Raw genomic sequence first — 214289 nt, 5'->3', positions numbered from 1 at the left:
CCATTTATATTATGTAATTACTCGTGTACTGGGGTTTAAATCTATCTTCTTGCTCAATACCAGATGTACCATCTGTGGTATGTTCCTTTTTCTCTCCTTTCTTGCCTCCTTCTGAGTGGATGGTTTTCTCTTATTCCACTTTCCCCCTCTATTAGCTTGGAAATATTTCACTTTTTTACTATTCTTTTAGTCATAGTAAGACAATAGCATTCATCCTTGACTCACCAAAATCACACATTAATTAAGTTTTTCACTCTTCTACTATTTTCTTAGTAGTCATCCTGAAGACTATAATGTGCATTCTTTTTTTTTTCTTTTTTTTTTTTTTGTGGTACGTGGGCCTCTCAATGTTGTGGCCTCTCCCGTTGTGGAGCACAGGCTCCAGATGCACAGGCTCAGCGGCCATGGCTCACGGGCCCAGCCGCTCCGCGGCATGTGGGATCCTCCCGGACCAGAACACGAACCCATGTCCCCTGCATCGGCAGGCGGACTCTCAACCACTGCGCCACCAGGGAAGCCCTGCATTCTTAACTTACCAAGAGGCAATAGTAGTTGATAATTATGCCCTTCTCCTTGACAGTGCAATGAGTTTCAAACACCTTAACTTCACTTACCCCCTCCAGATTTATAAGCCATTGCTGTCATTTTCTAAACTCCTCTTGATAGTTAATACCCCACAAGACATTATTAGTGTTTTGCTATAGTCAGTATCATATCCACACATTACCCTTACTGTTGCTTATCTTTTCTGCATCTCTGATCACCCACCTGGGTTCATTTTTCTTGTGTCTGAAGAATACCCTTTAATGTTTTCCCTCATTGTGGCTCTGCTGATGACAAATTCTCAAATGTGCCTGTGTGTCTGTCTGGAGATGTATATTTAACCTTCATTCTTAAAACACATTTGACTGCGTATTGAATTCTACAATGGCAATTCTTTTCTTTCAGCACATTAGATACAGCATTAGATATGTCACTATTGTCTTGTGGCTCCTATTATTCCTATTTAGAAGTCATCTGTAAGCCTAACTGTTGTACCTTTGCATAATCTGTCTTTTTCTCCAGTTGCTTTTAAGATTGTCTTTTCCCTTGATTTCCAGCAGTTTTATTATGGTTTATCTAGGGGTGGATTCAGTTTTATTTACCTCGTTCAGAGTTCGTACGGGCTTCTTGAATCCCTGGTTTGGTGTTTTGCCTTACTTCAGGCGCTTGGGCTCTGTACCACACAGGCAGTGGGGAGCTCCTAAGGCTTCTGAACAAGTGACTGATGCAATGACATTCGTGGACAGTAATCAGGGTGAAAATGATAGTTACAATTTCTCACGTACTAGGCGTTCCCTTGAACATTTCAGCTCTTCATCTTCACAACAGCGCTGTGATCTAGAAATCATCCTCTCCATTTTACAGATGAGAAAGTCAAGGCTACTAGTTACTAGTAAAGTAGCCCAGTTGCACAGTCGGTTTTGTCTGACTCCAGGTTCGTCTGACTTCAGTGACGCTGGCGTAGCAAACAGCCACATGCTACTGTTTACACTGAAATTAATGAAAATTAACTAAAATTTTTAGTTCAGTTCCTCCGTCACACCAGCCACATTTCGAGTGCTCGATCCCCAGATGTGGCTGGTGGCTGCCGCACTAGACAACACAGCCTCGCTCAGAGTACCTGTACCGTTGCAGAAAGTTCTGTTGGACAGAGCTGCCTTACAGCTGGGTAACTCTCACAGTACCGTTAAGATTGCACTGGAAGAAACTAAACTCGAGGCGAGGAGGCCAGTTGTCACAGTCCAGCTTGCATGTGAGAGGGGTTGGTGGACAGGCGTGAGACCCCCGAGTGTGAGAGAGGGAGCAGGGCGGACGCTGAGGGTGACTCTGAGGCTTGGGGACGGGAACGGGGGCTGTTCATGCAGAACACAGACAGGGGCAGAGTCCAAGGCTGGACTTGGCTTTTGCAGCACATGAAAAAGGCTGCTGACATAGAAGTCAGAGCATGTTTAGACCTGGGAGAAAACTAAGGCCCAGAGAGCTTAGATGACTTTTCCAAGGTAACGGAGCTGGGTAGAGGCTCTTCCACTGGACCACACTACTCAGAAGAAAGCTCTTAAGGGCTTTTCTGGGTCTTTTATTACATCCCTGTGATCCCCCTCTTCAGATCCCTAAAAAAACAGCCTGTGAATTTGTTTCAGCACAAAAACGTTCCATTTATTTACGAGAGTTTGCCTCATTTCCTGTTAGTGCCAGGGCCCAGGGCTCAGCAGGTGCATCCAAGAATTGAGCAGCTGCGAGGCCTACACTGGCCAGCCAAGGGTAGCGTGGAGCACTCCCAAGCTTACCGTGCGTTGACTGTTACCTAAGCAAGGGGGGAAAAGTAGGCAAGCTTCTCCACTTTAAATGCCTTCGTTTGCAGGCTGCTATTCTTAATAGACATTGCTTTAGCAAGCCTCCAGAGAGGTTACCACCAGTGAGTGTGCTCAAAGTGGTGACGACAAACAGTTATGATAATAAACCCAATCATAACATTTCCAAGTACCCATCACGAGTTATTAGAACGAGACTGTACGGCGGACATTCCCGTCCACCTTTCATAGGTTACAACAGTACTTAACACTCTCACAGAGCCCTTAAGCACTATTCCAAACATCGAATCCCCACAATGACTCTATGCAGTGATACTAGTATCATCATCCCCATTTGACGGATGAGGACACTGAGTCATGGAGCAGTGAAATAACTTTCCGAGTGTCGTACAGCTTGTTAGGGACCGAGCTGGGATGGGTGTGTGCGGTAGAACATAGTTGAGCCCCGGGTGCAGAGCTCGGCCCTTTCCCGTAGGGGGCAACTCCCTGTGAGTTTGCCTCCACCCTGTGCATGCCTGTGACCCCTGCTGCTGGGCTGCAGCTGTCCTTACCCCTCAGGGGCTCCCCCACTGCCATTAGCCCCCCCAGAAGAGTTTCCCCAGAGGGCATGATGATCACATTAGCAGCAAGCCCACGCTTTGATCATCCTTTCAGGTGGAAGAGAAGCTTCGGGAGGATTCCAGAAGGAAATTGCTTCAGCTGCAAGAAATGAGGAACAGAGCAAACCTCATTAAAGCCAATTTGGAAAGGGCAGTAGGTCAGGTAGGCGTGCTGCAGAGCCCCTTCACGGGCCTGTGCTCTCCACGGAATCCCGCACCCAAGCGGCCGGCAGGGATGAAAGAGGAGGAAGACGGCCTGCCTTAGTTCACCCGCTTATTTTCTATACGAAGAAGTGTCTAGAAAGAACTAGAGCTGAGATTCTATCTAGATCTAGAGTCTGAGCTCTTAACCACGATGCTCTACTACTTCGCTATTAGTTACTAAGCTAAGCATCATTTTTCTGTGTTTTGAAGAAAGTTTCGTGAACCTTTGTCCCGCCCCCAAAGGTAGTGGAAATGACTCCTGCATTAGTCCTGTCCCCCATCAGCTGCAGTTCCCCTTCCCCTCATTTCAGATGAAGATCAACAGTTCTCGGGAAACTCAGCAGTATTTGCTGCAAGAAGAGTTACGGCAGCATCTGGCAGAGAAGGGGAAGCTGACCGAGGAAAGGCTACAGCAAGAGGAGAAGCTGAAAGCCAGAGTCAAGCGGCTAATGGCAGAGAAATCGGTAAGGTGGTCCCCGTCCTTCTCTTTACTACTGGAAACTGATGAAATGGGCTTTCCTATGAGAAACAGAGGGCATGTACTTAGATGGAGGGATCTCAGCAACTCCTTGTTGGGAGCTGAATTAATTAAAGAGGGTGAATGATGTAGGAGGAATTAACATGAAGCTTGAATCCTAAAACTCAGAGATCAACTTGAAGATCAACTTGAAGAGGCAAGGTTATTGAAATGTCTAGAAATGGTACTTTGTTTATATACCGCAGCTGATTTTATTGATACAAATCCCAGTCGTTACTGCGGGTCCTGGTTTGTGTCTCAGTGAGTGCAAGACCAACCAATAGTATTTCAGTCTTTTGCTTTCTCTTCATGCATATCAGGGGAAACACATGGCCAAAACGGCTACTTACTTTTCCAGAAACCAGCCAATTAGAGGATAGTTTACAGTGGCGCATCTCAACTCAAAGCTGTCCACAGATCATATGGGGATGTTGAAATGCAGATTGTGACTCAGCAGGTCTCGGGTTGGGGGAGCCTGGGATTCTGCGTTTCTGAACAGCTCCCAGCTGGTACCGATAGCACAGCTCTGCAGACTACATTTTCAGCCACAAAGTCTTAGAAGAAGGTTTTCCCCAAGTTGGCCGATAAGAACCACCTGGGGCTTCCCTGGTGGCGCAGTGGTTGACAGTCTGCCTGCCGATGCAGGGGACACGGGTTCATGCCCTGGTCTGGGAAGATCCCACATGCCGCGGAGCGGCTGGGCCCGTGAGCCATGGCCGCTGAGCCTGCGCGTCCGGAGCCTGTGCTCTGCAACGGGAGAGGCCACAACACTGAGAGGCCCGTGTACCGCAAAAAAAAAAAGGGAGGGGGAGGGGGCTTTTTTAAGGATATAGGGTTGAGTGCCTCATAAAAACTGGGAGCTGAAAGAGAGCCTGGCCTCGAAATAGAACTGGTAAGCCATCAGATCTCAGGCATCATCTCTTTTACACACACACAAGCATGTGCACACGCACACACAGGCCGTATCTCCTCTCTGTGTCTCTGTGTGGCTCCCCTGATCTCTGCTCTCTCCAGTCATGTGACAGGAAGGAATGACCTCATGGTCCCCCAGTTCAAAAGACCAGCCCAGGAAGCAAGTGGCATCTTAGAGCCCATAACCCCAAATCCTGGGAGTGACCATCTTAAAAGCCCAGCCCGTGCCAAGTGCCCGATCAGCTATGACCAGGGACAGAGTCACACACATGGCTGCCTGGATCCAGGAGTAGTGCTCAGAAAAGGGTTAGACAGACCCCCTAGAGTATGCTGCATTTTACCCTCCTAAGACATCAGAGACATAAGGCATTCAGTTCAGTAACAGCTTTTCGAGAGAAAGTCCATCCCAATGAAATTGCCTATAATCAGAAACTCCTGGTTCAAAAAAAGATGCAAATGTCAGAAGAAAACGTTATCTGTGTATCTGGAAGAGTGTACACCAAAATGTGAATAAGGTTACCTGTGGGTAGTGTGATAATGGTGGATCATTTTTCCTTCATTTTGCTCACGTCTATGTGTGTATATAAATATTTTTTACAACAAAGATTTTATTTTGAGTAAAAAAAAATGCCATTTGAGAAATATTTGGGGGTCTCCCTACAATTATAGAGTTTGGGCATTTGTTGCTCTTGCTTGTTGTAGGTTGGAGCCAGAAAAGGCACCCCAAAGATGGACCAAGGAAGGGAGATGCTGAAGAGAGAAATGTCCAGCAAATCCAGCCAGAGCCTTCTGTTTTCTAAACCTGGTGGAAGGAACTAGAAACGTCGTTCCGCTGGGCCTCGCGTGATCCTCCGTGAGTCAGTGTAACTCTTCTGCGTCAAACTACTAAGATGCTTTGTTAGGACATTAAAGGTTGCTACCCTAGTGTGTTGCTTCCTAGACTGGTATTTTGCACAATACTGTATTTTGGAGTGTGTGAGGAGAGGGGTCCTTTTCACAGATATTATGAATGTAAACATACGCAGGCGTATGAAGAATAAGTTTGAAATTCAGACTCCTAGGCCTGGTAGATGCAATTATGTGTTTGGGTAGTGACAAACCCAAATGTCACACCTCCAAGGAGCTCTGAGAAGCCCGCAGTTGAGAAAACCCAGGGCGTGTACTGGGGCCACAGGACAGAATGGTAACCTCAGGGCTGTTGGGGCCATGGTATAGTGCATTTATATCTGAATTTATTATAATAAGTGTGAACAGCAACCAGTTTTATCGCTTCCATAACAGTGAGTCATGTTTATAGGGCGCTCTGCGGTGTTCAAAACACTTCTCGTCTAATCCTCTCTCAAGCCCTGGGAGGTAAATAGCATTATGTTCCCCATTTTACAAATGAGGAAGCTGAGGCCAGAGAGGTTAAATGGCCCGTCTAAAGTCACACAGCTAGTAAATTCAAGAATTGGGTCTGGAACCCAGGTTTCTAACTCCATCTCACGCTGCCCATTCTGCCGCACCAAGACAGCCCAGTAGGTCAAGTCCCAGGCCATCAGGACAGACCAAGTACCCAGTCATCAAAGAACACACACTGCCCAGGTGGACACACCCCTTTCCCGTGGTGTTTGAAGAGACCCTCATTTTTGCCTTCTCTCCAGCCATCTGTTCTCTCCCTGCCTTTCTTGTACGGCCAGAGACCACCAAACAAAACAGGAGGAAGAGCCAGAAGCCATGAATATCATTTATTTTTTATTTTTAAAAAGGCACAATAAAAGTATTTTGATATTTTAAAACCAAATGCATTCTTTATACTGATTAAAACTAGAAGGAAATGGGAAAAATGATTTGCATGATCTTCCACTAAAGGTACTTCTTACACAGTGAGAAGGGTGAGCATCACCTGACCTTAAAAATAATCTTGAAAATCCCAGTAGTTTTCCATAAAGAACATATTACTTATACTGTACCATATCCCCAAAATCCAAAACAGCAATCTCCAGCACCAGAAAAGATCACTTGGTCAGGCAGTAGTTAAGTAGCTGGCTCATGTTTGGAAGCCAAATTGTGTGGGAAAAAAAATACTTTGGTTGAATACAAATATTTGAATTTGCATAAGTTAAATGTAATGCCTATGTGACTCCACTGTATTTGAGGTCTTTCAAAGGACGTGTTAATCTTTATCGTATCAACATTGCAACCCACAATGGCAATGTCCTTTCTTCACTCCTTGAACTAGATGGTTCTTTAGGTGTCTCCTCAGCCACACACCCCTTTCTCTGAGAATGCACATTCCCCAACCAGGTTTACCCTACATACTGCTGCTCTCTTGGCCACACCTGACTGGCTGATCAGTAGATAGTCTACCCAAGCCAGACCAATCAGGTTTCTCTTCTAACCCAAGCTGGGCCAATCAGCACCTGTGCCCTTGATATTTGGAAGTGGGACACGGAGTTACCACACAGGTCATTAATGGCCCGGAGCTGAAAGTCTTGATGCAGTTCCCAGCTGGGGTGGCCATTTCTCCCACTGTGTTTGGAGAAACAAAGCCAGTCTTAGAAAGAGATGGCCAGGATAGATAAGCAACAGGTAGAGACAAGAAACCAAGCCCCAGGGAATTCCCTGGCCGTCCACCCTGCGCTTTCACTGCCAAGGGCCCGGACTCAATCCCTGATCAGGGAGCTAGGATCCCATAAGCCACACTGTGTGGCAAAAAAAAAAAAAAAGAAGAAGACACCAAGACGACCCCCAGAGAGACAGTGTAGCAGACACTACAAGCCCCTTAGTCATTGCCTCCCTCTACTGTATAAGCAGCACGTGAAATGCCCTCATTTCCCAGCCTCCCTTGCAGCTAGACCTGGCTGTGTTGTTCAGTTCTGGCCAGTGACATGCAGGTGAAGGCCCTGGGCAGGGCTTCCCTTCTGGAACTAAAGGCAAGGCTTTGCTAGGAGAAAGTTTTTCTCTTTGTCCCTTTGCCTTGTCTCCTTTTCCTCTCCTGGAGCTCGGACTAGGAGCTGGAGAAGCCATGTTGGGGATCACCAGGTAACAAGCAAGAGACCAAAGCCCACCTCAAAGGACAATGGAGTGGAAAGACATGAAAAGCCTGGGTGGGAGCCTAGTGGCATCACTGTGCTCTGCACTGTACCTGAACTGCCTACCTCTGTACATCCTGTTGTAGAAATAAATCAATCCTATCAGTTTAAGCCACTGTGGTCAGATGTACCTGTTTGTGCTGTGGAGCAAACCACTCAAAAGTTAGTGACTTAAAATGGCGACTATTAGTTCTCATGATTCCAGGCGTCAAGCTGGCCACTTGTACTGGTCTGGTTGGTTTGGCTGGGGCTAGTTTAGGGTGGCTTCGTGTACATGCCTGCCTGGTCATTGCCAGGCAAGCTGGGTTAGGACAGTGGTTCTCAACTCGGGGCATTTTGCCACCCAGGGGGTATTGGGCAATGTCTGGACACACTTTGGTTGTTAAACTGGGGTGGGGGTGATACTATCATCACGGGGTAGAGGCCAGGGATGCTGCTAAACATCCTGCAGTGCACAGAACAGCTGCCCAGAACCAAGACTTATTTGATCCAATATGTCAATAGTACCGAGAATGAGAAACCCTGGTCTAGAAGGGCCTCAGCTGGGACGTCTGATTCTGCCTGGTGTGGTCCCTCATCACCCAGCAGGCCAGACCAGGCCACGTGTGGTGGGTACAGGTTTCCAAGAGCAACAGGAGAGAGAAAGCCCCAAAGCACACTTTTCAAGTCTCCACCTGCCATGTGTTTGCCAACATCTCATCAGACAAAGCAAGCCACATGGCTAGAGTTCATTTGGGAGGGGCTTCAAATTTTTACCATCTACCCACATCCAGGTTTCTGTTATTTAAAGCTGAAGGCAGAGCGCGCCCAGAGCGTTAACGGGCGGGGGCGGGGGTGTGGAGTTGGGAGGTCAACTGGGCCTCCTGGTAGCCTCCCTGAGTTCAACCAATCCAGTGAGGAGAAGCCGTGGGCGGGGCGAGCTCCGCTGCCAGAGCGGCGTGAAAAATTTCCCAAGGCAGAGCGAAAATTTCCTGAGCGACTGAGCATGCCCGCTGGTGAAAGGTCCAGCCCAGCTTTCACCACATCCCAGACTCCAGAGGGACTTTTCTGAAACCCAGAGAATTGACCATGTCCTCAAACAGCTTAACAATCTTCCAGGGCTCCCCCATGCCTCCTCAGGAAAAAAAGATCACACTTCAGTGGGTTTTTTATGCTTCATCCTCAACCAATTTCTTCAGCCACGTCTCCCACTACTTTTGCAAGAACTCTTTTGCTCCACGGATGTTGAAAACTTGCAGCTTCTCATACATACCATGTTCTCTGTGCACACAGGTTCACCTACCTGCGATTCTCTGCCCAGGCCCTCTCTACCAGGATAATTGCATCTGTGCTTTCTAGGTCTATGAAGACAGTCATGCTTCATCCCTCTGGCATAGCTCTTGTTTTTTTTTTGTTTTTTTTTTTGCATCTTTGTTGGAGTGTAGTTGCTCTACAATGGTGTGTCGGTTTCTGCTTTGTGGCAGGGTGAATCAGTTATGCATGTGCATGTGTTCCCATGTCTCTTCCCTCTTGCGTCTCCCTCCCTCCCACCCTCCCTGTCCCACCCCTCTAGGTGGTCGCGGGGTGCCGAGCTGATCTCCCTGTGCTGTGCGGCTGCTTCCCACTAGCTATCTATTTTATGTTTGCTGGTGTATATGTGTCCATGGCATAGCTCTTCTTATTCTGTGTTGTGAATATACTCTATGTGCTCACATGTCTTATCTTCACTAGAATGTGAGCTACTTGAGGGCAGGGGTCTTGGCATATTTTATACCTGTATGGAACTCTAAGACCGACCAGGGTGCCTGGCACAGGATAGATACTCAATAATTGTTTATTGAATAAATGAATGGATTATGAGCTCCATGAAGGAAAAAAAAAAAAAGCTGACGGCATTCCAACTGATGCAGAAAGTTGCCCTGATTCCTGATGACTTTCTGGTTCCTGGTTTCTTTCCTTGGAAAGGCCCATTCCAATGCCTGCCCTTGGGTTCCACTAGGACTTTTTGTATCACTCAAGATTCTCTGGTTGCAACCAACAGAAATCTCCTGTGCCTAACTTAAACAGAAAAGGAGTTTACTGAAAGGAAATGAGGAAGGTTAGAGAATCAAAGGGCAAGCAAAGCGGAGGAGTCTGGACAGTCAGGAGCCATCTTTTCTTCCCCGTAGATGTCCCCTTTTTTGCTTCAGCGGGTTTGAGTTTCTGTTATTTGCAACCAAAATGGCATTTACTAAGACGCTCTGCACAGCCCCAACTGGTAGCTCTGAGAAGCTACCAGCGACCTTTCTTTCCCCTGACGTTGTACCAAGGGACAGCAGGGTACCTGCAGTCCCCCCACCAGAACTCCCAACCTTCTGATCCCCCAAGAAGCTAAGCCAAACAACTTCCTTCCACCCTTGCCAATGGGGGCCCATTTGGATTCGTGACTTTGCAGATAAGGTGCCCTTCTCCAGCAACTTGGCAGAGCCAGCAGTGCCTGCTGTTGTGGAAACCGGGGTCATGAAGTGTCTACGGAAGAAAACAGCTTTCCCCGGATCCGTGTTGCAAAGTGTGTTCCTGGTAAGTGGAGTGGTTTCTAATTTTTTAGGGTCTTAGGAATGAAAGCAATACACTAACGATGAGAGGAAACACAAAATCTGCTAATGCATTTATTTTTTTATTATTTTTTTTTTTAAAGTTATGGCTGCATTGGGTCTTCGTTGCTGCACCCGGGCTTTCTCTAGATGTGGCGAGCAGGGGTTACTCTTTGTTGTGTTGTGCGGGCTTCTCATTCCATGGCCTTCTCTTGTTGCGGAGCACAGGCTCTAGGCATGGAGCCTTCAGTAGTTGTGGCTCGCAGGCTCAAGAACGCAGGCTCAGTAGTTGTGGGGCATGGGCTTAGTTGCTCCGCGGCATGTGGGATCTTCCTGGACCAGGGCTCGAGCCTGTGTCCCCTGCATTGGCAGGCGGATTCTTAACCACTGCTCCACCAGGGAAGCCCCTCATTTACTCTTAATGCTTCCCCCTGTTGAGGACAAACAGGAGGAAAAAAGAAAAGGCAGGGCTTCCTTGGTGGCGCAGTGGTTGAGAGTCTGCCTGCCAGTGCAGGGGACACGGGTTCGTGCTCCAGTCCGGGAGGATCCCACATGCCACCGAGCGGCTGGGCCCGTGAGCCATGGCTGCTGAGCCTGTGCGTCCAGAGCCTGTGCTCCGCAGCGGTAGAGGCCGCAACAGTGAGAGACCCACGTACCGAAAAGAAAAAAAAAAAGGGCAATAGCAAGGTTCCAAATGAGCTGAGAATTGACCTTCTAAAAGGGCTCTCAATCTGGCCTCTGGTAGATGTCTGTCGGGGTTTCTGCCCAGCCTAGACCCTCCTCAGGAGAGAAGACGTTTAGGGCTTACAGTGGGCTGACTGGTGGCCCCAGAGATCTCAGGCTCTAATCCCTGGGACCTGAGAATATTACCTTACAAGGTAAAGTTTTGCAGATATAAGGATTTTGAGTTGAGACTATCCTCGCCCTAAGTGCCATCTGTAAGTGTACTTATAAGTGAGAGACAGGAGGAGATTATATACAAAGAAGAGGCGGAGGCAGTGACCACAGAGGCAGGACTAGAGTGCTGCACCTACAAGTCAAGGGATGCCAGCAGCTTCTGTGGTTAGAGTCTTTTGAACTCCTTGGCTTTTCAGCTCCTAGGCTGTTAGATTTGAATCCGCAAATGCCCCAAGGAGAAAAGCTGCACCCAATGTCAAGCTTGCGTCTGTGTTTCCCTTCTCTCCAGAACTTGGCCCACATGTCTTGGTGTCTCTCTAACATTCAGATGCCAGCGAACAGATGTTTTCTTACTTTATCCAGGTTTTCTAAAATTTCTTTAGACTTCACCTGATCTTATGTTATTATTGAACTACCATCTCAATTACCCCTAGGAAGAAAATTTACAATTTTTAGAGAAAATGGAACCCTGGTACAGTGTTGGTAGGAATGTAAACTGGCACAGCCACTGTGGAAAACAGTATGGAGGGTTCTCAGAAAACTAAAAATAGAACTACCATATGACCTCGAAACTCAACTCCTTGGTATAAATCCGAAAAAAACAAAAACACGTGTTTTCAAAAACATGCATTTGAAAAGATACATGCACCCCAATGTTCAGAGCATCATTATTTACAATTACCAAGATATGGAAGCAACCTAAGTGTCATCAAGAGATGAATGGATAAGGGCTTCCCTGGTGGCGCAGTGGTTGAGAGTCCGCCTGCTGATGCAGGGGACATGGGTTTGTGCCCCGGTCCAGGAAGATCCCACATGCTGCGGTGAGGCTGGGCCCGTGAGCCATGGCCGTTGAGCCTGTGCATCTGGAGCCTGTGCTCTGCAACGGGGGAGTCCACAACAGTGAGAGGCCCACATACCGCAAAAAAAAAAAATTTAAAAGAGATGAATGGATAAAGAAGATGTGGTACATATAACCAATGGAATACTACTCAGCCTTAAAAAATAATGAAATTTTGCCATTTGCAGCAACATGGGTGGACTTGGAGGGCATTGTGGTAAGTGAAATAAGTCAAAGAAAAACAAATACTGTAGGATATCACCTATATATGGAATGTAAAAAATACAACAAACTACCGAATATACCAAAAAAGAAGGAGAGTCACAGATATAGAGAACAAACTAATGGTTGCCAGCGCGGAGGGGGAGGAGGGTACAATACAGGGTGGGGAGGTGAGAGATGTAAATTTCTGGGTGTACGATAGGCTCAGGGATGTATTGTACAACACAGGGAATATAGCCAATATTTTGTAATAACTGTAAATGTAAAGTAACCTTGAAAAAGTATATAAAAATTTTTTTAAAAGAAATCATATTGAAAATTGGAAACAATTTAAATGTCCATCAACAGGAAAATGCACATATAAATTATTGTATTTCCCTAGATGGGAATCCTACATAGCGAGAAAAAAAAAGAAAAAGAAAAAAGGGATGCCAGCAGCCACCAGAGCTGGAAGAGGCAAGGGATGGACTCCTCCCTAGAACATCCAAGGGAGTTTGGTCCTTCTGAAAAACCTTGATTGCAGCCCAGCTGATGCTGATTTGGCGCTTCCAGCCCCCAGACCCATGAGAGAATACGTTTGTTGTTTTAGGCCACTAAGCTTGTGGGAATTCATCACTGTGTTTAGCAAACCAACACGGGGCTCAATCTTCAACTCATTAGAGACCAGCCCCCCACTTTGATCTGAACACTTCTGGACTCTTCCTATACGGCAGGAGTGCTGTGGGAATTGCACAAAGGACCTTAGTTGTTTTGTATGTGTGGAAACAATCAAGTAGAAAATTATTCACGTTGTTCAGAGACTAGCTCATGGATGTTTAGTACGTAAAATATGGAGCATGGATGCACCTCCGTCTAAAAGGAAGGCAGGGAGAATGTTAGCTGGGAATGGTAGCAATAGGCTGGAGCCCTGAATAGTGCCTAGGAAGACAAGGAAGTTATCTGCAAGAGTAAATTAAACCCAAAGCAGGAGGTCACTTTCACCTCAAAATTCCCGAAGGCACACTCGTCCTGCTTGTTCACTGGTTCAGACTTCTCAGAGCTCTCTATCTTTTCACTACAGAAAAAGCTAAAAAGGTAAAAACCAGAAGAAAGACCCTGGCCCTTCCTTTCCTCTCCGCCGTGTTTTTGTTCTTAGACTAAATATAAGAAAGGCAGAGACAGGGGAGAAAAATCAAAAGCCACCCACCTCACCTGTTCTTGGGCCCTAACTGGCCCCAGGGCTATGAAAGAGCAAAGAAAATTCCCCCCAGCACTCCCACCCCACCCAAAAGGAGGAATCTCAGCAGCCATATTGGTGCCATGTGACCTCCACCCTCTCAAGTCACAGCTGATAGGTATGTGTTCACCTGACCCAGGAGAACCAATCAGAAGCTGGGCTGGGCTAGGCTCATCTCTCCCAGGTCCTGGGTTGGGCAATGTGGTATCAGGGATTAAGGGGCCACAGGTGAGTGAAGCAGGGGACGTACCTCAGCACAGAGAGAAGCTGACTGCTGAAAGAGGGCGACATGAGGATGAGACCTCAGACATAGCTGTCTCCTGATGACTTTCTGGTCTTTGGTCCTGATGCCTTGGAAAGCCCAGCTGTACTTCTGCCCCTGGGTTCCACAAGAAATGCTGTGTCCTCCCAATAAATTCCCCTTTTAAGGTCGGATCCTAAATGTAGTCCATGTCCTTGAAGGCGCGCCCTGCCTTTGCATCATATCAGGCAGTGCTGGGCCCACAGTGGATACTCCACCTGGTCTCGATTTTGATTTTCACTTTTCTCAGACCAGTTACAGTTCTGAAAAGGGGAGCCACAAGCAGATGATTGAGATCAAGATCGTGTTGGAGCACAACTGTGACTGCAGTGCAGAGCGCTGCCTGGTGTGTGTGTGCAGCTAAGTCAGCTGCTTCCACCCACAGGTAAGTATGGAGCTCCACAGATATGTGCCAGGGTACTGTTCTGGGCTCTGGGGACAAAGCATGAAGCCCCGCTCTCCATGGGAAGGGTCCTTGCTTGAACAGTGTTTCCCAAAGTGGGTCCCGTGGCCTTGGGTGACCATGACCATGGTCATTGTGGACTGGCTACTTGCACTGGATCTAATCAACTTGAAAGCCACCAGGGAGCCACGTGCACAGAGAAAGCTGCTCTGCAAGAGGAGACTCGTGAAGCAGAGGTTCACGGAGAAAACAGTCCTTCAGAGAAAGAGGCAGTTCTGGGCTCTCCTTAGCCTGGCCTCACTCACTGTCCTATAGGATGCCCCAGGCTACTTTCAATAAAGTCCTATCTTATGCTTAAACGAGTTGCAGTGGGTTTCTGTTGCTTGATGCCCAATGTTCTGAGACGCCTTGGCTCTGGATGAACACGTGTGAGATGGGAACTCTAAACTAAACCCACAACTGTGGAGCAAAACTGAAAATGGGACACAGCTTTATCCCTGGAAATGGATGGATCAATCAAACCACAGGCCATAAATGGGCAGTACACGAAGAGCCCTTCTGAGGATTACTGGTCTCATTTGTTGCCTTAAGGGCCCTGGCCATGCCCATTTAGCTCCTAGGACAAATTGTGCTGAGTATTTAAGTGTGGAGGTACAAAAGGACAGCCCCTGTTCTGTATGCAAGCGCAGAGGGCGAGAGATGGGCTTTCAACTGGGGAGGACTTTGTTTTCATCCAAGCACTGCTGCTTCCTAGAAGGATGATCGTGAGCAAATAATTGGATCCCTCTGAGCCTTCCTCTCTACACCAGCAAAATGGAGTTTCCTAATTTTTTTTTTTTTTTTTTTTTTTTTTTTTGTGGGACGCAGGCCTCTCACTGTTGTGGTCTCTCCCGTTGTGGAGCACAGGCTCCAGATGCACAGGTCCAGCAGCCATGGCTCATGGGCCCAGCCGCTCCGTGGCATGTGGGAACCTCCTGGACCAGGGCACGAACCCGCGTCCCCTGCATCGGCAGGCGGACTCCCAACCACTGCACCACCAGGGAAGCCTTGGAGTTTCCTACTTTTGAGCACCTGAGGAAACCACAGGCAAAGTGCCAAAGCTACACCTGACACAGAGTGGAGGCGGGGGTGTGTGGGGGAGTTGCCACGTGGTGGCTGTGACTAGACCACAGTCTCCTGATGGAGAACTTGAAGATTCAAGCACTTCTCCAAGTGTGAGCCTCACACTCATTTCTGAAAACGTGTTTTGGGAAAATTCACCAGGCGCCACCAATAGTTTGCAAGGGATCTTCATATAAAGCCATCTCAGGAAAACGGCAGCAGGGCCACGTAGGTAAGACCAGTTGAGGCAGCCCTGGGGTCAGCCTTGCACAAGGCTTGGTTCCTCAAGGCACGTGATGGCAACTCTCATGACGTCCGTTTTGTTTGTTTTCAGTCTAACGCCAAGTTGTCTGTGTACTCAGAACTAAGTGGCTGGTACTAGGAACCACAGCCATCAGGAGTTTAGCCACCCTCTTCCTGGTGAGTCCCCAAGCACATTTCCCAGGATTTTCATGGGAAAACGTCCCTGATGAGCTCCATTTGGGAATCTCCAAGTTAAACAGTCTATTCATTCAACACATTTTTATTGAGCACCTACTATGGGTCACATGCTAGGGATAATCTGCAAACAAATGGATCAAGTCCCTGCTGACACAGAGGGCACATCTTGGGTGGAGGGGGGACAAAAAATAAACCAATAAATAAAAATATGATGCAATGTCAGAAAATGAGAAGTGCTGTGAAGACAAATGAGGCAGGGTAAAGGACAGATGAGAAGGGATCACAGATCTGGGTGATCAGGAAAAGTCTCGAGGGAAATCACATTGCAGAAAAGTGACGAGTGAGCCACATGGACACCTGGGTGCAGAGAATTCCGGAAAATCTCTCAAATGTTTGTGCGCATTATGAATCTCCAAACAGATGCTGTATGACGTCACATTTCCCAAACCCATTTGGCCACAAAACTCTTTTTCCCCACAGAGCATCTTCCAGGGTCAGCTTTCACAGAACACCCTGCAGGGAATGGTGATGCAGCCACATGTGATATTCTGCAGGGGGAGAAATGGGCCCAGAGCAGACAAGGGTTGCCCATAGTCCTACAGCTCATTGATGAAGTCGTCCATCAGCTTTCTCGCTAGGTGGCATTCAGATCGCAGATCACCAGTAAGGGCAAGCCACTAAGATGGCCCAGCAGCGCCTGGCAGTGGTGGCGGTGGGCAGCGGGGTAGAACCAAGTTCATGGGTGCAGGATGAGCCAGGCACAGGCGCCTGGAACCTCCAGCTCAGACCCCCCTGTGTCCACTCCCCGACAGGGAAGCGTGTGCCTCTGATGGGAAGCCTGCACCCCCTCATGACAGCCTCATGGCAGAGGGGTGGATGCTTTCCAAAGTTCTTGCCACCTGTGTGGGTGGTGGTTCGCAAGGCACCGTCAGACCATTCAGAAGCACCTTTCATGCTGAGCCGACAGGAGAAAGCCATTCCCCGGTGTCTTTGTAGCAATGCAGCTGGCCTAGGAAGCGATGTCCCAGAGTGCCTGAAGATGGGATGGTACGTGACAGCGAGCCACAGCACATCAGGCTCAGATCCTCCAATAACTGAAGGAGAGTAGTGGTCAGGAAACCTGCTCTCCTTGGACATTGCGAAGCAAGCTGACCCAGAGAGGGAGGGAAAGATAGGGAAATACGAGCACACAATACACAGATGCAAATTTCTCCAGAAAAGCCACTAGAGAGAACATGTATACACGTGCACCAGACACCTTTAAAACGTAGCCCTGGCAACAGGAGTTTCCTTGGGACCAACCCGCCTGACTGCCATGTGTCTCATCAGACCCCTGGAACTCTGCACTTTCCAGGAAGGCAGTTAGGTGGATGACATGCTGATACAAGCCGACCAGCTCCCAGATGCAACATGTGACAAAACGTTCTCAGCTTGCAGTGACACTGTTAAGGATTCAAGCCAACGCCAGAACTGAATGTTCTCACCTCAGATCAGTGGTTCTCAACCAGGATTGGGTTTGCCCCCAGTGGACATTTGGCAAAGTCACAGTGGCCGGAGGGGGAGCTGCTGCTGGCATCTAGGAGAGCAGGGATTCTGCTAAACACCCACCAATGCATAGGACAGTCCCCACAACAAAGAACTGTTCTACCCCACAGTCAATGGGGCCGAGTTTGAAAAACGCTGCCCTGAACAAAGGAAAATCCATTCTCTTGGGCAGTGAGGATTCCCAGCAGAGAGCCTGGACACCCGGTGTCAGTTCCATAAGAAAGAAGCAGGAAACAATCATCCTTGGAGACCAGTCTGAGTGTGGTACTTACCATTTTCCTTTAAAGAAACAGTCTTTTACAAAGACTGTTTTCCTATCCCTCCCCGGTCCAGAACTATAAATCAAATTCTCCATGGCATGATATAAACAGACTTCTCTTCCCTTTCTCCTTTTCTCTATCTCCAGTCCCAACTCTGTGCATTAAAACCTGGAATTTAATTGTAATATAAAAAATGTGGGAAAGAAAAGAGTCAGTAGTAGTTAGAAACTCAAATTGATTGGGAGAAATTTTAGATTATTTAAAAGCATACTTGGAACTAATGGAGGGTGAATAACCACAACAAAACCAACTAGAATACAATTTGGGAAGCAAAAGTTATGGCAAAAAGCCTTCTGGGCTATAGGTCTTCCTTATCAGAAAAAAGAACCAATGTCAAACAATACAGCATGCATCTCAGAGATCACCTAGGCTCAATACTGTATAAAATTGGAGAAGTGCATGGGAACTTTAAATGCAAGAAAATGTCCTTAGTGTTTATCATCAAGATGACTTATTTCAGAAAGCATCCTTGATGATATGTCCAGTCAAGAAAAATCATCAGCATCTACTTTAACAAAAGAGAAAAATCATATAATAATGGGATAGCAAGCTTTTTCCTTCACTTTTTGGGTAAAACTTGACAAGCTGTGAATATATGTGTTGGTAAGAGAAATTGTGTGAATACTTGATATAAACAAGTGAGTAAATGTACCTACCTGGGCTTCCCTGGTGGCACAGTGGTTAAGAATCCGCCTGCCAATGCAGGGGGCATGGGTTCGAGCCCTGGTCTGGGAAGATCTCACATGCCGCGGAGCAACTAAGCCCATGTGCGACAACTACCGAGCCTGTGCTCTAGAGTGCGTGAGCCACAACTACTGAGCCCGCGTGCCACAACTACTGAAGCCCATGTGCCTAGAGCCCGTGCTTTGCAACAAGAGAAGCCACTGCAATGAGAAGCCCGCGCACCGCAACGAATAGTAGCCCCCGCTCGCCGCAACTAGAGAAAGCCAGTGCGTAGCAAAAAAGACCCAACGCAGCCAAAAATAAAAATAAATGTACCTGCCTTATCTAAATGCTGCCTCTTTCAAAGCTGAACAACAACCACAAAAAAGATAAAAGCTGCATTTTTTTTTGTTTCTGACAAATTAGTTGTCTGTTTTGAAAATCAGAGTCAAAGTATGAGCCCACGAATTGACTTTTTGATTAGGAAAGGAAACACCATTCTAGCAGTTGCCAATGATAAATTCATTTTAGCACCAAGTGGGTTCTTTCAAATCAGCACAAAAGCATGAGAGAGAAAGAATCAGGAATACACATCTCACAGGAGATGCTGTGAGCAGAAGAGAGCAATAATTTGAAAGGTAATGCTAAGTTTATTGAAAATATCCACTCAATGAATTAAAATGGCAAAGAGGAATTGGGACCAAAAATATCTAAGTGCTATTTACGATAAAAGTTGATTTTGATGTTTATTTCCCGAGTCTAAAAAAAAAATTTAAGACCTAAGATTTTTCCATTGACCTGAAAGCAGTAAAAATTGTCCATTAACCTTCCCTCAGGCCAATAATAGAAAGGTCTCAAGGGGTAGAATAGGAGCCAGAAATAAGATTGAATGGGAAACAGTAAGGAGATGCACATCAAATGACTAAATTCTAAGGGTAGGTTAAAAACAGACGATCTCATTGTCCTACGTTATGTATAGCCGAATTCTGTGATGTATACATTTTTATATGTACTTCCTTTCACTGAAACATATAAGTAAGAGGAATATGATTTTATCTCTATGGATTTCTTCAAGTCAGGGTTTCTCAGCTTTGCCACTAATGATATTTGGTGCCAGAGAGCATTTACGTGAGGGGGGCCGTCCTGTGCACTGTAGGATGTTTAGCAGCATCCCTGGCCTCTACCTACTGGATACCAGTAGCTCCTCCCTGGTGTGACAATCCAACATGTCTCTAGACATTGTCAAAAGTCCCCTGGGAGGCAAAATATCCCTAACTGAGAGGTACAGCTTTAAGTCTACTGGGGGGAAATGCAGTATGGAGAAGTAGACTAAAAACAGTATCAGCAGGGTGGCAATTTTCATGTTTCTGAAAGGAAGGTGTTGGTAACTGCATTCAGTCACAGGACTGGAAGAATCCAATGACTCAATCATACTGTTCTATGTAATGAAAATGCTACAAAAGGGAGAGTTTTGAACAGGAATGGTGCTCGAGCTCATTTTGTCCAACTTCCTTGTACAGCGAAGGAAAACTGAGAGGCAGAGTTGTTTGTCTAAAGACCACACCAATGCAATACAAACATAGGTGGTTACCAGTAAATACTGCGTAGTTTCCACCTGGAAAAACAAAAACACGGGAGCCAAACTGCATGAACCCCTGAGGTGGCATAGTACGAGCCTCAAACCACATAATGAGTTCAGTGGATTAAAACACATCTACACTGTTTAAATCAAAGACTCCTAATGATATTTTTTAAAACTCACTGGTCACTTTGGCAGTTGCTTCTTTGAATAATGACACATAGGAGGAAAGAACCAATCTCTTATTCTGCCTTCCCTGAACCAACTGTATTTTATGATAAACAAATAAACAAATGGTTGATGAAGGATTCTAGCTAATAATTACCAAAGGAATAACAATCAGAAAAAAATCACAACTCTGCGACCCCACAAGAAATACGGATCCAGGGAATGATCCTCAAAGGATGCTAAAACTATTAGGTAAAAAGTTGATGGATGAGCTCCAGTGCCCATTTACAAATGAATGGATAAAACAAGGTATATACACACAAGGAAATATTATTCGGCCTTAAAAAGGAAGGAAATTCTGACACATGCTACAACATGGATGAACCTTGAGGATATTATGCTAAGTGAAAGAAGCCGGTCACTAAAAAGACAAATACCGTATGATTCCACTTATATGAGGTCCCTAGCGTAGCCAGATTCATAGAAGTAGAAAAGAGATGGGTGGTTGCCAGGGGCTGCAGTAAGGGGAAAATGGAGAGTAGTTGTTTAAGGGGTACACAGTTTCGGTTTAACATGATGAAAAGTTTTTGGAGGTTGGTTAAGCAACAATGTGAATATCCTTAACATTAGTGAACTGTATATTTTTAAATGGTTAAGATGGTAAATGTTATGTTATGTATATTTTACCATAATGAAAAATTAAAAATGTCAATTATTGGGGGAAAAAGAGCCGTTGGAGACGTTGTAATGGATGGCTCAGTCTGTTAGCATTGGACCTACCATTCAATCTCAATATCGTTAAAAACAGGATGACCAGACATTATGTGCTCACTGTGTGATGCAGGATGGATCACACAGTACCGCCTATGAAGGCGTCTGGACAACAAAAAGACTTTGATCTCCTCAGTCCTCTAGATCTAACTATTAGTTTACAGGAAACATGGGGAAAAGAAGAACAAGTTAACTGAAACCAAGAGGAAGTGATCAGCCAAATCCAGGATGTGAATATTCTCCAGGACACAAGACCCAGTTTCTCCAACAAATCAGTGGCTGGGGGATAAAAAAGGTCAGAGGCGGGGAGTTGCTGTTACAGAATTAAAGACATTTCAGAGACATAACAACAAAGTGTAATGTGTGGACATTGTCTGGATCCTAATTCTAACAAACCAACAGTAAAAAAGATATTTCTGAGAGAATCAAGGAAATGTGAGCATGGACTGAATATTAGATGATATTCAGGAATGATTATAAGTATTTTTAGCTGTGATCATGTCCAGGCGGGGATAATGTAAAGGAAAAAAAAGTCCTTTCAGTTAGGATGTCTTTATGGGTGAAATGACACAACTTGCTTTAAATTAACCTAGAAAAAAACTCAAAAAGGAAGAAAAAAGAATGAAAGAACACTGGGAAAATGTTGAAGCTGGATGATGAATACATGGAGTTAATCGCAGGCTTCTCTAGTTTTGTGTGTGTTTCCAAAATCCCATAATAAAAAACAATTTTTATGTAGGCAATCTCAAAGGAACATACAGACACACACACAAACAGAGTGAGCTACAACCAAAGCGTAAGCAAATGAGGAAGCCATTTGCGTTTAATAAGTGCAGGAAACGGTAGATTAAGCCTTGGGCCTTGCAAAGTGAGCTAACCAAGTCTAAGATGCCTGTATTAAGCTGGCACCCTCAAAGATGCTCCACACCCTGGCAAGAGGAGGGCTTAAAATTTTTTTTTCTGGTCTTTCAGAAAGCGCAGCCTATGAAAACCTGAAGTTTTCAATGTGGCTCTGGAGGGGAAAACTAATAATGGCCACAATACTGATGATGATGATGATCACCCTGAAGGTTTGTAACCACGTGGGTCTGGGGCTCAAGTTTACACTCCATGTATTCAGTGGGAAAACTCCAAGTTGAGGAAATAAATGTCAGTGTTCAGAGGTTATTAGCATCCCTGGCATCCAGTTGAAACAAACAAAAAAGACTTCCGAGAGCAAAGCAGCCAGGAATCACACCCCTCAGGATTCCCACAGATTAAGTTCAATCAAGAATGAGATCACAGTCAAATTACTAAACATCCAAGCAATAAGTCAGTATGAGCCAGAGTAAGCAGACACAACAAACAAGACATTGAGACCCCGCCCCCGCCACTCCCACCCAAAGACTTCAGATGTTGGAATTATCAGATAACAGATTCTAAAATCACTATGTATTCAATATTTTTTTTAAAGAAGGCTTTTAAAATGAGCAAGGAATGAGACTATCAAAATGGCCAGACATTTGTCCTCAGGAGTTTGTGGGAGCACAGGAGAGCTATTTGACCCCTGTACATTTGGCTCTTCCATTCTGGTGGGGAAAACAGATTTCTTTACAGAATCAAATTATGCTGGCAATAAATATTCAAGTGCTTCCAGGAGCCAGAGAGGAAATATGAGCAGTGCATTGGGCAGGCAGAACATAGGCTGTATCTAAAGAGGGAGCCTCTTCTCAACCCCAGCAGATTGTTGATCTATATACAAGAAGAGAGTCCAGGTATTGCCAGATATTCCCATTTTCGCAAAAAAAGGCATAAATCCAGATGTCAATGATCTGTACATGTTGGCTACTGTGGTAGACATCTGGTTTTTGTCACCTAATAACAATTCACCTCTCTTCTAAAATATTATGGTGTTATCATCCCCCTTTGGGGACAACACCTTTCTCCTAGTCTCAGTCCAGTTTCTCAGAGATGGTGTTGATTCCACCTCTGGCTTCAGGGATGGGCACGTTGGCTAATCAGAGCAGTCTCCTGGGCCACAATAATTGGCTCAGGAATGGGCTTGTGACCCACCCAGAGAAAATGAGAAGAAGTGAGGCCATTGGGGGAAGCTTAGGAAAAAGACTCTTATCCTTCCCTATGGAATTCAAAGCTGAGAAGATGTAAGGGCTGGAGCTTTTTGTGACCATTATACAGATATTCTGTCTAAGGTTGGATCCACGTGGTTCAAAGATACCCTGAGAGCTGGAGAGAGGCCAAGGCCTCATGAAATCATCTGAGCCTGAACCCAGAGTTTCCCTCTAGACTTTTCATTTTTGGTAACCAGTGAATTTGCATTCGTGCTAAAGACAATTTGAATAGGTTTCTCTGTCACTCCACAGAAAGAGGCCTCTCCATTCAGCAACTAATTAAAAGTCTTTTAACACGCTGGGAAAGCTAGACAAACATATCTGAGGGCTGACCATGGACCTTCAGTCTGCGGTCTCAGCACCTGGCCAACCCTCTCCTTCTGTACTCCTGTCCCTAGCTTCTCTGATGACTCATCTTCTAGCCTCCATTCCCACTGCTCCTGCCCTGGACCATCCTCTTCTCTCCCTGCTCTGCCTCTGGAAATCCTACTCATCCTTCAGAACTCAAGTCAAATGGGTCCTTTTTTCTTAGCGCTTTCCTGACCACCCCACCCTAAGCCCTACCCGAGGCAGAAGAAGATACCTCTCCCTCCATCCCCAGGCCCCTGTGACCCCCCCGATGAACACTCAGCCCTTCTGCTGAGGATCCTAATTACGCAGCCACGTTCCTGTCTCCCCTGCTTCTTGACCGTGATCCAAATTCAGACGCAGATTAGAAGGGATGATATTTGAGGCTTAAGTTTCAAAAAACAATCAGTTCTTAGGAGAAGTCAGAAAACATGGTGAAAAAAGAAATGAAATTGAGCTATTTGTAATGAGGTGGATAGACCTAGAGTCTGTCATACAGAGTGAAGTAAGTCAGAAAGAGAAAGACAAATACTGTATGCTAACACATATATATGGAATTTAAGAAGAAAAAAAAAGTGTCATGAAGAACCTAGGGGTAAGACAGGAATAAAGACACAGACCTACTAGAGAATGGACTTGAGGATATGGGGAGGGGGAAGGGTAAGCTGTGACAAAGTGAAAGAGCGGCATGGACATATATACACTACCAAACGTAAGGTAGATAGCTAGTGGGAAGCAGCCGCATAGCACAGGGAGATCAGCTTGGTGCCTTGTGACCGCCTGGAGGGGTGGGATATGGAGGGTGGGAGGGAGATGCAAATGGGAGGGGATATGGAAACATATGTATATGTATAACTGATTAAATTTGTTATAAAGCAAAAAAATAAAATAAAAAAAAAAAAAAAAAAAAAAAGAAAACATGGTGAAAGATGAGGATTTGGGTCAGGGATTCGAAAGAAAAGAACAGTTGTTCCGGGGAAAAGAGAGGGTCTATGTGGAGTGCAGTGAGGAAGGAGGAACCACTGGACATATTTAGACCAAACGAAATGATTCAGAGGAAACCTGAGAAGAAATGTCTAGAGAGGCATGAGATTGATCTGACTGTAAAGGAATACAAAAAATGTGTGACGGGAATGACCCAAAACAACAACGACAAAATGCCCAAAATAGGTGCACTGTTCACATGAGAAAAGAATGCAGACAGCAACAAGACGCTGAGAAACCTCCAGAAAACAAGAGAGAAGGTGACAAAGGATGAGGTCATTTCAAACCAGATAAACTGGGAGGCTTTCTATGGATTGAAAGGGGTTTTTCAAAAGCTAGGGCTCATGTTGGCTTGCCCCTGATGGAAACTCAGGGCACCGAGGCCTTCTGGAATTTTCTGTTCAACAGACAGACACAGGGAGGGTCCCAGGAGGCCAGGCAGTTGCTAGATGTACCAAAAGACCTACCATGGGTCAAAGATCAAAACAAGCAAGGTCTCAGTTTATGAGCCACCCCAGGCAAGCACTGTCTCGCTTTTTACTTCTAAGGACCATGGGACCTTGTCCACAGTTCCCATGCCTCCTACCGTGGGACCAGTTGTTTCTTCATGTGATAAAATACCTAAGCCGGACAGTATCCAATCACAGCGGCCTTTAACCTTTGTTGGGGACATACCTGGTTGAGGTTCTGAGCCCTCTTCCCAGAAAAATGCACACAGCCTCAGTCACAACAAAGTTTCCTTCCCGTTTAAGCAGCTTATACCCGCCCTGGGGCCCATCTCTTGAACAATAGTTCCTAAACTCATTCACTTAATCAAAAAAACATTTATTGAGTGCCAGCTCCCTGGTACCTGCCAGGCACTGCTGCCAGGTACTGCTCCGGGCACCAAGGGTACAGGGATCCTCGCCTCATGGAGTGGACCTTCCAGTTTGTATCTGAGCCCTCAAATGATCAGAATGTCTGGCGAAGCGGCCCGGGAATTCAGTGATTCTGACAAGGGGCTAGAATTAGGACCTGTCGTCCCAAAGAGCCCCAGCTCAAACACCCCTTCTGTAAGGAGAGAGGGGAGGAGTGTATTGAAAGCATGTGCTCTAACTGGGAAGCTCATAGCCTGCTGAGGGAGTGTAGAGGGTACCTGCACTTTGGAAAAATGTTTGGCAGAATCTCGTAAAGCGGGACGTATGTGGGACCCAGAAATTCTACTCCTAGATATATACCCAAGAGATATGTGCACATGTGCAGACCAAAAGGCATACACAACGGCCCCCAATTATCCCTGGTGTTCACACCTCTGTGTCCCCTCCCCTTGAGAGTAGGCAGGACTGTACCTTATTTCTAATCAGTAGATGCTGCAAAGGTGATGGGCATGTCATTTCTGTGACTATGTTACAGAAGATTGTAACTTCCATCTTGCCTGGAGACTCTCTCTATGGACTCTCACTGGCTTTGATGAAGCAAGCCACCTTATGGAGAGGCCCACATGGCAAGAAACAGTGCAGGATCTCTGGCTAACAGCCAGCAAGGAGGTGAGGCCCTCAGACTAACTAACAACCCTCAGGAAACTGTATCCTGCCAACCACCACATGAACTGGAAAGAGGGTCCTTCCCCAGCTGAGCCTCAGATGAGACCCCAGCCCTGGCCACCTCCCTCATTGCAGCCTGGGAGAGACCCTGAGCAGAGAACCCAGCTAAGCAGTGCCCGGATTCCTGACCCACACAAACTGTGACATAAGTGTGTGTTTTTTTGGATCCGTTAAGTTTGCCATAATTTGTTCTGCAGGAATAGATAACAGAGTGTAAAGCAATGCAGCAGTGAGAATGAATGAACCACAGCTACATCAGACAACGTGGTCGAACCTCACATAGTTGAGTGAAAGAAACCAGGCAGCAAATGGAATCTGTAAGATTCCATTTCCATGAAGTTCAAAAACAAGCAGAACTAATCTATGATTGGAAGTCAGACAAGCGGGAGGGGGTAACCAGAAGTGAGCACAGGGAGTCTTCTCAGAGGGGCCGGGGCGGGTGGTGATGTTCTGCTTCTTGTTCTGGGTTCTGGTTAGGGTGGGTGCATACACTTTGTGAAAATTCTTCAAGCGTACACTTATCAGTTGTGTTCTTTTCGAGATGTATATTATGTTTTGAAAACAAAAGTTTACAAAAAAGACAATATGCTGGAGTCCAACAGCTAGGGTTCGAATCTTGGACCTATCACTTACAAGATTTGTAACTGGGCAAGTTACTTGACTTTTCTGAGCCCGCCTCTGTAAAATGGGTTGGGCTAAGAATTAAATAAAACAGTGCATGGCATAGTGGCTGGTACCTAACAAGCCTCAATAAATATTAGCTAGTTTGGTTCACCTCATTCATAATGGTTCATTGTTAATCTCAAAAAAAAAGAAGTAGTGGAGGTTGATTTGCCTGGATGCCTGCAAGTCGAATTTATGGAGTTGTCCTGCAGGTGCCACCCCACAGAGACCAGCTGGATTCTCTGAATCCCTCTAGCAGCGATCAGGGGAGCTCAGCCTGCCTCTGACACCCACACCCAGAAAGGTCCCTGGGCAACAAGCAAGATGATATGCGAGTGTTCTGAGGTCAAGTTTGCTCTGGGTTGGGACTGAGACGATGCAAATCAAAGCTCTCCCCAGGATGGCTGTGATCGGGTTGAGATGGTGCTGTCCTCCCACATCATCAAGAAAGCAACAAAAACAAGCAAAGAGACAGACAGCAACGCGGACATTCACAGAAGGAGTCTGTGGTACCGGGCACAGTTTACTACTTCACACATATTAACCCATTTGGTCTTTACAGTCAATGCTGTTATTACCTCCATTTTACAGGTGAGAGAAGTGAGGTACAGACAGAATAAAACAAACAAACAAACGAAACCAGGCCGATCAGAGGTGGGATCAGCACCCTTCATCTGCAGCTTTCAAACAGAACATACAGACTGACCTCCCTGGCAAACCTTTTTTTCTGTGTTGTTGTTTTTTAGAGAGAGTAGTATTTTGTTTTTGTTTTAATTTTTAAAAATTAATTAATTTATTTATTTTTGGCTGTGTTGGGTCTTCGTTTCTGTGCGAGGGCTTTCTCCAGTTGTGGCAAGCGGGGGTCACTCTTCATCACGGTGCACAGGCCTCTCACTATCGTGGCCTCTCTTGTTGCAGAGCACAAGCTCCAGACGCGCAGGCTCAGTAGTTGTGGCTCACGGGCCTAGTTGCTCCGCGGCATGTGGGATCCTCCCAGACAAGGGCTCGAACCCACGTCCCCTGCATTGGCAGGCAGATTCTCAACCACTGCGCCACCAAGGAAGCCCCCTGGCAAAGCTCTGATTTGCAAGAGATGAAGGTCCCAACCAGCCTTGTCTCTATCTGAGAAAACACCTGGGTGATTTCTCATTTTCTGACAGGGGAAGGGGGTGAGCACGGCTGCAGAAGGCCTCAGTGACCAGCTGTGATTTTGTGGTTTGAATTTATTTTTGTGAACCTGTGTGTGTGTGTGTGTATAAAAACCTGCATTTCCTTAGCCCATAGCGTCAGGTTATGAATGGACTGTGGAGCCTCCAATGGCCCTTTGCTCTCCCATCTGACACCTACTCAACAGCTTAGCTACTTCCTGATCTTCGAGCGCTCTCTCTCTCTTTTACACTCCCTTTCTCCTGTTCTAGCTCTTTCCCTGGCTCTCTCTTACCCCTTAAAGGCTGGGCAAGCTCCCTACCTCTTCCAGGCAGGAGGCCAGCATTCATTTCTTGTTGGAATGCAGGGGACAACAAGCAGATCTGGGGAGGGGGCACAGTGAATGGGCTCTCCCAGTCAAGGACAGCCCAGGGAAGGTAACTGCGGCCCAATGAGATTTTATGGGGCAGAGGTCCTGCAGGAAAGAAGCCCAGTGGGTGGCAGGAGAGGTCCCTGGCAAGCCCCAGCTACGTCCTCTTGGCCTCAGCTCCCTCCCCCTCTTGCTGCAGGCACTGCCCAAACTTCAGGACAGCCAGAAGCCCAGATTGTTCAGGGCTGAGGGAAAGCAGGTGGTGAGCATGGGTGTCTCGTGGCTGTGACACCTGTCACCTGTGGTCCCCGGGGAAAATACCTTCCCATCACAGTCATCTAGATTCAAATCCTTTTCTGGCTGTGTCACCTTGGTCACATACCTCCATGTCTCTTGAGCCTTATTTTCCTGTTCAAGTGGGAGTGATGTGATAGAAATAATACCCATCACGACATTTTTGAGCGTTTCTCTGCAGAGCTCCCTGTTCCAGGTGTTTCACACACACCTACTGCCCCAGGTTATGGTGAGGATTAAATGAGATGATCTACAGGAAGGACTGGGACAGTGCCCTGCGGGTGGAAAGCCCGGAGTTAACATCACTCGCTCCAGTATTAGGAGGACAGCTGGGAATGACAAAGCTGGGACATGGACCCAGGCCTTTCAGACACCAACATCCTGATGTTGATGGAGATACAGTACAGCCTTGGTAGCCACCCAGAGCTCAATAAGATTGATTGATTACAGGCATCACCAAGGAGCCCATATTAGCTAGAAACCTCTTTTTTTTTTTTGGCCATGCCGTGTGGCTTGCGGGATCTTAATTTCCCCACCAGGGATTGAACCCGGGCCATGGCAGTGAAAGCACCAAGTCCGAACCAGTGGACCGCCAGGGAATTCCCCAGGTGCAGTATTTTGATCACCCTATCATCGCAAAGTACAACTCTCACTCAGCCCAGGACATGCTATGATAAAGCCATGAGTTATTGGGGTATTTTAGTTTCTGTTTTTGAAATTTAAGTGGATGACATTGAACTGGGTTTTTAGACTTTCACACACCCTTTCAGATGACTGTGGCATCCTGTGGGGAGCGGCAGGATCCAATCAAGATTTGGCAATTTCTGCTCCAGTGAGCCTGAATGTCAGCTTTGTTCTCCGTTTAGTATTTCCTCATCGGGAGATGGACTAATGGTAACAGATGCTCTCCCAAGCCTATCAGGGGGCCATGGGCAGCTCCGGCTCCAGGCTGGCCTGGATGGGCTCCATAGGGTCTGACTGACAGTGAGCAGGGTTGCATTCTGTGCTCATGTTGATGAGACTGAAGACAAGCATGGAGATGGGGGTGGGGCTGGGGAGGGCCAAGGCTACAGAAGCCTAGGTCCTGGGGTAAGGACAGTTCAGCTCAGCAGCTCAAGAGTAGTAGGCAAGGCTGTGGGCGGGTGGCAAGGGTTGGCCCTGTTCATTCACTCATTCGTTCATTCAGGCACTGTTCTAGGTACTGGTGATACAGCAGTGAACAAAAGAGAAAAGAAATCCCTGCCCTCATGGAGCTTAAGTTGGGGGGCAGGGGGGAGTTGGGAGTGAGGAGACTGACAAAAAATAAGAGAAGGAAACTAAATAAATAGCATGTTAGAGGAGTGGTAAGATGAAGGGAAGAGCAATAGAGTGAGGTGTTTGTTTTGTTCTTCATGTTTTTTGGGGGGTGTTTTTTGTTTTGTTTTGTTTTTTTGGGTGGCATCATGGGGCTTGCAGGATCGACCAGGGATCGAACCAGGCAGTGAAAGCACCGAGTCCTAAACACTGGACCACCAGGGAATTCCAAGACCATTTTAAATAGGGTGATATTTGAGTAAAAATCTAAAGGAGCTGAAGGAGATCCCTGGGGGAATTGCCCTGTAGGGAGAAGAAACATTAACTGCAAAGGCCCTGAGGCAGAAATGTGCCTGGAGAGTTGAGCCCGACCCTCTCTGTTCCTCTGAAGTTACCACTCAGGGCCCCGGCCTCTGTGGTCACTCCTCATACATTCCTAAGGTCTTTCTGGTCGAATGGCAGAACCTTCCAGGCTGACTGAGGGCCTGGAAGAGATTTCTAGGGAAAAGTTCTGGGAGGGCTCTGCCATTCAACTGCAGGGTTGAATAAGTCCTGAGGTTTTGCCAAGCTTTTAACAAATGCACAAGGAATTTGCAAGAATGCAACAAATTCATTCCTGGACCATGCTCCAGAGCTGCTTAATCAGAATCTCTGAGGTCTGTGCCAGGGAATGTGCATTTCCAAGAGCCTCTAGGCATGTGGGAGCATCTTTACCATATATTCCATCCCATATCGATTTCCATGATTTTTCTCTCTTATATCTTCTTCTAATTGACTAGAGTGGAGTCTGCCATCTTTCATCTTTCTCAGATGAATATTTTGAGTTTGTCTTGGAGCACCTTGTCAGTCATTTCCTGGCAGGGAAATGAGGCATTCTGTAGGTAGTCAGCGGGGCTGTTCTGCTCCCAGACAGAAGGGGCTGATCTGAAAAGAGGTGACATGGGGTGAGGGGAGATAGTTAGCATTTGCATGTCTTCTCCACACGCTCCATCCCCCCAGCCCCGTGCCCATGGGGAGTGCGGGGGGGTTTCTTAAGGATCTGATCCAGGTCAACACTGGGGCCACCGTCTGACCTTGTAGGGACTCAGGTGATGTTTGTAGAAGTAAAGAACACATGAATGAATAAACGCGAGTTTTGACAGGGAAGGACAGGAACAGTAAGGTTGTGGGCTTGTAAATACCCTTTTCCTAGCACGTGGGAGAATCTTCCATTCTTTCAGAAGTGTTCCTTCCACCGCACCTATCTCCCATCTCCACCCCCATCCCCAGAAGTGATGGTCCCCCAGCTTACTCTGTTTTCTCCTCCACAACAGAGAGAACTAGAGATTCGGGTGGGACGGGGGGACTAACCTCCAGGCTTCTCGTGGTTCAGCTCCATTACCCTCCCACGCCTGACCACCCCCTCCTCAACGCACCGAGCCTAGAGCTAAGGTCAGTAGGAAGGATTCTCGAGTCTGCTCCTTCCCCGCTGTAAGACTTGGAGCTACTTCTGTGAACACTGAGCCTGTTTCCCCATCCTGGAAACGGGGCTGGGGACCTCTAGGGGGCAGGTCCGGGAGGGTTCGCAGCGCTGCAGCGGGCTGTAATTGGCCGGGTGCTGCCAGCGCACCTCCCCCTCATCCTCGGGCGCCGCGCACGCCACGCCCCTCCCCAGCTCGGCCGTCATAATGGCGTTGCCGTGGCGACGTTCATACAAAGGCCGGGCGGGCGCGCGGGCTGCGGGCTGTCGCCTGGAGACTCCGCGGGAGGGCGGCAGGGCGGAGGTCAGGGCTTCTTGGCAGAGGACGAGGCGTGGGCTTCTTCCTCAGGCCAGGTGAGAGCGGCGCGCGAGGAGGCGGCGGGAGGAAACCTGGGCCGGAGGAGGCCAGCCCTGCGAGGTCAAGGGCGTTGGGGTAGGCAGGGGACCCGGCGCCAGCCGAGTCCGAACTCTCTGATCCAGGCTCGGGTCGCCAGGAGCACCCCAGAAAAGGTGCCCCAACACCAGCCGTTCCTTCCTAAGTGCAGCCCCTACCTCGCCCCCCAAGGGAGGCGGCACGGGAGCTTTAAGCCTCTCCTGGGCACCAGCTCTTGGATGTCCTGTGGGTATAGCTGGGATTAAGAGAGGAACCCCTGTTTCCCCTGATTTATGGACAACACCCACCCAATGGTCAGAGACACACACACACACACACACCCGCCCCTTACCTGAACTCCCCTTCTTTAAGGAACTTTGAGGCCACTGTAAACCTCAAAAGAAAGTTTGCTCCTATAGCCCAATTCTGAGCCATCCAAAGTGGTCGGGGGAACGCAGATGACTGAAGCCCTTTTGCTCTTTCCTGTGGCTGGTGCTCCATGGCACTGAGTAAGAACGAATTCACAGAGCTCCACACATTCAAATTACTTTGACAGTGTTTTCACGCAAGGAAGTGATGCACAGGGCAAAATGAAGGTGGAGAAATATTGTCCAATCCAAAAGCTAAAGAGATAGAATTTAGGTTTTCCAAGGAGTCATCTAAGCTAGATACTGACAGGAAAAATGAAAGGGAGTTACTATCAAAGCTTCCTAGCCAGCTGGCTGTACTGACTTGCTTTGAGGTGCCCTTTGTATTTTCATTCACTCAGCAAGTGTTTCCCAAGCACCTACCATGTGTCAGGTTCTGCCCCCCCGCCGCCCCCTACCCTGGAGAAGGGGTAATGCACAGAACTGGCAGGAACTGCAAAGGGTCTGACATTTGACCCTGTTTGAAAGTTAGTAAGTTAGCCTGCCCAGCTTATAGTTCCTGGCAGAAGACAAGAGACTCCTGGGCCAGAAACAAAGAACTTGATTATTCACAGCACAGCCGACATAACAGGCAGCAGAGCTGCATATGCGCATTGGTTCCTGTTGCCCTGAAAGTCCCTCGGGGTGGTGCAGAGCAGCCAGTGTGGATGCTGTGCGCACAGTGGGTCTGTGTCCCAGGTAAGGAACTCCAAACTCAGGAAACTGCAATCTTTGAAAGGGGCTGCTAGCAAACCTGCCCAACTTTTGCCCCAGAAGGAGCCGTTATCTTTATTAGAAACATTACCTGTATCCTCCCAAGCTGTTTGCCATACAAGCATCCTCGGAAAGTGAGTGCAGGACAAAATCTTTCAATGCCTTTGCTCTGAAGATGGGTACAAACACAACATACCCATGAAGAATTGCTTCTGAACAAAATGAACACAGTTCTGGTTTTCCAGGAACATATATGTTAGTGAAAGAGAAACCAACAGCAAGCATAACTAAAGAAAGGAACAAGAACATGTCAGAGAATGATAAGTACAAGGAAGGAAACACAGCAGGGGAAAACTAGCAGGGGAATAACATGACTGAGGGTGCCTTTAGCCAGAGTGGTCAGGTGGTTGCCCCGAGGGGGGACGTCTGAGCAGAGAGAAGACCCCAGCCTTGGGGACGTCTGGGGTGAGAGCTAAAAAACAAATATGTGCATAATCCAAGTTTAAGTTTTAGATTAGTGGCTTTTCCTGTGGTTTTCCTGCAGAAGAGACATTTCTTGGAAGTTTCCATTTTAGCTTAATTAGACTTGAATGTGTTGCGTGCTAACATGGTCCTCTGCAATTGAAGATTAATAACTGAAGGCAGCAGAGCATGGTTCTTTGGGAAGAGGAAATGTCTTTTCCCCTGTATACATGACAGCGAACTTAATCAAATGTATTTCTCATTATATGAAAGCATCAATATTTGTGGGACATCCACAGGCCTCAAAGTTTACAAATATAAACTATCCAGCTTATTTTTATTTCTCTTACCCCCAGGTAGGGTCTCGTCTTCCTTTCAGAGGATAGAATGCTGGTTTCAAGGACTTTCTTTTATTACATGTGCCAAGTGTCAGCAGACAGTGCAATTCCCCCACCCCTACTCTGCCCCACCAGCAGCAATGGAGGTTTGTACACTGGTTACATGCAAAGGCCCAGAGTTGTCACACACTTACTACTGTGTGACCTTAACTTCTCTGAGTCTCAGTTTCCTCATTTGTAAAGCGGGACAATACTGACACCTGCCTCGCAGGGTGGTTCTGAGGATGAAAAGAGGCCATGTGTGTAAAAGGATAGCCCAGTGCCTGGCACTTAGTAGGGATTCAGTGATGGAATGATGATGGAGATGTTGATGGAAAGCAGAGCCAGACCGGAGACCCTCTACGGTCAGACCTAGAGATTTTTGTTTTTATCCACAGTTTAACAACTTCACACTTCAGTGACCTTTCAGTTGAAAAGAGACTTTGGGGACTTTCCTGGTGGCTCAGCGGTTAAGAATCCACCTGCCAATGCAGGGGACACGGGTTCGAGCCCTGGTCCAGGAAGATCCCACATGCCTCGGAGCAACTAAGCCAGTGCACCACAACTGAGCCTGCACTCTAGAGCCAGCGAGCCACAAGTAAGGCCTGTGTGCCACAACTACTGAGCCCACGTGCTGCAAGTACTGAAGCCTGCACACCTAGAGCCCATGCTCCCCAACAGGAGAAGCCACCGCAGTGAGAAGCCTGCGCACCGTGAGGAAGAGTAGCCTCCGCTCGCCGCAACTAGAGAAAGCCCGCATGCAGCAACGAAGACCCCACACAGAGACTTTCTTTGACATGGCACTGAGATGGATCAGAATTCAAATATCATGTGAATTATCATCAATATCTTGGAACCAGCTGAAGTCACTGAAATTTTTATGTTTTAAAAAACATGTATATATGGGCTTCCCTGGTGGCACAGTGGTTGAGAGTCCGCCTGCCGATGCAGGGGACACGGGTTCGTGCCCCGGTCTTGGAGGATCCCACATGCTGCGGAGCGGCTGGGCCCGTGAGCCATGGCCTCTGAGCCGGTGCGTCCGGAGCCTGTGCTCCGCAACGGGAGAGGCCACAACAGTGAGAGGCCCGCGTAACGCAAAAAAAAAAAAAAAAATTGAAATAAATAAATAAATAAATAAATAAAAAATAAAAAACATGTATAGGGCTTCCCTGGTGGCGCAGTGGTTGAGAATCTGCCTGCTAATACAGGGGACATGGGTTCGAGCCCTGGTCTGGGAAGATCCCACGTGCCGCGGAGCAGCTAGGCCCGCGAGCCACAACTACTGAGCCTGCGCATCTGGAGCCTGTGCTCCACAACAAGAGAGGCCGCGATAGTGAGAGTCCCGTGCACCGTGATGAAGAGTGGCCCCCGCTTGCCACAACTAGAGAAAGCCCTCGCACAGGAACGAAGACCCAACACAGCCAAAAATAAATAAATAAAATTTAAAAACATGTATAGGGTTTACTTTGAAATGCATTAAAATATAAAATGTATAGATGGGTAGATATGTGATAAAGCAAATAGAACAAAATGTTGATTGTAGAATCTGAGTGGTGGTTCTATACAAGTTCACCATCCACTTCTTTCAACTTTTCTGTGTGTTTGACATTTTCCTAATAAAATGCCAGGAAAAGATACGTACAGAGTCTTGACCGTACAGCCAAGCTATAATCTTGATATTTTGTCTTTGGAAATCATTTTTTTTTCAACCTAAATATATGAAGGAATGCGGTGACTTAAAAAGAAAGTATCTTCTAATTCCCATTTCCTTGATGACTGACTCTTCCACACTTTAAGAAGCTCTGTAGAAGTTGGAGTTTCTTGAGTCAAAGTTCAGAAGCCCAAGATTAATAACAGTCACAATCACAGTAGGACAAATGGGTGTTTAGTGTAGCAATCACCATTCTAGATGCTTCACATTTAATCCTCACAAAACTCTTTGGGATACAGAGTATCATTAGCCCCATTTTACAGATGAGGAAACAGAGGCATAGAGAGAGAATAAGTAACTCACTCAGAGTCACAGAGCTAGTAAGTGGTGGGTTAGTAACACTGAGTATTTGATTCTGTCAGATAACTAACCCCAAACTAAACTTAACGGGAGGTGGAGAGCGGTTATCAGTGGAATTCAGATTTGTTTGGTTTTTTTTTTTTTGCTATTGCTTGTTTATGCTCTGAGTTACATAAAGGATGTCCTCTTGTGATCAGAAGCAAGCTCATCTATGCCGGCTATCACTGTTAAAAGGACAGTCTTAAAAATGTGCGGAATTATCATTGTGATCATTGTTAAATCCAGCTATCCACTCCTACCTCTGCTGACTTCTCCTGTGGACATTATGGTGTATTCCATTCATTCTAAATATGACATTGAATAATTAGAGGACTGTATTTTTCTAACAAAATTGTTTTCTGAAAACCTTTTATAGGGAAAGCAGAGAATATGAAAGCCTATCTAAAGAGTGCAGAAGGCTATTTTGTCCTGAATAAAAGCACTACGATTGGAAGGCATGAAAATTCAGACCTTGTTTTAGAGGTAAGACCTCTTCCTAGCCAGTCCCCGACCCTCCCTACCCCTCACACCACCAAAAGTCCTTACTGTTCTGTGGACTCCAGTCTCTTGTAAAGCACAGCCTCTGGCTAACAGTCCCAGCCTTCCTCGGTGTGCCACCAATAACCAATCCCGGCATGTGCTGGGTCTCCCTGGCACATGTGGTAAGAATGAGCACAGTGCAAAGTGCGATGGGCCCTGTGTCCTTTGCTGACTGTGTGTGCAGTGTCCCACCCTGATGGCGTGGTTTGGAAGGTGGGCTTAGAGCTGATGCTTGACCTTCACCTGCTCCGCGTGTGGCAGCCACGGCCACCTGAAGTGCCCAGCTTGAGCAATGGCCTCTCGCCCTTTCCAGAGCTTCTGGAGACTATGGGCCCCTCAGAGCCCTCCCCCGCCCACGTACCTCCAAGTAGTAAATCAGGGTAAGCCCTGCGCATGGCCTCAGCGCTCTCTCACTTCATTTCATTCCATTCTCTGAATTAGCTGTGGCTTGGTCCACAGTCCCAGCTCATTGACAGCCAAGGAAGTTGGAAGAAATTGTAAGTAAGGAATTATAAAAACAGTGGCTTTGAGCCTTTTAACATTTTGAAAGGGATTAAAATATTGAAGCAGAAAGAGAAATGCAATGGAATCCCTTTAGGACTGTGAAAGGCAGACCACTCTCAGACTTCACTCAACAGAGTTTTTTAAACTTTATTTTGAAATAATTATAGATGCACAAATGGTAGAGAGAATGGCACGAAGCATGTGTGGAGTCCTGTGCCATTTTACCACGTGTGGATTTGGGTGTGGCCCTCAGGATATAGGAGTATTCCATCATCAGAGATGTCCCTTGAGATGCTCCTTTTATAGTCACAATTCCTCCTCCCACCATCGTCCCCACGCTCCGAAAAGCACTAATCTGTTCTCCGTCTCTATAATTTTCATCATTTATCTATGACCTTTGCGATTGATTTTTTTTTTTTTTTTTTTAGTCATTGTAATGCCCTTGACATCCATTTAGGTTATTAGCTTGTTCTTTTATTGCTGAGTAATAGTCCACGGTATGGACGTATCACCTATGTTTAACCATTCACTTTTTGAAGGACATTTTGTTTCCATTTGGGGCTATTACAAATAAATGTACCATAAACATTTGTGTACAGGTTTTTGTGTGAACATAAGTTTTTATTTCTCTGTGATAAATGCTCAGGAGTATGATTGCATGGATTAACATATGTGTTTATATAGATTCGGTTTGTAAAGAAACTGCCAGGCTTATCCAGCGTGGCTGTACCATTTTTCATTTCCACCAGCAATGTGTGAGACACATCCTCACCAGCAATTAGCCTAAACACTGTTTTTCATTTTAGCTGTTTTAGTAAGTGTGTAGTGGTATCTCATCATAGTCTTAACTTGCATTTCCCAAATCGATAGTGATGTTAAATGTCTTTTCATGTACGTGTTTGCCTTCTGCATATCCTCTTCAGTGAAATATCTCTTCATATCTTTTAAGTATTTCTAATCGAATTGTTAATTTTTTTACCATTGAGTTTTGAGAATTCTTTCTGTATTTTAGATATGAGTCCCTTGTCAGATAGATGGTTTGCAAATATTTTCTCCCATCCGTAGCTTGTCTTTTCATTCTCTTAGCAGAGTATTTCACAGAGCAAAAGCTTTAACTTTTGATGAAGTCCAGGTAGTTATTTTTTCTTTTATAGATCATGCTTTTAGTGTCATGTCTAAGAACATGCCACCAGGTCCCTGACCCTGAGGATTTTCTCTTATGTTTTCTTCTAAGTGTTTTATAGTTTTATGTTTAAATCTATGAACCATTTTGGGTTCACTGTCGTTTATGATGTGAGATTTAGGTCAAAGTTCATTTTTCTTGCATGTGGATATTTAGTTGTTCCAGAACCATTTGTTGAAAAGACTATCCTTTCTCCATTGAATTGCTTTTGCAAGTTTGTCAAAAATAATCTGGCCATACTTTCTATGGGGGCTACTTCTTAGTTCCCTATTATGTTTCATGGATCTATTTGTCATAATGGATCTACCATTATGAGATAGCCTTGATTACTGTCGCTATGTAACTCTTAAATCAGGTAGTGTGATTCCTCCCACTTTTCTTTAAAAAAATTTTTTAACCTATTCTAGTTCCTTTGCCTTTCCATTTACATTTTAGTGTAAGCCTGTCTGTATATACAAAATATCATGCTGTAATTTTGATTGGAATTGTGTTTAATCCTATATAACAATGTGAGAATAATTGATATACTCCTACATTGTCTTCCAATTCATGATCATGGTATATTTCTCCATTTATTCAGTGTCTCTCATGAGTGTTTTGTAGTTTTCAGCATACGAGTCCTGAACATGTTTTGTTAGATTTACACTTAAGTATATCTCTCTTTTTTTTTTTGAGTGATTGTAAATGGTATTATATTTTTAATTTTGGTGTCCACATGTTCATTGACAGTATATAGAAATACAGTTGATTTTTGTATGCTTCTTGGTATCTTGGAACCTTAACTGCACTTTCTTTTTTTTTTTTTTTTTTTCCGTACGCGGGCCTCTCACTGTTGTGGCCTCTCCCGTTGCGGAGCACAGGCTCCGGATGCGCAGGCTCAGCGGCCATGGCTCACGGGCCCAGCCGCTCCGCGGCATATGGGATCCTCCCAGACCGGGGCACGAACCCGTATCCCCTGCATCGGCAGGCGGACTCTCAACCACTGCGCCACCAGGGAGGCCCTGCACTTTCTTATATAAGGGCTTTTGTAGATTTCTTGGGATTTTATACATAAACAATCATGTCATCTGCAAATAAGAACAATTTTATTTCTCCTTTCAGAAAAGGAGATGTGAATGCCTTGAATCTTCTTTTCCTTGCTTTATTTCCCTGGTTAAGACTTCCAGGACTCTGCTGAACAAGAGCAGTGTATAAATCCTTATATTCACTTGTTCCTGACCTTAGGGGAAAAAAGTCAGTCTTTAACCGTTAAGTACGAGGTTAGCTGTAGGGTATTTATACATGTTCTTACCAAGTGAGAAATTTCCCCCTTTATTCCTAGTTTTCTGAGAATGTTTATTGTAAACGCAACAGATTTAAAGATAACTCCATGAACGTCCCCGTGAGATTCTCCTCCATGATATGGTCTCCCTTCAAGGACACAGAACATCTGTTCAGTGTGCAAAGTGGGAGGAAAAAGAAGAAGAAGAAGAACTGTAGTTTCTTCTTTATCCTAACAAGGCATAGATTTGGGGTAGTTTTATTTCCTGTCTGGCTAAAGTAGAGACAGAGATCTCTGTTTTGAACCGGACTATGATATTAGAAAACTGTAGTAATTTTTAAAAGCACAGGCTTTGGAGATAGACAGAGCTGGGTTTGAATCTCATTAGGCTACTTTGTGGCTGAGTGACTTCAACCAAATTACTTAATCACTCTGAGCTCCTTTTCCCTGTCTGTAAACCTCTTACCTCACAGGGTTATTCTGAGGATTAAGTGAGAAATGCATATAAAGAGCCTGGCATGTGGTGCTCAGTGAATGACACAATGATCATTATTATGGTCTCCTAAAACAGAGACTGAGAAGAATCCTCAGAGGTGCACAGGGTTGAGATGAGGATCCACTGACATTAATAAGCCATTTGGAAAAGGGAACTAATGAGGACAGTTATTAACTAGACAGAAATTGAGTTGCGTTCATTGTATATAAATAATTCACTGCTGACTGCTCCTCGGACTTAGCTTAAGAAATACGTCACTAGGCTTCCCTGGTGGCGAAGTGGTTGAGATTCCGCCTGCCGATGCAAGGGACACGGGTTCGTGCCCGTTCCGGGAATATCCCACATGCCGCGGAGCGGCTGGGCCCGTGAGCCATGGCCGCTGAGCCAGCGTGTCCGGAGCCTGAGCTCTGCAACGGGAGAGGCCACAACAGTGAGAGGCCCGCGTACCGAAAAAAAAAAAAAAAAAAAAAAAAAAATTCAGGGATTTATATTACTAAAAAGTCATCATTGCATTTACCCAGAGGTTACATCTAGCAAATAAAAAAGATTGTTTTATTTGCTTGGATCAATCCTAAAGAATAGGCAGTCATGCTTCTAAAGATTTCTACTCATCAGCAAGGCTGACATGTTGTTTTGACTATTGGTATCGTAGTATTTCGACATCATTTACTCTTTCCGATAATGGAAGGTAGTTACATGCTTCTTGTTTTTAAAAATTGGGAGAAAGGAAAATATAAGGAAGAAAATAAAAGTCACTTGTAATCATTTGGCTCAGGGAAATATCAATATTGATATTTGCAGGGTTTTACCTTCCAGACTTTTTTCTATATCCTGTAAGGAGTTTGGTTCCCTAAGGCAATAGGAAGCCTGTTTATAGCCAGGCTAGTGAGAACTGTTTATAGTCAACAGTGATAACTGTTGCTATCACTCATTCATTGCCCAGTATTTACCCAGAGCCTCAGCACCGAGCCAAGTCTAGGGGTACAGTGATGGCAGAACTGGACATGGTCCCTGACATCAGGAAGCTGCCAGGAGAGAGAGAAATAAGTCAAATGATCCCACAAAGGTGTGACTAATTCCATTCCAACATTGGGGCTGTAAAGGAAAGGAATATGGAAGACAAGGAGGACTTAACTAGACAATAGGAGAAGGGAATGGCATGTGCAAGGGCCCTGAGGTGGAAGAGCATATTGTGAACCCAAGGGACTGAGAGAAAACCAGGGCGTCCAGAAGTCAGAGTGGGAAGGAGGAGGGCTAAGGGACAAGTCGGCCTCCTTCATGTCACCATAAGGGTTTGGATCTTTATCTGAAAAGCAGTGGGAAGAAGGCTTGAAGGATTGTAAACAAGGGGGAGACCTGCCAGTGAACATCCCAGCTGCTGTGTGCAGGCGAGCCATCAGGAGCTCTATTCACAATCTCCCCTCTCCCATTTTACATGGCTCAAAAGCCTCAGCCTTGCTCATTTCACAGCTAAACCTTGCAAGTTATAATTTATATGATTTGATGTGCCTTGTAAACTGTAATCTTTAGAGTTGGATGTGGCTGTTATTTAAACTCTGCTGAGAAAGGGACTCAGTTCTTCCAGAATGAAGAAACACCAAAGCCAGTGGTTTTTGGATTTTCCGCATGTTTAAGAGTGGTTGTTCAACATGAACTCCTAGGCATTCTGACCCAGTGGGTTTGGGGTAAGGCCCAGGAATCTTCACATTTATATGCTCCCCAGGTTCAGGTGGGGGGAATGGAGTCCCCTGGAGTTGGCTCCAGGACCACACTTTGAGAACCCCACCATCAGTGCTCCCTCCCTCTCCGTTCTTGATCAGCAGAGCTCCTGCTTTTGTGTGTGTGTGTGTGTGTGTGTGTGTGTATTCTTTCAATAAACTTTGTTTTGAGGAAAAGAGAAGCGAAGGGTAAACAATGAAGGGCTGACTGACCCTACCCCTCCCCAGGGACTCCCTCAGTCCCACCCTGGGGAAGTCCCAGGATCCCTAGAAGACTGAGCTCTAGGACAGCCCAAGTCAGCGCAGGGCTGCAGCTACGAGGGTGGAGATGGAAGAGAAAAAGAAAGAACAGACATGACAGGGGGATGAAATGCTGGTGTCCACCCCTCACCCTCGGTGATCAGTGTCCTGCCAGCCATCTCCTTTCTCATGGGTGGAGCCATCTCTCCAGCCTGTGTCAGCCCTTCTAGCGTGGGATCTGAGGGTCGTGAAGCCAGACTGATCTCATACACACACCCCAGATCCCATCCAGCCGGATGACTCTCGTCCCTTTTCCTGGCCCCTGCCAGTTCTGGGCTCCCTCTCAGAAAAGAACCAGAGCCTACACCATAATCTTGTTTATTATTATTAAACAAGGCTGCTGGGATTCTCCTATTATTTGCATCATTTCACGGACGTGCAGGTATGTCTGCTCTGTCAAAGGACACATACAGCTGTAACTCTGATGGGCATGGCCAAATTGCCCACCAGAGGTTTCCGGATGTGGTGTCCTGCCAGCAGTGGACGCCCGTCTCCCACTCCCTCCCCAGCCTAGGGTGCTGACCCCCCATTGGATCTTCACTGATCTACGGGGTGAAGTATGGTACCTGTGTCATTTTAATTCACATTTCTGTTATTCTAAGCGAACACCTGCATTTTGAGACAGAAGGTGACAGGTGGACTCTCTGTGGGGAAATCCACGGAATGAAACAGGCCTGGGAGGGTGCACTTGCTGGCTCCCCATCTGCATCGCGCTTGTCCTCCTGCCTGGGTCGTGCTCCCATCCTCCCCCCTCACCCCCACCTCACCCTTGGCTTCTCCCCAAGTGCTCCTTGCTCTGGGGGTTCACCTGTTTGGTCTCACCAGTCCTCAGGGAATGTTTTGTCCCCTGTTTGGGAACTGGCGGCTGGTTTCATTGGTCAGTACCCACCACAGCAACTGATGGGACTAGTTTCTCACCAGCAGATGGAGGGCTTCCAAGAGGAAAAAGTTCAGAGGAAAGGGCTAGATCGTGATCTCATTTTTCTCATTTTTTTTTATTGTGGTAAGATATGCATAACATAAAATTTACCATCTTAACCACTTTTATTAAGTGTGCAGTGCAGTGGCATTAAATATATTCACACTGTTGTGCAGCCATCACCCCCATCCATCTCCAGAACTCTTTGAATCTTGCAGAACTGAAACTGCACCCATGAAACAACAACTCCCCTTGTCCCCCCATCCCAGCCCCCAGCAACCACCGTTCTGCTTTCTGTCTCTATGACCTTGGCTACTCTGGGTATCTCATATAAGTAGAATCATAACAGTATTTGTCTTTTCATGACTGGCTTCTTTCACTGAGTATAATATGCTTTCACTGAGTATAATGTCCATGTTCATCCATGCTGCAGCATGTGTCCGAATTTCCTTCCTTTTTTAAGGCTGAATAATATTCCATTGTGTGGATTCACCACATTTTGTTTATTCATTCATCTACTGATGGACACTTGGGTTGTTTCCACCTTTTGGCTGTTGCAAACAATGCTATGAACATGGGTGTATAAATATCTCTTCAAGGCCCTGCTTTCAGTTCTTTGGGATATATACCCAAAAGTAGACTTGCTGGATCATATGATAATTTTATTTTTAATTGTTTGAGGAACTGCCATGCTGTTTTCCATAGTGGCTGCACCAAGTTACATTCTCACAACAGGGCACAAGGGTTCCACTTTCCCTGCGTCCTCACCAACACTTGTTATTTCCCTTTTTTTTTTTATAGTAGCCATTCTGATGGATGTGAGATGAAAGAAATTTTCGATCATAATCTTTTGAATAGCATACATAATGCAAAGAGCTACAGCATACATTTCTGGACTACTTACTGTATCTCACATGGCTTTATACATCATCTATGTATGTTCTGTATATATATTTATAGAATTATATCCACAAAACAAATCCTGTGCAGGTGAGAACTACTATTATCATTATTATCCTCATTTGATGACATGGACATGGGACTCAGAAAGGTTAAGGAACTGGCCCAAATCACACAGCTAGACGGGGGAGGTGGGGCTGAGTTTCAGACTGAGCTGACTCAAGCTTCTAAAAACAGAAGCTTCACTTTTTGAGTGTAAATTTAGCTTTGGGAACATCTAATATCTAAATGGGAAATTCTCAGTTAACTGAGATAACAAGAGAATTGAGTAAGCTAGGGAAATTCCACCCTGTGGAATGGAGAATGGGGGTTGTCAGTGAAATGTGAGATCAATGTTCTAGTGATCCTCATTCATGCAACAGACTGAGGTGTTGCCATCTAGGGGGGGATTTGGGTAAAGAGGAAACGTTGACCTGGTGCTTTCCCAGGAAGAGGAGCATTGGGGCTGTTAAGTGGGGGCCCAGCAAGAAACACCACTTATCTCTCCAATCCAGCCAGAGTAAGTTCTCTGCTTATAAGGACTGGTGGAGTTCAATTAGTCCCACCTGGATAACCCAGGATAGCCTCCCACTTTTAAAAAAATTTTTTTAAAGTTTTTGGCTGGGTTTGGTCTTCGTTGCTGAGCACAGGCTTTCTCTAGTTGCAGCGAGTGAGGGTTACTCTTTGTTGCGGTGCACGGGCTTCTCATTGCAGTGGCTTTTCTTGTTGTAGAGCACGGGCTCTAGGCACGCAGATTCAGTAGTTGTGGCACGTGGGCTCAGTAGTTGTGGCTCGTGGGCTCTGGAGCGCAGGCTCAGTAGTTGTGGCACACGGGCTTCGTTGCTCCATGGCATGTGGGATCTTCCCGGACCAGGGCTCGAACCCGTGTCTCTTGCATTGGCAGGCGGATTCTTAACCACTGCAACACCAGGGAAGTCCTTAGTCTCCCTCTTTTAAGAGCACTGATTAGTAACCTTGACATCGGCACAGTCCCTTTGGCCACGTCATGGAGCATATTCCCAGGTTCTGGGGATCAGGGCATGGGCATCTTTGGGAGACCATTCTGCCCACCACATTAATACTACCACCTGACTGGACCGTTGCTTTGGGACTGGTCTGAGAGCTTTCTGGAAGAATCAGTAGAATCAATGCCACAGGCCACGGAGAAAGATGGCTGGATGAGCTGGCAGGTGATAATACCGTTACCAAGAGGGGAGGAAGCAGGACTGGTTGAGTGAGCACCTCAACATCCCGGAAGCAGCCAGGCAGTTTGGGGCCTGGAGATGAGCCAGGGGTTGGAAATACACACCTGCGAATCGACGGGGTGGCACAGTGGCCCCAGCCCATGGACAGAGTGCGGAGGAAACGGACATTTGAGGGGAGAGGAGCCCGGCGTGGAGACCTGGAAGCAGTCAGAGAGGTGAGGGAGCCAGAGAGCTGCTTCCAGGCTGAGGGTATTCATCACAGAGACAGCTTGCTTTGTGCCAGGTACTGTTCTGGGCACTTTCGAGTGTATTAACTCATTTCATCCTTAGGAGGTTAGTGTTGTTTGCCCCACTTTACAGATGAGGGCGTTGAGGCACAGATAGGCTGAGTATCCTGCCTGAGGTCACAGAGGGAGGCTGGGGCACTGGGCACCACGCTCGGGCAGTCTGATTTCAGGACCAGCCTCTCCTGAGGCCTTGCCGGTCCACAGGGCTCTCCCGGGGAGACCGGGGAGGAAGGATCCAGCTGACGGGGAAGCAGAGAAGCTTCTTCTTTCCTTCCAATCCCAGACTCGTCGTCTCACCAGCGCCTGGCCGTTTCCTCATATCCTTATTCTTTTGAAAACCCCATTTTTTTTTTTTACTATTTCTGCACTACATCCCTTTCTGGAGGCAGTGGGGGGATGGGGCTGGGGGATGGGATAGCCTAGAACCAAAAGGTTAAAAGAAATAGATAAAACACACACACACACACACACACAAACACACACACACAAGTTAATTTCAAAAATGTTATCCCACTCCTTTGAACATGTCACCAAGCAGTACCTTTTGTCAATCCTACGAAGCCCAGCTTATCAAACTCATTTTTGCTGCTCAGGGAGCAACCAAAGAGAAGCAAAGAACCGTGCCCCAGGCTGCACAGCTGGAAGGTAGCAGAGGTGGGACTTGAACTCAAGGCTTTCTAACTCCAGAGCCCATCCTCTTGCTCATAATAGAGAACATTTCCCATTTGCCCTATGTTCTCTTCTAAGTGCTTTTGTATGTATTATATCATTTATACATCACCAGTAGCTTATAAGACTGTCCTTTTGTTACCTTACAGATGAGGAAGCTGAGGTATCACTTGCCCAAGGTCACCCTGCTAGGAAGTAGGAGAGCTGGACTCGAGCCCAGTCTAATAACCACCACGTTGCCCTGCTCCCCCAACCCCTGAACCACCAGGCCATGTGCCTCTCTCTGACAACTGTGTCACATGTCACAGGGAGGCCGAGAGCCCGAGGAGGCCCCCGAGGGCAATGGCAGTGGGTTGAGGACCCAGCGGGAGAGGACCCTCTTGAAGCCATTTGACAATAAAGGAAAGGAAGGGGGAAGAGGCGGTGTTTCCAGGCCGAGGGGGTGGTGAGCATGTTCACAGGTTAGACGGAAGTTACACTGTCAAGGTGAGGATGCAGAAGAGGAGATGGTTGAGGAGAGGGACCAGACCAGGGTGGGATGAAGGCAGGACCACCCAGAGGCCCTTGGCAGCTAGGAGAAGCCTTGAAGGTCCCATCTAGGAGCTTCTCCATGCCTGGGAAGTCCAGGTCCTGGCAGGGAGCTGAAGGCACATTCAAAGGGGTGTGGAGTGATGGAGGGGAGTTTCCTGAAGGGACTCCATAGGGAGTGGGCAGGGCTCAGAGAAACCTCAAAGGATAGTGCAGGGCCCAGAGCTAGTATGAGTGAGGACTGTTCCCACCCCCAGAGCTGAGGGGTGAGGGGCAGGGGCATTTCCTGGGACCCGGAGACCCCGAGGGCTGGGTAGAGTCCTCTGAGGGAAGCTGTGTGGCCCCAGAGAATGGAAGCCAGGGGAGTAAGTACCCCAAGCTCTCTCCTCCCTGCTCTGATATCTAACCCCCCCATTGGCCAAACCCAACAAGAAACCAGACACAAGGAGCCCATCAGCCCATGGATGTAGCCGCACAGGTGGGCCTGCTGGGCAGAAGGCGCCGTGTAAAGGGATGGAGGAGGGTCGGGAGAAGCAGACAGAGGATGCAGGCAGGTGCAGGAGGTGAAGACCTAGGAGGCTGTTGTCAAAGTAGAATGAAAAGCCTGAGAGCAGGGACCTGCTGTCTGGGGTGCCCAAAGGGCACTGGGCCAGCCTCAGGACAGAAGTGTGAGGGTGGCAGGAGGGTTTAGGGGCCGGGATGGACTTGAAGGAGCTGGTGAGCTTGAGCAGGGCCCAGGCTGGGTGAGTATAGGGCATTACCCATAGGGAGCAAACAGGGAGCAAAGGCTACGTGACTCAAGGAGAGGACGAGACAGAGGATAAGGAAGGCCGGGAGTGGGAGGTTATGGTCTGAGATGGGGCTTCCCAGTGCCAGGTGATGCAAGGTTGAAACCTAGCTCCAAAGGACGGTTCCAGGTACACGTCGAACCTCAGCGACAATGTCAGTGAACCTCAGGGCAATGTCATAACTAAGTCAGCTTCCTGAGGAGGCTTCCTTAAAGCACAGGGGTCATCAGAGCAGATGGTCATTGTTAATAGAAGTTTAAACGTCTCAATATTTTATGGACTCACTATATACATTTTAAAGACATTTTCAATGCAGGAGCCTTAAAAAATGCACTTGTTTTGTATATTAGGTCCTGCCTGTCTCCTCTCTCATTATTAAATCACTCTCTACTCTGAAAATCACAGGGTACAAATCAAAGGTACAAGTTTTGGAATTAGCCTTGGGTTCAAACCCTGACATTGCCCTGTGCCAGCATCCTGATGTTGAGTGAGTCCCTTCATCTTAGCCATTTTTTAAATCATGGTAAAATACCTATAAAGTTTACGGTCTTAACCGCTTTTAAGTGTACAGATCAGTAGTTGTAAGTTATTCACATTGTTGTGCAACCAGCCTCAGAATTTTTCATCTTGCAAAACTGAAACTGTACCCATTAAACAACAATTCCCCGTTTCCGCTTCCCCAGCTCCTGGCAACCCCCGTTCTATTTTGTTTCTATGAGCTTGACTACTTTATGTACCTCACACAGTGGAATCATACAAAATTTGCCTTTTTGTGACACTTATTTCACATAATGTCCTCACAGTTCATCCATGTTGTAGCATGTGTCAGAATTTCCTTCCTCCTACACTGAATAATATTCCACTGTATGGATGGACCACATTTTGCTTATCCAATCATCAGTCAGTGGGCACTTGGGTGGCTTCCACCTTTTGGCAATTGTGAATAATGCTACTATAAACATGAGTGTACAAATAACTCTTTAAGTTCCTGCTTTCAATTCTTTGGGGTATATACCCGGAAGTGGACTTGCTGGATCATATGATAATTTTATTCTAAATTGTTTGAGAAGCCGCTCTACTGTTTTCCATATCAGCTGCACCATTTTACATTCTCAGCGGTGCATAAGTGTTCCCCTACTCTACATCCTTGCCAACACTTGTTATTTTCTGTTGCTGTTTGTTTGTTTTTGATAGTAGCCATCCTAATGGGTATGAGGTGGTATCTCACTGTGGTTTTGATTTGAATTTCCCTAATGACTAGTAATGTTGAGCATCTTTTTATATGCTTGTTGGACATTTATATATCTTCTTTGGAGAAATGTCTATTCCAGTTCTTTGCCCATATTTGATCAAGTTATTTGGGGGTTCTTTTTTTTTGTTGTTGTTGAGTTATAGTTCTCTATATATTCTTCATATTAACCCTTTTTCAGATTTGTGTTTTGCAACTATTTTCTCCCATTCTCTAGATGGCCTTTCACCCTGTTTATTGTGTCCTTTGATTCACTGAAGTTTTAATTTTTGATATAGTTGAATTTATCTATTTTTACTTTTGCTGCCTATGCTTTTGGTATCATATCCAATAATGCATTGCCAAATCCAATGTCATAAAGCTTTCCTCCTGTGCTTTCCTCTAAAAGTTTTATAGTTTTAGACTATGTTTAAGCCTTTGATCCACTTTGAGTTAATTTTTATACATGGTGTAAGGTAAGAGTTCAACTTAATTCTTTTGCAGTCTTTCCCAGCATCATTTGTTGAAAATACTGCTCTTTCCCCATTGAATAATCTTGGCACCCTTGTCAAAAATCATTGGACCATACATGCAAAGTTTTATTTCTGTGCTCTCTATTCTATTCTATTGGCCTATGTGCCTGACCTTATGTCAGTATCACACTGTTTTGATTACTGTACCTTTGTATGCAGTAAGTTTTGAAATCAGGAAGTGTGAGACCTCCAGCTTTGCTTTTCTTTCTCAAGATTCTTTTGGCTATTTGGGGCCCACTGAGATTCCATATGAATTTTAGGATGGATTTTTCTATTTCTGCCAAAACTGCTGTTGGGATTTTGAATCTGTAGATCCTGCTGTGTAGTAATGACATCTTAACAATATTAAGTCTTCCAACCCACGAATACAGGGTGTCTTTCCATTTATTTGTGTCTTTAATTTCTTTCAGCAGCACTTGGTAGTTTTCAGTGTACACATCTTTTACCACCTTGGTTAAATTTATCCCAAAATATGTTATTCATTTTGATGCTATTGTAAATGAAATTATTTTCTTAACTTCCTTTTCAGATTGTTCATTGTGAGCATATAGAAACACAACTGATGTTTGTGTGTTGATTTTGTGTCCTACGATTTTGCTAGTGAATGTTATTTATTAGTTCTAGGAGGGTTGTGGTTTTTCATGGACTCTTTAGGATTTTGTACATGTAAGATCATGTTGCCTGTGAACAGAGATAATTTTACTTCTTCCTTTCGAATTTGGATGCCTTTATTTCTTTGTCTTGCCTAATTGCTCTGGCTAGGACTTCCAGTACTTTGTTGAATAGAAGTGGCAAAAGCAGGTATCCTTATCTTATTCTTGAAATTAGAGGAAAAGCTTTCAGTCTTTCACCTTTGAGTATGATGCTACCTGTGGGCCTTTCATATTTGACCTTTATTATGTTGAGGTAATTTCCCTCTATTCCCTGTTTGTTGAGTGCTTTTATCATGAAAGAGTGTTGCATTTTGTCAAATGCTTTTTGTACATCAATCGAGATGATCATTTTTTTCCTTCTTTCTGTTAATGTGATGTATTACGTGGATTAATTTTCATATGTTGAACCATCAAGTCTGCATTCCAAGAATAAATCCCACTTGGTCATAGTGTATGATCCTTTTAATGTACTGTTGAATTCGGTTTCCTCCTATTTTGTTGAGGATTGTGGTATCAGTGTTCATAAGAGATATTGGTCTGTAGTTTTCTTGTAGTGTCTTTGTCTGGGTTTGGCATCAAGGTAATGCTGTCCTCTCACTTCACCTTTTGAGTCTCAGCTTCTTCATCTCTAAGATGGAGATAATAATAGAGTCCCTGTTTAGGGCTGTCATGCAGATTAAATGATAAAAATGCACACAAAATGCTTCAGCAGGGCCCAGTTCACAGGAAGCCCTCAAAATATGTTAGAGGATGATAAGGATAATAATAAAAATAATAATAAATAAATAACAGTTCATCTCATAGTTGGACAGCTCAGTAGGCTGGGGCTTATAGAGTCAGTCTGTATTAGCAGCAGGGCGTCTGTACAGTAGCAGCATTTAGCAATTTTCCAAGTAAAGGGAGCGAGTGATATTATAGGGCCAAACTAGGAAGCTGTCTCCTGGCCTAACATGTGGTAGAGGCTCACCCAAATTTGTGGAGTCATTTAAAACTTCCTGCTTGCTTTGATTTCTTAATAATGGCTTGACAGGTTTTGAGGAACTGAAAGCAGTGAAGCCTGGCAAGAGACAAACAAAATGTAACACACAGAATTTCTCTCATTCATGGGTTATCAAAGGTTCAAAGGACACAAAGATCAATGGCAATGGTGATGAAGATGATGTGGGTGACATTTTCCAAAGAACTAATGTGTTTTCATTTTTTTAAATACTTTATTTTTTGAACAGTTTTAGGTTTACAGGAAATTGAGCAGAGAATACAGAGAGTTCCCATATATCCACCCCTCCAATACACACAGTTTCCCCTATTATTAACATCATGCATTAGTGCGGTACATTTGTTACAACTGATGAACCAATATTGATATGCTATTATTAACTAAGTCCATAGTTTACATTAGGGTTCACTCTTTGCGTTGTACGTTCTTTCCTTTTGACAAATGTATAGTGACAAGTATCCACCATTACAGTATCATAAAAAATATTTTCACTGCCCTGAAATCCTCTGTGCCCCTCCTCTTCATTCTGAGCCCCAGAGCCCCCGTGCCCCTGGCAAGCACTGATCTTTTACTCTCCTTATAGTTTTACTTTTTCCAGAATTTAATACAGTTGGAATCATATGGTATGTAACCTTTTCAGACTAGGTTCTTTCACTAAGCAATATGCATTTAAGATTCCTCCATGTCTTTTTTGTTATTTGATAACTCATTTATTTTTATCACTAGTATTTCATTGTATGGATGTACCACAATTTGTCTATCCATTTACCTTTTAAAGGACATCTTGGTTGCTTCCAGTTTTTGGCAGTTATGAATAAAGATGCTGTAAGCATGTATCCAAAATCAATGAGTCTTCATGGATATAGAGAACAGACTGTGGTTGCCAAGGGGGAGGGGGTTGAGGGAGAGATGGAGTGGGGGGTTGAGGTTAGCAGATGTGAGCTGTTACATCCAGGATGGAGAAACAACAAGGTCCTACTGTAGAGCACAGGGAACTATATTCAATATCCTGTGATAAACCATAATGGAAAAGAATATTTTAAAAAGAATGTATATATATGTATAACTGAATCACTTTGCTGTACAGCAGAAATTAATACAACATTGTAAATCGACTACATTTCAATAAAATAAATAAATAAACAATATAAATGAGTCTTAAAAATCAACAATAAGAAACCAAACAACCCAACTTAAAAATGGGCAAAAGAGCTCAACAGACACCTCACCAAAGAAAATCTACAGATGTCAAATAAGCATATGAAAAGATGTTAAACATCATATATCATTAAGGAATTTCAAATAAACATGAAATATCTCTTCATTTATTTAGACTACTTTGATTTCTTTCATCAACATTTTGTAGTTTTCTTCATATACCTCTTCATATAGCTAAGTATTTTGTTAGATTTATTCCTAAGTACTTCATTTTTTTTTTGGTGCTAATGTAAATGGTGTTGTGTTTTTAATTTCATATTCCACTTGTTCATTGTTGGTATATAGGAAAGCAATTGACTTTTGTATATTAATCATGTATTCTGCAACCTGGGTACAATTGCTCATTAGTTCCAGGAGGGCTTTCTGTCGGTTCTTTGGGATTTTCTGCATAGACAATCATGCCATCTGCAAAATGGGCAAAAGATCTGAACAAACACCTCACCAAAGAAGATTTCTTTTTCCTTCCCAATCTATCTTTTATTCTCTTTTCTTGCCTTGTTGCATTAGCTAGGAGATACAGTACAATGTTGAAAATGCGTGGTGAAAGGGGACATCTTCACCTTATTCCTGATCTTAATTGGAAAGTTTCTAGTTTCTCACCATTAAATATGACGTTAGCTTTAGGGTTTTTATAGATGTACTTTATCAGGTTGAGGAAGTTCCCCTCCATCCCTAATTTGCCAAGAGTTGTTGTGGTGGTTCGGTGGTTTGTTAGTTTATCATGGATGGTGTTTAATTTTGTCAAATGCTCTTTTTGCATCTACTGTTATGATAATGCGATTTCTCTTTTCTACGCTGTTGATGTGATGGATTACATTAATTGATTTCCAAATGTTGAACCAGCCTTGCATACCTGGAATAAATCCCACTTGACTGTGGTGTATAAGTCTTTTTATACATCACTGGATTCAATTTGCTAATATTTTGTTGAGGATTTTGCATCTATGTTCATGGGAGGTATTGGTCTGCAATTTTCCTGTTTTGCAATATCTTTATCTGGTTTTGCTATTAGAATAAGCTTGGCCTCACAGAATGAGCTGGGAAGTGTTCTCTCTTCTTCTATTTTCTGGAAGAGATTATTGAGAACTGGGATCATTCTTTCCTTAATGTTTGATAGAGTTGACCAGTGAACCCATCCAGGCCTGGTGCTTTCCATTTTGGAAGGTTATTCATTATTGATTCAAATTCTTTACTAGATATGAGTCTATTCAGAGTATTTATTTCTCCTTGTGTGAGTTTCAGTAGATTGTGTCTTTCAAGGAAATGGTCCACTTCATTAACTTATAAAATCTGTGGGCATAGAATTATTCATAATATTCCTTTAGTATCCCTTCAGTGTCCATGAGATCAGTAGTGATGCCATCGCTTTCATTTCTTTTTTTTTTTTTTTTTTTGCGGTACGCGGGCCTCTCACTGTTGTGGCCTCTCCTGTTGTGGAGCGCAGGCTCCAGACGCGCAGGCTCAGCGGCCATGGCTCATGGGCCTAGCTGCTCTGCGGCATGTGGGATTTTCCCAGACCGGGGCACGAACCCGTGTCCCCTGCATCGGCAGGCGGATTCTCAACAACTGCGCCACCAGGGAAGCCCTCATTTCTGATTTGAGTAATTTGTATCTTCTCTCTTTTTTTCTTGGTTATCCTGCTAGAGGTTTGTCAATTTTATTGATCTTTACAAAAAAAAAAAAAAAAAAGACCAAACAGCTCTTTATTTTGCTGACTTTTCTCTCTTGTTTTCCTGCTTTTTATTTCATGTATTGCTTCTTTTCTTCTGCTTGTGGTAGGCTCATATTGCTCTTCTTTCTCTAGTTTCATAAGGTGGAAGCTTAGATCTTTTCAAATGTATGCCTTCAATGCCATAAACTTCCCTCCAAGCACTGCTTTCACTGCATCTTGCAAATTTTCATAGGTTGTATTTTCATTTTCATTTAGCTCAAGATAAATTTTTATTTCCCATGAGACTCCCTCCTTGACCCATCTGTTATTTAGAGGTATGTTGTTTAATCTCCAAATATTTGGGGATTTTCCAGCTGTCTTTCTGGTATTGGTTTCTAGCCTAATTCCATTGTGTTCTGAAAACGTACTTTGCATAATTTCTATTCTTTTACATTTGTTGAGGTATATTTTGTGGCCTGGAATGTGGTCTGCTTGGTGAATGTTCCATGGGAGCTTGAGAAGGATGTGTGTTTTGTTGCTGTGGGATGAAGCTGTGTGGTTGCCAGTTAGATCCAGATGATGGTAGTGCTGTTCAGTTCAACTTCATTCTTCCTAATTTTCTGCCTGGTGGGTCTGCCCGTCACTGACAGAGGGCTGTTGAGGTCTCCAGCTACCATGATGGATTCATCTGCTTCTCCTTGCAGTCCTATCAGTTTTTGCCTTCCATACTTTGATGCTCTATTGTTGGGTACATACAATGAAGGACTGTTATGTCTGCTTGGAGAATCGACCCCTTTATCACTATGTATCGCCTCTCTTTATCCCTGATAACTTTCCTTCCTCTGAAGTTGGCTCTGCCTGAAATTAATAGAGCTACTCCTGCTTTCTTCTTGTGTTTCAGTATTTTAAGTGCCAAAGTGTTTGGTAGGAATTTGAAAAGTGGGTAAAGGCACAGTCATTTGAATCAGGCAAACCTGGGAACAAGCCAAGCGAGTCAAAGTGGCTGACTGTGGGCACACTTAATCGTTCTATGCCTCAGTTTCCTCATCTAAGAAATGAGTAACTATCGGACCTACTGTACAGCACAGGGAACTATATTCAATATCTTGCAGTAACCTGTGATAGAAAAGAATCTGAAAAAGAATAGATATTATATATATGTATAACTGAATCACTTTGCTGTACACCTGAAACTAACACAACATTGTAAATCAACTAGACTTCAATAAAAAATTAAATTTTTTTTGAAATGAGGAAGTATCCCTTTGAATTATTGTGAAGATGAAACGGGATAATGCAGTAAAGCACTTAGCAAATTTCCTGGCATTTGTGTAATTACACATAATGTGTCATTAATATATTCTACTAATATATGCAGTTATATTATTATCTATTCATATACTATAAGCTATTATTAATAAAAGCTATTGGTTATAATTATATGGTGGGACATTAGTATAGATTTCTAAGTCCAAGTACTCTCTATGAAAGTTGGATGAGGCACTCTGAGAAGACTGACTTAGAAAATATTTGCAAAGTCTCAGGCTGGAGTGGATGGCTCATAGGCAGTGTCCTGAGAAGACAGAGGACTTCGCACGTGCCCTGCAGCCCATAGTCCAGGGCGCCGGGGCCAGGGGGGGATGTGATATTTCCTCCTTGGTGCCGAGTTTTGCTCATTCTTCTTATTAAAGTGGTTACACAGGAGGTTTCTGACGCCACTGACAAATCACTGTCTGGGGTCTCTCTCTTTTGAGGGAAATGTGGTCACACCAGGGCCCCTATTGAAAAATAGATCATCTTTGGTAATTCTGAGTAGCTTTTAAGAAGCAACAGTAATAATTAATCACATGGGATAAACTTTCATTATACACCAAGGCTTTTAAAAGGTAGTTATAAAACTATGTTTTGTGGTGTGAGCTCAATTGTGTTTAAACTTTTTTTTTTTTTTTTCTTTTTGCGTATGCGGGCCTGTCACTGCTGTGGCCTCTCCCGTTGCGGAGCACAGGCTCCGGACGCGCAGGCTCCGGATGCGCAGGCTCAGCGGCCATGGCTCACGGGCCCAGCCGCTCCGCGGCATATGGGATCCTCCCAGACCGGGGCACGAACCCGTGTCCCCTGCATCGGCAGGCGGACTCTCAACCACTGCGCCACCAGGGAGGCCCGTGTTTAAACTTTTTAAAAAGATTGTAAGCATAGAGAAAAGACTGGAATGATGTGAACCACCGTGTTCTCAGTGCCTGCCTCTGGGGGACGGGAGTCTAAGTGATTTTAATGTCTTCTTTGTGTTTTTCTCTAGTTCTCATTTTCTGCATTATTAGAAAAAACATGTTATTTTAAAAATGAATAGAACAAACAAATGAAAACAACAATTATTACAAAACCTCCCCTGAACTTTAACACTTGCAGTAAATGGACAGTTGTCACTTGCCAACTGACCTTTCTGGTTTGTGTTGGACCATTTCTGCTGTCTTGCCACTCGGGACAACCAAAAGGATACTTGCATGGGATCAGAGAACTATCACGTGGCCAATTCCTGGCCAATTCCCCCCGAGTTCCCTCTTGCCTCTGTGTTGCCTGACGCCCTACCCCAAAACTGGGCATCTATTCTGGGTCTGCTGTCAGGGTCTGGTGACCCTCCACTCACTAGCTGTGTGGCCTTAGGCAAGTCACTTAACCTCTCTGACCCTCAGCATCCTCCTCTTAAAATGAGGATTGCAGTGACTGTCCAGCCAGATGAAGTGGTTAGCACATTGGGGCCCCCAGTGTCAGTGGCACTAGTTATTCCTTGTTATTCCTGTTATTCCTGGCTCTGACTGTCCCCCTTCTGCATTTCAGTCTGCAGACGTCGACAACCATCACGCACTCATTGAATATAATGAGGCCGAAAGCAGCTTTGTTCTCCACGACTTCAATTCCTGCAACGGCACGTTCGTCAATGAGTGCCACATTCAGAACGTGGCTGTGAAGCTCCTACCCGGAGACACCCTGAGGTTTGGGTCCAGAGGGCTGACCTACGAACTGGTCATCGAAAACCCAGCCTCGGTGAGTCCAGGCCCCTGCGGGGGTGGGGTGGGGTGGGGTGCAGAGGTGCCGTGTTGTGTCACCTTCCGTGCAGCCTAGGGCTCGGGTACGGCCACAGGTGGAGTTCGTCTGGAGCGCGTCACTCTTCCTTTCGCGATTCTGCGAAGTTCAGCCCCATCGCGTGGGTGCCCGGGGAGAGCGAGTCCTCGCGCCCTCTTCTGGGCATTTCGTGGAATTACATGCAAGGGTTGCCTAGCGACCAGCCCCGAGGGAGAGCGTTTTCCTGAAAAGTGAAGCTTGGCGAGGGGAGGTGGAAAGCAAGTGTGTGCTTTTGAAGATGCAGAGATGGATGCTTCCTTTTTAGGCAGATCAGTGCTCTGCAACTTCCTAGCTTTGTGACCTCGGCCAGGCTTCTCTGTATGCCTGGGTCTGGGTCTTCTCAGCGGTGCAGGGCGTTGAGAGAGTATCTATGTATAAAAAGTCAAAGTCTCTGGCCAGAGTAGACGCTCAAGGCCTGCCAGCTGTTATCACACCGGATCAGAAATGTTCCCGGGATCAGGACCTAAGGTATGGCCCCAGGTTAAGCGGAACGTAAGCCAAAATTCGCCCAGCAAAGCTCAGTGACCAGAAGTATCTGGTTCAGTAGGGAGGCAGGATGGGGGCTGGTTAGCAACACAGTCCTGGGTCAGAACCCCAGCTCTGCCACTGGCCTACTCGGTGCACTCTTGCACAAACCATTGGACCCCTCGGAACCTCGGTTTCCTCATCTACAAAATGGGGCCAACGACAGCAATGACCTTGCAGGCTTATCTCGAGGGCTAAATGAGATGGTTCTAATTGTAAAACTCCCAGAATAATGCCCATTCGTGGTGAGCACACAATTAATACCTGTCGTGTGTGTCCCAGAGAGACGGCGTGTTAACCTCACTCCCCAGCACCAAGAACGCTGCATGGACTGAGACCTCCGAGGCTTAAAGTCCTTTCGGGGACGAGGCTGGGTATAAATAAATAAAGTTTAGAGAATCTAGGCAGAATCCTGGGTGTGGGTCCCCTAGGCAGCCCTAAATACCCACTCAGAGAAGATGAGCACCGTCCCTCAGGCTGCAGGGCCCGTGACACCGCATCCACCACGTTTGGCTTTGAAAACCTGGGACAGTTTTCTCCTGCTGCTTCTCAGCCCCCTTTTCCTCCTTGGACCAACATTAAAGTGTGCTCACTTGTGGGATGCACTGGGATCCACTGGCCGCCCTGAGGAGGGGCTCCTGACCCAGAAGGTGTTGACCTGATCAGGGGTTCTCAACATGGGTTCTAAGGATCCCCCTCGTCAGAAGCACGTGGGGAGCAGACCCACAGTGCAGATCTGGGCTTCACCCCAGGCCTGAGGACTCATACTTAGGATTCCCAGATGAAATACAGGACACGCAGTTAAATCTGAATTTCAGAGAAGCAACAAATCATTGTTATGTACAGGTGTGGCCCAACTATTGCAAGGAACCCCTTATGCTAAAAAAATTATTTGGTGTTTATCTGAAATTCAGATTTAACGGACACCCTATAGTTTATTATATATTGACTTATTCATTTCTTTATTTATGCGAAATCTGGCAACCATACACATCCTCCCTGGGAGTAGGGCCTGGGAATATGCATTCTCACAAGCTCCCTGATGATTCTGATGCACCGCCAATAGGAGGGAAACCGAAATTTAGAATCATTTGTATGGAACACTTACAGAATTTTTTAGGGATCAAAGAAAAGGGGATTTCACACTCCCAAGCCTGAAAATCCAAGTTCATGAAGTTTGAATCAATGTGCCCCAACATGTCTGATTCCAAGGAATTTTCAGGAATGTTCAGTAAAATTACAGGTTCCCAGGCCCCCTCCCTGGGAAATTCTGACTCTGTGGCTTGCCTGTGGGGAGAAGAATAGGGGAGCAGCAAATAATATCTGCATTTTTTTCTTTTTTTTTCCTACAAAGATATTTATTGAAATATTATTGATAGGGGCATAAAATTTGAAACCTAAATTTCCATCCAAAGGAGGCATTGTTTAATAAATTATATTGTTTAATATATTCTAAGGAGTTTAATATATTATAAGGAGTTTGTTTATATATGGAATACTGTTCTGCCTTTTTAAAACACAGCTTTCTTGAGATATAATTGACATGCCATAAACGGCACATGTTTAAAGTCTGTAAGTGGATGGGCTTTGACATATGGGTACACCTGTGAAACCATAGCCACAATCAAGACAGTGAACAGCTCCTTCATCCTCCAAAGTTTCCTCCGGATCACAGCAAGTGTTTGTTTGCTTGCTTGCTCTTAACAGCTTCACTGAAGTACAATTTACATAACAGTAACTTCACCCATTTTAAGTGTCCAATTCAATCAATTTGAATATATTGATGGAGTTGTGCAGCCATCACCACAACCTGCTTTCAGAACACTTTCATCCATTTCTATCACCCCAAACCTTGGAGAAACCTTGGAGGTATTTCATTTTGGGGTTTGTTTTTAACTTTTAATTTTCAAAATTATGGTAAAATACACATAAAATTTACCATCTTAACCATGTTTAAGTGTACAGTTCACAGTGGCATTAAATCTATTCACACTGTTGTGCAGCCATCATCCCCATCCATCATCAGAACTTTGTTCATCTTCCCAAACTGAAACTCTAAGCCCATCAAATCAAACCCCCTGCTTCCTTCCTCCCCTCCCACCATGCTGTGTCTGTGAATTGGACTATTCTAGGTTCCTCATATAAATGGAATCTTACATTGTTTGTCCTTTTGCGATCATCTTATTTCACTTAGTATGATATCCTCATGGTTCATTCCAGTTGAATATTTCATTGTATGGATTCACCACATTTTGTTTATCTGCTCATCCATCCATGGCCACTTGGGTTGCTTCCACCTTTTGGCCATTTTGAGTAAGTTTGTTATGAACACGGGTGTACAACTATGGAATGGGGACTTTATTTTACAAGGTGCTTCTTATATAATTGTGGGAAACAGTGATGACGACCTCTAACCTTGAGCAGATAAGACGGAAGAAGATGTTTTGTAAGAAGAGAAACCAGGAGAGCAGCAGGAGGAATCACTGACGTGAACAGCACTGTGCTAAGCAATTCACCTGCTCTCCCTTATTTCACGCTCACAGCAACCTATGAGATGGGTTCTCCCGTGATCCCCATTTTACAGACAAGGAATCCGAAACTCAGAGAGGTTAAGTAATTTCCCCAGGGCCACACAGCTTGTCAGTGCAAATTAAACACTACCCCCACTTGCGGAAAAAGGAGGGGAGAAAACCATTTAGTCTGATGCTAGCTGGAGCAGTAGCCTTGACTGGTTTTCACACCGAGGAAAGCATACTCTCACGGTCACTCGAATATACACGGATTTTTTCAATTCTTATTCCTACACGCACTTGCACCTTGCTTCATTCCTTGGTTGACTGCAGGCAGCTGCACAAGTGTTCCCCTGGCCTGTGCCCAGGGCACTTTGCAGGACTCTCCACAGCCCCATCTTCTCAAAAGTGCTCTCTGCCGGGGCGTCCCCAGCTTGAGAAGCTTCCATCCATGATGCTCATATTCATGCAGGGGTCCTTTGCAGCGTCCGTGTGAGGGCAGCCTGTGGACTGACTGACACCTTCCTACAAATTCCATTTCCTGATGACCCCAACCTGCTGGCTATTTAAAAGAAGAGAAAGGAAGAGGGGAAAAGGGAGAGGTATTGAAGAGCATCTGTCATCAAATATTTTGAAGCCCAGTTTTTCTAAAAAATTCGTGGCCGTCTTGCTTCCGGCCTATTCTTGTTTCCAATTGATTTTGGGGTCCCTGGTGAGGGCGCTGTGTTTCCTCCTTGGATGGAGTTTCCACGGAGGACTGCCCTGATATCATACAGATTAAGTATGATGAGAACTGTTCTTCTCCCGACAAAGAGTTCCCAAATGAAAGCATTTAGTTCAGGTTTTGTGGTGACCCTAACCAATAGAGGAGGGTGTGACAGCATTTTACTGGGGGAGGGGGGTGAGGTGCGGGGCGCTTAGGAATCCAGATGTGTTTGCAGGTGTCACAGTGGTTAGAGCACGTGCCCTGAGGTCAGGCTGACTCCAGCGCCGTCCCAGCCCTGCTCTTGACCGGCTTTTATACTGGACGTGCACAAATCATCTACCTCTCAGGGCCTCGGTCCCCACTCCTGTAACAGTAGTTCCTACCACCTTGAGTGACTGTGGTATTAAGTGGGCAAAGTGCGTAAATTGCTTAGTCCAGCATCTGGCACCTAATAAGCACATGATAACCCTCAGCTTTAGAGTCAAGCAAACCAGCATGGAGCAGCCAAGATGCCTCCTTTGTAAGTGTCCTTTTGGACAGGGAAACCTCCCAAGACCTGCCCCCGCTTGCAGATAAATATATTTGCAGATAAATACATTTGCTGATAAATTACCCATAGAATAACATACAAGATGGAAAAATATAAAGAAAAACTCTTGTTTGACAAAGTGCATTGGCAGGCAGGTTGTGCCCAGGACCATCCTTTTTTTTTTTTTTTTTTTTGCGGTCGCGTGCCTCTCACTGTTGTGGCCTCTCCCGTTGCAGAACACAGGCTCCGTACGTGCAGGCTCAGAGGCCAAGGCTCACACGCCCAGCCACTCTGCGGCATGTGGGATCTTCCCAGACCGGGTCACAAACCCGTGTCCCCTGCATCGGCAGGTGGACTCTCAACCACTGCGCCACCGGGGAAGCCCCCAGGACCATACTTTGTAAATTATAGCTCTCTCATCAAAGTATTACCTAGGGCTGCCATATTGCACAACTCCAGGGTCACCATTCACAACGTAGTCCATGTGGATGGCGCCCACTGAAACTGTGCAGGACATAACCCGCAGGGCCATCTGCAATGCCCTGAAGCAACCGTTGATTACTCCCATAGAGTCTTGGCACCAGGCGTGGGAAATTGAGGTCCCAGAGTCAGGTGTGCTGCCGTGTTGTGGGTTTTGTTGGTTGTTGCCTTTACTCATGCTTTCTGAGCTCTGGGAAAGGAGGTGTGGAAACAAGCTGTGCTAGTCACAGTGGCGCCGTTCTTACAAGGCAGCTGAGTAAGGAAACCCACGTCACCCGTATGTATCCATCATGTCTTTCTCTATTCTGAAATACGGCAAAACGGATGGAAATGGCCAGAATGAAAAAGGAAGCCAGGCGCCACAAATGACGTGCCGAGTTGTTCCATGAGGGGGTTGACAGCTCCTTGGCGGCAGCCCCCATCCCCATGACGGCCTGTGTCTGGCCTTCCCTGTTGCCTGCTCTGCCCTGTTCCCAGTCCAGCCAGACTCTCCCACGTGGCTCCTGGATACTGTCCTCTGTCCCTGCAATGTCATGACGTCCTGTCTTGCGAGAAGAGCGCCCTCTGTCGGCCAATATTCCTTGCTGCTTTAATGGGGAAGCTCTGCAGAACACAATCGAGAAAGCAAGGCCTTTGGAGTTAGATGGACCCAAGTTGAAATGCCAGCTGCAACTGACTTTACCTTTCTGAGCTTCAATTTCCAATTTCTGCCAAGGAGCTACTCATTAATCCCAGGTCCCCTTTCCCCCTTCAGTTGTTTTTATAGAGGTCCCTGGGACCACCCCTATCATGGCATAAACTGAGGCTCAGAGAGTTTCAGCGACTTCCCCAAGGTTAGGCATCAGTCATATAGATCCAGAGACAGGATTAAAAGCCAGCTCTCCTGAGTCCCTTGGAGGCTTTTCCTAATAGCACGAAGCATCGTGGGGCCGTGAGAGCCCAGGCAGGTCCTTCACTGCCCAGCGGTTAAGGAAGGTCTTGCAATTCCCAGTCCAACCTGCAATTTCACACTCTGACAGGGGATGATTCATTATGTGGGTAAAAACGAAAGCCACTGATAATAGAAGAAAATGCATTTTCAGTTATCTGGCTTCCTTGCTTGTTTGGCTCCACTAACTTTTTTTTTGGCTGCACCAATGCAGGATCTTAGTTCCTCAACCGGGGATCAAACCTGCACCCCCTGCATTGGAAGCGTGGAATCTTAACCACTGGACGGCCAGGGAAGTCCCTGGCTCCACTAACTTTTTTTCTTTAATTATTTTATTTATTTTATTTATTTATTTTTGGCTGTGTTGGGTCTTCATTGATGCGCGCGGTCTTTCTCTAGTTGCGGCGAGCGGGGGCTACCCTTCATTGCAGTGCGCGGGTTTCTCATTGCGGTGGCCTCTCTTGTTGCGGAGCATGGGCTCTAGGTGCATGCGCTTCAGTAGTTGTGGCATGCGGGCTCAGTTGTTGTGGCTCGCGGGCTCTAGAGCACAGGCTCAGTAGTTGTGGCCCATGGGCTTAGTTGCTCCGCGGCATGTGGGATCTTCCTGGACCAGGGCTCGAATCCCTGTCCCCTGCATTGGCAGGCGGATTCTTAACCACTGCGCCCCCAGGGAAGTCCATCCACTAACTCTTTACCAGGGATATTGCTGCCGTTCCTGGACAAATTCAGTTGCCCCCTTTCTTCTTCTTTTTTGACGATGGTGATCATACCTGATGGCTAATGTTTTATGCTCATTTATTATGGATCAGGAAGTGTTCCCAGCATTTCACGTGTACTATCTCACCCACTTCTCACAGACTAAGAAATGGCTGTTAGTATCCCTATGTCTTACAGACAAGGCACAGAAATGACACACTCGTCAGGGTCCCAGAGAAGGAGCAGAGCCGGGAGCCGGACCAGAGTCTGTGTTACGCCGGATCCCAAGGTCTTAACCCGAGGTCGGCACGTTATGGCCCAAGGCCAATGCGGGCCATCGCCTGCTTTTGTAAAGTTTCCTGGGAACACAGCCATCCCATTCATTTCAGTATTGCCTGTGTTGTCGGCTACAACGGCAGAGTAAGCTGGGCAGATCATATGGCCCACAGGGCTGGAAATGCTTACTGTCTGGCTCTACAGAAAACGTTTACCAGCCTCTGCTTGTAACATTATGCAGTACTGCCTCTTTCATTTGACTTGGTTTCTAAAAGAAGAACTTAAAATAGAGGGGGGAGCTGGGGAGAAAGAACTCACTCAGATTGAGCCTTACTGTGTGCCAGGAAATGTGCTGGTTAATTGCTTAAGTTTACTGAGGAATAAGAAAAAACAGACAAGCTGGAAAACTAAATTTTGAACAGTCTTTTCAATACCTCTTTAAAAGAGAGCTGGAAATATGTGGTTCTAAATATACATACACATATATATGCATTTGCAAATATAGTAATAATATAATTACATTGACATGGATCTGATAAATGTACTAGACATTAACATATTATATATACAACAGATGCATATTACAAATTTTGCCTGTTTCTTCAACTGGAAAGTTTTCTTTTAAAACTGTGGACTGTTGGGAATTCCCTGGTGGTCCAGTGGTTAGGACTCAGTGCTCTCAGTGCTCTCACTGCTGAGGGCCTGGGTTCAATTTCTGGTCAGGTAACTAAGATCCCACAAGTGCACGGCGAGGCCAAAAAGCTAAATAAATAAAACTATGGAATGTCTTCCCTGAGTCACTTTTGAAGCAGAAATTTGGGATTTGTAGTCTGAAGCCTGCTGTAGCTAGAGAACTATTTATCTATCAAAGTTTCTCTAAGCAGCGTTTTACTACTTGTCTTATGATTGATTCCTTGGTCTTAAATCATTCTTCTCTGGAGATGCTGCTTTACTTTTAAAAGTTGAAAGGTAAATTTGGTGCATGATGACAGTCTGGTGGGTTTTATTTGAGCATGTCATAACCTTTAAAACAACTTTCACTCTGAGTACATAGTGATGCTTATGCTAAAGTCTCAGTAAGCATACTGTCCAGGAAATTTGATTGTTTGCAAGTATCAGAAAACCAACTAAAACTAGCCTAGGCAAAAAAAAAAAAAAAAAAAAAAAAAAGCTCATGGAACTGAAAAGGCCAAAAGCTGCAGCTTAGGCCCAGCTGGATCCAGGCGCCCAAATCATGGTCAGGAATCTGACTCTTTCTTCCCTGTTAGCTTCCCAATCTCAGACAGACTCTTGCCTCACCTGTAGGAAAGTGGCCACCAGCAGCCCCAGCACCCTACAAAGTAGCAGTTCCAGGGATAGAGCCAGCATCTTCATTGACAGTGGCTTGGATCACGTGGCTTCCCCTGAACCAATCACTGAGGCCATGGGCCAGGAATGCTCTGATTGGCCAGGCCTGGTTTATGGTCTCACCCCTGGGGTGGAAGGATCAGAGTTCTATGGACTCAGGATTGTCAGGGAAAGGGTGTCTTCCCTGAAAAAAAATTAAGGTGCCCATCCAGAAGATGGAAGAAATGGATGCAGGGGAGGCAAAAACAAAGAAGATGTCCATGACATTAGGAAGCATTCCTATTGCCTAAGTGGAGCCTTCCTAACAGGATTTGCCACTAAGGATCTGGGGGGAGGAAAATGACGAATAATCCACTTTTCCATTGGAAAAGTCCCAGGCCAGTCTCCAAGGAAGCATAGTTGCTCATTTCTCTCCTGTGGTGAACTGGTGTGATGAGAAGCTCAGAGTCAGGGCCTTAGTTGTCCATCCCCAAGAAGGGTGATGTTTCCACATTCCTGGGACCTCTGAATAGGGCCCGTTGTTGAGGAGGATGTGGCTTTACTGTACCGGGAGTTGAGAAGCCGGCAACTGAGTGAATGACCAGAGAGTATGGTGCCCTTCAGAACAAAGCCTCTTTCTGGTCAAGCTTTGTCATCTCCTACCTGACCTTGTAGGATTTCCTCTACCCTGTGCTCTTACAGGTCCCGTGGGGACTTACTTATGTGATGAGAACTCCTGAGGCTGGGTGTTTTATATCAAAGGCGATTTCCCGAGACCAGTGAAGTGGAGGGCACGGGGCAGCAGACAGCCTCAGGCTCGGCCTCTGCAGCAGAAACTCACACAAAAGGACCCCTGAGGCTGTGTTGTCACCAGATGTCTACAGGCGATGCAGATGACATCGGGGGAGGTGGAGACGGGAGCGCGGGCTGAACCCTTAGCATCCTGCTGAGACAGAACCCAGACTCGGTCAGGAACCAGGCCGCGTCCTGCTTCCTCTGGCAGACCACACCCTTTGTTACCAAATCAGAACCACGTTGCTCCTTCTCTGAACTTAGTTGATGATCATTCATTCATTCATTCATTCCGTCTCTCTATCTGGCAAGACCCAATTGAAGCAGGCCAAGTCTAGGGGTAGCAAAAGCTATTTGCAAAAATCCGGCTGTTTTCTCATTAGATTCTATTTCCCATTTTATGGACTGACCAGGAAGCTGATTAGAACTTGAAAGGAAAGGAAAAACCGTAAGATTGAAGATTTACAAGAAAATGGGAAAATTAGATGGGCCAGATCTCCTTTAACACAGCTGGGAAAAACCCAAACGAATGGCTTTTCTGAACAGCTCAAAGGGACTTAATTCTTTTAAGTTCCAAAACCTAAAAATAATGTATAACTTGGCGGTTCTGTGTTCTAAATGTATAACCCTGATTTCTCACACTGAAGCCCCGTACGTGATTTACCCTTTTCTTGGGGACATAGAATTATTACCCGTCTCTGAGTTACGGTGACACCCCGGTAGCTGTTGAGATAAAGGCCATTTGTCCTGGCACCAAGAAGCCCCCTCTCCTGGCTTCTGAGATCTACTGGCCATGTTTTCTAGTCTCCATTCTGTCTTTCCAGGTCCATGGCTCCTCCATGCTGCGGTCAGTGTCCCTGCTCGCCACCATCACCCCTACCCCCCAGGCCCTTCCAGACCATGGGAATTAAGCTCCACATCTATGTATGTTAAATTTTTCTGTAAGGAAGCCGGTCTCTTCTCCCTCCTTTATGTATTTACTCACTAATGTATCTATGTCAGTATGGATCCATGTATACTGATTTTACACTTTGAATTATAATCCAATACTCATTAAATATTTCTTCGCTCAAATTCTTCCAGCCTTGGCCACTGGGAGCTCTTTCAGATTGCTTGCTGTGTCCTTGAGCATCTCCCCACCTTTTCGTTTTGGGCACTTGCTTACTCTCTGCTGTTACAAGATGCACCAGGCTTAACATGTGTTTTCCCCATCCCAGCCCCAGAATCAAAGTGCTTTTTATTTACACTCCATTTGCCAACTGTTCAGCTCAGTCAGCGAACACCTACCATGAGTAGTAGGCACTCTGCTGGGTGCCAGCACAGCCAGAAATTGCTGGTAAATATTTAATGACCAGCTCTCTGGAAAAAGTAAAGTACATGGGTGCATAGCATAAGGTTTACTGATATAAAGAATGTGTAGCACAGTCTTTCCATGTAACAAGAAATGCAGTACTCTTTCTTGTAAATTCTATATAGCCAGCTGAGTCTCACAGAATGCTTTCATTGACTTTAGGTGAATTCTTGTATCCATAGCCAATTTCTCATTGCAGTTGACGAATGAGAGAGTTCCCAACCTGAGCACTCGTGGGTATTTTTGGATATTTTGGATTTATGAATAATACAAGTGAAAAAAGAAAGACGTTAGAACTTCACATGTTCATCAGTGACATGAGTGACTTTGTTGCTGCATCAGATAATAATTTTTAAATACTGGAAGAACGTTTCCCCAATTTTTTGCTCTATTCATAACATAACGGCTAAGACACAACATGCTTTTGTATAATCTGCATTGTTAACATTTTCTCCATTACCGTCTTAAGTCTAGGCAATCAACAAAACAAACAAACAAACAAAATCAAGCTCTACATGAACCACCATTATCAAACATATTTATAAAACTTTTTAAAAACCAAGCCCTCATTTATAACATTTCCTGATTTGTATGGTGTAATACGCCCTCCACGGTCAATTTCAAGCTCCCAATGACACATCCCTGAATACAGAGAAGGAAAGAGAGGTGTGGTAACACATTACTATGTAACATTTCCAACAGAAACATATAGTAGAGTGAAATAAACTCAAGAGCATAGGTAATAATAAAATAGAGTAAAATAATTAAGAAGAGGTGAGTTTTAAGTTTGTATCACCTTTTTTTCTGATATAATTTAATGGTAAATTTATGTAAGTTAATTCTTATTAATGGCTGTGTTTATCAACCAGTTGGCAAAATTCCTGGACATTTAACAATCAGTTCTCGTGGGCGGGTACCAGCTGACCCCAGGACTCCTCTGGTACAGCAGTAAACATACCACAGGTCTTCCCAGATTGAGGCTGGGGTCCTCTGAGCTGCTTCCAGGGCGTGGCATGTACCAGATGAATAACACTTCCATAAGACAGTTGTCAGTGTTCCTAGAAAATCCCATTTCTAAGTAGCCCATGCGATGTCTTGTGTTTTTTCACACCATCTAATGTTCATTTCCTTTTTTTAACTCGGAAAATATCCTATCATTCACTAACCAATCATCTAAGATCCGTTTGTGAGTATGGAAAGCAGGTAATAAATCATGACTTCGAGTAACCTAGAAGTCCTAAGAGCACAGGTATTGGAGTCCAATAGTGTCACCACTTCCTGGCTGTGAGACCTTGGGCAAGTCATTTAACCTCTCTGAGCTTCAGTTTCTTAATCCACACAATGAGGGGTAAAATGCCTCCTGCAAGGTTATTCTGGAGATCAGATGAGACGACATGCATTAAGTGCCCAGCACAGTCTGTGGCACATCTGTGGCTTCTCTACACAGTGGCTCATAGCCGTTGTATTGTCCACAATTACTTACAAATGGCAGAGCACATAACAAGCTCTCCAAGGGCAAGGTCTAAGTTTCCACCTTCTCTGCAGGCTCCAGGGCTTCCTGGCAGAGTTCATGTGTACTGTAGGCACTCGATGTGCAAACTACTTCGAATTTTTTTTAGGGTCTCCCGTTCAACTTATACTCTTTTCAGGGTTAGAAGCAGATATTGGGGAGATAACACAAAGAACAAATAGATAACTTGAAAAAAAATAGATAGTGATTTCTTGAGTAAATCATTGACCTGTGTTTATTAAAGCTAATATAAATTCAGCCGTGGATGTGGTCATGGTTAATCCAGGTGGTTGACAACCTGCTTTTTTTTTTTTTTTTTTTGGTACACGGGCCTCTCACTGTTGTGGCCTCTCCCGTTGCGGAGCACAGGCTCCAGACGCGCAGGTTCAGTGGCCATGTCTCACGGGCCTAGCCGCTCTGTGGCATGTGGGATCTTCCCGGACCGGGGCACGAACCCGTGTTCCCTGCATCGGCAGGCGGACTCTCAACCACTGCACCACCAGGGAAGCCCCAACCTGCTATTTTAAAGGTAGTATGGAAAAGAAATCAGGACTATCACATATGCTACCTCAAAAACAAAACAAAAAACCCAACCATGGCAACATACCATATGGTCAGAGAACAGACACAAAGAAAGAGAAAAGGCATTAGCGTGTATTTTTAAACTAAAGTTTCTAAAAACAGACTTGAAGACTTCCCTGGTGACACAGTGGATAAGAATCCACCTGCCAGTGCAGGGGACACAGGTTTGAGCCCTGGTCTGGGAAGATCCCATATGTCGTGGAGGAACTAAGCCCATGCGCCACAACTACTGAGCCTGCGCTCTAGAGCCCACGTGCCACAACTGCTGAGCCCATGTGCCCCAGCTACTGCAGCCCATGCGCCTAGAGCCCACACTCCGAAACAAGAGAAGCCACCACAAGGAGAAGCCTGTGCACCACAACAAGAGTAGCCCCCCGCTCGCCGCAACTAAAGAAAGCCTGCACGTAGCAACGAAAACCCAACACGGACAAAAATAAATAGAATTAAATCTAAAATAAATAAATAATAAAAACAAACTTGTTGATAACTGACCTTGACCCCATGCTTCCTGTACAGCCCAGAGCTAGCTTTTAATGTGAGTCTTCTTCTTATGTTTGCTTTTCTCCCTGCCTGTATCGTTGTAGTTGCCAGCAGCAATTTCTGAGAAAACCTTGACCTTCCCTTTGATAAAGCAAGCCGGGAAACTAGAGAAAACCAACTTTAACCATCCAACTAAAGCTACCCTCAACCAACATGCTTCAGAGGGAAAAAAAAAAAAAAACCTTTATTTTTAAATTTTTAAACCCGAAGAGCTTGGAGTCTCTGCTGCGTTTATACATCTTTGGCTCCTTCCCACTAGGGGCCCTATCGTTCGGGCTCTGTGTGCTGCAAGCAACAGAAACCAGCTCTAGCCAGCCTCAGGGATGGAGCACTTCAGGGTAGCACCCCAGCCAGTGCTCAAAACCAGCTTCCTTATTTTCCCCACCATGTTCACAGCAGCATAGTTATAATAGCCATGAGGTAGAAACCACCCAAGTGCCCATGACGCTTAATGGATAAAAAAAATACACTCTAAACTGTATGGTGGAATATTATTTAGCCTTAAAAATGAAGGAAGGGCTTCCCTGGTGGCGCAGTGGTTGAGAGTCCGCCTGCTGATGCAGGGGACACGGGTTCATGCCCCAGTCCGGGAGGATCCCGCATGCCGCGGAGCGGCCGGGCCCGTGAGCCATGGCCGCTGAGCCTGCACGTCCGGAGCCTGTGCTCCACAACGAGAGAGGCCACAGCAGTGAGAGGCCCGCCTACCACACACACAAAAAAATAATAAAATAAAAGAAGGAAATTCTGACATGTTACAACATGGATGAACCTTGAGGGCATTATGCTAAGTGAAATACGCCAGTCACAAAAAGACAGGTACCATGTGATTTCACTTATTTGAGGTACTTGGTACTTAGAGTAGTCCAATTCATAGAGACAGAATGTTGGTCACCACGGGCTGGGTGGCGGAGGGAATGGGGAGTTGTCTACTGGTTAATAGAGTTTACGTTTTGCAAGACGAAAAAGTTCTGGAGATCCATCTCACAGAAATGTGACTATACTTAACACCACTGAACTGTATGCTTTAAAATGGCTAAGATGATAAATTTTATGTTGCAGGTTATTTACCACAATCTGAAAAATAAATAAACAGCTTCCCTCTCTCCATGTCTGGGCTCCACTCCCTCATGCTGGCTGCATTGTGAAGTCCCACCAGGTCACTCCAGATCCTGGTGTCCAGCCAAGTCTTCTTGGGTCTCCTTGGCTCTGATTGGATCACTTGTCCCACCACTGAACCAATCAGTATGTCCAGGGAGTGTGATTGGTTGATTGCTTAGCCCCACCCACAGCAATGGGCCGACAGATTGGGAGGGAGATTCCTGGAATTTCCAGAAGAGCCAGGTGGGTTGCGGCCTGTCCACTACGGCAGTGAACCACTTGAGGCATGAGATATGAGCACTCCCTTTAGCACCCTGGCAGTTAGTGGGCAGTGAGGCACATCTACCTGAGCATCCCAGCACAAAAGGGAATTCCTCCATACTACCCGTGGTCTCTCGATTTGTTTTCTATCAGGCGGGGGTAAAACATATTCAAATTTCCCCCTTCCCACCTTCAGCCCTTTCATTCGATAAATCTTTATTAAATCGATGAGGAAAGGTTGTAGGAATGATTGAGGCAAGACAGCCCCAGAGGAGAGGACGGGAAGGGATAGGATGGATGGAGAAGTGAGTGCAAGGCAGAAGCAGGACACCTCAGCTTCTGAAAGGAGAGAAAGGAAGAAAGCTTAGGTGGAGACCGAGGTGCCCACAGTGGAGAGAAATTCGAATCTTCACATAAGGTAACAGAGTTCTGGAACACTGCCAAGTCCGTTCCTGAAACAGGTTTCAACGGGGCCAGTGTCATCATAAATGCTGGGCCAGGTGTCGCCAGGCAATTGGAGTTTGATTTTCCCGAACAGTGTTCTCCCTGACTCCAAAAAAGTCTTCAGGGGAATTCACCGGATTCTTGACTTGGCTGGGAAAGACTGTAGCTAAAAGACTGGTTTGGGAACCTGAGTGAGTGGAGAACCTTCCTCTTGAATACAATCCAGCTGGAGCTATAGGAAGTTCTGTCTGCCAGTGCTCCTATTTCGGAAGCATTCTGTCCTGTTTCTCATTACGTGTCTGCAGTCTGCAGAAAGAGAAACGTGACCGCCACAGGCGGCAAACCTTTGAACTTAGCTTCTTCCTTGAAAAGTGTGTTTTTTTCTGCCAAGAGACTGGGGGCGGGGCAGAGAAGGGAGAGAGAGACAGAGAGGGAAAGAGCTTTCCAGAACCCCAGTCCCACCACCCTCTCCACCACCACCTGAGCTTGGTGAAGTCCTTAACCTCTCCAAGCCTCATTTGTAAGCTAGGAATAAGGAGAGCTCCTCCCCTTCAGGGCTATCGCGAGAAATCGGTGAGTAATTACAATAAATGGTAGCATTCACGATGTCACGGTTTAACCACTAGGCTCGGGGAGGAACGGCCACAACAGCATTAACCAAGACAAAGCCAGGTGTCAGCACCTCTCAGCATTTGCTTCTCCCGGTGTAGATGGATTTTGATGTGCTCTCTAATGAAAGTAGCTACAGACATCTTCCGCCGGGTCAGATGAAAAAAGGTTCCCTCGATAGATATTTATGGAGCGTCTGCCAAGAATCAGATGTGGCAGATGTTGAGGATCACAGGCTAATGAGCCAGCTGGGTTTCGAGCCAGTTGGGGTGCCTTCCACCCCAGAGCTCTCGGCTTCGGGGAACAGGTGGAATGGGAGTGCCAGGGAGACACACAGTGTGGATGTGTGTGTCCTGGAGAGCTGGGCTTGAATCTCGGAGATGTGTTCATTCATTCTTTCAACCAGTATTTAAGGACCTACTGTGTATGTGCCAAGGGTTTATTCTAGGAGCTGAGGATACGGTGCTGAGCAAGGTAGACAAAAAGCTGTCAGCCTCTCAGAGCTCAGAGGTGGCGTTGTACCAGCTCAGACGCTCACTGCCAAATCTGTGGTCCTGGGAAAGTCACTAGGTCTTGCTCAGCCTCGGGCTCATCACAGAGCATCAGGGGTATTAAATAAGGTAATGCATGTGAATCTCTTGACTGGGTGCCTGGCACGAAGGCTGCACCCAATAAATGGTGGTGTGATAGTGTGCAAGGTGACCCATGGTGGGGACCGCCATCCCAAATTTGGGGAGAGTGTGGGAGGGATTCTTGGGAGAAGTGACTTATACGCCAAAATCTAGGGCAGCAATTATGTCGCCGGGACAGAAAGGTGAAGACCACCCCAGCTGCTCGTAACCTCCCCTGACCCTCTTGTCTGCCCCTGCAGGTCTCCTTCCCATGGGTGAGGGGCCCAGCACCTTGGCCAAGGCCACAGCCACCTTGGGCCACCCAGCAACTGAACCAGTCACCCTCACCACCACAGACCCCCTTCTACCCGGGCATCTGGACAGCGCCAGTGCAGAGGAGCTGGTCGCAGGGGTCCCCCGAGCCCCCCATGGTCCCACCAGCCTCCCACAGGCGGCCCGTGAGTGCCAGCGAGAAGATGTTCTCCTTCAAGGTGGACAGAGCTGCCCACAGCGTTCCCATCATCAGGCAAGGTACTCATGGGTGCTTCCTTGGCGGCTTAGGGGAGGGGCTTTTGCTAGGAGGATGGGTCTCAGTTTCTGCTTTCCCCTTTTTTTAAAAATTTTTATTGAGGTGCAGTTGATTTATAGTGTTGTGTTAGTTTCAGGTATGCAGCACACTGAATCTGTTCAACATATACATGTATCCACTCTTTTTTAGATTCTTTTCCCATATAGACCATTACAGAGTATTGAGGAGAGTTCCCTGTGCTATCCAGTAGGTCCTTGTTAGTTATCTCTTTTATGTATAGTATTGTGTATGTCAATCCCTCTCTTCCAATTTATCCCTCCCCCCTCTTATTCCCGGTAACCATAAGTTTATTTTCTACATCTGTAACTCTATCTCTGTTTTGTAGATAAGTTCATTTGTACCTTTTTTTAGATTCCACATATAAGCAATATGGTATGATATTTGTCTTTCTCTGGCTTTTGCTTATGTTCTCTGGTTCTGAAGTAGAACATAATCAAATGTGAAAAAATTGGGATACGCAGAAAGTTAGAAAACAGTAAAAGATAAGCTGTCACCCTTATCACCAGAATTCTCCCTGTTGACTTTTTGGTACAAACTCCTCCAAGACTGTGCTCTGCCCATCTGCACACATCAGTACCTCTGTGGTGAGTGTGTGTGTGTGTGTGTGTGTGTGTGTTTGTACATATATATGAATATATATGAATGTGTATCAGAATCTAAATTTATATACTTCGACTCAGATGTACAGACATATTGGTAACTGAAATCCCTCTTGCCTTAGGAGGTTTTTAAATATTTTATTACCATTTTACAGGTAAGAGGAGACTGAGGCTTATGGAGAAAATTACTTCTCCGGAGGTTATGTATTCAATCTAATCTAAAATAACGCTTTTCAGTCAAATTTAAGGCTGGTTATCTCAGTGACTGTCACTCACAGCCTGGTCACTTTGGGGACACACAGCCATCAGGGTTTCCTTCTCCCCCCCTCCCCCCCAGAAGGCCTCATGGCACTTGGGGAGGAGACTTCCTGTCTGTCACCATCCTCTTGGCCTTGCCAGGCTTACTGGCAGAGTAGCTGGGTCGACTTAGTCCCTGGCATGATTCCCAGGTTTCTTCTGTGGCCACTGGTGTGAAGGTCCCATTCTCTGTTTTCTGTGTCCCAGCCCCAGACCCCTCTGAGTCCCCAGGTCTCTCGATGCCTCCACACCCTTCCCTGGTCTCACTCAGGACCACTCACCTAGTCACTTCCCTCAGCCATTCAAATAATAGTTATTATTCTGAAATAAACAGACTAAGGAGCAAATGAAAGGTATCTCTGCAGTTTACATCATCATCATCATCATCTAAGGAACGCTCATGTACCAACCACCCAAGTTAAGAAATTACTCAGCCATTTCCCCCCAGCATTTTTTTAAATTTAATTTTATTTATTTCTTTATTTATGGCTGTGTTGGGTCTTCACTTCTGTGTGAGGGCTTTCTCCAGCTGCGGCGAGCAGGGGCCACTCTTCATCGCGGTGCGCGGGCCTCTAACCATCGCGGCCTCTCTTGTTGCGGAGCACAAGTTCCAGCCGTGCAGGCTCAGTAGTCGTGGCTCACGGGTCCAGCTGCTCCGTGGCATGTGGGATCTTCCCAGACCAGGGTTCGAACCAGTGTCCCCTGCATTGGCAGGCAGACTCTCAACCACTGCGCCACCAGGGAAGCCCCCACCCCAGCATTTTAATGTGAAAACGTTCAAACATACAGCAAAGCAAAAAGAATTTTACAGAGACAGCTCTCCTCCTAATTCTACCACTAACACTTTGCTGTACTCTTTATTACATTTCTGTCTACCCATCCTTCTTGTCCTGCATTAATCCATCTTATTTTTTGGATGCATTTCAAAATAAATAGCACACATCTGTAGTCCTCCCCCTAAATGTTTTAGCACATATACCATTAACTAGAACTCAACATGTTTTGTCTCCTTCATGTAAAATGAACACAGAATGTGTATTAGTTATCATGATTGCATAACGAATTCTCCCCAAACGTAGCAGCCTAAAGCAAAATCAAACATGTGTTATCATCTATACAGTTTCTGTGGGTCAGGAATTTGGCAGCAGCTTAGCAGGACGGCTGTGGCTCAGGGTCCCTCGTAAGGCTGCAGTCATCTGAAGGCTTGACCTGGGCCAGAGGATCCACTTGGAACACGGCTGCTCACATGGGTGTCAGCAGGAGGCCCCGGTTCCTCACCACATGGGCCTCCCCAGAGAGTGGCTCGAGCGTTCCCATGACACGGCAGCTGCTCCTCCTGAGCAAGTGATCCTGGAGGACAAGATGGAAATGGCAACATCTCTTGTGACTAAGCCTCAGAAGTCATGCTCTGTCATTGTTGCAATATCCTGCTGGTTACCCAGGGCGTCACCCTCCAGTGTGGGAGAAGACTACACACGGGCCTGAAGACCAGGAGGCGGGGATTATCAGCAGTCATCTTGGAGGCCGGCTACCACAGCCTGCCCTCGGGTCCTCAATGATTCACACTCCTCCTCCTCTCTCCCGAGGCCCCCCAAAATCTCACCCCAGTAACAGCATCGGCTCAAATTCCAGAATCTCGTCTAAATCAAGTCCAGGTACAGATGGGGCTCATGGGTGTAGTACGTTACGTTCAGCTCATCAAGTACTACTTCCAGAAATCTGAAGACCTCTGAACAAAGGGTCTGTCCCTCACACACCCAGCACATATTGGTGGGACAGACATAGCATCACTGCTACATACACTCCTCTTGTTCCAAAAGAAGAAAAACAGGAAACACACAGGAGTCCCTGGCCCAAAGCAGTTCTGAAGTCCAGCTGGGAAAATATCGGCAGTTCCTTGACTGGGCTTCAGTCCAACTCTTGCCCAGAAATGACTTTCCAGGGCTCTTGGCTCTGCCCCTGGTCCCTGAGTTCCGCCTTCTGAGTCGTCCTCCCTTTCCTATGAAAGGTGTCCCATGGATGTGGCTGCATAGTTTTATAGCCTGCTTCCTGCCTGTAGAAGCTTGGGGGTCCAGACGCTTCTTTGACTTTTGTGGGTCTCTGTCAGTCTGAGTTGGCAGTGCTTCTTATTGGGGTTCATCCTATCAGGCAAAAACCACGCCCACAGACTTTTTTGTCACAAGCCCTTCCACCATGGGCTTCTGCAAAGACTGACAAAGGACAGAAGCTTCTTAGAAGCCGAGTTCTTTGACCGAAGGGTTCTCTTGGACACTGCCCTGGATCTGTATTCTTAACAAAGGATTTTACAACCACACCCTCAGCTTCTTCTCTGGACTGTGTTTTCTTGAGAGCGCCCTTGATTTGATCTTTGCCCAGAACCTGTTTCTTACATTTCATTTGCCACCTGGAGAGGCAGGGAATTTTCAAGCCCAGAACATTGCCCTGATTTAACAGCCCTTCCTTTAACTGTCTCTCCCCCTCACATTTCACTATAAGTAGTAAGAAGTAACCAGGCAGCACCTTCCAAGACTCTGTCTGGGACTCTCTTTAGCTTGACCACTCAGCCTCATCACAAACATTTTCTACCTTCCTCATGACCACAGGCAACGTGTTAGGAAACCTTCTGCCACCACCTGACAAGGATCCCTTAACCCCAGTAACATTTTCCTCACTTTCCTGGAACCCTTCCCTCACGGCCTCCTCAAAGGCCATCGGGCTTCTACTAAGACTATTCAGGCTTTCTCAAAGACTCTTGGCCAAAGTCCTCCAGCTTCTGGCCACTGTTCCATCCCAAACCACTCCACATTTTAGGGTTTTTGTTAAATTTTGCACCACTCCTGGTGCCCAAACCTGTATTTGCTACTTATTGTTGCATAACAAATTACTGCAGGATGTAATGGCCTAAAACAACAGTAAACATTTATTATCTCATAGCTTCTCTGAGGCAGGAAGTTGGGAATGGCTTAGCTGGGGGATTCTTGCTCAGGCTTGTCCATGAGGTGGCAGTAATGGTGGTGGCTGGGCTGTGGTCCTCTGGGGGCTTGTCTGGGGCTGGAGGACCCACCTCCAGGATGGGTCACTCCCATGGCTTTTGGTAAGAGGCCTCAGTTCTTCACTAAGTGCACCTCTCCATACGTTGCTTGAGCATCCTCAAGCTGCCAGCTCCTCCAGACAAGTGGTCCTAGCGAGTGAGGCAGAAGCTGCAATGTCTTTTATGATCTAACCTCAGGAATCAAACTGTGTCATTTCTGCAATATCCTTGGTTACATAGAGAAGCTTTGTTACGGACTGAATTGCATTCCCCCAAAATTCATATGCTGAGGCCTCAATCCCAATATCGCAGAATGTGACCATATTTGGAGATAGTGTATTGAAATAGATGAGTAAGTTAAAATGAGATGATTGGGTGGGCCCTAATCCAAGGGCTGGTGTCCTTGTAAGAAGAGAGAGAGAGACGCCAGGGATGCACGTGCACAGAGAAAAGGGCATGTGAGGACACAGCAGGAAGGTGGCCGTCTGCAAGCCAAGGAGAGAGGCCTAACCCTGCCCACACCTTGATCTTGGACTTCCAGCCTCCAGAACTGTGAGAAAATGAATTTCTTTTGTTAAGACCTCCTGTGGTGTTTTGTTATGGCAGCCCCAGCTAACTAATATAAAGTCCATCCAGTATTGCAGAGGATGATGCAAGGCTCTGAATACCAGGAGACAAGAATCAGTGGGGCCATCTGGGAGACTGGCTACCACACCCTGAAAGGTGTAGATCTTGAATGTGCTCACTGAGTTTTGCCAGTCGTGCACACCTATGTAACCCAAATTCCTATCAAGATATAGAACATTACCATCACCCCAGAAAGTTCCCTCATGTCCCTCCCCAGTCAATTCCCAGCCCCAGGCCCCAGAGGCACCCACTCTTCTGAATTCTTTTCCCGCCATGGATTAGATATTCCTGTTCTAGAATCTCAAGTACACAGAACCATGTAGTACATGTTCCTTTGTGGAAGGCTTTTTTCACTCAGCATAGTATTTCTGAGATTCATTCATTTTGTTGTATGCATCATGTTCTGTCTTATGAACATATATACAGGGTTTTTGGGTTTTTTTTTTTTTTTTTTTTTGCGGTATGCGGGCCTCTCACTGTTGTGGCCTCTCCCGCTGCGGAGCACAGGCTCCGGAAGCGCAGGCCCAGCGGCCATGGCTCACGGGCCCAGCCGCTCCGCGGCACATGGGATCCTCCCAGACCGGGGCACGAACCCGTATCCCCTGCATCGGCAGGCGGACTCTCAACCACTGCGCCACCAGGGAGGCCCGGGGTTTTTTTTTAATGTGTCCTTTGGACACATGGCACATGGGCTGTTTCTTTTCTTTTTTTCACTCCGCCATTTAAATTTTTCCACTGTAATCACTGGTTTCTCCAGTGCCATGCTGAACTTGGGGCTTCTCTGAAGGACTTGGATTCCCCCTGGAGAAATGAAGGATGAGTCGTATGGCTTAGAGTCCCTCACATCTACCTGGGCTCTATCTCCTCAGCCTCTCAGCCAGGTCTCATGTTTCCAAACGTTTGCCCTCGTTCCCCTGACACTCTCGCCATCCTCAGAAAAGGACTTTCATCTTCCCGTGTCATGGGGAGTTCCTTTGTGTCTGGGCCTCTCTACTGCACGCTTTAGAGAAAACTCTGTGCTCCAGTCCTCCATGCTGTCTCTTGACAGAAAACACCTCTTTTTAAGGGTTCTGAGAAAGCTCTTTCCTCTCTTAGCAAAGCTGGGCTCTTCCAATTAAATTGGTTTACTGTTAGACTGTCACCTTGCTTTAGACTTGAAAAATTCTATTTGAAAACCCAAAGCCAAGGATTTATTTACTGCAGATCAGGTCAGGGTTTCTCAATCTTGGCACAGTGACAGGTGGGTCGCATAACTCCTTGTTGAAGGATCTGTCCTGTCCACTGTAGAGTGTTTAGCAGCATCCCTGACTCCTACCCACCAGAGATACCAGTAGCAACACCACCACCACCCCTAACTGTGGTTCTCAAAAATGTCTCCAGATGTTGTCAAAAATGAAAACGTCATTTTGCCTGGGGGAAAACTCACCCTGTTCTAGTTAATACTCATCCTTCCTTTACCACAAGGCAATAAAACGTCAGCTCCAAGGCCAAATCTTAATGGCAAGAGCTCATGGGAGGTGGGGAAGAATTACTGAGAAAAGAAAATATGTGGAGTGACTTATTAAAATAGCATCTTGATTCATATATATATATTTTTTTCCCAATAATAGGATCATATGAACCTAACATAGGTAACCTTTTTTTTTCTTTTTTTGGCCGTGCCGCTCAGCTTGCAGGATCTTTGTTCCCCAGCCAGGGATGGAACCTGTGCCCCCTGCAGTGGAAGCACAGAATTCTAATCACTGGACTGCCAAGGAATTCCCTACCTGATTTTTAAAATTCAGTAATATGTCATAAACATCTTCCCACTTCAATACATTGACTACATAGTGGTTAAAAGCATAGGCTCTGAATCCAACAAACTTAGGTTCATCCCTTGACTCTACCACTTACCAGCTGTGTGTCCTTGAGCAGGTGACTTGCCGTCTCTGTGCCTCATATCTCTCACGTATAAAATGGAGATGGGAATAATAATGCCTATCTCACTGGGTTGTTATGAAGACGAAATCGTATCCTGCCTGTAAGTGCTGAGCACAGCGCCAGGTGCACAGCGAACATTCAGTAAATATTAAAATATTTAATATTTTAATATTTAAATTTTAAATTTTACAATCTTAATAATTTAAATATTTTAAAATTTTAATATTTAAATTTTAAATATTAAAATTTAAAAATTAAGTTATTACCTAACCATGATTTTTATTTAACTTTTATTTACAACTTACAATGTCTGAAAGACACAGTTAAGGTGCACACATACTGCCCCTGCTGCAGACTGGTGATTATTGGAGCGCACCAGGACAGCTGGGGGTTGTTAAAATATTAAAGTAACTCCCCTGCCTTTTGGCCAACAGCTCATGCCCGAAAATTCTTAAAGTGCCTGCGTCCCCATATCCGCCGTCCCACCGCCCCAGCCCTCCCGACTCTCCCTGGGGCTTCTCCCCACTGGGACCTCCGAAGGATCCAGCATCTAGAGTTAAGCCGGTTTGGTCATACATGGCCCTTAGGTTCTTTTTGATAAATAACAGTAGCCGGTAAAGAAGTTTGGGGCAGGTGAGGGGTAACTGCTCCCGCACCTCCCTGCCTGGGTGTAAGGAAAGCAAGTCTCAGAGCAAATTCGAGCCCCACAAAGACTTTGAGTAAACACACCTTCCCCAGTAAAGGGACCCCATCGATCAGCCTGTTCTGTAAGATTGATGAAGTCCCCCCTCCGGCCATCATCTTGCAGGGAAGCGTCCCTCAAGACAGCCACGACACGGTCGTAGAGGCAGCCGGAGTCACCCCTAGAGATGGCATCAGACGCCAGAACTCTAAGCTGAGACTGGACAGGGGCCCAGTTAGGGTCAGACCCCGAGGCCCTCCCTGGGGACACAGGCCAGTCAGTACCTTCCTCCAGTGGGAGCCGATTTCTTGAGGAATCTGAAAACAGATGAAATCTTCCTCCTGAAAACTCAGTTTCCAAATTGAGATACACAATCAGTGTAAAATAAACCCCAGATTTCAAAGGCTTCATGCCTCGAAGAAAAAGAATATAAAATATCTCCATATTTTTTGTCGATTACGTGTTGAAATGATGCTTTTTAATGTATTGGGTTAAATAAAATTGATCATTAAAAATTCCTCTCTTCTTTTTACCTTTTTAACGTGACTACGAGAAAATTGAAAATTGCATTCTGTAGCTCCCATGATTTCTCTATCAGGCACTGCTGCTATAGTCAGTTAGGACTTTGCTGCTCAGGATCCAAGAGAGTCAGATGGGGGCAGTGAGCTTCAAATAAAAGTTTTCTAATCATGGACCTAGTTGGGGAGGTGGAGGGAGAGAAAATGGGCAGCTGCTGAAGTTCCAGGCCCTTCTGTTCCTCGTGCCCCAGGAAACACTGTGGCCAGGGCTGCTCATTCAACACGCAAGGCTGTGCATTCTCTGGGCACCACAGGCCATCAGCTATGTCCACTAGAGGTTCTGGGGTCCACAAAGAGGTTTGAGACCTGGCTGGGGGGCAGGGATCTTTGACTCTAAAATGCATAAATAAAAAATACAGAAGCAAAATGAATAAATGATGAATGTCCACAAACATGACAGTGCGTGCTTCATTCATCATTAATGTTAATACTCATTAAAGTTTCATCACCACTGAAAACAATTTGTTCAGTTTCTCCCTTCACAAGAAGATAAGAATGTGCAGTGACTGTCCAGAAACCATAGTCACTTGGAAATTTAAAATATGCCGCTTGGGCCCAAGTGATCTCACACGTAGAATTATAGAAATCTTTACAAACGTTTCTACACCAATAAAAAGAAATGTATTCAGTGTTGATGTGAGTGAATTGCGAGATGTCTGATGTGATACAGAGTGGGGTCCCCAAACACAATGCCATAATCCCTGAAAGTCATATAAAAAGGCCTTGTAATACTGGGGTAAATAAGAAAAAATATAGGAAAGCTTAAATGTCTATCAAGTGGATCCTAGTTAAACACGTTTGGCACACTTGGACAATGGACCACAATGCTACCCTGGAAAAGAACCAAGTACAGCTACAAATACTGACATGGGGAGATGTTTTTGATATTGTTAGCTGAAAAGTAAGCTGGATAAGAATCTCTGTCATGTAAATGCATTTTTGTTTTTTGACAAGATATGACTGCAATAAAAAATATAGCTAATGTTTAGCGCTAAATGCGCTACATGAGGGGTCAGCAAACTTTTCCTGTAAAGAGCCAGATAGTAAATACTTTAGGACTTGTGGGTCACATGGTCTCTGCTGCAACTACTCAGCTCTGCCTTTGTAGCTGGAAAGCAGCCATAAATAATATGTAAATGAATCACTGTGGCTGTGTTGCAATAAAACTTTATTTACAAACATAGGCAGAAGGCCAGATTTGGCCGCAGGGCCATAGTTTGCCAACCCCTGCTCTATATCATTATTCTATTTAATCTCCAGATAGCCCTTTATAACAGAGACTATCAGGGATCCTGAATTATGTATGTGGAAACGAAGGCTTAGAAAGAGCAAATGACTTGCCCAAGGTCATCAGCTCTTATGCGGCATAGAAAAAAGTCTGGAAAGAGGCACACCACAGTGCATCAGTGCAGTTAACGCTGGGGAAGAGAAATGAGGCAGCTCTTACCCTTTCCAGTCCTCCTGTAATGCTTTCAGTGCATAAGTCTCATGAATGTGAAGGTTAATCTGAAAATATTCTTTAAGACTTTGGGGAAACTCACAGTCTCCTCTGCATTCTCTGTTGATCTTGTGTGTTAGTGTGGACCAACGCGGCGGAACTGTCGGAACAATCAGTGGCCGAGGAAATTCCTGGGGCAGAGCCCTACAGAGAAATTTTTGTGGACCAGGACCTGTCCCAGCATGATAAGGTGAGGGGTCTTGGGGAAGCACAGAGCTACAGCAGCAAGAGGGACCATGGAGAGATTGCCACTGCCTCTTGTTCTCTGTGTCTCAAGGACTGTCCCTTTTTCCTACTTCCAAGAAACCACCTCTTCCTCCCAAGACATTCAGCCAGTTTTGGCCACTGCTCATTTTATCCCAAATAACATCTACAACTACAAGGTACTGAGCACCTACTGTGTGCTGGGCCATGTCCTGTGCACTTGACATTTATTAGCTCGTTAATCTTCACCAACTTCAAAATAGATTTTATCAGCCTCACTTTGCAGATGAGGAAACTGAAGCTCAGAGAGGTTCAGTGATGTGTTCACGGCTGCCCAGTGCAAGGAGCAGTGTTAGGATTCAAAGCGAGGTCTGGTTAGCTTCTCAGCGGGTACTTCTAACTCCCACACAGTAATCACTTGGTCAACCTTCAGTGATGGAACAGTGATGCAAAAACACGTTCCTAGCAGGAGGAATTGAGCCCTGAAGTCAGGGAGGCCTGGGCCAAGAGACTCGTTAAAGAACCAGAGAGGTTTAAAGCAGGGATGCAAGCAGAACAGGTGGATTCAAGCCATCCTGGGAAGGGCCCAGGTCAATTTCTCCCCACTTAGACACGACTCGAAAGTTACTCTAAAAGAAGCAGTCTATAATATCTCGCTTTCCTTCAGGGCCAGGGCCTGCTCCTGCAGCAATTCTCAGAGTTTGTGAGGAGCAGACCTACCTGGGGTTCTTGTCAGACACGGAAATCCAAACCTTCAGGAGGCAGGGGGTTCCAACCCAGGCATCCTGGGACCAGACTCTGAAAAATGTTGCAGAAAGGCGAGAAGCCACGCTCAGATTCTGTATTTATCGCTGTGTAACAAGCCATCCCCAAACTTAGCGGCTTCAAACAGCAATTCATTATTCCCCAGAATCTATGGGTTGACCTGGAAGGTTCCTTTGCTCGCGTCCCCTGGCCTCACTCATGCGGCCTCAGTCAGCCGCTGGCTTGGCCAGTTTGGTGGTCGGTCTCCATTGGCCTCCTTCCCACATCTAGGGCCTCAGCCAGGACGCCTGGACTGGTGCGCCCCTTTGTGCATGTGGTTTTTCATCACAGCACGGTGGTCTCGGGGTTCCCAGGGGGCCAGAGCAAAAGCTGCACAGCCTGTAAGAACTTGCCTGGAGATCATGCAGCATCACTTCCACTCCATTCCGTTGGTTAAACCAAGTCACGGGGCCAGCCCAGACTAGAGGGTGGCGAAATAGACTGGATGGCAAAACTGCAAAGTATTTGTTGCCATTTTTCAACCTGCCTCAATTTTAACTCGGAAATATAGTGCAACCACTATAATTTTTTCTATTTATAGAAAATTGTTATAAGCCATTTATCATTTTTTCTATTTATAATAGAAAGAATTCTTTCTCTTTATAAGCCATTTCTACCCTAACTTGCCAGGACTCCTTCAAGTGACAATAAACAAATTAGCTTGAGGGGGAGCATCGATTAGCTCAACTTATTGGAAAATTTAAAGGGCCACTAGCTTCAGGTATGGCTAGATCCAGGAGCTTGAATAATGTCATCAGAACACCTCCTCACTACCAACCTCTCCCCTCTGTTTCCCTCAGAGTCTGGCTTTCTACATGAGGCTGGCTTTGTGTGTCAGAAAAGACAAACTCAGGCAAACAAGCCTACATATTTAAAGTTTATGATCCAAAAGAAGGCAAGATCCTCTCCCTCTGTAATCGATGTGTGAAATCTCTGATTGACCAGCTTGGGCCACATGCACATGGGGAGGTGGGACATGACTGACAATCCTACCCAGACCAAATGGAAGGAGGAACGCTCCCTCCAGAAGGGCAAGGGGACCCTCACCAGGAAAGCAGAACCCACAGCTGTCCACTGCCCTCTGCAAACTTCTTATATTCCAGCACTGGCACGGGGCCTGGCACTTAGTTGCTGCCCGATGAAAGTTTGTTGCATGAAAAATGAATAAGCACCTGGCTGATCATAACAGGGTGAAACAGGGGAAACTGCCCAGGAGTAGGGAATATGTCTGATGCTCTCTCTTGAAGTTTTGCCACCAACTTTCACAAGGACCCAAAGGAAGGCCCCTGGCAGCAGCTGGCAATGTCAGACAGGCTTTCTCATGAGCAAGACCCTGTCCTTCCCCAGGTCACGGAGCTAGCAGGTCGTGAGGCTGACTGGACGGCTCTCCTGGGAATGAGCTGGCCCAGAAATTGCCCATTTACCTCCTCCCGTGACTGCTTTGGAAAAGGCCTCTGGGGAATTTTTTCTTCTTCTTCTTCTTCAGTTTTTCTGACATTTTATTGATAACGTCTGGTGAGAAGTTTGGGGGAATTTTTTTTTCCTTTTTTGGAAAACCTAACCAATTCTTTGGCTGCAGAGCTTTATCACTGGAGAGATGGAGGACAGGGTTAATTATACCTGTGGGTACAGTCTACCAGCAATTTTGTTTTTCCAGCCGAAAGTTGACATGAGCCCATGCAAATAAATCAGTATTCCTGTCTCATTTACTTTCCAGATTGAGTTACCTGGAAAAAATTCATACATGAATAGCCAAAAGAGGCAGGAAATATTAGAAGAGAGGAAAGGGAAAACAAATAGTTAAGAATGTTTTAAGTTAAAACAAATAACCCTCATTATAGGCAGAATGTGGTCAAACAGAATGTTGTTTTCCTAACTACCTTTCCTAGGTCCCCAGTGTGCTAGGCTGTATATTATAAATGAAAACACTCTAAGTAAACTTTCTAGCAACAAAAGTTCCCAAGTGGGATGGTTGTTCTTAATATGAAAGTCTAATTCTCGGGGAAAGGAAAGTTTCCGTACCTGTGAGGTATAGACATCCATTACAAGAGTCTATATACAGTTACCTCATTTTAACCCAATTCTTGTCTCTATGAGATTTTCGAAGTGACAGAGATAGCCTTGAAAGTCTGCTTTTTCCCTCCCTGCCTGCCCTCACCTTCCCAAAGAATGATACCATATTTTTCCTGTCTTTCTTTAAATGAGCTCAGCCTTACACCCAGACCCACACCTAGTAAATTTCCCATCTGGCCTCCACCCAGGATGAAATAATTCTGCTGCTGGGAAAAGAAGTCAGCCGTCTCTCCGATTTTGAACTTGAATCTAAATACAAAGACACCGTGATAGCAAGCCTGCAGAACCAAGTGGCCAACCTGAGCCAGAAGCTGTTGGAAACAGCTGCCTCCAGGCAGAAGGAGAGGGTGATCCCGCCCAAGTTTCAGGTTCTGCATGAAGAGGACGATGCCCAACAGAGAGAGATCCAGAGCTTGAAAAACCAGGTAGGGCTCAGAGACAAGTGGGTCGGGGCCTTGGGGTCACAACACAGGGTGACAGCTCTCAGGTAGAGCCTGGGGGGAGCCACCCGGGTAGTTAGAAATGGGCAGTGAGCACAGCATGGTGAGGAGTACAGTTCCAGGGAGTGGAGGGTTGGCAAGTTTCTAGCCTTGTAAGAACAATATTAGATTTGATTAAGTGCCTACCATGTTCAGGCCCCGGTGCAGGTGCTTTGGGTGCATTAGCTTATTTATTTATTTACTTACTTATTTAATTTATTTATTTAATTTATTTATTTATGGCTGCATTGGGTCTTCGTTGCTGTGCACGGGCTTTCTCAAGTTGCAGTGAGCAGGGTCTACTCTTCACTGTGGTGCATGGGCTTCTCATTTCAGTGGCTTCTCTTGCTGCAGACCATGGGCTCCAGGCACGTGGGCTTCAGTAGTTGCAGCATGAGGGCTTCAGTAGCTGTGGCTCACGGACTCTAGAGTGTAGGCTCAGTAGTTGTGGCCCACGGGCATAGTTTCTCCACAGCATGTGGGATCTTCCTGGACCAGGGCTCGAACTCCTGTCCCCTGCATTGGCAGGGGGATTCTTAACCACTGCACCATGAGGGAAGTCCCCTCATTAGCTATTTAAACCTCAGTCTTCTGACACATGCCATTCTACAGATGAGGAGACTGAGGCACGCTCAGCGATGCCCAGGAGCTTGTTACAGCTTGCACAGCAAGTGAGAGACAGTGATGTGATTTGGGCTCAGCTCTGCCACCTTGTACACCTCATGCTTTCACACCCACTTTGCATTTCCACCCAACTCCTGTCGCTTCAGTGACCACTTCTCACACCCACCCGGACCCAGCCAGAAAGAGCTGGAGATGGGGAGAAGGAACCCCACAGTGTTCCAAACACTGAGGCCTTTATCAAACCCTGAAGGCAGCTGCTGGTTCATTTATAGGGAATTTCACCAAAAATTCTCCACCCAGAATGTCTGGATTTACCAGTCAACTTCCTTCCTCCTGAAACTAAATCCAAAAGAAAAAAAAATTTTTTCTTAAGTTTTAAAGAACTACTTTAAAATTGGCCACTGATCTGGTACATAAATTATATCTCAACAACGTTGATAAAAAAGCAATTGGAAATTGATGAATTTTGGCCTCAGTGCATAATTCTGCTTAAAACCGTAGTCAGATTTGGTTCAACATGACGGAGTGGAAGGACATGCTGTCACTCCCTCTTTCGAGAACACTGGAATCACAACTAACTGCTGAACAATCATCGACAGGAAGACACTGGAACTCACCAAAAAAGATACCCCACATGCAAAGACAAAGGAGAAGGCGCAAAGAGACAGTAGGAGGGGCGCAATCCCAATGAAATCAAATCCCATCACTGCTGGGTGGGTGACTCACAAACTGGAGAACACTTATACCACAGAAGTCCACCCACTGGAGTGAAGGTTCTGAGCCCCACGTCGGGCTTCCCAACCTGGGGGTCCGGCAATGGGAGGAGGAATTCCTAGAGACTCAGACTTTGAAGGCTAGTGGGATTTGATTGCAGGACTTTGGCAGGACTGGGGGAAAGAGCGATTCCACTCTTGGAGGGCACACACAAAGTAGTGTGTGCATTGGGACCCAGGGGAAGGAGCAGTGACCCCATAGGAGACTGAACCTGACCTACCTGCTAGTGTTGGTGGGTCTCCTGCAGAGGCGGGGGGCAGCTGTGGCTCACCAAGGGACAAGGACACTGGCAGCAGAAGTTCTGGGAAGTATTCCTTGGCATGAGCCCTCCCAGAGTATGCCATTAACCCCACCAAAGAGCCCGGGTAGGCTCCAGTGTTGGGTCACTTCAGGCCAAACAACTAACAGGGAGGGAACCCAGACCCACCCATCAGCAGACAAGCAGATTAAAGTTTTACTGAGCTCTGCCTACCAATGCCACAGCCAGCTCTACCCACCACCAGTCCCTCCTATCAGGAAACTTCCACAAGCCTCTTAGATAGCCTCATCCACCAGAGGGCAGACAGCAGCAACAAGAAGAACTACAATCCTGCAGCTTGTGGAACAAAAACAATATTCACAGAAAGACAGAAAAGATGAAAAGGCAGAGGGCTATGTAACAGATGAAAGAACAAGGTAAAACCCCAGAAAACAACTAAATGAAATGGAGATAGGCAACCTTCCAGAAAAAGAATTCAGAATAATGATAGTGAAGATGATCCTGGACCTCAGAAAAAGAATGGAGGCAAAGATCGAGAAGATGCAAGAAATGTTTAACAAAGATCTAGAAGAATTCAAGAACAAACAAACAGAGATGAACAATACAATAACTGAAAAAAAAAACACACTAGAAGGAATCAATAGAATAACTGAGGCAAAAGAACGGATAAGTGACCTGGAAGACAGAATGGTGGAATTCACTGCTGCGGAACAGAATAAAGAAAAAAGAATGAAAAGAAATGAAGACAGCTTAAGAGACCTCTGGGACAACATTAAACACAACAACGTTCACATTATACGGGTCCCAGAAGGAGAAGAGAGAGAGAAAGGACCCGAGAAGATATTGAAGAGATTATAGTCAAAAACTTCCTTAACATCGGAAAGGAAATAGCCACCCAAGTCCAGGAAGCACAGAGAGTCCCATACAGGAGAAACCCAAGGAGAAACACACCGAGACACATAGTAATCAACTTGGCAAAAATTAAAGAAAAATTATTGACAGCAGCAAGGGAAAAATGACAAATAACATACAAGGGAACTCCCAGAAGGTTAACAGCTGATTTCTCAGCAGAAACTCTACCAACCAGAAGGGAGTGGCATGATATACTTAAAGTGATGAAAGGGAAGAACCTACAACCAAGATTACTCTACCCAGCAAGGATCTCATTGAGATTCGATGGAGAAATCAAAAGCTTGACAGACAAGCAAAAGCTAAGAGAATTGAGCACCACCAAACCAGCTCTACAACAAATGTTAAAGGAACTTCTCTAAGTGGGAAACACAAGAGAAGAAAAGGACCTACAGAAACAAACCCAAAACAATTAAGAAAATGGTCATAGAAACATACATATCGATAATTACCTTAAACGTGAATGGATCAAATGCTCCAACCAAAAGACACAGGGTTGCTGAAAGGATACAAAAACAAGACCCATCTATATGCTGTCTCCAGGCGACCCACTTCAGACCTAGGGACACATACAGACTGAAAGTGAGGGGATGGAAAAAGATATTCCATGCAAATGGAAATCAAAGGAAAGCTGGAGTAGCAATACTCATATCAGGTAAAATACACTTTAAAATAAAGAATGTTACAAGAGACAAGGAAGGACACTACGTAATGATCAAGGCATCAATCCAAGAGGAAGATATAACAATTATAAATATATATGCACCCAACATAGGAACACCTCAATACAAAAGGCAATCGCTAACAGCTCTAAAAGAGGAAATCAACAGTAACACAATAATAGTGGGGGACTTGAACACCTCACTTACACCAATGGACAGATCATCCAAAGAGAAAATTAATAAGGAAACACAAGCTTTAAATGACACAATAGACCAGATAGATTTAATTGGTATTTGTAGGACATTCCGTCCAAAAACAGCAGATTGCACTTTCTTCTCAAGTGCGCACGGAACATTTTCCAGGATAGGTCACGTTTTGGGTCACAAATCAAGCCTCAGGAAATTTAAGAAAATTAAAATCATATCAAGCATCTTTTCTGACCACAACGCTATGAGATTAGAAATGAATTACAGGGAAAAACCTGTAAAAAAAACAAACACATAGAGGCTAAACAGTATGTTACTAAATAACCAAGAGATCACTGAAGAAATCAAAGAGGAAATCAAAAAATACCTTGAGATAAATGACAATGAAAACACGACTATCCAAAACCTATGGGATGCAGCAAAAGCATCCCATAGTTCTAAGAGGGAAGTTCATAGCTATACAAGCCTACCTCAAGAAACAAGAAAAATCTCAAATAAACAATCTAACGTTACACCTAAAGGAACTAGAGAAAGAAGAACAAACAAAACCCAAAGTGAGCAGAAGGCAAGAAATCATAAAGATCAGAGCAGAAATAAATGAAATAGAAACAAAGAAAACAATAGCAAAGATCAATAAAACTAAAAGATGGTTCTTTGAGGAGTTAAACAAAATTGATAAACCATTAGCCAGACTCATCAAGAAAAAGAGGGAGAGGACTCAAATCAATAAAATTAGAAAGGAAAAAGAAGTTACAACAGACACTGCAGAAATACAAAGCATCCTAAGAGACAACTACAAGCAACTCTCTGCCAATAAAATGGACAACCTGGAAGACATGAACAAATTCTTAGAAAGTTATAACCTTTCAAGTCTGAACCAGGAAGAAATAGAAAATATGAACAGACCAATCACAAGTAATGAAATTGAAACTGTGATTAAAAATCTTCCAACAAACAGAAGTCCAGGACCAGAAGGCTTCACAGGTGAATGCTATCAAACATTTAGAGACGAGCTAACACCCATCTTTCTCAAACTCTTCCAAAAAATTGCAGAGGAAGGAACACTCCCAAACTCATTCTCTGAGGCCACCATCACCCTGATACCAAAACCAGACAAAGATACTACAAAAAAAGAAAATTACAGACCAATATCACTGATGAATATAGATGCAAAAATCCTCAACAAAATACTAGCAAACAGAATCCAGCAACACATTAAAAGGATCATACACCATGATCAAGTGGCATTTATCCCAAAGAGGCAAGGATTCTTCAATATATGCAAATCAATCAATGTGATACACCATATTAACAAATTGAAAAAGAAAAACCATATGATCAGCTCAATGGATGCAGAAAAAGCTTTTGACAAAATTCAACTCTGATTTATGATAAAAACTCTCCAGAAAGTGGGCATAGAGGGAACCTACTTCACCATAGTAAAGGCCATATATGACAAAGGCACAGCAAACATCATTCTCAATGGTGAAAAACTGAAAGCATTTCCTCTAAGATCAGGAACAAGACAAGGATGTCCACTCTCACTACTATTCTTCAACATAGTTTTGGAAGTCCTAGCCACAGCAATCAGTGAAGAAAAAGCAATAAAAGGTATCCAAATTGAAAAAGAAGAAGTAAAACTGTCACTGTTTGCAGATGACAGGATACTCTACAGAGAGAATCCTAAAGATGCCACCAGAAATCTACTAGAGCTAATCAATGAACTTGGTCAAGTTGCAGGACACAAAATGAATGCACAGAAATCTCTTGCATTCCTATACACTAATGATGAAAAATCTGAAAGAGAAATTAAGGAAACACTCTCATGTACCACTGCAACCAAAAAATACAATAGCTAGGAATAAACCTACCTAGGGAGACAAAGACCTGTATGCAGAAAACTGTAAGACACTGATGAAAGCAATTAAAGATGATAGCAACAGATGGAGAGATATACCATGTTCTTGGATTGGAAGCATCAATATTGTGAAAATGACTCTACTACCCAAAGCAATCTACAGATTCAATGCAATCCCTATCAAATTACCAATGGCATTTTTTAGAGAACTAGAACAGAAAAGCTTAAAATTTGTGTGGAGAGAAAAAAGGCCCCGAATAGCCAAAGCAGTCTTGAGGGAAAAAAATGGAGCTGGAGGAATCAGACTCCCTAACTTCAGCCTATACTACAAAGCCACACTAATCAAGACAATATGGTACTGGCACAAAAACAGAAATATAGGTCAATGGAACAGAATAGAAAGCCCAGAGATAAACCCACACACCTATGGTCAACTAATCTATGACAAAGGAGTCAAGGATATACAGTGGAGAAAAGACAGTCTCTTCAATAAGTGGTGATGGGAAAACTGGACAGCTACATGTAAAAGAATGAAATTAGAACACTCCCTAACGCCATACACAAAAGTAAACTCAAAACGGATTAGAGACCTAAATGTAAGACCAGACACTCTAAAATTCTTAGAGGAAAACATAGGAAGAACACTCTTTGACATAAATCACAGCAAGATATTTTTTGATCCACTTCCTAGAGTAATGGAAATAAATACCAAAATAAACAAATGGGACCTAATGAAACTTCAAAGCTTTTGCACAGCAAAGGAAACCATAAACAGGATGAAAAGACAACCCTCAGACTGGGGGAAAATATTTGCAAAGGAAGCAACTGACAAATGATTAATATCCAAAATATATAAAGAGCTCATGCAGCTCAATATTAAAAAAACAAACAACCCAATCCAAAAATGTGCAGAATACCTAAATAGACGTTTCTCCAAAGAAGATATACCGCTGGCCAAGAAGCACATGAAAAGCTGCTCAACATCATTAATTATTAGAGAAATGCAAATCAAAACTGCAATGAAGTATCACCTCACACCAGTTAGAATGGGCATCATCAGAAAATCTACAAACAACAAATGCTGGAGAAGGTGTGGAGAAAAGGGGACCGTCTTGCACTGTTGGTGGGAATGTAAATTGATACAGCCACGATGGAGAACAGTATGGAGGTTCCTTACAAAACGAAAAATAGAATTACCATAGGACCCAGCAATCCCACTACTGGGCATATACCCAGAGAAAACCATAATTCAAAAAGCCACATGCACCCCAATGTTCATTGCAGTACTATTTACAACAGCCAGATCATGGAAGCAACCTAAATGCCCATCGACGGACGAATGGTTAAAGAGGAAGTGGTACATATATACAATGGAATATTACTCAGCCATAAAAAGGAACAAAATTGGGTCATTTGTAGAGACGTGGATGCATCTAGAGACTGCCATACAGAGTGAAGTAAGTCAGAAAGAGAAGAACAAATATCCTATATTAACGCATATATGTGGAACCTAGAAAAATGGTAAAGATGAACCAGTTTGCAGAGCAGAAATGGAGACACACATGTAGAGAACAAACGTATGGACACCAAGGGGAGAAAGCGGCAGGGGGTGGGGGTGGTGGTATGATGAATTGAGAGATTGGGATTTACATGTATACACTGATGTGTATAAAATGGGTGACTAATAAGAAAAATATAAATAAATAAACATTTTAAAAAAGGAGAGAGGAAAAAAAAATCATAGTCAATGCTTGGGGGCCTTTGTTCTCTTGTTCTCTGTTTACTGTCTTTCCCTCTGTAACCGATTCTAGGTACACAGTTTCAATCCTAGAAATGGTGCTCTAGAAAGGACACAGATTGTGTATGGTGAACCTAGGAGATTCTAGCAGGAAACTGTAAGCTCCATGAAGGCAAAGGTTGGGCCCAGTAACCTTCTAGAACTCTGTTAGGACCGTGTCTGTTTGTCTGTTCTTTATTCATCCATCCACCCATCCGTCCATTAATCCAAAGAAATATTTTGGGGGGCCTATCCCGTGCCATGCCCTCTTCCAGGCTCTGAGAATTCAGCAGAGAACAAGACAGACATGATCCTTCCCCCTGTTACGCTCTAGTGAGGGAGACAGAAAAAACAAGTTAACAAATACATGCTCTAATATTTAAATGAACTAATGACTCTCCTTCAAACCTGGTTTTGAAAAAACAATGAAAGTAACAGGTCCTGTAGGAATTATTAGTGCAAACAGCTACCTTGACATGTAGCTGACACATTAATGAGCATCTTTTTCTTGAACTGAACCCAATTTTGCTGAAATATTCCTTTCAGTTATTCTCCCATTTCAGGTTTCCTGAGAAAATGACATGTCTTTTTCAGGTACATGGATGAGGCTGAATTATTCCCACATACCTTTTTTATTTTTGGCCATACCACGCGGCTTGCAGGATCTTAGTTCCCTGACCAGGGATCAAACCCAGGCCTCCAGCAGTGGAAGCACAGAGCCCTAACCACTGGACTGCCAGGGAATTCCCCACATACCTTTTTTTAAATAATTGAAATATATTTGACATAGAATATTATATAATTTCCACATAGCTTTGAATATCAGCCGGTCCCAATTTGAGTATTATTTAAAGTGGCTGCCGATATCTGGGGGAAAAAATGTTTTTTTACAAAGAAATTATCTAGAAATAATTACACTGATGCATCATGCTCTTGCCTCCCCTACCACTGGAGCTTCACTTATAACTGAAGAAGAATATTTTATAGCAAGGCATATATGAACCAGAGGCTCCATCGGTTTGAACTCAAATCGAGTTTCAACCACTGACATTTTAGTTTCTTAACTATTCTACTGCCTGCAGAGCATTCCACCAGAAGTGTAAGCCACATGGCAGGTTGATTTATGGTTCTGATTACTTTATGTGTTTTCCCTGGTCCCCGAAGGTGTGTGCATAATGATTTGCTCTCAGAGATCTTCGATCTGCTACAGTATCACTAGAAAATTCTTACCTCCATGTGCTCTTATACGCCTGTGCTAATTAGAAACCAAATTATCATCCTGAAACAATCACTCCTCCTAGCACTCTTAACTTTCTTATGATTCAGTGCCCATTTTATTACACAGCTTAACAGACATTAAACATCTTGGAATTTATGCCATTACAAACAATATGGATATTTACTTTGATAGTAAAAGTATCAAAGAGGTTTGAAGACTCTTTGGAGTTTTCCAGCAATCCGAAATCCTAAAACTCTGACACTCAGATTGAAATATTTTCAATCTGTCAAAACCACTGGAGTCTTAGAGGGGAACGTATGTTTTCCCTTCTGGAAGTTTGTCTCTGTGTGTTCTATCTCTGGTATCATGCAAATAAAAGCATTAAGCTGAGAAGAGCTTACAAACACTTTCAGTGTTCCAAGGACCTTTTATGGAAAAGTTGTATTTCCCCCCAACAGAGAAAAGTAAGATGTGAAAGAATTTTTTCACTCAAAGTTTCCAAAGCACAAACATGCAAAAGTATAGCCTTGGGGAGAGTGGGGGTCAGAGTGGCCTGTGTCCCCGCAACTTCTAGCATAGACCCCCCCCCATTAATGTCTCAGGTGCCCCAGGGAAAAAGTAAGTGTAACTGCCCCAAATGTCCTAGACTCTGAACCATGATGGTGTATGAAACGAGTCAGAAAACTTGTGAGACCTTGACGGTTCTGTTAATTCTACCAGAGTAATAATGACAAGATTTCCAAGGACACAAACCAAGACCAAAGGCTGTGAGCGCCATCTGGTGGCCATATCAGCACGCCCGAACTCCATTACCTGGGCATGCCCAACACCTCCCCCCAATCTTTTTTTTTTTTTTTTTTTTTAGCGTGATGCCCGCAACCTGGTCTGATGGTAAACAGGGAAATTCCTGTATTTCTTCTTTTGGAGGGATTATTTTTATTTAAGACACTGAGTCTCTATTTACTCTTATAACAGTTATTTTTAATTTAATGCACGTTTTTAAGTTTAAAAAGGGAGCTGCTTCTACGAAAAACGCTAAGAAATTATAGTGGGACTAGCCAAGAGACATGGGAAAAATAGTGAAAGTGGTATATGAATGACTGAAGTTTAGGAACTCTCTTCGGGTGGGGTTGCCAGATAAAGTAAGGACACCCAGTTAAATTTGAATTTTAGAATTTCGTTGTAGTGTGTGTCCCAAATATTGCATGGGACACATTTGCACTGAAATATTATTCATTATCTGAAATCCTATTTTAAGTGAACATCCTTTTTTCCTCCCCTAAATCTGGCAACCTTACCTTAGGAGAACAAAGAAATTGCACCCAGGACTTCCCTGGTGGGACAGTGGTTAGGGATCCGCCTGCCAGTGCAGGGGACACGGGATCGAGCCCTGGTCCGGGAAGATCCCACCTGCCGTGGAGCATCTAAGCCTGTGCGCCACAACTACTGAGCGCTCGTGCCACAACTACTGAAGCCCGTGTGTTTAGAGCCCAGGCTCCGCAACAAGAGAAGGTGCCGCAATAAGCCTATGCACCGCAACAAAGACGCAACGCAGCCAAAAATAAATTAATAAATAAATAAAATTTATTTTTAAAAAAGGAAAAGAAATTGCATCCTTCTCCTTGTCACTTCCATTTTGATCTATCAAAACAAGCTACTGGGGCTTCCCTGGTGGTGCAGTGGTTGACAGTCCGCCTGCCGATGCAGGGGACACAGGTTCGTGCCCCGGTCTGGGAAGATCCCACATGCTGCAGAGCGGCTGGGCCCGTGGGCCATGGCCACTGAGCCTGCACTTCCGGAGCCTGTGCTCCACAACGGGAGAGGCCACAACAGTGAGAAGCCCGCGTACAGCAAAAAAAAAAAAAAAAAAAAACAAAACAAGCTAGCTCTTGTCCTGTCTACGGATTGCTTGACATTTATGCCCCAATAAACGTGTCCCTGTGGGAGTACTGAGGCCTGACATCTGAAAAATCACAGGGCAAAGGCCCACAGTGCACCTTGAGGTGGGAATGTCCGGGCCACTCAGAACAAGCAGTCTGGCCACATCAGACCGAGAGGGAGGGGGTTCTGGGCCCAGCTCTCTTTCCCGGCCTCTCGGGTACCTGCTCTGTGGAGGCCGAGGCCTGGCAGCTACTTTCGGGCCCTTACCAACGTTGCATTTGATGGAGAGCCTTCTGCACCCCACGTGTAGACCTAGACCCCTGGAGGGGGGCCCGCCCTTGAGGGGGCTCTGAGCCATGGACTTAGAGGGTGCTCACAGCAGCCATAGATAGAGCCGGCCTGTGGTGCTCCCACCCACGATTCCTGTATTTCCTTTATTTTTTTATTATTTTTTTTTTTTTGCGGTACGCGGGCCTCTCACTGTTGTGGCCTCTCCCATTGCGGAGCACAGGCTCCAGATGCGCAGGCTCGGCAGCCATGGCCCACAGACCCAGCCGCACCGCGGCATGTGGGATCTTCCCGGACTGGGTCACGAACCCGCGTCACCTGCATCGGCAGGCGGACTGTCACCCACCTCGTCACCAGGGAAGCCCCTGTATTTCCTCTTAATAACAACCACACTGGCGTTTAAGTGAGCCTGGCAAGGCTTACAAATGCACACATAAAGATTACCAACTACCTTCCCCAGAGACGGACGAGGGAAGTTGAAGCTAAAACACACCGTGAGGGCTTCCCTGGTGGCGCAGTGGTCGAGAGTCCACCTGCCGATGCAGGGGACACGGGTTCGTGCCCCGGTCTGGAAAGATACCACATGCCGCGGAGTGGCTGGGCCCCTGAGCCATGGTCGCTGAGCCTGCGCGACCGGAGCCTGTGCTCCGCAATGGGAGAGGCCACAACTGTGAGAGGCCCGCATACAGCAAAAAAAACCCAAAATAAACCCAAAACAAAAGAAAGAAAACACCCCGTGGGTAGTCAGAGGAGAGGACCGTCATAGCTCATCCCCCTGTGCCGTGTGCCAGGCTTGATCTGAGCACCTGTACACATGTTAACTTATTAAAATACTTCTAACAATCCTATCAGGTTGGGACTACCATCACCCCGCGTGCAGACTGAACAAAAGGAAACAGAATATGGTGTCCTCCTTGTGCTCACAAAGCCCGTTAACTGGCAGAGACAGGACTTGAAGGCCACAGTCCGGCTCCCGAGTCCATGCCATGCTTTACAGCCTCCAACTTCTCACGCTCATTCCTAGAGCCACCTGGGAAGGAGGAACCAGGCAACTAAAGACTGGGTTTGAATCAGACTCCACGTCTGACCAGCCGCGTGATCCCGAGCAGGGGGCCTCGCCTCTCTGAGTCTCAACCTGGCTCCCTTGCAAAATGGGCACATTAATGGGAACGTCAGCCTTCAGCAACGCTGTGACGAGTATCAGTGTAGCATGTGTGAACGGGCTCTGTAAACTCTGGAGTGTTCTGTGAGGTATAAACTACCCTCTATTCTCATTAGAGGGAATTCATTTCATAACCTGCTCCCGGCTCTTGAACTTTGCTGTGCATCCAGTCAGTGCTGGATGATCTGGAACCAACAGCTGGTCTATTTATGGATGAAAACCCACAGGTCATAGGAAGACAGCAGCACCGGAGCCCCTGGGTGGCCACAAAGATAAGGTTCGTGTCTTGAGGACCGATGACATGGTGGTCACTGAAGGAACAGGCCCCTCCTGCCCCTTCCACTAGTGACAACTGAAAACCTTGGTTTCCCCAACACCCCGATCCAAGATCAGCCCGACTCTTTGCCCAACGTTGGAGAAGTACCGGCGTGTCCTGCAGGCCTGGCTGACCCCCTCTGACTGTGTGTTGCCTCCTTCCACAGATCAGTGCCCTACAGCAAGGCTACAACCAGGTGCTGAGCCAGACCCTGGAAATCACCTCCCTGAAGCACGAGGCCGAGAACTTAAGGAGGGACGCCGCAATCACGTCAGGTGAGGCCCTTCTGCATTCAGGCCCCAGAGCTTCTGCCCTCCCCCTGCAGACATCACCAGTCAACCAGCACACCTGTGCCCGTGACACGGGTGCAGCCTCAGGGATCACCCGTGTCGGTGCATTAGAGTTCTCCCTCAGTGGAGGTTTCTTGCCACCCAGTTCCGAGGGCAGGGCCTGGTAAATATTTGAGAGAATGGTATCTCTTGGCTACAAGGTCTCCTGAGCACTGGCCCCACCAGGGAGAACACAGGTCGCCTTGTGGCTTGGGTGGTTCCACAAAGCAGCCTGAGTGCAAACTAGAGCATGGACAAAATGGGGTCACTCCTTTAAGGCACCCATAGTCTCACCCATTTCAGCCAAGTGCACTTGGGCCCAAAGGAAACCATTTTCTAATTTGATCAGAGGTGGTTCCCTGATAAAGGGCTTGGGTTGGGAGAGGGGCAGCCAATGCACAGCTGTGACTGAGCTTTGATTCCCTGGATTCCTTCATTGCTTCCACATGTTTCTTGAGCTCCTTCTAGGTGTCAGGCCCCGTTCCAGGCTCCGGGGAGGGAGAGCCAAGCAAGACAGTCAGATTCCTGTACTCACAGATTTGGGAGGGGGTGACAGACAATAAAAGTAAACAGATGAATAAACAAGCCCACTTCAGAGAGCAGTGGTGCTGTGGAGAAAATAAACTGTGTGTCGTGGTGGCCAGCGCTTCAAGGGGGGAGGCCAAGGGGGACCAGCTTAGTGGGTGTGCAACCATGGAACTCAGGTGGGACTTGAACCCGTGGGCTGGGACTCGAACCCAGTCAGAACCCACTATCTTTTAATCGAGATCATGCATCTGGTCTCGGGACTTACTAAAGCTCAGGTTCTTTATGTCTCATCGCAGAAAGAATTCAGTGAGAGACAAAGTAAGAAGTGGATTTCTTTAGAGAGAAACACACTCCACAGACAGAGTGTGGGCCATCTCAGAAGGCTAGAGGCCCCCAAATATGGGGCGGTTAGTTTTTATGGGCTGGGTAATTTTATAGGCTAATGAGTGGGAGGATTGGGACAACTCTAATATTTTGGGGAAGAGGCGGGGATTTCCAGGATATTGGGCCAACACCCACTTTTTTTTTTTTTTTTTTTCTGTACGCGGGCCTCTCGCTGTTGTGGTCTCTCCCGTTGCGGAGCACAGGCTCTGGACACGCAGGCTCAGTGGCCATGGCTCACGGGCCCATCCGCTCCACGGCATGTGGGATCTTCCCGGACCGGGGCACGAACCCATGTCCCCTGCATCGGCAGGCGGACTGTCAACCACCGCGCCACCAGGGAAGCCCCACCACCCACTTTTTGACCTTTATGGTCAGCCTCGGAACAGTCCTGGTGCTGGTGCGTGTGTCATTTTGCTCATGTATTACAATGAGCCTGTAATGGGGCTCCAGTTCCCCTGGAAGTCGAATCTTACGCCCCGTTGGACCTAGCCGATTCTAACCAGTTTATGCTGTATCCTCCACGGCTATGTCCTTCTTTTAGAGAGGACCTGTTTCAGGTGGGCAAGGACAAGCCAAGGGCAAGCGAGGCTGCGTGGAGTGAACAGAGGATTGTGGGGCTGGGCAGGGTCGGGGGGTCTGGGTTTTTATTCCAAGGGTGTTGGGAATCCAGTGGAGTTTTTTAAGCCGAAACTGACATGCCTAGAGACCTGAAGAGGATGGGACCACTCACAGACGAGGGGAGGGAGAGAAGCAGGTGACAGGGAGGAGGCAGTGAGCCTCGGAGGGGCACATCACTCTGAAGGCAGCCAGCGCGTAGCAGGAAACATGCCCACAGCTGTAGAAGCCAGGCACAGCACTGAGTCACACGTGAATCCCCATCTCTGTATGAATCTGTGCTTTTCTTCTGCCTCACTCTGCAACTTAATCACACCCAGCCCCACCCCCTGCTGCCCCCAGGTCTCTGCTTATTCTCCTCCCTCACTTGGGATGTCCTCAGATATTTTCTGAGCACCTCCCCCAGGCTAGGTGCTGTTCTGGGCACCAGGAATGGAAGGATGAACTCGCTGGTCCTCACCTTCCTCCCGTATGTCGGCCAGTGAAACCTCATCCAAGCATCAAGCCTGTCTCAGATCCCACCTTCTCCGATCAGGGAGTCGGACAGACCTGGGTTGGGATAATGCTTGAGATGGGCTGGACCCACTCAAAGTGTGGCAAGCCCCAGAGGGATTTCCAAGTAACTGAACTGTGTCCTGGAGGCAAAGCTCATTCTTAAAATGAAATTCTGGAGCATTTTGTGCTTTATTTCATAGACATTCTTGATTGAAACCTACCACTAAAACTGGGCCTGATGTTCTTTCAAGAAAAGAACCGTAGGAGATAACCCAATACCACTGCATTTATGCACCCTTCTTCCCACTTTTATTCAAAATGATACTACAATGCAAGAGGGAAGAGATATGGGGAGATATGTATATGCATAACTGATTCACTTGGTTATAAAGCAGAAACTAACACACCATTGTAAAGCAATTATACTCCAATAAAGATGTTAAAAAAAAATGATACTACAGTAATGGAGTAGTTATCTATTGCTGCATAACAAGTTACCCCAAAATGTAATGGATAAAACCCCAACCAATATTTATTATCTCCCCCAGTTTCTGTAGTTCAGGAATTTGAGGGGGGGGTGACTTAGTTCTCATGAGTTGCAGGCAAGATGTCGGCTGGGGCATCAGTCATGTCATCTAAAGCCTCGGGGGGAGGGCCTCCCTGGTGGCGCAGTGGTTGAGAGTCCGCCTGCCGATGCAGGGGATACGGGTTCGTGCCCCGGTCTGGGAGGATCCCATATGCCGCGGAGCGGCTGGGCCCGTGAGCCATGGCCGCTGGGCCTGCGCGTCCGGAGCCTGTGCTCCGCAACGGGAGAGGCCACAACAGTGAGAGGCCCGCATACCGCAAAAAAAAAGAAAAAAAAAAAAAAAATTAAAGCCTCGGGGGGAGCCGGAGGATCCCCCTTCAAAATGGCTGCTCATGTGGCTATTGGCTGGAGGCCTTAGTCCCTCAGCACACATGCTTCTCTCTAGGGCTGTTTGAGTGTCGTCACGACACAGCAGTTGGCTTCCCCCAGAGTGAATGATTGGAGAGAGAGCAAAGAGGAGGCCACAGTGTGTTTTATGACCCAGCCTGAGAGGAAACAGTCCGTCATTTCCACAGTATCATATTGGTTACCCATGGCAGCCCTATTCAGGGTGGGAGGGGCTACACAAGGCATGAATTCTAGGTGGTAGGGATCATTGGGCCCATTTTGGAAGCTGGCTGCCGAGAAAAATCATAGGCGCCATGGAACAAACATAATTTAGCCACTTTGTGTTCTTGGGACATACCGCATCATTTGACCCTTACAATAACTCTGTGTGGGACAGACAGTGGGAGGTGAAATAGCTTGTCCAAGACCACCAAGCTAATAAGTGGTAGAGAGGGGTCCAAACTCAGAGGACTGTGAAACCAACCACCCACCCCATCAATAGTGTCCAGCAGTTCCCTCTGCCACACGCCTGTCTCCTGGCCTCTGGAGAAGAATTCCTGGACCTTCCCTGTGCTGGGCCTTTGTTCCCCAGGCCCATGGTGTGGCCTCTCCTCCCGGCTTTGCCTGGCCTGTGCCCACAAGGGGCCCCCAAAGGCTTCTCCTCTCGCTGGTGCTGACTGCCCCTTATTCTCACTGAAGCCTCAAACCCTGTTCCGTGGACTTTGCTCTCATTCCCTTTCCTGCTCTGGGACCCTTGCAAAAAGCCCCCCAGTTCTAGGCGGGCACCGGTGGTGGCCCGGGTTTTGAACGTCTTGTCCGAACGTTGGCTGAGAGCCATGGTGTTGCCAAGAATCCTTCTTGCCTCTTTGACCTCCATGAGTCTTTTGTTTTGGTTTGGTTTGGTTCTTTTACAGAGATGGTGTCATCTTTGCAAAGAGACGTGTTAGTAAAGGATGGTCAAGTTCAACAACTACAACAGGAGGTGAATCAACTGAAAAGTGAGAACAAAGAAAAGGATCACCAGCTCGAAGCCCTCAGCTCCAGAGTGAGTGTCGGGTCATCAGCAAATTGTAGCTGCGAAAAGCAGACACAGTGGAGTCACATGACACACGGTGGTGAGATGAGGCCAGTGCCCAAGGACACAGGGAGGGTAGCTGCTGGGCAGGTGGCCAACTTCTCTGAAGCCTTTCAAAGGACAGCGTGTATGTGGCTCAGAAGAAGCATAATAGATTTTCAAATCCAGCAAACATTTTCTAACCCCTATTATAAATGAGTTTGTTTAATCCCAGCAACAAACCCACCTATGAGCATATACTGCCAGTACAAAGTTTAACATTAAACAGAATACGATCTCCCTGTGAGCAAGGATGACCACACGGCTGCATCGTGGTCCCAGCACCGCTGGTTCTCATAACTGTCTTCAAAGCAGAACGTCTGAAGATCCAGATGCAAACACGCAGACGCTCATTTCTTCCTTAGACTTTAGTGTGTGGAATGTCTCTATGGAAGATGAACGTGGTAGGCAAGCAAAGAGCTTTTTACATGTAACTTTGACTATTTGCAAATCTTGCCTTCAATGCTAACTTTAGAATCCTGCCTCTATAGGATAAGATTTCTCAGTATTTGCATGATGTGCCTGTTTCTGTGAGTCAAGGTAAAACCTCAAAGCTTTCATCTCAGGTGGCAACTCAGAGATTACCAGAGGCTACCCGATAGCTAGGTCTGCATGGCGGTGGGGTGAGAACAGATCTTGAGGTTCCAAGGAAAAGGCACAGTAAGTAATACCTGGTACGTAGTACCATACCCAGTTTGGAGCTGGTGAAAGGCACTGCACGAGCTTTGGGATCAGACAGACCAGGGTCCAATCCCAGAGCTTTCTTTTATTGTAACTTATTTGGCCTCCATTTCCCCATCTGTGAAATGGGGATGACAAAATCGTTTTCTGAGAAGTGGGAGGCTGGTTTTCGTTGTGCTCTTCTGCCTCTGCCCGAGGTCGGCTGCCTGGCCAAGCCCTCTGCATTCGTTTCTCCCAAGCAGAGTGTCTTCCCAGGCATGTGCTATAGCTGTTTAATGTGGGGTGTGTGTGTGTGTGTGTGTGTGTGTGTGTGTGTGTGTGTTGGGGACGGGAAGCAGATGCAGAGCTGGTGCTAAGTAGAAGGAATCTGCAAAGACAGCACCTGCTTGGCTCTTCTACCTCCTGAAGTGCATTTGGATGATTTATGTCCCCGTTTCCCCTTCCTCGTTGACCTTGGAATGAGGTCCCTTCTCCTCTAGACTGTGCTGGCCAATAGCACAAGGGCTCGTCACCACCAAGGGTACTGCTCTTGTGAACATTTGAGATGCCTTTTTTTTAATGACATACATCATGTGTGTTAATTTTAGAAAAATAAGTAGATGACATTGAGAAGAAAAAATAAAAAGAGAGGAGAGGAAATGCTACCTTCAGAAATAAGTGTTAATATTTTCATGTATGTTCTTCCAGTCTTATTTCTATATATTGCCTAGAAATCAATCAATCAATCATTTTATAGTTAATTTATACTATGCACATTTTTAAAATTTTTAAATGCTTACTATTTTCCCGTGCTAATAAATCAACGCTCTTATCATTCGTCTTAAAAGCTACATACTTTCTCCTGGATGTACCCAGTGTTATAAAGTGGTCTGCTGTTATAAACAACACTTGGGTTGTTTCCTCTTTTTTTTTTTTCTTCCACTGTTACTGACAATTCTGTGAAGAGCATCCTTGAAACTACAGATTTACTTATTTGTCCAGTCATTGTCCTTAAGGTACATTCCTAAAGTGGGAATTGCTGGGTCAAAAGAAGGCACATCCATCCTTATGCCCTTAATGCCTGTTGCCAAGCCGCCCTCGGGCAAGACAGCTCCGTTTACCCCTCCACACCAGTCGGGGCAGTTGTTTCTTTGAGATGCAACCTGCACAATAGCCCTAAGATGGACCTGAGCTCACTGGCTCAGCCCCCTCCGCCCTCACTGGTCACAGCGTGAAAACATCCCAATTCCTGCACCCTAAGTCCCCAGACTCTACAAAGCTGGATTTCCCCTGCAGTGAAGTTTGCTGGCTTTTGAAGAGGAACTTAGATGCTCTATTCCTCAGAACTCAGGAGAGGGGTGAACTGGGAAGGACTGCAGGATCCCATGCTCCCATCACACAAATGGTCTCGCCTCTCAGAATTCAGAGGTGTGATTGGGTTATACAACAGGAAACACTCCTGGGCATGAACACAGGTACTTGGGACCCCCAGCCAAGCCCCCGTGGCCTTGTCCTTTTTCTCCACAGTGCTCAGTGCTGAAAGAAGAGTTACAGAAGGAAGATGCCCAGAAGGAGAAGTGGGAAGCCCAAGAGAAAGAGTTAAAACTCTGCAAAACCGTGCGTTGAACCTCCTGACCCCTAGGTGTCCACTGAAAGCCTAGATTGTGGCCTTGAGGGTTTTGGAGGGGTTCCTTGGCCCATTAGCTAGCACAAGCTCTGGGGCTTTCTGGGTGTTTGTCTGTTAATGTAGTCTCCTAATTCTTTGATTTGCTGGCCTCAAAGAGATGGGTGAAAAGACCATGGAAAACACACTCTCCCCAGATTTTCTGGGCAGTTGGCTCAAGGCCCCTCATCAGGTTTCCCCTGGGGAAAGGGATGGGAGGTGGCCACCATATGCTGCTAGAAATTCACCGTGGTCCCTACCCCTGGACTTGTGATGCCCAGACTTTCATGATCCACTGTCACAAGTTTTATCACGGCCCTGAGCACTGTTATTAACACAACTCTTCTTGAAGTATTTTTACTTAAATACATTCAATTTTACAACAATTCATAAAAACAAAATAAAAAGCAAATGTATCACTGGCCTTGTATGGAAGGTGAACATAAAAATGAATACAATGAAAAGATGACCACTCAATGTTAATGTTCACCCCCTGTACCGGCCCGAACCCTCGTGCACATCACCAGGCATACGTTTTCCATCCGTTGGGAAGGACGGTGCCTGGGACGGGAGCAGGAGACATGTGTTCTTCTCTCTGTCAGGAGCACACTTCTCTGCCTCAAATGAGAAAAAAGAAAAATGTCATTGTTCTTTTCTTCCAAACTGTGCCCATTGTGTCTTCCAAACAGCCCTTATTTAGATTGAACTCAAAAATGTGCCCCAAGGTAAGAGACTCTAATGAGTGGATAGGTATCTTGTACTGTTTAATCCAGGATCCATGCTGATCTTCAAAAGAAACTCAAATTTTCCCTCACCCAGCCCTTTCATTGCATCCGTTGAAAGAAAGTCTACTTTGCCTCAAATACGTGGAATTGTCCCCCAAGGGAAGGAGTTAAGCGAATCCCAGACTAGGTTTCTGCCTTAATGAACCGGATGAAATGAGTTGTGAAGTTGACTTCCCTGTTGTTGGAACTCTTTCAGCAAATCCATGACATGGAAAAAGAAATGAGGAAGCTCAGGGTGGAGCTGAAAATGAGCAGTACCGAGCAGAGCCTGATCTCTATGACGCTGTGGGAAAAGAGCAAGGTATGGCAGGGACAGGTCGGCCTGGGAACCACTCTGGGGCCAGCACTCCACCTGCATCATCTCTGTTCATCCTCACAATGACCCCATGCGGTCTATACTGGTATTAACCCCACTTTACAGTCGGGAAAACTGGGGCTCACAGAGGTGAAGGAAGTTATCCAAGTTCACTTGCATAAAGTAGTTGTGGCAGAACTTGAATCCAGGTCTGCCTGACTCCAAAGCTCCTGTGTGTAACCACAACCCTAGACTGCCTTCAGATCTTAATTGTGAAATTATCTAAGAAAGAATTGATCCATTAAATCAAGTTTGCCAATGATGTTGATCCAACTTAAATTCTCATATTGATTTTTTTTTGTCTTTTTGTTCCATCATTGAGAATGTTTTTAAAAATCTCAACATGTTTGTCATTTGTGTGTTTCTTCTTTTAATATGAACGATTTTTGCTTTATATATTTTGAGGCTGTGTTACTAGGTGCATATAAATTTAGAATCCTAATACTTCCTGTAGAGCAAAACTTTAGATCATCATGAAATATCCCTTTTCATCTCTAGTAGTGTTTCTCCCTTAATGTCTCCTTTGTCATTTAGCTTCACCACTGGCTTTCTGTTTGTTAGAGTTTTCATACCATATCTTTTTCATATGTTCTCTGTCAATTTTTGTCTTAAGGTTTAGACATATGCCTTCAGATAGCGTATCATTTTTACAAAATCCAGTTTGACAATCTTTGACTTTTAGTCCATTTATATTATGTAATTACTCGTGTACTGGGGTTTAAATCTACCTTCTTGCTCAATACCAGATGTACCATCTGTGGTATGTTCCTTTTTCTCTCCTTTCTTGCCTCCTTCTGAGTGGATGGTTTTCTCTTATTCCACTTTCCCCCTCTATTAGCTTGGAAATATTTCACTTTTTTACTATTCTTTTAGTAATAGTAAGACAATAGCATTCATCCTTGACTCACCAAAATCACACATTAATTAAGTTTTTCACTCTTCTACTATTCTCTTAGTAGTCATCCTGAAGACTACAATATGCATTCTTTTTTTTTTTTTTTTTTTTTTTTTGCGGTACGCGGGCCTCTCACTGTTGTGGCCTCTCCCGTAGTGGAGCACAGGCTCCGGATGCACAGGCTCAGCGGCCATGGCTCACGGGCCCAGCCGCTCCGTGGCATGTGGGATCCTTCCGGACCGGAACACGAACCCATGTCCCCTGCATCGGCAGGCGGACTCTCAACCACTGCACCACCAGGGAAGCCCTGCATTCTTAACTTACCAAAAGGCAATAGTAGTTGATAATTATGCCCTTCTCCTTGACAGTGCAATGAGTTTCAAACACCTTAACTTCACTTACCCCCTCCAGATTTATAAGCCATTGCTGTAATTTTCTAAACTTCTCTTGATACTTAAAACCCCACAAGACATTATTAGTGTTTTTCTATAGTCAGTATCATATCCACACATTACCCTTACTGTTGCTTGTCTTTTCTGCATCTCTGATCACCCACCTGGGTTCATTTTTCTTGTGTCTGAAGAATACCCTTTAATGTTTTCCCTCATTGTGGCTCTGCTGATGACAAATTCTCAAATGTGCCTGTGTGTCTGTCTGGAGATGTATATTTAACCTTCACTCTTAAAACACATTTGACTGCGTATTGAATTCTACAATGGCAATTCTTTTCTTTCAGCACATTAGATACAGCATTAGATATGTCACTATTGTCTTGTGGCTCCTATTATTTCTATTTAGAAGTCATCTGTAAGCCTAACTGTTGTACCTTTGCATAATCTGTCTTTTTCTCCGGTTGCTTTTAAGATTGTCTTTTCCCTTGATTTCCAGCAGTTTTATTATGGTTTATCTAGGTGTGGATTCAGTTTTATTTACCTCGTTGAGTTCGTAGGGGCTTCTTGAATCCCTGGCTTGGTGTTTTGCCTTAGTTCAGGTGCTTGGGCTCTGTACCACACAGGCAGTGGGGAGCTACTAAGGCTTCTGAACAAGTGACTGATGCAATGACATTCGTGGACAGTAATCAGGGTGAAAATGGTAGTTACAATTTCTCACGTACTAGGAGTTACCTTGAACATTTCATCTCTTCATCTTCACAACAGCGCTGTGATCTAGAAATCATCCTCTCCATTTTACAGATGAGAAAGTCAAGGCTACTAGTTACTAGTAAAGTAACTAGCCCAATGGCACAGTCGGTTTTGTCTGACTCCAGGTTCGTCTGACTTCAGTGACCCTGGCGTAGCAAACAGCCACATGCTACTGTTTACACTGAAATTAATGAAAATTAACTAAAATTTTTAGTTCAGTTCCTCCATCACACCATCCCCATTTCGAGTGCTCGATCCCCAGATGTGCCTGGTGGCTGCCATATTAGACAACACAGCCTCGCTCAGAGTACCTGTATCATTGCAGAAAGTTCTGTTGGACAGAGCTGCCTTACAGCTGGGTAACTCTCACAGTACCGTTAAGATTGCACTGGAAGAAACTAAACTCGAGGCGAGGAGGCCACTTGTCACAGTCCAGCTTGCATGTGAGAGGGGTTGGAGGACAGGCGTGAGACCCCCGAGTGTGAGAGAGGGAGCAGGGCGGCTGTTGAAGGTGACTCTGAGGCTTGGGGACGGGAACGGGGGCTGTTCATGCAGAGCACAGATAAGGGCAGAGTCCAAGGCTGGACTTGGCTTTTGCAGCATATGAAAAAGGCTGCTGACATAGAAGTCAGAGCATGTTTAGACCTGGGAGAAAACTAAGGCCCAGAGAGCTTAGATGACTTTTCCAAGGTAACGGAGCTGGGTAGAGGCTCTTCCACTGGACCACACTACTCAGAAGAAAGCTCTTAAGGGCTTTTCTGGGTCTTTTATTACATCCCTGTGATCCCCCTCTTCAGATCCCTAAAAAAACAGCCTGTGAATTTGTTTCAGCACAAAAACTTTCCATTTATTTACGAGAGTTTGCCTCATTTCCTGTTAGTGCCAGGGCCCAGGGCTCAGCAGGTGCATCCAAGAACTGAGCAGCTGCGAGGCCTACACTGGCCAGCCAAGGGTAGCGTGGAGCACGCCCAAGCTTACCGTGTGTTGACTGTTACCCAAGCAAGGGGGAAAAAGTAGGCAAGCTTCTCCACTTTAAAGGCCTTCCTTGGCAGGCTGCAATTCTTAATAGACATTGCTTTGGCAAGCCTCCAGAGCGGTTACCACCAGTGAGTGTGCTCAAAGTGGTGACGACAAACAGTTATGATAATAAACCCAATCATAACATTTCCAAGTACCCATCACGAGTTATTAGAACGAGACTGTACGGCGGACATTCCCGTCCACCTTTCATAGGTTACAACGGTACTTAACACACTCACAGAGCCCTTAAGCACTATTCCAAACATTGAATCCCCACAATAACTCTATGCAGTGATACTAGTATCATCATCCCCATTTGATGGATGAGGACACTGAGTCACGGAGCAGTGAAGTAACTTTCCGAGTGTCGTACGGCTTGTTAGGGACCGAGCTGGGATGGGAGTGTGCGGTAGAACATACTTGAGGCCCGGGTGCAGAGCTCGGCCCTTTCCCATAGGGGGCAACTCCCTGTGAGTTTGCCTCCACCCTGTGCATGCCTGTGACCCCTGCTGCTGGGCTGCAGCTGTCCCTACCCCTCAGGGACTCCCCCACTGCCATTAGCCCCCCTAGAAGAGTTTCCCCAGAGGGCATGATGATCACATTAGCAGCAAGCCCTCGGTTTCATCATCCTTTCAGGTTGAAGAGAAGCTTCGGCAGGATTCCAGAAGGAAATTGCTTCAGCTGAAAGAAATGAGGAACAGAGCAAACCTCATTAAAGCCAATTTGGAAAGGGCAGTAGGTCAGGTAGGCGTGCTGCAGAGCCCCTTCACGGGCCCATGCTCTCCACGGAATCCCGCACCCAAGCGGCCGGCAGGGATGAATGAGGAGGAAGACGGCCTGCCTTAGTTCACCCACTTATTTTCTATACGAAGAAGTGTCTAGAAAGAACTAGAGCTGAGATTCTATCTAGATCTAGAGTCTGAGCTTTTAACCACGATGCTCTACTACTTCGCTATTAGTTACTAAGCTAAGCATCATTTTTCTGTGTTTTGAAGAAAGTTTCGTGAACCTTTGTCCCGCCCCCAAAGGTAGTGGAAATGACTCCTGTGTTAGTCCTGTCCCCCATCAGCTGCAGTTCCCCTTCCCCTCATTTCAGATGAAGATCAACAGTTCTCGGGAAACTCAGCAGTATTTGCTGCAAGAAGAGTTACAGCAGCATCTGGCAGAGAAGGAGAAGCTGACCGAGGAAAGACCGCAGCAAGAGGAGAAGCTGAAAGCCAGAGTCAAGCGGCTAATGGCAGAGGAATCGGTAAGGTGGTCCCCGTCCTTCTCTTTACTACTGGAAACTGATGAAATGGGCTTTCCTATGAGAAACAGAGGGCATGTACTTAGATGGAGGAATCTCAGCAACTCCTTGTTGGGAACTAAATTAATTAAAGAGGGTGAATGATGTAGGAGGAATTAACATGAAGCTTGAATCCTAAAACTCAGAGATCAACTTGAAGATCAACTTGAAGAGGCAAGGTTATTGAAATGTCTAGAAATGGTACTTTGTTTATATACCGCAGCTGATTTTATTGATACAAATCCCAGTCGTTACTGCGGCTCCTGGTTTGTGTCTAAGTGTGTGCAAGACCAACCAATAGTATTTCAGTCTTTCTCTTCATGCATATCAGGGGAAACACATGGCCAAAACTGCTACTTACTTTTCCAGAAACCAGCCAATTAGAGGATACTTTACAGTGGCACCTCTCAACTCAAAGGTGTCCACGGATCATATGGGGATGTTGTTGAAATGCAGATTGTGACTCAGCAGGTCTCGGGTGGGGGGAGCCTGGGATTCTGCATTTCTGAACAGCTCCCAGCTGGTACCGATAGCACAGCTCTGCAGACTACATTTTCAGCCACAAAGTCTGAGAAGAAGGTTTTCCCCAAGTTGGCCGATAAGAACCACCTGGGGCTTCCCTGGTGGCGCAGTGCGTTGAGAGTCTGCCTGCCGATGCAGGGGACACCGGTTCATGCCTCGGTCCGGGAGGATCCCACATGCCGCGGAGCAGCTGGCCCCGTGAGCCATGGCCACTGAGCCTGCGTGTCCGGAGCCTGTGCTCCGCAACCGGAGAGGCCACAAGAGTGAGAGGCCCACGTAACGCAGAAAAAAAATAAATAAATAAAAGCCCCTCCAGGGACTTCCCTGGTGTTCCAGTTATTAAGACTCTGTGCTTCCGCTGCAGGGGGCGCGGTTTCGATCCCCGGTCAGGGAACTAAGATCCCGCATGCCTCATGGTGCAGGCAAAAAAAAAAAGCCCCTCCAGGAGCAAATTTGATGTGATTGTTCAGAGATGAGACCAGAATGACAACAAGTGGAAACCCAAGCTTAGAAGAACATTAGAAGAAAAAAAGAAATAAAACATGGGGAGGGAACATAGGGGGGATCTCTTATTTATAATGATGCTAAGTAGGTAGGAAAGTTGGAAATCTTCCTAGATGTGACTTTGTATTCGAAATGAAATTTTTAAATTCCTTCTCTGCTGAAGCCCTGTAATGATATTTTCCAAGGTACTAAGTAAGTGACAGGGTTTCTGCTAATCCATGATTTGTTCATGTTTCTTCAAATACAAGAGAGTGAGATTGTGATCACTGATAAAGCTGCTGTCCTCACCATTCTGGCCACAGGAGCAGTCCTTCAGTGATCTAGGAGCCAAGTGCAAAGGGTCCCGACATGAGGAAGTCATTCAGTGTCAGAAAAAGGCCTTATCTGAGCTTCGTGCGCGAATTAAAGAACTTGAGAAGGCCAGCTTGTCAAGTAAGTTTCCTCCTGCTTAGTCATCCCTCTGTGCTGAGAACCATGGGCCCCAGACTTGAGGGTTCACTTTAGGGACTAACCAATTTGCCAGGACCACCATCTTCTATCCCCATCATTTCATAACTAAAAAAACATAGTTATAAAAAAAAGATGGGCAGGAAAAAAAATAGATGTGTAGGCATGAGCTCAGAGTCAAGAGCAGGCCTTGATATTAAATAAACAGGATTTCATGAAAAACTCAGAACCTTGTCCTTCTTTTTCTTATTTCACTGTGGCCCAGTGGAAACTTTTTCATAGACGCATGCTGTGCAAGGACCAACCTTGGGGAACTTCCCAGGATAAATACCCTGTTTAGAGGGAATAGGGCTTTCAAGAAACCAAGCTTGCTGCTGGGTGGAGCCCTGGGCTAGGACACAGAAGCCTGGGTTCAAGTCCATCCTCACACCTGTGGCCGAAGGTTCCCCCTCAGTGCCCCCGCCCTGGGAGGCTGCAGCCTCATATGAGCTGTGTGGCCTTGGACAAGTCATGTCACCTCTCTGGGCCTCGATGCCTCACCTGCCAAGGGAGGATGGTGAGCTAATTAGTACTGGCCTGTGGTAAGTGTCCAGTAAATAGCAGCTGTGACTTTTACATGCAGTAACTTCTTCCTGAGCCTTTCTTTTGAGTGTAAATTATTTCTTTTATAGATCACAAGGACCACATGGATGAATCATTTCTAGACTTAAAGACCCTCGGGATGGAAAAAAATGTTCGGAAAATATTGGATGCAAAACCTGACTTGCCAACTTTTTCAAGAGTAGAGATCCGAACGGTAACCAAAGAAACTTTGTCTCTGCATTGACTGACACGTGGGGAGGGTGGGCATGAGGACAGACACGAGCCGTGTGCCCTGGCACCACTGTATACATCATTGGTTCGAGGCCAGGTCCTCCCTGATGGGCTAACACCTGTATGGACTGGTTGGTGCCTGGCCGTACCAGTGATCCAATGTTTGAATAGAAAGGCGGCTTCCCATCGTGTACAGCATGATATAACATTGCACTGATGCTGGCCCGGACAATCTCTGGGCCCTCCTTTTCACATCACATGTTATATTCTGCAGAAAAGATTCAACAAGCTAATGTACAACATTATGTCATGAGCTTGCCTAACATTTGCTTTTTGCTATAAACTGAAAAACATGAACACATAAAGGGCAGCAGAAGGGAGCCATGATGATTAAGAAGACACAAGTTCTAGAATCAGAGACCTGTGTCCTAATCCCAGCTCTGCAAGCTCTGTGACCTTGGGCAGCCTCCTAACCTTTCTGGGACTTCAATTTCCCAGCTGTAAAATGATGATGGAAAAATTAAAGGAGATCATTATGTAAAGTGCTTATCCCAGTGCCTAGCTCATAGCGAGCACTTTAATAGATGATAGTTATTATTGTCAAACAGTATTTAAAGAGTATTATCCAAGAAAACCTTCCTTTCTTAGGGAGCATAGTTTGTGTTTTCCAGGATTTTCAGAAGTAATTTGATTGTTAGGTTGAAGGTGCCCTGTATCCTAAATGGATGTTTGATCGGGTGTTTGATTGACACATGACAGTGGACAGCTCTGATCAGCGTGGCTTGCTGCGGCAGCTGGTCTAAACCAGCTTTGGGAAAACATAATAAAGCCATCCTCTCTGTACCAGCATTTTCTCCTACAATTTTTCTAGACATTTGCTCACACTTCTAGAGATGTGAGTCTTCAGAAATGTGTTGGTCTTCCTGATAAAATCGAACCTTCCTTCTCTGAGGCTGGGAGTGGAGGGACCGTCTCCAGGTGGGGAGCTCAGCTGGATCTCATGTCCTGATGGTCCTGCTTCCAAGATTGACCTTCCCCTTGGCAACAAGCCCTCATCCCACCACTGACACCACAGAGCAGGAAACCTCCTAACTCTCAATCCTCCAAGGTTGGCAGTAATTAAACGAAAGAGCAGGAGGAAGAATAGCTGACATCTGTGAACTGCTTACTGTGTGCCAGGCGTTGAGCTCAGCCGGCTCCATGCCTTATGTCATTGAACCATCGTAGCAGCCTTGTGTCATAGTTACTATTATTGTCCCCATTTAACAGATAAGAAAAAGTAAGGCTTCAGGAGGTCAAGTACCTCACCCAAGGTCACAGAATAATGATTGAAGACACACCAGGGGTGTGTCCCTGGTGGTGTGTCTGCTAGCCTGCAGAGACCGGGTGGGGACTGCGTGCTTGGATCCTGTAGCCCAGGCTCTTCCTTAGTGACCCTCCCCTCAGGAAAAGAGGGGGCGTCTGGAGAGGTACAGAGGATGCAGCTCAGGGTAGCTGAAGACACTGAGCAGCATCTCAGGTTCTTTTTGCAGCAGATCTGCCCGGTTTATTCTCATCTTCAGATACCCTCTTTTATTCTCATCTCCATAGATACATAGACAAATATGTCCACCCTTGTCTATCACAGTCACTTGGGGGCCTTTATATTTTTGTAGTTGTTTTTTTTAAAATCTCAGAGGTTTTCAGGGTAGTGCCAACAAATGCTAGGGCTAAGAGATGCTCATGGCAAGCATTAAAAGCCAATTTATTTTTTAAGGAGTCTTATTATGGTTATTTGTGGTCGTTCAGATCAGGTCCCCTATTCAGTCTGGTGGCCTTTCCATGCAGTCAGTTGGGCTTCCAACAGCCAGCTGGCTGGTTGGGGTCTTAGGGAGATGCAGCTGCAAACACTATCTGCATTGTCTCTGGAAAGGTTCTGAAGGGATGCCCACCCACCAGGTTCCAGAGCTAGGAGAAGGTTGGGCCAAATTTTGTGAGGGTATGGTTTCTGCTGCACAGAAATGAGATTCCTTTAATAAAAAGGAGGGAGGCTATTTTCCACTTAACCTTCATTCGTTCATTCAACAAACATGCCCACTATGCACCACTCGGTGCCAGGTGCCATGCTGGGCACAAGGAGGGAGATAGTGAGCAAAAGCCGCATGGTCCCCATTTTTCTGGAGCTTGTCTTCTCAACATCAGCGGTACTGATTTTTTGAGCCAGGTAACTCTTTGTTTGGGAGACTGCCCTATGCATCGTGGGGTGTTTAGCAGCATCCTTGTCCTCTACCCACTAGACGCCAGCAGCAATTATGACAACCACAAATGTGCCCAGGCATTGCTAAATGTCCTGGAGGGGGTAGGGTGGACAGAGTCACCCCCGGTTGAGAACCACTGGCCTAAAGGGAAGACAGACGAGACGGTGGCCAAAGAACGGCATAAGTGATGCATCATTTCAAAGGCAGTCGTGCTCTGAAGGGGTAGGAACACAGTCATATAGAAAGCAGTTCACAGAGTCAGACTGGATTTAAAACCAACTCTCTTGGCATGGACATATATACACACACACGCTACCAAAGGTAAAATAGATAGCTAGTGGGAAGCAGCTGCATCGCACAGGGAGAGCAGGTCGGTGCTGTGTGTCTACCTAGAGGGGTGGGATAGGGAGGGTGGGAGGGAGACGCAAGAGGCAGGGGATATGGGGATATATGGATACGTATAGGTGATTCACTTTTTGATACAGCAGAAACGAACATACACCATTGTATAGCAATTATACTCCAATAAAGATGATATAAAAAATCAACTCTCTCAAATTATTTTTTCCAGTTCTTGCATTATTCTTTGGGTTATTCTTCTGGATGTAGAAAATCATAATGGAATGCCAAGTGAGTTTTTTTCTTTTGTTTTATTTCAGCCTCAAAATGGCCTTTCCAGCCCAGGGTCCATCATGGTCTCTGAGAAGTTAAGGAAAATGGATGTGGCTGACGCTTTAGATCTTAGTGAAAAGCTGGTAGGTATACCCAGCATCAGTCCCCTCCTGTCCAAACCTGTGTGCCCTGCAGATAGTTTAAAACCAACGCCACATACATGTTTAGTTGTTACAGTAGCTCCACGAGACCCATCTCCTATCCCAGCATGGGCTGGAAATTGCAGAGCCCAATTCCTTGCAAGACTGGGTAGTAAGAATGAATGTTTATGTCTGTTGTCATTCCCCCTCCACCCCTCCCCCCAATTCTCAAAAAGGCATAGTGTAAATGGATGCGGGGGAAAATGAAAGTCCTACTAAAAGCCCCAAATGCACTCATTTGCAAAGCATGTGTTTCTTCTCTGCAACTGCAGAAAATGAATGAAACAGAATTAGACGTTTGCCTCCTCAAAGTGGCCACCAGCGGTCTTGGGCCAGGCCTCTTACCTGTGAAACGCTTTCTCGTAGTACTTGGATATGAGCAAAACCCTCGGGACTATGCTGAACATCAAAGATATGTCAGGTCACGTGTCCATGAAACACCTCTCCCCAAAAGAGAGGGAGAGAGTCCACCAGCTTCGACAAAGAGACCTGTACCTGGTGTTTGATAAGATCACCCTACTCAAGAACCAGCTGCAGAGGAAAGAGGAGCTTTTGAGACGATACGAGAAGGACATTGAACAGCTCAAGTATGGCCCGTGTCCCCGGCAAAAGGCCCAGGCCTCCATTCTCCAGGCTAAACCTCGGGGCAGCTGCAGACCCGTAGGGACCAGGACAAGAGGACAGAGGCCTGGGTGTGGAGGGGGGAGGCGGGATGGTGACTCAGGGCCTGATGGACCCAAGTCTCTGGGCAAGAAAGCAGCAGTTAGAGTACCCTACTGTTAAGGAATAAGGTGCACCTTTTATAAATGTGTCTGATGTTTCACCATGTGTGTGCTTTTCATAATTCCATCCTATTTTCAGTAGTATCCGTTCCCCCACCCTCTCTGGGAAATTGGGAGGGGCTGGTAGCATAACCTGTGCCCCCTTCATGCTGCACGTCCACAGCCAATGGGCTATTTATTCTGCCCTCTAGTCCCCACATCTTCAGCCTTCCCCCAACTTGTAAGGAAACCGCGAAGCCAAGCGTATATGGAAGTGTTCTGAGGATCTCCCAGGTCGGGAGCATTGGTGGTGAGTGAGAAAGCTGAGGAGAAAAGAGACTTTGTCTCTCCTGTGTGCTCAGGCAGAGCAAAGTGTCGGTTCAGATGTACCAGTCACAGGTGGCAAAGCTGAAGGACATCTTCAGAGAGGCCGAAGAAAAGGCGCCGCTGAAGGAGGCCCTGGCGCACATGGAAGAGCGGCTGCACCAGGAGAAGAGGGTCACCAGGGCGATCAGGCAGCAGAAGGTGAGAGGTCCCTGCTCGGAGCAGAGCCTCTGAGGCTGCCCCTCAGCTCCCTTTAGAAACAGCCAACTGAGGTCCCAGTGGGATCCAGGCAGCACAGAATGCATTCGCTCATTGCAAAGGAAGGTGGCAGAATAGCTTTAGCGTTAGGCAGACTTAGGTTTAGACTCTTGTTCTGCCATTTACTGTGTGGCTTCAGGCAGCTTTTTTTTTTTAACATCTTTATTGGAGTATAATTGCTTTACAGTGTGGTGTTCGTTTCTGCTGTATAACAAAGTGAATCAGCTATATGCATACGTATATCCTCACATCCCTCCCTCTTGTGTCTCCCTCCCACCCTCCTTATCCCACCCCTCTAGATGGTCGCAAAGCACTGAGCTGATCTCCCTGTGCCATGCAGCTGCTTCCCACTAGCTATCTGTTTTACATTTGGTAGTGTATATATGTCCATGCCACTCTCTCACTTCGTCCCAGCTTACCCTTCCCCCTCCCCATGTCCTCAAGTCCATTCTCTACATCTGTGTCTTTATTCCTGGCCTGCCCCTAGGTTCATCAGAACATTTTTTTTTTTTTAGATTCTATATATATATGTCAGCTTAACCTCTCTGAGACTCATAGTCTAGCTTGCCTCTATTTTTTTAAACTTTCTTTTTTTTTAAGTTAATTTTTATTTTATATTGGAGTATAGTTGATTTACAGTGTTGTGTTAGTTTCAGGTGTACAGCAAAGTGATTCAGTTATACATACACATATATCTATTCTTTATCAGATTCTTTTCCCATATAAGTTATTACAGAATATTGAGTAGAGTTCCCTGTGCTATACAGTAGGTCCTTGTTGATTACATATTTTATATATAATAGTGTGTATATGTTAATCCCAAACTCCTAATTTATCCCTCCCCACCACATTTCCACTTTGGTAACCATAAGTTTGTTTTCAAAGTCTGTGAGTCTGTTTCTGTTTTGTAAATAAGCTCATTTGTATCATTTTTTTTTAGATTCCACATATAAGTGATATCATATGATACTTGTCTTTGTCTGACTTACTTCACATCGTATGATAGTCTCTAGGTCCATCCATGTTGCTGCAAATGGCATTACTTCATTCTTTTTTATGGCTGAGTAGTATTCCACTGTATATTTGTACCACATCTTCTTTATCCACTCCTCCATCGACATTTAGGCTGCTTCCATGTCCTGGCTGTTGTGAACAGTGCTTTGTGAGACTCATAGTCTAGCTCGTCTGTATTTTTTTAACTTTTGATAATTCGTGTATTTTATCTTGTTCTTTCTATCCAGATAACTGTTTTTTCTACCAGTTTTATTGAGACATAATTGACACACAGCACTGTACTGAGCTTAAGGGTGTCCAGCATCATGATCTGACTTCCCTGCCTCCTGAAAAGATGACCACAATTAGTTGAGTGAACAGCCCGAGTGTTTTTAAAGGCGGCGCTTCTGATTTTCATTGTTCTGCCAGGTGCCAGGGATACACCGAGGAATAAGCTCTCTGAGAATAAAGATTTGGGTTTCCTCTTCTGAGTAGCCAGAATAGTACTCCAGTCTTTCTGACTTGGGGCTGTGTATTTGTACACGCATGCTTGCGTGTATGTGTGTACATGTGAGTATGTGCTGTGGGTTGGCATGTGTGTGTATTTGTATGTGTGTGTTTGTTGCCTGCATGAGCTCTAAGGAGGCCAAGGTCATAGAAGGGTGCCCTTCTCCTCAACCAGGAGGTGATGGTCAGATAGTTCTTTGCAGAAGCCTGCCCTCCATCCTGCGAACCTTCCAGGCAATAGGTTTCCAGACAGCAGGCTCTCTGGCTTAGAGCCCCAGAAATGAAAAGTGGCTGTCCTGCTCTGAGGGAGCCTGGATGCAGTGTTTCCAGTGCTCACTGCTCTGAATTAAACATCACAGGCCTTAGTCTGTGTGTGACATGGGGCTGCCTCAGGCAGAGGACAGTTTCCTTTCACACCAAGCAATGCCAGGGAGAGCTGGGCCAGTGACAGAGTTGTGACTTTCCCTTTGATGTGCCCTCTGGAGAGCTCACCCCTCCCCAAGGTGCCCACCCCCGCCCCCAGGGCTTGGCAGACTAGGTCCCAAAGCAGAGACACCAGACCACAGAATGGGACAGAGAAGGGCCCCAAAAAAGCCATTGTCATGTACTGAAAACCTGAGGATTTACATAATGAGGTTTCACATGCATTATTCCTGGGCTGCATCATTCACACACAACGCAAGGGACATGCCAGCCTGTTTGGCGCTGGACATCCCTCAGCAGAGAAGGGTCTGAAATGGCCAAGCTGAACCTGTGTCAGGGTCCCCAGAAGAGCTACAGCTAGAAGCTTTCAAATTCGTGGAGTTCACAACTGGGGGAAAGACTTACCAAGGGACAGGCACCTGCTCCACACCGCACATGCTTCATCTCTCCCATCAACCCGCAAGGGATGCTGGCAAGTGTCAGCCCCTTAGAGAGAGGGGAAAGGTGAGTTGACAGAGGGTACCGTTCCCTGGCTACTAAGTGGCAGAAACAGGATTCCCTCCCCACCTGCTGCCCTCCCCCGCCCATGTTCACTTTTCCACACCCCCTCCTTCTGTGTCTCCCTTACCAGGGTGGCCCCCTTGGATACATCGCACCATTGCTCCTGGGGGTTTCACTCCAGGACTCAGGTTTGCATTTCATGCTTGTTGTTAATATGTCGTCAGAAATCCCTGTTTGTCGGGAAGAAAACAATAATACATTTGAAAGTTTTGCTGGATCCTAAAGGGCACTTGTATACATCTGTCTTGGCATCCGTTCCTTCCAGGGAGTATATCTTCGTTGTCTTTAAGCAGAAAAGAACAGAAAGTAGAATTCCTCTTTCCTAAGTTTTACACTTAGTATTTTCACAAGGAGCCTTAGTTTTTTAGCCTCCTGTATGAAACTTTGAAACTCTTCACCCGTTCACAGAGGTGGCAAGGTTGAAGCACTGAGATGAAATTACACATCTTAAGCTTCAGAATTGCCCCCCCCCAAAAAAAATGGAGTTTGTAGTTTAAATGTTTGACCATCTCTTCACCAAGCAGACCTTTCAAGAATCAAAAGTCCTATTTCCACACTAATATCTCTGGCTGTGAAAATGAGACTTGGTATAAGATGCTGGGCCTTCACAGCGAACTGGGTCTGTGGCTCTGTCCATGTGGCAGAGGGACGGGAACCGCTGCCCAGGCCGTGCTCACTCGAATCCACTTCCCACATCACTCGAGAAGCCGGCAGTGTCTCTCAGAGTTCAGAGGCCAGATTTGGAGTCAAACAAATAGGGGTCAAGCCCCACCACTGCCCCGAATGACCCTGAGTAAGTGGCTTGACCTCTGTATCCCAGGTTCCTCAACAAAAGCAACCAAAACTGTTAGCAAGGGGCCTACTCCGTGGGGCAGCGGGAGGGTTAAATGGCAAAATGCCTGCAGTGCCTGGCACATCACAAGCCCCGTTTCTAAGGGTGAAGAATAGGCAGCTCATGGATGGGTGGGGATTCCTCTATTTCTTTCAGGGAGCTTCCTGCCAGCTGACGCCTTCCCCGGTCCTCCCAAAGCCGCCAGCTCTTATGGGACGCGCTCTTCTCTTTGGTGAATACGACTAGGCCACGGCCAAGAAAGGACCCAGATACCTTTTGTGAATGGGCTAAGGCTGGGATTTTCAAGAGGAAATTTTTAAATGCACAGAAGTTGCCACTTGGGAAGCACGCAAGCCCTTTCTCAGGGCTTGAAGTGGAAGAAAGGCTGAAGGGCAGCGGCTGCTTCTGGCAGGAGAAGCCGCTCAGCTCTCCTGCCAATCAAATCTCCAGCCAATCAAGTCCTGGCTAGGGGGCGTGACCACCGCTTTGTCTTGTGGTCTCAGCCAGGAAAAGCCCCTAACCTTCCCTCTGCTTAATTAGCTCAGATCCCTCTTCTTTAAGATGAGAATAAAAATGGCACCTAGCTCATAGCCTTCCCAATGGGAGCTTGTATACAAAACCCTTAGTACATAGGCCCACAAAGCATACATGCTCTCCTACCATCGTCATTATCCTCACTATTCTCTTTAACTCACTATCTTCCAAGATTTCCTTGGGCCCAGGTATTCTCAAGATTCTGGCTTCCTCTGTGCCACTTGTGTGTTTTGTTTGTTTGTTTGTTTTTGCGGTACGCAGGCCTCTCACTGTTGTGGCCTCTCCCATTGTGGAGCACAGGCTCTGGACGCGCAGGCTCAGCGGCCATGTCTCACGGGCCCAGCCGCTCTGCGGCATGTGGCATCTTCCCGGACCGGGGCACGAACACGCGTCCCCTGCATCGGCAAGCGGACTCTCAACCACTGTGCCACCAGGGAAGCCCGAACTGTATATTTTTAAATGGTTAAGATGGTAAATGTTATATTATGTATATTTTACCATAATGAATAATTAAAAATGTTAATTATTGGGGGAAAAAAAGCCGTTGGGGACTTTGTAATGGATGGCTCAGTCTGTTAGCACTGGACCTACCATTCAATCTCAATATCGTTAAAAACAGGATGACCAGACATTATGTGCTCACTGTGTGATGCAGGATGGATCACACAGTATCGCCTATGAAGGCGTCTGGACAACAAAAAGACTTTGATCTCCTCAGACCTCTAGATCTAACTATTTGTTTACAGTAAACATGGGGAAAAGAGGAACAAGTTAACTGAAACCAAGAAGAAGTGATCAGCCAAATCCAGGATGTGAATGTTCTCCAGGACAAAAGACCCAGTTTCTCCAACAAATCAGTGGCTGGGGGATAACAAAGGTCAGGGGCGGGGTGTTGCTGTTACAGAATTAAAGACATTTCAGAGACATAACAACCAAGTGTAATGTGTGGACCTTGTCTGGATCCTGATTCTAACAAAGATAAAAGTAAAAAAGATATCTCTGAGAGAATCAAGGAAATGTGAGCATGGACTGAATATTAGATGATATTCAGGAATGATTATAAGTATTTTTAGCTGTGATCATGTCAAGGCGGGGATAATGTAAAGGAACAAAAAGTCCTTTCAGTTAGGATGTCTTTATGGGTGAAATGACACAACTTGCTTTAAATTAACCTAGAAAAAAACTCAAAAAGGGAGAAAAAAGAATGAGAGAACACTGGGAAAATGTTGAAGCTGGATGATGAATACATGGAGTTAATCGCAGGCTTCTCTAGTTTTGTGTGTGTTTCCAAAATCCCAGAATAAAAAACAATTTTTATGTAGGCAATCTCAAAGGAACATACAGACACACACACAAACAGAGTGAGCTACAACCAAAGCATAAGCAAATGAGGAAGCCATTTGCCTTTAGTAAGTGCAGGAAAAGGGAGATTAAGCCTTGGGCCTTTGCAAGATGAGCTAACCAAGTCTAAGATGCCTGTATTAAGCTGGCACCCTCAAAGATGCTCCACACCCTGGCAAGAGGAGGGCTTAAAAAAATTTTTTTTCTGGACTTTCAGAAAGGAGAGCCTATGAAAACCTGTAGTTTTCAATGTGGCTCTGGAGGGGAAAACTAATAATGGCCACAATACTGGTGATGATGATGATCACCCTGAAGGTTTGTAACCACGTGGGTCTGGGGCTCAAGTTTATACTCCATGTATTCAGTGGGAAAACTCCAAGTTGAGGAAATAAATGTCAGTGTTCAGAGGTTATTAGCATCCCCGGCATCCAGCTGAAACAAACAAAAAAGACTTCCGAGAGCAAAGCAGCCAGGAATCAGACCCCTCAGGATTCCCACAGATTAAGTTCAATCAAGAATGAGATCACAGTCAAATTACTAAACATCCAAGCAATGAGTCAGTATGAGCCAGAGTAAGCAGACACAACAAACAAGACATTGAGACACCACCCCTCTGCCACTCCCACCCAAAGACTTCAGATGTTGGAATTATCAGATAACAGATTCTAAAATCACTATGTATTCAATATTTTTTTTTAAAGAAGGCTTTTAAAATGAGCAAGGAATGAGACTATTAAAAATGGCCAGGCATTTGTCCTCAGGAGTTTGTGGGAGCACAGGAGAGCTATTTGACCCCTGTACATTTGGCTCTTCCATTCTGGTGGGAAAAACAGATTTCTTTACAGAATCAAATTATGCTGGCAATAAAAATTCAAGTGCTTCCAGGAGCCAGAGAGGAAATATGAGCAGTGCATTGGGCAGGCAGAACATAGGCTGTATCTAAAGAGGGAGCCTCTACTCATCCCCAGCAGATTGTTGATCTATATACAAGAAGAGAGTCCAGGTATTGCCAGATATTCCCATTTTCGCAAAAAAAGGCATAAATCCAGATGTTAATGATCTGTACATGTTGGCTACTGTGGTAGACATCTGGTTTTCGTCACCTAATAACAATTCACCTCTTCTAAAATATTATGGCATTATGATCCTCCTTTGGGGACAACACCTTTCTCCTAGTCTCATTCCAGTTTCTCAGAGACGCTGTTGATTCCACCTCTGGCTGCAGGGATGGGCATGTTGGCTCAAGCTCAGCCAATCAGAGCAGTCTCCTGGGCCACAATAATTGGCTCAGCAATGGGCTTGTGACCCACCCAGAGAAAATGAGAAGCAGTGAGGCCATTGGGGGAAGCTTAGGAAAAAGACTCCTATACTTCCCTATGGAATTTAAAGCTGAGAAGATGTAAGGGTTGGAGCTTCGGCCGCCTTTTTGTGACCATTATACAGAGATTCTGTCTAAGGTTGGGTCCACATGGTACAAAGAATCCCTGAGAGCTGGAGAGAGGCCAAGGCCTCATGAAATCATCTGAGCCTGAACCCAGAGGTTCCCTCTAGAATTTTCATTTTTGGTAACCAGTGAATTTGCATTCATGCTGAAGCCAATTTGAATAGGTTTCTCTGTCACTCCACAGAAAGAGGCCTATTCCTTCAGCAACTAATTAAAAGTCTTTTAACACGTTGGGAAAGCCAGACAAACATATCTGAGGGCTGACCATGGACCTTCAGTGTGCGGTCTCAGCACCTGGCCACCCCTCTCCTTCTGTACTCCTGTCCCTAGCATCTCTGATGACTCATCTTCTAGCCTCCATTCCCACTGCTCCTTCCCTGGACTATCCTCTGCTCTCCCTGCTCTACCTCCAGAAATCCTACTCTTCCTTCAGAACTCAAGTCAAATGGGTCCTTTTTTCTTAGCGCTTTCCTGACCACCCCACCCTAAGCCCTACCCGAGGCAGAAGAAGATACCTCTCCCTCCATCCCCAGGCCCCTCTGACCCCACGATGAACACTCAGCCCTTCTGCTGAGGATCCTAATTACCCAGCCACATTCCTGTCTCGCCTGCTTCTTGACCGTGATCCAAATTCAGACGCAGATTAGAAGGGATGATATTTGAGGCTTAAGTTTCAAAAAACAATCAGTTCTTAGGAGAAGTCAGATAACATGGTGAAAGATGAGGATTTGGGTCAGGGATTTGAAAGAAAAGAACAGTTATTCCGGGGAAAAGAGAGGGTCTATGTGGAGTGCAGTGAGGAAGGAGGAAACACTGGACATATTTAGACCGAACGAAATGATTCAGAGGAAACCTGAGAAGAAATGTCTAGAGAGGCATGAGGTTGATCTGACTGGAAAGGAATACAAAAAATGTGTGATGGGAATGACCCAAAACAACAACGACAAAATGCCCAAAATAGGTGCACTGTTCACGTGAGAAAAGAATGCAGAGAGCAGCAAGACGCTGAGCAACCTCCAGAAAACAAGAGAGAAGGTGACAAAGGATGAGGTCATCTCAAACCAGATAAACTGGGAGGCTTTCTATGGATTGAAAGGGGTTTTTCAAAAGCTAGGGCTCATGTTGGCTTGCCCCTGATGGAAACTCAGGGCACCGAGGCCTTCTGGAATTTTCTGTTCAACAGACAGACACAGGGAGGGTCCCAAGAGGCCAGGCAGTGGCTAGATGTACCAAAAGAGCTACCATGGGTCAAAGGTCAAAACAAGCAAGGTCTCAGTTTATGAGCCACCCCAGGCAAGCACTGTCTCGCTTTTTACTTCTAAGGACCATGGGACCTTGTCCACAGTTCCCATGCCACCTACCCCGGGACCAATTCTTTCTTCATGTGATAAAATACCTAAGCCGGACAGTATCCAATCACAGCGGCCTTTAACCTTTGTTGGGGACATACCTGGTTGAGGTTCTGAGCCCTCTTCCCAGAAAAATGAACACAGCCTCAGTCACAACAAAGTTTCCTTCCCGTTTAAGCAGCTTATACCCGCCCTGGGGCCCATCTCTTGAACAATAGTTCCTAAACTCATTCACTTAATCAAAAAAACATTTATTGAGTGCCAGCTCCCTGGTACCTGCCAGGTACTGCTGCCAGGTACTGCTCCGGGCACCAAGGGTACAGGGATCCTCGCCTTATGGAGTGGACCTTCCAGTTTGTATCTGAGCCCTCAAATGATCAGAATGTCTGGCGAAGCGGCCCGGGAATTCAGTGATTCTGACATGGGCCCAGAATTAGGACCTGTCGTCCCGAAGAGCCCCAGCTCAAACACCCCTTCTGTAAGGAGAGAGGGGAGGAGTGTATTGAAAGCATGTGCTCTAACTGGGAAGCTCATAGCCTGCTGAGGGAGTGTAGAGGGTACCTGCACTTTGGAAAAATGTTTGGCAGAATCTCGTAAAGCAGGACGTATGTGGGACCCAGAAATTCTACTCCTAGATATATACCCAAGAGATATGTGCACATGTGCAGACCAAAAGGCATACACAACGGCCCCCAATTATCCCTGGTGTTCACACCTCTGTGTCCCCTCCCCTTGCGAGTAGGCAGGACTGTACCTTATTTCTAATCAGTAGATGCTGCAAAGGTGATGGGCATGTCATTTCTGTGATTATGTTACAGAAGATTGTAACTTCCATCTTGCCTGGAGACTCTCTCTAAGGACTCTCACTGGCTTTGATGAAGCAAGCCACCTTATGGAGAGGCCCACATGGCAAGAAACAGTGCAGGATCTCTGGCTAACAGCCAGCAAGGAGGTGAGGCCCTCAGACTAACTAACAACCCTCAGGAAACTGTATCCTGCCAACCACCACATGAACTGGAAAGAGGGTCCTTCCCCAGCTGAGCCTCAGATGAGACCCCAGCCCTGGCCACCTCGCTCATTGCAGCCTGGGAGAGACCCTGAGCAGAGAACCCAGCTAAGCAGTGCCCGGATTCCTGACCCACACAAACTGTGACATAAGTGTGTGTTTTTTGGATCCGTTAAGTTTGCCATAATTTGTTCTGCAGGAATAGATAACAGAGTGTAAAGCAATGCAGCAGTGAGAATGAATGAACCACAGCTACATCAGACAACATGGTCGAACCTCACATAGTTGAGTGAAAGAAACCAGGCAGCGAATGGAATCTGTAAGATTCCATTTCCATGAAGTTCAAAAACAAGCAGAACTAATCTATGATTGGAAGTCAGACAAGCGGGAGGGGCTAACCAGAAGTGAGCACAGGGAGTCTTCTCGGAGGGGTGGGGGCGGGTGGTAATGTTCTGCTTCTTGTTCTGGGTTCTGGTTAGGTTGGGTGCATACACTTTGTGAAAATTCTTCAAGCGTACACTTATCAGTTGTGCTCTTTTCGAGATGTAGATTATGTTTTGAAAACAAAAGTTTACAAAAATGACAATATGCTGGAGTCAAACAGCCAGGGTTCGAATCTTGGACCTATCACTTACAAGATTTGTAACTGCTCAAGTTACTTGACTTTTCTGAGCCCGCTTCTGTAAAATGGGTTGGGCTAAGAATTAAATAAAACAGTGCATGGCATAGCAGCTGGTACCTAACAAGCCTCAATAAATATTAGCTAGTTTGGTTCACCTCATTCATAATGGTTCATTGTTAATCTCAAAAAAAAAGAAGTAGTGGAGGTTGATTTGCCTGGGTGCCTGCAAGTCGAATTTATGGAGTTGTCCTGCAGGTGCCACCCCACAGAGACCAGCTGGATTCTCTGAATCCCTCTAGCAGCAATCAGGGGAGCTCAGCCTGCCTCTGACACCCACACCCAGAAAGGTCCCTGGGCAACAAGCAAGATGATATGCGAGTGTTCTGAGGTCAAGTTTGCTCTGGGTTGGGACTGAGATGATGCAAATCAAAGCTCTCCCCAGGATGGCTGTGATCGGGTTGAGATGGTGCTGTCCTCCCACATCATCAAGAAAGCAACAAAAACAAGCAAACAGACAGACAGCAACGCGGACATTCACAGAAGGAGTCTGTGGTACCGGGCACAGTTTACTACTTCACACATATTAACCCATTTGGTCTTTACAGTCAATGCTGTTATTACCTCCATTTTACAGGTGAGAGAAGTGAGGTACAGACAGAATAAAACAAACAAACAAACGAAACCAGGCCGATCAGAGGTGGGATCAGCACCCTTCATCTGCAGCTTTCAAACAGAACATACAGACTGACCTCCCTGGCAAAGCTTTTTTTCTGTGTTGTTGTTTTTTTTTTAGAGAGAGTAGTTTTTTGTTTTTGTTTTAATTTTTTAAAATTAATTAATTTATTTATTTTTGGCTGTGTTGGGTCTTCGTTTCTGTGCGAGGGCTTTCTCCAGTTGTGGCAAGCGGGGGTCACTCTTCATCACGGTGCAGAGGCCTCTCACTATCGCGGCCTCTCTTGTTGCAGAGCACAAGCTCCAGACGCGCAGGCTCAGTAGTTGTGGCTCACGGGCCTAGATGCTCCGCGGCATGTGGGATCCTCCCGGACAAGGGCTCGAACCCACGTCCCCTGCATTGGCAGGCAGATTCTCAACCACTGTGCCACCAGGGAAGCCCCCAGCAAAGCTCTGATTTGCAAGAGATGAATGTCCCAACCAGCCTTGTCTCTATCTGAGAAAACACCTGGGTGATTTCTCATTTTCTGACAGGGGAAGGGGGTGAGCACGGCTGCAGAAGGCCTCAGTGACCAGCTGTGATTTTGTGGTTTGAATTTATTTTTGTGAACCTGTGTGTGTGTGTGTGTATAAAAACCTGCATTTCCTTAGCCCATAGCGTCAGGTTATGAATGGACTGTGGAGCCTCCAATGGCCCTTTGCTCTCCCATCTGACACCTACTCAACAGCTTAGCTACTTCCTGATCTTCGAGAGCTCTCTCTCTCTTTTACACTCCCTTTCTCCTGTTCCAGCTCTTTCCCTGGCTCTCTCTTACCCCTTAAAGGCTGGGCAAGCTCCCTACCTCTTCCAGGCAGGAGGCCAGAGTTCATTTCTTGTTGGAATGCAGGGGACAACAAGCAGATCTCAGGAGGGGGCACAGTGGATGGGCTCTCCCAGTCAAGGACAGCCCAGGGAAGGTAACTGTGGCCCAATGAGATTTTATGGGGCAGAGGTCCTGCAGGAAAGAAGCCCAGTGGGTGGCAGGAGAGGTCCCTGGCAAGCCCCAGCTACGCCCTCTTGGCCTCAGCTCCCTCCCCCTCTTGCTGCAGGCACTGCCCAAACTTCAGGACAGCCAGAAGCCCAGATTGTTCAGGGCTGAGGGAAAGCAGGTGGTGAGCATGGGTGTCTCGTGGCTGTGACACCTGTCACCTGTGGTCCCCGGGGAAAATACCTTCCCATCACAGTCATCTAGATTCAAATCCTTTTCTGGCTGTGTCACCTTGGTCACATACCTCCATGTCTCTTGAGCCTTATTTTCCTGTTCAAGTGGGAGTGATGTGATAGAAATACTACCCATCACGACATTTTTGAGCATTTCTCTGCAGAGCTCCCTGTTCCAGGTGTTTCATACACACCTACTGCCCCAGGTTATGGTGAGGATTAAATGAGATGATCCACAGGAAGGACTGGGACAGTGCCCTGCGGGTGGAAAGCCCGGAGTTAACATCACTCGCTCCAGTATTAGGAGGACAGCTGGGAATGACAAAGCTGGGACATGGACCCAGGCCTTTCAGACACCAGCATCCTGATGTTGATGGAGATACAGTACAGCCTTGGTAGCCACCCAGAGCTCAATAAGATTGATTGATTACAGGCATCACCAAGGAGCCCATATAAGCTAGAAACCTCTTTTTTTTTTTTTGGCCATGCCGTGTGGCTTGCGGGATCTTAATTTCCCCACCAGGGATTGAACCCGGGCCATGGCAGTGAAAGCACCAAGTCCGAACCAGTGGACCGCCAGGGAATTCCCCAGGTGCAGTATTTTGATCACCCTATCATTGCAAAGTACAACTCTCACTCAGCCCAGGACATGCTATGATAAAGCCATGAGTTATTGGGGTATTTTAGTTTCTGTTTTTGAAATTTAAGTGGATGACATGGAACTGGGTTTTTAGACTTTCACACACCCTTTGAGATGACTGTGGTATCCTGTGGGGAGCGGCAGGATCCAATCAAGATTTGGCAATTTCTGCTCCAGTGAGCCTGAATGTCAGCTTTGTTCTGCGTTTAGTATTTCCTCATCGAGAGATGGACTAATGGCAACATATGCTCTCCCAAGCCTATCAGGGGGCCATGAGCGGCTCCGGCTCCAGGCTGGCCTGAATGGGCTCCATAGGGTCTGGCTGGCAGTGAGCAGGGTTGCTGTTCTGTGCTCATGTTGATGAGACTGAAGACAAGCATGGAGATGGGGGTGGGGCTGGGGAGGGCCAAGGCTACAGAAGCCTAGGTCCTGGGGTAAGGACAGTTCAGCTCAGCAGCTCAAGAGTAGGAGGCAAGGCTGTGGGCAGGTGGCAAGGGCTGCCCCTGTTCATTCACTCATTCGTTCATTCAGGCACTGTTCTAGGTACTGGTGATACAGCAGTGAACAAAAGAGAAAAAAATCCCTGCCCTCATGGAGCTTAAGTTGGGGGCAGGGGGGAGTTGGGAGTGGGGAGACTGACAACAAATAAGAGGAGAAAACTAAATAAATAGCATGTTAGAGGAGTGGTAAGATGAAGGGAAGAGCAATAGAGTGAGGTGTTTGTTTTGTTATTCATGTTTTTGGGGGGGTGTTTTTTGTTTTGTTTTGTTTTTTTGGGTGGCATCATGGGGCTTGCAGGATCGACCAGGGATCGAACCGGGCAGTGAAAGCACTGAGTCCTAAACACTGGATTGCCAGGGAATTCCAAGACCCTTTTAAATAGGGTGATACTTGAGTAAAAATCTAAAGGAGCTGAAGGAGATCCCTGGGGGAAGTGCCTGGTAGGGAGAAGAAACAGTAACTGCAAAGGCCCTGAGGCAGAAATGTGCCTGGAGAGTTGAGCCTGACCCTCTCTGTTCCTCTGAAGTTACCACTCAGGGCCCCGGCCTCTGTGGTCACTCCTCATACATTCCTAAGGTCTTTCTGGTCGAAGGGAACTAACCCAGGCAGAACCTTCCAGGCTGACTGAGGGCCTGGAAGAGATTTCTAGGGAAAATTGCTGGGAGGGCTCTGCGATTCAACTGCAGGGTTGAATAAGTCCTGAGGTTTTGCCAAGCTTTTAACAAATGCACAAGGAATTTGCAAGAATGCAACAAATTCATTCCTGGACCATGCTCCAGAGCTGCCTAATCAGAATCTCTGAGGTCTGTGCCAGGGAATGTGCATTTCTAAGAGCCTCTAGGCATGTGGGAGCATCTTTACCATATATTCCATCCCATATCGATTTCCATGATTTTTCTCTCTTATATCTTCTTCTAATTGACTAGAGTGGAGTCTGCCATCTTTCATCTTTCTCAGATGAATATTTTGAGTTTGTCTTGGGGCACCTTGTCAGTCATTTCCTGGCAGGGAAATGAGGCATTCTGTAGGTAGTCAGCAGGTCTGTTCTGCTCCCAGACAGAAGGGGCTGATCTGAAAAGAGGTGACATGGGGTGAGGGGAGATAGTTGGCATTTGCATGTCTTCTCCACACGCTCCATCCCCCCAGCCCCGTGCCCATGGGGGGTGCGGGGGGATTTCTTAAGGATCTGATCCAGGTCAACACTGGGGCCACCGTCTGACCTTGTAGGGACTCAGGTGATGTTTGTAGAAGTAAAGAACACATGAATGAATAAACGCGAGTTTTGACAGGGAAGGACAGGAACAGTAAGGCTGTGGGCTTGTAAATACCCCTTCCCTAGCACGTGGGAGAATCTTCCATTCTTTCAGAAGCGTTCCCTCCACCGCACCCATCTCCCATCTCCACCCCCATCCCCAGAAGTGATGGTCCCCCAGCTTACTCTGTTTTCTCCTCCACAACAGAGAGAACTAGAGATTCGGGTGGGACGGGGGGGACCAACCTCCAGGCTTCTCGTGGTTCAGCTCCATTACCCTCCCACGCCTGACCACCCCCTCCTCAACGCACCGAGCCTAGAGCTAAGGTCAGTAGGAAGGATTCTCGAGTCTGCTCCTTCCCCGCTGTAAGACTTGGAGCTACTTCTGTGAACACTGAGCCTGTTTCCCCATCCTGGAAACGGGGCTGGGGACCTCTAGGGGGCAGGTCGGGGAGGGCTCGCAGCGCTGCAGCGGGCTGTAATTGGCCGGGTGCTGCCAGCGCACCTCCCCCTCATCCTCGGGCGCCGCGCACGCCACGCCCCTCCCCAGCTCGGCCGTCATAATGGCGTTGCCGTGGCGACGTTCGTACAAAGGCCGGGCGGGCGCACGGGCTGCGGGCTGTCGCCTGGAGACTCCGCGGGAGGGCGGCAGGGCTGAGGTCAGGGCTTCTTGGCAGAGGACGAGGCGTGGGCTTCTTCCTCAGGCCAGGTGAGAGCGGCGCGCGAGGAGGCGGCGGGAGGAAACCTGGGCCGGAGGAGGCCAGCCCTGCGAGGTCAAGGGTGTTGGGGTAGGCAGGGGACCCGGCGCCAGCCGAGTCCGAACTCTCTGATCCAGGCTCGGGTCGCCAGGAGCACCCCAGAAAAGGTGCCCCAACACCAGCCGTTCCTTCCTAAGTGCAGCCCCTACCTCGCCCCCCAAGGGAGGCGGCACGGGAGCTTTAAGCCTCTCCTGGGCACCAGCTCTTGGATGTCCTGTGGGTATAGCTGGGATTAAGAGAGGAACCCCTGTTTCCCATGATTTATGGACAACACCCACCCAATGGTCAGACACACACACACACACACACCCGCCCCTTACCTGAACTCCCCTTCTTTAAGGAACTTTGAGGCCACTGTAAACCTCAAAAGAAAGTTTGCTCCTATAGCCCAATTCTGAGCCATCCAAAGTGGTCGGGGAACGCAGATGACTGAAGCCCTTTTGCTCTTTCCTGTGGCTGGTGCTCCATGGCCCTGAGTAAGAACGAATTCACAGAGCTCCACACATTCAAATTACTTTGACAGTGTTTTCACGCAAGGAAGTGATGCACAGGGCAAAATGAAGGTGGAGAAATATTGTCCAATCCAAAAGCTAAAGAGATAGAATTTAGGTTTTCCAAGGAGTCATCTAAGCTAGATACTGACAGGAAAAATGAAAGGTAGTTACTATCAAAGCTTCCTAGCCAGCTGGCTGTACTGACTTGCTTTGAGGTGTCCTTTGTATTTTCATTCACTCAGCAAGTGTTTCCCAAGCACCTACTATATGTCAGGTTCTGCCCCCCCGCCGCCCCCTACCCTGGAGAAGGGGTAATGCACAGAACTGGCAGGAACTGCAAAGGGTCTGAGATTTGACCCTGTTTGAAAGTTAGTAAGTTAGCCTGCCCAGCTTATAGTTCCTGGCAGAAGACAAGAGACTCCTGGGCCAGAAACAAAGAACTTGATTACTCACAGCACAGCCGATGACATAACAGGCAGCAGAGCTGCATATGCGCATTGGTTCCTGTTGCCCTGAAAGTCCCTCGGGGTGGTGCAGAGCAGCCAGTGTGGATGCTGTGCGCACAGTGGGTCTGTGTCCCAGGTAAGGAACTCCAAACTCAGGAAACTGCAATCTTTGAAAGGGGCTGCTAGCAAACCTGCCCAACTTTTGCCCCAGAAGGAGCCGTTATCTTTATTAGAAACATTACCTGTATCCTCCCAAGCTGTTTGCCATACAAGCATCCTCGGAAAGTGAGTGCAGGACAAAATCTTTCAATGCCTTTGCTCTGAAGATGGGTACAAACACAACATACCCATGAAGAATTGCTTCTGAACAAAATGAACACAGTTCTGGTTTTCCAGGAACATATATGTTAGTGAAAGAGAAACCAACAGCAAGCATAACTAAAGAAAGGAACAAGAACATGTCAGAGAATGATAAGTACAAGGAAGGAAACACAGCAGGGGAAAACTAGCAGGGGAATAACATGACTGAGGGTGCCTTTAGCCAGAGTGGTCAGGTGGTTGCCCCGAGGGGGGACGTCTGAGCAGAGAGAAGACCCCAGCCTTGGGGACGTCTGGGGTGAGAGCTAAAAAACAAATATGTGCATAATCCAAGTTTAAGTTTTAGATTAGTGGCTTTTCCTGTGGTTTTCCTGCAGAAGAGACATTTCTTGGAAGTTTCCATTTTAGCTTAATTAGACTTGAATGTGTTGCGTGCTAACATGGTCCTCTGCAATTGAAGATTAATAACTGAAGGCAGCAGAGCATGGTTCTTTGGGAAGAGGAAATGTCTTTTCCCCTGTATACATGACAGCGAACTTAATCAAATGTATTTCTCATTATCTGAAAGCATCAATATTTGTGGGACATCCACAGGCCTCAAAGTTTACAAATATAAACTATGCTGCTTATTTTTATTTCTCTTACCCCCAGGTAGGGTCTCGTCTTCCTTTCAGAGGATAGAATGCTGGTTTCAAGGACTTTCTTTTATTACATGTGCCAAGTGTCATCAGACAGTGCAATTCCCCCACCCCTACTCTGCCCAACCAGCAGCAATGGAGGTTTGTACACTGGTTACATGCAAAGGCTCAGAGTTGTCACACACTTACTTACTGTGTGACCTTAACTTCTCTGAGTCTCAGTTTCCTCATTTGTAAAGCGGGACAATACTGACACCTGCCTCGCAGGGTGGTTCTGAGGGTGAAAAGAGGCCATGTGTGTAAAAGGATAGCCCAGTGCCTGGCACTTAGTAGGGATTCAGTAATGGAATGATGATGGAGATGTTGATGGAAAGCAGAGCCAGACAGGAGACCCTCGACAGTCAGACCTAGAGATTTTTGTTTTTATCCACAGTTTAACAACTTCACACTTCAGTGACCTTTCAGTTGAAAAGAGACTTTGGGGACTTTCCTGGTGGCTCAGCGGTTAAGAATCCGCCTGCCAATGCAGGGGACATGGGTTCGAGCCCTGGTCCAGGAAGATCCCACATGCCTCGGAGCAACTAAGCCAGTGCACCACAACTACTGAGCCTGCACTCTAGAGCCAGCGAGCCACAACTAGGGCCCTAGTGCCGCAACTACTGAGCCCACGTGCTTCAACTACTGAAGCCTGCACACCAGGAGCCCATGCTCCACAACAGGAGAAGCCACCGCAGTGAGAAGCCTGCGCACCGTGAGGAAGAGTAGCCTCCGCTCGCCGCAACTAGAGAAAGCCCACATGCAGCAACGAAGACCCAACAGAGCCAAAAAAAAAAAAAAGGAAAAAAAAGAAAAGAGACTATGTTTGACATGGCACTGAGATGGATCAGAATTCCAATATCATGTGAATTATCATCAACATCTTGGAACCAGCTGAAGTCACAGAAATTTTTGTTTTAAAAAACATGTATATATGGGCTTCCCTGGTGGCACAGTGGTTGAGAGTCTGCCTGCCGATGCAGGGGACACGGGTTCGTGCCCCGGTCTTGGAGGATCCCACATGCTGCGGAGCGGCTGGGCCCGTGAGCCATGGCCTCTGAGCCGGTGCGTCCGGAGCCTGTGCTCCGCAACGGGAGAGGCCACAACAGTGAGAGGCCCGCGTAACGCAAAAAAAAAAAAAAAAATTGAAATAAATAAATAAATAAATAAATAAATAATAAAAAACATGTATAGGGCTTCCCTGGTGGCGCAGTGGTTGAGAATCTGCCTGCTAATACAGGGCACATGGGTTCGAGCCCTGGTCTGGGAAGATCCCACGTGCCACGGAGCATTTAGGCCCGCGAGCCACAACTACTCAGCCTGCACATCTGGAGCCTGTGCTCCACAACAAGAGAGGCCGCGATAGTGAGAGGCCCGCGCACCGCGATGAAGAGTGGCCCCCGCTTGCCACACCTAGGGAAAGCCCTGGCGCAGAAACGAAGACCCAACACAGCCAAAAATTAATAAATAAATTTTAAAACCATGTATAGGATTTACTTTGAAATGCATTAAAATATAAAATGTATAGATGGGTAGATATGTGATAAAGCAAATAGAGCAAAATGTTGATTGTAGAATCTGGGTGGTGGTTCTATAGAAGTTCACCATCCACTTCTTTCAACTTTTCTGTGTGTTTGACATTTTCCTAATAAAATGCCAGGAAAAGATACGTACAGAGTCTTGACCGTACAGCCAAGCTATAATCTTGATATTTTGTCTTTGGAAATCATTTCTTTTCAACCTAAATATATGAAGGAATGCGGTGACTTAAAAAGAAAGTATCTTCTAATGCCCATTTCCTTGATGACTGACTCTTCCACACTTTAAGAAGCTCTGTAGAAGTTGGGGTTTCTTGAGTCAAAGTTCAGAAGCCCAAGATTAATAACAGTCACAATCACAGTAGGACAAATGGGTGTTTAGTGTAGCAATCACCATTCTAGATGCTTCACATTTAATCCTCACAAAACTCTTTGGGATACAGAGTATTATTAGCCCCATTTTACAGATGAGGAAACAGAGGCATAAAGAGAGAATAAGTAAATCACCCAGAGTCACAGAGCTAGTAAGTGGTGGGTTAGTAACACTGAGTACTTGATTCTGTCAGATAACTAACCCCAAACTAAGCTTAATGGGAGGTGGAGAGTGGTTATCAGTGGAATTCAGATTTGTTTTTTTTGTTTTGTTTTGTTTTTTGCTATTGCTTGTTTGTGCTCTGAATTACATAAAGGATGTCCTCTTGTGATCAGAAGCAAGCTCATCTATGCCGGATATCACTGTTAAAAGGACAGTCTTAAAAATGTGTGGAATTATCATTGTGATCATTGTTAAATCCAGCTATCCACTCCTACCTCTGCTGACTTCTCCTGTGGACATTATGGTGTATTCCATTCATTCTAAATATGACATTGAATAATTAGAGGACTGTATTTTTCTAACAAAATTGTTTTCTGAAAACCTTTTATAGGGAAAGCAGAGAATATGAAAGCCTATCTAAAGAGTGCAGAAGGCTATTTTGTCCTGAATAAAAGCACTACGATTGGAAGGCATGAAAATTCAGACCTTGTTTTAGAGGTAAGACCTCTTCCTAGCCAGTCCCCGACCCTCCCTACCCCTCACACCACCAAAAGTCTTTACTGTTCTGTGGACTCCAGTCTCTTGTAAAGCACAGCCTCTGGCTAACAGTCCCAGCCTTCCTCGGTGTGCCACCAATAACCAATCCCGGCATGTGCTGGGTCTCCCTGGCACATGTGGTAAGAATGAGCACAGTGCAAAGTGCGATGGGCCCTGTGTCCTTTGCTGACTGTGTGTGCAGTGTCCCACCCTGATGGCGCGGTTTGGAAGGTGGGCGTAGAGCTGATGCTTGACCTTCACCTGCTCCGCGTCTGGCAGCCACGGCCACCTGAAGGGCCCAGCTTGAGCAATGGCCTCTCGCCCTTTCCAGAGCTTCTGGAGACTACGGGCCCCTCAGAGCCCTCCCCCGCCCCCGTACCTCCAAGTAGTAAATCAGGGTAAGCCCTGGGCATGGCCTCAGCGCTCTCTCACTTCATTTCATTCCATTCTCTGAATTAGCTGTGGCTTGGTCCACAGTCCCAGCTCATTGACAGCCAAGGAAGTTGGAAGAAATTGTAAGTAAGGAATTATAAAAACAGTGGCTTTGAGCCTTTTAACATTTTGAAAGGGATTAAAATATTGAAGCAGAAAGAGAAATGCAATGGAATCCCTTTAGGACTGTGAAAGGCAGACCACTCTCAGACTTCACTCAACAGAGTTTTTTAAACTTTATTTTGAAATAATTATAGATGCACAAATGGTAGAGAGAATGGCACGAAGCATGTGTGGAGTCCTGTGCCATTTTACCACGTGTGGATTTGCGTGTGGCCCTCAGGATATAGGAGTATTCCATCATCAGAGATGTCCCTTGTGATGCTCCTTTTATAGTCACAATTCCTCCTCCCACCATCGTCCCCACGCTCCGAAAACCACTAATCTGTTCTCCGTCTCTATAATTTTCATCATTTATCTATGACCTTTGCGATTGATTTTTTTTTTTTTTTTTAGTCATTGTAATGCCCTTGACATCCACTTAGGTTATTAGCTTGTTCTTTTATTGCTGAGTAATAGTCCACGGTATGGACGTATCACCTATGTTTAACCATTCACTTTTTGAAGGACATTTTGTTTCCATTTGGGGCTATTACAAATAAATGTACCATAAACATTTGTATACAGGTTTTTGTGTGAACATAAGTTTTTATTTCTCTGTGATAAATGCTCAGGAGTATGATTGCATGGATTAACATATGTGTTTATATAGATTCGGTTTGTAAAGAAACTGCCAGACTTATCCAGCATGGCTGTACCATTTTTCATTTCCTCCAGCAATGTATGAGACACATCCTCACCAGCAATTAGCATAAACACTGTTTTTCATTTTAGCTGTTTTAGTTACTGGTATCTCATCATAGTCTTAACTTGCATTTCCCAAATCGATAGTGATGTTAAATGTCTTTTCATGTACGTGTTTGCCTTCTGCATATCCTCTTCAGTGAAATATCTCTTCATATCTTTTAAGTGTCTCTAATCGAATTGTTAATTTTTTTACCATTGAGTTTTGAGAATTCTTTATGTATTTTAGATATGAGTCCCTTGTCAGATAGATGGTTTGCAAATATTTTCTCCCATCCGTAGCTTGTCTTTTCATTCTCTTAGCAGAGTATTTCACAGAGCAAAAGCTTTAACTTTTGATGAAGTCCAGGTAGTTATTTTTTCTTTTATAGATCATGCTTTTAGTGTCATGTCTAAGAACATGCCACAAGGTCCCTGGCCCTGAGGATTTTCTCTTATGTTTTCTTCTAAGTGTTTTATAGTTTTATGTTTAAATCTATGAACCATTTTGGGTTCACTGTCGTTTATGATGTGAGATTTAGGTCAAAGTTCATTTTTCTTCCATGTGGATATTTAGTTGTTCCAGAACCATTTGTTGAAAAGACTATCCTTTCTCCATTGAATTGCTTTTGCAAGTTTGTCAAAAATAATCTGGTCATACTTTCTATGGGGGCTACTTCTTAGTTCCCTATTATGTTTCATGGATCTATTTGTCATAATGGATCTACCATTATGAGATAGCCTTGATTACTGTCGCTATGTAAGTCTTAAATCAGGTAGAGTGATTCCTCCCACTTTTCTTTAAAAAAAATTTTTAACCTATTCTAGTTCCTTTGCCTTTCCATTTACATTTTAGTGTAAGCCTGTCTGTATATACAAAATATCATGCTGTAATTTTGATTGGAATTGTGTTTAATCGTATATAACAATGTGAGAATAATTGATATACTCCTACATTGTCTTCCAATTCATGATCATGGTATATTTCTCCATTTATTCAGTGTCTCTCATGAGTGTTTTGTAGTTTTCAGCATACCAGTCCTGAACATGTTTTGTTAGATTTACACTTAAGTATATCTCTCTTTTTTTTTTTTTTGAGTGATTGTAAATGGTATTATATTTTTAATTTTGGTGTCCACATGTTCATTGACAGTATATAGAAATACAGTTGATTTTTATATGCTTCTTGGTATCTTGGAACCTTAACTGCACTTTCTTATATAAGGGCTTTTGTAGATTTCTTGGGATTTTATACATAAACAATCATGTCATCTGCAAATAAGAACAATTTTATTTCTCCTTTCAGAAAAGGAGATGTGAATGCCTTGAATCTTCTTTTCCTTGCTTTATTTCCCTGGTTAAGACTTCCAGGACTCTGCTGAACAAGAGCAGTGTATAAATCCTTATATTCACTTGTTCCTGACCTTAGGGGAAAAAAGTCAGTCTTTAACCGTTAAGTACGAGGTTAGCTGTAGGGTATTTATACATGTTCTTACCAAGTGAGAAATTTCCCCCTTTATTCCTAGTTTTCTGAGAATGTTTATTGTAAACGCAACAGGTTTAAAGATAACTCCATGAACCTCCCCGTGAGATTCTCCTCCATGATATGGTCTCCCTTCAAGGACACAGAACATCTGTTCAGTGTGCAAAGTGGGAGGAAAAAGAAGAAGAAGAAGAACTGTAGTTTCTTCTTTATCCTAACAAGGCATAGATTTGGGGTAGTTTTATTTCCTGTCTGGCTAAAGTAGAGACAGAGATCTCTGTTTTGAACCGGCCTATGATATTAGAAAACTGTAGTAATTTTTAAAAGCACAGGCTTTGGAGATAGACAGACCTGGGTTTGAATCTCATTAGGCTACTTTGTGGCTGAGTGACTTCAACCAAATTACTTAATCACTCTGAGCTCCTTTTCCCTGTCTGTAAACCTCTTACCTCACAGGGTTATTCTGAGGATTAAGTGAGAAATGCATATAAAGAGCCTGGCATGTGGTGCTCAGTGAATGACACAATGATCATTATTATGGTCTCCTAAAACAGAGACTGAGAAGAATCCTCAGAGGTGCACAGGGTTGAGATGAGGATCCACTGACATTAATAAGCCATTTGGAAAAGGGAACTAATGAGGACAGTTATTAACTAGACAGAAATTGAGTTGCATTCATTGTATATAAATAATTCACTGCTTACTGCTCCTCGGACTTAGCTTAAGAAATACGTCACTAGGCTTCCCTGGTGGCGAAGTGGTTGAGAGTCCGCCTGCCGATGCAAGGGACGTGGGTTCGTGCCCGGTCCGGGAATATCCCACATGCCGCGGAGCGGCTGGGCCCATGAGCCATGGCCGCTGAGCCAGCGTGTCCGGAGCCTGAGCTCTGCAACGGGAGAGGCCACAACAGTGAGAGGCCCGCGTACCGAAAAAAAAAAAAAAAAAAAAAAAGAATTCAGGGATTTATATTACTAAAAAGTCATCATTGCATTTACCCAGAGGTTACATCTAGCAAATAAAAAAGATTGTTTTATTTGCTTGGATCAATCCTAAAGAATAGGCAGTCATGCTTCTAAAGATTTCTACTCATCAGCAAGGCTGACATGTTGTTTTGACTATTGGTATCGTAGTATTTTGACATCATTTACTCTTTCCGATAATGGAAGGTAGTTATATGCTTCTTGTTTTTAAAAATTGGGAGAAAGGAAAATATAAGGAAGAAAATAAAAGTCACTTGTAATCATTTGGCTCAGGGAAAAATCAATATTGATATTTGCAGGGTTTTACCCTCCAGACTTTTTTCTATATCCTGTAAGGAGTTTGGTTCCCTAAGGCAATAGGAAGCCTGTTTATATAGCCAGGCTAGTGAGAACTGTTTATAGTCAACAGTGATAACTGTTGCTATCACTCATTCATTGCACAGTATTTACCCAGAGCCTCAGCACCGAGCCAAGCCTAGGGGTACAGTGATGTCAGAACTGGACATGGTCCCTGCCATCAGGAAGCTGCCAGGAGAGAGAGAAATAAGTCAAATGATCCCACAAAGGTGTGACTAATTCCATTCCAACATTGGGGCTGTAAAGGAAAGGAATATGGAAGACAAGGAGGACTTAACTAGACAAAAGGAGAAGGGAATGGCATGTGCAAGGGCCCTGGGGTGGAAGAGCATATTGTGAACCCAAGGGACTGAGAGAAAACCAGGGCGTCCAGAAGTCAGAGTGGGAAGGAGGAGGGCTAAGGGACAAGTCGGCCTCCTTCATGTCACCATAAGGGTTTTGATCTTTATCTGAAAAGCAGTGGGAAGAAGGCTTGAAGGATTGTAAACAAGGGGGAGACCTGCCAGTGAACATCCCGGCTGCTGTGTGCAGACGAGCCATCAGGAGCTCTATTCACAATCTCCCCTCTCCCATTTTACATGGCTCAAAAGCCTCAGCCTTGCTCATTTCACAGCTAAACCTTGCAAGTTATAATTTATATGATTTGATGTGCCTTGTAAACTGTAATCTTTAGAGTTGGATGTGGCTGTTATTTAAACTCTGCTGAGAAAGGGACTCAGTTCTTCCAGAATGAAGAAACACCAAAGCCAGTGGTTGTTGGATTTTCCACATGTTTAAGAGTGGTTGTTCAACATGAACTCCTAGGCATTCTGACCCAGTGGGTTTGGGGTAAGGCCCAGGAATCTTCACATTTATATGCTCCCCAGGTTCAGGTGGGGGGAATGGAGTCCCCTGGAGTTGGCTCCAGGACCACACTTTGAGAACCCCACCATCAGTGCTCCCTCCCTCTCCATTCTTGATCAGCAGAGCTCCTGCTTGTGTGTGTGTGTGTGTGTGTGTATTCTTTCAATAAACTTTGTTTTGAGGAAAAGAGAAGCGAAGGGTAAACAATGAAGGGCTGACTGACCCTACCCCTCCCCAGGGACTCCCCCAGTCCCACCCTGGGGAAGTCCCAGGATCCCTAGAAGACTGAGCTCTAGGACAGCCCAAGTCAGCGCAGGGCTGCAGCTAGGAAGGTGGAGATGGAAGAGAAAAAGAAAGAACAGACATGACAGGGGGATGAAATGCTGGTGTCCACCCCTCACCCTCGGTGATCAGTGTCCTGCCAGCCATCTCCTTTCTCATGGGTGGAGCCATCTCTCCAGCCTGTGTCAGCCCTTCTAGCGTGGGATCTGAGGGTCGTGAAGCCAGACTGATCTCATACACACACCCCAGATCCCATCCAGCCGGATGACTCTCGTCCCTTTTCCTGGCCCCTGCCAGTTCTGGGCTCCCTCTCAGAAAAGAACCAGAGCCTACACCATAATCTTGTTTATTATTATTAAACAAGGCTGTTGGGATTCTCCTATTATTTGCATCATTTCACGGACGTGCAGGTATGTCTGCTCTGTCAAAGGACACATACAGCTGTAACTCTGATGGGCATGGCCAAATTGTCCACCAGAGGTTTCCGGATGTGGTGTCCTGCCAGCAGTGGACGCCCGTCTCCCACTCCCTCCCCAGCCTAGGGTGCTGACCCCCCATTGGATCTTCACTGATCTACGGGGTGAAGTATGGTACCTGTGTCATTTCAATTCACATTTCTCTTATTCTAAGCGAACACCTGCATTTTGAGACAGAAGGTGACAGGTGGACTCTCTGTGGGGAAATCCACGGAATGAAACAGGCCTGGGAGGGTGCACTTGCTGGCTCCCCATCTGCATCGCGCTTGTCCTCCTGCCTGGGTCGTGCTCCCATCCTCCCCCCTCACCCCCACCTCACCCCTGGCTTCTCCCCAAGTGCTCCTTGCTCTGGGGGTTCACCTGTCTGGTCTCACCAGTCCTCAGGGACTGTTTTGTCCCCTGTTTGGGAACTGGCGGCTGATTTCATTGCTCAGTACCCAGCACAGCAATTGATGGGACTAGTTTCTCACCAGCAGATGGAGGGCTTCCAAGAGGAAAAAGTTCAGAGGAAAGGGCTAGATCGTGATCTCATTTTTTTTATTGTGGTAAGATATGCATAACATAAAATTTACCATCTTAACCACTTTTATTAAGTGTGCAGTGCAGTGGCATTAAATATATTCACACTGTTGTGCAGCCATCACCCCCATCCATCTCCAGAACTCTTTGAATCTTGCAGAACTGAAACTGCACCCATGAAACAACAACTCCCCTTGTCCCCCCATCCCAGCCCCCAGCAACCACCGTTCTGCTTTCTGTCTCTATGACCTTGGCTACTCTGGGTATCTCATATAAGTAGAATCATAACAGTATTTGTCTTTTCATGACTGGCTTCTTTCACTGAGTATAATATCCTTTCACTGAGTATAATGTCCATGTTCATCCATGCTGTAGCATGTGTCCGAATTTCCTTCCTTTTTTAAGGCTGAATAATATTCCATTGTGTGGATTCACCACATTTTGTTTATTCATTCATCTACTGATGGACACTTGGGTTGTTTCCACCTTTTGGCTGTTGCAAACAATGCTATGAACATGGGTGTATAAATATCTCTTCAAGGCCCTGCTTTCAGTTCTTTGGGATATATACCCAAAAGTAGACTTGCTGGATCATATGATAATTTTATTTTTAATTGTTTGAGGAACTGCCATGCTGTTTTCCATAGTGGCTGCATCAAGTTACATTCTCACAACAGGGCACAAGGGTTCCACTTTCCCTGAGTCCTAACCAACACTTGTTATTTCCCTTTTTTTTTATATACTAGCCATTCTGATGGATGTGAGATGAAAGAAAGATCATAATCTTTTGAATAGCATACATAATACAAAGAGCTACAGCATACATTTCTGGACTACTTACTGTATCTCACATGGCTTTATACATCATCTATGTATGTTCTGTATATATATTTATAGAATTATATCCACAAAACAAATCCTGTGCGGGTGAGAACTACTATTATCATTATTATCCTCATTTGATGACATGGACATGGGACTCAGAAAGGTTAAGGAACTGGCCCAAATCACACAGCTAGACGGGGGAGGTGGGGCTGAGTTTCAGACTGAGCTGACTCAAGCTTCTAAAAACAGAAGCTTCACTTTTTGAGTGTAAATTTAGCTTTGGGAACATCTAATATCTAAATTGGAAATTCTCAGTTAACTGAGATAACAAGATAATTGACTAAGCTAGGGAAATTCCACCCTGTGGAATGGAGAATGGGGGTTGTCAGTGAAATGTGAGATGAATGTTCTTGTGATCCTCATTCATGCAACAGACTGAGGTGGTGCCATCTAGGGGGGGATTTGGGTAAAGAGGAAACGTTGACCTGGTGCTTTCCCAGGAAGAGGAGCATTGGGGCTGTTAAGTGGGGGCCCAGCAAGAAACACCACTTATCTCTCCAATCCAGCCAGAGTAAGTTCTCTGCTTATAAGGACTGGTGGAGTTCAATTAGTCCCACCTGGATAACCCAGGATAGTCTCCCACTTTTTAAAAAATTTTAAAAAAGTTTTTGGCTGGGTTTGGTCTTCGTTGCTGAGCACAGGCTTTCTCTAGTTGCAGCGAGCGAGGGTTACTCTTTGTTGCGGTGCACGGGCTTCTCATTGCAGTGGCTTCTCTTGTTGTGGAGCACAGGCTCTAGGCACGCGGATTCAGTAGTTGTGGCACGTGGGCTCAGTAGTTGTGGCTCGTGGGCTCTGGAGCGCAGGCTCGGTAGTTGTGGCACACGGGCTTCGTTGCTCCATGGCATGTGGGATCTTCCTGGACCAGGGCTCGAACCCGTGTCTCTTGCATTGGCAGGCGGATTCTTAACCACTGCAACACCAGGGAAGTCCTTAGTCTCCCTCTTTTAAGAGCACTGATTAGTAACCTTGACATCGTCACAGACCCTTTGGCCACGTCATGGAGCATATTCCCAGGTTCTGGGGATCAGGGCATGGGCATCTTTGGGAGACCATTCTGCCCACCACATTAATACTACCACCTGACTGGACCGTTGCTTTGGGACTGGTCTGAGAGCTTTCTGGAAGAATCAGTAGGATCAATGCCACAGGCCACGGAGAAAGATGGCTGGATGAGCTGGCAGGTGATAATACCGTTACCAAGAGGGGAGGAAGCAGGACTGGTTGAGTGAGCACCTCAACATCCCGGAAGCAGCCAGGCAGTTTGGGGTCTGGAGATGAACCAGGGGTTGGAAATACACACCTGCGAATCAAGGGGGTGGCACAGTGGCCCCAGCCCATGGACAGAGTGCGGAGGAAACGGACATCTGAGGGGAGAGGAGCCCGGCGTGGAGACCTGGAAGCAGTCAGAGAGGTGAGGGAGCCAGAGAGCTGCTGCCAGGCTGAGGGTATTCATCACAGAGACAGCTTGCTTTGTGCCAGGTACTGTTCTTTTCACTCTCGAGTGTATTAACTCATTTCATCCTTAGGAGGTTAATGTTGTTTGCCCCACTTTACAGATGAGGGCGTTGAGGCACAGATAGGCTGAGTATCCTGCCTGAGGTCACAGAGGGAGGCTGGGGCACTGGGCACCACGCTCGGGCAGTCTGATTTCAGGACCAGCCTCTCCTGAGGCCTTGCCGGTCCACAGGGCTCTCCCGGGGAGACCGGGGAGGAAGGATCCAGCTGACGGGGAAGCAGAGAAGCTTCTTCTTTCCTTCCAATCCCAGACCCGTCGTCTCACCAGTGCCTGGCCGTTTCCTCATATCCTTATTCTTTTGAAAACCCCATTTTTTTTTTTTACTATTTCTGCACTACATCCCTTTCTGGAGGCAGTGGGGGGATGGGGCTGGGGGATGGGATAGCCTAGAACCAAAAGGTTAAAAGAAATAGATAAAACACACACACACAAACACACACACACAAGTTAATTTCAAAAATGTTATCCCACTCCTTTGAACATGTCACCAAGCAGTACCTTTTGTCAATCCTACGAAGCCCAGCTTATCAAACTCATTTTTGCTGCTCAGGGAGCAACCAAAGAGAAGCAAAGAACCGTGCCCCAGGCTGCACAGCTGGAAGGTAGCAGAGGTGGGACTTGAACTCAAGGCTTTCTAACTCCAGAGCCCATCCTCTTGCTCATAATAGAGAACATTTCCCATTTGCCCTATGTTCTCTTGTAAGTGCTTTAGTATGTATTATATCATTTATACGTCAGCAGTAGCTTATAAGACTGTCCTTTTGTTACCTTACAGATGAGGAAGCTGAGGTATCACTTGCCCAAGGTCACCCTGCTAGGAAGTAGGAGAGCTGGACTCGAGCCCAGTCTAATAACCACCACGTTGCCCTGCTCCCCCAACCCCTGAACCACCAGGCCACGTGCCTCTCTCTGACAACTGTGTCACATGTCACAGGGAGGCCGAGAGCCCGAGGAGGCCCCCGAGGGCAATGGCAGTGGGTTGAGGACCCAGTGGGAGAGGACCCTCTTGAAGCCATTTGACAATAAAGGAAAGGAAGGGGGAAGGGGCGGTGTTTCCAGGCCGAGGGGGTGGTGAGCACGTTCACAGGTTAGACGGAAGTTATACTGTCAAGGTGAGGATGCAGAAGAGGAGATGGTTGAGGAGAGGGACCAGACCAGGGTGGGATGAAGGCAGGACCACCCGGAGGCCCTTGGCAGCTAAGAGAAGCCTTGAAGGTCCCATCTAGGAGCTTCTCCATGCCTGGGAAGTCCAGGTCCTGGCAGGGAGCTGAAGGCACATTCACAGGGGTGTGGAGTGATGGAGGGGAGTTTCCTGAAGGGACTCCATAGGGAGTGGGCAGGGCTCAGAGAAACCTCAAAGGATAGTGCAGGGCCCAGAGCTAGTATGAGTGAGGACTGTTCCCACCCCCAGAGCTGAGGGGTGAGGGGCAGGGGCATTTCCTGGGACCCCGAGGGCTGGGTAGAGTCCTCTGAGGGAAGCTGTGTGGCCCCAGAGAATGGAAGCCAGGGGAGTAAGTACCCCAAGCTCTCTCCTCCCTGCTCTGATCTCTAACCCCCCCATTGGCCAAACCCAACCAGAAACCAGAGGCAAGGAGCCCATCAGCCCATGGATGTAGCCGCACACGTGGGCCTGCTGGGCAGAGGGCGCCGTGTAAAGGGATGGAGGAGGGTCGGGAGAAGCAGACGGAGGATGCAGGCAGGTGCAGGAGGTGAAGACCTAGGAGGCTGTTGTCAAAGTAGAATGAAAAGCCTGAGAGCAGGGACCTGCTGTCTGGGGTGCCCAAAGGGCACTGGGCCAGCCTCAGGACAGAAGTGTGAGGGTGGCAGGAGGGTTTGGGGGCCGGGATGGACTTGAAGGAGCTGGTGAGCTTGAGCAGGGCCCAGGCTGGGTGAGCATAGGGCATTACCCATAGGGAGCAAACAGGGAGCAAAGGCTACGTGACTCAAGGAGAGGACGAGACAGAGGATAAGGAAGGCCGGGAGCGGGAGGTTATGGTCTGAGATGGGGCTTCCCAGTGCCAGGTGATGCAAGGTTGAAACCTAGCTCCAAAGGACGGTTCCAGGTACACGTCGAACCTCAGTGACAATGTCAGTGAACCTCAGGGCAATGTCATAACTAAGTCAGCTTCCCGAGGAGACTTCCTCAAAGCACGGGAGTCATCAGAGCAGATGGTCATTGTTAAGAGATGTTTAAACGTCTTAATATTTTATGGACTCACTATATAATTTTTAAACATTTAAAATGCAGGAGCCTTTAAGAAATGCACTTGTTTTCTCTATTAGGTCCTGCCTGTCTCCCCTCTCATTATTAAATCACTCTCTACTCTGAAAATCACAGGGTACAAATCAAAGGTACAGGTTTTGGAATTAGACTTGGGTTCAAACCCTGACATTGCCCTGTGCCAGCATCCTGAGGTTGAGTGAGTCCCTTCATCTTAGCCATTTTTTGAATCGTGGTAAAATACCTATAAAGTTTACCATCTTAACCACTTTTAAGTGTACAGATCAGTAGTTGTAAGTTATTCACATTGTTGTGCAACCAGCCTCAGAATTTTTCATCTTGCAAAACTGAAACTGTACCCATTAAAGAACAATTCCCCGTTTCCCCTTCCCCAGCTCCTGGCAACCCCCGTTCTATTTTGTTTCAATGAGCTTGACTACTTTATGTACCTCACATAGTGGAATCATACAAAATTTGCTTTTTTGTGACACTTATTTCACATCATGTCCTCACGGTTCATCCATGTTGTAGCATGTGTCAGAATTTCCTTCCTCCTACACTGAATAATATTCCACTGTATGGATGGACCACATTTTGCTTATCCAATCATCGGTCAGTGGGCACTTGGGTGGCTTCCACCTTTTGGCAATTGTGAATAATGCTACTATAAACATGAGTGTACAAATAACTCTTTAAGTTCCTGCTTTCAATTCTTCGGGGTATATACCCAGAAGTGGACTTGCTGGATCATATGATAATTTTATTCTAAATTGTTTGAGAAGCCGCTCTACTGTTTTTCCTATCAGCTGCACCATTTTACATTCTCAGCAGTGCATAAGTGTTCCCCTACTCTACATCCTTGCCAACACTTGTTATTTTCTGTTGCTGTTTGTTTGGTTTTGATAGTAGCCATCCTAATGGGTATGAGGTGGTATCTCACTGTGGTTTTGATTTGAATTTCCCTAATGACTAGTAATGTTGAGCATCTTTTTATATGCTTGTTGGACATTTATATATCTTCTTTGGAGAAATGTCTATTCCAGTTCTACGCCCATATTTGATCAAGTTATTTGGGGGTTCTTTTTTGTTGTTGTTGTTGAGTTATAGTTCTCTATATATTCTTCATATTAACCCTTTTTCAGATTTGTGATTTGCAACTATTTTCTCCCATTCTCTAGATGGCCTTTCACCCTGTTTATTGTGTCCTTTGATTCACAGAAGTTTTAATTTTTGATATAGTTGAATTTATCTATTTTTACTTTTGCTGCCTATGCTTTTGGTATCATATCCCAAAATGCATTGCCAAATCCAATGTCATAAAGCTTTCCTCCTGTGCTTTCCTCTAAAAGTTTTATAGTTTTAGACTCTGTTTAAGTCTTTGATCCACTTTGAGTTAATTTTTATACATGGTGTAAGGTAAGAGTTCAACTTAATTCTTTTGCAGTCTTTCCCAGCATCATTTGTTGAAAATACTGTTCTTTCCCCATTGAATAATCTTGGCACCCTTGTCAAAAATCATTGGACCATATATGCAAAGTTTTATTTCTGTGCTCTCTCTTCTATTCTATTGGCCTATGTGCCTGACCTTATGTCAGTATCACACTGTTTTGATTACTGTACCTTTGTATGCAGTAAGTTTTGAAATCAGAAAGTGTGAGACCTCCAACTTTGCTTTTCTTTCTCAAGATTCTTTTGGCTATTTGGGGCCCACTGAGATTCCATATGAATTTTAGGATGGATTTTTCTATTTCTGCCAAAACTGCTGTTGGGATTTTGAATCTGTAGATCCTGCTGTGTAGTAATGACATCTTCACAATATTAGGTCTTCCAACCCACGAATACAGGGTGTCTTTCCATTTATTTGTGTCTTTAATTTCTTTCAGCAGCACTTTGTAGTTTTCAGTGTACACATCTTTTACCACCTTGGTTAAATTTATCCCAAAATATGTTATTCTTTTTGATGCTATCATAAATGAAATTATTTTCTTAACTTCCTTTTCAGATTGTTCATTGTGAGCATATAGAAACACAACTGATGTTTGTGTGTTGATTTTGTGTCCTACGATTTTGCTAGTGAATGTTATTTTTTAGTTCTAAGAGGGTTGTGGTTTTTCATGGACTCTTTAGGATTTTGTACATGTAAGATCATGTTGCCTGTGAACAGAGATAATTTTACTTCTTCCTTTCGAATTTGGATGCCTTTATTTCTTTTTCTTGCCTAATTGCTCTGGCTAGGACTTCCAGTACTTTGTTGAATAGAAGTGGCAAGAGCAGGTATCCTTATCTTATTCTTGAAATTAGAGGAAAAGCTTTCAGTCTTTCACCTTTGAGTATGATGCTAACTGTGGGCCTTTCATATTTGACCTTTATTATGTTGAGGTAATTTCCCTCTATTCCCTGTTTGTTGAGTGCTTTTATCATGAAAGAGTGTTGCATTTTGTCAAATGCTTTTTGTACATCAATCGAGATGACCATTTTTTTCCTTCTTTCTGTTAATGTGATGTATTACGTGGATTAATTTTCATATGTTGAACCATCAAGTCTGCATTCCAAGAATAAATCCCACTTGGTCATAGTGTATGATCCTTTTAATGTGCTATTGAATTTGGTTTCCTCCTATTTTGTTGAGGATTGTGGTATCAGTGTTCATAAGAGATATTGGTCTGTAGTTTTCTTGTAGTGTCTTTGTCTGGGTTTGGTATCAAGGTAATGCTGTCCTCTCACTTCGCCTTTTGAGTCTCAGCTTCTTCATCTCTAAGATGGAGATAATAATAGAGTCCCTGTTTAGGGCTGTCATGCAGATTAAATGATAAAAATGCACACAAAATGCTTCAGCAGGGCCCAGTTCACAGGAAGCCCTCAAAATATGTTAGAGGATGATAAGGATAATAATAAAAATAATAATAAATAAATAACAGTTCATCTCATAGTTGGACAGCTCAGTAGGCTGGGGCTTAGAGAGTCAGTCTGTATTAGCAGCAGGGCGTCTGTCTAGTAGCAGCATTTAGCAATTTTCCAAGTAAAGGGAGCGAGTGATATTATAGGGCCAAACTAGGAAGCTGTCTCCTGGCCTAACATGTGGTAGAGGCTCACCCAAATTTGTGGAGTCATTTAAAACTTCCTGCTTGCTTTGATTTCTTAATAATGGCTTGACAGTTTTTGAGGAACTGAAAGCAGTGAAGCCTGGCAAGAGACAAACAAAATGTAACACAGAATTTCTCTCATTCATGGGTTATCAAAGGTTCAAAGGACACAAAGATCAGTGGCAATGGTGATGAAGATGATGTGGGTGACATTTTCCAAAGAACTAATGTGTTTTCATTTTTTTTAATACTTTATTTTTTTGAACAGTTTTAGGTTTACAGGAATTTTAGCAGAGAATACAGAGAGTTCCCATATATCCACCCCTCCAATACACACAGTTTCCCCTATTATTAACATCATGCATTAGTGCGGTACATTTGTTACAACTGATGAACCAATATTGATATGCTATTATTAACTAAGTCCATAGTTTACATTAGGGTTCACTCTTTGCGTTTTACGTTCTTTCCTTTTGACAAATGTATAGTGACAAGTATCCACCATTACAGTATCATAAAAAATATTTTCACTGCCCTGAAATCCCCTGTGCCCCTCCTCTGCATCCTGAGCCCCAGAGCCCCTGTGCCCCTGGCAAGCACTGATCTTTTACTCTCCTTATAGTTTTACTTTTTCCAGAATTTCATACAGTTGGAATCATACGGTATGTAACCTTTTCAGACTAGGTTCTTTCACTAAGCAATATGCATTTAAGATTCCTCCATGTCTTTTTTGTTATTTGATAACTCATTTATTTTTATCACTAGTATTTCATTGTATGGATGTACCACAATTTGTCTATCCATTTACCTTTTAAAGGACATCTTGGTTGCTTCCAGTTTTTGGCAGTTATGAAGAAAGATGCTGTAAGCATGTATCCAAAATCAATGAGTCTTCATGGATATAGAGAACAGACTGTGGTTGCCAAGGGGGAGGGGGTTGAGGGAGAGATGGAGTGGGAGGTTGAGGTTAGCAGATGTGAGCTGTTACATCCAGGATGGAGAAACAACAAGGTCCTACTGTAGAGCACAGGGAACTATATTCAATATCCTGTGATAAACCATAATGGAAAAGAATATTTTAAAAAGAATGTATATATATGTATAACTGAATCACTTTGCTGTACAGCAGAAATTAATACAACATTGTAAATCGACTACATTTCAATAAAATAAATAAATAAACAATATAAATGAGTCTTAAAAATCAACAATAAGAAACCAAACAGGGGCCTCCCTGGTGGCGCAGTGGTTGAGAGTCCGCCTGCCGATGCAGGGGATACGGGTTCGTGCCCCGGTCTGGGAGGATCCCATATGCCGCGGAGCGGCTGGGCCCGTGAGCCATGGCCGCTGGGCCTGCGCGTCCGGAGCCTGTGCTCCGCAACGGGGGAGGCCACAACAGTGAGAGGCCCGCATACCGCAAAAAAAAAAAAAAAAAGAAATCAAACAACCCAACTTAAAAATGGGCAAAAGAGCTCAACAGACACCTCACCAAAGAAAATCTACAGATGTCAAATAAGCATATGAAAAGATGTTAAACATCATATATCATTAAGGAATTTCAAATAAACATGAAATATCTCTTCATTTATTTAGACTACTTTGATTTCTTTCATCAACATTTTGTAGTTTTCTTCATATACCTCTTCATATAGCTAAGTATTTTGTTAGATTTATTCCTAAGTACTTCATTTTTTTTTTTGGTGCAAATGTAAATGGTGTTGTGTTTTTAATTTCATATTCCACTTGTTCATTGTTGGTATATAGGAAAGCAATTGACTTTTGTATATTAATCATGTATTCTGCAACCTGGGTACAATTGCTCATTAGTTCCAGGAGGGCTTTTTGTCGGTTCTTTGGGATTTTCTGCATAGACAATCATGCCATCTGCAAAATGGGCAAAAGATCTGAACAAACACCTCACCAAAGAAGATTTCTTTTTCCTTCCCAATCTATCTTTTATTCTCTTTTCTTGCCTTGTTGCATTAGCTAGGACATACAGTACAATGTTGAAAATGAGTGGTGAAAGGGGACATCTTCACCTTATTCCTGATCTTAATTGGAAAGTTTCTAGTTTCTCACCACTAAATATGACGTTAGCTTTAGGGTTTTTATAGATGTACTTTATCAGGTTGAGGAAGTTCCCCTCCATCCCTAATTTGCCAAGAGTTGTTGTGGTGGTTTGGTGGTTTGTTAGTTTATCATGGATGGTGTTTAATTTTGTCAAATGCTCTTTTTGCATCTACTGTTATGATAATGCGATTTCTCTTCTCTACGCTGTTGATGTGATGGATTACATTAATTGATTTCCAAATGTTGAACCAGCCTTGCATACCTGGAATAAATCCCACTTGACTGTGGTGTAGAAGTCTTTTTATACATCACTGGATTCAATTTGCTAATATTTTGTTGAGGATTTTGCATCTATGTTCATGGGAGGTATTGGTCTGCAATTTTCCTGTTTTGCAATATCTTTATCTGGTTTTGCTATTAGAATAAGCTTGGCCTCACAGAATGAGCTGGGAAGTGTTCTCTCTTCTATTTTCTGGAAGAGATTACTGAGAACTGATATCATTCTTTCCTTAATGTTTGATAGAATTTACCAGTGAACCCATCCAGGCCTGGTGCTTTCCATTTTGGAAGGTTATTCATTATTGATTCAAATTCTTTACTAGATATGAGTCTATTCAGAGTATTTATTTCTCCTTGTGTGAGTTTCAGTAGATTGTGTCTTTCAAGGAAATGGTCCACTTCATTAACTTATAAAATCTGTGGGCATAGAATTATTCATAATATTCCTTTATTATCCCTTCAGTGTCCATGAGATCAGTAGTGATGCCATCGCTTTCATTTCTGATTTGAGTAATTTGTATCTTCTCTCTTTTTTTCTTGGTTATCCTGCTAGAGGTTTGTCAATTTTATTGATCTTTACAAAAAAAAAAAAACCAAACAGCTCTTTATTTTGCTGACTTTTCTCTCTTGTTTTCCTGCTTTTTATTTCATTCATTGCTTCTTTTCTTCTGCTTGTGGTAGGCTTATATTGCTCTTCTTTCTCTAGTTTCATAAGGTGGAAGCTTAGGTCTTTTCAAATGTATGCCTTCAATGCCATAAACTTCCCTCCAAGCACTGCTTTCACTGCATCTTGCAAATTTTCATAGGTTGTATTTTCATTTTCATTTAGCTCAAGATAAATTTTTATTTCCCATGAGACTCCCTCCTTGACCCATCTGTTATTTAGAGGTGTGTTGTTTAATCTCCAAATATTTGGGTATTTTCCAGCTGTCTTTCTGGTATTGGTTTCTAGCCTAATTCCATTGTGTTCTGAAAACGTACTTTGCATAATTTCTATTCTTTTACATTTGTTGAGGTATATTTTGTGGCCTGGAATGTGGTCTGCTTCATGAATGTTCCATGGGAGCTTGAGAAGGATGTGTGTTTTGTTGCTGTGGGATGAAGCTGTGTGGTTGCCAGTTAGATCCAGATGATGGTAGTGCTGTTCAGTTCAACTTCATTCTTCCTAATTTTCTGCCTGGTGGGTCTGCCCGTCACTGACAGAGGGCTGTTGAGGTCTCCAGCTACCATGATGGATTCATCTGCTTCTCCTTGCAGTCCTATCAGTTTTTGCCTTCCATACTTTGATGCTCTATTGTTGGGTACATACAATGAAGGACTGTTATGTCTGCTTGGAGAATCGACCCCTTTATCACTATGTATCGCCTCTCTTTATCCCTGATAACTTTCCTTCCTCTGAAGTTGGCTCTGCCTGAAATTAATAGAGCTGCTCCTGCTTTCTTCTTGTGTTTCAGTATTTTAAGTGCCAAAGTGTTTGGTAGGAATTTGAAAAGTGGGTAAAGGCACAGTCATTTGAATCAGGCAAACCTGGGAACAAGCCAAGCGAGTCAAAGTGGCTGACTGTGGGCACACTTAATCGTTCTATGCCTCAGTTTCCTCATCTAAGAAATGAGTAACTATCGGACCTACTGTACAGCACAGGGAACTATATTCAATATCTTGCAGTAACCTGTGATAGAAAAGAATCTGAAAAAGAATAGATATTATATATATGTATAACTGAATCACTTTGCTGTACACCTGAAACTAACACAACATTGTAAATCAACTAGACTTCAATAAAAAATTAAATTTTTTTTTAAATGAGGAAGTATCCCTTTGAATTATTGTGAAGATGAAACGGGATAATGCAGTAAAGCACTTAGCAAATTTCCTGGCATTTGTGTAATTACACATAATGTGTCATTAATATATTCTACTAATATATGCAGTTATATTATTATCTATTCATATACTATAAGCTATTATTAATATAAGCTATTGGTTATAATTATATTGTGGGACATTAGTATAGATTTCTAAGTCCAAGTAATCTCTATGAAAGTTGGATGAGGCACTCTGAGAAGAGTGACTTAGAAAATATTTGCAAAGTCTCAGGCTGGAGTGGATGGCTCATAGGCAGTGTTCCGAGAAGACAGAGGACTTCGCATGTGCCCTGCAGCCCATAGTCCAGGGCGCCGGGGCCAGGGGGGGATGTGATATTTCCTCCTTGGTGCCGAGTTTTGCTCATTCTTCTTATTAAAGTGGTTACACAGGAGGTTTCTGACACCACTGACAAATCACTGTCTGGGGTCTCTCTCTTTTGAGGGAAATGTGGTCACACCAGGGCCCCTATTGAAAAATAGATCATCTTTGGTTAGATAAATTCTGATTAGCTTTTAAGAAGCAACAGTAATAATTAAGCACATGGGAAAAACCTTCATTGTACACCAAGGCTTTTAAAAGGTAGTTTATAAAACTATGTTTTGTGGTATGAGCTCAATTGTGTTTAAACTTTTTAAAAAGATTGTAAGCATAGAGAAAAGACTGGAAGGATGTGAACCACCGTGTTCTCGGTGCCTGCCTCTGGGGGACGGGAGTCTAAGTGATTTTAATGTCTTCTTTGTGTTTTTCTCTAGTTCTCATTTTCTGCATTATTACAAAAAACATGTTATTTTAAAAATGAATAGAACAAACAACAATTATTACAAAACCTCCCCTGAACTTTAACACTTGCTGTAAATGGACAGTTGTCACTTGCCAACTGACCTTTCTTGTTTGTGTTGGGCCATTTCTGCTGTCTTGCCACTCGGGACAACTAAAAGGATACTGGCATGGGATCAGAGAACTATCAAGTGGCCAATTCCTGGCCAATTCCCCCCGAGTTCCCTCTTGCCTCTGTGTTGCCTGACGCCCTACCCCAAAACTGGGCATCTATTCTGGGTCTGCTGTCAGGCTCTGGTGACCCTCCACTCACTAGCTGTGTGGCCTTAGGCAAGTCACTTAACCTCTCTGACCCTCAGCATCCTCCTCTTAAAATGAGGATTGCAGTGACTGTCCAGCCAGATGAAGTGGTTAGCACATTGGGGCCCCCAGTGTCAGCGGCACTAGTTATTCCTTGTTATTCCTGGCTCTGACTGTCCCCCTTCTGCATTTCAGTCTGCAGACGTCGACAACCATCACGCACTCATTGAATATAATGAGGCCGAAAGCAGCTTTGTTCTCCACGACTTCAATTCCTGCAACGGCACGTTCGTCAATGAGTGCCACATTCAGAACGTGGCTGTGAAGCTCCTACCCGGAGACATCCTGAGGTTTGGGTCCAGAGGGCTGACCTACGAACTGGTCATCGAAAACCCAGCCTCGGTGAGTCCAGGCCCCTGCGGGGGTGGGGTGGGGTGGGGTGCAGAGGTGCCGTGTTGTGTCACCTTCCGTGCAGCCTAGGGCTCGGGTACGGCCACAGGTGGAGTTCGTCTGGAGCGCGTCACTCTTCCTTTCGCGATTCTGCGAAGTTCAGCCCCATCGCGTGGATGCCCGGGGAGAGCGAGTCCTCGCGCCCTCTTCTGGGCATTTCATGGAATTACATGCAAGGGTTGCCTAGCGACCAGCCCGGAGCGAGAGCGTTTTCCTGAAAAGTGAAGCTTGGCGAGGGGAGGTGGAAAGCAAGTGTGTGCTTTTGAAGATGCAGAGATGGATGCTTCCTTTTTAGGCAGATCAGTGCTCTGCAACTTCCTAGCTTTGCGACCTCGGCCAGGCTTCTCTGTATGCCTGGGTCTGGGTCTTCTCAGCGGTGCAGGGCGTTGAGAGAGTATCTATGTATAAAAAGTCAAAGTCTCTGGCCAGAGTAGACGCTCAAGGCCTGCCAGCTGTTATCACACCGGATCAGAAATGTTCCCGGGATCAGGACCTAAAGTATGGCCCCAGGTTAAGCGGAACGTAACCCAAAATTCGCCCAGCAAAGCTCAGTCACCAGAAGTATCTGGTTCAGTAGGGAGGCGGGATGGGGGCTGGTTAGCAACACAGTCCTGGGTCAGAACCCCAGCTCTGCCACTGGCCTACTCGGTGCGCTCTTGCACAAGCCATTGGACCCCTCGGAACCTCGGTTTCCTCATCTACAAATTGGGGCCAACGACAGCAACGACCTTGCAGGCTTATCTCGAGGGCTAAATGAGATGGTTCTAATTGTAAAACTCCCAGAATAATGCCCATTCGTGGTGAGCACACAATTAATACCTGTCGTGTGTGTCCCAGAGAGACGGCGTGTTAACCTCACTCCCCAGCACCAAGAACCCTGCATGGACTGAGACCTCCGAGGCTTAAAGTCCTTTCTGGGACGAGGCTGGGTATAAATAAATAAAGTTTAGAGAATCTAGACAGAATCCTGGGGTGTGGGTCCACTAGGCAGCCTTAAATACTCACTCAGAGAAGATGAGCACCGTCCCTCAGGCTGCAGGGCCCGTGACACCGCATCCACCACGTTTGGCTTTGAAAACCTGGGGCAGTTTTGTCCTGCTGCTTCTCAGCCCCCTTTTCCTCCTTGGGCCAACATTAAAGTGTGCTCACTTGTGGGATGCACTGGGATCCACTGGCCGCCCTGAGGAGGGGCTCCTGACCCAGAAGGTGTTGACCTGATCAGGGGTTCTCAACATGGGTTCTAAGGATCCCCCTCGTCAGAAGCACGTGGGGAGCAGACCCACAGTGCAGATCTGGGCTTCACCCCAGGCCTGAGGACTCATACTTAGGATTCCCAGATGAAATACAGGACACCCAGTGAAATCTGAATTTCAGAGAAGCAACAAATCATTGTTATGTACAGGTGTGGCCCACTATTGCAAGGAACCCCTTATGCTAAAAAAATTATTTGGTGTTTATCTGAGCTTCAGATTTAACGGACACCCTATAGTTTATTATATATTGACTTATTCATTTCTTTCTTTATGCGAAATCTGGCAACCATACACATCCTCCCTGGGAGTAGGGCCTGGGAATATGCATTCTCACAAGCTCCCTGATGATTCTGATGCACCGCCAATAGGAGGGAAACCGAAATTTAGAATCATTTGTATGGAACACTTACAGAATTTTTTAGGGATCAAAGAAAAGGGGATTTCACACTCCCAAGCCTGAAAATCCAAGTTCATGAAGTTTGATTCAATGTGCCCCAACATGTCTGATTCCAAGAAATTTTCAGGAATGTTCAGTAAAATTACAGGTTCCCAGGCCGCCTCCCTGGGAAATTCTGACTCTGTGGCTTGCCTGTGGGGAGAAGAATAGGGGAGCAGCAAATAATATCTGCATTTTTTTCTTTTTTTTTCCTACAAAGATATTTATTGAAATATTATTGATAGGGGCATAAAATTTGAAACCTAAATTTCCATCCAAAGGAGGCATTGTTTAATAAATTATATTGTTTAATATATTATAAGGAGTTTAATATATTATAAGGAGTTTGTTTATATATGGAATACTGTTCTGCCTTTTTAAAACACAGCTTTCTTGAGATATAATTGACATGCCATAAACGGCACATGTTTAAAGTCTGTAAGTGGATGGGCTTTGACATATGGGTACACCTGTGAAACCATAGCCACAATCAAGACAGTGAACAGCTCCTTCATCCTCCAAAGTTTCCTCCGGATCACAGCATGTGTTTGTTTGCTTGCTTGCTCTTAACAGCTTCACTGAAGTACAATTTACATAACAGAAACTTCACCCATTTGAAGTGTCCAATTCAATCAATTTGAATATATTGATGGAGTTGTGCAGCCATCACCACAACCTGCTTTCAGAACACTTTCATCCATTTCTATCACCCCAAACCTCGGAGAAACCTTGGAGGTGTTTCATTTTGGGGTTTGTTTTTAACTTTTAATTTTCAAAATTATGGTAAAATACACATAAAATTTACCATCTTAACCATGTTTAAGTGTACAGTTCACAGTGGCATTAAATCTATTCACACTGTTGTGCAGCCATCATCCCCATCCATCTTCAGAACTTTGTTCATCTTCCCAAACTGAAACTCTAAGCCCATCAAATCAAACCCCCTGCTTCCTTCCTCCCCTCCCACCATGCTGTGTCTGTGAATTGGACTATTCTAGGTTCCTCATATAAATGGAATCTTACATTGTTTGTCCTTTTGCGATCATCTTATTTCACTTAGTATGATATCCTCATGGTTCATTCCAGTTGAATATTTCATTGTATGGATTCACCACATTTTGTTTATCTGCTCATCCATCCATGGCCACTTGGGTTGCTTCCACCTTTTGGCCATTTTGAGTAAGTTTGTTATGAACACGGGTGTACAACTATGGAATGGGGACTTTATTTTAAAAGGTGCTTCTTATATAATTGTGGGAAACAGCGATGAAGACCTCTAACCTTGAGTAGATAAGACGGAAGAAGATGTTTTGTAAGAAGAGAAACCAGGAGAGCAGCAGGAGGAATCACTGACGTGAACAGCACTGTGCTAAGCAATTCGCCTGCTCTCCCTTATTTCACGCTCACAGCAACCTATGAGCTGGGTTCTCCCGTGATCCCCATTTGACAGACAAGGAATCCGAAACTCAGAGAGGTTAAGTAATCTCCCCAGGGCCACACAGCTAGTCAGTGCAAATTAAACACTATCCCCACTTGTGGAAAAAGGAGGGGAGAAAACCATTTAGCCTGATGCTAGCTGGAGCAGTAGCCTTGACTGGTTTTCACACTGAGGAAAGCATATTCTCAAGGTCACTCGAATATGCACGGATTTTTTCAATTCTTATTCCTACACGCACTTGCACCTTGCTTCATTCCTCGGTTGACTACAGGCAGCTGCACAAGTGTTCCCCTGGCCTGTGCCCAGGGCACTTTGCAGGACTCTCCACAGCCCCATCTTCTCAAAAGTGCTCTCTGTCGGGGCGTCCCCAGCTTGAGAAGCTTCCATCCATGACGCTCATATTCATGGAGGGGTCCTTTGCAGCATCCGTGTGAGGGCGGCCTGTGGACTGACTGACACCTTCCTACAAATTCCACTTCCTGATGACCCCAACCTGCTGGCTATTTAAAAGAAGAGAAAGGAAGAGGGGGGAAAGGGAGAGGTATTGAAGAGCATCTCTCATCAAATATTTTGAAGCCCAGTTTTTCTAAAAAATTCGTGGCCGTCTTGCTTCCGGCATATTCTTGTTTCCAATTGATTTTGGGGTTCCTGGTGAGGGCGCTGTGTTTCCTCCTTGGATGGAGTTTCCACGGAGGACTGCCCTGATATCATACAGATTAAGTATGATGAGAACTGTTCTTCTCCCGACAAAGAGTTCCCAAATGAAAGCATTTAGTTCAGGTGTTGTGGTGACCCTAACCAATAGAGGAGGGTGTGACAGCATTTTACTGGGGGATGGGGGTGAGGTGCGGGGCGCTTAGGAATCCAGATGTGTGTGCAGATGTCACAGTGGTTAGAGCACGTGCCCTGAGGTCAGGCTGACTCCAGCGCCGTCCCAGCCCTGCTCTTGACCGGCTTTTATACTGGACGTGCACAAATCATCTACCTCTCAGGGCCTCGGTCCCCACTCCTGTAACAATAGTTCCTACCACCTTGAGTGACTGTGGTATTAAGTGGGCAAAGTGCGTAAATTGCTTAGTGCAGCGTCTGGCACCTAATAAGCACATGATAACCCTCAGCTTTAGAGTCAAGCAAACCAGCATGGAGCAGCCAAGATGCCTCCTTTGTAAGTGTCCTTTTGGACAGGGAAACCTCCCAAGACCTGCCCCCGCTAGCAGATAAATACATTTGCAGATAAATTACCCTTAGAATAAAATACAAGATGGAAAAATATAAAGAAAAACTTTTGTTTGACAAAGTGCATTGGCAGCCAGGTTGTGCCTAGGACCATTCTTTTTTTTTTTTTTTTTTTTTTTTGCGGTCGCGTGCCTCTCACTGTTGTGGCCTCTCCCGTTGCAGAGCACAGGCTCCGGACGTGCAGTCTCAGCGGCCATGGCTCACAGGCCCAGCCGCTCCGCGGCATGTGGGATCTTCCCGGACCGGGGCACAAACCCGTGTCCCCTGCATCGGCAGGTGGACTCTCAACCACTGCGCCACCAGGGAAGCCCCCAGGACCATACTTTGTAAATTATACCTCTCTCATCAAAGTATTACCTAGGGCTGCCATATTGCACAACTCCAGGGTCACCATTCACAACGTAGTCCATGTGGATGGCGCCCACTGAAGCTGTGCAGGACATAACCCGCAGGGCCACCTGCAATGCCCTGAAGCAACCGTTGATTAATCCCGTAGAGTCTTGGCACCAGGCGTGGGAAATTGAAGTCCCAGAGTCAGGTGTGCTGCCGTGCTGTGGGTTTTGTATGTTGTTGCCTTTACTCGTGCTTTCTGAGCTCTGGGAAAGGAGGTGTGGAAACAAGCTGTGCTAGTCACAGTGGCGCCGTTCTTACAAGGCAGCTGAGTAAGGAAACCCACGTCACCCGTATGTATCCATCATGTCTTTCTCTGTTCTGAAATACGGCAAAACGGATGGAAATGGCCAGAATGAAAAAGGAAGCCAGGCGCCACAAATGACGTGCCGAGTTGTTCCATGAGGGGGTTGACAGCTCCTTGGCGGCAGCCCCCATCCCCATGACTGCCTGTGTCTGGCCTTCCCTGTAGCCTGCTCTGCCCTGTTCCCAGTCCAGCCAGACTCTCCCCCGTGGCTCCTGGATACTGTCTTCTGTCCCTGCAATGTCATGACGTCCTGTCTTGCGAGAAGAGCGCCCTCTGCCGGCCAATATTCCTTGCTGCTTTAATGGGGAAGCTCTGCAGAACACAATCGAGAAAGCAAGGGCTTTAGAGTTGGATGGACCCAAGTTGAAATGCCAGCTGCAACTGACTTTACCTTTCTGAGCTTCAATTTCCAATTTCTGCCAAGGAGCTACTCATTAATCCCAGGTCCCCTTTCCCCCTTCAGTTGTTTTTATAGAGGTACCTGGGACCACCCCTATCATGGCATAAACTGAGGCTCAGAGAGTTTCAGTGACTTCCCCAAGGTTAGGCATCAGTCATATAGATCCAGAGACAGGATTAAAAGCCGGCTCTCCTGAGTCCCTTGGAACCTTTTCCTAATAGCACGAAGCATCGTGGGGCCGTGAGAGCCCAGGCAGGTCCTTCACTGCCCAGCGGTTAAGGAAGGTCTTGCAATTCCCAGTCCAACCTGCAATTTCACACGCTGACAGGGGATGATTCATTATGTGGGTAAAAACGAAAGCCACTGATAATAGAAGAAAATGCATTTTCAGTTATCTGGCTTCCTTGCTTGTTTGGCTCCACTAACTTATTTTTTGGCTGCACCAATGTAGGATCTTAGTTCCTTAACCGGGGATCAAACCTGCACCCCCTGCATTGGAAGCATGGAGTCTTAACCACTGGACGGCCAGGGAAGTCCCTGGCTCCACTAACTTTTTTTCTTTAATTATTTTATTTATTTTATTTATTTATTTTTGGCTGCGTTGGGTCTTCGTTGATGCGCGCGGGCTTTCTTTAGTTGCGGCGAGCGGGGGCTAACCTTCGTTGCAGTGCGTGGGTTTCTCATTGCGGTGGCTTCTCTTGTTGCGGAGCATGGGCTCTAGGTGCGTGGGCTTCAGTAGTTGTGGCACGCGGGCTCAGTAGTTGTGGCTCGTGGGCTCTAGAGCACAGGCTCAGTAGTTGTGGCCCATGGGCTTAGTTGCTCAGCGGCATGTGGGATGTTCCTGGACCAGGGCTCGAATCCCTGTCCCCTGCATTGGCAGGTGGATTCTTAACCACTGTGCGCCCAGGGAAGTCCACCCACTAACTGTTTACCAGGGATATTGCTGCCGTTCCTGGACGAATTCAGTTGCCCCCTTTCTTCTTCTTTTTTGACGATGGTGATCACACCTGATGGCTAATGTTTTATGCTCATTTATTATGGACCAGGAAGTGTTCCCAGCATTTCATGTGCACTATCTCACGCACTTCTCACAGACTAAGAAATGGCTGTTAGTATCCCTGTGTCTTACAGACAAGGCACAGAAATGACACACTCGTCAGGGTCCCAGAGAAGGAGCAGAGCCGGGAGCCGGACCAGAGTCTGTGTGACGCCGGATCCCAAGGTCTTAACCCGAGGTCGGCACGTTATGGCCCAGGGTCAAGTGCGGGCCATCACCTGTCTTTGTAAAGTTTCCTGGGAACACAGCCATCCCATTCATTTCAGTATTGCCTGTGTTGTCGGCTACAAGGGCAGAGTAAGCAGTGCAGATCCTATGGCCCACAGGGCTGGAAATGCTTACTGTCTGGCTCTACAGAAAACGTTTACCAGCCTCTGCTTGGAACACTATGCAGTACTGCCTCTTTCATTTGACTTGGTTTCTGAAAGAAGAACTTAAAATAGACGGGGGAGCTGGGGAGAAAGAACTCACTCAGATTGAGCCTTACTGTGTGCCAGGAAATGTGCTGGTTAATTGCTTAAGTTTACTGAGGAATAAGAAAAAACAGACAAGCTGGAAAAATAAACTTTGAACAGTCTTTTCAATACCTCTTTAAAAAAGAGCTGGAAATATGTGGTTCTAAATATACATACACATATATATGCATTTGCAAATATAGTAATAATATAATTACATTGACATGGATCTGATAAATGTACTAGACATTAACATATTATATATACAACAGATGCATATTATAAATTTTACCTGTTTCTTCAACTGGAAAGTTTTCTTTTAAAACTGTGGACTGTTGGGAATTCCCTGGTGGTCCAGTGGTTAGGACTCAGTGCTCTCACTGCTGAGGGCCTGGGTTCAATTCCTGGTCACGTAACTAAGATCCCACAAGTGCACGGCGAGGCCAAAAAACGAAATAAATGAAACTATGGAATGTCTTCCCTGAGTCCCTTTTGAAGCAGAAATTTGGGATTTGTAGTCTGAAGCCTGCTGTAGCTAGAGAACTATTTATCTATCAAAATTTCTCTAAGCAGCGTTTTACTACTTGTCTTATGATTGGTTCCTTGGTCTTAAATCATTCTTCTCTGGAGATGCTGCTTTACTTTTATAAGTTAAAATGTAAATTTGGTGCATGATGACAGTCTGGTGGGTTTTATTTGAGCATGTCATAACCTTTAAAACAACTTTCACTCTGAGTACATAGTGATGCTTATGCTAAAGTCTCAGTAAGCATACTGTCCAGGAAATTTGATTGTTTGCAAGTGTCAGAAAACCAACTAAAACTAGCCTAGGCAAAAAAAAAAAAAAAAGCTCATGGAACTGAAAAGGCCAAAAGCTGCAGCTTAGGCCCAGCTGGATCCAGGCGCCCAAATCATGGTCAGGAATCTGACTCTTTCTTCCCTGTTAGCTTCCCAATCTCAGACAGACTCTTGCCTCACCTGTAGGAAAGTGGCCAGCAGCAGCCCCAGCACCCTACAAAGTAGCAGTTCCAGGGAAAGAGCCAGCATCTTCATTGACAGTGGCTTGGATCACGTGGCTTCCCCTGAACCAATCCCTGAGGCCAGGGGCAAGGAATGCTCTGATTGGCCAGGCCTGGGTTATGGTGTCACCCCTGGGGTGGAAGGGTCAGAGTTCTATGGACTCAGGATTGTCAGGGAAAGGGTGTCTTCCCTGCAAAAAAATTAAGGTGCCCATCCAGAAGATGGAAGAAATGGATGCGGCGGAGGCAAAAACAACGATGTCCATGACATTAGGAAGCATTCCTATTGCCTAAGTGGAGCCTTCCGAACGGGATTTGCCACTAGGGATCTGGGGGGGGGGGGGAAATGACGAATAATCCACTTTTCCATTGGAAAAGTCCCAGGCCAGTCTCCAAGGAAGCAGAGTTGCTCATTTGTCTCCTGTGGTGAACAGGTGTGATGAGAAGCTCAGAGTCAGGGCCTTAGTTGTCCATCCCCAAGAAGGGTGGCGTTTCCACGTTTCTGGGACCTCTGAATAGGGCCCGTTCTTGAGGAGGATGTGGCTTTACTGTACCAGGGGTTGAGGAGCCGGCAACTGAGTGAATGACCAGAGAGCATGGGGCCCTTCAGAACAAAGCCTCTTTCTGGTCAAGCTTTGTCATCTACCTGACCTCGTAGGATTTCCTCTACCTTGTGCTTTTACAGGTCCCGTGGGGACCTACTGATGTGATGAGAAATCCTGAGGCTGGGTGTTTTATATCAAATGCGATTTCCCAAGATCAGTGAAGTGGAGGGCACGGGGCAGCAGACAGCCTCAGACTAGGCCTCCGCAGCAAAAACTCACACACAAGGACCCCTGAGGCTGTGTTGTCACCAGATGTCTACAGGCAATGCAGATGACATCGGGGGAGGTGGAGACGGGAGCGCGGGCTGAACCCTTAGCATCCTGCTGAGACAGAACCCAGACTCGGTCAGGAACCAGGCCGCTTCCTGCTTCCTCTGGCAGACCACACCCTTTGTTACCAAACCAGAACCACGTTGCTCCTTCTCTGAACTTAGTTGATGATCATTCATTCATTCATTCATTCATTCCATCTCTCAATCTGGCAAGACCGAATTGAAGCAGGCCAAGTCTAGGGGCAGCAAAAGCTATTTGCAAAAATCCGGCTGTTTTCTCATTAGATTCTATTTCACATTTTATGGACTGACCAGGAAGCTGATTAGAACTTGAAAGGAAAGGAAAAATCGTAAGGTTGAAGATTTACAAGAAAATGGGAAAATTAGATGGGCCAGATCTCCTTTAACACAGCTGGGAAAAACCCAAACGAATGGCTTTTCTGAACAGCTCAAAGGGACTTAATTCTTTTAAGTTCCAAAACCTAAAAATAATGTATAACTTGGCGGTTCTGTGTTCTAAATGTATAATCCTGATTTCTCACACTGAAACCCCGTACATAACTTACCCTTTTCTTGGGGACATAGAATTATTACCCATCTCTGAGTTACAGTGACACCCCGGTAGCTGTTGAGATAAAGGCCATTTGTCCTGGCACCAAGTAGCCCCCTCTCCTGGCTTCTGAGATCTACTGGCCATGTTTTCTAGTCTCCATTCTGTCTTTCCAGGTCCATGGCTCCTCCATGCTGTGGTCAGTGTGCCTGCTCGCCACCATCACCCCTATCCCCCAGGCCCTTCCAGACTGTGGGAATTAAGCTCCACATCTATGTATGTTAAATTCTTCTGTAAGGAAGACGATCTCTTCTCCCTCCTTTATGTATTTACTCACTAATGTATCTAGGCCAGTATGGACTCATGCATACTGATTTTACAGTTTGAGTTTATAATCCAATACTCATTAAGTATTTCTTTGCTCAAATTCTTCCAGCCTTGGCCACTGGGAGCTCTTTCAGGTTGCTTGCTGTGTCCTTGAGCATCTCCCCACCTTTTCGTTTTGGGCACTTCCTTACTCTCTGCTGTTACAAGATGCGCCAGGCATAGCATGTATTTTCCCCATCCCAGCCCCAGAATCAAAGTGCTTTTTATTTACACTCCGTTTGCCAACTGTTCAGCTCAGTCAGCGAACACCTACCATAGCAGGCACTCTGCTGGGTGCCAGCACAGCCAGCAATTGGCTGGTAAATATTTAATGACCAGCTCTCTGGAAAAAGTAAATACATGGATGCATAGCATAAGGTTTACTGATATAAAGAATGTGTATCACAGTCTTTCCATGTAACAAGAAATACATTACCCTTTCTTGTAAATTCTATATAGCCAGCTGAGTCTCACAGAATGCTTTCATTGACTTTAGCTGAAGTCTTGTATCCATAGCCAATTTCTCATTGCAGTTGACGAATGAGAGAGTTCCCAACCTGAGCACTCGTGGGTATTTTTGGATATTTTGGATTTATGAATAATACAAGTGAAAAAAGAAAGACGTTAGAACTCCACATGTTCATCAGTGACATGAGTGAGTTTGTTGCTGCATCAGATAATAATTTTCAAATACTGGAAGAACGTTTCCCCATTTTTTTGCTCTATTCATAACATAATGGCTAAGACACAACATGCTTTTGTATAATCTGCATTGTTAACATTTTCTCCATTACTGTCTTAAGTCTAGGCAATCAACAAAACAAACAAACAAACAAAATCAAGCTCTACATGAACCACCATTATTAAACCTATTTATAAAAGTTTTTAAAAATCAAGCCCTCATTTATAACATTTCCTGATTTCTATGTTGTAATACGCCCTCCACGGTCAATTTCAAACTCCCAATCACACATCCCTGAATACAGAGAAGGAAAGAGAGGTGTGGTAACACATTACTATGTAACATTTCCAACAGAAACATATAGTAGAGTGAAATAACCTCAAGAGCATAGGTAATAATAAAATAGAGTAAAATAATTAGGAAGGGGTGACTTTTAAGTTTGTATCACCTTTGTTTCTAATATAATTTAATTGTAAATTTATGTAAGTTAATTCTTATTAATGGCTGTGTTTATCAACCAGTTGGCAAAATTCCTGGACATTTAACAATCGGTTCTCGTGAGCGGGTACCAGCTGGCCCCAGCACTCCTCTGGTACAGCAGTAAACATACCACAGGTCTTCCCAGATGGAGGCTGGGGTCCTCTGAGCTGCTTCCAGGGCGTGGCATGTACCAGATGAATAACACTTCCATAAGACAGTTGTCAGTGTTCCTAGAAAATCCCATTTCTAAGTAGCCCATGCGATGTCTTGTGGTTTTTCACACAATCTAATGTTCATTTCCTTTTTTTAACTCGGAAAATATCCTATCATTCACTAACCGATCGTCTAAGATCCGTTTGTGAGTATGGAAAGCAGGTAATAAATCATGACTTCGAGTAACCTAGAAGTCCTAAGAGCACAGGTATTGGAGTCAAATAGTGTCACCGCTTCCTGGGTGTGAGACCTTGGGCAAGTCATTTAACCTCTCTGAGCTTCAGTTTCTTAATCCACACAATGAGGGGTAAAATGCCTCCTGCAAGATTATTCTGGAGATCAGATGAGACCACATGCATTAAGTGCCCAGCACAGTCTGTGGCACATCTGTGGCTTCTCTACACAGTGGCTCATAGTCGTTGTATTGTCCACAATTACTTACAAATGGCAGAGCACATAGCAAGCTCTCCAAGGGCAAGGTCTAAGTTTCCACCTTCTCTGCAGGCTCCAGGGCTTCCTGGCAGAATTCATGTGTACTGTAGGCACTCGATGTGCAAACTACTTCGAATTTTTTTTAGGGTCTCCCGTTCAACTTACACTCTTTTCAGGGTTAGAAGCAGATATTGGAGAAATAACACATAGAACAAGGAGAGAATTTGAAAAAAAATATATAGTGATTTCTTGAGTAAATCATTGACCTTTGTTTATTAAAGCTAATATAAATTCAGCCGTGGATGTGGTCATGGTTAATCCAGGTGGTTGACAACAAGCTTTTTTTTTTTTTTTTTCGGTACACGGGCCACTCACTGTTGTGGCCTCTCCCGTTGCGGAGCACAGGCTCCGGACGCGCAGGCTCAGCGGCCATGTGTCACGGGCCTAGCTGCTCTGTGGCATGTGGGGTCTTCCCAGACTGGGGCACGAACCCGTGTCCCCTGCATCGGCAGGCGGACTCTCAACCACTGCACCACCAGGGAAGCCCCAACCTGCTATTTTAAAGGTAGTATGGAAAAGAAATGAGGAGTATAACATACGCTACATCAAAAACAAAACAAAAAACCCAACCATGGCAACATACCATATGGTCAGAGAACAGACACAAAGAAAGAGAAAAGGCATTAGCGTGTATTTTTAAACTAAAGTTTCTAAAAACAGACTTGAAGACTTCCCTGGTGACACAGTGGATAAGAATCCACCTGCCAGTGCAGGGGACACAGGTTCGAGCCCTGGTCTGGGAAGATCCCATATGTCGTGGAGGAACTAAGCCCATGCGCCACAACTACTGAGCCTGCGCTCTAGAGCCCACGTGCCACAACTGCTGAGCCCATGTGCCCCAGCTACTGCAGCCCATGCGCCTAGAGCCCACACTCCGAAACAAGAGAAGCCACCACAAGGAGAAGCCTGCGCACCACAACAAGAGTAGCCCCCCGCTCGCCGCAACTAAAGAAAGCCTGCACATAGCAACGAAAACCCAACACAGACAAAAATAAATAGAATTAAATCTAAAATAAATAAATAATAAAAACAAACTTGTTGATAACTGACCTTGACCCCATGCTTCCTGTACAGCCCAGAGCTAGCTTTTAATGTGAGTCTTCTTCTTATGTTTGCTTTTCTCCCTGCCTGTATCGTTGTAGTTGCCAGCAGCAATTTCTGAGAAAACCTTGAACTTCCCTTTGATAAAGCAAGCCGGGAAACTAGAGAAAACCAACTTTAACCATCCAACTAAAGCTACCCTCAACCAACATGCTTCAGAGGAAAAAAAAAAAAAAACCTTTATTTTTAAATTTTTAAACCCGAAGAGCTTGGAGTCTCTGCTGCGTTTATACATCTTTGGCTCCTTCCCACTAGGGGCCCTATCGTTCGGGCTCTGTGTGCTGCAAGCAACAGAAACCAGCTCTAGCCAGCCTCAGGGATGGAGCACTTCAGGGTAGCACCCCAGCCAGTGCTCAAAACCAGCTTCCTTATTTTCCCCACCATGTTCACAGCAGCATAGTTATAATAGCCATGAGGTAGAAACCACCCAAGTGCCCATGACGCTTAATGGATAAAAAAAATACACTCTAAACTGTATGGTGGAATATTATTTAGCCTTAAAAATGAAGGAAGGGCTTCCCTGGTGGCGCAGTGGTTGAGAGTCCGCCTGCCGATGCAGGGGACACGGGTTCATGCCCCAGTCCGGGAGGATCCCGCATGCCGCGCAGCGGCCGGGCCCGTGAGCCATGGCTGCTGAGCCTGCGCGTCCGGAGCCTGTGCTCCGCAGCAAGAGAGGCCACAGCAGTGAGAGGCCCGCCTACCACACACACAAAAAAATAATAAAATAAAAGAAGGAAATTCTGACATGTTACAACATGGATGAACCTTGAGGGCATTATGCTAAGTGAAATACGCCAGTCACAAAAAGACAGGTACCATGTGATTTCACTTATTTGAGGTACTTGGTACTTAGAGTAGTCCAATTCATAGAGACAGAATGTTGGTCACCATGGGCTGGGTGGCGGAGGGAATGGGGAGTTGTTGTCTAATGGTTAATAGAGTTTACGTTTTGCAAGACGAAAAAGTTCTGGAGATCCATCTCACAGAAATGTGACTATACTTAACACCACTGAACTGTATGCTTTAAAATGGCTAAGATGATAAATTTTATGTTGCAGGTTATTTACCACAATCTGAAAAATAAATAAACAGCTTCCCTCTCTCCATGTCTGGGCTCCACTCCCTCATGCTGGCTGCATTCTGAAGTCCCACCAGGTCACTCCAGATCCTGGTGTCCAGCCAAGTCTTCTCGGGTCTCCTTGGCTCTGATTGGATCACTTGTCCCACCACTGAACCAATCAGTATGTCCAGGGAGTGTGATTGGTTGATTGCTTAGCCCCACCCACAGCAATGGGCCGACAGATTGGGAGGGAGATTCCTGGAATTTCCAGAAGAGCCAGGTGGGTTGCGGCCTGTCCACTACGGCAGTGAACCACTTGAGGCATGAGATATGACCACTCCCTTTAGCACCCTGGCAGTTAGTGGGCAGTGAGGCACATCTACCTGAGCATCCCAGCACAAAAGGGAATTCCTCCACACTACCCGTGGTCTCTCGATTTGTTTTCTATCAGGCGGGGGTAAAACATATTCAAATTTCCCCCTTCCCACCTTCAGCCCTTTCATTCGATAAATCTTTATTAAATCGATGAGGAAAGGTTGTAGGAATGATTGAGGCAAGACAGCCCCAGAGGAGAGGACGGGAAGGGATCGGATGGATGGAGAAGTGAGTGCAAGGCAGGAGCAGGACACCTCAGCTTCTGAAAGGAGAGAAAGGAAGAAAGCTTAGGTGGAGACCGAGGTGCCCACAGTGGAGAGAAATTCGGATCTTCATATAAGGTAACAGAGTTCTGGAACACTGCCAAGTCCGTTCCTGAGACAGGTTTCAACGGGGCCAGTGTCATCATAAATGCTGGGCCAGGTGTCGCCAGGCAATTGGAGTTTGATTTTCCCGAACAGTGTTCTCCCTGACTCCAAAAAAGTCTTCAGGGGAATTCACCAGATTCTTGACTTGGCTGGGAAAGACTGTAGCTAAAAGACTGGTTTGGGAACCTGAGTGAGTGGAGAACCTTCCTCTTGAATACAATCCAGCTGGAGCTATAGGAAGTTCTGTCTGCCAGTGCTCCTATTTCGGAAGCATTCTGTCCTGTTTCTCATTACGTGTCTGCAGTCTGCAGAAAGAGAAACGTGACCGCCACAGGCGGCAAACCTTTGAACTTAGCTTCTTCCTTGAAAAGTGTGTTTTTTTTCTGCCAAGAGACTGGGGGTGGGGTTGGGGCGGAGAAGGGAGAGAGAGACAGAGAGGGAAAGAGCTTTCCAGAACCCCAGTCCCACCACCCTCTCCACCACCACCTGAGCTTGGTGAAGTCCTTAACCTCTCCAAGCCTCATTTGTAAGCTAGGAATAAGGAGAGCTCCTCCCCTTCAGGGCTATCGCGAGAAATCGGTGAGTAATTACAATAAATGGTAGCATTCACGATGTCACGGTTTAACCACTAGGCACAGGGAGGGATGGCCACAACAGCATTAACCAAGAAAAAGCCAGGTGTCAGCACCTCTCAGCATTTGCTTCTCCCGGTGTAGATGGATTTTGATGTGCTCTCTAATGAAAGTAGATACAGACATCTTCCGCCGGGTCAGATGAAAAAAGGTTCCCTCGATAGATATTTATGGAGCGTCTGGCAAGAATCAGATGTGGCAGATGTTGAGGATCACAGGCTAATGAGCCAGCTGGGTTTCGAGCCAGTTGGGGTGCCTGCCACCCCAGAGCTCTCGGCTTCGGGGAACAGGTGGAATGGGAGTGCCAGGGAGACACACAGTGTGGATGTGTGTGTCCTGGAGAGCTGGGCTTGAATCTCGGAGATGTGTTCATTCATTCTTTCAACCAATATTTAAGGACCTACTGTGTATGTGCCAAGGGTTTATTCTAGGAGCTGAGGATACGGTGCTGAGCAAGGTAGACAAAAAGCTGTCAGCCTCTCAGAGCTCAGAGGTGGCGTTGTACCAGCTCAGATGCTCACTGCCAAATCTGTGGTCCTGGGAAAGTCACTAGGTCTTGCTCAGCCTCGGGCTCATCACAGAGCATCAGGGGTATTAAATGAGGTAATGCATGTGAATCTCTTGACTGGGTGCCTGGCACGAAGGCTGCACCCAATAAATGGTGGTGTGATAGTGTGCAAGGTGACCCATGGTGGGGACCGCCATCCCAAATTTGGGGAGAGTCTGGGAGGGATTCTTGGGAGAAGTGACTTATACGCCGAAATCTAGGGCAGCAATTATGTCTCCGGGACAGAAAGGTGAAGACCACCCCAGCTGCTCGTAACCTCCCCTGACCCTCTTGTCTGCCCCTGCAGGTCTCCTTCCCATGGGTGAGGGGCCCAGCACCTTGGCCAAGGCCACAGCCACCTTGGGCCACCCAGCAACTGAACCAGTCACCCTCACCACCACAGACCCCCTTCTACCCGGGCATCTGGACAGCGCCAGTGCAGAGGAGCTGGTCGCAGGGGTCCCCCGAGCCCCCCATGGTCCCACCAGCCTCCCACAGGTGGCCCATGAGTGCCAGCAAGAAGATGTTCTCCTTCAAGGTGGACAGAGCCGCCCACAGCGTTCCCATCATCAGGCAAGGTACTCATGGGTGCTTCCTTGGCGGCTTAGGGGAGGGGCTTTTGCTAGGAGGATGGGTCTCAGTTTCTGCTTTCCCCTTTTTTTTTAAATTTTTATTGAGGTGCAGTTGATTTACAGTGTTGTGTTAGTTTCAGGTATGCAGCACACTGAATCTGTTCAACATATACATGTATCCACTCTTTTTTAGATTCTTTTCCCATATAGACCATTACAGAGTATTGAGGAGAGTTCCCTGTGCTATCCAGTAGGTCCTTCTTAGTTATCTCTTTTATGTATAGTATTGTGTATGTCAATCCCTCTCTTCCAATTTATCCCTCCCCCCTCTTATTCCCGGTAACCATAAGTTTATTTTCTACATCTGTAGCTCTATCTCTGTTTTGTAGATAAGTTCATTTGTACCTTTTTTTAGATTCCACATATAAGCAATATGGTATGATATTTGTCTTTCTCTGGCTTTTGCTTATGTTCTCTGGTTCTGAAGTAGAACATAATCAAATGTGAAAAAATTGGGATAAGCAGAAAGTTAGAAAACAGTAAAAGATAAGCTGTCACCCTTATCACCAGAATTCTCCCTGTTGACTTTTTGGTACAAACTCCTCCAAGACTGTGCTCTGTCCATCTGCACACGTCAGTACCTCTGTGGTGAGTGTGTGTGTGTGTGTTTGTACATATATATGAATATATATGAATCTGTATCAGAATCTAAATTTATATACTTCAACTCAGATGTACAGACATATTGGTAACTGAAATCCCTCTTGCCTTAAGAGGTTTTTAAATATTTTATTACCATTTTACAGGTAAGAGGAGACTGAGGCTTATGGAGAAAATTACTTCTCCGGAGGTTATGTATTCAATCTAATCTAAAATAACGCTTTTCAGTCAAATTTAAGGCTGGTTATCTCAGTGACTGTCACTCACAGCCTGGTCACTTTGGGGACACACAGCCATCAGGGTTTCCTTCTCTCCCCTCCCCCCCAGAAGGCCTCATGGCATTTGGGGAGGAGACTTCCTGTCTGTCACCATCCTCTTGGCCTTGCCAGGCTTACTGGCAGAGTAGCTGGGTCGACTTAGTCCCTGGCATGATTCCCAGGTTTCTTCTGTGGCCACTGGTGTGAAGGTCCCATTCTCTGTTTTCTGTGTCCCAGCCCCAGACCCCTCTGAGTCCCCAGGTCTCTCGATGCCTCCACACCCTTCCCTGGTCTCACTCAGGACCACTCACCTAGTCACTTCCCTCAGCCATTCAAATAATAGTTATTATTCTGAAATAAACAGACTAAGGAGCAAATGAAAGGTATCTCTGCAGTTTACATCATCATCATCATCATCTAAGGAACGCTCATGTACCAACCACCCAAGTTAAGAAATTACTCAGCCATTTCCCCCCAGCATTTTTTTTAAATTTAATTTTATTTATTTCTTTATTTATGGCTGTGTTGGGTCTTCACTTCTGTGCGAGGGCTTTCTCCAGCTGCGGCGAGCAGGGGCCACTCTTCATCGTGGTGCACGGGCCTCTAACCATCGCGGCCTCTCTTGTTGCGGAGCACAAGTTCCAGCCGCGCAGGCTCAGTAGTTGTGGCTCACGGGTCCAGCTGCTCCGTGGCATGTGGGATCTTCCCAGACCAGGGTTCGAACCAGTGTCCCCTGCATTGGCAGGCAGACTCTCAAACACTGCGCCACCAGGGAAGCCCCCCCCCCAGCATTTTAATGTGAAAACGTTCAAACATACAGCAAAGCAAAAAGAATTTTACAGAGACAGCTCTCCTCCTAATTCTACCGCTAACACTTTGCTGTACTCTTTATTACATTTCTGTCTACCCATCCTTCTTGTCCTGCATTAATCCATCTTATTTTTTGGATGCATTTCAAAATAAATAGCACACATCTGTAGTCCTCCCCCTAAATGTTTTAGCACATATACCATTAACTAGAACTCAACATTTTTTGTCTCCTTCATGTAAAATGAACACAGAATGTGTATTAGTTATCATGATTGCATAACGAATTCTCCCCAAACGTAGTAGCCTAAAGCAAAATCAAACATGTGTTATCATCTATACGGTTTCTGTGGGGTCAGGAATTTGGCAGCAGCTTAGCAGGACGGCTGTGGCTCAGGGTCCCTCGTAAGGCTGCAGTCATCTGAAGGCTTGACCTGGGCCGCAGGATCCACTTCGAACACGGCTGCTCACATGGGTGTCAGCAGGAGGCCCCGGTTCCTCACCACGTGGGCCTCCCCAGAGAGTGGCTCGAGCGTTCTCATGACACGGCAGCTGCTCCTCCTGAGCAAGTGATCCTGGAGGACAAGATGGAAATGGCAACATCTCTTGTGACTAAGCCTCAGAAGTCATGCTCTGTCATTGCTGCAATATCCTGATGGTTACCCAGGGCGTCACCCTCCAGTGTGGGAGAAGACTACACACGGGCCTGAAGACCAGGAGGCGGGGATTATCAGCAGTCATCTTGGAGGCCGGCTACCACAGCCTGCCCTCGGGTCCTCAATGATTCACACTCCTCCTCCTCTCTCCCGAGGCCCCCCAAAATCTCACCCCAGTAACAGCATCGGCTCAAATTCCAGAATCTCGTCTAAATCAAGTCCAGGTACAGATGGGGCTCATGGGTGTAGTACGTTACATTCAGCTCATCAAGTACTACTTCCAGAAATCTGAAGACCTCTGAACAAAGGGTCTGTCCCTCACACACCCAGCACATATTGGTGGGACAGACATAGCATCACTGCTACATACACTCCTCTTGTTCCAAAAGAAGAAAAACAGGAAACACACAGGAGTCCCTGGCCCAAAGCAGTTCTGAAGTCCAGCTGGGAAAATATCGGCAGTTCCTTGACTGGGCTTCAGTCCAACTCTTGCCCAGAAATGACTTTCCAGGGCTCTTGGCTCTGCCCCTGGTCCGTGAGTTCCGCCTTCTGAGTCGTCCTCCCTTTCCTATGAAAGGTGTCCCATGGATGTGGCTGCATAGTTTTATAGCCTGCTTCCTGCCTGTAGAAGCTTGGGGGTCCAGACGCTTCTTTGACTTTTGTGGGTCTCTGTCAGTCTGAGTTGGCAGTGCTTCTTATTGGGGTTCATCCTATCAGGCAAAAACCACGCCCACAGACTTTTTTGTCACAAGCCCTTCCACCATGGGCTTCTACAAAGACTGACAAAGGACAGAAGCTTCTTAAAAGCCCAGTTCTTTGACCGAAGGGTTCTCTTGGACACTGCCCTGGATCTGTATTCTTAACAAAGGATTTTACAACCACACCCTCAGCTTCTTCTCTGGACTGTGTTTTCTTGAGAGTGCCCTTGATTTGATCTTTGCCCAGAACCTGTTTCTTACATTTCATTTGCCACCTGGAGAGGCAGGGAATTTTCAAGCCCAGAACATTGCCCTGATTTAACAGCCCTTCCTTTAACTGTCTCTCCCCCTCACATTTCACTATAAGTAGCAAGAAGTAACCAGGCAGCACCTTCCAAGACTCTGTCTGGGACTCTCTTTAGCTTGACCACTCAGCCTCATCACAAACATTTTCTACCTTCCTCATGACCACAGGCAACGTGTTAGGAAACCTTCTGCCACCACCTAACAAGGATCCCTTAACCCCAGTAACATTTTCCTCACTTTCCTGGAACCCTTCCCTCACGGCCTCCTCAAAGACCATCGGACTTCTACTAAGACTATTCACGCTTTCTCAAAGACTCTTGGCCAAAGTCCTCCAGCTTCTGGCCACTGTTCCATCCCAAACCACTCCACATTTTAGGGTTTTTGTTAAATCTTGCACCACTCCTGGTGCCCAAACCTGTATTTGCTACTTATTGTTGCATAACAAATTACTGCAGGATGTAATGGCCTAAAACAACAGTAAACATTTATTATCTCCTAGTTTCTCTGAGTCAGGAAGTTGGGAATGGCTTAGCTGGGGGATTCTTGCTCAGGCTTGTCCATGAGGTGGTAGTAATGGTGGTGGCTGGGCTGTGGTCCTCTGGGGGCTTGTCTGGGGCTGGAGGACCCACCTCTAGGATGGTTCACTCCCATGGCTTTTGGTAAGAGGCCTCAGTTCTTCACTAAGTGCACCTCTCCATACGTTGCTTGAGCATCCTCAAGCTGCCAGCTCCTCCAGACAAGTGGTCCTAGCGAGTGAGGCAGAAGCTGCAATGTCTTTTATGATCTAACCTCAGGAATCAAACTGTGTCATTTCTGCAATATCTTTGGTTACATAGAGAAGCTTTGTTACGGACTGAATTGCATTCCCCCAAAATGCATATGCTGAGGCCTCAATCCCAATATCGCAGAATGTGACCATATTTGGAGATAGTGTATTGAAATAGATGAGTAAGTTCAAATGAGATGATTGGGTGGGCCCTAATCCAAGGGCTGGTGTCCTTGTAAGAAGAGAGAGAGAGACGCCAGGGATGCACGTGCACAGAGAAAAGGGCATGTGAGGACACAGCAGGAAGGTGGCCGTCTGCAAGCCAAGGAGAGAGGCCTAACCCTGCCCACACCTTCATCTTGGACTTCCAGCCTCCAGAACTGTGAGAAAATGAATTTCTTTTGTTAAGACCTCCTGTGGTGTTTTGTTATGGCAGCCCCAGCTAACTAATATAAAGTCCATCCAGTATTGGAGAGGATGATGCAAGGGTCTGAATACCAGGAGACAAGAATCAGTGGGGCCATCTTGGAGACTGGCTACCACACCCTGAAAGGTGTAGATCTTGAATGTGCTCACTGAGTTTTGCCAGTCGTGCACAACTATGTAACCCAAATTCCTATCAAGATATAGAACATTACCATCACCCCAGAAAGTTCCCTCATGTCCCTCCCCAGTCAATTCCCAGCCCCAGGCCCCAGAGGCACCCACTCTTCTGAATTCTCTTCCCGCCATGGATTAGATATTCCTGTTCTAGAATCTCAAGTACACAGAACCATGTAGTACATGTTCCTTTGTGGAAGGCTTTTTTCACTCAGCATAGTATTTCTGAGATTCATTCATTTTGTTGTATGCATCATGTTCTGTCTTATGAACATATATACAGGGTTTTTGGGGTTTTTTTTTAATGTGTCCTTTGGACACATGGCACATGGGCTGTTTCTTTTCTTTTTTTCACTCCGCCATTTAAATTTTTCCACTGTAATCACCGGTTTCTCCAGTGCCATGCTGAACTTGGGGCTTCTCTGAAGGACTTGGATTCCCCCTGGAGAAATGAAGGATGAGTCGTATGACTTAGAGTCCCTCACATCTACCTGGGCTCTATCTCCTCAGCCTCTCAGCCAGGTCTCATGTTTCCAAACGTTTGCCCTCGTTCCCCTGACACACTCGCCATCCTCAGAAAAGGACTTTCATCTTCCCGTGTCATGGGGAGTTCCTTTGTGTCTGGGCCTCTCTACTCCACGCTTTAGAGAAAACTCTGTGCTCCAGTCCTCCATGCTGTCTCTTGACAGAAAACACCTCTTTGTAAGGGTTCCAAGAAAGCTCTTTCCTCTCTTAGCAAAGCTGGGCTCTTCCAATTAAATTGGTTTACTGTTAGACTGTCACCTTGCTTTAGACTTGAAAAATTCTATTTGAAAACCCAAAGCCAAGGATTTATTTACTGCAGATCAGGTCAGGGTTTCTCAATCTTGGCACAGTGACAGGTGGGTCGCCTAACGCCTTGTTGAAGGATCTGTCCTGTCCACTCTAGAGTGTTTAGCAGCATCCCTGACTCCTACCCACCAGAGATACCAGTAGCAACACCACCACCACCCCCCCTAACTGTGGTTCTCAAAAATGTCTCCAGACATTGTCAAAAGTCAAAACGTCATTTTGCCTGGGGAAAACTCACCCTGTTCTAGTTAATACTCATCCTTCCTGTACCACAAGGCAATAAAACGTCAGCTCCAAGGCCAAATCTTAATGGCAAGAGCTCATGGGAGGTGGGGAAGAATTACTGAGAAAAGAAAATATGTGGAGTGACTTATTAAAATAGCATCTTGATTCATATATATATATATATATTCCCAGTAATGGGATCATATGAACCTAACATAGGTAACCTTCTTTTTTTTTCTTTTTTTGGCCGTGCTGCTCAGCTTGCAGGATCTTTGTTCCCCAGCCAGGGATGGAACCTGTGCCCCCTGCAGTGGAAGCACAGAATCCTAATCACTGGACTGCCAAGGAATTCCCTACCTGATTTTTAAAATTCAATAATATATCATAAACATCTTCCCACTTCAATACATTGACTGCATAGTGGTTAAAAGCATAGGCTCTGAATCCAACAAACTTAGGTTCATCCCCTGACTCTACCACTTACCAGCTGTGTGTCCTTGAGCAGATGACTTGACGTCTCTGTGCCTCATACCTCTCACGTATAAAATGGAGATGGGAATAATAATGCCTATCTCACTGGGTTGTTATGAAGACGAAATCGTATCCTGAGTGTAAGTGCTGAGCACAGCGCCAGGTGCATAGCGAACATTCAGTAAATATTAAAATATTTAATATTTTAATATTTAAATTTTAATATTTTAATAATTTTAATATTTAAATTTTAAATATTAAAATTTAAAAATTAAGTTATTACCTAACCATGATTGTTATTTAACTTTTATTTACAACTTACAATGTCTGAAAGACACAGTTAAGGTGCACACATACTGCCCCTGCTGCAGACTGGTGATTATTGGAGCGCACCAGGACAGCTGGGGGTTGTTAAAATATTAAAGTAACTCCCCTGCCTTTTGGCCAACAGCTCATGCCCGAAAATTCTTAAAGTGCCTGCGTCCCCATATCCGCCTTCCCACCGCCCCAGCCCTCCCGACTCTCCCTGGGGCTTCTCCCCACTGGGACCTCCGAAGGATCCAGCATCTAGAGTTAAGCCGGTTTGGTCATACATGGCCCTTAGGTTCTTTTTGATAAATAACAGTAGCCAGTAAAGAAGTTTGGGGCAGGTGAGGGGTAACTGCTCCCGCACCTCCCTGCCTGGGTGTAAGGAAAGCAAGTCTCAGAGCAAATTCTAGCCCCACAAAGACTTTGAGTAAACACACCTTCCCCAGTAAAGTGACCCCATCGATCAGCCTGTTCTGTAAGTTTGATGAAGTCCCCCCTCCGGCCATCATCTTGCAGGGAAGCATCCCTCAAGACAGCCACGACAGGGTCGTAGAGGCAGCCGGAGTCACCCCTTGAGATGGCATCAGACGCCAGAACTCTAAGCTGAGACTGGACAGGGGCCCAGTTAGGGTCAGACCCCGAGGCCCTCCCTGGGGACACAGGCCAGGCAGTACCTTCCTCCAGTGGGAGCCGATTTCTTGAGGAATCTGAGAACAGATGAAATCTTCCTCCTGAAAACTCAGTTTCCAAATTGAGATACACAATCAGTGTCAAATAAACCCCAGATTTCAAAGGCTTCATGCCTCGAAGAAAAAGAATATAAAATATCTCCATATTTTTTGTCGATCACGTGTTGAAATGATGCTTTTTAATGTATTGGGTTAAATAAAATTGATCATTAAAAATTCCTCTCTTCTTTTTACCTTTTTAATGCGACTACGAGAAAATTGAAAATTGCATTCTGTAGCTCCCGTTATTTCTCTATCAGGCACTGCTGCTATAGTCAGTTAGGAGTTTGCTGCTCAGGATCCAAGAGAGTCAGATGGGGGCAGTGAGCTTCAAATAAAAGTTTTCTAATCATGGACCTAGTTGGGGAGGTGGAGGGAGAGAAAATGGGCAGCTGCTGAAGTTCCAGGCCCTTGTGTTCCTCGTGCCCCAGGAAACACTGTGGCCAGGGCTGCTCATTCAACACGCAAGGCTGTGCATTCTCTGGGCACCACAGGCCATCAGCTATGTCCACTAGAGGTTCTGGGGTCCACAAACAGGTTTGAGACCTGGCTGGGGGGCAGGGATCTTTGATTCTAAAATGCATAAATAAAAAAGGCAGAAGCAAAATGAATAAATGATGAATGTCCACAAACATGACAGTGCGTGCTTCATTCATCATTAATGTTAATACTCATTAAAGTCTCATCACCACTGAAAACAATTTGTTCAGTTTCTCACTTCACAAGAAGATAAGAATGTGCAGTGACTGTCCAAAAACCATAGTCACTTGGAAATTTAAAATATGCTGCTTGGGCCCAAGTGATCTCACACGTAGAATTATAGAAATCTTTACAAACGTTTCTACACCAATAAAAAGAAATGTATTCAGTGTTGATGTGAGTGAATTGCGAGATGTCTGATGTGATACAGAGTGGGGTCCCCAAACACAATGCCATAATCCCTGAAAGTCATATAAAAAGGCCTTGTAATACTAGGGTAAATAAGAAAAAATATAGGAAAGCTTAAATGGCTATCAAGTGGATCCTAGTTAAACACGTTTGGCACACTTGGACAATGGACCACAATGCTACCCTGGAAAAGAACCAAGTACAGCCTCAAATACTGACATGGGAAGATGTTTTTGATATTGTTAGCTGAAAAGTAAGCTGGATAAGAATCTCTGTCATGTAAATGCATTTTTGTTTTTTGAAAAGATATGACTGCAATAAAAAATATATAGCTAATGTTTAGTGCTAAATGCTCTACTTGAGGGGTCAGCAAACTTTTCCTGTAAAGAGCCAGATAGTAAATACTTTAGGATTTGTGGGTCACATGGTCTCTGCTGCAACTACTCAGCTCTGCCTTTGTAGCTGGGAAGCAGCCATAAATAATATGTAAATGATCACTGTGGCTATGTTGCAATAAAACTTTATTTACAAACATAGGTAGAATTCCAGATTTGGCCGCAGGGCCATAGTTTGCCAACCCCTGCTCTATATCATTATTCTATTTAATCTCCAGATAGCCCTTTATAGCCGAGACTATCAGTGATCCTAAATTATGTATGTGGAAACGAAGGCTTAGAAAGAGCAAATGACTTGCCCAAGGTCATCAGCTCTTATGCGGCATAGAAAAAAGTCTGGAAAGAGACACACCACAGTGCATCAGTGCAGTTAACTCTGGGGAAGAGAAATGAGGCAGCTCTTACCCTTTCCAGTCCTACTGTAATGCTTTCAGTGCATAAGTCTCATGAATGTGAAGGTTAATCTGAAAATATTTTTTAAGACTTTGGGGAAACTCACAGTCTCCTCTGCATTCTCTGTTGATCTCGTGTGTTAGTGTGGACCAACGCGGCAGAACTGTCGGAACAATCAGTGGCCGAGGAAATTCCTGGGGCAGAGCCCTACAGAGAAATTTTTGTGGACCAGGACCTGGCCCAGTACGATAAGGTGAGGGGTCTCAGGGAAGCACAGAGCTACAGCAGCAAGAGGGACCATGGAGAGATTGCCACTGCCTCTTGTTCTCTGTGTCTCAAGGACTGTCCCTTTTTCCTACTTCCAAGAAACCACCTCTTCCTCCCAAGACATTCAGCCAGTGGCCACTGCTCATTTTATCCCAAATAACATCTACAACTACAAGGTACTGAGCACCTACTGTGTGCTGGGCCATGTCCTGTGCACTTGACATTTATTAGCTCGTTAATCTTCACCATCTTCAAACTAGATTTTATCAGCCTCACTTTGCAGATGAGGAAACTGAAGCTCAGAGAGGTTCAGTGATGTGTTCACGGCTGCCCAGTGCAAGGAGCAGTGTTAGGATTCAAAGCGAGGTCTGGTTAGCTTCTCAGCGGGTACTTCTAACTCCCACACAGTAATCACTTGGTCAACCTTCAGTGATGGAACAGTGATGCAAAAACACGTTCCTTGCAGGAGGACGTGAGCCCTGAAGTCAGGGAGGCGTGGGCCGAGAGACTCGTTAAAGAACCAGAGAGGTTTAAAGCAGGGATGCGAGCAGAACAGGAGGATTCAAGCCATCCTGGGAAGGGCCCAGGTCAATTTCTCCCCACTTAGACACGACATGAAAGTTACTCTAAAACAAGCAGTCTATAATATCTCGCTTTCCTTCAGGGCCAGGGCCTGCTCCTGCAGCAATTCTCAGAGTTTGTGAGGAGCAGACCTACCTGGGGTTCTTGTCAGACACGGAAATCCAAACCTTCAGAAGGCAGGGGTTCCAACCCAGGCATCCTGGACCAGACTCTGAAAAATGTTGCAGAAAGGCGAGAAGCCACACTCAGATTCTGTATTTATCGCTGTGTAACAAGCCATCCCAAAACTTAGCGGCTTCCAACAGCAATTCATTATTCCCCAGAATCTATGGGTTGACCTGGAAGGTTCCTTTGCTCGTGTCCCCTGGCCTCACTCATGCGGCCTCAGTCAGCCGCTGGCTTGGCCAGGCTGGTGGTCGGTCTCCATTGGCCTCCTTCCCACATCTAGGGCCTCAGCCAGGACGCCTGGACTGGTGCGCCCCTTTGTGCATGTGGTTTTTCATCACAGCACGGTGGTCTCGGGGTTCCCAGGGGGCCAGAGCAGAAGCTGCACAGCCTGTAAGAACTTGCCTGGAGATCATGCAGCATCACTTCCATTCCATTCCGTTGGTTAAAGCTAGTCACGGGGCCAGCCCAGACTAGAGGGTGGGGAAATAGACTGGATGGCAAAACTGCAAAGTATTTGTAGCCATTTTTCAACCTGCCTCAATTTTAACTTGGAAATATAGTGCAACCACTATAATTTTTTCTATTTATAGAAAATTTTTATAAGCCATTTATCATTTTTTCTATTTATAATAGAAAGAATTCTTTCTCTTTATAAGTCGTTTATACCCTGACTTGCCAGGACTCCTTCAAGTGACAATAAACAAATTAGCTTGAGGGGGAGCATCGATTAGCTCATCTTATTGGAAAATTTAAAGGGCCACTAGCTTCAGGTATGGCTAGATCCAGGAGCTTGAATAATGTCATCAGAACACCTCCCCACTACCAACTTCTCCCCTCTGTTTCCCTCAGTGTCTGGCTTTCTTCATAAGGCTGGCTTTGTGTGTTAGAAAAGACAAACTCAGGCAAACAAGCCTACATGATCCAAAAGGAGGCAAGATCCTCTCCCTCTGTAATCGATGTGTGAAATCTCTGATTGACCAGCTTGGGCCACATGCACATGGGGAGGTGGGACAGGAAGGAGCAGGGCACATGACTGACAGTCCTACCCAGACCAAATGGAAGGAGGAACACTCCCTCCAAGAAGGGCAAGGGGACCCTCAGCAGGAAAGCAGAACCCACAGCTGTCCACTGCCCTCTGCAAACTTCTTATATTCCAGCACTGGCACGGGGCCTGGCACTTAGTTGCTGCCCGATGAATGTTTGTTGCATGAAAAATGAATAAGCACCTGGCTGATCATAACAGGGTGAAACAGGGGAAACTGCCCAGGAGTAGGGAATATGTCTGATGCTCTCTCTTGAAGTTTTGCCACCAACTTTCACAAGGACCCAAAGGAAGGCCCCTGGCAGCAGCTGGCAATGTCAGACAGGCTTTCTCATGAGCAAGACCCTGTCCTTCCCCAGGTCACGGAGCTAGCAGGTTGTGAGGCTGACTGGACGGCTCTCCTGGGAATGAGCTGGCCCAGAAATTGCCCGTTTACCTCCTCCCGTGACTGCTTTGGAAAAGGCCTCTGGGGAATTTTTTCTTCTTCTTCTTTTTCTTCAGTTTTTCTGACATTTTATTGATAACGTCTGGTGAGAAGTTTGGGGGAATTTTTTTTTCCTTTTTTGGAAAACCTAACCAATTCTTTGGCTGCAGAGCTTTATCACTGGAGAGATGGAGGACAGGGTTAATTATACCTGTGGGTACAGTCTACCAGCAATTTTGTTTTTCCAGCCGAAAGTTGACATGAGCCCATGCAAATAAATCAGTATTCCTGTCTCATTTACTTTCCAGATTGAGTTACCTGGAAAAAATTCATACATGAATAGCCAAAAGAGGCAGGAAATATTAGAAGAGAGGAAAGGGAAAACAAATAGTTCAGAATGTTTTAAGTTAAAACAAATAACCCTCATTATAGGCAGAATGTGGTCAAACAGAATGTTGTTTTCCTAACTACCTTTCCTAGGTCCCCAGTGTGCTAGGCTGAATATTATAAATGAAAACACTCTAAGTAAACTTTCTAGCAACAAAAGTTCCCAAGTGGGATGGTTGTTCTTAATATGAAAGTCTAATTCTCGGGGAGAGGAAAGTTTCCGTACCTGTGAGGTATAGACATCCATTACAGGAGTCTATATACAATTACCTCATTTTAACCCAATTCTTGTCTCTATGAGATTTTCGAAGTGACAGAGATAGCCTTGAAAGTCTGCTTTTTCCCTCCCTGCCTGCCCTCACCTTCCCAAAGAATGATACCATATTTTTCCTGTCTTTCTTTAAATGGGCTCAGCCTTACACCCAGACCCACACCTAGTAAATTTCCCATCTGGCCTCCACCCAGGATGAAATAATTCTGCTGCTGGGAAAAGAAGTCAGCCGTCTCTCCGATTTTGAACTTGAATCTAAATACAAAGACACCGTGATAGCAAGCCTGCAGAACCAAGTGGCCAACCTGAGCCAGAAGCTGTTGGAAACAGCTGCCTCCAGGCAGAAGGAGAGGGTGATCCCGCCCAAGTTTCAGGTTCTGCATGAAGAGGACGATGCCCAACAGAGAGAGATCCAGAGCTTGAAAAACCAGGTAGGGCTCAGAGACAAGTGGGTCGGGGCCTTGGGGTCACAACACAGGGTGACAGCTCTCAGGTAGAGCCTGGGGGGAGCCACCCGGGTAGTTAGAAATGGGCAGTGAGCACAGCATGGTGAGGAGTACAGTTCCAGGGAGTGGAGGGTTGGCAAGTTTCTAGCCTTGTAAGAACAATATTAGATTTGATTAAGTGCCTACCATGTTCAGGCCCCGGTGCAGGTGCTTTGGGTGCATTAGCTTATTTATTTATTTACTTACTTATTTAATTTATTTATTTAATTTATTTATTTATGGCTGCATTGGGTCTTCGTTGCTGTGCACGGGCTTTCTCTAGTTGCAGTGAGCAGGGTCTACTCTTCACTGTGGTGCATGGGCTTCTCATTGCAGTGGCTTCTCTTGCTGCAGACCATGGGCTCTAGGCACGTGGGCTTCAGTAGTTGCAGCATGAGGGCTTCAGTAGCTGTGGCTCGCGGACTCTAGAGTGCAGGCTCAGTAGTTGTGGCCCACGGGCATAGTTTCTCCACAGCATGTGGGATCTTCCTGGACCAGGGCTCGAACTCCTGTCCCCTGCATTGGCAGGGGGATTCTTAACCACTGCACCATGAGGGAAGTCCCCTCATTAGCTATTTAAACCTCAGTCTTCTGACAGATGCCATTCTACAGATGAGGAGACTGAGGCACGCTCAGAGATGCCCAGAAGCTTGTTACAGCTTGCACAGCAAGTGAGAGACAGTGATGTGATTTGGGCTCAGCTCTGCCACCTTGTACACCTCATGCTTTCACATCCACTTTGCATTTCCACCCAACTCCTGTCGCTTCAGTGACCACTTCTCACACCCACCCAGACCCAGCCAGAAAGAGCTGGAGATGGGGAGAAGGAACCCCACAGTGTTCCAAACACTGAGGCCTTTATCAAACCCTGAAGGCAGCTGCTGGTTCATTTATAGGGAATTTCACCAAAAAATCTCCACCCAGAATGTCTGGGTTTACCAGTCAACTTCCTTCCTCCTGAAACTAAATCCAAAAGAAAAAAAAATTTTTTTTTAAGTTTTAAAGAACTACTTTAAAATTGGCCACTGATCTTGTACATAAATTATATCTCAACAACGTTGATAAAAAAGCAATTGGTCATTGATGAATTTTGGCCTCAGTGCATAATTCTGCTTAAAACCGTAGTCAGATTTGGTTCAACATGACGGAGTAGAAGGACATGCTGTCACTCCCTCTTTCGAGAACACTGGAATCACAGCTAACTGCTGAACAATCATCGACAGGAAGACACTGGAACTCACCAAAAAAGATACCCCACATGCAAAGACAAAGGAGAAGGTGCAAAGAGACAGTAGGAGGGGCGCAAACCCAATAAAATCAAATCCCATCACTGCTGGGTGGGTGACTCACAAACTGGAGAACACTTATACCACAGAAGTCCACCCACTGGAGTGAAGGTTCTGAGCCCCACGTCAGGCTTCCCAACCTGGGGGTCCGGCAATGGGAGGAGGAATTCCTAGAGACTCAGACTTTGAAGGCTAGTGGGATTTGATTGCAGGACTTTGGCAGGACTGGGGGAAAGAGCGATTACACTCCTGGAGGGCACACACAAAGTAGTATGTGCATTGGGACCCAGGGGAAGGAGCAGTGACCCCTATAGGAGACTGAACCAGACCTACCTGCTAGTGTTGGAGGGTCTCCTGCAGAGGCGGGAGGCAGCTGTGGCTCACCAAGGGACAAGGACACTGGCAGCAGAAGTTCTGGGAAGTATTCCTTGGCATGAGCCCTCCCAGAGTCTGCCATTAGCCCCAACATAGAGCCCAGGTAGGCTCCAGTGTTGGGTCACTTCAGGCCAAACAACTAACAGGGAGGGAACCCAGACCCACCCATCAGTAGACAAGCAGATTAAAGTTTTACTGAGCTCTGCCTACCAATGCCACAGCCAGCTCTACCCACCACCAGTCCCTCCTATCAGGAAACTTCCACAAGCCTCTTAGATAGCCTCATCCACCAGAGGGCAGACAGCAGCAACAAGAAGAACTACAATCCTGCAGCTTGTGGAACAAAAACAATATTCACAGAAAGACAGAAAAGATGAAAAGGCAGAGGGCCATGTAACAGATGAAGGAACAAGGTAAAACCCCAGAAAACAACTAAATGAAATGGAGATAGGCAACCTTCCAGAAAAAGAATTCAGAATAATGATAGTGAAGATGATCCTGGACCTCAGAAAAAGAATGGAGGCAAAGATCGAGAAGATGCAAGAAATGTTTAACAAAGATCTAGAAGAATTCAAGAATAAACAAACAGAGATGAACAATACAATAACTGAAAAAAAAACACACTAGAAGGAATCAATAGAATAACTGAGGCAAAAGAACGGATAAGTGACCTGGAAGACAGAATGGTGGAATTCACTGCTGCAGAACAGAATAAAGAAAAAAGAATGAAAAGAAATGAAGACAGCTTAAGAGACCTCTGGGACAACATTAAACACAACAACGTTCACATTATACGGGTCCCAGAAGGAGAAGAGAGAGAGAAAGGACCCGAGAAGATATTGAAGAGATTATAGTCAAAAACTTCCCGGGGCTTCCCTGGTGGCGCAGTGGTTGGGAGTCTGCCTGCCAATGCAGAGGACACGGGTTCGAGCCCTGGTCTGGGAAGATCCCGCATGCCGCGGAGCAACTAGGCCCGTGAGCCACAACTACTGAGCCTGCGCGTCTGGAGCCTGTGCTCCGCAACAAGAGAGGCCGCGATACTGAGAGGCCCACGCACCGCGATGAAGAGTGGTCCCCGCTTGCCACAACTAGGAGAAGCCCTCGCACAGAAACGAAGACCCAACACAGCAAAAATAAATTAAAAAAAAAAAAACAAAAAAAACAAAAAAAAAACTTCCCTAACATCGGAAAGGAAATAGCCACCCAAGTCCAGGAAGCACAGAGAGTCCCATACAGGAGAAACCCAAGGAGAAACACACCGAGACACATCGTAATCAACTTGGCAAAAATTAAAGAAAAATTATTGACAGCAGCAAGGGAAAAATGACAAATAACATACAAGGGAACTCCCAGAAGGTTAACAGCTGATTTCTCAGCAGAAACTCTACCAACCAGAAGGGAGTGGCATGATATACTTAAAGTGATGAAAGGGAAGAACCTACAACCAAGATTACTCTACCCAGCAAGGATCTCATTGAGATTCGATGGAGAAATCAAAAGCTTGACAGACAAGCAAAAGCTAAGAGAATTGAGCACCACCAAACCAGCTCTACAACAAATGTTAAAGGAACTTCTCTAAGTGGGAAACACAAGAGAAGAAAAGGACCTACAGAAACAAACCCAAAACAATTAAGAAAATGGTCATAGAAACATACATATCGATAATTACCTTAAACGTGAATGGATCAAATGCTCCAACCAAAAGACACAGGGTTGCTGAAAGGATACAAAAACAAGACCCATCTATATGCTGTCTCCAGGCGACCCACTTCAGACCTAGGGACACATACAGACTGAAAGTGAGGGGATGGAAAAAGATATTCCATGCAAATGGAAATCAAAGGAAAGCTGGAGTAGCAATACTCGTATCAGGTAAAATACACTTTAAAATAAAGAATGTTACAAGAGACAAGGAAGGACACTACGTAATGATCAAGGCATCAATCCAAGAGGAAGATATAACAATTATAAATATATATGCACCCAACATAGGAACACCTCAATACAAAAGGCAATCGCTAACAGCTCTAAAAGAGGAAATCAACAGTAACACAATAATAGTGGGGGACTTGAACACCTCACTTACACCAATGGACAGATCATCCAAAGAGAAAATTAATAAGGAAACACAAGCTTTAAATGACACAATAGACCAGATAGATTTAATTGGTATTTGTAGGACATTCCGTCCAAAAACAGCAGATTGCACTTTCTTCTCAAGTGCGCACGGAACATTTTCCAGGATAGGTCACGTTTTGGGTCACAAATCAAGCCTCAGGAAATTTAAGAAAATTAAAATCATATCAAGCATCTTTTCTGACCACAACGCTATGAGATTAGAAATGAATTACAGGGAAAAACCTGTAAAAAAAACAAACACATAGAGGCTAAACAGTATGTTACTAAATAACCAAGAGATCACTGAAGAAATCAAAGAGGAAATCAAAAAATACCTTGAGATAAATGACAATGAAAACACGACTATCCAAAACCTATGGGATGCAGCAAAAGCATCCCATAGTTCTAAGAGGGAAGTTCATAGCTATACAAGCCTACCTCAAGAAACAAGAAAAATCTCAAATAAACAATCTAACGTTACACCTAAAGGAACTAGAGAAAGAAGAACAAACAAAACCCAAAGTGAGCAGAAGGCAAGAAATCATAAAGATCAGAGCAGAAATAAATGAAATAGAAACAAAGAAAACAATAGCAAAGATCAATAAAACTAAAAGATGGTTCTTTGAGGAGTTAAACAAAATTGATAAACCATTAGCCAGACTCATCAAGAAAAAGAGGGAGAGGACTCAAATCAATAAAATTAGAAAGGAAAAAGAAGTTACAACAGACACTGCAGAAATACAAAGCATCCTAAGAGACAACTACAAGCAACTCTCTGCCAATAAAATGGACAACCTGGAAGACATGAACAAATTCTTAGAAAGTTATAACCTTTCAAGTCTGAACCAGGAAGAAATAGAAAATATGAACCGACCAATCACAAGTAATGAAATTGAAACTGTGATTAAAAATCTTCCAACAAACAGAAGTCCAGGACCAGAAGGCTTCACAGGTGAATGCTATCAAACATTTAGAGACGAGCTAACACCCATCTTTCTCAAACTCTTCCAAAAAATTGCAGAGGAAGGAACACTCCCAAACTCATTCTCTGAGGCCACCATCACCCTGATACCAAAACCAGACAAAGATACTACAAAAAAAGAAAATTACAGACCAATATCACTGATGAATATAGATGCAAAAATCCTCAACAAAATACTAGCAAACAGAATCCAGCAACACATTAAAAGGATCATACACCATGATCAAGTGGCATTTATCCCAAAGAGGCAAGGATTCTTCAATATATGCAAATCAATCAATGTGATACACCATATTAACAAATTGAAAAAGAAAAACCATATGATCAGCTCAATGGATGCAGAAAAAGCTTTTGACAAAATTCAACTCTGATTTATGATAAAAACTCTCCAGAAAGTGGGCATAGAGGGAACCTACTTCACCATAGTAAAGGCCACATATGACAAAGCCACAGCAAACATCATTCTCAATGGTGAAAAACTGAAAGCATTTCCTCTAAGATCAGGAACAAGACAAGGATGTCCACTCTCACTACTATTCTTCAACATAGTTTTGGAAGTCCTAGCCACAGCAATCAGTGAAGAAAAAGCAATAAAAGGTATCCAAATTGAAAAAAAAGAAGTAAAACTGTCACTGTTTGCAGATGACAGGATACTCTACAGAGAGAATCCTAAAGATGCCACCAGAAATCTACTAGAGCTAATCAATGAACTTGGTCAAGTTGCAGGACACAAAATGAATGCACAGAAATCTCTTGCATTCCTATACACTAATGATGAAAAATCTGAAAGAGAAATTAAGGAAACACTCTCATGTACCACTGCAACCAAAAAATACAATACCTAGGAATAAACCTACCTAGGGAGACAAAGACCTGTATGCAGAAAACTGTAAGACACTGATGAAAGCAATTAAAGATGATAGCAACAGATGGAGAGATATACCATGTTCTTGGATTGGAAGCATCAATATTGTGAAAATGACTCTACTACCCAAAGCAATCTACAGATTCAATGCAATCCCTATCAAATTACCAGTGGCATTTTTTAGAGAACTAGAACAGAAAAGCTTAAAATTTGTGTGGAGAGAAAAAAGGCCCCGAATAGCCAAAGCAGTCCTGAGGGAAAAAAATGGAGATGGAGGAATCAGACTCCCTAACTTCAGCCTATACTACAAAGCCACACTAATCAAGACAATATGGTACTGGCACAAAAACAGAAATATAGGTCAGTGGAACAGAATAGAAAGCCCAGAGATAAACCCACACACCTATGGTCAACTAATCTATGACAAAGGAGTCAAGGATATACAGTGGAGAAAAGACAGTCTCTTCAATAAGTGGTGCTGGGAAAACTGGACAGCTACATGTAAAAGAATGAAATTAGAACACTCCCTAACGCCATACACAAAAATAAACTCAAAACGGATTAGAGACCTAAATGTAAGACCAGACACTCTAAAATTCTTAGAGGAAAACATAGGAAGAACACTCTTTGACATAAATCACAGCAAGATATTTTTTGATCCACTTCCTAGAGTAATGGAAATAAATACCAAAATAAACAAATGGGACCTAATGAAACTTCAAAGCTTTTGCACAGCAAAGGAAACCATAAACAGGATGAAAAGACAACCCTCAGACTGGGGGAAAATATTTGCAAAGGAAGCAACTGACAAATGATTAATATCCAAAATATATAAAGAGCTCATGCAGCTCAATATTAAAAAAACAAACAACCCAATCCAAAAATGGGCAGAAGACCTAAATAGACGTTTCTCCAAAGAAGATATACCACTGGCCAAGAAGCACATGAAAAGCTGCTCAACATCATTAATTATTAGAGAAATGCAAATCAAAACTGCAATGAGGTATCACCTCACACCAGTTAGAATGGGCATCATCAGAAAATCTACAAACAACAAATTCTGGAGAAGGTGTGGAGAAAAGGGGACCGTCTTGCACTGTTGGTGGGAATGTAAATTGATAGAGCCACTATGGAGAACAGTATGGAAGTTCCTTACAAAACGAAAAATAGAATTACCATAGGACCCAGCAATCCCACTACTGGGCATATACCTAGAGAAAACCATAATTCAAAAAGCCACATGCACCCCAATGTTCATTGCAGTACTATTTACAATAGCCAGATCATGGAAGCAACCTAAATGCCCATCGACGGACGAATGGTTAAAGAGGAAGTGGTACATATATACAATGGAATATTACTCAGCCATAAAAAGGAACAAAATTGGGTCATTTGTAGAGACGTGGATGCATCTAGAGACTGCCATACAGAGTGAAGTAAGTCAGAAAGAGAAGAACAAATATCCTATATTAACGCATATATGTGGAACCTAGAAAAATGGTAAAGATGAACCAGTTTGCAGAGCAGAAATGGAGACACACATGTAGAGAACGAACGTATGGACACCAAGGGGGGAAAGCGGCAGGGGGTGGGGGTGGTGGTATGATGAATTGAGAGATTGGGATTTACATGTATACACTGATGTGTATAAAATGGGTGACTAATAAGAAAAATATAAATAAATAAATAAACATTTTTTAAAAAGAGAGAGAAAAAAAAAAAACGTAGTCAGTGCTTGGGGGCCCTTGTTCTCTTGTTCTCTGTTTACTGTCTTTCCCTCTGTAACCGATTCTAGGTACACAGTTTCAATCCTAGAAATGGTGCTGTAGAAAGGACACAGATTGTGTATGGTGAACCTAGGAGATTCTAGCAGGAAACTGTAAGCTCCATGAAGGCAAAGGTTGGTCCCAGTAACCTTCTAGAACTCTGTTAGGACCGTGTCTGTTTGTTTGTTCTTTATTCATCCATCCATCCATCCGTCCATTAATCCAAAGAAATATTTTGGGGGGCCTATCCCATGCCATGCCCTCTTCCAGGCTCTGAGAATTCAGCAGAGAACAAGACAGACATGATCCTTCCCCCTGTTACGCTCTAGTGAGGGAGACAGAAAAAACAAGTCAACAAATACATGCTCTAATATTTAAATGAACTAATGACTCTCCTTCAAACCTGGTTTTGAAAAAACAATGAAAGTAACAGGTCCTGTAGGAATTATTAGTGCAAACAGCTACCTTGACAGGTAGCTGACACATTAATGAGCATCTTTTTCTTGAACTGAACCCAATTTTGCTGAAATATTCCTTTCAGTTATTCTCCCATTTCAGAGGTTTCCTGAGAAAATGACATGTCTTTTTCAGGTACATGGATGAGGCTGAATTATTCCCACATACCTTTTTTATTTTTGGCCATACCACGCGGCTTGCAGGATCTTAGTTCCCTGACCAGGGATCAAACCCAGGCCTCCAGCAGTGGAAGCACAGAGCCCTAACCACTGGACTGCCAGGGAATTCCCCACATACCTTTTTTTAAATAATTGAAATATATTTGACATAGAATATTATATAATTTCCACATATCTTTGAATATCAGCTGGTCCCAATTTGAGTTTTATTTAAAGTGGCTGCCGATATCTGGGGGAAAAATGTTTTTTTACAAAGAAATTATCTAGAAATAATTACACTGATGCATCATGCTCTTGCCTCCCCTACCACTGGAGCCTCACTTATAACTGAAGAAGAATATTTTATAGCAAGGCATATATGAACCAGAGGCTCCATCGGTTTGAACTCAAATCGAGTTTCATCCACTGACATTTTAGTTTCTTAACTATTCTACTGCCTGCAGAGCATTCCACCAGAAGTATAAGCCACATGGCAGGTTGATTTATGGTTCTGATTACTTTATGTGTTTTCCCTGGTCCCCGAAGGTGTGTGCATAATGATTTGCTCTCAGAGATCTTCGATCCGCTACAATATCACTAGAAAATTCTTACCTCCATGTGCTCTTATACGCCTGTGCTAATTAGAAGCCAAATTATCATCCTGAAACAATCACTCCTCCTAGCACTCTTAACTTTCTTATGATTCAGTGCCCATTTTATTACACAGCTTAACAGACATTAAACATCTTGGAATTTATGTCATTACAAACAATATGGATATTTACTTTGATAGTAAAAGTATCAAAGAGGTTTGAAGACTCTTTGGAGTTTTCCAGCAATCCGAAATCCTAAAACTCTGACACTCAGATTGAAATATTTTCAATCTGTCAAAACCACTGGAGTCTTAGAGGGGAACGTATGTTTTCCCTTCTGGAAGTTTGTCTCTGTGTGTTCTATCTCTGGTATCGTGCAAATAAAAGCATTAAGCTGAGAAGAGCTTACAAACACTTTCAGTGTTCCAAGGACCTTTTATGGAAAAGTTGTAGTTCCCCCCAACAGAGAAAAGTAAGATGTGAAAGAATTTTTTCACTGAAAGTTTCCAAAGCACAAACATGCAAAAGTATAGCCTTGGGGAGAGTGGGGGTCAGAGTGGCCTGTGTCCCCGCAACTTCTAGCATAGACCCCCCCCAATAATGTCTCAGGTGCCCCAGGGAAAAAGTAAGTGTAACTGCCCCAAATGTCCTAGACTCTGAACCATGATGGTGTATGAAACGAGTCAGAAAACTTGTGAGACCTTGACGTATCTGTTAATTCTACCAGAGTAATAATGACAAGATTTCCAAGGACACAAACCAAGACCAAAGGCTGTGAGCGCCATCTGGTGGCCATATCAGCACGCCCGAACTCCATTACCTGGGCATGCCCACCACCTCCCCCCAATCTTTTTTTTTTTTTTTTTTTTAGCATGATGCCCGAAACCTGGTCTGATGGTAAACAGGGAAATTCCTGTATTTCTTCTTTTGGAGGGATTATTTTTATTTAAGACAGTGAGTCTCTATTTACTCTTATAACAGTTATTTTTAATTTAATGCACGTTTTTAAGTTTAAAAAGGGAGCTGCTTCTACGAAAAATGCTAAGAAATTATAGTGGGGCTAGCCAAGAGACATGGGAAAAATGGTGAAAGTGGTATATGAATGACTGAAGTTTAGGAACTCTCTTCGGGTGGGGTTGCCAGATAAAGTAAGGACACCCAGTTAAATTTGAATTTTAGAATTTCGTTTTAGCGTGTGTCCCAAATATTGCATGGGACACATTTGCACTAAAATATTATTCGTTATCTGAAATCCTATTTTAAGTGAACATCCTTTTTTCCTCCCCTAAATCTGGCAACCTTACCTTAGGAGAACAAAGAAATTGCACCCAGGACTTCCCTGGTGGGACAGTGGTTAGGAATCCACCTGCCAGTGCAGGGGACACGGGCTCGAGCCCTGGTCCGGGAAGATCCCACATGCCGTGGAGCATGTAAGCCTGTGCGCCACAGCTACTGAGCCCTCGTGCCACAACTACTGAAGCCTGTGTGCTTAGAGCCCAGGCTCTGCAACAAGAGAAGGCGCCACAATAAGCCTATGCACCGCAACAAAGACCCAACGCAGCCAAAAATAAATAAATAAATAAATAAAATTTATTTTTAAAAAAAGAAAAGAAATTGCATCCTTCTCCTTGTCACTTCCGTTTTGATCTATCAAAACAAGCTAGTGGGGCTTCCCTGGTGGTGCAGTGGTTGACAGTCCGCCTGCCGATGCAGGGGACACAGGTTCGTGCCCCGGTTCGGGAAGATCCCACATGCCGCAGAGTGGCTGGGCCCGTGGGCCATGGCCACTGAGCCTGCGCATCCGGAGCCTGTGCTCCACAACGGGAGAGGCCACAACAGTGAGAAGCCGGCGTACAGCGAAAAAAAAAAAAAGAAAAGCAAAACAAGCTATCTCTTGTCCTGTCTACGGATTGCTTGACATTTATGCCCCAATAAACGTGTCCCTGTGGGAGTACTGAGGCCTGACATCTGAAAAATCACAGGGCAAAGGCCCACAGTGCACCTTGAGGTGGGAATGTCCGGGCCACTCAGAACAAGCAGTCTGGCCACATCAGACCGAGAGGGAGGGGGTTCTGGGCCCAGCTCTCTTTCCCGGCCTCTCGGGTACCTGCTCTGTGGAGGCTGAGGCCTGGCAGCTACTTTCAGGCCCTTACCAACGTTGCATTTGATTGAGAGCCTTCCGCACCCCACGTGTAGACCTAGACCCCTGGAGGGGGGCCCGCCCTTGAGGGGGCTCTGAGCCATGGACTTAGAGGGTGCTCACAGCAGCCATAGATAGAGCCAGCCTGTGATGCTCCCACCCATGATTCCTGTATTTCCTTTATTTTTTTATTATTATTTTTTTTTGTGGTACACATGCCTCTCACTGTTGTGGCCTCTCCCGTTGCGGAGCACAGGCTCCGGATGCGCAGGCTCGGCGGCCATGGCCCACAGACCCAGCCGCACCGCGGCATGTGGGATCTTCCCGGACTGGGTCACGAACCCGCGTCCCCTGCATCGGCAGGCGGACTGTCACCCACCTCGTCACCAGGGAAGCCCCTGTATTTCCTCTTAATAACAACCACACTGGCGTTTAAGTGAGCCTGGCAAGGCTTACAAATGCACACATAAAGATTACCAACTACCTTCCCCAGAGACGGACGAGGGAAGTTGAAGCTAAAACACACCGTGAGGGCTTCCCTGGTGGCGCAGTGGTTGAGAGTCCACCTGCCGATGCAGGGGACACGGGTTCGTGCCCCGGTCCGGAAAGATACCACATGCTGCGGAGTGGCTGGGCCCCTGAGCCATGGTCGCTGAGCCTGCGTGACCGGAGCCTGTGCTCCACAATGAGAGAGGTCACAACAGTGAGAGGCCCGCGTACCGCAAAAAAAAAAACCAAAATAAACCCAAAACAAAAGAAAAAAAACACCCAGTGGGTAGTCAGAGGAGAGGACCGTCAATAGCTCTTCCCCCTGTGCCGTGTGCCAGGCTTGATCTGAGCACTTGTACACATGTTAACTTATTAAAATACTTCTAACAATCCTATCAGGTTGGGACCACCATCACCCCGCGTGCAGACTGAACAAAAGGAAACAGAATATGGTGTCCTCCTTGTGTTCACAAAGCCCGTTAACTGGCAGAGGCAGGACTTGAAGGCCACAGTCCGGCTCCCGAGTCCATGCCATGCTTTACAGCCTCCAACTTCTCACGCTCATTCCTAGAGCCACCTGGGAAGGAGGAACCAGGCAACTAAAGACTGGGTTTGAATCAGACTCCATGTCTGACCAGCCGCGTGATCCCGAGCAGGGGGCCTCGCCTCTCTGAGTCTCAACCTGGCTCCCTTGCAAAATGGGCACATTAATGGGAACGTCAGCCTTCAGCAACGCTGTGACGAGTATCAGTGTAGCACGTGTGAACGGGCTTTGTAAACTCTGGAGTGTTCTGTGAGGTATAAACTACCCTCTATTCTCATTAGAGGGAATTCATTTCATAACCTGCTCCTGGCTTTTGAACTTTGCTGTGCATCCAGTCAGTGCTGGATGATCTGGAACCAACAGCTGGTCTATTTATGGCTGAAAACCCACAGGTCATAGGAAGACAGCAGCACCGGAGCCCCTGGGTGGCCACAAAGATAAGGTTCGTGTCTTGAGGACCGATGACATGGTGGTCACTGAAGGAACAGGCCCCCTCCTGCCCCTTCCACTAGTGACAACTGAAAACCTTGATTTCCCCAACACCCCGATCCAAGATCAGCCCGACTCTTTGCCCAACGTTGGAGAAGTACCGGCGTGTCCTGCAGGCCTGGCTGGCCCCCTCTGACTGTGTGTTGCCTCCTTCCACAGATCAGTGCCCTACAGCAAGGCTACAACCAGGTGCTGAGCCAGACCCTGGAAATCACCTCCCTGAAGCACGAGGCCGAGAACTTAAGGAGGGACGCCGCAATCACGTCAGGTGAGGCCCTTCTGCATTCAGGCCCCAGAGCTTCTGCCCTCCCCCTGCAGACATCACCAGTCAACCAGCGCACCTGTGCCCGTGACATGGGTGCAGCCTCAGGGATCACCCGTGTCGGTGCATTAGAGTTCTGCCTCAGTGGAGGTTTCTTGCCACCCAGTTCCAAGGGCAGGGCCTGGTAAATATTTGAGAGAATGGTATCTCTTGGCTACAAGGTCTCCTGAGCACTGGCCCCACCAGGGAGAACACAGGTCGCCTTGTGGCTTGGGTGGTTCCACAAAGCAGCCTGAGTGCAAACTAGAGCGTGGACAAAATGGGGTCACTCCTTTAAGGCACCCATAGTCTCACCCATTTCAGCCGAGTGCACTTGGGCCCAAAGGAAACCATTTTCTATTTTGATCAGAGGTTGTTGCCTGATAAAGGGCTTGGGTAGGGAGAGGGGCAGCCAACGCACAGCTGTGACTGAGCTTTGATTCCCTGGATTCCTTCATTGCTTCCACATGTTTCTTGAGCTCCTTCTAGGTGTCAGGCCCCGTTCCAGGCTCCGGGGAGGGAGAGCCAAGCAAGACAGTCAGATTCCTGTACTCACAGATTTGGGAGGGGGTGACAGACAATAAAAGTAAACGGATGAATAAACAAGCCCACTTCAGAGAGCAGTGCTGCTGTGGAGAAAATAAACTGTGTGTTGTGGTGGCCAGCGCTTCAAGGGGGGAGGCCAAGGGGGACCAGCTTAGTGGGTGTGCAACCATGGAACTCAGGTGGGACTTGAACCCGTGGGCTGGGACTCGAACCCACTCAGAACCCACTATCTTTTAATCGAGATCACGCATCTGGTCTCGGGACTTAATAAAGCTCAGGTTCTTTATGTCTCATCGCAGAAAGAATTCAGTGAGAGACAAAGTAAGAAGTGGATTTCTTTAGAGAGAAACACACTCCACAGACAGAGTGTGGGCCATCTCAGAAGGCTAGAGGCCCCCAAATATGGGGCGGTTAGTTTTTATGGGCTGGGTAATTTTATAGGCTAATGATTGGGACAACTCTAATATTTTGGGGAAGAGGCGGGGATTTCCAGGAATTGGGCCAACACCCACTTTTTTTTTTTTTTTTTCTGTACGCGGGCCTCTCGCTGTTGTGGTCTCTCCCGTTGCGGAGCACAGGCTCTGGACACGCAGGCTCAGTGGCCATGGCTCACGGGCCCATCCGCTCCACGGCATGTGGGATCTTCCCGGACCGGGGCACGAACCCATGTCCCCTGCATCGGCAGGCGGACTCTCAACCACCGCGCCACCAGGGAAGCCCCACCACCCACTTTTTGACCTTTATGGTCAGCCTCGGAACAGTCCTGGTGCTGGTGCGTGTGTCATTTCGCTCATGTGTTACAATGAGCCTGTAATGAGGCTCCAGTTCCCCTGGAAGTCGAATCTTATGCCCCCTTGGACCTAGCCGATTCTAACCAGTTTATGCTGTATCCTCCACGGCTATGTCCTTCTTTTAGAGAGGACCTGATTCAGGTGGGCAAGGACAAGCCAAGGGCAAGCGAGGCTGCGTGGAGTGAACAGGGGATTGTGGGGCTGGGCAGGGTCGGGGGGTCTGGGTTTTTATTCCAAGGGTGTTGGGAATCCAGTGGAGTTTTTTAAGCCGAAACTGACATGCCTAGAGACCTGAAGAGGATGGGACCACTCACAGACGAGGGGAGGGAGAGAAGCAGGTGACAGGGAGGAGGCAGTGAGCCTCGGAGGGGCACATCACTCTGAAGGCAGCCAGCGCGTAGCAGGAAACATGCCCACAGCTGTAGAAGCCAGGCACAGCACTGAGTCACACGTGAATCCCCATCTCTGTATGAATCTGTGCTTTTCTTCTGCCTCACTCTGCAACTTAATCACACCCAGCCCCACCCCCTGCTGCCCCCAGGTCTCTGCTTATTCTCCTCCCTCACTTGGGATGTCCTCAGATATTTTCTGAGCACCTCCCCCAGGCTAGGTGCTGTTCTGGGCACCAGGAATGGAAGGATGAACTCGCTGGTCCTCACCTTCCTCCCGTATGTCGGCCAGTGAAACCTCATCCAAGCATCAAGCCTGTCTCAGATCCCACCTTCTCCGATCAGGGAGTCGGACAGACCTGGGTTGGGATAATGCTTGAGATGGGCTGGACCCACTCAAAGTGTGGCAAGCCCCAGAGGGATTTCCAAGTAACTGAACTGTGTCCTGGAGGCAAAGCTCATTCTTAAAATGAAATTCTGGAGCATTTTGTGCTTTATTTCATAGACATTCTTGATTGAAACCTACCACTAAAACTGGGCCTGATGTTCTTTTAAGAAAAGAACCGTAGGAGATAACCCAATACCACTGCATTTATGCACCCTTCTTCCCACTTTTATTCAAAATGATACTACAATGCAAGAGGGAAGAGATATGGGGAGATATGTATATGCATAACTGATTCACTTGGTTATAAAGCAGAAACTAACACACCATTGTAAAGCAATTATACTCCAATAAAGATGTTTTAAAAAAAATGATACTACAGTAATGGAGTAGTTATCTATTGCTGCATAACAAGTTACCCCAAAATGTAATGGATAAATCCCCAACTAATATTTATGATCTCACCCAGTATCTGTAGTTCAGGAATTTGAGCGGGGGGTGACTTAGTTCTCATGAGTTGCAGTCAAGATGTCGGCTGGGGCATCAGTCATGTCATCTAAAGCCTCGGGGGGAGCCGGAGGATCCCCCTTCAGAATGGCTGCTCATGTGGCTATTGGCCGGAGGCCTTAGTCCCCGAGCACACATGCTTCTCTCTAGGGCTGCTTGAGTTTCCTCAACACAGCAGTTGGCTTCCCCCAGAGTGAGTAATTCGAGAGAGAGCAAAGAGGAGGTCGGCTGCCTGGCCAAGCCCTCTGCATTCGTTTCTCCCAAGCAGAGTGTCTTCCCAGGCATGTGCTATAGCTGTTTAATGTGGTGTGTGTGTGTGTGTGTGTGTGTGTGTGTGTGTGTTGGGGACGGGAAGGGGATGCAGAGCTGGTGCTAAGTACAAGGAATCTGCAAAGACAGCACCTGCTTGGCTCTTCTACCTCCTGAAGTGCATTTGGATGATTTATGTCCCCGTTTCCCCTTCCTCGTTGACCTTGGAATGAGGTCCCTTCTCCTCTAGACTGTGCTGGCCAATAGCACAAGGGCTCGTCACCACCAAGGGTACTGCTCTTGTGAACATTTGAGATGCCTTTTTTTTAATGACATATATCATGTGTGTTAATTTTAGAAAAATAAGTAGATGACATTGAGAACAAAAAATAAAAAGAGAGGAGAGGAAATGCTACCTTCAGAAATAAGTGTTAATATTTTCATGTATGTTCTTCCAGTCTTATTTCTATATATTGCCTAGAAATCAATCAATCAATCATTTTATAGTTAATTTATACTATGCACATTTTTTAAATTTTTAAATGCTTACTATTTTCCCGTGCTAATAAATCAACGCTCTTATCATTTGTCTTAAAAGCTACATACTTTCTCCTGGATGTATCCAGTGTTATAAAGTGGTCTGCTATTGTAAACAACACTTGGGTTGTTTCCTCTTTTTTTTTTCTTCCACTGTTACTGACAATTCTGTGAAGAGCATCCTTGAAACTACAGATTTACTTATTTGTCCAGTCATTGTCCTTAAGGTACATTCCTAAAGTGGGAATTGCTGGGTCAAAAGAAGGCACATCCATCCTTATGCCCTTAATGCCTGTTGCCAAGCCGCCCTCGGGCAAGACAGCTCCGTTTACCCCTCCACACCAGTCGGGGCAGTTGTTTCTTTGAGATGCAACCTGCACAAAAGCCCTAAGATGGACCTGAGCTCACTGGCTCAGCCCCCTCCGCCCTCACTGGTCACAGCGTGAAAACATCCCAATTCCTGCACCCTAAGTCCCCAGACTCTACAAAGCTGGATTTCCCCTGCAGTGAAGTTTGCTGGCTTTTGAAGAGGAACTTAGATGCTCTATTCCTCAGAACTCAGGAGAGGGGTGAACTGGGAACGACTGCAGGATCCCGTGCTCCCATCACACAAATGGTCTCGCCTCTCAGAATTCAGAGGTGTGATTGGGTTATACAGCAGGAAACACTCCTGGGCATGAACACAGGTACTTGGGACCCCCAGCCAAGCCCCCGTGGCCTTGTCCTTTTTCTCCACAGTGCTCAGTGCTGAAAGAAGAGTTACAGAAGGAAGATGCCCAGAAGGAGAAGTGGGAAGCCCAAGAGAAAGAGTTAAAACTCTGCAAAACCGTGCGTTGAACCTCCTGACCCCTAGGTGTCCACTGAAAGCCTAGATTGTGGCCTTGAGGGTTTTGGAGGGGTTCCTTGGCCCATTAGCTAGCACAAGCTCTGGGGCTTTCTGGGTGTTTGTCTGTTAATGTAGTCTCCTAATTCTTTGATTTGCTGGCCTCAAAGAGATGGGTGAAAAGACCATGGAAAACACACTCTCCCCAGATTTTCTGGGCAGTTGGCTCAAGGCCCCTCATCAGGTTTCCCCTGGGGAAAGGGACGGGAGGTGGCCACCGTATGCTGCTAGAAATTCACCGTGGTCCCTACCCCTGGACTTGTGATGCCCAGACTTTCATGATCCACTGTCACAAGTTTTATCACAACCCTGAACACTGTTATTAACACAACTCTTCTTGAAGTATTTTTGCTTAAATACATTCAATTTTACAACAATTCATAAAAACAAAATAAAAAGCAAATGTATCACTGGCCTTGTATGGAAGGTGAACATAAAAATTAACACAATGAAAAGATGACCACTAAATGTAAATGTTCACCCCCTGTACTGGCCCGAACCCTCGTGCACATCACCAGGCATACGTTTTCCATCCGTTGGGAAGGACGGTGCCTGTGACGGGAGCAGGAGACATGTGTTCTTCTCTCTGTCAGGAGCACACTTTTCTGCCTCAAATGAGAAAAAAGAAAAATGTCATTGTTCTTTTCTTCCAAACTGTGCCCATTGTGTCTTCCAAACAGCCCTTATTTAGATTGAACTCAAAAATGTGCCCCAAGGAAAGAGACTCTAATGAGTGGATAGGTATCTTGTACTGTTTAATCCAGGATCCATGCTTATCTTCAAAAGAAACTGAAATTTTCCCTCACCCAGCACTTTCATTGCATCCGTTGAAAGAAAGTCTACTTTGCCTCAAATACGTGGAATTGTCCCCCAAGGGAAGGAGTTAAGCGAATCCCAGACTAGGTTTCTGCCTTAATGAACCGGATGAAATGAGTTGTGAAGTTGACTTCCCTGTTGTTGGAACTCTTTCAGCAAATCCATGACATGGAAAAAGAAATGAGGAAGCTCAGGGTGGAGCTGAAAAGGAGCAGTACCGAGCAGAGCCTGATCTCTATGACGCTGCGGGAAAAGAGCAAGGTATGGCAGGGACAGGTCGGCCTGGGAACCACTCTGGGGCCAGCACTCCACCTGCATCATCTCTGTTCATCCTCACAATGACCCCATGCGGTCTATACTGGTATTAACCCCACTTTACAGTCGGGAAAACTGAGGCTCACAGAGGTGAAGGAAGTTATCCAAGTTCACTTGCATAAAGTAGTTGTGGCAGAACTTGAATCCAGGTCTGCCTGACTCCAAAGCTCCTGTGTGTAACCACAACCCTAGACTGCCTTCAGATCTTAATTGTGAAATTATCTAAGAAAGAATTGATCCATTAAATCAAGTTTGCCAATGATGTTGATCCAACTTAAATTCTCATATTGATTTTTTTTGTCCTTTTGTTCCATCATTGAGAATGTTTTTAAAAATCTCAACATGTTTGTAATTTGTGTGTTTCTTCTTTTAATATGAACGATTTTTGCTTTATATATTTTGAGGCTGTGTTACTAGGTGCATATAAATTTAGAATCCTAATACTTCCTGTAGAGCAAAACTTTAGATCATCATGAAATGTCCCTTTTCATCTCTAGTAGTGTTTCTCCCTTAACGTCTCCTTTGTCATTCAGATTCACCACTGGCTTTCTGTTGGTTAGAGTTTTCATACCATATCTTTTTCATATGTTCTCTGTCAATTTTTGTCTTAAGGTTTAGACATATGCCTTCAAATAGCGTATCATTTTTACAAAATCCAGTTTGACAATTTTGACTTTTAGTCCATTTATATTATGTAATTACTCGTGTCCTGGGGTTTAAATCTACCTTCGTGCTCAATACCAGTTGTACCATCTGTGGTATATTCCTTTTTCTCTCCTTTCTTGCCTCCTTCTGAGTGGATGGTTTTCTCTTATTCCACTTTCCCCCTCTATTAGCTTTGAAATATTTCACTTTTTTACTATTCTCTTAGTAATAGTAAGACAATAGCATTCGTCCTTGACTCACCAAAATCACACATTAATTAAGTTTTTCACTCTTCTACTATTCTCTTAGTAGTCATCCTGAAGACTACAATATGCATTCTTTTTTTTTTTTTTTTTTTTTTTTTTCAGTACACGGGCCTCTCACTGTTGTGGCCTCTCCTGTAGTGGAGCACAGGCTCCGGATGCACAGGCTCAGCGGCCATGGCTCACGGGCCCAGCCGCTCCGTGGCATGTGGGATCCTCCCGGACCGGAACACGAACCGATGTCCCCTGCATCGGCAGGCGGACTCTCAACCACTGCGCCACCAGGGAAGCCCTGCATTCTTAACTTACCAAGAGGCAATAGTAGTTGATAATTATGCCCTTCTCCTTGACAGTGCAATGAGTTTCAAACACCTTAACTTCACTTACCCCCTCCAGATTTATAAGCCATTGCTGTCATTTTCTAAACTCCTCTTGATACTTAAAACCCCGCAAGACATTATTAGTGTTTTTCTATAGTCAGTATCATATCCACACATTACCCTTACTGTTGCTTGTCTTTTCTGCATCTCTGATCACCCACCTGGGTTCATTTTTCTTGTGTCTGAAGAATACCCTTTAATGTTTTCCCTCATTGTGGCTCTGCTGATGACAAATTCTCAAATGTGCCTGTGTGTCTGTCTGGAGATGAATATTTAACCTTCATTCTTAAAACACATTTGACTGCGTATTGAATTCTACAAGGGCAACTCTTTTCTTTCAGCACATTAGATACAGCATTAGATATGTCACTATTGTCTTGTGGCTCCTATTATTCCTATTTAGAAGTCATCTGTAAGCCTAACTGTTGTACCTTTGCATAATCTGTCTTTTTCTCCGGTTGCTTTTAAGATTGTCTTTTCCCTTGATTTCCAGCAGTTTTATTATTGTTATTATTGTTTTATTATTGTTTATCTAGGTGTGGATTCAGTTTTATTTACCTCGTTGAGTTCGTAGGGGCTTCTTGAATCCCTGGCTTGGTGTTTTGCCTTAGTTCAGGCGCTTGGGCTCTGTACCACACAGGCAGTGGGGAGCTACTAAGGCTTCTGAACAAGTGACTGATGCAATGACATTCGTGGACAGTAATCAGGGTGAAAATGATAGTTACAATTTCTCACGTACTAGGAGTTACCTTGAACATTTCATCTCTTCATCTTCACAACAGCGCTGTGATCTAGAAATCATCCTCTCCATTTTACAGATGAGAAAGTCAAGGCTACCAGTTACTAGTAAAGTAACTAGCCCAATGGCACAGTCAGTTTTGTCTGACTCCAGATTCGTCTGACTTCAGTTACCCTGGCATAGCAAACAGCCACATGCTACTGTTTACACTGAAATTAATGAAAATTAACTAAAATTTTTAGTTCAGTTCCTCCGTCACACCATCCCCATTTCGAGTGCTCGATCCCCAGATGTGCCTGGTGGCTGCCGTACTAGACAACACAGCCTCGCTCAGAGTACCTGTACCGTTGCAGAAAGTTCTGTTGGACAGAGCTGCCTTACAGCTGGGTAACTCTCACAGTACCTTTAAGATTGCACTGGAAGAAACTAAACTCGAGGCGAGGAGGCCACTTGTCACAGTCCAGCTTGCATGTGAGAGGGGTTGGAGGACAGGCATGAGACCCCCGAGTGTGAGAGAGGGAGCAGGGCGGCTGTTGAAGGTGACTCTGAGGCTTGGGGACGGGAACGGGGGCTGTTCATGCAGAGCACAGATAAGGGCAGAGTCCAAGGCTGGACTTGGCTTTTGCAGCATATGAAAAAGGCTGCTGACATAGAAGTCAGAGCATGTTTAGACCTGGGAGAAAACTAAGGCCCAGAGAGCTTAGATGACTTTTCCAAGGTAACGGAGCTGGGTAGAGGCTCTTCCACTGGACCACACTACTCAGAAGAAAGCTCTTAAGGGCTTTTCTGGGTCTTTTATTACATCCCTGTGATCCCCCTCTTCAGATCCGTAAAAACACAGCCTGTGAATTTGTTTCAGCACAAAAACGTTCCATTTATTTATGAGACTTTGCCTCATTTCCTGTTAGTGCCAGGGCCCAGGGCTCAGCAGGTGCATCCAAGAATTGAGCAGCTGCGAGGCCTACACTGGCCAGCCAAGGGTAGCGTGGAGCACGCCCAAGCTTACCGTGCGTTGACTGTTACCCAAGCAAGGGGGGAAAAGTAGGCAAGCTTCTCCACTTTAAAGGCCTTCCTTTTCAGGCTGCAATTCTTAATAGACATTGCTTTGGCAAGCCTCCAGAGAGGTTACCACCAGTGAGTGTGCTCAAAGTGGTGACGACAAACAGTTATGATAATAAACCCAATCATAACATTTCCAAGTACCCATCACGAGTTATTAGAACGAGACTGTACGGCGGACATTCCCGTCCACCTTTCATAGGTTACAACAGTACTTAACACTCTCACAGAGCCCTTAAGCACTACTCCAAACATCGAATCCCCACAATAACTCTATGCAGTGATACTAGTATCATCATCCCCATTTGACAGATGAGGACACTGAGTCACAGAGCAGTGAAATAACTTTCCGAGTGTTGTAAGGCTTGTTAGGGACCGAGCTGGGATGGGAGTGTGCGGTAGAACATAGTTGAGCCCCGGGTGCAGAGCTCGGCCCTTTCCCGTAGGGGGCAACTCCCTGTGAGTTTGCCTCCACCCTGTGCATGCCTGTGACCCCTGCTGCTGGGCTGCAGCTGTCCCTACCCCTCAGGGACTCCCCCACTGCCATTAGCCCCCCCAGAAGGGTTTCCCCAGAGGGCATGATGATCACATTAGCAGCAAGCCCTCGGTTTCATCATCCTTTCAGGTTGAAGAGAAGCTTCGGGAGGATTCCAGAAGGAAATTGCTTCAGCTGCAAGAAATGAGGAACAGAGCAAACCTCATTAAAGCCAATTTGGAAAGGGCAGTAGGTCAGGTAGGCATGCTGCAGAGCCCCTTCACGGGCCCGTGCTCTCCACGGAATCCCGCACCCAAGCGGCCGGCAGGGATGAATGAGGAGGAAGACGGCCTGCCTTAGTTCACCCGCTTATTTTCTATACGAAGAAGTGTCTAGAAAGAACTAGAGCTGAGATTCTATCTAGAACTAGAGCCTGAGCTTTTAACCACGATGCTCTACTACTTCGCTATTAGTTACTAAGCTAAGCATCATTTTTCTGTGTTTTGAAGAAAGTTTCGTGAACCTTTGTCCCGCCCCCAAAGGTAGTGGAAATGACTCCTGTGTTAGTCCTGTCCCCCATCAGCTGCAGTTCCCCTTCCCCTCATTTCAGATGAAGATCAACAGTTCTCGGGAAACTCAGCAGTATTTGCTGCAAGAAGAGTTACCCCAGCATCTGGCAGAGAAGGAGAAGCTGACCGAGGAAAGGCTACAGCAAGAGGAGAAGCTGAAAGCCAGAGTCAAGCGGCTAATGGCAGAGAAATCGGTAAGGTGGTCCCCGTCCTTCTCTTTACTACTGGAAACTGATGAAATGGGCTTTCCTATGAGAAACAGAGGGCATGTACTTAGATGGAGGAATCTCAGCAACTCCTTGTTGGGAACTAAATTAATTAAAGAGGGTGAATGATGTAGGAGGAATTAACATGAAGCTTGAATCCTAAAACTCAGAGATCAACTTGAAGATCAACTTGAAGAGGCAAGGTTATTGAAATGTCTAGAAATGGTACTTTGTTTATATACCGCAGCTGATTTTACTGATACAAATCCCAGTCGTTACTGCGGGTCCTGGTTTGTGTCTAAGTGTGTGCAAGACCAACCAATAGTATTTCAGTCTTTTGCTTTCTCTTCATGCATATCAGGGGAAACACATGGCCAAAACGGCTACTTACTTTTCCAGAAACCAGCCAATTAGAGGATACTTTACAGTGGCACCTCTCAACTCAAAGGTGTCCACGGATCATATGGGGATGTTGTTGAAATGCAGATTGTGACTCAGCAGGTCTCGGGTGGGGGGAGCCTGGGATTCTGCATTTCTGAACAGCTCCCAGCTGGTACCGATAGCACAGCTCTGCAGACTACATTTTCAGCCACAAAGTCTTAGAAGAAGGTTTTCCCCAAGTTGGCCGATAAGAACCGCCTGGGGCTTCCCTGGTGGCGCAGTGGTTGAGAGTCTGCCTGCCGATGCAGGGGACACCGGTTCATACCTCGGTCCGGGAGGATCCCACATGCCGCGGAGCGGCTGGGCCCGTGAGCCATGGCCACTGAGCCTGCGTGTCCGGAGCCTGTGCTCCGCAACCGGAGAGGCCACAAGAGTGAGAGGCCCGCGTAACGCAGAAAAAAAATAAATAAATAAAGCCCCTCCAGGGACTTCCCTGGTGTTCCAGTTGTTAAGACTCTGTGCTTCCGCTGCAGGGGGCGCGGTTTCGATCCCCGGTCAGGGAACTAAGATCCCGCATGCCGCATGGTGCAGGCAAAAAAAAAAAAAAGCCCCTCCAGGAGCAAATTTGGTGTGATTGTTCAGAGATGAGACCAGAATGACAACAAGTGGAAATCCAAGCTTAGAAGAACATTAGAAGAAAAAAAGAAATAAAACATGGGGAGGGAGCATGGGGGGATCTCTTATTTATAATGATGCTAAGTAGGTAGGAAAGTTGGAAATCTTCCTAGATGTGACTTTGTATTCGAAATGAAATTTTTAAATTCCTTCTCTGCTGAAGCCCTGTAATGATATTTTCCAAGGTACTAAGTAAGTGACAGGGTTTCTGCTAATCCATGATTTGTTCATGTTTCTTCAAATACAAGAGAGGGAGATTGTGATCACTGATAAAGCTGCTGTCCTCACCATTCTGGCCACAGGAGCAGTCCTTCAGTGATCTAGGAGCCAAGTGCAAAGGGTCCCGACATGAGGAAGTCATTCAGTGTCAGAAAAAGGCCTTATCTGAGCTTCGTGCACAAATTAAAGAACTTGAGAAGGCCAGCTTGTCAAGTAAGTTTCCTCCTGCCTAGTCACCCCTCTGTGCTGAGAACCATGGGCCCCAGACTTGAGGGTTCACTTTAGGGACTAACCAATTTGCCAGGGCCACCATCTTCTATCCCCATCATTTCATAACTAAAAAAACATAGTTATAAAAAAAAGATGGGCAGGAAAAAAATAGATGTGTAAGCATGAGCTCAGAGTCAAGAGCAGGCCTTGATATTAAATAAACAGGATTTCATGAAAAACTCAGAACCTTGTCCTTCTTTTTCTTATTTCACTGTGGCCCAGTGGAAACTTTTTCATAGACGCATGCTGTGCAAGGACCAACCTTGGGGAACTTCCCAGGATAAATACCCTGTTTAGAGGGAATAGGGCTTTCAAGAAACCAAGCTTGCTGCTGGGTGGAGCCCTGGGCTAGGACACAGAAGCCTGGGTTCAAGTCCATCCTCACACCTGTGGCCGAAGGTTCCCCCTCAGTGCCCCCGCCCTGGGAGGCTGCAGCCTCATATGAGCTGTGTGGCCTTGGACAAGTCATTTCACCTCTCTGGGCCTCGATGCCTCACCTGCCAAGGGAGGATGGTGAGCTCATTAGTACTGGCCTGTGGTAAGTGTCCAGTAAATAGCAGCTGTGACTTTTACATGCAGTAACTTCTTCCTGAGCCTTTCTTTTGAGTGTAAATTATTTCTTTTATAGATCACAAGGACCACATGGATGAATCATTTCTAGACTTAAAGACCCTCGGGATGGAAAAAAATGTTCGGAAAATATTGGATGCAAAACCTGACTTGCCAACTTTTTCAAGAGTAGAGATCCGAACGGTAACCAAAGAAACTTTGTCTCTGCATTGACTGACACGTGGGGAGGGTGGGCATGAGGACAGACACGAGCCGTGTGCCCTGGCACCACTGTATACATCATTGGTTCGAGGCCAGGTCCTCCCTGATGGGCTAACACCTGTATGGACTGGTTGGTGCCTGGCCGTACCAGTGATCCAATGTTTGAATAGAAAGGCGGCTTCCCATCGTGTACAGCATGATATAACATTGCACTGATGCTGGCCCGGACAATCTCTGGGCCCTCCTTTTCACATCACATGTTGTATTCTGCAGAAAAGATTCAACAAGCTAATGTACAACAGTATGTCATGAGCTTGCCTAACATTTGCTTTTTGCTATAAACTGAAAAACATGAACACATAAAGGGCAGCCAAAGGGAGCCATGATGATTAAGAAGACACAAGTTCTAGAATCAGAGACCTGTGTCCTAATCCCAGCTCTGCAAGCTCTGTGACCTTGGGCAGGCTCCTAACCTTTCTGGGACTTCAATTTCCCAGCTGTAAAATGATGATGGAAAAATTAAAGGAGATCATTATGTAAAGTGCTTATCCCAGTGCCTAGCTCATAGCGAGCACTTTAATAGATGATAGTTATTATTGTCAAACAGTATTTAAAGAGTATTATCCAAGAAAACCTTCCTTTCTTAGGGAGCATAGTTTGTGTTTTCCAGGATTTTCAGAAGTAATTTGATTGTTAGGTTGAAGGTGCCCTGTATCCTAAATGGATGTTTGATCGGGTGTTTGACTGAAACATGACAATGGACAGCTCAGGTCAGCGTGGCTTGCTGTGGCAGCTGGTCTAAACCAGGTTTGGGAAAACATAATAAAGCCATCCTATCTGTACCAGCATTTTCTCCTACAATTTTTCTAGACATTTGCTCACACGTCTAGAGGTGTGAGTCTTCAGAAACGTGTTGGTCTTCCTGATAAAATCGAACCTTCCTTCTCTGAGGTTGGGAGTAGAGGGACCGTCTCCAGGTGGGGAGCTCAGCTGGATCTCACGTCCTGATGGTCCTGCTTCCAAGATTGACCTTCCCCTTGGCAACAAGCCCTCATCCCACCACTGACACCACAGAGCAGGAAACCTCCCAACTCTCAATCCTCCAAGGTTGGCAGTAATTAAAGGAAAGAGCAGGAGGAAGAATAGCTGACATCTGTGAACTGCTTACTGTGTGCCAGGCGTTGAGCTCAGCCGGCTCCATGCCTTATGTCATTGAACCATCGTAGCAGCCTTGTGTCATAGTTACTATTATTGTCCCCATTTAACAGATAAGAAAAAGCAAGGCTTCAGGAGGTCAAGTACCTCACCCAAGGTCACAGAATAATGATTGAAGACACACCAGGGGTGTGTCCCTGGTGGTGTGTCTGCTAGCCTGCAGAGACTGGGTGGGGACTGTGTGCTTGGATCCTGTAGCCTAGGCTCTTCCTTAGTGACCCGCCCCTCAGGAAAAGAGGGGGCGTCTGGAGAGGTACAGAGGATGCAGCTCAGGGTAGCTGAAGACACTGAGCAGCATCTCAGGTTCTTTTTGCAGCAGATCTGCCCGGTTTATTGTCATCTTCAGATACCCTCTTTTATTCTCATCTCCATAGATACATAGACAAATATGTCCACTCTTATCTATCACAGTCACTTTGGGGGCCATTATAGTTTTTTAGTTGTTTTGTTTTTAAGCTCAGAGGTTTTCAGGGTAGTGCCAACAAATGCTAGGGCTAAGAGATGCTCATGGCAAGCATTAAAAGCCAATTTATTTTTTAAGGAGGCTTATTAGGGTTATTTGTAGTCGTTCAGATCGGGTAACCTATTCAGACTGGTGGCCATTCCATGCAGTCATTTGGGCTTCCAGCAGCCAGCTGGCTGGTTGGGGTCTTAGGGAGATGCAGCTGCAAACACTATCTGCATTGTCTCTGGAAAGGGTCTGAAGTGATGCCCACCCACCAGGTTCCAGAGCTAGGAGAAGGTTGGGCCAAATTTTGTGAGGGTATGGTTTCTGCTGCACAGAAATGAGATTCCTTTAATAAAAAGGAGGGAGGCTATTTTCCACTTAACCTTCATTCGTTCATTCAACAAACATGCCCACTATGCACCACTCGGTGCCAGGTGCCATGCTGGGCACAAGGAGGGAGATAGTGAGCAAAAGCCGCATGGTCCCCATTTTTCTGGAGCTTGTCTTCTCAACATCGGCGGTACTGATTTTTTGAGCCAGGTAACTCTTTGTTTGGGAGACTGCCCTATGCATCGTGGGGTGTTTAGCAGCATCCTTGTCCTCTACCCACTAGACGCCAGCAGCAATTATGACAACCACAAATGTGTCCAGGCATTGCTAAATGTCCTGGAGGGGGTATGGTGGCCAGAGTCACCCCCGGTTGAGAACCACTGGCCTAAAGGGAAGACAGACGAGACGGTGGCCAAAGGACGGCACAAGTGATGCATCATTTCAAAGGCAGTCGTGCTCTGAAGGGGTAGGAACACAGTCATAAAGAAAGCAGTTCACAGAGTCAGACTGGATTTAAAACCAACTCTCTTGGCGTGGACATATATACACACACACGCTACCAAAGGTAAAATAGATAGCTAGTGGGAAGCAGCTGCATCGCACAGGGAGAGCAGGTCGGTGCTGTGTGTCTACCTAGAGGGGTGGGATAGGGAGGGTGGGAGGGAGACGCAAGAGGCAGGGGATATGGGGATATATGGATACGTATAGGTGATTCACTTTTTGATACAGCAGAAACTAACACACCATTGTAAAGCAATTATACTCCAATAAAGATGTTAAAAAATTAACTCTCTCAAATTATTCTTTAGTATCTTTCCAGTTCTTCCATTATTCTTTGGGTTATTCTTCTGGATGTAGAAAATCATAATGGAATGCCAAGAGAGTTTTTCTTCTTTTTTTTTATTTCAGCCTCAAAATGGCCTTTCCAGCCCAGGGTCCATCATGGTCTCTGAGAAGTTAAGGAAAATGGATGTGGCTGACGCTTTAGATCTTAGTGAAAAGCTGGTAGGTATACCCAGCATCAGTCCCCTCCTGTCCAAACCTGCGTGCCCTGCAGGTAGTTTAAACATCAACTCCACATACATTTTAGTTGTTACAGTAGCTCCACGAGACCCATCTCCTATCCCAGCATGGGCTGGAAATTGCAGAGCCCAATTCCTTGCAAGACTGGGTAGTAAGAATGAATGTTTATGTCTGTTGTCATTCCCCCTCCCCACTTCCCCCCAATTCTCAAAAAGGCATAGTGTAAATGGATGCGGGGGAAAATGAAAGTCGTACTAAGAACCCCAAATGCACTCATTTGCAAAGCATGTGTTTCTTCTCTGCAACTGCAGAAAATGAATGAAACAGAATTAGACGTTTGCCTCCTCAAAGGGGCCACCAGCGGTCTTGGGCCAGGCCTCTTACCTGCGAAACGCTTTCTCGTAGTACTTGGATATGAGCAAAACCCTCGGGACTTTGATGAACATCAAAGGTATGTCAGGTCACGTGTCCATGAAACACCTCTCCCCAAAAGAGAGGGAGAGAGTCCACCAGCTTCGACAAAGAGACCTGTACCTGGTGTTTGATAAGATCACCCTACTCAAGAACCAGCTGCAGAGAAAAGAAGAGCTTTTGAGACGATACGAGAAGGACATTGAACAGCTCAAATATGGCCCATGTCTCCGGCAAAAGGCCCAGGCCTCCATTCTCCAGGCTAAACCTCGGTGCAGCTGCAGACCCGTAGGGACCAGAACAAGAAGACAGAGGCCTGGGTGTGGAGGGGGGCAGGCGGGATGGTGACTCAGGGCCTGATGGACCCAAGTCTCTGGGCAAGAAAGCAGCAGTTAGAGTACCCTACTGTTAAGGAATAAGGTGCACCTTTTATAAATGTGTCTGATGTTTCACCATGTGTGTGCTTTTCGTAATTCCATCCTATTTTCAGTAGTATCCGTTCCCCCACCCTCTCTGGGAAATTGGGAGGGGCTGGTAGCATAACCGTTGCCCCCTTCATGCTGCACGTCCACAGCCAATGGGCTATTTATTCTGCCCTCTAGTCCCCACATCTTCAGCCTTCCCCCAACTTGTAAGGAAACCGCGAAGCCAGGCATATATGGAAGTGTTCTGAGGATCTCCCAGGTCGGGAGCATTGGTGGTGAGTGAGAAAGCTGAGGAGAAAAGAGACTTTGTCTCTCCTGTGTGCTCAGGCAGAGCAAAGTGTCGGTTCAGATGTACCAGTCACAGGTGGCAAAGCTGAAGGACATCTTCAGAGAGGCCGAAGAAAAGGCGCCGCTGAAGGAGGCCCTGGCGCACATGGAAGAGCGGCTGCACCAGGAGAAGAGGGTCACCAGGGCGATCAGGCAGCAGAAGGTGAGAGGTCCCTGCTCGGAGCAGAGCCTCTGAGGCTGCCCCTCAGCTCCCTTTAGAAACAGCCAACTGAGGTCCCAGTGGGATCCAGGCAGCACAGAATGCATTCGCTCATTGCAAAGGAAGGTGGCAGAATAGCTTTAGCGTTAGGCAGACTTAGGTTTAGACTCTTGTTCTGCCATTTACTGTGTGGCTTCAGGCAGCTTTTTTTTTTAACATCTTTATTGGAGTATAATTGCTTTACAGTGTGGTGTTCGTTTCTGCTGTATAACAAAGTGAATCAGCTATATGCATACGTATATCCTCACATCCCTCCCTCTTGTGTCTCCCTCACACCCTCCTTATCCCACCCCTCTAGATGGTCGCAAAGCACTGAGCTGATCTCCCTGTGCCATGCAGCTGCTTCCCACTAGCTATCTGTTTTACATTTGGTAGTGTATATATGTCCATGCCACTCTCTCACTTCGTCCCAGCTTACCCTTCCCCCTCCCCATGTCCTCAAGTCCATTCTCTACATCTGTGTCTTTATTCCTGGCCTGCCCCTAGGTTCATCAGAACATTTTTTTTTTTTTAGATTCTATATATATATGTCAGCTTAACCTCTCTGAGACTCATAGTCTAGCTTGCCTCTATTTTTTTAAACTTTCTTTTTTTTTAAGTTAATTTTTATTTTATATTGGAGTATAGTTGATTTACAGTGTTGTGTTAGTTTCAGGTGTACAGCAAAGTGATTCAGTTATACATACACATATATCTATTCTTTTTCCGATTCTTTTCCCATATAAGTTATTACAGAATATTGAGTAGAGTTCCCTGTGCTATACAGTAGGTCCTTGTTGATTACATATTTTATATATAATAGTGTGTATATGTTAATCCCAAACTCCTAATTTATCCCTCCCCACCACATTTCCACTTTGGTAACCATAAGTTTGTTTTCAAAGTCTGTGAGTCTGTTTCTGTTTTGTAAATAAGCTCATTTGTATCATTTTTTTTTAGATTCCACATATAAGTGATATCATATGATACTTGTCTTTGTCTGACTTACTTCACATCGTATGATAGTCTCTAGGTCCATCCATGTTGCTGCAAATGGCATTACTTCATTCTTTTTTATGGCTGAGTAGTATTCCACTGTATATTTGTACCACATCTTCTTTATCCACTCCTCCATCGACATTTAGGCTGCTTCCATGTCCTGGCTGTTGTGAACAGTGCTTTCTGAGACTCATAGTCTAGCTCGTCTGTATTTTTTTAACTTTTGATAATTCGTGTATTTTATCTTGTTCTTTCTATCCAGATAACTGTTTTTTCTACCAGTTTTATTGAGACATAATTGACACACAGCACTGTACTGAGCTTAAGGGTGTCCAGCATCATGATCTGACTTCCCTGCCTCCTGAAAAGATGACCACAATTAGTTGAGTGAACAGCCCGAGTGTTTTTAAAGGCGGCGCTTCTGATTTTCATTGTTCTGCCAGGTGCCAGGGATACACCGAGGAATAAGCTCTCTGAGAATAAAGATTTGGGTTTCCTCTTCTGAGTAGCCAGAATAGTAC

At 45.6% G+C, this 214289-nt stretch overlaps 2 protein-coding genes across 2 annotated transcripts; both read left to right on the top strand.

The window, feature by feature from the left end:
* Positions 1-35698: 35698 nt before the first annotated feature.
* LOC309808852 (forkhead-associated domain-containing protein 1-like) lies at positions 35699-115973 on the top strand (the record flags this gene model as incomplete). The annotated part of the gene is made up of 6 exons (XM_082629424.1): positions 35699-35791; positions 55761-55967; positions 72080-72310; positions 114550-114597; positions 115021-115241; positions 115778-115973. 6 exons carry the CDS (start codon positions 35699-35701, stop codon positions 115971-115973), a joined length of 996 nt encoding a protein of 331 aa, XP_082485550.1.
* A 19070-nt stretch (positions 115974-135043) lies between these two features.
* Positions 135044-212766, top strand: LOC309808851 (forkhead-associated domain-containing protein 1-like; the record flags this gene model as incomplete). The annotated part of the gene is made up of 6 exons (XM_082629423.1): positions 135044-135136; positions 154583-154789; positions 170879-171109; positions 211372-211389; positions 211813-212033; positions 212571-212766. 6 exons carry the CDS (start codon positions 135044-135046, stop codon positions 212764-212766), a joined length of 966 nt encoding a protein of 321 aa, XP_082485549.1.
* Positions 212767-214289: the final 1523 nt, after the last annotated feature.

The sequence above is a fragment of the Mesoplodon mirus genome, assembly GCF_964341445.2.
Source record: "Mesoplodon mirus genome assembly, chromosome: 7".
NCBI classification, from domain to species: domain Eukaryota; kingdom Metazoa; phylum Chordata; class Mammalia; order Artiodactyla; family Ziphiidae; genus Mesoplodon; species Mesoplodon mirus.
The sequence above is the reverse complement of the archived record's forward strand: the minus strand, read 5'-3'. Positions and strand labels throughout refer to the sequence as shown.